We start from the raw sequence: 288358 nt of genomic DNA, 5'->3' as shown, positions 1-288358 counted from the left end.
ATGTAAACAAACACAAACGCGATGATTGGTCAGAAGTCGTAGCACATGTACGCTGGTGTTGTTACGCTCTTGAAAGTAGGTCTTACTTATGTTTAGATATATTCAAGGGCGTACCCAGGATCTGAACTAGGGGGGGGGGGGGGGGGCAGGTCATATTAGTCTCAGGAAACAAGGACTCGAGACAACATACAGCACTACTTATTAAATAAAACAGTAAACTAGCGAAAAACTGCTTTTAATAAACATTTTAAATACAAGAATGCACTTGTACAATCCGAGAAAACATGCAGCATTTCTTATTAAATAAAACAGTAAACTAGTGAAAAACTGCGAATATCTTCTAGGAGGAGGGGGGGGGGGGCAGCTGCCCCCTCCCCCCCCCCCACCCTGCCCCTCGCTACGTTAAATGAAACTTTAAGATATTCAAATCTATTAACAGTCATCAACGTTTTTCTTAATCACGCTTTAGTTATGTAGTTTTTATTTGAAAAATGGGGTATAGTCACAGACTCTGCGGTGTTGTGCTCTGATTGTCGCGTGTTCAGACGTAGTATGAAAATGGCTGAGGCTGCTTCCCGTTCCGTAGTGAAGCACGAATGTGGAACACGGTTAAAATGCCGAGAAATAGGTTATTCTTAATGTTTGTCATAAATTTAGAGAGATAATCGGCTTTGAAGTTTTCCGAGCGGCTATATTAGATATAGTTGATATTGTACAGCGGAATCGGTAGCGTAGTAACTTGATGTAGTACATGTCGTTGGTTCAAGTCTCGCCTGTCCGGTTTTTTTCCTGGCTCAATTTGAAATACCTGCATCTCGTAATAGTAAAATTCATCATCATTTTTTATGAGTAATGCACGTCTTTAGTTACAATATGACACGCGAAATTATTATTTTCATTTCAAATATAAATTATCAATTATCGATATTTTATGAAAGACTGTTAATAAAGGTTGCTTAAATTAAGAAAACATAACAGTTTAATTTTTAAAGCATAAATGAAAAACTAAATACTCTTTTATTTGGACTAAGTCCATTGTTTTATAACTCAGATGTAGATATGTGTCGTAGAAACAGGAAAAACAACCGTTTCCACAACATCGAACACACCATACAAATGCCACATTTTTACGTTTGCCACTGTACCATTACAATATGGAGCCAAAAGAACTGATCTGGAGCCAAGTTGAGGGATTTGGCCCGAGAAATTACAAGACTGTTAAGCTGCCAGGCGTACTGGAACTAATCCACGCAGCTTTTTCACATGCCATTGTCAACTTTGGCAGGATTTAGAATAATACGTCATTAAAAGAAGAAGAGAAAATGCGACGCCTGGGTGGCTTCGTGGATTATGTAGTTTGTCGACTCGTTATCAAAGTAGCAGATGGCAGGTCCAGTACTGAAATGTATTTTGCCGTTCGGATAAGAATAGAGCTAAGAGATTACCAGACGACTGACTGTAATTACTACCTTCAGTGGCTTCAGTATTCAAGAGCACGGTGAAATCCCTGCAGTATGCTTTTGCATCACATATAGCTCACTCAGAAAAATTACCCTGTGTTTAAGTTAGGAATTTCCATTACTCTTGTTTGTGATTAGGATAACATGTCAGGCGATAGCGATAACATTTTATCTTAAGATGCTGGTCACCTAAGAAGCGCGCGGTAGTGCTGGTGTTTTGCCGAATATTATTTCAGTCTCTTTAAAATTAAATGACATTCGAAGCAATATTGTTTCTTTGCCCGTCTCTTTTTACTTCTGAGCTGCTACTGCTCACACTATTGCAGGCTAATTGGACCGCTGGTTGGTCAGTGCTGTCCAAGTTTAATGCGCCCGTAAAGCTATTGTCCCGCACATTATCACTCAGTCTACGTTCGTGTAACACAGCATAAAACGTATCCATATGATAGTGCGTGACTGGACTGGTCACGGCTTGCGCTCCACGTGAAACGAAATCCAGCCTTCTTGCATTCGTTGCCCTCGACATGCTTGTGGGTTTTTATCCATACTTTGATGTAATCCCTGAGGTTCCAATGCAGCGGAGGCCCCGCAATTGAAATAAACATTAAGGATGAGAGACGACAAACAGAAAGCTAATTCCGCAGTGTTTTCATTACTAAGTTCATTGTGCTGAAGCCTCTTTCACGTCCGATGTGCTGACAGTGAGTATATCAACACAAACAAAAACTGTCTTCAGGTTTTCAGGAATGTCCTCTCCCTTGGAGGTAAGAATAATCCTCCATGTTCCCTCCACTCGTGTCTATACAATCTCTGAAACCTTCTCTTACATTTGGATAGCAAGGAAGGACACGGTCAACATTTTTCTTGATTGTCTTTCGCTTCTAACCATCGGCTCACAGTGGCATAGGGCCATTCTTTACTGACCAAAATATCGCTCTCTTTCAGGAAGGAATTGAATTCTTCACTGTCATTCGAAATTAGCCTTTGTCTCAAATTTCGCTAAGGCTCTGACAGAACTGTTTCTTGTTATTTTGGGTAGCCATTCTGCTTGATTCTCGTCTGGGAACCAGCCCCAAACGTCTTTGAAGCACCCTTTAGAAATAGCTTTCTTTGCTTCATTCATGCAAGCAGCTGGCATTTCCTTCAGTTGTTCAATGACTCTTATCGACCTCCTAATTGCTACATATGATGAGGGAATAGGAACACTGTCCGTTTGGAGGTGCTGTGAGGTGGTTCAAGAACATCAGAAAACAGTGCAATGTTGCTCACAAACTCAGGGCTCGATAGTGTTTTCTGCAGTCCCTTGAACTCTTCCCTTTCAATTATTGATTTTCTGGTCATGTCATTCGAACACGTATTGAAATGAGGATTCAGAGCCTGTTAGACTTCCATACTGCTTGCACTGCTCTAAAACTTGAGGCCACTCATCGCATTGAGAATACTTCAGATATCTTCTTAAGTTCTGCAACTAAGTCGTGTGCAACAGCTGACACTTCATGCAGATTCTTTGGAGATTGATGATATAATGCATACAACTTGTTAAAAAGAATGTTAATACGATTCACACCAGGAACCTCTTCGATTGCATTAGCAACCACGGAAGCGCGAACAATGCTGTTTGAATAGTTTGTTGTACTTGTTCTCAAGTCGTTCTAAAATACCTGAATTCCTACCTAGCATTACACTAGCACCATCACTGCGTGCTCATATCGAATTGTCATTCAAACAACTTGAAGAAAAATCATGCTGCGAGAGATGTTTTAGAACTTCTGCTTCTACGTTTTCTGCATCAGTTCTTTTAGGTTCAATAATATCCACGAAGAAGATATTTACAAAAAAAAGTCACTGATTTCAGACCTTAAATACACTATTAAAACTGATTGTGAAGCAGCAGATCTAGACTCATCAATGAGTTCAGATACCTTGGAATTCTTCGACATTACGGATGAATAGAGCCAATAGCCTTGCCGCAGTGGTAACACTGGTTCCCGTCAGATCACCGAAGTTTGGGGCTGTCGGGCATGGCTAGCATCTACATCTACATTTATACTCCGCAAGCCACCCAACGGTGTGTGGCGGAGGGCACTTTACGTGCCACTGTCATTACCTCCCTTTCCTGTTCCAGTCGCGTATGGTTCGCGGGAAGAACGACTGTCTGAAAGCCTCCGTGCGCGCTCTAATCTCTCTAATTTTACATTCGTGATTTCCTCGGGAGGTATAAGTAGGGGGAAGCAATATATTCGATACCTCATCCAGAAACGCACCCTCTCGAAACCTGGCGAGCAAGCTACACCGCGATGCAGAGCGCCTCTCTTGCAGAGTCTGCCACTTGAGTTTGTTAAACATCTCCGTAACGCAATCACGGTTACCAAATAACCCTGTGACGAAACGCGCCGCTCTTCTTTGGATCTTCTCTATCTCCTTCGTCAACCCGATCTGGTACGGATCCCACACTGATGAGCAATACTCAAGTATAGGTCGAACGAGTGTTTTGTAAGCCACCTCCTTTGTTGATGGACTACATTTTCTAAGGACTCTCCCAATGAATCTCAACCTGGTACCCGCCTTACCAACAATTAATTTTATATGATCATTCCACTTCAAATCGTTCCGCACGCATACTCCCAGATATTTTACAGAAGTAACTGCTACCAGTGTTTGTTCCGCTATCATATAATCATACAATAAAGGATCCTTCTTTCTATGTATTCGCAATACATTACATTTGTCTATGTTAAGGGTCAGTTGCCACTCCCTGCACCAAGTGCCTATCCGCTGCAGATCTTCCTGCATTTCGCTACAATTTTCTAATGCTGCAACTTCTCTGTATACTACAGCATCATCCGCGAAAAGCCGCATGGAACTTCCGACACTATCTACTAGGTCATTTATATATATTGTGAAAAGCAATGGTCCCATAACACTCCCCTGTGGCACGCCAGAGGTTACTTTAACGTCTGTAGACGTCTCTCCGTTGATAACAACAAGCTGTGTTCTGTTTGCTAAAAACTCTTCAATCCAGCCACACAGCTGGTCTGATATTCCGTAGGCTCTTACTTTGTTTATCAGGCGACAGTGCGGAACTGTATCGAACGCCTTCCGGAAGTCAATAAAAATAGCATCTACCTGGGAGCCTGTATCTAATATTTTCTGGCTCTCATGAACAAATAAAGCGAGTTGGGTCTCACACGATCGCTGTTTCCGGAATCCATGTTGATTCCTACGTAGTAGATTCTGAGTTTCCAAAAACGACATGATACTCGAGCAAAAAACATGTTCTAAAATTCTACAACAGATCGACGTCAGAGATATAGGTCTATAGTTTTGCGCATCTGCTCGACGACCCTTCTTGAAGACTGGGACTACCTGTGCTCTTTTCCAATCATTTGGAACCTTCCGTTCCTCTAGAGTCTTGCGGTACACGGCTGTTAGAAGGGGGGCAAGTTCTTTCGCGTACTCTGTGTAGAATCGAATTGGTATCCCGTCAGGTCCAGTGGACTTTCCTCTGTTGAGTGATTCCAGTTGCTTTTCTATTCCTTGGACATTTATTTCGATGTCAGCCATTTTTTCGTTTGTGCGAGGATTTAGGGAAGGAACTGCAGTGCGGTCTTCCTCTGTGAAACAGCTTTGGAAAAAGGTGTTTAGTATTTCAGCTTTACGCTTGTCATCCTCTGTTTCAATGCCATCATCATCCCGGAGTGTCTGGACATGCTGTTTCGAGCCACTTACTGATTTAACGTAAGACCAGAACTTCCTAGGATTTTCTCTCAAGTCGGTACCTAGTATTTTACTTTCGAATTCACTGAACGCTTCACGCATAGCCCTCCTTACGCTAACTTTGACATCGTTTAGCTTCTGTTTGTCTGAGAGGTTTTGGCTGCGTTTAAACTTGGAGTGAAGCTCTCTTTGCTTTCGCAGTAGTTTCCTAACTTTGTTGTTGTACCACGGTGGGTTTTTCCCGTCCCTCACAGTTTTACTCGGCACGTACCTGTCTAAAACGCATTTTACGATTGCCTTGAACTTTTTCCATAAACACTCAACATTGTCAGTGTCGGAACAGAAATTTTCGTTTTGATCTGTTAGGTAGTCTGAAATCTGCCTTCTATTACTCTTGCTAAACAGATAAACCTTCCTCTCTTTTTTTATATTTCTATTAACTTCCATATTCATGGATGCTGCAACGGCCTTATGATCACTGATTCCCTATTCTGCACTTACAGAGTCGAAAAGCAGTTGGATGGGTCATCATCATCTGGGTCAGCGGAGTGCTGTTGGCAAGTGGAATGCACTCAGCTGTTGTGAGGCCAATTGAGGAACTATTTGACCGAAAATTAGCGACATCGGTCACGAAAACTGACAGTGGCAGGGAGAGTAGTGTGCTCACCATAAGCCCTTCAGTATTCGCATCTGGTGACGCCTACCGCCTGAGGATGATGCGGCGGCTGGACGGTACCATTGGACCTTCACGGCCTGTTTATTGGTTTTTTTATGGATGAACAGAGCTTCTTCCTCATAGTGTCCACAATGCAGTCTACGATGTTGCACAACTGAGTTTACTAAAAAATGGTTCAAATGGCTCTGTGCACTATGCGACTGAACTTCTGAGGCCATCAGTCGCCTAGAACTTAGTTCTAATTAAACCTAACTAACCTAAGGACATCACACACATCCATGCCCGAGGCAGGATTCGAACCTGCGGTTGCTCGGTTCCAGACTGTAGCGCCTAGAACCGCTCGGCCACTCCGGCCGGCTGAGTTTACTATGCATTGTTTTGCCCTTTTGGAGACCATTTCTAATTTGCAAATCCATAAGCTTCTGAAAGTCTAAAAATGGTTTGCTATTCTTTGCTGCAAAATATGCTGTGTGAAACACTTTCCTTGTGCTTTCAAAAATGTCTTTCTGCTGTTCAACTATAAGATCTTCTAGAACATTGTCTTGCCTTTCTTTTCGTTGTCTGCATACAGTTAAATCAGATTCGAAGTTCCTATGTTTATGACTTTTTTTTCCTCAATAATGGTAACTGACCTTGTTTACTTTCATAATCTGGACCCTCCGAAATACTATACCATACTTTAGAAATGTGTCTCCCTGTGATTTACGCACTCCTGTATTCTGCACATCTTTACACAATGAACAACTTGTCTTTCCTACACAATAACCACTCACATTTCGTCTTAAAACCTCTCCATCTACTGTCGTTCCTACAAACAGGATAATTAGATATGTTTTGTGATTCCAAATAACAAGGAATTACTCCACATGATTGGCTATTATCTTCAACAAAGTCTGTTCCGGTGCAACTATTCGTATATGAAGTAGATGGGAAATTATCATCCTCACGCTTTCTCGAACCAAACGGACCATGTTCTTCAGTTGAAACCCCAGAACTGAATAATCTACTGTACAACGTTTCATACTAAAAAATTACACCTTTCAGTTACTAGCACAGTTTATACACTTTTCAGTTGAAACTGTAATATGCCAGCCTTAAAAACGGCGAAGTAATACGTAGAACCGAAGGAGTCAATGGAGCTATCCACCACAACGCCTATAACTTCACTGAAAAGAAAGCTGAACGACAATACCCGTGCCGGTCGTGTAGTGGTTATCGATTAATGCTGTTAACAGTCGGACTGTAGACGCAGAAACGAAAGGCACGGCTATTACTCGAAATAATAAATAGGTCTACTGTAATAACGTCATAGCAAAGGGTCAAGTCCAGAGCCGACATTCGATATTGTCACTGGATAACTGACAATTGCAATATTACCACAGGGAAGCGGGAAATGTTTTTATTTTACTTATATCTTATCTTACAGATTAGGTTTCAGATAGGAGTCAGGTTTTGTTCCATTATTAACCTTCAGACGCTCGCACGGAGGTATTTACACGGCAACGAATTGGTTTTCGATTTCGAATGCCCATTCATTATTTCATCGGGCTGTAGTTTCAAATCAATCACTTTCAAGGTCACGCGCCATAAGGCGAGCGGATTACCTGAGAATCAAGCACGTAAATAGTTACATGTTCAAGAGGCGGTGTAAATGCCGCCCACGCGAGCGCCCAAAGATTAAAGAACACAGCATCAGCGTGCCGAAGAAGGGACTTAAGTGTTTTCAAACATTATTACACGTCACGCGTTGTAAGCCACTAAAGGTGAGTCGACATCAGATGTGCAATTTCGCACATCGCTGCTCAGGCCGGCACAGAGCAGTCCAAGACGCCCAGAACTGCCAATAATGGAGGAATTTCTTTGTACGGAAAACGAGAAATCCCGTCCAAACAGTGCGCGCATTTTCTTTGACGTTCCGACAATGCACAGAACTCTTCATTGTTGTGCAGTGCGGCGCGGTTTGACGTTCACACCGACCACGCTGCACGTAACCTTTTTCTGGCTTTGCGGGGATGCTCAGCCCCACGTGCCAGATGTTCATTCTTCTTTTTTATTGCGTTGTTTATGTGAGATATTTACCAATGCTCAGTTGACTTCACAGCTAATATGTTCTATGAGCTATAACCCAGCATTGACGACATTTAATTCATAGAGACGATGAAAGAGAATTACTGCAATAAGAAAATATTCTCCACGTTAAAGATTAAGGGGAAGGTGTATCACTCGAAAAAAAAAAAAATGAGGAGACGTCGCCCAGCCGCGTTCCCCCTCCAATACAGCCCTGGACTGGAACGTCTAGGGATTCATTTCAGGAGGTACAGACAGACAGTCTTGCGATGTACTTTTCAATAAAGTTTCTGAAATCCGTCTTGAGCAGTTAGGTTACCACTCCCAATGGAAATATTTTAGACCTTGTAGCAACAAACAGATCTGACCTTATTGACGGCGACAATAAAGAGGCAGGGATTAGTAACTATGATGTTACCACAGTGATTATGGTTATTATTATCAATCAAGTAACTAGATGAGTTTTTCTGCTAGAAAAAGCGATAAGCAGTTGTTAGCATCCCACTTACGCAGTAATTATACACAATTTATTTCCTGTATGATGACTCTAGTGGAATTACAGGCAAAGCTTAAACGGATTGTAAATCATGCTGTGGAGAGATATGTGCTGAGTAAGAGTGTTCAGGACGGAAAAAATCTACCGTGGTTTAAAAACGAAATTCGGAAAACACTAAGGAAGTTGTACTCTCAGTTCAAAAGAGAACGCCCAAATGACAACAGGCAAAACGTATTGTTAGTAGAAATTCGTGAGTCTATACAAATATCGATGCGCTAAGTATACAACAACTACCACCGTCATACCTTAGCAAAAGATCTTGCAGAGAAAATTCTGGTTATACATAAAATCATTAAGGCTTGTATGAATTCACTCGTTGACCAGTCTGGTGTGACTGTGGATGACAGCAAAAGAAAAGCGAAAAGTCTAAATTTAGCATTTAATAAATCGTTCGTGAAGGAGATCGCACAAACATATAATTGTTTGATCATCGTGCAAACATGTAATAAGCATCTGATCATTGTGCAGACATGTAATAAGCATCCCCGACGTAAACAAGCAACTGAAAAGAGTTGAAAGCAAATAAGTCGGCAGCTCCAGATAGAATCGCAGTTCGGTTTTTGCATCTATCACGAATCTCTCGCCCATACCAAAGTCCCACCCAACTGGAAAAAAGCGCAAGTGACTCCTTTATATAAGAAGAGTAAAAGAATGGACCAGCATAATTACAGACCAATATCCTTATCATCGGTTTTCTGCAGAATTCTTGAACATATTCTCAGTCTGAATATAAGAAATTTCGTTGATACAGAAAACCTTATGCCCACGAATTATCAAAGTTTTGGAAGCATCTTGTGAGAAACTCGGCTTGCCCTTTTCTCACATGATATTGTGAGAACTATGGATGAAGAGCAACAGGCATACTTCCGAAAAGCGTTTGACATGGTGTGTCACTGCAGACTGTTAGTGAAAGTACGATTATATGGGTTAGGTTCTCAGATATGTGAGTGTCTCAGAGACTTCTTAAGTAAAAGAACCCGGTATGTTGTCCTCGACGGCGAGTGTTCGTCAGAGACAAAATAATCGTTACGAGTGCCCCTTGAAAGTCTGATAAGAGCGCTGTTATTTTCTGTATTCATAAATGAACTGGTGGACTGTGTGAGCAGCAATCTGCAGCTATTTTTTGCTGATGATGCTGTGGTGTATTGGAAGGTGTCTTCGTTAAGTGAGTGAAGGAGGATACATTATGACTTAAACAAAATTTCTAGTTGGTTTGACGAACGGCAGCTAACTCGAAACATATAAAAATATAAAGTAATGCAGATGAATAAGAAAAGGAAACGCCTAATGTTCGAAAGACCCGTCGATAAATATCTAGGCACAATGAAAGCTATATGAAATGGAACGTGCCTGTCAGGAATGTTGTAGGGAAGGTGAATGGTCGACTTCGGTTTATTCGGACATTTTAGGAAACCTTTTGTATGTCGATCCTTTTAGCAGGACGTCTCTGGGACGACAGCTGTTTACTATCGTGACCAAAAATAAAATCACCTACAGCTGTCTTTAAGATTTTGTTTATTTTGTCGCTACCAGTTTCGACGCTTCATTGCGTCTTCTTCAGGCTGTTTTGAAGCGGTACAGGTTGATACGATCCCCTTGCATAACCCATCACTTGCCAGCATTACTGGATTCCCAGATAATCTGAAACTTACGTGTCAGCCGAGTAAAGAATGTTCAGGACGGAAAATACCTACCGTGGTTTAAAAATGAAATTCGGAAAATGCCGAGGAAGAAGATTATCTGCGAATCCAGTAATTCTCACAACTGATGGGTTATGCATGGGGATCGTATCAGCCTGTACCGCATCAAAACAGTCTGAAGATGACGCAATGAAGCGTCAAAATTGGTAACGACAAAATAAAATCGTAAGGATGGCTGTAAGTGTTTTTACTTTTTGTCACAATTTCAGGAAAGTGTGGTTATTCTGTAAAGGTGACCGCGTATAGGACACTAATGCGACCCATTCTTGAGTTCTTCTCGAGTGTTTAGGATCCACAGCAGATCGGATTGAAGGAAGACATCGAACCGGCTCAGAGTTGGGCACCTAGATTTATTACTGTAGGTTCGAACAATACCAAAGTTGTTAGGGAGACGCTTCAGGAATTCATATAGGAATCCCTGGAAGAAAGGCAACGTTCTTTCTGAGGAACACTACTGAGAAAATTTTGCGAGTGGAATAGGAAAGGAAACGACTAGTAGAGGCACATGGTAACCTCCACCATGCACCGTACGTTGGTCTGCGGATTATGTATGTAGATGTGGATGTACATTCTTTCAGTACCTAGTACATGTTTATGATGACCTCATTTATTGTCTTCCAATTACGATAAGCTGAAGGCACAATGTGGCAATGTACAAGCAGAGATAGTGCCACACAAAAGAAGAATAGTGAACTTAGAAACTTCAGTTAGTGGTTTCAGTTAAGAGTATGTACTTTAGTTTTTTATATGTTTCACATTAAAAATTGTAATGGATCTATTGAAGGTGCTTGCGGGAATTTAAGCTAGTGGTAAAGTGTCACAATGTTCTCGGCAAATAAGGAAATCTGATCTCACCCTATACTTTTACCTGCCAAGGCATATAGCAACTAACAAAAGTTCATGAATTGTTGAGAAGTTCTTATTTATAAACAGTGACCATCTTTTCACAGCTGAATTTTGAGAAGAACCCTATTATGTGAAACTTATAGAACTGCTCCTCAAGCATTATTTTATCTACAGAATAAATCATTACACAAATCTAAATCTTTTGAGCAGAGAGGTAAAGTTGTAAAACAGCAAGGTTTTTTATTTAAAGCCAGTAAAAAGGTGCAACAATTTTACACCTGAGTCTGTACACTAATTTCTGTTAGCGATAACATTTCCTTTATTGGGAGTGTAGTGGAACTGATATTGACATCATTGTCTGACTACATCACTGCCTGTACTGCTGCACTCTTCTGAACTCTGCAGAGAGATGGTATATTCCTACCTTGCAGGCTGTAGGTTCAACACCAAATTCCTAAAACACTCACAGAGCGTCCTTGTGCAACTGTGGTAGGAAGGTAGATGAGAACCAATCTCACACATGTTAGACTCTCAAGTCTTTACACGTTCTATAACATGAGTTCTCTATATACAAGTATACATTTCAACAAAGTTATTTTGTTAGTGTACATTTTATCTCACCATAATCTACTTATCTACCCATTTTGCTTATTCATGTATTGCAATAGAGTTTCTCTTGGGACAGAGGATTCGGCTCAGCTCATGTTTAACTTATTCTTTAATGTGTAACCCTTTAATACACCCCATACAAGACAACTTAATAAGTGAGTTAAAGTACTGAAATTGTGCTCTCTGTTTCTGCAGGGAGGAATCGCGATTCATGCTGCCAATCACTTTGCACGCAACATGATGCGCTCCTGAAACAAGTTTGAGATCCGATCAGTCTGCAACTTCATCAGACAGCCTTGAGAGAAGGAAACTAAACACATGTAGTGGTCAGGCTACAGTTATAGCAACTCGAACAAAAGGATTTACATGCAGTAAATTTTACAAGTGAAGTGAAACACATTAATACTACAGTAAAAGGATGGATCAAGAGAATAAACTAAAATATACAGCAAAACTATGGCTTCTCACTGTATCTCCATTCTTTCAAATTAGTGTGAAGTTGTTGGTACTCCAGGTGTATCTATTTTATTCACGTTTGTATTCCATTAGAGAGATCATTCTAAATTACTTATAGCGTTCCTTCTATATTTGATTCCAGGAATATATAGGCCTACATATATACATACAAAAGTTCTTATCAAGTGATATCAGTCATACAGGATGATTCAGCTGTCCCTACTGTTGTCGCTTTATGCAACCTGCAATGTTATATCTTCGCTTCATAAACCATGTGTGAGAATTTCATATTTTCTTGCTTCCTGCTTGCAAACTACTAGTCCTACAGAAAAAATGAGCAGGTCCTTTTTGTCAGAAACTGATTATAGTTAAATTTGTACTGGGATACGTTTTTGCTAGAGGCTGTAGTTTTCAAGGTAATCAAGAAAAACGTACAAATGTGACATTCAAATTTACCCCTACTGCCAAACTCAGCTACCACTGGCCAGGATTTCTAGTATGTAGTTCATGGCAGTTCCTCCTACCACTGTACAAATATTTGTGACTGCATGAATTATATCCCACATTCGATGTTTTTAGTCCTTATTGACTGGTCTTATTTCGCCATCAGCATAGTCGACCACTTACAACTCGTAAAACTGTATGAATTTTAACTAACAATGTTGTGAATTATAACAGCATAAAATAAACAATTAAACCATTGCATTTGTCAGGCCACATGACTATGAAACTACTGTGCTTGTAAGGGCTATATTTAGATCGAACTGTAAAAGTAATTAGTTTTAGCATTGTTGTTGTTGTGGACTTCAGTCCTAAGACGGGTTTGATGCAGCTCTCCATGCTAATCTATCCTGTCCAAGCTCCTTCATCTCCCAGTACCTACTGCAACCAACATTCTTCTGAATCTGCTTAGTGTATTCATCTCTTGGTCTCCCTCTACGATTTTTACCCTCCACGCTGCCCTCCAATGCTAAATTTGTGATCCCTTGATGCCTCAGGACATGTCCTACCAACCGATCCCTTTTTCTCGTCAAGTTGTGCCACAAACGTCTCCTCTCCCCAATCCTAATCAATACCTCCTCATTAGTTACGTGATCTACCCACCTAATCTTCAACATTCTTCTGTAGCACCACACTGCGAAAGCTTCTATTCTCTTCTTGACCAAACTATTTACCGTCCATGTTCACTTCCATACATGGCTACACTCCATCCAAATACTTTCAGAAACGACTTCCCGACACTTAAATCTATACTCGATGTTAACAAATTTCTCTTCTTCAGAAACGCTTTCCTTGCCATTGCCAGTCTACATTTTATATCGTCTCTACTTCGACCATCATCAGTTATTTTTCTCCCCAAATAGCAAAACTCCTTTACTACTTTAAGTGTCTCATTTCCTAATGTAATTCCCTCAGCATCACCCGACTTAATTCGACTACACTCCATTATCCTCGTTTTTCTTTTGTTGATGTTCATCTTATATCCTTCTTTCAAGACACTGTCAATTCCGTTCAACTGCTCTTCCAAGTTCTTTGCTGTCTCTGACAGAATTACAATGTCATCGGCGAACCTCAAAGTTTTTATTTCTTCTCCGTGGATTTTAATACCTACTCCAAATTTTTCTTTTGTTTCCTTTACTGCTTGCTCAATATACAGATTTAATAACATTGGGGAGAGGCCACAACCCTGTCACACTCCCTTCCCAACCACTGCTTCCCTTTCAAGCCCCTTGACTCTTATAACTGCCATCTGGTTTCTGTAAAAATTGTAAATAGCCTTTCACTCCCTGTATTTTACCCTTGCCACCTTTAGAATTTGGGAGAGAGTATTCCAGTCAACATTGTCAAAAGCTTTCTCTAAGTCTACAAATGCTAGAAACTTAGGTTTGCCTTTCCTTACTCTTTCTTCTAAGATAAGTTGTATGGTCAGTATTGCCTCACGTGTTCCAATATTTCTACGGAATCCAAACTGATCTTCTTCGAGGTCAGCTTCTACCAGTTTTTCCATTCATCTGTAAATAATTCGTGTTAGTATTTTGCAGCTGTGACTTATTAAACCGATAGTTCGGTAATTTTCACATCTGTCAACACCTGCTTTCTTTGGGATTGGAATTATTATATTCTTCTTGAAGTCGGAGGGTATTTCGCCTGTCTCGTGCATCTTACTCACCAGATGGTAGAGTTTTGTCAGGACTCGCTCTCCCAAGGCCGTCAGTAGTTCTAATGGAATTTTGTCTTCTCCCGGGCCTTGTTTCGACTCAGGTCTTTCAGTGCTCTGTCAAACTCTTCACACAGTATCGTATCTCCTATTTCATCTTCATCTACATCCTCTCCCATTTCCATAATATTGTCCTCAGGTACATCGCCCTTGTATAGACCCTCTATATACTCCTTCCACCTTTCTGCTTTCTCTTCTTTGCTTAGAACTGGGTTTCCATCTGAGTTCTTGATATTCATACAAGTGGCTCTCTTTTCTCCAAAGGTCTCTTTAATTTTCCTGTAGGCTGTATCTATCTTACCCCTAGTGAGATAAGCCTCTACGTCCTTACATTTGTCCTCTAGCCATGCCTGCTTAGCCATTTTGCACTTCCTGTCGATCTCATTTTTGAGACGTTTGTATTCCTTTTTGCCTGCTACATTTACTGCGTTTTTATGTTTTCTCCTTTCATCAATTAAATTCTATATTTCTTCTGTTACCCAAGGATTTCTATTACCCCTCATCTTTTTACCTACTTGATCCTCTGCTGCCTTCACTACTTCATCCCTCATGCTACCCATTCTTCTTCTACTGTATTTCTTTCCCCCATTCCTGTCAATTGTTCTCTTATGCTGTCACTGAAACTCTGTACAACCTCTGGTTTAGTCAGTTTATCCAGGTCCCATCTCCTTAAATTCCCACCTTTTTGCAATTTCTTCAGTTTTAATCTACAGTTCATAACAAATAGATTGTGGTCAGAGTCCACATCTGCCGCTGGAAATGTCCTACAATTTAAAACCTGGTTCTTAAATCTCTGTCTTAACATTATATAATCTGTCTGACACCTTTTAGTATCTCCAGGATTCTTCCATGTATACAACCTTCTCTTATGATTCTTGAACCATGTGTTAGCTATGATTAAGTTATGCTCTGTCCAAATTCTAACAGACGGCTTCCTCTTTTATTTCTTAGCTCCAATCCATATTCACCTACTATGTTTCCTTCTCTCCCTTTTCCTACTGTCGAATTCCAGTCACCCATGACTATTAAATTTTCGTCTCCCTTCACTACCTGAATAATTTCTTTTATCTCATCATACATTTCTTCAATTTCCTCATCATCTGCAGAGCTAGTTGGCATATAAACTTTTACTAGTGTAGTAGGCATGGGCTTCATGTCTGTCTTGGCCACTATAACACGTTCACTATGCCTTTTGTAGTAGCTTACCCGCACTCCTATTTTTTATTCATTATTAAACCTATCCATTTCCCTTTTTAAATTTTCTAACCTACCTGCCCGGTTAAGGGATCTGACATTCCACACTCCAATCCGTAGAATGCCAGTTTTCTTTCTCCTGGTAACGACGTCCTCTTGAGTAGTCCCCACCCGGAGATGGGGGACTATTTTACCTCCAGAATATTTTACCCAAGAGGACGCCATAATCATTTAACCATACAGTAAAGCTGCATGTCCTCAGGAAAAATTATGGGTGTAGTTTCCCCTTGCTTTCAGCCGTTCGCAGTACCAGCACAGCAAGGCCTTTTTTGGTCATTGTTACAGGACCAGATCAGTCAATCATCCAGACTGTTGCCCCTGCAACTACTGAAAAAGCTGCTGCCCCTCTTCAGGAACCACACGTTTGTCTGGCCTCTCAACAGATACCCCTCCATTGTGGTTACACCTATGGTACGGCTATCTGTATCGTTGAGGCAGGCAAGCCTCCCCACCAACGGCAAGGTCCATGGTTCATGATTTACAAAAGGCATTTTTCGTTCATTACCCTCAAGGATACCTTTAACCCTCGAGTGGGCTCGCCTATTTTCGTTAACTTGAGCGGGCATGCGGCGTACTTTGTACACATGTAAAGAACAGCTGTATTTATGTTACAAAGGTAAGCATGTATGAGTAAAATCACAGTTTAATCTCATTTTAACTAAACATCAATAAAATTAATGCATGTTGTATGAGCTAAGTCGATTTTAGTTAAACAGTCATAAAATAAACTTTCATTGATATCACTATGTTGTTGTGTGCAACTGTTGCCTCACAGTAATGATCCACTCTGAGCATGACACAGCATAGTTGTATCATAAGGCAGTGCCAGAACCAAAATATGTATTTTGATTATCCTGAATTAACTGTTCATAAACTTTATAATGGCTTTAGGCAACATTTTTATGAGTTACATGGGAAACCACTTGAAATCAAGTAGAGTACTTACCACAGATATTGGAAGGAAGAAAATCAATATTCCTTCAGGCAACCAAGATCAGATAGGTGTGATTTTTGTGCTGGGTCTGATGTGCTTTTGGCAAAAACTCCTGATGACCAATGTAAAGTTAACTATAACTCACATAAGGCATGTGCCAAAGCACATCATTCTTTGAAGGCAGATTTAATGAGAGAAATTACATCTATCTCTGACAGTAGGATCCTTTTTCTACAATTTGATTATGCTCAGAACTTGCCTATATCAAAATTAAATGTAACGTCACAGTTTTATGAATGAGTTCCTTGGTTGTATAATTTTAATATTGATTGCCATAATGATTGTACCCACTCTTTCTACAATTTCTTGGAAACAGAAGCAAAAAAAAAACCCACAGTCTGTCTGTTCATGTTTGTATCATTTTATTCAGAAAATGTTGGACATTTATATGAATGTGAAGAAAACTGAGTGTTTTTCTGATTTGTGTGGTGGACAGAACAAACATACTATTGTTCTTATGTTTTTATCATGGCTGGCCCACCATCTTAAAATTGAAACTGAACATATCTTCCCTGTTAGGTGTCATTCCTACAACAAACGTGACTGAAATTTTGGAAAATATGGTATGGTGGTAAAGAGGGTTGAAAATATTGAAGTTCATATTGAAAATGCGAAAATGATGGAAGAATGTCGAGTGTAACCCAAACCATTCAATGTCATTAATGCTGATTCCCTGATAAAAGGCTGGTCAGGGCTCCTGCTCCAAAACCTTTTCTGAGACACTATGTGTCGACAGTTATAGATTCAGAAATATTGTCATGTACACTACTCTCCAAAGGGTGTGGTATCAGGATATCGACCATTTACTATTGTCGATCATAGTTCACCTTTCCTAAGTTCCACTGATCTTAATTTGAGAAATGAGGCTAAACCAGGAGTAAGTGTTATGAAAAAAAGAGATCTATTATCATCATGTAAAGTTTTGAAACCACAAAATGCTGAGTGGCTTACCTGTGTCCTAAATATGGAATGTGTGATTAATGATGCCGCAAATAACATGTTAGATGTTGAATCAGAATCTGAGGAATAAAGATTGTGAAGTAACCCTAAAAATATTAGAACCAGAACATTTTTAAAACAAAGAGGCTGAACAGTATACATTCTATGCAATAAAAGAGTTAATGAGTTCCTATAAATGTCAATATTTATATTTGTTGCATATATTATTCTATGTAATGCAAAAACATTAGACATTTGCATATTCTTGATAATAAACCTGTCTCTCAGTGCATTAGTGTCATATTAAATGATTCCTACTCTTTCAAAACTTCGAGGCCATTTATCTCAATATGGCTTTTTGCCACTAACGCTCATGTTGCACCCAAATACTCAATTTTGTGATTATTTCCACTCAGAATGAACGCTACAGTGATAGATGTTTGGAAGTTCCCGTGGTATTTGTAATAGATACTTTATTTCCTTTTGTGAAATATAGATATAAATTTTTAAGATAGACAAAATCTGTGCACAATTTTTACAGTACTGTACTTTACAAACAAAACTTCCAGTGAAAGTTACAGTTTTGTTAATGGTGGTTGTGATAAGACAACCTGTGAAACCTTACTACATACCTTCTTTGAAAACTACCTAGAACAGATAGTTAGGAACCCCACTCATGGTGGAAATATATTGGATCTAATGGTAACAAATAGACTTGATCTCTTTGAGAACATCCATATAGAAAATGGAATCAGTGACCACGATGTGATTGTGACGACAATTATTACCAAAGTGTGAAGGACAACTGGAATGAGCAGAAAGATATACATGTTGAGTAAACTAGATATAGTGGAACTATGGCTGAAGTTTAAAAGAGTAGTTAACCATGCTGTGGGCAGATATGTACCCAATAGAACAGTTCATAATGGTAGGGAACCTCCACAGTATACAGTCACTCTAAGGAAACTTCTGAAGAAACATAGATTATTGCATGACAAGTATAAAATAACGTAGGGCTGTAGATAGAGAGATGCTGAATGAAACATATTTGGCTACCAAGCGAGTAAAACATGATGCCTTCAGTGTCACCTGTACCAGAGTACTGTCAAACGACATTCCAGAAAACCCAAAGAAATTCTGGTCATATGTAAAGGCTGTTAGTGGCACCAAAGTTAGCGAATAAGACTTAAATTGAGGATAGCAAAGTAAAAGCTCAAATGCTTAATTCCGTTTTCAAATATCCCTTTGCAAAAGAAAACCCAAAAGAATCGCCCCAATATAATCCTTGTGCCACTAAAAAGATGAAGGAAATAAGTATTAGTCTCAGTGGTGTTGAGAAACAGCTGAAATCGTTAAAACTGAACTAAGCTCCAGGGCCTGATGGAATCTCTGCCGGATTCTATATTAAATTTGCGACTGAAGTAGGCCTTTTTCTAGCTATAATCTAGTGCAGATCCCTTGAAGAAAAAATCATGCACAGTTCTTGGAAAAAAGCTCAGGTCACACCTGTCTGCAAAAAGGATAGCAGATGTTATCCACAAAACTACTGTCCAATATCCTTGACATCGATTTGTTGTAGAATCTTGGAACATATTCTGAGGTCAAATATAATGAGGTATCTTGAACAGAATGGCCTCCTCAATTCCAACCAGCATGGATTCCGAAACCATTGTTATTATGAAACCCAATTCTCACTTTTCTCACATGAAGTAGCGAAAGCCTTGGATCAAGGCAGTCAGGTAGATGCCATTCTTTTTCATTTCTGAAAAGCATTTGACTCAGTATCACACGTACACCTATTGTGGAAAGTATGATCATACTGAGTATCAAGCGAAACTTGTGACTGGATTGAGGACTTTTTGGTAGGGAGGACACAGCATGTTATTTTGGATGGAGAGTCATCGTCAGAAGTCAGATGTGGCCCAGGGAAGTGTTTTGGGACCCTTGCTGTTTGTGTTGTATATTAATGACATTGCAGACACTATTAAAAGTAACCTAAGATTTTTGGCAGATGATGCAGTTATCTGCAATGAAGCACTATCTGAAAGAAGCTGCATAAATATTCAGTCAAATCTCGATAAAATTTCAAAATGGTGCAAAGGTTCACAACTTGCTTTAAATGTTCAGAAATGTAAAACTGTGGACTTAACATAATGAAAAAACATAGACTATAATATCAATATCAAGACTGTACAATAATATCAAGACTATAATATCAATTGTCAGTGTTGACATCAGCCAAGTCATACAGATACCAGTGTGTAACACTCGGTAGGTATATGAAATGGAAATATCACGTAGTCCCATGAGTGGGTAGAGCAGGTGGTAGACTTCAGTTTATAGGTAAATAATGGGGAAGTGCAATCAGTCTACAAAGGAGATCACCTTCAAAGCACTCGTGTGACCAGTTCTAGAATATTGCTCAAGTGTTTGGCACCTATACCAAATTCAGGGAATATGGAATGTATACCGAGAAGGGCAGCACAAATGGTCACAGGTTTGTTTGATCCATTGGGAGTGTCACAGAGATACTGAAGGAACTGAACTGGAAGACTTTTGAAGATAGACATAAACTACCCCAAGAAATTCTATTAACCAAGTTTCAAAAACCAGCTTTAAATGATGATTCTAGGAATATACTACATTCCCCTATGTTTCATTCACATAGGGGTCATGAGGGTAAGATTAGAATAATTACTGCATACAGAGAAGTATTTGAACAATCATTCTTCCCGTACAGCATATGCAAATGGAATGGGAAGATGCACTAATAACCATTACAGGGGCATGTACCCTCTGCCATGCACCTGGCAATGCTTTGCAAATTATAGAGGTAGTGGAGATGTAGAAAGGACACTTTTTCGGTATCGCCAGACATGAAGACTGTTGTAACCCCACTTCAATATTTGCATTGTAAATTCCATTTCTAACACTGTATTTGCACTCCTCACACACATCATATCACCTCTGCTGTCACCTTAGGGTGGTGTGGATCAGCTGTTGCCGTCTGCTTCATGTTTACTTCCTCTGGAAAACACTGTTCCTTCTTTATCACAGCCTTCAGATGGAATACTCACTTGTCAAAGATGACAGCTCTTCTCCAAAGGATTTGTCTCTGTCCAAGGCTCCACAGGAGAAATCCTTTTGATTCTGCTTCTATTCCAAGATAAACACATTCTTCTACTCCTTCCCCGAGTTTGTCAGATGCCAATGTGCTTGTCCCGGCCCTGTAGCCAAAACACTTTGAGTATTTTCAATCTTCTTTAACAAAAAAAAAATGGGTACTCAGAGTGGCAGATTCAACGTGCTCTCCGCCCAACCACTGCAGCACAACCTGTTGAGATGGATGAAGTCACGAGGGAGGAGGTAGGCACTGCATTTATTCCATACACAGGCGCACTCTCGGGGAAAATCGCCCGCATTCTGAAGAAACACCAGGTCGGAACTGTGTTTTGTCCTCCAAATAAAACTCGTGCACTGGTGGGGAGCGCCAAAGATGACCTCGGTTTGAGGAAGGCCGGCGTGTACCAGATTCCGTGTCAATGTGGCAAGTCGTATATTGGTCAGACGACGCGTACCGTCGAGGATCGATGCCGTGAACACCAGAGGCACACTCGACTGATGTATCCCAGCAAGTCGGCGGTCGCTGAACATTGTTTGTCGGAAAATCACGCCATGGAGTATGACCGCACGAGGATTCTGGTACAGACGTCGAGATACTGGGACAGCGTTGTTAGAGAAGCCATCGAAATTCGCACCAATGACGACCTCATAAACCGTGACTGTGGCTATAATCTTAGCAAGGCTTGGGAACCAGCGATTGGGTTAATCAAGAGTAAATCGAGCAAACGTATAGTTGTGGCGACCACGGCGGACAGAGCCATCACACCGACGTCATCTCAGAAGCCGTCGCAATCTGTTCCACCGCGCGACCGTGGCGCGTGGCGCGGACGGCGGAGGGAGCGCGCCGCGGGCGGAGGGTATTTAAATCGGCCGCCGCCGCGACCGAACCCAGTTGCCTCTGAGCAGCCATAGCGTACGGATCTCCGTGCCAGCACGTTCACAGGAGCTCAGTCCGTCAGTTCACCTGATGATGGCGACATGTATGATCGCCGAAATATTGTGCCCGTTGGACACTATAGACCGGCAGCACACCCGTGGATATTTTGATTATCAAATACGCCGGGAGAAACTCAAGAATCACTTCTTTAACAATCTTGCTTTTCTGCTTCCAGACTTCATATGGGATTTTCACACCAAAAGGTTTTGTTGAGCATCTATTTCGAATGTAGAAGGCCAAATGCAGAGCTCCCCCTCCCCCCCCCCAAAAAAAAGCTGTTGAGCAAAGCACACTGGCTGGAGAGACTAAACTGTACTGTTTCAGTGTAACATGCCCTCTACCTTGAAAAACTGTGCAGATTTGCTGTTGATGCACGCAGTCCCATTTTCGGATTGGGAACTTAGCAGTTTTGTCCCTGTCTCACACTCTGTATATACCTTAACTCTGCAACAACTCAAACACATCATTTTTCTGCTTTAGCACTTCCGCTACCGAGTGAGCATCCAGGTAAATTGCATAGTACTCGTAACATGCTCCACCCTAGGAGGTCTGTCTAATATAGTCTACATCACTTTCACCAATTCTAGAACGTTTTAAGTAGTAGTTTGTCTTTATTTGGAAGAGAGTATTTTTATTTTTCCTTGTACATAGACTTCACATTTTTCTGAATAGCTCCTCATACTTTGGGTAAAACTTCTCTGTGTCCAAGACAAAAGTTCGGCCTGTCTGGCTGTTGCTTCATTTTCCACTCGTTGATGTGTTTTGTTGTTGTGGGGCATCACTGAACTATCATACACTTTGCAATAGACATCACTTCTTGGTGGTCTTCCTATAAGTACTTCCCTCTCACCGAGAGACAGAATAACATCAATATTTTTAACTCTAATGCAGATTCCTTTCTTGTCCATTTCTTTAATAGACAACAAGTTCCCCCCAGTTCTTTCCCTAGAAGCACCTCTGTTAACTGGATTGACTCACCACAGCATGATATTATTGCTTTCAGGGTAATGCTTCCCTTACCAGTCTCTTTAGTAACTTTACCATCAGCCAATGCCCCTTCTCCAAAATTACTTATCTGTAAGTCCTGTAGTATCTCTTGGTGTCTAGTCATATGATGTGATGCTCTTGAATCCAGAACTCACAGCTTTCCATCACGCACCTCCTCCACCTTTTGTCACTGTTGTAGCCTCTATTTCAACATCCTTCTTTGTATTTGCACTTTTTGAGTCTTTGCTCTTTGTGTAACCTTTAGCACTGTTCAGCTCACACCCAATCGCATTTGTATGCTGATTTCTTGGAAATATTTTGCTTGCTCGGAGCACCACCTGCTGGCTTTTCATGGCAATGTGAATGTGGGCATTCCCTAGTGATGTATCCTACTTCACAACAGAAGAAACAGTCTATTTCAGCTGAATGTGTATTCTACTATCTTGGTTTTGTTGACGATGTTTGTAGTGGCTCTGGGCGAACTTGTTCTTTTTCTACCTCTGCCTTGTGCTGCATATGGTTTAGCTTCTTCTCGACTCTTGATGGACATGGAACCTAGTTCTAATCTGTTGAAGACAATGACTGTGGTCAATGGGCGCTGATGACCACGCTGTTTAGCGCCCGAAAACCTCAAACCACACACACACACTGTGGTCAATCTGTCTTCATCTCTTTCTAGACTTACAATGAGGCTTTCATACTTCTCCATAGGCAGCCCAAGAAGCATGAAGCCTGCAAATGTTTTGTCACCAAAGGTGAAGTCTCATTGCTTCACTAATCTATTAGCAGCCAGTATCTTCGTCACATGTAGACATATCGTCTTCTCTCTTGATATTGACCAAGTCTCTGTCTCATCTTGGATATGGTGTTAATTAGTGTATTTCCTCGAGCTTCTCCCACACCTGTTTCTCTAGTTTAAGATTACCAGTCACCTCTAGGTGGTGGTCATCGACAAATATTAGTATGATGGAAATGCCCTCTCAATTTTCTTCTTTTTCTCCAATTCCAATTCATCAGAATGTGTTCCAAAGCAGGTTTCTATGGCATCTCATACCTCGTGATGCTTAATCAGTGAATGAACACGAATAGACCAGGTGAAATGATTATTGCTGAACAGGTGGTTCCATCATTCTGAATTGTTTTCTTCAATGTCTACTACTGTAGAACATCAGATTCGTCGTCTTCATCAGTTCTTGAACCTCATGTTCTTTGTTCTTGTCAAACTCACACACACACACTAACTTCACTCATACACTGAGCCCATAACCTGCTTTAATTTTAAAGTGTGCGACGTTATTGAAAAGTAGATGAGGATAGGTAGTTGAATTAAAACATAGGCATCATCACTGTTTCTGAATGTATTCCAGATAAAGACACTCATACACTGTACTGAACAGCACTACCACCACATTATAGGACATACATAGAGATGGTTTTGGCGAGAATTACACAGCTACCCCAAAGAGCGCATAGAGAAAAGAGAAACCTAAGCTAGAAATCCCTTTGATTTCCGAGTACACTGGAAATGGCGCTGAATCCAAATGATGGCCACTGCATTAATGAGATGTAATTACGAAACCTTCACAGTACTGATTGGTCAGTAATTATATGAACCTCAACAAGTTCACAATCTCAGTTACAATATTTTTTAATCCATTTCATCACTTCAAACGATGCTTTGTACCTCCAGTACAAATAAGATATTATAAGAAGTTGCTGAATGCTAGAATAATATTCCAATTGCACTGTTTAAGAACTTTTGTACCACTTTAGAAAATATTTATTTACTTAGTTCACGATTAAACACATTATTCTGTTATGAGGCTACCTTTCCTAGTAAATAAACAAGCAATTCTAGATGTGTGCTGGTGAATGAACCAGAGCAGGATGAGAGCAGATCCATCTATTGGTAGTTGCTGAAGCTTGCCGGCGATGGTGAGGGAAGCAAGAGTGTACAAGAAAATTAAGCGACTTTTAAATTTTTTAACTTATGCGTAAGTTGTTTGACAGTGTGCAACTAAAATGTTTTCTGTGGAGGTATGACAATAGGAGTTGTCATGATGTCATGAACTTGAAGCAGACATCCTACATGAGTAGCAAGAATCAGGAGCTTGTAGCTCAGTTTTTGTGAGCTAGCTCACTCTATCATTTCACTCGCTCATTCAATAACTCACAGAAACGTACCTACAACCTACTGAATCTTGCTGTGATAGTCCACATTTTTAGGTATAACTCACTTATTTCCATTAAAAAACGTTTGTTTTATAATAAATTACTTAGAAAATTAAGAAAAATAAATATTTTTCCTTATCATACTCACTCATTACAAAAAACCATTTTTTCTCACAAAAGATTAACACAAGAAAAAAATTTAATATTTTTTTTATAAAAGGTTTACATAAGAAAAAAATTTAATTCATTCTTACAAAGAATAATTCATATAAAAATTGTACTGCCTCACTAGTTCAGTGTATTTTATTATAAAAAGTTAATGTAAGAAAATGACTCCAGTAGATTTCTTCTCTATTTTATCACCAACTTTATAAGCATTCATTTTTTTATCTGAACCCACAGAATTTTTCTATTCATTCATGTTTCATTTATCATGAAACTTTCCTTTTTACTTGTGGAAATCCATAAATGTTTTCTATTGAATAATTACTTTTATCAAAGTAATCAATCAGCGATTTCGTATCTTTATAAAAATGTGGACTTTTTATATTGTAAATGTAACTGCCTGTGTCTTGATAAGGCAACTTATTGTTTCCTCCATATTGGGGTGTCATTATTTTACAGTGAAAATCATACATCAGTTCTTTAGATAAATCAAGTATACTCATTCCAACATAGATGGGTTTATTGAACACAATTTTTGTTTCTTCATATCAATAGCAACATGATTTTCATTTCATATAGTTCTTCCTTTAAAGTTTGATTTAGCTATAAGTTTATTGCACTTTTTCGATCTGAAACAAATTTTATAACCAGTCTGTTTCCGACATATTCAATCGTTTTTCCAAATACTGAATTATTCCTCAAGTAATAGATTTCTTCAAAATAATTTTTGGTTTTAGTTACCATAGTTGTATTTAAGTCTATATTTCTTCAATCAAACTGATTAACTGAATTTTAAGAGTCTATTTATTTTTATTTTTTTCATTCCAAGAGACAGATACTGTTTAAGATTTCTATAGTGAACTACTTAAGTATGTTTGTCTTTCAGAATAGTCAACAACTTACTTTCTTTAGTTCCTGGTACAATTTTTTTTTTCAGGAACTAATAGCGAATCTTTATGCAAATCATGTAATACTTCTGGATATTCTAGAGCTACTTCAAATACATATCCAATTTAAGCAGTATCTGAAATTTCAATTATTTTTGGACAATCAGACTTATTTGGTTCAACCCATTCAAATCCAGAATATGCTAAATAGTGACTCATAGCATAACCATATAAATTATTTGCATCTAAATAAGACAGTTAATTCCATAATGCTTCACATATTTGTTTTTAATATATTTAGTATTTGACATATCTCTTACAACACTGAGATATAACACTTCTTATTCCTTTTTCTACCATTGAAATCATATAATAATTGTGTTATAATTGTAGTGGTTGTTTAGTCATTTTCAACATTGCATCCCAAGACAAACCAGGTGCAATAAAATACAAAAAAGGGGTCGAAATCATAAGCTTTAATACAAGTTTTTCTAAAAATTTAAAACATTTCAGCTAATAACAATGCATTAGTTTTAAGATACAGATCATGATATTCACCAAGATTTTTCGTATTAAATTTTTCCCAAACTAATTTTGCATGTTTATAATCTTCATCACCTATTTCACAGTCGTTCAGTTCATAGGTAAAATTTTTCTTTTGGTGTTTCTTCTAATTTATTCCAAGAATCCATATAATCATATGGATGTACATCTTTTCTGATCACTAGATCGAATAATTCTTGTGAGAAAAATTTTCAAATGTTTTTCATTTAATCCTTTTTTAAATTTGATACAAGCCATAAATTTAAATGTGCCAATAAATCTTATTTTCAAACTTTCTATCCTCTTACCAAAACTAATATATCTGTCTTCATTATTTGGTATTAAATCCATTTTTCTATCATAACCAAGTTCTTTCACAAACAGACGTGGATCATCTCCTGTTAAATTATGTAAATAAACTGCTACAAAACTCGGATGTTTCAACTATAAATTACAAATAACACATAATGGAGTGATGTAGTTTCCAGTCAAATGATCATAAGGACGAACTTTTTTATTATTTCTTGTATAATGATATCCACACAAAGCACAAATTTTAGATTCATTATGTCTTGATTGTTCTGTGGCTGTTACTGGTCTCATTTCTTCAGTCTTAGAATAAATTCTTCCAATTTCTTCTACTTCTTGTTCTATAACTTCAATAAATTTTTATGACAATTTGGTCCTCTGTATAATGATCAGTAATGTATTTTATATACTAACAAAATCCACTTAGTTCATGTTTCTGATATTTCATTCTGTATGAATTTTCTGTATTTTGTTGACAGTTGTACATCTTCAACAGTAAACCTTCAAAATCAGCATAAATAACATTTTGAGTCTGTTGATGAAACGTCCCCTTTGAAAAATTATACAAGACTATGCTTAAACTGACACACAATATTTTTAGCGCAACGCAATCTGACTTTCAGATATCCCTACAAAGGAATGGCTCTGACTAACATTAACCTGTACCTTTCACAAATCACTTACCTCACAAAAATCTTCGTTACTCGAACTACTGCAATGCAGCGAGCGCCACTACTGCCAGCTAAATAAAAGATTCAAACTACGGAAGGCACTAACTACTAGTAGGCATAGTTAGCAAATGAAAGATTTTAATAGAGAACAAACAATGTATTTACCTTAATATTCATAATTGACATCCAGTCTTACAAATTTCAAAACTCCGCCATCTCTCTCCCCACATCCACCACTGCTGGCGGCTCACCTCCAACTACGCAACGCTACGCGCTGTTCACATCCAGCTGCCGCTGCCAAACACTACAATGGCAGACAACAATGCAAACTAGCCACAGACTGCACACAGCCCAGCCAGTGATTTTCGTACAGAGCGCTACGTAACGTTGCCAATAAGAAATCATAAACAGCCTACTTACATAGCCCCTATGCTCCCCACAAAAAATTTTACAAATTGTTTTGGGCAGTGGCCAATAATGATTTGATAAATTTTTTCATAATTACAATAACAAAGATATCAAATGCACACACTTATTGATACAATGTTGGTCAAAAGCTAAGATTTTCTCACAGTCCCATAAAGACAGTCATGATCATTCATCACAGTATTAACTACCATTATATGCACAAAGTCTGAGCAGTAAAAGACAATGCACACGGAAGTAGTGGATTTTCATGCAGTCTTGAAGAAGTAGTATTGTCCTTCTAACAGAAAGACAGTGCTGACTCTTGACATGCTGACAGGTAATGGGCCACAACAGAGCAAACCCACAGCAGAGTCATTCGACGTTTTGAAGAATATTGGTAGGTAGGTCATCACAGAGCAGACCCACTGTAGTCCTTGTAGAGATTGTGATATTGGTAGGCCACTAGAGGTGCAGACCCACTGTAGTCCTGGTAGAAATAATGGTATTGGTGAGTCATCAAAGATGCAGACCCACTGTAGTCCTTGTGGAAATAATGGTATTGGTGGGTCATCAAAGATGCAGACCCACTGTAGTCCATGTAGAGACGGCCAGCAGCCATCTGTTGCGACTGTGCAGGTGCACATTCACCATCGAAGAGTCTTGCGGAGAATATAGCAAGTCCATAAACCACCACTTGTGCACTCACAAAGTTTTTGGAATTGTCCTTAGAACCAGCAATGCTGTTATCCAGTCCCTTGCTGAACTATCAACACACGTGCAAACACTAACAGTCCCTACTTCTCACATATTGTCCATATACTATGACCAACTTAAACGTGTGCAGTGAAATGAATGCTTACAAGTTACTTAATTTGATGAACCGGTGTCAATTACAGTATTATAACATGAGAAAACAATTACAAAGGTACAAAATACATCATTAAAACATAACAATACAGATAACATTTGTAGTACATGCTTTACAAAAGAATCGAAAGAACATATACATCAGTGTTACAGGAATTATGACATGAGTACATACATAAAAGATCAGAATAACTTTTGAAACATCAACTTTACACAAGAGCATTAAAACAAAACAGAATAAATAATGTCTAAACATCTTTACAAAGAAAATAACATATTATTAATGCCAATTATATTTGAGGATAACAGTATTCCTCATCATAGTGAATGTAGCTTAGTATTAGAAGAGAAAAAAATTCTATGAAACTACACAGAGACAGGAAGAAAACAAATACACAAGGGTACACAAACACATAGTGGGATAACACAAAAGGAAAGGACAGGGTTTGTTTTCAGTGTAATATTTGGTACTGCAGTCCAACCCAAAACTTCATTCCATAGATCTTTCGTCTTATTTCAACCTTTGTTTCCACCAAAAAAATCCTATCCAAGCATGCTTTCTGTATTTTTCTCGTATAACCTCTCAGTGCATTTCTTCAAATTCATCGCAACTCATTCTCTTATAGGCTACCCCCTCTTAAGCTAACTTAAATCTACTGAGCTCAGATGCTAAACTAAGGGACGAGGCAATGCAGCAGCACAAAACAATTAACACGAACAGCAATGACAAAAAATTCAAATTGGCAGCAGCAGTAAATCTAAATTAACAGAGAAAATGCAACATTACAACTAATATGAGCCAATGTGCAGCAACAAGAAAAATAAATCAGTAGTAAAACTAGCTTAACAGAGTAATACAAAGTGAAATTTAGTAGCACTATGCCTGGCAAACAGCAGCAGCAACTTATATCTAAACATGACATAGCTCAAGCAAAAAAAAAACAAAAAAAACATTACACTAAAGACAATAATCCCGAGGGGGAACCTGTTCCCCTACCGGGCGCGTCCCCAGGTGGCGGATAGGGGAAAGCTCTACAGATATGTAGGGTAGGTGGGAAATAAAATACCACCCGTGGACCAACACAGGACCAGAAATCCAAAGGCGACTCTCTCACATTGGGCGGTCTTTGGTCAGCATCTGTTCCCCAGGTTAGGGGCGGCTGGGAAAAACCTCCAGGGCTAACAACCGTGGTTGTAAATTTGTGGCTCGAAGAGTCACCCCTTACATAATACTATCAATCATGGAAGAGTGTAATGTGAAACAAATTACCCCAGGTGGACAATCCACCGCACCAAGGTGCGCAAGCAGACTATCGGATTCTGGGGAGTCTGCAGCATTGCACAGAGATGAATCGGGACATGATAAGACATCAAGCAAATTGAAATGTAAAAAAACAAGTTACATAGCTACTTTCAATGTAAACTCTCTTTTAAAAACAGGAAAATTAAAACATCTTACAGATACCCTCAAACATCATAGAATACTCATAACATCACTACAAGAAACTCGATACGTAGATGAAAACAATTTTGATTCCGGAGGTTTCAGAATATACAAAGGAAAGGTAGGCAAAAGAATAATGAAAAACACACCCCACCTCGGAACGGGCTTTATAATAGATAAAAGTATTTTAGACTCCATTATCAGCTTTCAATCACAATCGGAAAGACTCTCCACACTCACTTTTAAATCTGCTAATAGAGTATACACAATTGTGAATGCACATGCCCCCATAAATGAAGACAATAGGAAAAATAAGGAAAAGGTGGAACGTTTTTGGGAACAACTAGATGACGCGGTGCAAAAGATCCCAGACAAACACAACATCATACTTACGGGGGACTTCAATGCTCAAGTAGGAAAAGAGAAGAAATACAAAAATATTGTTGGAAACTACCCAGCGCACAATAGAACTAACCAAAATGGAGTCAGATTAGTAGAACTCTGCCAAGCGCATGGCTTGATCCTGAAATCCACAGCCTTTAAGAGACTACCCAGAAAACAGAAGACATGGACCTCACCAAACCCACACTTGGGTGAATTTCAACTTGATCATGTGGCGATAAAATGGAAACACCATACAGAAATACAAAATGTCAAAGTACTCAGAGGAGCAAACTTGGATTCTGATCACTATCTTTCTAAAATAAAACTCAAAATTATCCCCAAAAGGAAAGATAGAAACAGTAAACCCAAAAGCAGAAGATACGATCCAGAAAAGATAATGAATTCGAAGGAGTTTCCCCTCGCGACTCAAGATATAAGGAACCAAAATTGGGATCAAATGAAGGAAAGCCTACTAACCAAAGCTGAACAAATAGCAACTATAACCAAAATCAAAAAACACGCATGGTGGACAGAGGAATGTGACAAACTTATTGAGCAAAGAAAGAAAGCATGGCAACAGATACAATCTCAGAAAAATGAATATAATAGGCAAAATTTCCTGAGTGTAAGACAACTAGTGAGTAAAAACCTCAAAAGAATTAAAAAAGCACAAGAAGATCAACTCCTTTTGCAGATCAACGAAGACTTCAACAAAAACAAGACTAGGAGCTTTTACAGAACTTTTAAACAAAAAATAACCAAGTACAGCCCACCGACACTCCAATTACAAGATAAAAATGGTAATATTGCACACAACAACAGGGATAATTGCAAAATTTTGAGGGAATATTTCAGAAACCTTCTCAACTGTAAAGAACCAATTGAAAAAATGGATTTCAGCAACTCAACTTCAACAAGTCCTAACTCAGAACCACCCACCGTCGAGGAACTACAATCAATCATTTTGAATCTCAAAAACTATAAGGCTTCGGGAGAGAACCAAATTACAGCTGAACTGTGGATAAATGTCAATAGAAATGCCATAGAATCTCTCCAAAACATATTTGAAGAAATATGGAAAACAGAAAGAATTCCGGATGAATGGAAGATGGCCCTCATTCACCCAATTCATAAGAGGGGATCCAGAACAGACCCCAACAATTACAGAGGGATTTCGCTCCTTGATGTAACATACAAAATACTGTCTAAAGTCCTTTTGAATAGAGCAGAACCCCAGCTAGACTGTCAACTTGGAGAATACCAGGCAGGCTTCAGAAAGGGAAGATCCTGCCCAGAACAAATTCTAAACCTCAAAAATCTTATGGCCTACCAAAAATCGAGAGCAAAAGCGTATGTCATCACATTCATTGACTTTCAAAAGGCGTACGACTCCATAGACAGGGAATCTCTAATCTCCATATTAAAAGAATTGAACCTAGACAATAAAACTACAAACCTAATTAGAGAAACCATCACCAACACATACTCCAAAATTAAATTTATGGGAGAACTCTCAGACCTATTTGAGATAAAAACTGGAGTACGACAAGGTGATGGACTCTCTCCATTGTTATTTAACTGTGCCCTAGAAAAAATAGTAAGAGAATGGAACAAGAAAATCAATAGTGGAATCCGACTAGGAACAAAAAACAAAGGCATCAAGGTTAATTGCCTAGCATTTGCAGATGATATGGCCCTACTAGCTGAAACATGGGAAGAAGCCAAAGAACAGATCCTCGAATTACAGAAACAAGCAGAGAAAATAGTCCTTAAAATTTCTTTTGAAAAAACCAAAATAATCACAAATATAAAAAAGCCAATGAAATATTTTAAAGTAAGAGACCAAAAGATCGAAATTGTTAAAGAATTCAAATATCTTGGTGAATGGATTAGCTGGAACGCCCTTGAGAAAAAAGCAATAGAATTAAGAAGAAACAAAGTTGAACTAGCCTTTCAGCTTACTAAAAATACTTATAATAAAAAGTCCCTCTCATGGAATTCAAAAATAAAACATTACAACACTGTCATTAAACCAGAAGCACTATATGCAGCTGAGACATTATCTATCACTAACCATAGCCCAATTGAAAGGCTAGAGATCAAAGAAAGAAAAATATTGAGAAAAATTTTAGGCCCCAAATTTCATAACGACAAACTAATTCATACCAAAAATGAAACACTCTACAAAACCACAGAAAAACTTTCGGATACAATGAGGAAAATAAGAATTGAGTTTTATGGGCACATTCTCAGAATGAACCCAAATAGACTTACAAAAAGAATGTTTGACTACTTCAGGAATAAAAAATCCAAACCAAATTGGTTTATCCAAACAGAGAAAGACTTAAGAGAACTACACATCACAGAAAAAATGCTCACAGACAGGACCGCAAAAATGATAAGCAAAGACAGAAAAGAGGGATTCCAGCTCCAAAATAGAAAGAAAAGAACGATTGTCATCTCTGATGAGGAAAGAAAAGCAAGATCAGAAAGAATGAAACAGTACTGGGCGAAAAGAAAAGCACAGAACACACAGAAGTGATTGATTCAACGTACCCCAAAGTTGGGTGAAACGAAGAAGAAGAAGAAGGAGAAAGACAATAATGCAGATAAGGGAAATGTATATTCACATCTTAATGTCTATGTAATTAAAGTGGTGCACCACAAAAACTAATTCTACAAAAAATTACCAAGTACTTGAAAAGAAAATTATGTATGCAGTTACTGTTATTAGTCCCTTCTTATTGTTCTTTCCATTCCAAGAGCTCCTTTTTCGAAGAATGTGGATCAGAAAATAATTATTTAATACATCTGTTGACAGAAAGTGTTCACATTAGCAGATGCATTTAAGTTTATTTTATAAAACCAATGCTGCAACACAGCTGGAAAACACATCAAATGAAATAAGCAATTATGAAAAGCAAAGCATAAAAATATCATTCAATAGTCATGTGACATTTCATAAGTTATTAGAAATTCTCTCAACTCTCGTAGAAAGACGCTTGTCATAATCAGGTGTGCAGATGTAAGTATCTTTCCAAGTAATGAGCGTGTCGTATTTGCGATGCTTTCTCTAAAGGAATGTCAATTGCGAGGATAATGGCCCCTTTTTTTCTCCACCTAATGGCTTTCTTTTGTCAGACGACTACTTCTCAGCTGGGCGCCCAAAACGCATTACATCAAGGTCACTTACCTTTCTTAGTGAAATATTTACCACAGCAGTTTCTGCTACAGTGGCAGTCTCATAAAAAAAAATCCACAGGTTGAGAATTTGCGTTACAAATGTGTAGAAACAAAATCCTATTGATATAACAGTATCCAAAAAATTTTCGTCGGCATTGTAATACATTCACGCATTTACATACATTTCATAACTCTTAAAGTATGATTCTTGGTTTCCAACAACCTTTTTCACAAACCAGAGTCCCTAACCACTACTCATTATTCCTTACCTTTTTACACATATACATATTTGTCGACAATTCTTCAATATTTCATCATAACAGATACGTAGCATAATCAAATAACTCATATAGCATCAGCTTATTAATCATAAACATACCTCAGCAGCATAATACACATCGTCGTCGTAATAATAACATCATAACACCTCAGTCAAACCTCATAAACGTCGTAGCTTCCTACAATAATGTCAAAACCTAAAAAAAAACTCTCTGCTCATTTCAATAGTGTCATCTACCTCAAACGTACTTTAAAATCATGCTCCATTACCAAATACATCATTCAACGCTTTCATAGTATCACAATGGTTCCGAAAAAATATGAACAGTTCACAAAGTACAGACAAAATACAGTTTCATAAGTGTGACATTATCCAACGGTGTAATTATGTAAACATGTGTCACTGATGTAGTAAAAAAAATGTTTATCTCTCAGTTAAATGATCAGATAGCTGTGTAATTTGTGTGTTAGAGAAATATGGTACCGATGTGTAAAGTTGTATAAGTAAATACCATATTAGCTAGGGCTCCTTGTCCTTGCCAAACACATGATACACCAAGTAAACGTGTACCCCTCTGAGGATTAATGTAATTATACCCTCAGGTGTTACAGATTACAGCAATGGAATGAAATGTATAACGGAAAACCTTTGTGTCATTGTACTTCAAATTTCTTTAATAATAAATGTTTTAAGTATAAAATTAATCACTCAAATACGTGTACTGTAGCGCTAAACTGTGCGTCTTGTTGTAAGATAATCTCTGTGGAAGTGTCATAGTTCTCGTCCTCCGAAAGCTAAGTTATGCAGAAGTCAATGTACTTACCTCATGATAAACAAAAGTGAAATGCTTTGCGTATAGATATCTTAGTTATTACGCTTATTGTTGTGATGAAGAATGTACTGCACTGTAACGTATTGTTGTCCTACGGAAAAGGCTGTCTCCTTGTAGCCATAGCACAAAAGTCACCACTAAAACATGTCTCACTTTACAGAAGAATTCAGAAAAAACTGTGCAGATATAAAACAGAAACACCGCAAAAGCAACATTGTAAATTGTCACTCATTAGTAGTGTCGTGATAAAATCTTGTAGCTGTCAGATATACCAACCACTGAGTCATCTGGCATTTCACAGAAAGCACCTCAAATCCGGAAGCCACTCTCAAGCAAACCAAAATGTTGCATGAAAATCTCATTAGCAGTGCCGGTATATGTTCCAAGTATGTGAGCCTCATAGTCGTTACGCGATCGTGCAACTAACAAGCAAGAATGTACAAACAACAACACTGCGTCGTCCATTCACTACAACAATGCATTCGTAATTTCTGTTTAAATAAGTTCTCTTGGTTCTTGACTGGATATTTAACTTCAAACACTGTTGCATGTTAACAGATACTAAGTCTGACAAAGCATACTGGTAATGTAAAGTGAAAAGTTATATGGCAAAGACAAAGTTAAAAAGCAGATTATCTTTCAATAAACGGTTTTACATGTGAAATGTGGTGTAAACCTTTACTCTTCCTAGTACGCAGAGTTTCAACTTGAATGCAATTATCATGCGGTATTCGCCCGTAAAGAATACTGGAATTTTGCTCAAGGTAAGCGTCTATGTTATTTTTCCCTGAGCCAGGGGGCGCAGGTGGCTGCCTGCGGTGCGAGTCATTGTCTGTTTCTTTGTTGGCGCGCGCCGTTACTGGGATTAGGAGAGCTAACTTCTACAAATTCGCCTTGCCGAGAAGGCCCTCCCCTGTTTGAAGCTCGCCAGTTCTGATGGAATTCAGGTCTGTCGTTACGATCATATCGTCTGTCGTAATGTCGGTAGATTCCATAGTTTCTTTCTTGTCGGTCACGTGGTGGAGAATTTCTCCCTGAGTCGTAACTGCGCGCTGGACCGTTGCGTCTAAAGTTATTCTGTTTCCCTTGATAATAATTATTTTGGTTCCCATATTGTCTGTTTCTCTGATTGTCTCTGTGATAGTTATTACCGCGGAGAGCTGATCTTTCCCTGTAATTATTAATACTCTGCCAACGGTTGTCATACGGGTGGTGTCTGTTTTGGTCACGATTTACATTATAAGAATAGCCTTGTCGTGTATTATTTCTGTCATCGCGGAATTGTGACAAATGTGACCTGTAATTGTTGTGCTCCTGTTTTCGCGTTCCGCGATTGTCAGTGTCAATTTCCAGTTCTTGTAACAGTCCCTGAAAAGCTTCAATGTCGTCTTTGCAACGTCCTGCTAAAATAATATGTCATAAATGTTCAGGCAGTTTGATTAAGCAAATGCGGATGAGTTCTGAGGGACTATATGGGTTTGAAAGATACTGATTCTTATGCAACATGTCTTCAAAATATTTCATAAGACTGGAAAATTCAGATTGTTCGAAACGTTTCATCATTATGATGCTATGTTTTACTCGGTCTTGTGTAGCTTGAGACCAATACACTGAGAGGAAGGCATGATAAAATTCTCCTTCACTGTGACAATCGTGAATGACCGATCGCATTCTTACAGCTGGTTCATTCTCCAAGTAGCCACACATAAATTCTAATCTGTGCTCCAATGACCAGTTGGGAGGAAAACAATGAGAGAATTGATGGAGCCATGCTTGTGGATGAATGTCGTTGCCAGAATTCTTAAATGTTTTGAATTTACGTGTAGTAATGAACAGCTTATAGTCAAAATCATCATGTCGGCGAGTCGCATGTCGGTCATTGGTACGTCGTTTCGGCGGTTCCATCTCAAAATTCGGTGTACCTTGCCAATTTCTTTCATAATTTCCGAAGTGCCCTGAGTTATTATTTTGTGGCTGTTCCGTATTTCTATGTCCCTCTTCCCATATTGGAGCGCGAGTGGCCTCTGAAATACATAATTCTCGTATTACCTGTGTCAGCTGATCTTGTACTTATCGGATTTCTCTTTGGTGTTGCGTATTATTTTGATTTTGATTTTGTTTGAATTTTCTAATTTGTTCATACTCATCTGTGTCAGTAAAGGCTATGGGTTTTGTGTCATTCAGATCATCATCTACCTTTGTAGATAAGTTAGTGACCTGATCCGAAAGTTCAGCTACTTTCTCCGATAGTGAACACATTTCCTCAGTGTGTTTTTCTGAACCAAGTTTCAGAGTGTCCATTTGTGTTGAAATCGAATCTACTGTGTCCTTTAAGTTTTCCTGAGCTTTTGCAAGTTGCGTAACCAAATCGGTAGATGCAACTGAGTCAATTTTAGCCCACAAGGTCTCATGATTTTCATGAACAATGGTTTGCAGTTCTTTTATGGCTGCTTCGTGATTTCTGTAATGCATTTTCATGCCGCGAAAAAATAGGTTGAAAATGCTCACAAATTTGTGTTTTTACGTAATTACAGACTTTTTGACATTTCGATTCAATGTTATGTAACTCAGTAGTTAAATCTTCACGTGTTCGTTCAAGCTTGGTGTCTAACTTTTGAAGATTTTGTTCCATTGTGTCTAACTTTTGAAGCTTTTGCTGTGTTTGTCGCCATTTGTTGCATTAATTGTAATAACAATGCATTAGTGTCTGGAATCTGTTCCTATACGCTTTTTGGCAGTGCATTTGTACCAGCAACATTCACATTTCGACAAGCAGAAAATGTGTCTTGACTTATTTGAGAAAACGGTGAGGACGCAAAACCTGAATCTACAGTATTGTGTCCTATCATTTCGGATTGCTGAGGCGAGCTGTTGCCGAGCGATCGATAGATAATGCTTCCCTGTTCACTACCTGTTTCACTGTCTACACCATTATTTGCCGCCCGTTCCATTTCCCTATGCACAATTACCAAATTACTACTTCGAATGTCTGTTAATTCACTACACAGTGGTGCTAATAAGCTACGCTCTTCGTCACTGTTATTTATCAGTTTACTTTGGAGCCTAGTGTTACGTTTTTCACACGCCATTATTGTCACAATATTTCACACGACAACACAGAAAAACACAATGTGAAGAGCAAAAATAAGAGAACACATTAACATGGCACTGAAAATAATATCTAGTTAATTGCAAGCGCAGCTGCGAAATACTTGGTGCAAATCTACATGCATGCCACAACTGTTTTTCTGTACAAGAATGAAAAACTACAACAACAAAGGAAATTCTCTCTACAATTACGTGCTAGCAATAAACAAAACCTGCACTAATTACACAAACTACAAGAAAAAATCAGAAGATTCCAGTGAGGTGTCCTCGGCTAAGGGTCGACATATGAAACGTCCCCTTTGAAAAATTATAAAAGACTATGCTTAAACTGACACACAATATTTTTAGCGCAACGCAATTTGACTTTCAGATATCCCTACAAAGGAATGGCCCTGACTAACATTAACCTGTACCTTTCACAAATCACTTACCTCACAAAAATCTTCGTTACTCGAACTACTGCAATGCAGCGAGCGCCACTACTGCCAGCTAAATAAAAGATTCAAACTACGGAAGGCACTAACTACTAGTAGGCATAGTTAGCAAATGAAAGATTTTAATAGAGAACAAACAATGTATTTACCTTAATATTCATAATTGACATCCAGTCTTACAAATTTCAAAACTCCGCCATCTCTCTCCCCACATCCACCACTGCTGGCGGCTCACCTCCAACTGCGCAACACTACGCGCTGTTCACATCCAGCTGCCACTGCCAAACACTACAATGGCAGACAACAATGCAAACTAGCCACAGACTGCACACAGCCCAGCCAGTGATTTTCGTACAGAGCGCTACGTAACGTTGCCAATAAGAAAACATAAACAGCCTACTAACATTGATAACTTTTAAAATCTATATATGAACCTTTCTCTAGCATTCCTACCTTTAATGGTTTGTTAATTAAACAATTCTTTGTGTCATCTTTTTTTCTTTGCTAGTGAAATGGAGTAAACAAACATCAGAAATAAATTTTACTTTTCCATGTTTACTATTTGACTCAAAACAAGTCAAGATGAATTTTTAGACAACAATAGTGTGAATTGATTTCGTTCTTGAAATAACCGTGTTATACATGTCTCCCTTTCTTACTTTTCGGAGCTTTGGATGGATAAATTTGATATTTTTCATCAAACGGATGAACATTAAGAGATGTAATTATTAATTCTACTCTCAATTTTCGGAATATTATTGGCACTGCAGGAAATTCAAAATTTTCAAGTTTCTGATTGAGATCAAGACCAACATGTTTATATTTTGTAACTCGTTCTGAATTTTTATCTACAGGATATAATGCAAATTTTATAGCCCAGAGAAAACTTTTTTGATCTTTATTTCCTACATTAATACATCCTTATTTATTTTATCTGATAATTAGATGTAAGATGATCCAGTCAATAGAACATATATTATAATAATTACTTGTAGACCAATAATTCTATTTAATGACCATCCTGATCCTTGTGCTTGAAAATTGGACATTAATGATAAAATATTTTGTTTACCATTCTTAAATTTTTTTATTAAATCCCCTTCATTTGTGATTCTATAGTTTTCTGTTTGAAAGTGAAATTCCATAATATTTATATTTGTCTACATTTGGTATTCACAAAAGTGTTTAAAAGTTACTTTCAATCCATGATTTATTCTTAGATATCTTTTACCATTTTTATAATTATCGGTTTTACTGCAGTCAAGAAATAATGAACTTCAGTTGAGTTTATGTTATTTTCAAAATTTACAGTTTGTAATCTATTTGGAAATCCAACTAGATAATCATAAAATGGTCTCCTGTCTCTTGGTTTCTCAAATAAATTAGTATAAAAAGGAAATAATTGTTTATCATTATTTCTAGTTTTTGTTTCGCAAACACATCTGTAGAAAACAGAAATATTTCTTTCAATGGAAAAGTTTCATTATTTTGAAAAATTTCATATTTGCTTCCAATTCCATAATAAAACTATTGTGTCCTAACACTTTCACCTTGTGTTCAATTATGTCTATTATTAAATATAATTATATCAGCTTTATTTTATTTACCATAACTTTGTAATTCATTTTTTACAATAATCATGTAGTTGAACAACTGTGAATTTGTCCATTTGGCCTTCCTGCTTTATATAAAATAAAATTTAGTAGATTTGTAAAAATAAAATTTCAAAATTTAGCAATTCAGAGGTTTCTTAGTTAATAGATATTTTTAATTAAGTATGGGATGATTGTTCTTTCTCATTTATCATATATTCTAAATTAAAGTTTTACATTTGTTATGACAATTATCTTTATGTAACTGGTTAACATAGAAACAATTTAAATTTTAAACTCTTGACAAGCTTTACATTTTTTTAATTTCTGTCATTTCGTGATTTTCATCATTATTCGTGGATAATAATATTTTCGACTGTTCTTTACTCAGAATTCATTCTAAGTCGTTTTTGTAGTAATACTTAGAAATATTTTTTCCACATACACAAGGAACTTGTTTACTCTCTTAATTTCTTACATGCTATTTGCTGTATTGTCTGAACAAGACACAGCCAAGGAAAAAGCACCACAGGCACAAAGATGGGAGGTGGTGTCAATGCCACAGAGACTAGCCACTTGTGCGACTTTCACCAGTGCCACAGGCGGCGCTGAGGATGATGATATCGACTTCTCTTTGTCCAATTTCCGGCCGAGTACAATTCGCCAAAATGACTGGACGACAATGGACAGAAGCCTACTTGGAAGATAGAAGAGCAGCTCTCGCCCACTGGGTTGTAGATCATCGCCCAGGGCTGACTTACGCAGGGAACATTGTTTGGTGAACGCTTAGGAGTGAAGAGACAATTGTTGTAAATTGAATTTGCTATGTAATTTGAAGTTTACCTACGATTATTTGCACTTAGACATTGAGGGTCTTTTTATGTTATATTACATGCAGTGTTGCAGACTTCATTATTCAACAAGTCACAAAGATAAGTAAACCTTTTTAACTCATTTGTGTTACTTGGTTGCTAGTTTGTTGGAGTGTTGTAGAAACTTCGTTCTCCTACCCTGTTGCCTTTCAGTGGGGCATAGCTGTGTAATAGAGGCAGGGAAAAATTGTCTTATCGGTGTACTGCACCAGAAACCATTTCACGAACTAACAAACTCGGCATCCATAGCAGTAGTGACGATTCCTTTACAAAACTGGCAACGAGGGTTTATCATAGCTGTGGCGACAATGGCTGGCGTGACTTTTGCTTTGAGTTGAAAGTGTTCGTATTTGCCTTTTCTCTTCTAACCCAATTCAGTTCATTTGTGCCATTTTTTGTTCTACTTTTGGGAGCAAGTCGTATATGTCACACCTTTTTCTTTTGGGACATTGCTATTATCTAACTAGTTACTATGTCAATCCAGCCACTACCCAACCACAATGGATAACTCATTATCCTGTGACGCAATCATCATCTATGCCTGCACCAACCCCAGCTCCAAATCCGCAGCATCCACCCTTTCTATCTGTTCCTACCGAACCGTTACCTAATGTGGATGTACAATGGTCGCAGGATCTTAATACGTTCCTTTGGTTCCAGATGCAGTCGCTTCAGAAGCGGACTGAAATCATGACACAATTCGTCACACATCAACCAGCAGCTCAGACAGTAAACAGCACGTCAGCAGCCATGGCTGCAGCTTCCGTGCCACAGTTCCTGCAAATGTAGCGCCCCTTTGGCTTAAATGCAGAAGACTGGACAGAATGTGTTGCACAATTCAGGGCACACCTAGCAGCCCACCAAATATCAAGTACTGTACATAAGCTTACTTCCTTTCCGTCTTTGGTGTATCAGTGTATAGGATTCTTACAGAACTCTTCCCTACATTATGGATGGAAGACATCCCTTTTTGAGACATTAGTAAGTGCATTAAATAAATACTACGACGACGGTGGCAACATTGTGGCTGCCGGGTTAAAGTTTTTTTCGTTGAAAGAAGCAGCCAGGACAAACATACTTTCAGTGGGTGACTGAATTACAAGGCTTAAAGCGGAAATGCTAGTTCCATTGTGAATATGGAAAATAATACAGTGACTACATGATCAGAGACGCAATCACACAGAATGTGTCAGACAATAGGATCAGAGAACAGATTCTGAAATATTACGATCCTATTCTTGAGCAGGTATTGCAGATCATCGATTACCAAGACTCTTGCGAATTTGCTATAGACAGTTTTCAGCAGGTTGGTACTGTAACACTTGTGCTGTAGCACAGAAACCCGAAAATAGCTCTAGTGCTATGCAGTTCTGAAAACAGCCACACAAACAGCCTCACGGACAGAAAAAATGGTTCTGAGCACCATGGGACTTAACTTCTGAGGTCATCAGTCCCCTAGAACTCGGAACTACTTATACCTAACTAACCTAAGGACAGCACAGACATCCTTGCCCGAGGCAGGATTCGAACCTGCGACCGTAGCGGTCGCGCGGTTCCAGACTGTAGCGCCTAGAACAGCTCGGCCACTCTGGCCGGCTCACTGACAGAACGCCATAACACGTTAATCGCTTAAGTACAAGCTGTGCTTTGCTCACCAACAGCATGGTGCAAAATCGTGCCCCCAATGCTATACAGCACATAAACGTAGACATTGCTCGTCACACTATGCCACTTGCTAGTCCTGCCACTGAAGTAGACATGTACAATGTGTGTGCTTAAAAATATTAAATTCCCCAGATCACAATGTGAAACAATTGCGCTCTGCTATGGAAGTGCATGTCGTAACTTCCGACCAGGTGCTCCAACAGAGCAATCTTGTGCAATTATTCAGAACACTACTTCCCCTGTGGAAATTCTCCCTAATCAACTGTATGTACCTTTAGTGTTTGCAGGAAATACAGTAAAACTTCAATTAGATACAGGTGCATGAGTGTCCTTCTTAAACAGTGAAACTTAAGAACTGTTATGGAAACCAAAACTTTGTAATCTACAAATATACTTAGCCAGAACATTCCAGTGATAGGAAGACTTAACATTATGACTACGTATCAATATCTGCAGTTGACAATTTCTTTTCAAGTCCAATGAAGCCGACAAACCGTTAATGTTTTTGGTCTCGACTTATTCGATTTGTTTAAACTAAACATTGTGGGCAATGTGCTAGCTGTGTCTCGTTTCAATTCAAGTAAAAGTGTTGCTAAGCTCTGTGACGAATTTCAAGAATTGTTTGCTCCTGGCCTAGGTAAAGCCAATAACACGTTATGCTTAAAGACAACACGCAGCCGCGCTTTTTCAAAGCACATGCGATTCTATTGTGCTTCGTGAACAGGTTGCAAAAGAGCTGCCTCACTAGCAAGAAAATGGCATAATCGCGCCAATCACTGAAAGTCAGTGGTCTACTCCAGTAGTTAATGTTAGAAAACCATCTGGAAAAAATTAGGATTTGTGCTGTTTTCAAAGCCACTGTCAATCCTCAGACAGTTGTGGATATTTATCCATTGCCTCGACTTGAACTCTCATGGCTTAGGCAGAGGTCGTTATTTTTCCAAAATTGACCTTCTTGATGCCACCCTTCAGATTCCTCTTGATGAATCTTCGCAAAATATGTTTGTCATCAATACACATTCAGGACTTTTCAAGGTCCTTCGTTTGCCTTTCGGTAGCGCATCAGCACCTGCCATTTTCCAACACTACCTAGAACAGCAGACTACTTCTGTACCTCCATGGACAAATTACCTGGACGATATTGCAATTGCTCGCCTCACAGCAGAAGAACATCTCGTCAACTTGCGCACTTTGTTTCAAGATTTGTCAGCGGCCAGACTCAAGTGTATCAAGAAAAATCTGCCCTTTTCCAGATGGAAAAAGAATATTTAGGACATTATCAATTTTCGGGGTTTCATCAGACACAGGCATATTTGCAAGCAATAAGTGATCTCAAACCGCCTAAGATTGCAATCTGTCCTAGAGAAACTCAGTTATTACATTCGCTTAATCCCTAACGCAGCTCATATAGCAGCTTTCTTGCATCGCCGTCGCCACAAAAACGTTTCTTTTGTTTGGTCCCAAGATTGTGAAATAGCCATTCAGAACTTGAAAGTGGCGTCGCTCAGTGATCGATGCTTGGTTCCTTTTGATCCAAACAAACATGTCATTTTGGCCACGGACACATCGTCCTATGGAACTGTTGCTGTTTTGCCCTTGCTTCCAAGCTTCTGAACGAAGCTCAGCAGAACTATTCCCAAATGGAAACGGAAGCTCTTGTCATCATTTTCGGAGTGACTAAATTTCACCAGTACTTATATGGTCGAAAATTCTATTTGGTCACGGACCACAAGCTGTTTCAGTCTTTCTCCAATCCTGCCAAACCGATTACTATTCGTACTGCTCAGAAATTGCAATGTTGGGCTCTTCTTCTCTCCCACTACCAGTGTGAGATCATTTATCGGCCCACTCCTAAGCATGCAGATTCTCTCTCATATCTCCCTATGGGATCTGATACTGTGTTCAACATTTCTGAAAAAGCGTGTTTCAAACTGATGCACAAGAAACTAGCACTGTCGAGCAGTTTCCCCTGGATTTTCGCAAACTAGTGCAAGCCACTTCTTTTGCCCTCGATTTGTGAATTTTGCTCTGATACATTTGTACCGGATGGCCACCTTCTATTAAGCACACCGTTATCCCCAGCCGGCCAGGGTGGCCGAGCGGCTCTAGGTGCTAGAGTCTGGAACCGCGCGACCGCTACGGTCGCAGGTTCGAATCCTGCCTCGGGCATGGATGTGTGTGATGTCCTTAGGTTAGTTAGGTTTACGTAGTTCTAAGTTCTAGGGGACTGATGACCTCAGAAGTTAAGTCCCATAGTGCTCAGAGCCATTTTTCGTTATTCCCATTGTTCGTCGATATTTTGCACGTCGACATGATCTTTCTGTTTTTCATGGCGTCATTTTGCTTCACACAGAGTCAGGACATTCGAGTGTGATGATACCGAAACTTCTTCAATGACATGTGCTCAGCTTATTGCATCAAGGTCATTAGGGTGTTGTCCACACGAAACAAGTAGTGTGCAGACATTGCACATGGTCTGGCAAGGACGCGCAAATAGAAAGGATGTGTGAATGGTGTCAAGCGTGTGTAGAACATCAAGCAGCCCCGCCACAACATTTTTTTGAGTGACCGAAGGGAGAATCGTCTTGGCACTATGTGCACGTAGACTTTGCTGGCTCTTACTGGAACACATGATCATTTGCAGCTGTTGATGCATATAGCAGATTCCCCTTTGTTGTTCTCATGTCATCGACAACATCTCGCTCCACTTTGCAAGCGCTTCTGCATCGAAGGTCTGTCTGAATTGCTCATCATGGACAACAGACTTCAATTTGTCTCTGCAGAATCTGAAGATTTCTGTACAGCAAACTGCATACACCATCTTACCGCAGCAGCATTCCACCCACAGTCGAATGGTAGGCTGAACGTTTTGTTCACACATTCAAACAGCAAATGGCCAAACTTCGCTTGGTTCATCCACATAAACAAGCAACAAGCCTTGCTTCACTTCTTGTCCACTTATCGTTCCCAGCCCCACAATGGCCCTTCACCTGCAGTATTGCTACATGGCGGACTCCACCACATGCCCTTGCACTTGCTCGATCCCCTGCTACAATCGGCGCCTACAGACTCAAGCCAGCCAACATATCAGATTAGCCAACCTGTTTTTTACAGCTGAAAGATGTCATGAGAGCACAGCATAATTACTAATTCAATTGGTTCACATATGTTTCAAATTCGAGGTCCCGGTGGATTGCAGGAGAAGAACCTAAATGAAATTCGCCCTTGTCGCTTCCAGAGTTCTGCCACTTCTCGTATGTTCACAGATTCCTGGCCTTCCCAGCCTACACAACCCGGGCGCCATCCACCAGAATGGGGTCACACGACACTGCTTCCGGACCTAGAGCAGATGGACCTCGATCCAACGCCACATCCATCCACTAGCAGACATCTGGCAGCACATGCCATGAGACCACTGCTGGATCAAGCCCGCGCTGAGCCTACTGAGAGGCCTCCAGTAAACGAGATGCTGTTGCAGAAGCATGCCATCAACAAGATGTCCTGCTGATGGGTGCTGCGACCCACACTCTGTGTCAATTTTTGGCCAGTGTTCCCTCGCAGTCTCAAGATGGATGTTGGGGTGTGAGCAGCAACTCGGTATTGGCTAAAGCAGCAGCCGCCGTTCCAACAAAGGTTCCAACAGCCACGCCTCCTCCTCACCATCGGTATGATGCTCGGCCGTAAGTGACGACGGTGTAGCGGTTTGGGGACGGGGGAAGAGTGCTTTGTCGTCCAAACAAGACACAAACAAGGATAATACACCACAGTTGCAAAGATACGAGCTGGTGCCAGAGCTATGGAGACTCCCCACATGTGCGAGTTCCACCAACGCCACAGGTGACACTGTGGATGAGGATATCGACTTCGCATTGACCAATTGCCTATGACAGGACGACATTGGACTGAAGTCTACTTGGAAGATAGAAGAGCAGCTCTCACCCACTTGGTTATAGGTCACCGTCCAGGGCTGATTTAGACAGGGAGCATCGTTTAGTGAACTCTTAGAAGTTAACAGATACTTGTTGTAAATTGCAGTTACTATGAAATGTAATGTTTACCTACGATTATTTGCACTAAGTCATTGAGAGCCTTTTTTTGTGTTATATTACATGCAGTGTTGCAGAATTCATTATTCAACAAGTCACAAAGGAAAGTAGACCTTTTTACCTCTTATGTGTGACTTTGTTAATAATTTATTGGAATGTTGCAGAACCTTTGTTCTCCTATCCTGTTACCTAACCCTGTGGCATAGCTGTGAAATAGATGCAGAGAGAAATTGTTTTTGCAGTGTACAGCACCAGAAGCCATTCCACAAACTCACAAACTCGGTCTACACAGCAGTAGTGATGAGACATTTACAAACTAGCGATGAGGGTTTGGCAAAATATTCATTTACACATTGTCTACACATTGTCCTATAACAATCTTTTGTGTATTTTTGCTAGGTAAAATTATCAATTGACATCGCCTTGTTACAATATTTACAGAATTTGGATTTGACACAACACTTCTCTTGCTTATACAATGTAGGCTTTCATGGCCGGTGTTGTCTTCAGTTAAAACTTCCGGGCTGAGAGGCCGTGGTCGATGTATAAAATTTCCACCTGACGTTTCATCTCCATGTGTGGGAGACATCTTCTGAGGTCGTCCGGCCGGAAACACGTTGGATGTGCTAATGGGAAAGCAATGAGGTGAGTGGCTTAGGTGCAAAAACGTAACCTCGGACCACAAGAGAAAGTTGTGGATAAAATCATTTATGCCTAAGGTATGTACACAGTTCCTGATAACAAAAAAAGTTCAAATGTGTGTGAAATCTTATGGGATTTAACTGCTAAGGTCATCAGTCCCTAAGCTTACACACTACTTAACCTAAATTATCCTAAGGACAAACACATACACACCCATGCCTGAGGGAGGACTCGAACCTCCGCTGGGACCAGCTGCACAGTCCACGACTGCAGCGCCCTAGACCGCTCGGCTAATCCCGTATGGCAATAACATTAATATCTAAAACTTTAAAGAAAAGCATCAATACATTCACCGTTATAATCTACACCTAAAATCATTGGTGTGAATTATTCATGCAACTGTTGTTGCCTGATAACTGATCGCAATAACTCGTGAAGCGGTACACATTTCGCAGTACACCCGCGTGCCCATGTGGTTTGTGGAGACGCAATTTCTAGGTATTGTGGCCAAATTGCAACAATATCACATCACACAATCATGAACAGTTAACATTTCTTCAAACAAACATGAGATCGGACAGTTAGTGATGACGGTAGCCCAACAAACTCTACTTTTCAACCACGTGGTTGGTTCCCCACAGACAAAAGATACATAAAACAAGGAAAATTTATGAGAAGGCAAAGCTATTAATATTTAGAAAAATAAAAGCTTATACGGGCACAGATGAAGGCAATTATACATTCATACAGAAGCTAGTGCTCACTTCTTATCCACTCCTTTGCGTGGCGCTCTTCTGGCGGATCCAAGTCTGCTATAGAAATTTACTAAAAGAAAAGTCTGCCAAAGTTTTGTATTCCTTACTGCGACAAGGTAAAGCAATCTTTCAGAGTTGAAAAGTGAGACCAGAAGCTAACAGCTCTCCTCTCGCCAAGTAACAACGCGCCATGCGGTCAGTCTAACTCACCCTTCTTCGACTGGAGCGCACCTGTGGACACTTCCTGTGCCGGCGGCAGACTGCCTCCCTTTTCCTTATCCAGCCTCTTCAAAGCTCTGCATGCCCCGGAAAACCTAAAGATACTATTTCCGCCACCAACCTAAAGCAGGTGGATTTCATACCAGTAGTGCAAACCTCTTTGTCTACTTGACCACTACAAGAGTTGGCTATTCTGTACAACTGCTGCTGAATCTGTATGACTATCGAAGACTTTTTGCAGAAGACTACACCACCGTCTAGCAACGTAGCACACAACCACACTCATTCAATCACACCACTATGAGAGTTATGAGAAAAGAGAAATGAGGTAAAGAAAGAGAAAAGCTAGTGAAAATGGGCTCCTGGACTAATGAAAGGTGGCTACAGGACCCTTTCACTTGTTCCTAATTAATCTTATCTTCATATTCTGTAATAAAATCTTTAGGTACTTCTTGAGGCATTGAAATACTTTTACAGTTAACTTTATTTTGAAATTCTTTAATTTTTTTTTCAGACAATATTTTTTGTGTGATGTATCATTCCAATTTAATTTATCTTGCAATTCTGGCGTAAAATCTTCAGATAATTTTTGAAGTGATGATATATAGTCCCAATTTACTGTATCTTGTAATTCTCTTATAAGATTGTCATATTATGTTTTTGGATCACAGACAAGTGATTCCAGTTTACTTTATCTAGAAATTCTTTTATAAAATTTTCTGAAGTATTGTAATGTATTGAAATCTTATGTTTACATTCATATTAAGAAAACGGATTTTCATTTTTGATAGTCGTCAACCATTTCCCAAACATAACATTTATGAAATACAAGTTGTGTAATTCATTAAAGTTTAAATTTTTAACCATAAGATGAATTATCTGAATAAGTTGTTCTTCTCTAGCTTTTAGTTCAGTCAACTCGTTGTTATTATTATTGTTATAAGTAAATTATTTCTGTTAGTATTAATAAGATCAATAATGTGTTTTTTCAGTTTAGAATAACCTTTAAATCCTAATTCTATTCTTCTGCTTTTTAATTCATTTATTTTGAGACAGTTTAAACTCGCTATGTATTACAGATAATTTTTATTACATTTAACAAAATTAAAAAAAGTCATTTTCCTTTCAAAAATTTACTCCATTCTCTGAACAAACAAATCTGCTTGTTAGAGATGATATTTTAAACTATATTCATCATGAAATATTAGCCAATGTGGGTCCATTGGCTGAAAATTATTCGATTACTGAAAGAAATTTAGTACTATCTTTAAATAAATATAATCTTGATTATACAGAAATAAATTTTATTAATCCATTAGCTCTAGAGTAAAACTGTATTTATCAATGAATCTAGATTATAGTCTTTAATAAAAAATTGTAAAAAAAATTATTTTAATGATGGCGAATATTGTAATTACTTCTAATTCAGAATCATCTATGATAAATAATTTTGAATTTATTGAGATAAAGGAATATCAACTAGATTTAGGAAGGATTTTTAAAGATATGTGGCTTCCATTGTTTGAGAAAAAGAATGTTTTGATTACAAATTATATTTTACCTTTTCTGTATGGAATTAATGGGTCAATTATTTGATCTCTGAATATGTTGAGCAAATTAAAAAAGATTATGGTAAATTTATGAAAGATAACACTACACAATATATACAGAAATTAAATATGATAATACCTTGGCTTTAGAATACAACTACTTTCATCAATGAAATTAGACTATATTCTTTAATGCAAAACTAAAAAATCTAATAAAAATTATTTTTAATAAATAGAAACAGTTTCAGTTGTCACATCATTAATGAACATATTTCAGAATAACAACTGAACTGTATATAACAATAAAGAAGTTCTTGTGATAATTGATGAAGAGACTAATCCATGGTTTAAAGCAAAAGATGTATGTGATATATTGGAACATGTTAATTTGAGACATGCCCTGAAGAATAATAAAAAAAATATAAGTACAAACTATAAAGATCTGAAGTATAGCAAGCAGCTACACTTACATACAGATACTAATTTTATAAGTGAACCTGGATTCTATTCATTAATCATGAACTCAAAAAGGAACAAGCTGAGCAATTCCAAGATTGAGTTTGTGATGAAGTTTTACCATCAATCAGAAAACTTGGTGTCTACAAAGTACAATCAGGAATTGAAACTTTACAAGAAGAAATTGAAGAGTTACAAATTGATAAGGAAATAATCATGTGTGTTCTGAAGAAAAGAAGAGACAAAATTTGCAACTTAAGAGAACAAATTAATAACAAAGATGAGATAATTATAGAAATAAAACCAAATGTTGTTGCACTTGAGAATACTGATACTGTTACAACTGAGAATACTGACTTGAGACATGTTTTTTATTCTAAAATTATCTTATGATGATTGTGAATATAATTATTACATCATTAGCATACAAAGAAGAATTTTTACGAAGACAGCTATATGGAATTGTAGATAGACATCCAAATTGCGAAGAACTGTTAAGATTTGAGTAGAATTTTAACTGAGCGAATTTATACCAAACAATGAAAGAAAATTTGAGGATTGTCTGTCAACTAAAGTATTTTAACATTTTGGATAACTATACACAAGTACAATTGATCACTCTTATAATAAATCTTCATCAGACTGAGGATTTATAAAATTACATTATTTTTATTTATCCAACTATTATGTGAATTATCAAATCCTAACCATTTAACATATACTTTATTATCTTCGTTTTTTAAAGCTTTTTCAACTAGATAGACATCAGAATATTTTGTCTTTTGTAATTCACACTCATCAAAATTTGCTTTTACTTCCAGAACGAAATTTTCGCTCTGCTGCAGAGTGTGTGCTGATATGAAACTTCTGGACAGACCAAGACTCGAACTCGAGACCTTTGCCTTTTGCGTGCAAGTGCTCTGCCAACTGAGCTACCCAAGCACGACTCACGTCTCGTCCTCACAGCTTTAATTCCTCCAGTACCTAGCCTCCTACATTCAGAACATCACAGAAGCTCTCCTTTACTTCTTCGGCATTTAAGTCTCTTAACTTGTATGTTATTGGATTATAACGAATAAGAGATTCGATTTCAAAAATTTCGACTTACTGTTAGATACAACAGAAGTTAGTTTATAATTCTTTTCATTAATTTCTATTGGTTTCATTCTTATACATGAATGTCTTATATTGTTGTATTCGTCAACAAATTTCGAGAGTAGATCAGTCCAATTTTAATTTGTAAGTCAAATTTTGTCCATAAATTTTCTTTAACTATTCTGTTAAATCTTTCAACCACAAATGCTTTCACTTCAGTAAAAGTTGAGTAGTGATTAAGGTTGTATTTATTCATTAATTTTTGAATATCTTTATTATGTAATTCTTTGATATTATATGTATGTAAATTTCTCGGAGTTCTCAACATCAATGTTTTTTTCAAAAACATCATTTACATTCTTACCTGTTATATCTTTAGCTGAAATAGCTCAAGCAAATTTTGAAAAACATCTATAATAGTTAATAAATATTTATATTCTGTATTGCTTTTGAAATTCCTTTCAAATTACCTGAATCCATTTCTAATTGATTTGCTTGCCACAAATCATCAGTAACAAGAGAAATTTCATTTCTTATTTAAAATTTTTTTGGTCATTGATTTACATATTTCATTAATAATTTCTTCACAAGAGGCTAGCGGTGTGCTCACCTTTCACTTAAATTTTTTAACGAATTTACTCCTTTAAGTTAAACATATTGTACCTTTGATTCATTGTTTTCCATTTTTAGTTGTTACTCTACGAGGATGATGTGTTCAGTATATTTTTTACACTTCTTAGCTTAGAACTGGGTTTCCATCTGAGCTCTTGATATTCATGTAAATGGTTCTCTTGGACGATAAATAGTTTGGACAAGAAGAGAATAGAAGCTCTCGAAATGTGGCGCTACGGAAGATGCTGAAGATTGGATGGGTAGATCACACAACTAATGAGGAAGTATTGAACAGAATTGGGGAGAAGAGGAGATTGTGCCACAACTTGACTAGAAGAAGGGATCGGTTGGTAGGACATGTTCTGAGGCATCAAGGGATCACCAATTTAATATTGGAGGGCAGCGTGGACGGTAAAAATCGTAGAGGGAGACCTAGAGATGAATACACTAAGCAGATTCAGAAGGATGTAGGCTGCAGTACGTACTGGGAGATCAAGCAGCTAGCACAGGATAGAGGAGCATGGAGAGCTGCATCAAACCAGTCTCAGGAGTGAAGACCACAACAACAACAAAAAGTATCTGAATATACTTTTATGACAAAAATACATTATTTTTAGGATATATTTACCTTTAAAAAGTTATTGTCATTGGCAAAACCATAGAAAAAGATGTATGTTTTAAAGATTTCGATATTTCGTTATGTATGTTTGATAATTAGTAAGAAATAATTAATGATAAGCAATAAATAATAATATTAGATAATAAAATTTTATAATAGTAACATTAAAGGATATAGTAAAATTATATTTGGAGGAATAATTTAAATCTTAAATGGAGAATCATATTTACTGCTTGAAATGTAAAAAATTTACTGAACACGTAATCCCACTTCTAAGCAAAGAAGGGAAAGCAGAAAGATGGAAGGAGTTTATAGAGTATCTATACAAGGGTGATGCTTCACTTCCATACATGGCTACACTCCATACAAATACTTTCAGAAATGACTTCCTGACACTTAAATCTATACTCAATTTTAACAAATTTCTCTTCTTCAGAAACGCTTTCCTTGAGATTGCCAGTCTACATTTTATATCCTCCCTACTTCGACCGTCATCAGTTATTTTGCTCCCCAAACAGCAAAACTCCTTTACTACTTTAAGTGTCTCATTTCCTAATCTAATTCCTAGGTTTCCATCTGAGCTCTTGATATTCATGCAAGTGGATCTCTTTCCTCCAAAGGTCTCTTTAATTTTCCTATAGGCAGTGCCTGTCTTAGCCTAGTGAGATATACTGATGACCTCAGATGTTAAGTCCCATAGTGCTTAGAACCATTTGAACCATTTTGAACCCTAGTGAGATAAGCCTCTACATCCTGACATTTGTCCTCTAGCCATCCCTGCTTAGCCAATTTGCACTTCCTGTCGATCTCGTTTTTTAGACGTTTGTATTCTGCTTCATTTACTGCATTTTTATATGTTTTTCTTTCATCAATTAAATTCAATATTTCTTCTGTCACCCAAGGATTTCTACTATCCCTCGTCGTTGTACCTACTTGTTCCTCTGCTGCTTTCACTACTTCATCCCTCATAGCTACCCATTCTTTTTCTACTGTATTTCTGTCCCCCATTCCTGTTAATCATACCCTTATGCTCTCCCCGAAACACTGTACAACCTCTGGTTTAGTCAGTTTATCCAGGTCCCATCTCCTTAAATTCCCACTTTTTTGCGGTTTCTTCAGTTTTAATCCACAGTTCATAACCAATAGGTTGTGGTCAGAGTCCGCATCTGCCCCTGGAAATGTCTTACGATTTAAAACCTGGTTCCTAAATCTCTGTCTTACCATTATATAATGTGTCTGAAAACTGTCAGTATCTCCAGGCTTCTTCCATGTATACAATCTTCTTTTATGATTCATGAAACAAGTGTTAGCTGTGATTAAGTTATGCTCTGTGCTAAATTCTACCAAGCGGCTTCCTCTTTCATTTCTTCCCCCCAATCCATATTCACCTACTACATTTCCTTCTCTTCGTTTTCCTACTATCGAATTCCAGTCACCCATGACTATTAAATTTTCGTCCCACTTCCCTATCTGAATAATTTCTTTTATCTCATCATACATTTCTTCAATTTCTTCGTCATCTGCAGAGCTAGTTGGCATATAAACTTGTACTACTGTAGTAGACGTGGGCTTTGTGTCTATCTTGGCCACAATTGTGCATTCACTATGCTGTTTGTAGTAGCTTACCTGCATTACCCCTATTTGATTTTGTATTCATAACCCTGTATTCATCTGACCAAAAGTCATGTTCCTCCTGCCACCGAAATTCCCTAATTCCCACTATATCTAACTTTAACCTATTCATTCCATTTTTAAATTTTCTAACCTACCTGCCCGATTCAGGGATCTGACATTCCATGCTCCGAACGCTAGATTTCTTTCTCCTGATAACGATGTGCTCCTGAGTAGTCCCCACCCGGAGATCAGAATGAGGGACTATTTTACCTCCGGAATATTTTACCCAATAGGACGCCATCATCATTTGACCATACAGTAAAGCTGCATGTCCTCGAGAAAAATTATGGCTGTAGTTTCTTCTTGCTTTCAGCCATTTGCAGTGCCAGCACAGCAAGGCCGTTTTGGTTAGTGATGCAAGGCCAGATCAGACAATCATCCAGACTATTGCCCCTGCAACTACTGCAAAGGCTGCTGCCCCTCTTCAGGAACCACACGTTTGTCTGGCCTCTCAACAGATACTCCTCTGTTGTGGTTGCACCTATGGTACAGCTATCTGTATCGCTGAGGCATGCAAGCCTCCCCATCAACGGCAAGGTCTATGGTTCATGGGGTTTATTTAAGGTTATTTATCTTGTTTAACCTTGGAGTTAAATCTCATTTTGAGATATAATGTGAAAAACCATTTCCAATTTCATGTTTTGTAAAGTAATTAGTTAAAAGTATATCAATCTTTTCTTTAAAATCTTTTTTATTGTTTTACAATACTTGTGTGCTTAGCGTTCATAACAAGATTTTTTAATTCCATTACTAGATACTGTTTATTCACAACATTTTTTTTATCAATTCGATTACTCACACTTACTATACTTTAACCACCAAAAGTAGCTCTACTCTTACTAACATCAATAATTACTTTCACATCAATACGAACTTGCTTGATTATATAATTTATTTTTGCAACTACTACATTTACATCTACATCCATACTCCGCAAGCCACCTGACGGTGTGTGGCGGAGGGTACCCTGAGTACCTCTATCGGTTCATCCCTTCTATTCCAGTCTCATATTGTTTGTGGAAAGAAGGATTGTTGGTATGCTTCTGTGTGGGCTCTAATCTCTCTGATTTTATCCTCATGGTCTCTTCGTGAGATATATGTGGGAGGGAGCAATATACTGCTTGACTCTTTGGTGAAGTTATGTTCTCGAAACTTTAACAAAAGCCTGTACTGAGCTACTGAGCGTCTCTCCTGCAGAGTCTTCCACTGGAGTTTATCTATCATCTCTGTAACGCTTTCGCGATTACTAAATGATCCTGTAACGAAGTGCGCTGCTCTCCGTTGGATCCTCTCTATCTCTTCTATCAACCCTATCTGGTACGGATCCCACACTGATGATTTTGGTTCTGTAACTGTTTTAAAATATCATCTCATTAATAAGCTGACTGGTTAAATTTGATTTTTAAACTTAATTCAGTCTTATAATTTCAGTGTTGCAACAGTTAAATATCTTCAGATTGAGTATGATCTGTAAAATTTAATTTTCCCGAAAATGTTCCTTTATTAGATTCAAAACATCATTAAATTTATAGTTAATTGAACACAGTTTAAAAAAAAAGGACACAAATGACCAGAAATTACTTCATCAAAGTTTTGTATTCTCTCAATATTCTATTATAGATAACTTTTTGCCAATAGTTAACTAGATGTTTAGCTATGTTTCCTCCACATGAATCAGAAACAAATTTCACATTTTTCCGTTGATACTAACAAGCCCACTGAGTACCAACATGACCAGACATATCTAAATTATTATTCCAGATTCAAATTTTTTGATTCATTACGTAATTCATCAATCATATATACTCAATGAAAATTTATTTGTTTAGCAACTTTATCTGGGCCAATCATGAAATCTGAATTTTTAATTGTTTAGCAAGTTTTTCATGATCAAAATTACTTAATAGATTAGTTTATGTCTGGATGACATTTTTGCAATTTTATTTGTTCCATTTCCTTTCGTTTCCATTGCTGAATTATGTTGTTTCTGTTCTTCTAATTCTGTATCAACTCTCTTTTTATTTTGACTGCATTTGCAACAACAACTGCCCAGCAGCTAATGGACCAATAGTTGTTAGACTGGTAATGCAGCTAATAGTAATGGAAGAAGTCCACCTGAACCTTCTTTCTTTTTTGATAGATATACTGTACTTTTTTCCAAAACTGATTTTCTTAGTGTTATGAATTAACTGTTATTAGCTTTTTCTCTTTTGTGCATCAGTTAAAAATTGACCTATACTTTCTGGTGTAATACTAGATTTAACATTAATTTCTCTTACTTTAGTGTTGCCACTTGGTAGTATAATCAATGCCAAAATTATTAATTTCGGTTGATAAAAATTTTTTGAGGATTAATAATTTTTACAGACCCCATCCATTTTCGTCTAGTTCAATACCCATACCTAAATTTCGTTTTCCATACATTATTCCTGTAATTGCTGTTGCTTCTAATTTTTCTACAGACTAAGCATCTTTAGCATACATTCTGTTTTGAAGTTTTTTATCAGCTCTATGTCTAGATTCTAATTTTTATGATCTTAATATGCAATATCCCATGTTGGTTGCATGCTTCATCTAATGTATTTATTTCTGGATCACCAAGAGCTAGTCTTTCTTCTAGCTTAGTGAAAGGTCTACAGTATGAATATCGTGGTAGTTGCATCTCAGGAACAGGCAAATTATTTAAAGCCCAATTTACTAAACTGTTTCCATATTTTTCACTTTTCGAAAATGTATATCGTAAATTATTCATAAACCTCATTAAAGACGGTATACCTTAAGGTTTTGATAATGAAGTCAAAAAATTCATCTGTTAACATTTTTTATTATTGCAACTTTTCATTATGGTAGTTATTTTCGGCTACTTCTCGATGAATTACTAATAATCTGTCCATTAAATCTCTAACATAATTCATCCAAACATATTCGATTTCTTTTTCTGAATATGTCTTGTTAAAAACTTCGTCCAGTTTCATTTTGGCCTTGTTGATTTTCTTATTTTTGATCATATTAGAGTGATAAATGAATTACCTTTCTCACTCCTACTTGATTTAGGAAAATAGTACAATGAACTTCAGTTTGAAAACTAGTATTTGGTGACATTAACATGTCTTTATAGTTATTTAAAGCATTCTCATCATATTTATCTTCAACATTACTTTTAGTCAAGAGTTTCATTAAATCATCATTTGTTTTGTAATTTTTACCTTTGGTTAAAATGTAATCATTGTTAAATTTAACTTCAGAATCCAAAATATAATGTTTACCATTATCAAAAAGCAAACCAAAAACTTTATCGTTGAAAGCAGCAATACATTTAAATGTTATTGGAGCATTATAGGTAGTTTTAGGTAATATTTGTTTTTCTTTCTCCATTTATTCTACTTTTTCAGCACTTCTTCAAGACGTTTTCATACTTGTGGTGATGGACTTTCAGTATGAAATAAATATCTTCTCCAATGAAGATTCTCATGGTGTTGATGAAATAGGAAACATATCAGAATTTTCTTTATGGTGATAAGGAAACATTTGTTTCTCAACCTCTCTGTTTTCTTCAGCATCTTTTAGTACATTATCACCTAAACCTTCGAATCCTTGTTTAACTTGTTCGATTGCTACTATAACAAGTTGATCTTCGTTTTTATATTTTTCATATTCTGTTCTTGGTTCTTTGAATTCTTCAGCTTTCTTTTTATTTCATTTTCCTTTTTTTAACAAGTTCTCGGTCGTATTTTGCAAACATTTATTGGAGATAAAAAAGGGCAAATCAATTATTTTTAAATTAATCAATTATTTTTTAACTTTTAATGTTTTTGTTACCTTTGTTTTGTTATAAAACTCTATATTTTACTTCTGAACTTAGCCTTCATTTGTTTTCTAGTCATGTCTATTATAAAAAATCCAAACTGGTCTATCCAACATTTAATACATGTTCCTGAAAACCATCAAAATTTAAACCACTCTTGATAAATGTGACTTAAATGTGTACCATCTTGTCTGAAAATATTTAAAAAATTTAGGTTATCTCTGATGGTTTTGATAACTTCAAGTAAGTTTGTGCCAAATAAAAGCAATCTATTCCTTTATGACTATCTCTAGTAAAATATTCTAATCCAAATCTCGATTTTCAAGAATGAAATCATCAAAGACTACTAGGGAATTTTCTTGGCATTAGTTTAGTGGAATAATATCATCATTATTTTCGATAAAATTAGTTATCTTATTATAAATTCTGATAATTTTGGTTGATCTAAACTTTTGTAGTAAATATACAAATTATTAATTTTATTCTAATTCAACCAGCCTGTCAATCATTAATGTATTTTCCCACAGCCACTTGGTCCTATTATTACATACCAAATGGAACTGGGCAAACGTTTACCATGTTTATTTTTTGATTTCTTCTCTGGAATTCTTATATTTGGTTTTCAGTCAGTTTTCATTTATTAATAATTTTTTTGTAGTACATGGAATGCAGTCAAGACTGCTTCAGCTGTCACAGTAGATTATTTCACTTAGTGGTAAGTCATCTGTTCACAAAAGAAGTTCGAATGTACCTAAATGAGAAAGTTATAAAAATGTTGCACTTATACAACTTTTTTAACTCCTAATATTACATCAAAAAATAGTAACCTATATTGCGATGGAGAAATGATAGAAATTCCTGTTGGTCAGTACGGTTTAAAAAATTAGAAAAATTTATTTGTACTTAAAAGCAGATGAAATTTTAAATAGAATTAAAAGTGAAGTAAAATTGCATATAGATATAAAAGATAGTATTGGAAGTGTGCTTGGATTAGTGGACAAACTGTTGAAGCCAATAAAAAGACTGGTGATAGCAATGTTCCTAAAATTATTCTATTGGAATTAATTAATATAAATTTTCACCTAGTTGATGGAATGTTTGTAAAGCATATGGATCGTTTTCATAGAGAAACTAATATTATTGCTTCATTCAAGCCTAATGCAGAATTTGGTGCACCAATAATTCATGAACGACATTATCTTGTAAATATTCCTATTTTTGATCCTAGTCAAGATTTGGAAATAACTATAACCGACAAAAATTATAATTTGATTGACTTTAATGATGCTTGTGTAACAGCTGTTTTAGAAATGTCTTAGTCAAATTTATCCTTAACAAATCATGAACAAAATCGAGAGTTATCAGTTTTACTCATTTCCTATGAATGAGAAAACCAAAAACAATTTTTACTACACCCAACAAGGATAGAGTTTGAAAGAAATATTGGTGATATTGGCTTCATCCTAGTCTTGCGCAGTTATACATGAACCTCAGAACTGTTGTAGCTAATCTTGATGAATCAGAATCAGAGTATCAAAGATATGATGGAAAATCCAACAAATAAATTAATCGATAATTATGTTGCAAAACTGTTTGATTTTATAACCATACAGAAGGGAAAGAATATTTTATCTAGAAAAGAATTATTTCTTTGTCAGTTTTGTTTAATTTATCTTCTCTTCCTGGTAAAATAAACTTGGAAGGACATATTCTTAATAATGGAAAAATAAGGAGTAAGAAGATTAAGGTACTTTATACACTTGGACTGGTTGGTGGATTTTTTAAAGATTACGAAGACATTATGTGGGAAGGAGATTTTGCAGCAATTTTTACAAGATCTTCTAGTTCTGGAGATGCAGTTCTAAGATGACCAGATAAAAAATTAGTAAGTTAACATACTTTGCATGTGTTCACTCTCTGATGTCATACAGAATAATATTTTGGGGTAACTCAACATTTAGACAAAAAGTATTCACTGCTCAAAAGAAAGTGGTTAGAATAATGTGTGGGGTTCACAGTCGCACATCTTGTAGGCATCTTTTTAAAAGATTAGGAATTTTTACAACAACCTCACAGTACATTTACTCACTAATGAAATTTGTTCTCAACAACTTGGACCAGTGTAAAAACAACTGTGACATTCATGAGTATAATATCAGAAAAAAGAAACTCTTACACTATCCTTTACTGAGCCTATCTTTGGCACAGAAAGGGGAGAAATATGCTGCTATAAAAATTTTCGACAAATTACCAGATGAAATACGAGGGCGGTTCAGAAAGTAACCTCCGATCGGTCACAGTGCGGGTTGTGGGGGGAGTAACGACGCCATCTGTGCGTTCACGCACTCAACAGGTCAGTCGGCATCAAGCCGTGGTCGAGTGAACGTCATACCTGCGGTAGTTTAGTTTTTGTGGCGGTTTTAAATGTGTGCTGCAATAGAAAACCCCGCCAAATGTGAAGTGCGTGCTGTCATAAGGTTTTTTATAGTCAAAGGATATTCTGCAGCAGCTATTCATCGTGAGCTTTGTGCCGTGTACGGACCAAGAGTTATGAGTGAAGGAGCTGTCCGTGAATGGGTACGTTTATTTAAAAGTGGACGAGAAAACGTTCATGATGAAGAGAGGAGTGGTAGACCATCATTGGTGACTGACGAACTCGTTCAGACAGTTGATGCAAAAGTTCGTGAAAATCGACGTTTCTCAATGTCGGACTTGTCTACTGGTTTTCCACAGATTTCTAAGACTCTCTTGTACGAGATAGTGACAGCAAGATTGGGTTACCGTAAGTTCTGTGCACGATGGGTGCCCAAAATTCTTACCGACCACTACAAAACTCAAAGAATGGCCTCTGCATTAGACTTTCTGTCACGTTATGAGGACGAAGGAGAACCATTGTTAAACAGAATCGTGACCGGTGACGAAACCTGGATTAAGTACGTGAACCCTGAGACAAAAGAACAATCAAAGATGTGGGCACATTCAAATTCGCCTACCAAACCAAGAAAAGCCTCGCAAGATTTTTCTGCCAGAAAACTGATGGCAACGGTGTTTTGGGATGCCAAAGGGGTGTTGTTGGTTGAATTCATGGAACGTGGTACGACCATTAATCAAGACGTGTACTGTGAAACAATAAAAAAGTTACGACGGGCTATACAGAACAAACGCCGTGGTATGCTGACTTCTGGTATCGTTTTTTTTGCACGATAACGCCCGTCCTCACTCTGCTCGCAGAACAACGGCCCTTCTTGAGTCCTTCAAGTGGGACGTTATCAACCATCCACCTTACAGCCCAGACCTGGCGCCAAGTGATTATCACCTCTTCATGCATTTGAAGAAATGGCTCGGGTCACAGCGGTTTGATGACGACGAAGAGCTCAAAGATGCGGTCACAGGCTGGCTCCAGGCACAAGCGGGTGATTTTTATGCAGAAGGAATTTCAAAGCTTGTGAAGAGATACGATAAGTGCCTCAATCGCTATGGAGACTATGTAGAAAAATAGTGCAAAGAGGTAGTTGTAAGATGTATATATTAAAATATTTTTATTTAACTTGGTGTATTTTTTTAAATCAACCGGAGGTTACTTTCTGAACGGCCCTCGTAAAATGTCTGACAGACAGCAGTAATAGCTTCAAAAATAAATTAAAATCGTACCACCTTGACAATTCCTTCTATACCATAGATGAATCCTTGAATAGGAATAAATAAATCTATAAATATAGTATATGCATTTTGTGCCACTTAAAGGAATGGGATTTCATATGTGCATTTCTTGTGCACTTAGCAAGTTCCAGATGATAATGGCTACCATACCGTGTGATTGGTCAATGGAGCACGCAACCAACTAACTAAGTATAATATTGCCAAACAGTCGATATATCTGCTGACCATGGCGCATATTGACGTATTGTCAGTACCAAAAATATTGATGAGCAGCACTAATGGCCCTAAAAATATTCTCAGTATTTCCAGTACTTGCTGATCATGTGAGGTCAAATATTGATGATTTGGCAATATTGTTCTTTCAGATACTGGCAAAGCTTCATGAACCACCCACATGGTGTTAGTATGCATTGTTTGACTGTATCCTACCTCATATTGAATTTTTAAGTCGTCTTTTAACACAAAAAATTTTAATAGGCTTATGCAAGGGTAATCATTGTATATTCCAATTTATTGTAATCATCAGAGGATTCTCTGTGAAACTACTGACTTTATGAATTTCAAAATATAGTAGGCCTATAGGTTGGTTGATTACATAGCTGTTTGGAAAAAGTCTTCCACTTCTAAAAATGCCTCGTATATCTGCAATGACTAGTAAGAGGTCTGCAAAATGCATAACAGTTTTATCAAATTATCACAAAGCGTAAAAAATCTTTTACATTAGAGCATATCTCTGTCAGGCAAATATAATTGCTTCTCCACTTTCCATACAATTTTATTTAATGTGTTTGTTGATATTACAGAAGTAAACTTTAAGCATTCAATTTACCTCCATGTCGCCAAAAGCTCGAAGTTGCTCCTAAATTCTCGTCGACAGCGATCCAGGACTGGTCCAAAAATAGTTTATGAAATTTTTCAGGAACGTGATTCTGACTTCAGTAAGTTTACACGTGACAAGTTGCTCCTCTTTGTCTTTCATTATCTGACCAATTTCCTCCTTTTCGTTATTTTCTCTTCTTACAGCAATATAATTTTGGCACACGCTTTCTTTTGGGTGTTCGACACCTTAGCGTTGTAAAATCGCTTTGCCAGCTGACTATATTGACAATAATATTGATGGTAAGTGGCTTGCTGAAATATGTTGAAGGTCTGTCAAATTAATATTGTCAATAAATATTGAAAGCGCGCTGGCTGCGTAACCGGACTATTTGAACTGACCGCCTCAACATCTTTGGTCGTGCCACAGAGCAGGTGAATCTGTGGTATACCTCCTGAACAACGATACGAGAGGGGGGACAGTGGTTGTTGCCTTGTTTGAAAAAGGGGGAAGATTGGCGGCATGAAGTGTGGTAATTGCATGTGTTGTAGAGATTGAGGTGATGTGTAACAGAAATTGTGAGCTGTAAGGCGTGGTGGAAGCCCTGTAAAATATTTTTTCGTTGCACGTTGTTTTTGTGGCGAAGGTAGATGTGTTTACTGCGTAAGTAAGATTGTATAATTTAATATACAGTGTTTTAATATTGCCCCTCTCGTATCTAGAAGACATGGACGATTGGGACCCAATGTCTCATGACTTCACTGATGGCTCTTTCAATACATACATCGATGGACCGGGGGCGAGGATGGACCATATCCAGCAACCGTGGGCAAGGTGAAAAAACTCAGTATTTAGATTTATGCCTTGTACAACGTGTGAAGAAAGTGCAGTTACTGTTACGGTCGCTTTTGAGCACTCCCGCTTGAGGCTGGCTAATAGTAAGAGAGATTTTGACCACTTCGTAATTATTTTGTTTCTTCACCTATTGTGGCAATGACAATAGAGAAAGATATGAGGGGCAGGGTTAACTTAAGTTCTAAGTATTACAAGTTATAAGTAGTACATTTCACAATACATTTAGATGCTAGTTTACTACGACTGTGTTGTTGTGACCGCCTGATTTGTAGTATAGCCCAAGGCCTTGGTTAGGTTGGAAGTTGAGTTTGGTTGTGATGTAGCAAAACTATTGAATGCTTCATTTAATCCTTGGCTTTATATATGTAGATCTCTGTAGTTCATTTTGCACACTAGACCTATTAGCTGAATTTGTGGCATTTGAATGATGGAGGAAGAGGTTAATATTCTAATTTCCAAATGATACTACTGAGAGAATTAAAAAGAATGTATTTAATCTGTTCATAGTTGTTTTACTGTTTCAGAAGTACCCGCAGTAAAGGACCGTTCAAGGTCTACGTTGGCAGTGTACCGGTGGGGATAAATAAGGTATTAATTTTTGTTGTTGACGTGTGAACTTCAATTTGTTGTAGTTTCACAAACAGTAGTTATAAGTCTTTTATTGGCAAGTGTCTCATTGCTGCTAAAATTGGGAACTTATAAATATTTGAGATTTTACAGTAAGAACTGCAACCAGTTACCTTTTGTTATGATTCAATTCTTATAATAACATGACCACTTTCAAATTGCCTAGTGACTTGTTTTCAAATAATTAACATTTACATTAATTGATTGTAGCATTGTGGAGGCCATTTAAGGCACTGGTATCCATAAGTTTAATTCAGAGTCACATAATACTGTGGGAAACATAATTTGTTTTCTAGTCATGTCACAGCATTAACTAACTTGCCAGCAAGCAGGAATTGCTGCTTGTGGCATTTTGTGTAGTGTCGTGATGTGGCTGGAAAACATAAGTGAATTACGATTAAACTCATGGATGCCATTAACTTTACATAACCTCTCTAATGCTACAATCAACCAACAAAACTGTGTACCATCTTAAAATGAGTCACTAGATGATTTGAAACAGATCGTAGTAAAATAAAAATTTTGAACCAGCATAAAAGACGACTGCTCGCAGTCCCTGTACCCATCAGGCAGTGTTCCACACTCGTAATGTATATAATCTGTTCATCATAAGAATAAACCTCATCTGAACAAACACAAATGCAATGATTGGTCAGAAGCCGTAGCACACGTCCGCTGTTGTTATGTTCTAGGAAGTAGGTCCTACTTATGTATTAGATACCTCATTTCTAAGTTACGGTAAATGAAACTTCAAGGTTAATTTTAAATTAATAACAGCCGCAGTTGCTGTTGGAGAGAGTTGCTGACAGAGCCGCGAAATGTTGAAAATATTAAACTTCAAAGTATTCTAGTCACTGTCTCTACGCTGTTGTGCTCAGATTGTTGCACTGTTAATATGCAATGTGAAAATGGCTGAGACTGCTTCCTGCTCTGTGGTGAAACACGTGTGTAGAACACGGTTAAAAAGTTCCAAGAAGTAGGTTGTTTTTAATGTTTTCATAAATTTACAGAAAAATTACTGAAAAAATCGGGTTTGAAGTTTTTCGAGGGACAGTCTTCAACACAGTTCAGATTCAAATACACATGGATGTATAGCAGAATTGGTAGCATAGTAGATTGATAATCTGGTGCAGTTCATGGCTCACTGCTTAAAGTCCCGCCTTGGTCATAGTTTTCTTGTTTCTAGTTCCATAGGCACACAGAATTCCTGTTTTCATTTCAAATATAATTTCTTCATTATCGATATTTAATGAAAGATTGTTAATAATGGCTTCTTACATTAAGAAAATGTTCTTGTTGTTGTAAGCTAGGCAGAGTGGCCGAGCGGTTCTAGGCGCTACAGTCTGGAACCGCGTGACCGCTACGGTCGCAGGTTCGAATCCTGCCTCGGGCATGGATGTGTGTGATGTCCTTAGATTAGTTAGGCTTAAGTAGTTCTAAGTTCTAGAGGATTGATGACCTCAGCAGTAAAGGTCCCATAATGCTCAGAGCCATTTGAACCCTTTGTTGTTGTTGTTGTCTTCGGTCCAGACGCTGGTTTGATACAGCTCTCTGTGCTACTCTATCCTGTGCAAGCTTCATCATCTCCCAGAACCTACTGCAACCTACATCCTTCTGAATCTGTTTAGTGTATTCATCTCTTGGTCTCCCTCTATGATTTTTACCCTCTGCGCTGCCCGCCAGTACTAAATTGGTGATCCCCTGATGCCTCAGAATATGTCCTACCAACTGATCCCTTCTTCTAGTCAACTTGTGCCACAAATTTCTCTTCTCCCCAATTCTATTCAGTACCTCCTCATTAGTTATGGGCTCTACCCATCTAATCTTCAGCATCATATTTCCAAAGCTTCTATTCTCTTTTTGTCTAAACTATTTATCGTCCATGTTTCACTTCCATACATGGCTACACTCCAGAATGGCTTTCAGAATAGACTTCCTGACATTTAAATCTATACTCGATGTCAACAAATTTCTCTTCTTCAGAAACGCTTTTCTTGCCATTGCCAGTCTACATTTTATATCGTCTCTACCTTGGCCATCATTAGTTATTTTGCTCCCCAAATAGCAAAACTCATTTACTAGTTCAAGCGTTTCATTTCCTAATCTAATATGCTCAGCATCACCCGATTTGACTACATTCCATTATCCTCATTTTGCTGTTGTTGATGTTGTTCATCTTATATCCTCGTTTCAAGGCACTGTCCATTCCGTTCAATTGCTGTTCCAGGTCCTTTGCTGTCTCTGACAGAATTACAGTGTCATTGACGAACCTCAAAGTTTTTATTTCTTCTCCATGGATTTTAATTCCAACTCAGAGTTTTTCTTTTGTTTCCTTTACTGCTTGCTCAATACACAGATTGAATAACATCAGGGTGAGGCTACAACCCTGTCTCACTCCCTTCCCAACCACCGCTTCCCTTTCATGTCCCTCGACTCTTATAACCGCCATCTGGTTTCTGTACAAATTGTAAATGGCCTTTCGCTCCTTTTATTTTACCGTTGCCACCTTCAGAATTTGAAAGAGTATTCCGGTCTAGATTGTTAAAAGCTTTCTCTAAGTCTACAAATGCTAGAAATATAGGTTTGCCTTTCCTTAATCTATTTTCTAAGATAAGTCATAAGGTCAGTATTGCCTCACGTGTTCCAACATTTCTACGGAATCCAAACAGGTCTTCCCCGACGTCAGCTTCTACCAATTTTTCTAACAATTTCATTTTTAGAACAAAAGTGAAAAACCATATACTCTTTCTTTGGACTATGTCCATTATTTTATACGACAGATACAGTCCCTCTTGATCCAGTGTGATTTCGTATAAATATGAAAAACAATCATTTTCACAGCATCTAGCATATCAAACAAATGCTGCATTTTTACATTTGCCACTGTACCATTATAATATGAATCCAATGGAACTGATGTGGAGCCAAGTTAAGGGATCTGTCGAGAGAAATAACAAGACTGTTAACCTGCCAGACATTAGAACTAATACATGTAGTTTTGTCACTTTGTCACTGCCTAATGCTGATGGAATATAGAATGACATGTCATAAAAGAAGAGGATATAATGTGGCACTTGGGTGGCTTCCTGGATTCTGTTGTTGATCAACTCATTATTGATGCAGCAGATGACAGTTCCAGAACTGAAATGTATTTCTTGGATTCAGATAAGGAATGAGCTAAGAGATTACCAGGCAACTTACTGTAATTAGTACCTTCTGTGTCGTCAGTATTCACTAATATGGGGAAATGCCTGCGGTATACTTTTCATCCTACATAGCTCACTCAGAAAAATTACACTGTGTTTAAGTAGGGAATTATCATCACTCTTGTTTGCAATGAGACTACAATGTGAGGTGAGAAAAAGAGCATTTTATGCTTTTTGTCTGGCAGCCTAAGAAGCATGCAGTATTGGTGTTTTGATGAATATTATTTCATTTGTTTTAAAAGTGAAATGATATTCGAAGCTGTATTGTTGCTGTGCTCATCTTTTTTACGCCTGAACTCCCCAACTGCTCACATCATTGCAGGTTAGTGTGTCCAGCTGGCTGGCCAGTGCCGTCAAAGTTAAATGCGCTGGTAAAGCTGTTGGCCTGTATTATCACTGACTGTGTGCATGCAACACAGCATAAAATATATCCTTATGATTATAGTTGACTGTACTGGACATAGCTTGGCTATCGCTCCACGTGAAACGAAATCCAATGAGATTCAAGCAAATGCTGAAGAATACATGGTGTTTAGTTTACATCAGGTTTATTCTTATGATAAACTTATTATAGTAGTTCCAGATATTGTTCCTGTTAAATGGAAGAAAGTGATATGTTGAAGTTGTGCTTGAAGATTGTGATAATTATTTTGCTAGATATGTCAAAAATATACTTCCACTTCCCTTTTGGCAAGACTGTATATAAAACTTACTCCATTTGAATTTGTAGATAAGTCCATGTCAAAGTGCAGTTCATTTTTTCAGGAGGGGCTAACAAATATATTCTCCAATTACGGAGATGTACAGAGTGTGTACATTCATGAACCACTCCCTGGTCAGCATGTGACTTGGGCGTTTATAGTTTTCCCTAAACACAGGTATGTTTCACATCTCTGTAGTTCCTTAACATGTGTTACATCTACATGGTATGCACCAGGCCAAAATATGTTTTGTAGCTTTGCCTTGTAAATGTGGTGATCTATTGGTTGAGAATATATATTTAGCTGTGGTTTTTATAGGAACTAATTTCTTTTGTTGATTTAATTTTTTACAATTAATTTGAATTTGAAGAACACATTTTTGTTGGCAGTGCAAAGAATACAACCATGATCAACATAACATTGTGACTGTTTAGAAACTAAATTTCATGCTGTGTTCTCTAGCCAAGCTGAAAGAGCCATCAGAGAACTGAACAATAAAAAACCATTGAATTTGAAAGTGCAGTTTGCACTGTCGGATGGTGAAAAGCAACGAATCCGTTCAGCAACGGAAAAGGCTGCTATTTGGGGAACGGTATCTGAATCTTTGGCAGAATCTGATGATTTTGCAATGGAATTGCCATGTAGAAGGTATGTATTTTAAATTAATTTAAGTCGACGACTCTTTTTCATCCAAATATTTCCCAGGAATTTAGAAGTGTTTCCAAAGTTCAAATTATGAATTTCTCTGCACCAATTTTTATTGCATGAGAGCAAGTTTTACTTTAAATAAATCACTTATTAATGATCATGCAAAGTTCAGCTAGGTGAGAAAATTACATATTTGGAAGGCTTATAAAACTTCATTTACACTGAGAAAACCTAAGACTAGATATACAGTCTGTGTTATTTTATCATATGGGCATTTTAAAATTTGTCTAAAAATAAGTACAGAAGAATATTCATATCACAGCAGTGTTAATTTTGTAATCAGGAATAGAAACTTCAGGCATTGGTAACACTTTTATGTACTGGTAAATGAGTTACCTGTAATTCTTTAATATTGTCAGCTGGTCAATAAAGAAAGTGCTATTGTAAGGCTTTGACATTGCAAATAAATGTTGTTAAGTCAAAACTGCTATTATAAAGCAGCCAGACTTCAACATGATAGATAAAATTTCTGCAATTTGTACTTCGAAGTGGATACAAAACATGTTACATTATTTCTTTCTTAGTGACTGATTTTAGGTTATAAGTACTACAGAGCAGTAGATGGGCCATAAAATGAATTCCATAGCTATTTCTGAAGCCAGAGCAGTCTTTTCCAGGCATTCCAGACAAGTAGCCATGCTGTGGTTTTTGTGTGATGTCTCGCTTTCAGTTGTTATAAGGTTATGAGAGATATTTTTAAAACTTTAAATTTATGTGGTCGGCCTTTTCAAATTCATTCTTGTATTCTGAGAAGAAAAGATCACACATTTCGGGTTATGAAAATTATTGTTACAAGAATTCAAGGCTAAATTTTACAAAGGATCACCTGTGCGCTATGCTAATTTGAGGTAAATAACAAATGTGGTATTGAGTAGATGTCTGTAATGCGCCTCAATGTTAGGTGGAGCCACCCAGTTGAAGAATAGTATGTTTTAGCCATATGCAACTGTTAACAAGTTACCTTTCTATGCTGTTAGCATATAAATAACTCGCATTGTGTGGATGACCCTTCCTCATTGCCTACTTTTGTCACATACATGCATTTGTGGTAATGAAGCAGAAAGTGAAAGCAGGGCAGTCCACCCAAAGTGAGTAATTCATATCAGTCTGTCACTATTATCAAGATTAACATATCAGACAAAATTGTTAACAACATACCATGAAAACAGTCCTACATGTATCATGTATCAGTAGGAAAATAGCCTGTGTGTGTGTGTGTGTGTGTGTGTGTGTGTGTGTGTGTGTGTGTGTGTGTGTGTGTGTGTGGGGGGGGGGGGGGGGGGACTGTTCACACAAAACAAGTAATTCATATGAATCTTACATCTTTTATTTAAAACTCTGTGATATGTGATAGACCGGAAAATGTGGCATCTGTTTTTGGCAGAGTGCATATTTAATTTTTTGTTTAATTTTTAAAAGATTAGATACACAAATTTAAACGGTTGTCATTCTACATATGTGAAGACAAAGCCTTGGTGCTTTGAAATTGACTTTTACTGGAATGGTTGCTGCAAAAACTTCGACAGATTTTTCCAATATGACACTTATTTTCTTCTTTTAGCTGTTTTTATACTTCAAACAAATGATTTTTCTGCTAAGAAGCAGCAACATTTTATCGCTGTTGAACTGATTTTAAAAGTTTCTCAACATTTTCTTTTCCTGCCCAATTCGATAATTACAAAATATACAGAATATTAATTTCGTCCTTTTGTGGGGCGTTCATAGCCATGTGACGCATACTTCCCACTGCTACAGATAGAACTGTCAAGGTACTTGGAGTAGACTTAGACCTGAAAATAACTCTACTCTCTTGTTTTCTTTTCCATTCTTCAGTGTATTATCCTTGTCAGCAACGTGGCTGCATGAGATGTTAGGCTGGTTGTGCAATAATTCTTGCATTTATCTGATATTAATGTTATAGGAATTGTGTGGATGATACTTTTCTGAAAGCGCGAGAACAGCACACCAACTTGTAAAGTCATTTGATTGCAAGTACCCATGATGATGATAGAAATACTGAAGGTCATTTGACTGCAAGCCTCCCAAGGTTCTGTCAAACACTGACTACAATACTGTCTCTACATCTGCATATATACTCATCAAGCCATCTTAAGTTGTGTGCCAGAGGGTACCCTGTACCACTAGTAGTCACTTTCTTTCCTGTTCCATGTGCAGGGAGCATCAGGGAAAAGTGACTGTTTGTGTCTCCTTATGAGCCCTAATTTCTCATATCTGTTTGGTCTTTACATGAAATGTGTGCTGGTGGCAGTAGAATTGTTCTGCAGTCAGCTACAAATGCTGCTTCTCTAAATTTTCTCAGTGATATTCATCAAAAAGAATGTTGCCCTCTGTTAGGGGTTTCCAAAATTTGAGTTCCCGATCCATCCGTATTATTTGTGTGTTGTTTGAACTAGCTGGTAATAAATCTAGCAGCTTACCTGTGAATTGTTTGGTCTTATTTTAATCCAACCTGGTGTGGATCCCAAACACTCGAACAGTACCGTATTTACTCGAATCTAAGCCGCACCTGAAATTTGAGACTCAAAATTCAAGGGGAGAGAAAAGTTTTAGGCCGCACCTCCAAATCGAAACAAAGTTGGTCCATTGTAATATGAGACACAATTTAGGTCGAATGAATGACGATACAGCTACAGTAGTTTGGTTCGAGTCGTAAGCTTGGCAGTTAAGCTTTACCAGGCAGCCATTGCTATGAGTCAGGCGCTCCATCCGTATTTATATGGGTACCCTTCCTTTTCCACATGCTTCGTCTGGTTTGAATTGATTGCTTAATTTTCTTTGATCTGATAAATGCCGTTCTCTTTGTTATAGGTGTTTACGTCACTCTAAGCTGAAAATGCATTATTGTACTGTGTCATGCATTGTTTGTCGCATTCTGATAATGTGTGTTTACAACCTGTTACTGCTCGCGGCATGGCTTGCTTTTGTTCGCGCTACCGCCGCTTAAAATATAAAAAGAGAGGAATTGTCTCATAAGCGAAACAATGGCAAGAGACTGCTATTTGTTGTTACTTACACTGTTGCTTTCTTTGATAATGATCAACAAGAACCAAATAATAGGCTGCGTATGATTGAAGATGTTCTGAACGAGAGTTTAGCGATAAATTTTCTCCATTTGAAAATCTTTGCAGACGTCTCTTTAGTACATTACATTCTGCACAGAAATTAGTCATCTTAGATTTAAAAATCTAGTCGATTGCCATGCTTCATTTCTGACTGTATCACTATTAGGCATAAGAATAATACGAATATAAACATGACATGATATGTATATTCTTCTGCGTTTGCTGTTGTCTCACTCTAGTTTCGTAGTTTATTAGGCAGACAGAATTTAAATGAGATAGCAGCAAACACGAAAGAATACATGGCAAAATGTTTATATTCGTATTATTCTTGTGGTGAAGAGAATACTGCATGTGATTCACAATTCATAAAAGTTCCTATTAGCTACCATCTCTTCTCACAGGTAGGAAAAAATTCAGAATGTAGAGTCGGCCATATTGACAGTCGGATTTTCGTAGTACATTGAAACGCTGCAAAATTTGAAGATGAACAATACGGAATTTGTATTTACTTCGATGGATAATGTATGAAAATGCAGTGGTCGAAACTCAGGGCGGAGGGAAAAAAGCTCTTCTTCCACCTTTTTTTTTATTTATTTACTGACGCAGAGGTTTTGGCGCCAGTATTTATCTTTGTGCCTGCAAAGCATGCCTGTGTAGCGCTACATATATTCGACGGCAGAAGTTAGTTGTGGCGGCACCTACCAACATTTTTCAGAACTTTCGCTTACTTTGCACTCGATTCTAAGCCGCAGGCGGTTTTTTGGATTACAAAAACCAGAAAAAAAGTGCAGCTTAGATTCAAGTAAATATGGTACTCAAAAATGGGTGTCACTGGTGTTGTATATGCAGTCTCCTTTACAGATAAATCACACTGCTAAAATCCTCCAAATAAATTGAATTTGACCATTCACCTTCCTTATTAAAATCCTTAAATGCTCATTCCATTTCGTATTACTTTGCAACGTTATGGCCTAATATTTAATCAGCATGTGTCTGTTGATCAGCACACTACTAATGCTTTATTCGAAAGTTACGAGATTGTTTTTCCACTTGTATGCATTACCTTGAAATTTTTTTCACATATCTGCCACTTGCCCTTCACCCATTGTTCGCAGGATGTCGTGTAAAAAAAGGGCAAGCATAGTTTGGCACAAGTGATGCTTTTCTAAAATTGTGCTGATTTGTTGACAGAAGCTATTCTGTCTCAAGGAAATTTGCCCCCAGAGGCTCAGCATTTGGTTGCAGGGTATGGGCTTGCCGACTCCAGGTTCCTGAGCTTGGGGCTGGGCGCCATCAGTCCTCTGTTACCATAAGCACCGGGCTTCACCGTGTGGTGCAGTGGTGAAATGTTGTGTGTTTCGGAGAACGGGGGGCCTTGGCTTCACCACCTGGACTGTGGGGAGGTACACCTCTATAAAAAGCCCATCAACCTCAAGTTGTGCTATGTGCTGATGAGGTGAATGGCTGTTGAAATAAAACAGTCTGTAGCCAGCAACCTTTGGGGCACCTTTGAGGTCATCTCCCCTTTCTATATGCAAAAGGGATTGAAGGTATTGTTGGGTCCCTAAAGTGTCAAACGACTTCCTAATGGAACACTTCTAGTTGAAACTGCTAATTCAGACCAAGTATTGAAGCTTCTAGGATGTAAGGCCTTAGGTAACTACCCAGTTGAGACTGTACTTCATAACACACTTAATTTTAGCAAGGGAGTGGTTCCCTGCTTATATAGTGGAGGTGGACATGGCAGAGTTATGTGAGCAATGGAAAATATCAGTGTCGCAGAAGTGCTGAGCTAACTAAGGAGAGGCAACGGCAAATTGTAAAAATCTGCAACTCCAGAATTACCTGAACATATCCTTGCAGGCTATATACATCTTAAGGTTTACTTGTTTGTTCCTCATCCAGTCCAACGCTTCATAAGTCAAAGATTTGGCCAAACTGTATGGGAGGATTACGTGTGGCCATTGCGGAGGCTCAGCTTACGAATCGGGCAATTCTTGTACACATCCTCCGAAACATGTAAACTGCTCTGGGGATAACCCAGTGTGTAGCAAAAAGTGTGAGGTTCGTGAGGAAAGGAAAATTCAGGAGTAGGAAGTCAGGAGACGCATAACCTATGGTGAAGCTAAAAAAAAAAGCTTTCAAAGCTATGTAACCTCTGATTTTCGCTGTTCGTTTTGCATCAGCCCTTAAGATGCCAATCACCCAGTGTGATGCTTCCACATTAACTCAGATCACAGATTAAAGTAAGAGCACATGCACTTGTTGGTGTACCTGAGGGGGAAACACTACACTTGAAAGAGAAGTCATTCGGAAGCTGTCGGCAATGGGCTTACCACCAAAGCAACATACCACTGCCCACCATCAGAAGCCTACTAAGCCATCCCGTTAATCCAAACAACCAACTCCTACCATTAGTAAATAAAAATGTCCTTTGAAAAGTAGTTCCAAGTCGAAGAAAGTGGTAGTTAAACCTTCGGATTGGCAAGCTCTCTCCCTCTATGATAGGGACTGTGCTCTTGAGGATATGGACTTCAAAATTGGTGGAACTGGAGAGCCGGGAACTGGCTAACGTTCCCCCTGACCTCTCCTGTAAATCATCTTCTCTGAGGGAGAAAGAAAAGAACAACCATCACTAAACAATGGCTCCCACAGGGACCTCTGTGTTGCAGTGGAATTTAAATGGGTATCGCTCACATTTGGAAGAATTAGCTCCTGGTCCAGGAGAAACTATTCAGAGTGACTTGTCCATTCTGAGAATATTGGCCTTCTGAATGTGGGTCAGATACCACACGCTTCAACAGCTACAGGGTTTTTCAGCCATTGACTTTTGTTTTTGTTCCCCAGCTATTGCAGACTGGTCGGCCGAGTGGTTCTAGGCGCTACAGTCTGGAACCGCGCGATCGCTAGGTTCGTTAGGTTTAGGTAGTTCTAAGTTCTAGGGGACTGATGGCCTCAGAAGTTAAGTCCCATAGTGCTCAGAGCCACATTGCAGACTGAGTTCAGTGGGAAGTGGCTACAGATTTACGTTCTAGTGACCACTTCACAGTGTGGATCCCTGTGCCACCTAGGACGGTGCCTTGACAGGAGACCACAAAGGTGGAGGATACAAAGGGCAAATTGGTTGCAGTACAGTAGAGAGGCTGTTTTTGAACAATAGAATTGTGGACAGGAGACAGTGGCTCACATCACTTGTGAGATCCCACAGGCTGCCACAGAGTCCATCCCCTGGTCTAGTAGCCACCTCAGACAACGGCCTATATAATGGTGGAATGATGACTAGTCTGGCATTCAGGGCCAGATGAACAGCTCTGCGGAACTTCAAACACCATCCAAATACAGAAAACCTTCATGGCTTCAGATCTGTGAGAGCACATGCAAGGTGAAGAAAGAATGGAAAAGGGCTTCCTGGAAGGAATTAAAGACATCCATTAATTGGACCACTTGCACTGTGAAAGTTTTGGACTCAATAAGGCGGATTTCAGGCAAGGGCAGTACACGTCCCCTTATGGCCCTGTCAAATAATGGGGTCTTGGTGAACACACCAGAAGACATGGCTCAGATTTTAGCTGAACACTTTTTAACTGTCATTACTTCACCCAGACAGGCTCCTGCTTTTCAGGTGTTCTGTAGGACAGCAAATACGAGGAAGCTCAATTTCTTATCGCATAATGAGGAAGTCTACAATGTTTCATTCTTCATCTGGGAATTGGAATCAGCTTTGTATGCAGCCAGAGACACTGCTTCAGGACCGGTTGAGATCCGTTAATGCTTAGTCATCTGTGCCCTGAAGTGAAAGGACAGCTCCTCTCTTGTTTCATTCAGATCTGATTTGCTGGACAGTACCCCATGACTTGGAAGGAGGCAATATTAATTCAATTCTGGAAACGAGGCAAGGACCCTAGTGCCTCTAACAGTTACCAGAGCGTAGCTCTTACCAGTTGTATGGGTAAGGCTCTTGAACGCTTGGTCAGCCACTGCCTCATCTGGCTGCTCGAATCCTGATGTCACCTGAGCCGCTCCCAGTGCAGTTTCAGGTGTTACCGTTCCACCCTTGACAACTTAATTCTAATGTAGACGGCAATACAGGCTAGTCCTTCTTATGCCGAAACCATTGGTTCGTGTGTTTTTGACATTGAAAAAGCAAATGACACTACTTTGAGGTACACCCTTTGCCAACTTCATGAAGGGGGACTATGTGCACCCCTGCCACTTCTTATCCAGTCCTTTCTTGAGGACCAGCCTTCTCTGACTGCTATTTTCAAGAAATAGGGTCCCCCAAGGCAGTGTCTTCAGTGCCACATTGTCTGCCGTTGTTACCAATGGCAATTCCTGTGCAGTTAAGAGCCCTGTCAAATGCAATCTTCCCCACAGGGGGTCCACAACTCTTTTGTGGATACGTGCGTAGCGAGCACGGGACCCCGAGCTAATATGGCCCTCCTTCCTTTCCGGGCTGCATACCTTCCTTTTCCGCATCCTTCCCTCTCCCCCATCTTCGCCCCTCCTCCCCTCACCTCTGGCTCTTTCCTTCCCTTTCTCCCCTTCTGGGAGTATGGTTTGTGCCTACGTCCGGAGACGGATGCTCGTAAATGTACCGCATTCTTCGCCTTCTCTGCTTGTATGTCTTCATCCTTCCTTTGTCCTTCTCTTTTCCTTACCTCTTCTTTTTACCCTTTTCTCCGCTGTGGCGTTTAAGACCTCTCCTCTTTCCTTTCCCTTTCTTTGTTTTTCCCTTTCTCTTTCTTCCTTCCTGTACGTGTCTGAAGGCCGACCCACGCATTTTTGTGCGTAGCCGGTGATGGGGTAACGCGTAATTCCCCGCCCCGGGTAGACAGGTAGGACACGTACGTATCCCCTGGTAACGGCCAGGCCCAGGGAGGGGTGATTACCCGAGCTGATACCTTCCGAAAGTGCCGATTGGTCCCTCCGTCCGTTTGTCGGGAGGTGTGACCTGAGGTGTGAACAATCACCTAAGGCGGGAGTGCCCTCAGAAAGGGCCTCCACAAGGGAGGAGCGCGCCATCGGAGACGCCGGTAATCATGGGGGATTCTTCCGCAATGGTTTCCTCACCTTCCACTATGTCTGCTCACAAGCGTAATTTCACTGAGTCTCAGCCACAGACAGTTCTTCCATCGTTGCCACAGTTCCTTGTTGTTTCTCGGTCTGACGAAGGTCACGACTTCTCCATGGTCAACCCTTTCATTATTCAGAAAGGTGTCGACGCAATTGCAGGTCCTGTAAAGTCTTGTTCCAGATTACGGAATGGCACCTTGTTGTTAGAAACAGTCAGTGCCCTCCAGGCACAAAAATTGCTGCGTACTTCATTGCTCCACACCTTCCCTGTCCGGGTTGAAGCGCACCGCACTTTAAATTCCTCGCGTGGAGTAGTTTATACATGCTCCCTCGATGGATTGTCTGACGAAGAAATTCAGCACTACCTGTCTGACCAGGACGTAACGGCTGTTCATAGAGTTATGAAAAGGGTTGGCACGAACATCATTCCGACCCGCACTGTCTTCTTGACATTTGACAAAGTTCAACTCCCATCGAAAATCAAAGCAGGCTGTGAAATAATTTCCGTTCGCCCTTACGTCCCAAACCCTACGCATTACTATCGGTGTCAGCGGTTCAATCATACCAGCCAGTCCTGTTCCAATCCGGCCAAATGTGTTACGTGTGGCAAGGATGCCCATGAGGGTGCTTGTCCACCTCCATCCCCTCGCTGCATCAACTGTATGGGTGACCAAGCTGCTTCCTCTCGAGATTGCCCCGTTTTTAAGGACGAAAAGCTCATCCAGGAAATCAGAGTCAAGGAAAAGGTGTCGACCTTTGCTGCTCGAAAATTATTCGCCAGTCGACAGCCCACCGTGCCTCAGACAGGAAAATACAGCACTGTCCTTGCTTTTCCTCGGCCAACAAAGGAGGCGGCCACGCAGACTTGCGACCTCACCTTTAGTGCCACGGTCGTCAGATTGGCCAGCGCAAAGATCGCCCGTTCGACCTCACCACTTTCGCCTGCCCATTCTATGGCTCACCCTTCATCGGGTTCTGCTAAATCTCGAGCCCAAAAAGTCAGACACAAAGACTTCGAAAAAAGAGCATACTCGAAGATTTTTTTACGTACCCCAACTTCACAACCATCGGTTCCTCCTTCATCTAAACATCATATTTCCAAGAAGGCTACAAAGAAACCCAGTTCATCTCCTTCTCCGCCAAGGCGTGTTCCATCTACAGCACCACCTGGCGGAAATTGCCCTCGGCCGTCTGCTGTTTCGCTGAGGCGCACTGCTGGCGCCGTCCGTCTTTCCCTTTCTGGATACACGTTCTCTCTTTGTACTGTATACATTCCATCGTCCACACCAATGGCACGAGCTGATCTCCTTCATCTTCTTGGTCAGCTTCCACCCCCCTATTTGCTGGTTGGGGACTTCAATGCCCACCACCCGCTTTGGGGATCTCCACATCCTTGTCCACATGGCTCACTATTGCTAGACGTTTTCCACCAAGCGGATCTAGTTTGCCTCAACACTGGGGTCCCTACATTTTTGTCTGCCTCCACGACAAATTTATCGCATTTGGACCTTGCGGTCGGTACTGTTCCGCTAGCTCGGCGCTTCGAATGGTTCGCCCTTGATGACACATACCCGAGTGACCACTTTCCATGTGTCCTTAGACTGCAGCATCAACTGCCATATATGCGCCCGCGACGCTGGAAGTTTGCCCAAGCCGATTGGACATTTTTTTCGTCTCTAGCGACATTCGATGACTGTCACTTTCCCAGCGTCGACGATGAGGTCACACATATTACCGATGTTATTCTTACAGCTGCGGAACGTTCAATACCACGCACCTCCAAATTGCCCCAGTGCCCCCCAGTTCCTTGGTGGAACGAGGCATGCCGTGACGCAATACGTGAGCGGCGATGTGCTCTTCGCGTTTTCCGCCACCATCCTACTTTGGCCAACTGTATCCGCTATAAGCAGTTCCGTGCACGGTGCCGTCGTGTCATCTGTAATAGCAAGAAGGCAAGCTGGAAATTCTTTATTAGCTCATTTAACACCTTCACTCCCTCCTCGGAAGTTTGGAGTCGGCTTCGACGGTTCTCAGGCGCGCCTAGTTTCTCCCTGGTCTCTGGGCTCACTGTCGCGCATGATACATTAGTGGACCCCGTCGCAATTTCTAACTCCTTGGGTCAGCACTTTGCTGAGATTTCGAGCTCTTCAAATTACCGCCAGCGTTTCTCCCGAAGAAACGTGCAGCAGAAGTGCGACCACTTGCTTTCTCCTCTCAAAATCGCGAAAGCTACAATACTGTTTTCTCCATGTGGGAACTCCAACATGCACTCTCTTCTTCTCGCTCCTCCGCCCCAGGACCGGATGGTATCCACGTCCAAATGTTGCTGCATTTATCAACCCATAGTCTGCGTTACCTCCTTCGCCTTTATAATCGAATTTGGACCGACAGTACTTTCCCCAGACCATGGCGGGAAGCTATCGTCGTTCCTGTTCCGAAACCTGGAAAGGACAAACATCTCCCCCCTAGCTATCACCCCATTTCTCTCACGAGTAGTGTCCGTAAGGTTTTGGAGCGTATGGTGAATTACTGTTTAGCTTGGTGGCTGGAATCCCGCAGTCTTTTAACACCTGCCCAATGCGGATTCCGAAAGCATCGTTCTGCAGTTGACCATCTTGTTGCTCTCTCCACTTATATGATGAACAATTTTCTCCAGAAACGCCAAACAGTAGCAATATTTTTTGATCTGGAGAGAGCATACAATACCTGTTGGAGGACAGGTATCCTCCGCACACTGTTCTCTTGGGGCTTTCGATGTCGGCTGTCCCTTTTTCTTCGCGAATTTATGGCAGAGCGCACATTTAGGGTGCGGGTGAACACTACTCTCTCCCATACATTCTCCCAAGAAAACGGGATACCCCAGGGCTCCGTGCTAAGTGTTGTACTGTTTGCCTTTACTATAAATCCAATTATGGATTGTCTCCTGCCTGATGTCTCGGGCTCCCTCTTTTTGGACGATTTTGTGATCTTCTACAGCTCTCAATGGACCAGCCTTCTTGAACGACGTCTTCAAGGATGTCTCGATCGCCTCCACTCTTAGAGCATCGAAACCGGCTTCCGTTTTTCTCCCAGTAAGACCGTTTGTGTTAATTTTTGGCAACGTAAGGAGTTTCTTCCACACTCCTTACATCTAGGACCTGTCAACCTTCCGTTTTCAGACGTCGCTAAATTCTTGGGTCTTATGTTTGACAGAAAACTGTGCTGGTCCTCCCACGTTTCCTATCTTTCGGCTCGCTATCTGTGATCCCTCAACACCCTCTGTGTCCTGAATGGTATCTCCTGGGGAGCGGACCGAGTTGTCCTTCTCCGCCTCTATCGCGCCTTAGTGCGCTCGAAATTGGACTATGGAAGCATAGTCTACTCATCTGCTCGGCCGTCTATTCTTTGGCGTCTCGACTCTATCCACCACCGTGGATTACGTTTAGTGTCTGGAGCTTTTTACACCAGCCCTGTGGAAAGCCTTTATGCTGAGACTGCTGAACCTCCGCTGTCCAATCAGCGAGCAGTCCTTCTGAGTCGTTATGCTAGCCATCTGTCTTCCATGCCTGCTAATCCAGCCCATGACATTTTTTTCGATGCCTCCTTTGATGTAGGGTATGCAGGCCGTCCCTCCTCCCTACTACCACCGGGAGTCCGCTTCCGTCAACTGCTCCATTCTCTTTCCTTCCACTTTCCTAAAACCTTCTTGACAACTTGGGGTACAGCACCGCCTTGGCTCCGTCCCCGGATCTGCCTGCTCCGTGACTTTTGTCGATTTCCCAGGGATGGTACCCCTTCACTTGTTTATCGTCGGGCATTTGCTGCTCTATGTGCACAAATGACGGAAGCCACATTTATTTACACCGATGGCTCGAAAACACCGTTAGGTGTAGGGAGTGCCTATATTGTTGGCGACACCCCAAATCACTTTCGGCTTCCCGACCAGTGTTCGGTCAATACTGCGGAGCTTTACGCTGTTCTCCAGGCTGTCCACTACATCCGCCGCCATCAGCGGATACAGTACGTTATCTGCTCAGATTCTCTCAGCTATCTCCTCAGTCTCCAAGCTCTTTACCCTGTGCACCCTCTGGTCCACCGGATTCAGGACTGTCTGCGCTTGCTCCACTTGGGGGGCGTCTTGGTGGCGTTCTTCTGGCTCCCGGGACACGTTGGTATCTGTGGAAATGAGGCGGCCGATATTGCGGCCAAGGCTGCAGTCTCTCTTCTCCGGCCAGCTATTCAATTGATTCCCGTCGCCGATCTACGGAGCGTTTTATGTCATCGTGTTGTTCTTCTATGGCACGCACATTGGTCGACACTTCCCCATAATAAATTGCGGGACGTGAAAGCTCTTCCTTATGCTTGGACCTCTTCCTCCCGAACGCGTCGTTGCGAGGAGGTAATTTTAACTAGACTCCGGATAGGGCACTGTCTTTTTAGCCATCGACATCTTTTAAGCAGCGATCCTCCCCCACTCTGTCCCCACTGCTCTCAGCTGTGGACGGTAAGACACCTTTTAATTGAGTACCCCGATTTTAATCCGTTGCGCTCCCGTCCACAGCTGTCGCCTGATGTATCGTCGATTTTAGCAGATGACACGTGCTCAGCCGATTGTGTTCTCAAGTTTATTAGTGCCAGTGAAATGACGTCAGTCATTTGAAGCATTTTTGGGGACAACCAACCCCTTTCTGTAGTGGATTTTTAAGCCTTCTTTCTGCTTTTAGTTTCTCCAATTTTATGACTTTCGTTCCCATTGCTGCTGGTTTCCATTTTCGGTTTTTTACCGTTTCCTAAGTCACGGACCGGGCGCTAATGACCATAGCAGTTTTGCGCCCTAAAAAAAAAGAAATGCAATCTTCTTCTCTTTGTTTGTAATCTTCCTCTCTTCCTGTGATCTTATGATGATGGGGCAGCTACAGCTGGCCATTAAGAGGCTGCAAAGTTGGGCCAGAACAACTGGTTTTCGGTTCCACCAGAGAAAACTGTATCAATTTTAACTATGCTCGTCAAAGTTTTAACCAACCAGTGCCGACAATGGGAACAATATTTTCTGTTTTCAAAAAACTATGTGGTTTTTGGGTTTATTATTTGACTCAAAATTAACTTGGCTCCCACATCTATGAACAAAGGATTTCCAGTCATTGAATATTTTGAAATGCCATAGTGAAAAGACGAGGAACTGACAGGCCCCACGTCTTGCAGTTTTATAGGGCGTTCGTTCGATAACGTTTAGACTATGGTAGCGTGGTCTATGGATCTGCCCGTACTTCCTACCTCACGATGTTAGACGCTGTCCACCATGAGGGTATTATGATATCAACTGAAGCTTGTCGGAGCAGCCCTGTACGGAGTCTGCATGCAGAGGCTGTTGAACCACCACTGTGGATTCGGTGGTGTATCCTTCTGGCTTGACAGGCACTGAAAATCTCAGTATCACCTCAGTCATTGGCATTTAGTGCAGTGGTCCAACTGACCTTTGAATGGCTGTTCAGAAATTGGCCACATGTGACCCAGCCATGTAAGATGTTGTTGTTGTGGTCTTCAGTCCTGAGACTGGTTTGATGCAGCTCTCCATGCTACTCTATCCTGTGCAAGCTTCTTCATCTCCCAGTACCTACTGCAACCTACATCCTTCTGAATCTGCTTAGTGTAGTCATCTCTTGGTCTCCCCCTACGATTTTTACCCTCCACGCTGCCCTCCAATACTAAATTGGTGATCCCTTGATGCCTCAGAACATGTTCTATCAACCGATCCTTTCTTCTGGTCAAGTTGTGCCACAAACTTCTCTTCTCCCCAATCCTATTCAATACCTCCTCATTAGTTACGTGATCTACCCATCTAATCTTCAGCATTCTTCTGTAGCACCACATTTCAAAAGCTTCTATTCTCTTCTTGTCCAAACTATTTACCGTCCATGTTTCACTTCCATACATGGCTACACTCCATACAAATACTTTCAGAAATGACTTCCTGGCACTTAAATCTATATTCGATGTTAACAAATTTCTCTTCCTCAGAAACGCTTTCCTTGCCATTGCCAGTCTACATTTTATATACTCTCTACTTCGACCATCATCAGTTATTTTGCTCCCCAAATAGCAAAACTCCTTTACTACTTTAAGTGTCCCATTTCCTAATCTAATACCCTCAACATCACCCGACTTAATTCGACTACATTCCATTATCCTCGTTTTGCTTTTGTTGATGTTCATCTTATATCCTCCTTTCAAGACACCATCCGTTCCGTTCAACTGCTCTTCCAAGGCCTTTGCTGTCTCTGACAGAATTACAAAGTCATCGGCGAACCTCAAAGTTTTTATTTCTTCTCCATGGATTTTAATTCCTACTCCAAATTTTTCTTTTGTTTCCTTCACTGCTTGCTCAATATACAGATTGAATAACATCGGGGATAGGCTACAACCCTGTCTCACTCCCTTCCCAACCACTGCTTCCTTTTCATGCTCCTCGACTCTTATAACTGCCATCTGGTTTCTGTACAAATTGTAAATAGCCTTTCGCTCCCTGTATTTTACCCCTGCCACCTTTAGAATTTGAAAGAGAGTACTCCAGTCAACATTGTCAAAAGCTTTCTCTAAGTCTACAAATGCTGGAAACGTAGGTTTGCCTTTCCTTAATCTTTCTTCTAAGATAAGTCGTAAGGTCAGTATTGCCTCACGTGTTCCAGTATTTCTACGGAATCCAAACTGATCTTCCCCAAGGTCGGCTTCTACTAGTTTTTCCATTCGTCTGTAAAGAATTCGTGTCAGTACTTTGCAGCTGTGGCTTATTAAACTGATTGTTCGGTAATTTTCACATCTGTCAACACCTGCTTTCTTTGGGATTGGAATTATTATATTCTTCTTGAAGTCTGAGGGTATTTCGCCTGTTTCATACATCTTGCTCACCAGATGGTAGATCCCCCTGCGGGTTCGGGGGTTAGAATAGGCCCGCGGTATTCCTGCCTGTCGTACGAGGCGACTAAAAGGAGTCTCACATGTTTCGGCCTTATGTGATGGTCCCCTCTCGGGTTTGACCTCCATCTTTCTAAATTATTCCGAAGAGCGAGCCAATTGGGGAAGGGCGCCTTACGTGGTGCACTGTATCCGTCGTGCATTGAGACCTTTAGCCGGCTTTTTCGTCGTTGCAATGGTGTTCCGCTCGTTTTCCATCTCTTGGGCGAGGATACGTCCCTGGATGTGATTCCCACGCTGCACTCTGCAGTGTTTCTTTTAACTGCGACGACGACCTTGGACAGTTTTGCACCTAAGATCCAGCACGGTAGCCAGTCCGTTGTGGTGGGGCCGCCATGTACCCTCTTGGTTGTAGCCCCCTGACAACACAGGGATCGCTCTACTGATGCCTGCGCCGTTAACTCCCCACGTATGCCAAGGAGTAGATGCCCGTCTCCCTGGGGCATCAGGACTCCCGGCAATGGACATCCTGCCAGGTGGCTATTGCTGCGGCTGGGTGGCGCCCGTGGGGAGGGCCCTTGGTCGGAGTAGGTGGCATCAGGGCGGATGACCCGCAATGAAGCGTGGTACATCATCTCTCGCTGGCGGCCAGCCGCCAGCAGTCTCTAAGCGTTCTCGGGCTCAATTTAATGCTGAAAAGTACAATCCGAAAACGTTCCCCTCTCTGGCCACGCCGTGGGAGGAGCGTAAGTCTCAGGATGGAGGTAATAGTTATTCGCCCCGATTCTTGGTTTGTACGAGAGCTGATGGGGAGTCTTTTCTCTCCACAAAGCCTCAGTTCTTCGTCGAGCATTTAGAGGACAAGTTTGGGGAGGTGGAGGGCTTGTCTAAAATGCGCTCTGGCTCAGTACTGATACAAACGGCATCCTCCGCCCAGTCACGCAGGTTACTTGCTTGTGACAAGTTGGGGGATGTTAACGTTATTATTACTCCACATAAGAGCTTAAATATGGTCCAGGGTGTTATTTTCCATAGGGACCTCCTTTTGCAGTCTGATGACGAGCTGCGCGCCAACTTAGAACGTAGAGGTGTTCATTTCGTCCGGCGCGTTCATCGGGGTCCGAGGGACAATCAGGTTGCTACCGGTGCCTTCATCTTGGCCTTCGAGGGTGATACGTTACCGGAAAAGGTCAAGGTGATGGTCTACCGATGTGACGTCAGGCCCTATATTCCTCCCCCGATGCGGTGCTTCAAGTGTTGGAAGTTCGGCCATATGTCTTCCCGCTGCACTTCCAGCCTCACATGTCGAGATTGCGGACGCCCATCTCATCCCGATACTCCATGTGCCCCGCCTCCCATCTGTGTCAACTGCGGGGAGCACCATTCACCTTGCTCGCCTGACTGCAAAGTCTTTCAGAAAGAGCGCAAAATTATGGAATATAAGACCCTGGACCGGCTGAGCTATACTGAGGCCAAAAGGAAATATGACAGACTCCATCCGGTGAGAATGACATCTTCTTATGCAGCTGCTACGACAACTGTGCTAGCCCCATCAGTTTCGAGACTTCCAGCCAGCTCGATAAGCAGTACGACTCCTCCTGCCCCCTTGCCTGTGGGGGGCTCTACCCAACCGGTTGCTCCTGCACCACCTACCTCAGGAGCAACCTCCTCCCACCCGTCGGGGACGTCCGTTCCCGCTTCTCAGCCGGAGAAGCGTCTAACTTCTTCGGCTACTCTCGCCCGTAAGAGTTCCCTTGGGACCCTCCCTTCCCAGGGTTCCACCAGCGGGAAGGATGACGGCCGCCAGTGGCATAAGTCCTCACCAGCGGCCGGGCGTAGGGCTTCACGATCCTCCTCTGTCCCGGAGACTGAATCGGTGAAGCCTTCCCAGCCGGTGCAGCCCAAGGTTCAGCGAGAGAAGTCCAAGAGAAAGACCTCTAAGGCCAAAGAACTTGCGGTGGCGCCAACCCCACCGCACCTTTCGCGCTCTGCGTCTGAGGATGCAGTCGAGATTCTAGCGTCCGCTGAGGACCTTGATCTCGCTGGTCCCTCAGACGCCATGGATGCCTCTCGTACGGGTACTGAATCGGTGGCAGTGAGTGAACAAGCGGCGTAAATTGCCTTCCCAGTCCTTTCACGCCTTTCTCAGCCATGGACAATATCATCCTCCAGTGGAACTGCGGCGGTTTTTTCCACCATCTAGCTGAGCTCCAACAACTTATCAGCCGTCACCCTTTCTTCTGCATAGCTCTTCAGGAAACTTGGTTTCCAGCAATGCGAACCCCCGCCCTCCGTGGCTATCGGGGCTATTATAAGAACAGGGCAGCGTATGAAAGGGTGTCGGGTGGCGTCTGCCTCTATGTCCTTCACACTCTGCACAGCGAGTCTGTCCCTCTCCACACACCTTTAGAGGCTGTCGCTGTTCGGGTGTGGACGCCACAGGCTGTTACCGTCTGCAGTCTTTACCTTCCACCGGATGGTGATGTCTCGCAGCATGTCCTGGCTGCGCTGATAGCCCAATTGCCGCCACCTTTCTTGCTATTGGGCGACTTCAACGCCCATAACCCTCTGTGGGGTGGGTCAGTGGCAACAGGTCGAGGCGCCATCGTTGAGCATTTATTGTCGCAGCTCGATCTCTCGATTTTAAATGATGGTGCCTTCACACACTTCAGTGTGGCGCATGGCACATACTCCGCCATTGACCTTTCAATATGTAGCCCTAGCCTCTTACCGTCTCTCCAATGGAGTGTGCATGACGACCTGTGTGGTAGTGACCACTTTCCGATCTTTCTGTCACTACCACAGCGTCACTCTTCTGGGCGCCCTAGCAGATGGGCTATGAATAAGGCTGACTGGGACTTGTTCTCCTCCACTGCCGCTATTGAGCCTCTCTCTAGTGATGACATTGATGTGGTGGTTCAATCGGTCACCACCGGCATCGTTACTGCCGCCGAATCTGCCATTCCCCGTTCTTCTGGGTCCCCTCGGCGGAAGGCTGTGCCTTGGTGGTCGCCTGAGATCGCTGAAGCGATTAAAGATCGCCGGCGGGCGCTCCAGCGTCACAAGCGACATCCCTCCTTAGACCACCTTATCGCCTTCAAACGGCTGCGTGCGCGGGCCCGCCTCCTTATCCGCCAAGGCAAGAAGGAGTGCTGGGAGCGGTATGTGTCCACCATTGGCCTCCATGTCACTCCTTCGCAGGTCTGGGCCAAGATTCGACGCGTCTACGGCCATCGGACCCCTGCCAGCGTCCCTGCGCTCTCACTGAATGGAGCAGTTTGTCCTGACTCCGACGTCATTGCAAACCGCTTAGCAGAGCATTTTGCTATGAGTTCCGCTTCTGCGAATTACCCCCAGGCCTTCCGCTCCATTAAAGAGCGGATGGAACGTCGGAGCCTTTCTTTTCGCACCGACGCTTCTGAACCCTACAACGCTCCATTCAGTGAGTGGGAATTTCAGAGTGCCCTTGCCGCTTGCCCTGATACCGCTCCCGGGCCAGATCGCATCCACTGTCAGATGCTGAAACACCTATCAGTGGACTGCAAGCGACGCCTCCTCGACCTTTACAACCGTCTCTGGGTCGAGGGCGAGTTTCCGTCGCAATGGCGGGAAAGTATTGTCATCCCCATTTTGAAACCTGGAAAGAACCCTCTGGAGGTGGACAGCTACCGTCCCATTAGTCTCACCAACGTTCTTTGCAAGTTGCTTGAACGGATGGTGAGCCGGCGCTTAAATTGGGTACTGGAGTCTCGGGGCCTTCTGGCTCCGTCTCAGGGTGGCTTCCGGAAAGGCCGCTCCGCCGCCGACAATCTGGTGAGCCTGGAGTCGGCCATCCGTACTGCCTTTGCCCGCCGTCAGCACCTGGTCGCTGTCTTTTTCGACATGCGGAAGGCGTACGATACGACATGGCGTCATCACATCCTTTCTACGCTTCATGGATGGGGTCTTCGGGGCCCTCTGCCGATCTTTATCCGCAATTTCCTGTCGTATCGTACCTTCCGCGTGCAAGTCGCAGCCTCCTATAGTTCCACCCACGTCCAGGAGAACGGTGTGCCACAGGGTTCTGTTTTAAGTGTCTGCCTGTTTTTAATAGCCATTAACGGGCTCGCTGCGGCCGTGGGAAATTCTGTCTCTGCTTCCCTGTATGCTGACGACTTCTGCCTTTATTACAGCTCTACTGGCATTGCAGCTGTTGAACGTCAGCTACAGGGCGCTATCCGTAAGGCGCAGTCTTGGGCTGTAGAGCATGGGTTTCAGTTTTCGGCAGCCAAGACCCGCGTTATGCATTTCTGCCGGCGCCGAACAGTCCATCCTGGGCCGCGGCTTTATCTTGGCGACGAACTCCTTGCTGTGGTGGAAACCCACAGGTTTTTGGGGGTGGTTTTCGATGCCCGGTTGACTTGGCTGCCTCATATCCGGCAGCTTAAACAGACGTGTTGGCGGCATCTAAACGCTCTGAGATGCTTGAGCCACACCCACTGGGGCGCCGACCGCTCTACCCTGTTGCGGCTCTACCAGGCGTTAATCCAGTCTCGCTGGATTATGGGTGCCTAGCTTATGGCTCAGCATCCCCATCTGCGTTGCGGGTGCTGGACCCAATTCTCCACAGCGGGATACGCCTTGCCACTGGTGCTTTCCGCACCAGCCCTGTGGACAGTGTACTAGTGGAGGCAGGTGTACCTCCACTGCGGTTCCGGCGCCAACGTTTGCTGGCCGCTTATGCGGCCCATGTTCTAAGCTTGCCCGGGCATCCAAATTATCGTGTCCTGTTCCCGCAGTCAGTCGTCCATCTGCCAGACCGTCGGCCCCGGTCGGGTTGTCCGATCGCCGTACGCGTCAAGGAGCTTCTCTGTGGGCTTGGGTTTTTCCCTGTTCCACCTCCTTTCCGGGCGCCTCTGCGTACCCCCCCGTGGTGTGTTCCTCGCCCTTGCCTTCGGCTCGACTTGACACAGGGCTCGAAGGACTCGGTCCCTCCAGAGGCCTTCCGCTGCCGCTTTTATTCCATCCTGGCCACGTATCAGGGCTCTGGAATTGTTTACACCGACGGTTCGATGGTTGCTGGTCGTGTCGGGTATGCGCTAACTCTAGGGGACCATTCCGAACAACGGTCCTTGGCGGCTGGCTGCAGCGTTTACACTGCTGAGCTAGTCGCCATCTTTAGAGCCCTAGAGTATATCCGCTCCTGCTCAGGTGAGTCCTTCGTTATCTGTAGCGATTCCCTGAGCGGTTTACGAGCTCTCGACCAGTGTTTTCCTCGTTCTCGTCTGGTGATGGCTATCCATGAGTCCCTGTATACTCTTGCGCGTTGCGGCCGCTCTGTGGTCTTTGTGTGGACCCCCGGTCATGTCGGTATCCCGGGCAATGAACATGTTGACCGCCTGGCGAAAGAGGCCACGAGTAAACCATCTCTGGATGTTGGCCTCCCAGAGGCTGATTTGCGGGTGGTCCTCTGCCGAAAAGTTTTTGCGCTTTGGGACGCTGAATGGCGCGATCGGATTACACCCAATAAACTCCGTGCCATTAAGGAGACGACGACTGTGTGGCGGTCCTCCATGCGAGCCAACCGCAGGGACTCAGTCGTCCTTTGTCGGCTCCGCATTGGCCACTCCCGGCTAACACACAGTTATTTACTGCGCCGGGAGGACCCTCCTGTATGTCGCTGCGGGGCGGCTTTGACGGTGGCCCACATTCTGTTGGCCTGCCCCCTTTTAGCTGTGGTCAGGCAGACATTTGCGCTGCCTGATACGCTCCCTGCCGTTTTATCCGATGACCCTGTTATGGCTGCCTTAGTTTTACGTTTTATTAGGGCAGGGAGTTTTTATTCTTTCATCTGAGTGTTTCTGTTTTATTTTTTGTTTTGATTCTGGCCTTTGGCCTATGATTTTAAACTGATCTTTTAATGTGTTTCTAAGTGGTTGGCTTTTCCTTTTTTATTTCTATGGTCGGCCAACCACTGTCACACTCTGTGTGGTTTTAGTTCGTTTTGTCTTGTCCTTGTCTCCGTTTCTCTTGTTCTGTATCGTCTGTGATCTATTCTCTTCCTCGTTTTTATTCTCTGTGGATGTTCTTTGTCTTTGGAAAAAGGGACCGATGACCGTAGCAGTCTGGTCCCTTTCATCCCCCAAACCAACCAACCAACCAACCAACCAGATGGTAGAGTTTTGTCAGGAGTGGCTCTCCCAAGGCCGTCAGTAGTTCCAATGGAATGTTGTCTACTCCGGGGGCCTTGTTTCGACTCGGGTCTATCAGTGCTCTGTCAAACTCTTCACGCAGTATCGTATCTCCCATTTCATCTTCATCTACATCCTCATCCATTTCCATAATATTGTCCTCAAGTACATCGCCCTTGTATAGACCCTCTATATACTCCTTCCACCTTTCTGCTTTCCCTTCTTTGCTTAGAACTGGGTTTCCATCTGAGCTCTTGATGTTCATACAAGTGGTTCTCTTATCTCCAAAGGTCTCTTTAATTTTCCTGTAGGCAGTATCTATCTTACCCCTAGTGAGATAAGCCTCTACATCTTTAAATTTGTCCTCTAGCCATCCCTGCTTAGCCATTTTGCACTTCCTGTCGATCTCATTTTTGAGACGTTTGTATTCCTTTTTGCCTGCTTCATTTATTGCATTTTTATATTTTCTCCTTTCATCAATTAAATTCAATATTTCTTCTGTTACCCAAGGATTTCTACTAGCCCTCGTCTTTTTACCTACTTGATCCTCTGCTGCCTTCACTACTTCATCCCTCAAAGCTACCCATTCTTCTTCTACTGTATTTCTTTCCCCCAGTCCTGTCAATTGTTCCCTTATGCTCTCCCTGAAACTCTGTACAACCTCTGGTTTAGTCTGTTTATCCAGGTCCCATCTGCTTAAATTCCCACCTTTTCGCAGTTTCTTCAGTTTTAATATACAGGTCATAACCAATAGATTGTGGTCAGTCCACATCTGCCCCTGGAAATGTCTTACAATTTAAAACCTGGTTCCTAAATCTCTGTCTTACCATTATATAATCTATCTGATACCTTTTAGTATCTCTAGGGTTCTTCCATGTATACAACCTTCTTTCATGATTCTTAAACCAAGTGTTAGCTATGATTAAGTTGTGCTCTGTGCAAAATTCTACCAGGCGGCTTCCTCTTTCATTTCTTAGCCCCAATCCATATTCACCTACTACGTTTCCTTCTCTCCCTTTTCCTACACTCGAATTCCAGTCACCCATGATTATTAAATTTTCATCTCCCTTCACTATCTGAATAATTTCTTTTATTTCATCATAGATTTCTTCAATTTCTTCGTCATCTGCAGAGCTGGTTGGCATATAAACTTGTACCACTGTAGTAGGTGTGGGCTTCGTATCTATCTTGGCCACAATAATGCGTTCACTATGCTGTTTGTAGTAGCTTACCCGCATTCCTATTTTCCTATTCATTATTAAACCTACTCCTGCATTACCCCTATTTGACTTTGTATTTATAACCCTGTATTCGCCTGACCAAAAGTCTGGCCGTTTTGGTTATTGTTACAAGGCCAGATCAGTCAATCATCCAGACTGTTGCCCTTGCAACTACTGAAAAGGCTGCTGCCCCTCTTCAGGAACCACACATTTGTCTGGCCTCTCAACAGATACCCCTCCGTTGTGGTTGTACCTACGGTACGGCTATCTGTATCGCTGAGGCACGCAAGCCTCCCCACCAACGGTAAGGTCCATGGTTCATGGGGGGGGGGGGGGGGGGGGGGCATGTAAGATATGCACTACAAAATGTCTCAAAGATCTGGATCTATCAGACCTCCAAACACACAGCCAGGGATGGAATGTCTTGCCACCTTGGTGTCTTCAGAGGCCCAAATTGATTATAAGCTTGACATGGTACAAGAAAACTTTACTTCATATGTTTTTACAACTTTTTTCCATTTTAAATATGTACTGTTTTATTATTGTTTGTACAGATGGATCCCACCAAGAGAATGCCCTCAGTTGTTCTGCTGTTTCCGTGATACAGTTTTTAAACTGTGTTTCCCGCAGCATTTGGCTGTGGAATTAAATGGTATTCTGATGGCACTGGAGAGGATTCACAGACATCACTGTACTGGTTTTCTTGTCTGTTCAGGCAAGAAACCCTGTACAGTGTTTTTTGTTTTGTGGTGTGCACAATCTCACATTTCTAAATAGTTAAATGCAATCTTTGCATCATGTTGAAGTCTTGTCTTATCTGGCTGAATATTTGTGCAGCCTTTTTGATATCATTACAAGTAACTGCTTTAAATGGGGTTACTACTAATATTATCTATCTGATCATTAATATATGACATAAACAGCTTTGAGTCCCAACACACTTCCCTGGGGGACACCTGAAGTTAGAAACAACATTTGTCAATAATTCTTCTTTGAGGATGTCATGCTGTCTCTTTCCAATTTTTAGTTTCTGTCTCCTACATGAGTGTCTGGGCACTAACTTCAGTGTTATTGACAGCTTTTATATATGACAAAACATTTTATTGGTTTTGTGAGAGCTCTTTCAATAAGATGTTGCATTTTTGACAATTAGACAGGTTTCATTTTAGCTATTTTTACCTTTATTCAAATGCTTGGTTTTACTCCCATTATACAGTTGTTGCTGACACTGACGTGTTATTACTCAATGGATGAAGTCATGCAGGACAAACTTGGAAATTTGAGCTGGATACAGTGTGTTACATATTCCAAGAAATATCGTAATAGTGTTGTTATTTATTAATGTAAAAATCATTGTAACTGTGTTGTAGATTTTTGACCTGACCCCTGCACGCAAACCAAATGGATTGCAAATGTACGTCATGAGACGAATGAAATGCAATTCACAATTTCTTGGAGGTTTCTTTGTAGAGACATTATACCATGGTGGGTCCTTCTTGTCATGAACTTTTGTATTAGATGCAAATGTATCCAGCACTTCGTCAACTACTCTTCTAAACTTCAGCCACAGTTCCTGTGTATGCTCCTGCCCACAGCTGTGTGTTCAAAGGTTTCTTATTGAGGTATGACACAATTACCTCTTTATGTGGAACATGTAAATCTTTCCTTCTCATCCAATATGGTAAGTCTGCCTTGACCTGCAGTTCTGGGTCACCTTCCCAAAATCTACCCCTTCTCCTATACATCTCCAGTCGTTTTGTTTCACCCTTCTTTCTTCCCCTTCAACCCTTCTGCCTGAAGGAGCCGCTGGCTCCAAAAGCTTGCCAATCCCAACAGTCTTCTATGTGTGTGTTCTGCCACCACTTGGTAAGTAGACTTTTTATCTATCTAACTCAGTAATTTAAGGATATGAATATAATAGAGGGAAACAGTCCACGTGGGAAAAATATATCTAAAAACAAAGATGATGTGACTTACCAAACGAAAGTTCTGGCATGTTGATAGACACACAAACATACACACAAAATTCAAACTTTCACAACCAACGGTTGCTTCATCAGGAAAGAGGGAAGGAGAGGGAAAGACGAAAGGATGTGGGTTTTAAGGGAGAGGGTAAGGAGTCATTCCAATCCCGGGAGTGGAAACACACACACACACACACACACACACACACACACACACACACACACACACACATCCATCTGCACATACACAGACACAAGCAGACATTTGTCAACAGACAGTTGTCAACCCATTGTGAAAGTCTAGGAGGTGCAGCCTAGTTTGCCAGAGAATCTTCAAAGTCTCCAGTACAAGCCTTCGACTTAATGCAGAACCATAGGACAACCATCAGTTATGGGGTCAGTGCTGCAAGTATTAATTTTTGTTGAAATTTTGTGGATGAAGTTTGAGTTTGTAGCCCAGATGACAGGCATAATGTGTTTCATTGCATGCCACAATCTGCGTCAGTTGCACCATGTTCCCTCAGTAGCGCATCTCAAAGTTGTTGAATGTGGCCTACAACTATGAACTAAATACACAAACAGATCCTCCTCATCCCTTGGTGCCATTTCTGCAATGGGTGCTATTACTTGCTATTTGTTTGAACTGCCAATATTCAATAGAACCTTTCACGTTTGCATTTGCTTCCCCATGACAGGTCAGCAGGTCTCCCAACAGTCAGTGTATCTCAGTGGCTCAGTTTCAGTGGAAGATAATGCCTCAAACTTCTTGTTTAGGGATGGATATACACCCTTGCTTCTCCCTGATTTCGCCTCTTAGGTATGCCTCTCATAGTTAAGTGGATGAGTGGTGATATGTCGTCTACTTCTGGTAGAGAAGACAGTATCTGCAGGAGAGGACATTCCTTGAGGTACCTTTGATGTCTGCTAGTTAGCCCTCCTAACACATCCATTCACAGCAGTTTCCATTGTGTGATATGTGGGGAAGACTTGCAGTTGTGTATTGGTGACATCCAGCTTGTCCTGTAATTGATAACAGCATTCACAGTGGAGCATCGTTGTGGTTGATGCATTGTTTTATGAGACTGTAAGCAAATAACTTTCATCTACACTTGCTGATCCTCTCTTAATGTCTGAAATTGGTAAGCCACAGAGGTTGCAAATTCAACAGAGCCTTGTTATGACTAGAGACAAACTAGTGATAAAGTTTTCTGATTCCTTGAAGCTGAAGCTGTCTGGAACATTTTGCCAAGGCTATGCGCACGCACACACACACACACACACACACACACACACACACACAAGATATTATTGATACATGCAGACAGTATACACTCCCATTGAAAAGGACAACTAAAGTACGACAGTATGATAGTTATATTATATTGAAAAGCCTGATTTCCTACAAAATACATTATCCCTGACACATATAACGTTAATTCATGTCTTGATTTTTATAGCTCATGTTCATTTTCTTCCGAAATTGTATCATCTGCCTACAAAAGGATATTAACTTATTTATTTCTATTAATCCGTATACCCATATTTACTCCCTGTTTCCAGTTTTTAATAAAATCATTTACGCATACGTTAAACCAGGTGACATGCTGCAGCTTTGTTTGTATCATTTATTGGTTGTGATATCAAGTTTGTAATTACCAACGTCGGTTATTTTTGTGGTCATGTATAAGCTATTTATAACTTCAGTAAGATGTCTAGGATATCCATCTTCAATCACTATCTGCCATAGTTTCTTTCTGTTCACACTGTTAAAAGCCTTTTCAAAGTCAATAAAAACTGTATGTCTCTCCAAGTTTAACTCTTGTCATTTCTCTAAAATTCTTTTTGTGGTAAATACGGTATGACTGCATGACTGGCCTTCCTATTATTCACGTTGTTCTTCTGATAGGAGAGTCTCTGTTAAGATTTTTAAACAATTGATTATTTTTGAAAATGTTTTGAAGGCTGAGCGTAGGAGGCTAATTCTTCTTAAAACTTGGCCTAAAAAAAATTGCAAAAATAATCAATAATAGTAGAACTGATGCTATAGCATGAAATAAATTTTTGCGGCAATCAACACAATAAGTACACAGTACCACAACACAACTACAAATTTTGGCAAATAAAGTTTAAATTGTATGTAAATTCTTAGGGTATGGGATATCGGAGTGAATTTGAGATGTGTGATGTAACTTGGAAACGTAGTAAATTATTAAACTCTAAATTTTTTAATCAGTGACCTCTGATACCACAATAGGTTTCAATTACCTTCATTGCCGCACACAATTGTATAGTTACAAGTATCCAGAATGTCTTCAGAATGGTGGTAATCTAGTGCACATTCTAAATTGCATGTTATGACCTACAGTATTTCCAATATGTCTGAAGAGGACCAAAGTACTCTTGTCATTACCAGGAAAGTACACCAGCCAACCTATATGCTATTTGATGTTTTTTTATTTTGCCAGCAATTAAAAGAATTTCTTTGAAACAGATTATAAAATAAATAAAATGTAACAATACGAGAGAAGGAAAGTTGCTACTCTCACCATATAGCGGAGATGCTGAGTTGCGATAGGCACAATAAAGAGATTCACACAATCATAGCTTTGGGCCATTAAGGCCTTTGTCAGCAGTACACACGCGCGCACACACACACACACACACACACACACACACACACACACACACACACGCACGCACGCACACTCAAGCAAGTGTAAGCGCAACTTGCACACACGTCTGTAGTCTGAGAGAGCTGAAACTACACTGTGAGCAGCAGCACCAGCACATGATGGGAGTGGCGACTGGGTAGGGGTAAGGAGGAGGCTGGGGCGGGGAGGGGGAGCGATAGTATGGTGGGAGTGGCAGACAGTGAAGTGTTGCAGTTTAGATGGAGGGCGAGACAGATGGTGCGGAGGGGGAGGGGGTAAGTAGGGGAAAGGAGAGAAATAAAAATAAATTAAGACTGGGTGTGGCAGTGAAATTATGGCTGTGTAGTGCTGGAATGGGAACAGGGAGGGGGCTGGATGGGTGAGAACAGTTATTAACAAAGGTTGAGGCCATGAGGGTTAAGGGAACGTAGGATGTATTGCAGGGAAAGCTCCCACCTGCGCAATTCAGAAAAGCTGGTGTTGGTGGGAAGGATCCATATGGCACAGGCTGTGAAGCAGTCATTGAGATGAGGGGTATCATGTTTGGCAGTGTGTACAGCTACAGGATGGTCCACTTGTTTTTTTGGCCACAGCTTGTTGGTGGCCATTCGTGCGGACAGACAGCTTGTTGGTTGTCATGCCTACATAGAATGCAGCACAGTGGTTGCAGCTTAGCTTGTAAATCACATGACTGGTTTCACAGGTAGCCCTGCCTTTGACGAGGTAGGTGATGTTAGTGACCGGACTGGAGTAGGTGGTGGTAGGAGGATGCATGGGACAGGTCTTGCATCTAGGTCTCCTTACAGGGGTATGAGCCATGAGGTAAGGGATTGGGAGCAGGGATTGTGTAAGGATGGACGAATATATTGTGTGGGTTCGGGTACTGTGGAATAAAACGGTAGGAGGGGTGGGAAGGATAGTGGGTAGGACATTTTTCATTTCAGGCACGATGAGAAGTAATGGAAACCCTGGCGGAGAATGTAATTTAGTTGCTCCAGTCCCGGAATGTACTGTGTTATGAGGGTAATGCTCCTTTGTGGCCGGACTGTGGCATTTTGTGAGGTGGTGTGAGACTGGAAAGATAGGCATGGGAGAGTTGTTATTGTACTAGGATGGGAGGATAATTATGGTCAGTGAAGGCTTCAGTGAGACCCGCAGTATATTTAGAGAGGGACTGCTCGTCACTGCAGATGGGACGCCCATGGGTGGCTAGGCTGTATGGAAGGGACTTCTTGGTATGAAACGGGTGGCAGCTATCGAAGTTGAGGTATTGCTGGTGTTTAGTATGTTTGATATGGATTGAGGTACTGATGTAGCCATCTTTGAGGTGGCGGTCAACATCTATGAAGGTGGCTTGTTGAGTTGAGTAGGACCAGGTGAAGCAGATGGAGGAGAAGTTGTTGAGGTTCTGGAGGAATGTGAATAAGGTGTCCTCACCTACAATCCAGATAGGAAAGATGTTATCAGTGAATGTGAACCTGGTGAGGGGTTTAGGATTCTGTGTTTGTAGGAAGGATTCCTCTAGATGGCCCATGAATGGGTTAGCATAGGATGGTGCCATGCGGGTGCCAGTAGCCATACTGTGGATTTGTTTTTACATAGTTTTTCGGACGTAATTCTACTTTCTTACGTATTTTTTCACATTTTTACACCACCATGGATCCTTGCTCCTTCCATCTGCATCAATACAGAAAAGTTTCCTTATCCCTAGCCAGATCCCAGTTCCATGTACTGTTCCTGCATTATTGCTTGACTCATGAAATCCCCCCTAATGGCCTTACCATCAAATTACCAATCTCTGGTTGCCACCCCTCCTTCCACAATGACCTCCACCTGTTCAGATTCTGCCAAATCTTAGCCCTCACCAACATAGCCCTGCAAAACCATATCAACCAAGCCCAATCCTCCTTGCGGTACCTTCTCTCCATCCGCAAAATTCTCCTGCTATGTAATCCCAAATTCCTGGAACCCATAACACACATTGATACTCTTGCCCTGCAGGAACTTGAGTAACATGCACAACGCCACCTCAAAAAGCTCTCCATCCTGCTCACTTCCTACTCCCGCCTCGGAGTACCACTGCCCACCACTTCTACAACCACCTCCAAACCTCCCCCACGCCCCCTCATAGCTGACAAACCTCGTCTTGCAGACCTACTACACTTACCCCACCCTCCAAAACTCCCTCCCACCACCACACAGAACTCAAAACCTAACAGACCTGCAACTCAGTCATGTACGTTTCTTCCAGAAGCCTTAGTCCCACAGAAATATCAGTCCTTTCCCAAGGCCTCACCTTTTGCCCCACTCCCAAATTCAACCATGCAGGACTAGTTCAAGACCTTCTCTCCTTCTCCCAGTCCATACAGTGGAAACGCTTTTTCACCACCAACCTGACCACTCAGACTCAACCACAGACCAATATTGAACCTTGCCTAACTCAGTTCACTCTTCCTTCCAACCTTGATCCACCCCCACTACCTCCAGACCACCCCCTGTTAGCTTTCCAGAATTTCTTATCCTCGAACCTTGCCCCACCATCATTCCCCAAATCCCTCAACATGCATACTAACCTTACATCCGCAGAAAGAACCGCAGTCCACCATCTAAAAACTGATCCCGACCTTATAATCCTACCTGCAGACAAATGCTCCTCCACCGTAGTTTTGAACTGCAAGGATTACGTGGCAGAAGGACTCCATCAGCTGTCAGATACTTCCACCTACAAACCATGCCACAGTGATCCCATTCCACCAATCCAGCAGGATCTCCAATCACTACTCAAATCCTTAGACCCATCCCAGAACCTCTCCCCTACCACTCCCCGCACTTCCACCTTCTACACGGTTCCTAAAGTCCATAAAACCAACCACCCAGCATGCCCCATTGTGGCCGGTTACTGTGCCCCCACTGAGAGAATCTCTGCTCTTGTAGGCCAACACCTTCAGCCTATTACCCAGAACCTATCCTCCTATATAAAAGATACCAACCATTTCCTCTACCAACTCTCCACAGTTCCTTTTCCTTTACCACATGGTACCCTGCTAGTCACTATTGATGCCACCTCCCTGTACACTAACGTTCCTAATGCCCATGGCCTTACTGCTATCAAACACTACCTTTGACGCCCTATGGATTCCAAACCAACCACCTCCTTCCTAGTAGCCATGACCAACTATGTACTCACCCACAATTACTTCTCGCGCGCGCGCGAGTGTATACCTGTCCCTTTTTCCTCCTAAGGTAAGTCTTTCCGCTCCCGGGATTGGAATGACTCCCTACCCTCTCCCTTAAAACCCACATCCTTTTGTCTTTCCCTCTCCTTCCCTCTTTCCTGATGAAGCAACCGTGGGTTGCGAAAGCTTGAAATTTGTGTGTGTGTTTGTGTGTTTTTTATTGTGTCTATCTACCAGTGCTTTCTCGTTTGGTAAGTCACAGCATCTTTGTTTTTTAATATATTTTTCACATGTGAAATGTTTCTTTTTATTATATTCATATTATTTTATTCTGGTTGGCAAGAATGACCTCTGCCCATACTAACCCATAGGAACTATGTCCTTCAATTTTGCTATAAGATAAGCTACTTCTAACAGCAACAAACACACCACCAGAACACTATTTGGTTTTTCATGAAAATTTTAGCTGAACTTATTTATGGCTTTATCCAGCATTTAGTGCCTGTAACGATTTGAGCATCAGTGCTTTCTATTAGTGCTAGGAGCTCTGGTACTAAGCCAACACAGCTGCGACAATTCACAACTGTTACACTGATGGTTCCTGGATCTATGTTCTTCCTGTGTTCGACCAGCATCCTTTGAGACTGAAGCCCTTTTTGTGTTTTCCCTAGACCCTCTAACTTAAAAAAAAAGTCCAGTCCTTACTGCACAGTCTCTGCTACCAGTGTAGCTGCCTCCTGCATGTAGTGGACTCATAACCTATTCAGTGGAACCTGAAATCCAACCACTCTACGGCGCAAGTCGAGTAATCTGCAACATACGTGATTGCAGAACCACCTGAGCATGTGATTCAGACCTTCTATTCGGCTCTACCAGAGGTCTGCAATTGGTGTTGCTGCCTATGCTGCAAATGGTTTCATCTCACAAGCAAGACTGGCAGCCTTTACCAATTTTTTTAGCTACTCGAAACCCGAGAGGATCTCTTTCAATCTAAAGTGACACACATCATTGGTACCAATGTGAGCCACCACCTGCAATTCATTGGACACTATGCTCTTCATTGCATCCGGAAGGACCCATTTCATATCAGAAATGACTCTACCCAGTGTGCACACGGAGTGCACTTTGGCTTTCTTCCCCCCCTTGGTAGCCACGTCCTGAAGGGGCCCCATAATGCGACTAACATTGGAGCTCCGAATTACCAATAATCCCATATTGCTCGAATCTTGCAGACTGAGAGATTTCCTCTGAAACACGACAAGCAACTGCATCTGGTTGAGGGACAGTGTATGCCACAGACAGCACCTGTGACCTGTTTGTCAGACTAACTGAGGAGGCCTTACATGCGGTCCCCTGGGAAGTCTTTTGCCGCCTGCCATCTCCAGAGGTGACCTCCCACTCGATCCTGTTTTTTCTTTAACCCGGATTTTCTTATGCCCAGTGATATGCATTTCACAAGTTCATAACTTCTGTGGTAAATGTGACATGTCAAAAGCACAACCCTGTTGGAACTTACATACAAATGATTCATAACCAGGGGCTGACTCTTCAGAAACAGTTCCTGGATATGTGCTACATGGTTAAATCATAATTTCATTTGTTTTACTTAATGTCTTATGAAAGAAAATACTACCTGTGATGAAAACTGTGGCCATATGTCTTAAAACATGGTGATACACGTATTGTGACTGGGTGAAGTTGCACTATTTGACATTAATGTGGATGTCTTACTTTAAAATTCAGTATTTAGCTTACTACATAGCATTTTTCAGTATAATTTGTGTTTTTGCTGCACATGGGTTCCCATCTTGCAGTTTGCCGCATCACTCACTTTACAAGAGGTTTTCGTATAAACTGTGAATCCCATAATATTGTGACAAAGTTTCTGTTTTTAAATTCCAGTGGCATTCATAGCATAGTAAAAAGTGTACAGATGAGTTTGAGGCACTCTGTTCATGTCTTGTAAGTATAGTAGTTTTATTTTATTGTCTTGTGCTTTAATCTCATTACTGAAAGTGACTTCCTGCTTAATCACCAACTAGTCTGTGTGTACAAAACAGTATGACTTGTAAACACCTTTTTGTGCTGTACCATCTTGTTTCAGTAATTTTTATAATGGTTTTGCTGCCTTAGATGATGAAGTGTTTCTCATTGCAGAAAGAGTGGCATTGGGCTTGGAAGAGGCAGTTTCAGACAGGTGTACCTTCAGGAACATAGGACACCTATTGTGGGCAGAGGCAGTTTTATTGATGATTATTCTGATGATGAATGTTTAGGCTATGATGAAGTTAATGGAGTTATGTTGAAAGGAATTCATTGTAGCCTTCAGTCGGGAGGCAGCAGCAGAACTGTTTCTAAAGGGAGAGGTTTCTACAATGTAAGGTGAGCCATTTAGAAGTTATTCACATACACTTAACACACTGAGTGTTCTCATTCAGCCAAGAGATTTGCAATAGTTTTTGCTTATTTAAAATACTGCATATCTTGTGTGTGTTCAGTGGTTGTTCTTATCTTCTGCTTTGCAACTAGACTACTCTTCTTTTAGTGGTAAGAGCATAAGTATTGCCGTAGTCTGCAGCTCGTGGTCGTGCGGTAGCGTTCTCGCTTCCCACGCCAGAGTTCCCGGGTTCGATTCCCGGCGGGGTCAGGGATTTTCTCTGCCTCATGATGACTGGGTGTTGTGTGATGTCCTTAGGTTAGTTAGGTTTAAGTAGTTCTAAGTTCTAGGGGCCTGATGACCATAGATGTTAAGTCCCATAGTGCTCAGAGCCATTAGCATAAGTATAAGAAATGTTATTTGAAGGACCTGAATGAATGTTACAGACGCCAAGAATTATATATTCAGGCAAGACATTTTGTAGTTGCCCACAAAGTTCCTAGACAAAATGCTGACTGTTCCAATTCTGAATGTTGGAAATATTGCAAATATTTTTAAGGTTTTCATTCTCTTGTACAAATTAAATGTGACTTACGAAATGCGTATGAGAACTACCACCACTAAATGCTTTATGGCTTAATCTTGTGCACTGGATAAACAATTATAAATAGAGAATTCTGAGGAGACAGTGTCCTACTGTTAACTTAAGGTGACAACCACAATTTTCTATAGGTTATTATTCTTCTCATCCATCCATTTTTAAACCTTCATTTTTCCCACACAGTTATTCCCATTTTTACTGTCGTGTTCATATGCACCTTTAAGCACTCTGTACATGATCAAACAATTAGTCAAACTTTACTGGGTTTCTCAAATATGTGACAGTGTACAGCTGTCTTCACGTCTCAGAGAGAAACCTGGCACTGCCCACCTGCTCTCTGACGTGCAAGTTCCATTATTGTTTGAGTTACACAGCTATCAGTTGCTATGCTTCTATGCCGTACTGCTTCTGTCAAAGTGCAAGAGTGTGGTATTATTGCTTAAAGACAAATTTTATTGCTCCTTTAAAAAAGGAGAAACTGTAAGTCAGCGATTAAGAATGGTGAGCACTATTAAAGAGTACTGATTCAGTTTTGAAGTACACCTGCAAACTTGACAGTGAAGGTGGGAGTAAACATAGGAAAGTGATGAAGAAACTGATTAATGAACTTTTGGAAGAAGCCTTACATTGCTCATTTTTACAAAATCAATCACCTAACGTTATGTATTAACTGTAGAAAGATAACCATGACAACTTACTTAAAAGATAATAATACTTTCTAGAGTTAATAATAAAAATGTTTTTTTTTTTTTTCATACACTTACCTGAATTTTCGATCATCTGAATTACTTAAGACAACAATTATTTCGGGTAATGGTTCCCACTGCATATGTTCCCATATTTTGGAATTTTAATGAATTTCATTACAGGACCAACCAGAAGAGAACACATTTTTGCGTGCATGTATCGTCTTTTTCAATGTGAGGATGAAGTAACTTGGTTATTAGAAGCTTGACTTGACATTTGGAGGAAGCTGTCACAATGATTAGGTCCTGAATTTAATATTTCCTTCATTATGAAAAGGAAACTTGCTACTCACCATGTAGTGGAGATACCTAGTTACAGACAGGCACAACAAAAAGTCCGTCAGAAATAAGCTTTTGACCTACAAGGCCTCCCTCCCCGGCCCTCCCTCCCCGGCCCTCCCTCCCCGGCCCTCCCTCCCCGGCCCTCCCTCCCCGGCCCTCCCTCCCCGGCCCTCCCTCCCCGGCCCTCCCTCCCCGGCCCTCCCTCCCCGGCCCTCCCTCCCCGGCCCTCCCTCCCCGGCCCTCCCTCCCCGGCCCTCCCTCCCCGGCCCTCCCTCCCCGGCCCTCCCTCCCCGGCCCTCCCTCCCCGGCCCTCCCTCCCCGGCCCTCCCTCCCCGGCCCTCCCTCCCCGCATATCTATCTGTGACCCAGCATCTCCGCCATACAGTGAGTAGCAGCTTTCCTTATCATAATATTGTAACATTCCATGCAGCATCTTCCATTGTTTGATTTTTGCCTGAAGGCTTTTCTTCAATCCTAACCCAATGCTGTTTTCCTTTGTCACTATTTTTTAATGCAGTGAGACGCCTGCTAAACCCGCTGGGCAGAACAAGGTGATCAGGATTGTGGAAAGGGGCCAAATAAGGTTGGGGTCAGTTTCACCTTAAACTTGTAATTTATTGTAATTTAATAACACATTTACAACCAAAGCAGCACATAGCCGAACCTTTACATCTATGAATTTCAAACTCCTAATATTTCACAGCTGAAGGCCTCCAAACAAGAAGTCTTGACAATCAACAAGATGAAAATGCAGTCAAAATAACCACAGCTAGGCTGAAAGCCTCAAGGCAACGGTGAATAGATAAATGTAAATCAGATGCAATACAGTAAATTACCATAACCTTTCAAAAGCAGTAGGCTGCAATGTTTAATCTTGAAAGGTAATTTTAAGAACAAGGTTCCAATGCTAAAGCCCCACAATTAATTTTCGAAAATTAAAAAAAAAATATAACCATAAGCCTTAAATTTTAACTAGCTGAAACCAGTCTAAAGAAAAGACAACATAATAGAAATAACCTTTCAGCAAATATCCACTTGCCAGAATTCAAACTTACTTCTATAAAAGACAGTAAAACCAAGAATTTTTTATCATTGACTATGATAGGTTATAAACAGACATTTAAACACTGGTGAGAAAGACAGTAGACAACAGCACTCAGGAGCCTCCAGGGGGTCTGTCTGCCGTTGTTCACTTAGGTGAGACAGGTGGTGAGCCCAACCTCACTTGATCCTTCGGAATCCAAACAAGGGACAGCCACGGACCGACCGACAAACGACTTTCTTGCCACCAATCGGTACATCAGAATTCAAACACAAAATGTTAGGGCATGATTATCCACAAGAAATATGTATTAAGCTGTCAAAACTACACACCATGTTGGATAGTGAAAACAGATGAGGAAAGGACACTGCGTGAAATTACGTTAGTGGCCAGGGCAGGTAACCAAAGCACTAATGGCCACAAGGCAGAAAATTCTGCTGGTCAACTTGAATTGTAGTCAACCAATATGGTTATCAACTTTGACGTCCTGGGTCGGTGAGCTACAAAGCTTGTAGTGATCAGACAGCGCCACGCATGCTCAGACACTGCGCAGGGACCGCCAGCGGACCCAGCCAACTGCACCGTGCGGAGATATCTTCCCTGGTCCGCAGCAACCGACTGACTACCTCTGAATGCCAACAACATCTAAAATAGTAGTCAGTGGAAATAACGCCAACTACACACACAACCTGACAAACACTTGCACAAAGACCCCAACAGTAACTAAGGACGCACGAAGAAAAATCGGGAGAGTATGCACGTGCCCGCACACACACACACACACACACACACACACACACACACACACACACACACACACACACACACCTGACTCATGAACGATCGGCGAGCCATAACGCGTCGTCTGGTAGCATGACCGACTGACGACCCACCAAGACTGTGGCCTGGCTCAAGTGATGTGTGGTGGCAATGATTGGGCGAGCCATGTCGATGCAGACCTCACTGCACTAGTGCCGCATTGCAACTCCCTGACTGGCAGGTCCGGACTGCACTCGAGACGTGTTCCAGCTGACTGACTGCCCGAACTCGCGACCTGAACTCCTTATGACAGACGACAACCGGAAAGTAAATAGCAGTCGAGCGAAGGTACTACGAGTGGGGATATATCGATACACGCTGCTAGTGCCACCCACGGTCAGGCAAAGGAGCAACTCGGTGACAGTGGTAATTTAAATGAATGTAGTGAGGTGGAAGTACGTCAAAATCAGTGTGTAAAATACATGAAGGCGGGAACACGAGCCACGCACGGCTCATGCGTTACTATACTCAATATCCGTCATTCTTTCTCTTCTTTCCTGTGTTTCTTTTGTTGCCTTACAAACTGCACTGCACGCTCTATTTTCGAGCCACACACTAGCAACTATTGCGGTTGCACACAACAGATGGCTAAAAGACCACGCTGATTGTTGGTTCAGTATCTTTAAGTCCCACATTATTCCTGCTGATACCATTAATCATATACCTTCAAATTGATCACTTTCCCTGTGTCACACTCCCGTATTTTCACGTGTTATTTCCAACACCTTTCATCCTACAAACCCCTCTCCATCCCCACTCTTTCTCCGTTCTATCCCTGTTCACACCCATTAATTCTACCTCATCCAGTCACATCTGCTGTTCCCCTTTTTCACACTTACCCACCCTCAGATCTATTACCCACAGTAATACATATATTCTTTGATATCAGTGTGACTTCAAGCCAATTTTAGTGAGTTTTCACCTTTCGCCATTGTCAGCTCCTTCATATTTCAGCGTTTCTCCCTTTTGCATCCGTTTCATCCCTCTTGTGATTTTTCCCATGTATTTGGGTGTATTTTTACGAATGTTTTTGGATGAAATTCTATGTTATTTATGTAATTTTTCCAATTTTTTCCACCATCATTGATCCTTCCTCCTTCCATCTACGCCAGTACAGAAAAGTTTCCTTATCCCTAGACAGAACCCAGTGCCACATACTCTTTTTGTGTTGTTGCTTGGCTCATGGAATCCCTCCAGATGGCCTTACCATCAAATTATTCATCTCCAGCTGCCACCCCTCTTTCCAAAATGACCTCTTTGTGTTCAGATTCTGCCAATTCTTAACCCTCACCAGCATAGGCCTGCAGAACCATATCAACCAAGCCCAAACATTTTGAAGTACCTTCTCGCCATCCGCAAAATTCTCCTGCTGTGAAATTCCAAACCCCTGGAACAGGTAACACATTGAAACTCTTGCCCTCCAGGAACTAGAGCAACATGCACAATACCACCTCAAAAAACTCTCCACCCTGCTCACTTCCTACTCCCTCCTTGGAGTACCACTCTTCACCACCTTCACAACCTCCAAGTCTCTCCCACATCCCCTCATAGCTGATGAACCCTGTCTCTTAGACGTAAAACATTTACCCCACCCTCCAAAACTCCCTTCCACTACAGATTGCAGAACCTAAACAGACCTGAAACACAGCTGTGAACGTTTACCCCAGAAGCCCTACCCCCCCCCCCCCCCACAGAAAGATCAGCCCTTTCCAAATGCCTTCCTTTCGCCCCACTCCCAGATTCAGTTATGCAGACCTTCTCTCCTACACCCAGTCCCTACAGTGGAAAAACGTTTTCACCACCAACCCTACCAATCGGACTCAACCAGAGGCCAATGTTGAATCCTGCTGGACTCAGTTCACTCCTGCATCCAGCTGTGATCCACCCCCAGTGCCCACAAATCACCCCCTCTTAACTGTCCAGAACTTCTTAACCTTGAACCTTGCCTCACCATCTTTCCCCAAATCCCTCAACGTGCAAACTAAATTTACATCTGCAGAAAGAACCGCAGTCCACCATCTAAAAACTGACTCTGACCTTATAATCCTACCTGCGGACAAAGGCTCTGCCACTGTTGTTTTTGAACCGCAAGGATTACCTTGTGAATGGACTCTGCCAGCTGTCAGATACATCCATCTACAAACTTTGCCACAATTATTCCATTCCAGAAATCCAGCAGAATCTCTATTCACTCCTCAAATCCTTAGACCCATCCCAGAACCTCTCCCAGGAGTCCATCTCTCTGCTCACCTCTACCACTCTCCACACTGCTCTCTTCTACATACTTCCTAAAGTCCTTAATCCCAACCACCCAGTACATCCCATTGTGGTGGGGTACTGTGCCCCCACTGAGAGAATCTCTGGTCTCACAGACCAACACCTTCAACCTATTACCTGGAACCTACCCTCCTATATAAAAGATACCAACCATTTCTTCCACAGACTCTCACAGTTCCTGCGCTGCTAATCACTATTGATGCCACCTCCCTTTACACAAAATCATTAATGCATATGAACAATATTGAGCACTATCTTTGCCAACACCCAACGGATTCCAAACTGACAATGTCCTTCCTAGTCTCCATGACCAACTATATCTTCACCCACAATTACTTCTACTTTGAAGGCATTACGTACAAACAAATCTGGGGTACGGCTGTGGACACCCGCATGACACCATCTTATGCCAACCCATTTATGGGCCACCTAGAGGAATCCTTAAAAACACAGATTCCTAAATACCTTTCCTGGTTCAGATTCATTGATAACATCTTTGCTATCTGGATTGAAGGTGAGGACACCCTATTCACATTCCTCCAGAACCTCAACAACTTCTTCCCCATTTGCTTCACCTGGTCCTACTTAACCCTATAAGCCATCTTCCTAGATGTTAACCACCACCTCAAAGAGTGCTACGTCAGTACCTCTGTCCATATTGAACCTATTAACCATCAGCAATATCTCCACTTAGACAGTTGCCACTCATTCCATACTAAGGAGTCCCTTCCATACAGACTAGCCATCTGTGGTTGTCACATCTGCAGTGACGAGTGGTCCCTCTCGAAATATACCGAGGGTCGTACTGAAGTCTTTAGACTGTCCTTATCCTCCCAACCTTGTAGAAAAACAAATCTCCCATGGCTTATCTTTCCAGTCTCCCACCATCTTCCAAAGTCTCACACTCCGGCTACAGAGGAGCATTCCCTTTGTAACTCGTTACCACCCAGGATTGGAGCAACTGAATTATATTGTCTTCCAGGGATTAGACTACCCCTCGTCATGCCCTGAAATGAGAAATATCCTGCCCACTAATCTTCCCACCCTTCCCACAGTGGTATTCTGCCATCCACCAAACTTACATAATGTACTTGTCCATCCCTACACAGCCCCTACTCCCAACCCCTTACGTCATGGCTCATATCGCTGTAATAGACTTGGATGCAAGACCTGTCCCATACATCCTCCCACAATCACCTACTCCAGTCCGGTCACTATCATCATCTATCCCATCAAAGGTAGGGCTACCTGTGAAATCCAGTCTTGTGGTCTACAAGCTAAGCTGCAACCACTCTGCTGCATTCTATGTAAGCATGACAACCATCAAGCTGTCTGTCCATATGAATGGCCACCAACAAACTGTGGCCAAGAAACAAATGGACACAAAGCCCAATGGCTCTCCAGTCCAAACTTCCTTCAGTGAGGAGTCTCTGTTTTTACCCAATTGAAACTACCTCATGTTGCTTAGATGAGTTGATTGAAGCTAAAGGTTGAATGCCATAATATTCCAGTTTTTTAAGCAGAGTTGAAGCCTTTGCAGAGATCACAGAGTACAATTGACACTGGATTCTTACTTTCAAATGCAGTTAAAACTTTGGCTATAAACTTCAGCATCAGCTGTAGTGGTATTTTTGCTATGTTGGAATCCAAATTGTGTGTTGTGTTTTCTGAAGTAGTTATGTAGCTTGTTGTTCGTTAGTCCCAAAACCTGGGAAGATATTTGGGGCAGTAAAAATAGGTCTACATTTTGGGGCCAGATACTGATCTCACTTTCTAAAGACTGGTATCTCTTAAGCAGCTTTGAGTGCATCAGGCAGAACTCTAGGTTCTAAACACACATTAAAAATGAAAAAAAGATGTTGACAGATAAAAATGTGTTATTGTTTTAATTGTGTATAGGGAAGCAATAACAGTCCATATTTCTGCAGTTTTAGAATCTTGACACAGATTTTATAATATCCATGGGGTGACAAAATTCCAGTAGATGGCATACTTATTATGAGACTCAGCACCAAGATGATCTAAAGCACAAGCACCAGTTTGGTTGATAGTCTTTCAGCTCGTTCATTGATGGTAGAAAGTTCTTTGTGGACCAGCACTGCATCTTGTGTGTGAGTTTCAGACTTTACTTGAATAATTGTGTCCTACACAGCTTTGCATTTGTTGGGAGCACCTTTTGTGTAATGTTAACATGAAAGTTTTTTTTGACCAGAATCAGTTTGTCTTGTAGTTCTTTTTACATTGTAAATAAGCTCAGTAAGAAGTGTAATTCAGCTCAGGCCCTTCTCTACAAGAATTCTTATATTTTCTATACAGTCGGAGTATCTCTTCCGTAATGAGAGCCAACTCATCTGTATAGTATTTTAGCTGTTTCTTTTTCTATTTATATTTGGGGCTAATGTTGATAAATGGTGCACAGTAGTACCATACTTTCGTGAGTTTTTTAGGAATTTATCAAAATCTGCTTGTCTGGTACCTTTCCCACGTTTCTTTTTTTTATACAGACCTCAGACAGGGTGTATACGACCCGGGACAACCGGGAGATCCGGGAAAACCCGGGAATTGTTTCATCTGGGAGAAAACAGGGAAAAACCTGGGAATTGTTTAGAATTCTGGCAATTTTTCATTGCTTTAGTTTTCAGTTAAATTTTTGAGATTTTGACTGGTAAGAACCAATACTCCAACAAAGGATATTATTGTATCCTGCTACTGCAGAATAATACTGCAGCAACAAAACATGAAATGGAGAAAAAAAAGAAAAAAAAAAAAAAAAAACGAAAATAAAACTTAAGTTCCAAAGGAAATGCGCCGTATAAAACAACAAAACAGTGCTCATACAAGTGTCTGCCAACAGTAAAGTGTGTCAAAGGCTTTAGGAACACTATGCAAGCTTTATAACAAATTGTGTCTGATGAGCGTGACGTGTTTAAATTAGATTCGTTTGAGCAGTTGCGGGCGGGCTCTTGTGCATGCGCAGTTGAGGAGCGTATGAGTAGTACCTTATCCCGCTTCTGGTTACGGAAGTGTGGCTGGGCGCCACTACTTAATATTGCCGCTGTTCGGAAATATCATAGATCCCGAGCTGATGCACAGAGGAGTCCGAGTTGTGATGGGGAGGTGGGTCGTCTCCACGTGACCTGTATTTATGTTCAGTGATTTTGTTTTTTCCTCTTCGTTTATTGCCCTCACGTTAAATGATAACAAAACGGATTTTTGTGGCCGGGAGCTGTCAAATGAATTAAAACATGTTCGCATAATTACGGCAGGCTAAAATATGTTCATAGTTGCAGATTTTATTTCCACCTTTGACGGTCAAGCATTAATCACCTTGCAGAAAAATGAAGTTATTTTTGCCGGTTTGCTAAAGAGATTTGGCTTTTATTAATCCTTTCTACTGAGGCAGTCAATTTATTTGAAACAAAGTGTTTAATTTCACACTATTGGCTAGTTTCAACTGTTCACTTCATTTCAAGTGCACGTTTTCCATCTTCTAGCTTGCATTTTTCTTTCTCAGAGAAGGAAATGAGTGGTTTGGGGAAGGTTTGAAAATGAACAGGTAACTCAGATCCCTTACTGACAAGGGAACCTCCCGATCACACCCCCCCTCAGATTTAGTTATAAGTTGGCACAGAGGATAGGCCTTGAAAAACTGAACACAGATCAATTGAGAAAACAGCAAGAAGTTGTGTGGAACTATGAAAATAATAAGCAAAATATACAAAGTGAGTAGTCCATGTGAAAGATAAGCAACAACAAGGATAACCTGAGCTCAGGAGCGCTGTGGTCCCGTGGTTAGTGTGAGCAGCTGCGGAGCAAGAGGTCCTTGGTTCAAGTCTTCCTTCGAGTGAAAAGTTTACTTTTTTTATTTTCGCAAAGTTATGATCTGTCCGTTCGTTCATTGATGTCTCTGTTCACTGTAATAAGTGTTTTGCGACTGCACCACAAAACCGTGTGATTAGTAGATGAAAGGACGCGCCTCTCCATTGGGAACCGAAAACGTATTTCGTAGGAAATATATCTCACATATTTAATGCACTCTTCGTCCAAAGTAGCGAACAGTCAACTGCCAGCCAGGGAGCCTCGTTAGCAAGAATACTCTCTCTTCAGTGCGCTGTAGTCGACTGAAGTCAAGTGTTTCGATGTTTGTTAAAGTGTAGCGTCCCCATACTATGGTGCGGTTACCTCGCATCGGACGGACGGACGGACAGATAATAATTGTCTGAAAATAAAAAAATTAAAATTTTTCACTTGAAGGAAGATTTTAACCAAGGACCTCTCGTTCCGCAGCTGCTCACGCTAACCACGGGACCACGGCGCTCCTGAGCTCAGATCATCCTTGTTGTTGCTTATCTTTCACATGGACTACTCACTTTGTATATTTTGCTTATTATTTTCATAGTTCCACACAACTTCTTCCTGTTTTCTCGATTGATCTGTGTTCAGTTTTTCAAGGCCTATCCACTGTGCCAACTTATAACTAAATCTGAGCGGGGTGCGATGGGGAGGTTCCCATGTGAGAGGAACCCACATGTTCAGGAAAAGGAGAGAGGAAAAAAGTCTATGCAAAGGCATGAAAGAGAGAGAGAGAGAGAGAGAGAGAGAGAGAGAGAGAGAGAGAGAGAGGGGGGGGGGGGGGGGTAGGTAGGTAGGTCAGATTGTTCTTAAAGCCTCTGTGGCCTCACCTTCATCTTCCCCTTCCCCCTTTTGTCGTCACAGCGGGTGGACCTCTCTCAATATAAAGTCTGTGTGGGCTGTTATTCTTTACTGTCCTTCCCAAATCTCCCAGGTCTCCTCCATGAGGTAAGAAAGAGTAGGTCTGAAAGTTTGGCAAGATTTTTTAAATGGGTGTTGGTAGTCTTCAAATTTCATCTCCAGAAGGCAAGAACTGTCCAGTCACTTTGTTTCCTCATAAGAAAGTTTACAAGTATTTTTTACCAGTAGAGGGGCTTAACATTCAGGTAGTTTTGACTCAGCATTAGTGTGTGTGCTTAAACACAAATCAGTTATGGAAGAAGGCTGTTACTTAGAATTCCGTGGTGATCTGATGTAAGGGACCAAGGGTACATGAATTATGTACATTTATTAGTGAGCTTAAAAAATTGTAATAGTTAACTGCATTTATACATACATTTACTATGCACCTATAGAGGAAATTTGAGCAGGTTATTAATTATGGCAAAATGATGATTGCATATATGTAATATATTGATTGTATTAAATTACAGTGCGGACAGACCAGGTGTAAAGAGACAATCACTGTTTCACACTCCGGAGCCTGTGGCCAACAGTTCTGATGAACTTGAAAATACAATCAGAAGACAAAGTGTATGTATGTTTTTATTATTATTATTGTTGTTGTTGTTGTTCTTGTTGTTGTTGTTTGTAAAGGCTGGCTTCAATGGGTCATTATGAAGAAACTCTTTGTGTCCGTCACTTACAATTAAAAATACAGAAATTAAGTCTTAAATGAAGCTGTGCACTGCAGTCTAGAATCTGGTAATCTTAAAATGGTGTGCTTAGTATTCTTACTTGACGTTGTATGATAACATGTCCCTTTGATGATAGCAAAAATGGTATATAAACTTGCACAATTTTTTTTTACAGGATTGCATACTGCTCAATTGCAGACAAATGTGTGTAAAAAAAAAAAAAACAGAAAAATAGTGTTACCTTTTGGACTTGTGTAACTATATTAAAAGTTTATAGATAAAAACGTCTTTAGTGAACTATAACTGATTCAACATGCTTATAATTGGTTTTGAAAAATTACATTTGCTGCCTATCAGGCATACTGTTGAGATTTTGGTGACCAGGCCTGAGCGTAACTTGGGCCATGGCACTGCATTTAAAAGACTGTGCCCTAGTATACCTTGGGCTGTGATATTTCTAGATACATGTCACCTGTTGTTCAGTAACTGGACAGATTTTGTATGAAGACAGTGTATAGACATCTCATGACCTGTCCTTTGACAGGTACTGCTCTCATTGTCAGTTTATAGAATTGCTTCAAGAAAATTAGTAATGAATGTAACAGCTCCTGTTGTGATGGGGACTGCATTTTTCTAAGATTTGTGTGTGTACTCCTTAGGTTTTGATGATTTCTGTAAGTCTGCTGCAAGCATGCTGTATCTGTTGAGTGAATAAGGAATTTTGGGAACTTTATATGATGAATTGAATGATTCTGGATTGGTGGGGAGAAACAGCTGAGTGAAAATAATCTGAAGAAAAGGGCAATTATCAGCAATTGACCTGCAGGGTGACACTTTCCAGGTAAAAGTTTTGTGACTGAGCAGCATCCAACACAGGTTTGCATGATTTGTTTTGGAGAAGACGAGACAATCTGCTGTAAAAACGGTGAGGGGGGGGCAGTGAAAGTTTGTATTTCCCTGGTGCAACATACCTCTCCGCATGTCTGAATGTTAAAAACTTTTCCTTACAAAAGCCATCAACATGTGAAATTGCCCAAGAACTTGTATCACATCTTTTTTGGAAGGTTAGTTATACTTTCTCATTATAGCAAAATTTGTAATCTATCATAGAACTACAATAAAGGTAAAGAATAATAAACCTTGGAACTTTGTCTCCAGTGATGATGTGCTGGTAAACATTTTAAGTAATGGCATAAATGCCAGGTTCTCTTAGCCAAAGTTCTTTAAAAGGGGAGGTGATGAATAGATGTATCAAGAGAGTGAACAACATATTGATCATTGGGTGGGAGGAATGCTGTAGGAGAGTAGCCTCATCTGCCTCACGCAGTACATAAACCACCTGCTGACAAAAAGAATTGTATATCATTTGAGTGATAGGTCAGAAACTGTTCCGTCAATCTCTCCCTAGATTAGAATAAACAGTTTGAATACGACACTGAAATGAAACATCACATACGGAATTGGCTACTACAGTGCCTCTGCACACTTTGTTAGTTGAAGATTGAAGTTGACTGTGAATGGACAGTATTGGACAGAAGATTTAAGTTGCTTTCATAACCAAGAAATCCATAAGTTCACAGATTATGTCATTCATTAGTCCAATTTGTTTATTTAATGCATTAGTTTTCTAATGAGTGGATGTGTATAAGAGACACAAGTAATTCTCAGTGCAGGCAACTGTGCAGTGTGAATGCTCTTTGTGGTGCAGAAGCGTCTCTCTTCTTTAGTTTCTTTCTGCCAGTCCCACATTTATAATTAACATAACTCAAGAATGGGAAACACTTGCATTCTATACACAGTCTCCTTAATGTCTGAGCTACACTTCCCAAAATTATCTCAATAAAACAGTTAAGCGTTCACCTTCCCTACTACCAACCTGATGCGCTTGTTCCATCTCATGTAACTTTGCAGTGTTACGCCTACATATTTAATCAAAGTGGCTGTGTCAAGCTGCATGCTAGTAATGCTGTGTTTGAGCATTACAAGACTAGGTAAAACAGTCATCCACATCAACTTACCATTTTTCTACATTTAGAGCAAGCTGCCAACCATCATATCAAATAGAAATTTTGTGTAAGTCACATTGCATATTCCTACAGTCACTCAATGACACCTGCTGGTACACCGCAATGTCATCAGCAGAGAAGCTGGAACTTGATGCTCATCTTGTCCGTCACATCATTTATGTAAAGAAAGAATAAGAGTTGTCCTGTCACACTTCACTGGGGCACTCCTCATATCCTTGTCTGTGAAAAACACTTCATGTCAAGGACCAAATACTGGTTTCTATTACTTAAGAAGTCATAGAGCCACTCACATATCTGGGAACCTAAACCTTATGCTTAGACCTGGTCAACAATTTGCTTTGGGGCATTGTGACAAATGTTTTCTGCAAATCTAGGATTATAGAATCTGCTGCTGCCCCCCATCTATGGTTTGAGATATCGCGTGAGAAGAAGGCAAGCTGAGTTTTGCACAAGTGATATTTTCTACATCTGTACCAATTAGTATACAGAAGCTTTTCTGTTTCAAGGAAGTTTATTATATTTGAACTCTTACTGTCTTCAAGAATTCTACAGCAAACCGATGTTAAGGATAGAAGTCAGTAATTATGAGGGCCATTCTTTTACCCTTTTTACATACAGGAACAATGAACCATGGACCTTGCCGTTGGTGGGGAGGCTTGCGTGCCTCAGTGATACAGATAGCCGTACCGTAGGTGCAACCACAACGGAGGGGTATCTGTTGACAGGCCAGACAAGCATGTGGTTCCTGAAAAGGGGCTGCAGCCTTTTCAGTAGTTACAGGGGCAACAGTGTGGATGATAGACTGATCTGGCCTTGTAACACTAACCAAAACGGCCTTGCTGTGCTGGTACTGTGAATGGCAGATAGCAAGGGGGAAACTACAGCCATAATTTTTCCCGAGGGCATACTGCTTTACTGTATGGTTAAATGATGACGGCGGCCTATTGGGTAAAATATTCCGGAGGTAAAATGGTCCCCCATTCGGATCTCCGGGCGGGGATTACTCAAGAGGACGTCGTTATCAGGAGAAAGAAAACTGGCATTCTACGGATCGGAGCGTGGAATGTCAGATCCCTTAACCGGGCAGGTAGGTTAGAAAATTTAAAAGGGAAATGGATAGGTTAAAGTTAGATATAGTGGAAATTAGTGAAATTTGGTGGCAGGAGGAACAAAACTTTTGCTCAGGTGAATACAGGGTTATAAATACAAAATCAAATAGTGGTAATGCAGGAGTAGGTTTAATAATGAATAAAAAAAAAAGTAGGAGTGCTGGTAAGCTACTACAAACAGCTTAATGAATGCATTATTGTGGCCAAGATAGACACGAAGCCCATGCCTACTACAGTAGTACAAGTTTGTATGCCAACTGGGTCTGCAGATGATGAAGAAATTGATGAAATGTATGATGAGATAAAAGAAATAATTCAGGTAGTGAAGGGAGACGAAAATTTAATAGTCATGGGTGACTGGAGTTAGAGAGTAAGAAAAGAGGGGGGGGGGGGGGGGGGGAAATGAAAGAGGAAGCCACCATTTCTGCACAGAGCATAACTTAATCATAGCTAACACTTGGTTCAAGAATCATGAAAGGACGTTGTATACATGGAAAAAGCCTGGAGATACTAGAAATTATCAGATAGATTAAATAATGGTAAGACAGAGATTTAGGAACCAGGTTCTAAATTGTAAGACATTTCCAGGGGCAGATGTGGACTCTGACCACAATCTATTGGTTATGAACTGTAGATTAAAAATGAAGAAACTACCAAAAGGTGGGAATTTAAGGAGAATGGGACCTGGATAAACTGAAAGAACCAGAGGTTGTACAGAGTTTCAGGGAGATCATAAGGAAACAATTGACAGGAATGGGGGAAAGAAAATACAGTATAAGAACAATGGGTAGCTTTGAGGGATGAAGTAGTGAAGGCAGCAGAGGATCAAGTAGGTAAAAAGACGAGGGCTAGTAGAAATCCTTGGGCAACAGAAGAAATATTGAATTTAATTGATGAAAGGAGAAAATATAAAAATGCAGTAAATGAAGCAGGCAAAAAGGATTACAAAATTCACAAAAATGAGATCGGTAGGAAGTGCAAAATGGCTCTGCAGGGATGGCTAGAGGACAAATCTAAGGATGTAGAGGCGCATATCACTAGGGGTATGATAGATACTGCCTACAGGAAAATTAGAGAGACCTTTGGAGAAAAGAGAACCACGTGCATGAATATCAGGAGCTCAGATGTAAACCCAGTTTTAAGCAAAGAAGGGAAAGCAGAAAGGTGGCAGGAGTATCTAGAGGGTCTATACAGGGGCGATGTTGTTGAGGACAATATTATGGAAATGGAAGTGGAGGTAGATGAAGATGAAATGGGAGATATGATACTGCATGAAGCGTTTGACAGAGCACTGAAAGACCTAAGTCGAAACAAGGCACCGGGAGTAGACAACATTACATTAGAACTAATGACAGCCTTGGGAGAGCCAGTCCTGACAAAACTCTACCATCTGGTGAGCAAGGTGTATGAGACAGGCGAAATTCCATCAGACTTCAAGAAGAATATAATAATTCCAATCCCAAAGAAAGCAGATGTTGACAGATGTGAAATTTACCGAACTATTAGTTTAATAAGTCACGGCTGCAAAATAATAACGCAAATTCTTCACAGACGAATGGAAAAACTGGTAGAAGCCGACCTCGAGGAAGATCAATTTGGATTCCGTAGAAATATTGGAACACGTGAGGCAATACTGACCCTACGATTTACCTTAGAAGAATGATTAAGGAAAGGAAAACCTATGTTTCTAGCATTTGTAGACTTAGAGAAAGCTTTTGACAATTTTGACTAGAATACTCTCTTTCAAATTCTGGAGGTGGCAGGGGTAAAATGCAGGGAGCGAAAGGCAATTAACAATTTGAGCAGAAACCAGATGGCAGTTACAAGAGTCGTGGGGCATGAAAAGGAAGCAGTGGTTGGGAAGGGAGTGAGACAGGGTTGTAGCCTATCCCCTATGTCATTCAATCTATATATTGAGCAGGCAGTAAAGGAAACCAAAGAAAAATTTGCAGTAGGTATTAAAGTCCATGGAGAAGAAATAAAAACATTGAGGTTCATCGATGACATTGTAATTCTGTCAAAGACAGCAATGGACTTGGAAGAGCAGTTGAACGGAATCGACAGTGTCTTGAAAGGAGGGTATAAGATGAACATCAACAAAAGCAAAACTAGGATAATTTAATGGAGTCGAATTAAATCAGGTGATGCTGAGGGAATTAGATTAGCAAATGAGACACTTAAAGTAGTAAAGGCGTTTGGATATTTGGGGAGCAAAATAACCGATGATGGTAGAAGTAGAGAGGACATAAAATGTAGACTGGCAATGGCAAGGAAAGCGTTTCTGAAGAAGAGCAATTGGTTAACATCGAGTATTGATTTAAGTGTCAGGAAGTTGTTTCTGAAAGTATTTGTATGGAATGTAGCTATGTAAGGAAGTGAAACATGGACGATAAATAGTTTAGACAAGAAGAGAATAGAAGCTTTGGAAATGTGGTGCTACAGAAGAATGCTGAAGATTAGATGGGTAGATCATGTAACTAATGAGGAGGTATTGAATAGAATTGGGAAGAAGAGGAGTTTGTGGCACAACTTGACTAGAAGAAGGGACCTGTTGGTAGGACATGTTCTGAGGCATCAAGGGATCACCAATTTATTATTTGAGGGCAGCGTGGAGGGTAAAAATCATTGAGGGAGACAAAGAGATGAATGCACTAAGGAGATTCAGATGGATGTAGGTTGCGATAGGTACTGGGAGATGATGAAGCTTGCACAGGATAGAGTAGCATGGAGAGCTTCATCAAACCAGTCTCAGGACTGAAGACAACAACAACAACAACAACAACAACAACAACAACAATATACAGGAGTTACCTTTGGTTTTTTCCATTCGCTTGATACTTTTTGCTGGGGGAGACACTCGCGTTAAATGCAAGCTACGGGGTCAGTGCTGCAGAGTACTCTCTGTTCAATCAAAAGGGACTATAGGTTGACTCTTACAAATAAGATAACAGCAACCAGCCACTCTTCACAATGCTATCTATTTATTTAAACAGTGCTGTTGCCAGTTTTGAACCAACAGGTTCATCTTCAGATGGCTAGTTCACATTTTACATTAGCTTTTGCCTTTTGTTTCACATCTTGTTTTGGTTGTAGGGCACCACCACCCCAAGAATATTTTGTCAATTGGGGAAACAAACGACGAAAGGTAATGGAAATATGTGAACTAGTCGTCTGAATATGAACCTGTTCCTTTGAAACCAGTAACGGCACTGTAAATAAATAAATAGCATTGTAAAAAGTGGCTGGTTGCTGGTATCTTCATCTTATATTTTGTTCACAGCCACAGGTCAAAATGTCAGTTTTTGACAAAATAACAAATAGGGGTACTATGTGTATCTGGTGACCTATTTGTTTTCGATTCTTTCAGTTGCTTCTCTACGCCACAAATGCAATTTCTATGTCCTCCATGCTGGAGTCTGTACAATGGTCAAACGGTGTCTCTGGTGTGAATGATTTCTTAAATGTGAAATTTAGAACTTCAGCTTTCCTCCATTGCCACTCCAGACTGGTCAATGAGTAACTGGAAAGAAGCCTTCGACCTGCTTAGCGATTTTACGTATGACCAGAATTTTCTTGGGTTCATGGCTGGCTCTTTCACTATTGTATGGTGGAGGAAGTTGTTATAGCTTCATGCAATTATCTTCTACAGATGCATGCAGTTCTACTTACTTTTACCTGTCAACATTTGTGGACTCTTTTTTTGAACAAAGAGTGAAACAGTCTGTTTCCTCAGCAATTTTTGAAATTGGTTATTAAACCATAGAGGGTCCTTTCCATACATTCACGTACTTGGCACACATGTCTCTGCAGTGGGATTTAAGATCAGTTTAAACTTTGCCCGTAATCCCTCTATATCCATCATAATGAAGCTAAATGATGTCCATTCATTATCTAAGTGGAATGCTAACAACTGCTTATCTGACTTCCTGGCAGATTAAAAACATTCTGGAAACTGCTTATCTGCTTTTTCTAGCATATACTCTCTCCTGGCCTCCTCAACAGATTTATTAACTTCAGTAACTGTCGTCACTGTGATGATACTGTTCCCATACTGAAATCGTCAATAAGATCAGGCCTGTTTGTAATTACAAGATCTAAAATATTTTCTTCAAGCATGGGTTGTCTCCTTATTCAAGGCACTTTTCGCAAAACATGTTCAGAAGTGTAGTGGCTGCTTTTGTCAGGTAGTGTGTAATTAAATTCTACACACATACCTGAAGACTCCTTCCTGATGAGATGTATGGAATATGGTAATTTATGGATGAAAGAATGACCAAATTCCTCACAAACTTCTCCTCATTCATTTTTATGAAAGTTTTAAATTTTTACTTTTTATTACAGGGTAAATATGTTTATGGTGATCCTGTACATTTAAGAGCAAGAGCTTGCCGAGCTTGTTTGGCATGTGGAAGATTAACGACTTCTGTATGTGCACGATGTGGGGATTTTTATTGTTCAGAAGAATGCCAAAGGAATGACTGGCCAAACCACAAACCCAACTGTGTAGCTCCACCGTAAGTATGAAGAATACTTGAAATGAAACTTCTCAGAAAAGTGTTCTTTTTCCATCTAAGTATGTGTATGTTCCATTAAGTGGAACACTTATTTAAATGGTTTCCTGCCCCTCACCTCCTTATTTAAATGGTTTCCTGCCCCTCACCTCCTTTCCAGCTCATGCTAATTGTCACCTGTTGGAAGTATTCTGAGATTGTTCGCTAACGTAATACAACACAAATTCAATCACTTTTCAGAACTCTGTTGAATTGCTGTACCTTAATTTGCTCATGCTTTCCTCATCCTGAATTTTTTTGTTTGTTTGAATACTGATACTTGATTTGGTTAGTGTAGTAGCGAAATAACTACTGTTTCAGTCCTCTTGTTGGATCCACCATGCTACAGTCTAGTCGACTTGGAATAGTTCATTATTGCTTGTTTAGTGGGCACTGATATTGTCTGGTTAAATAAAGGTCATAATTACGAACATGTCTTGCACCATTATTTGAGTTAAGATGCTGTTCGATATCTGCAGGAGACTGTTCCCTCTGCTGTGAACTGGATCCACTGGTACTTCTTTTCATAAAATTTTAAATTTTTGATTTAAAAACTGTTTTTGCTTACTGCCTGACGAATGTGATTGGTATACTGATTTAAGGAGCTATTGTGTAGATATCTCCAAGTTGTACTTCCGCCACCCCAAAATACCATGCTATTCTTAAAGTAGAAAGGTATGGATTAAGATCGATAACACGAGTAGCTGTACTTCTGTTCACTCTAACTCATCTTGTGACTTAACATGAATTATAACAGATTGTTAATCACCATATAGAGGAGGTGTTGAACAGCAGACAGCCACATTTAAAAATAGGCTATTGGCTATTTTTTTTAGCAATTAGGTGAAGTCCTTCACCAGATGAAGAAAGTAAATGCTTAGAAACCTCATTTGATTTACAGAGAGTTATAATTGTAACTTACATTGTTTGTGAGACTACCTTGGTCACAGGCAGCAATAGAAGTGAAATACTTATTTTTAAATAGTGGGTAAGACTTAGATGCAATATTTGCCATTGGTCAGAAAGGCGAAAAGGCCTTCAAATTCTCTTGACACTTTCATGATACAAAAGTTTGAAGTGTGTTGCAGTATTATGAACTTTTTTTATTCACTTGAACCTAGTGTATCTTCAGAAATTTTTGAATCTCAAGGCTCTATGTAATTGCATAGGTGGGTGGTGTCGGATTGAAAAACTATTCCACATGCTAACAGCAACCTCACTCAGCTAATCCTAAAACATTTCAGATGACTTTGGATGTCCAGCTGAATTCCATAAATGTTTTCGGAGACTTAAGATTCAAAGTCTGGTGATGTGAATCAGTAGGAACAACTGAGTTCTTGCTTGGTTCACTTATTATGTAGCATTACAAATGCAAATTGCATAGTTATATCAAGGTGACACGCATATCCAATAGTGTTAACAATCTAAGAAAGATGTTGAAGATCGAGAGTTTTGGCCGGTTGCATTCTTATCATAGGTTGCTTACGTAGAGTTCTTGTGCGTGTTAGTGGTGGGAGGTGCAGACAGGAGCCAGGCTGTGGCAGCCAGTAAGAAAATGACATGGATTGTAGCCCATGTGCTGTGGGTCACTGTGACCGAGCAAGGTGGCGCAGTGGTTAGCACACTGGACTCGCATTCGGGAGGATGACGGCTCAATCCCGCGTCTGGCCATCCTGATTTAGGTTTTCCGTGATTTTCCTAAATCTCTCCAGGCAAATGCTGGGATGGTTCCTTTGAAAGGGCACAGCAGACTTCCTTTCCCATCCTTACCTACTCAGATGAGATCGATGACTTCGCTGTTTTGTCTCCTCCCGCAAACAACCCAACCCCAACACCTGGGTCACTGTGATTTCATGGCTGTGGACTGCCAGTTTTGAGCAGGTTATCTCTTGTAGAACGTATGTGCCTTCCATCTCCTTTTTGGACATTATTTCATAAAATGTAGCATGCATTTGTTATGGCAATTGCAGATTGTTCTTGAAAATCCCTTCAGCGATGAAATATTGTCCATTTATTTGCAAGTGCCAAAAGTGCATTATATAAACCATCCAGTCAGACAGTTGGTAGGTAGAGGTTCTTGTATTATTTGTTAACTCCATCCTCCATAAGGAAGCATTGAATTACGAGATGTACCAAATACTCATCTGCGACAGTGGCGCATGGCAACGATACTCCCTTCTTTGGTATGGGGCGTCTAACGCCTTGGCGACTAAAGAGGGTGTGAAGTGTATGTGCAAACTCGCCACTTCTCTTATACAAGTTGACTTACTTGGGAATGCGCAGCCAATCTTCTTCTCTGGATAGCCGGATTCTGGAATCTCTACAAACTTCTTCTCCGAAGAATGATGCTAGTCACAGTAACCCTTCTCTCTCTCTCTCTCTCTCTCTCTCTCTCTCTCTCTCTCTCTCTCTCTCTCTCTGTGTGTGTGTGAAATGATGAGGTACTCGAAGAATACTTTTCAACAACTATCGGTACTTGAATTTCCATAAAGAACAAAATTCACACTTCTCACATAAACAATTGACTTCTTGTAAGTCACTTGTCGTCTCACATTAGAAACAGTTAAGTTACAAGTACAACAGAGTGGTCTTGGTAACCACAACTCTATTCCACAGGAATCATACACATGTCTTGCCTTTAAGGAGTTCAAGTTAAAAGTAACTTACGTCTTCTCAACTGAAACGTTCTTTTGTCACTAACAATAGTCACAGTTACAAAACAGCACAGAATAACACAGAAGTTCCTTGGTGCTGCCGTGTGCTTTCATTATGACTTCCATGGACCGACCGACTTTTTGGTGCCGTTTGATCGCTGTGTCTACCGTCTTCCGACAAACTTCAAAGCTGCTCACACAGACAGGTGACGCGCAGTAGATAGGGTTCATTTCTCCCACTCACATCTAAAATATCATGTGTCCGAGATGGTGAAAGGCCGAATGGTTCTAGAATTTACGCTGAAATCCTTGAAGCACTACAGGTTTTCCACCGACTTTCATAATTTTTTTATTATAAAGATTTCTATGCAAAATTGATCAGTATCTGTGTATGTGAATTTATTATATGGAGTGAATAAACAAAGTAAGAAGACAGAAAAACAATTTTTATAATTATAGTAAAGTACATTTGTTATCAGAAAAAAAGTATAACATATTTCTCATCAATTTCTCTGGACTGATCTGTTGGTATTGACCATCAGCTGGCTGCTCAACGTTGCAGCTGCGTAGTGCGTTACAGCCCATACTGCTGTGGCTGTTTGCCTAGAAGCATTTTTGTATCATTTGTTACGCTGTAAATCGGGTAAAGCTTGATGGAATCGAAGGTAGGTTTCAGCATTGCAGTGCTTTACTAGGTGTTGTGGTGCACTCTTGAATTTTTCCCATCTCTGAAGAGACTTATTCAGCCAGTTACAGTGGGATCTACATTTCAGCATGTAGTTGGAAATATGGTGCAACTTGACTTGTAATTATTGTTATTGTTAAAGGTGAAAGAGTGATATGTAACAGAGAAAATAGTAGGACCAACCGAGATTGCGCCCTAAGCCTAAGTTCTGCTGCTTGGAACTTAAACCACTGAGCCACAAAGGCACATTTCCGAACAAACCACTAATAAGTTATTTATTAAACAGAAACTGCACTGAGCTAAGCGAACCAAAACTGATTCTGTACAAGAGATAACCAAAGAAAATGTGGTGGAATTATTTGTCACTTATTTAATTTTCATGTAATTTATTAATGAAAAAATTTTAGTTATCTATTTATTTGAATAATTATCCAGACCTCCATCTGCTTATGAGCCTGCAGTGGCTTGAAAACATGTTCATGCTTCAACAAACAGTAAAAAAAAAGCTACTGGTTGCATATTTATTACAAGATAAACCACTAGTTTAAATCATAGTCGCAGTTAGTCATCCACAATGGATATATAGCAATCCATTTGAGTAATACCCATCTCCTCTCATTACTACAGCTTATGCTTCCTTTCTCTTTCTGTTCATATTATCAAGTCTGTAATAAACTGGAATAGTTGTAGGATTTCTCATATAACTAATTTTAGTTTACTTATATTTTCAAAAATTGACATACTTACTTTAGTTTTTGTTTGAAATGTTTTTCCTGTGACATTTGCAGCAATTCTTTTTGTCTTTTTCAGGGGAATTGTAAACACTGCCACTGGAGTATCACCCAATAAAACCTTATCTCTTCATTCACCACTGACGATCGCTGAAAACAAAGACAGTCACTCTGTTCTTGAACAAAGGAAAAATGTAATGGATAAGAATAAAGTTGCAGAGTGTCCAGTACTTCCAGTCAATAACAGCTATCGTACCAGCACTCCAAGAAATGGTCAGGATAGTAATAGCATTGAGAGAGATTTCACTCAGAAGAGTGATGCTCAACGTGACATACTTCACCAAGGTGAAGAAAGAATTTCAGCAAATGCAGAAGTGTTGCAGACACCACAGCCTTTACTAAGAAATAATGAAAAGAGAGATTATGGCAAAAGATCGGATATCAAACCTTCATTGCAACACGGAGAAAATGTGTTGGCTAGTGAAAATGTGAAAGGGAGGATTTTGGCAGATGCAGAAGTGTCTGGGAACTTGCCTTCACCACTATTAGGAATCAATAATACAGAAAAGCAAAATACTTTACATGATCAAATTCAAAATAATTACATGCAGAATGAGACAGCGAAGCAATCTGGCAGTCAGAAACGTAATGCTCGAGGTAACAAAACAAGCACGTCTCCTGGCTTTGGTGATGTTAATAGAACACACAGTAGTGAAAACCAGAATAGACCTCATAACAGTTATGGCCAAAATGAAGCTGGTTGGAAGAGTAATGATCATAATAAAGGGAATCGTAACAGTTATGGACAGAATGAACCTGCCAAGGGTCGTAACAGCTATGGGCAGAATGAAGCCAGTAAAAGGAATGAACACAGTCAAGGAAATCGAAAACATGGTGGTGATAAAAGTGGTGATAGAAATAAAACGCAAAATAGAAACATCCATCAGAAGAATTTTAAGTCACACAGTCAGCACAGACCTAATCATTCCGAACAAGACTTAGGAAGGCAGAAAAAGGATGTAGAGGTATGTTTTATTAGACTAAACATTTGCTCTTCTCCGACCCTCCCACAAATAGTTAATTAAATAATAGGTCAGAAAGAAATTTTTGTCAGTGAGACAAACTGTGGTCTACATACCAGCCGCCAAGATGGGGTCCCCCTCTGTTTTATATGGATTATGATTGTATCTGCTGGCATCTCTCTTTCTCAATTTTTCATTTTTCTTACTTTCACCTGCAGTACACTCATTTTCCCTCTTATCATTCTTTTATTCATTTCCAGCCACTTACCATAATCACTATCCTGAAACCAGTGTCTGAATCCTTTCCTGCATTTACTCTTCTGACCCATTAATTGCAGAAAGTTTTCACTGTCCAGTGCCACTTATACATTTTGAACTATTTTCAAAGCTTAGAAATTTGTGCTAGAGTGCTATTCAAATCCAAATCCAAATCTGAGAGGGGTGGCATGTGGGTAAGACTCTGGACAATCAGGATTCAAATCCATGTTAATGGACTGAAAAGTACAAACTTCTGTTTTGTGTCATTTATTATCGAAATATGAGTCATTGATAAAACATGCAGCGTGATCTTGACATTATGAATGGGGAAGAAGCTGCTACTTCCATAGTCATAATGGAAAATGTGGTCACTGTTGACTAAATATAGCAAGGTTACAAGTTTCTTTTGCTACAGATATAATTTACTTACATTTGATGTGCTTTCCCTTTATCAGGGTGTATACGCATTGGGAAAACCCCAGGAATTTTTTCATTTGGGAGAAAACTGGGAAAATCACAGGAATTTTTTAGAATTTTGGGAATTTTTCATTGTTTTAATTTTCAATTAAATTTTTCTAATTTTGGTTGGTAAGAACTGACACTCTAACAAAGATCAAAATACAACTTGAAGTCGCGAAGGAAATGAGCAGTTTACAACAGGGTGTATACGACCCGGGACAACCGGGAAATCCGGGAAAAACCCGGGAACTTTTTCATCCGGGAGAAAACCGGGAAAAGCCCGGGAATTTTTCAGAATTCCAGGAATTTCTCATCGTTTTAGCTTTCAGTTAAATTTTTGTAATTTTGACTGCAGAATAGATTCTCTAGCGAAGAATGTTATTATATCCTGCTACTAGAGAATGATACTGCAACAATAAAATATAAACGAGAGGGAAAAAAATAAAACTTTAGTGGCAAAGGAAATGTGCAATTTACAACAACAAAAAACCATGCATGCACAAGCGTCTGCAAATAGCAAAAATATGTCAAATGCCATAGGGCGCAGACTGTAATTCTTCGTAACAATAAACTGCTTGCTATGAGCATGACGTCACAACTGTTCACATTAGGTTCGTTTGACCAATTGCCAGCGGTCTGTTGCGCATGCGCATTTGACTCGTGTATTAAGCAGTACCTTCTCCCGCTACTCGAAGTTCGGTTGTTAGCTGTATCGGTAGTAGCAGCAAGCAGCCAAATGCAAACGAGAAAAATTTTTCCGCGCGCCTTAGCTGCCAGATTCACGCTTGCACAGAGTTGTCTGAGTTGTAGTGGGGAGGGGGTTAACCTCCACGTTAGCCGTGTTAATGTTAAGTGATTTCGCTGCTTCTCTTCGTGTACAGCTCCCATGTCAAATGAAAACAAAACAGATTTCTGTGGCCGGGAGCTATCAAGCAAATTAAAATACATTCACATAATTACGGAGGGCAAAAATATATTATTAATTTCAGTTTTCTGATTTTATTTTGTTTTCAAGTTAGTAGCAGTCAAGCATTTGCAGAACAGTGAAGTTATTTTTGCAAGTTTGCTAAAGAAATTTGGCTTTATTAATCTTTCCGCCGAGGCAATCATTTTATTTGAAACGAAGTGTTTCATTCTACAGTATTGGCTAGTTCCAACTGTTCGCTGAATTTAAAGTGCAATTTCAAGTGCACGTTATCATCTTCTGCCATATATGGCATTATGCTGTAATAAAGAACCAAAAATGAGATCGTGGAGTACTGGTAATCCAAGAAAATTTACATCCCAAAAACCACACTGAAAAGCTTAATATGAGATGGGACCTACTTCATTGTGAATCTGGAAAAAGCCAATTTGCACTTCAAGCCGAATTGTGCATTTTAGTATGGTTTACGAAATTCCGATGCTCTTTGAAGTACCCTCTGATGCACTGTTTCTTTTGTGGTGTAATGCAAGCTCTCTTAGTGCTTTATACACACGAACATATGGGCTTCCTACACCACTGCAGTTGCACACGCACAATAATGCCTGTTTTCTGGCGCTCTCTGGCAACTGGTAAATCGAACCTATTTGTAACAGTCTCCAGATAGTATTACGAACGGTAGTTAGAAACGTGTTACTTTCAAAGTAAATTTCTTTTTACGCAAAATGAATTGTGTTACGTGTGAGAAAGTGGGATGGATATCTAAATCACAGAGCGTTCGAAACTGAACAGTTTGAGGACCAGCCCTTTCAAGAATTTGGAACCCAGACATTTATGTCATAATTTTAAATTTACTGGCACATTTGTGTGAGCTATCTTAAAGTATAACACATGCAAAAAAAGACCAATATTACATGTGAAAGCTTAGCTTCTGTTGTAGCGTGTTTATCTTAGAGACTAACATTATATGTGAAAGCTTAGCTTTTCTTGTAGACATACGGTACTGTGTACATTAATGTAAACCGTTAACTTTTCCTCTTGCGTGTTCGCGCAATGTAACCAGTGATCTTGCTATTGGCTGACTATAACACGTGTCCTATGCTCTGAATAGCTGCTGTCATCGGCTGACGAGATCTCGTGGCTTGAGATATGACTCGCTTACAAAAGGACATCGCAACCTCGGTTCCAACGCTACGGAAACTAACGCGCTGTGTTTGGTGCAATTCGAATTTATACTTTCGTAATACAAAAATATGCAATGTATATGTTGCTGCAAATCAAAGGTCTTTCCAAAACTTCTTTTTTCTTTTTTTTTTTATTAAAAGTCTCTCCAAAACTTTTTTGTTCCGTCTTTTCTTTTTTTTTTCCGGGAAGTTCTATGCGATTTTATAAAATGTTAACCATTCAAAGGATTGATAAGTTTTACAGTTCCGAGGGAAAATCTATGGAAAACCTACTGTCACTTAGCACAGAAAAAGTGTTTTGTTACCCGGGAAAAAGCATATTTTTTAAACGGGATATCCGGGAGAAATCTGGGAATAATCCGGGAATTTTTTTTCCTTGTCCCCGTATACACCCTGTTATATAATTGGTTGTACAAACACCACCACTCATCACATTTTTTAGAGTGATACTCTTTGCACATAAGTTTTCCTGGTTGATCACACAGTGAATGCCCCTTATTTCATTCAGCACGCTCAGTTTTTGCATTTTCTCCTTCAACAGCGCAACGAAACCTAATTTTTTCCCTGTCATCGCTGGTGCACCGTCTGTAGACACTGAAACTAAAGAATTCCACGACAATCCTATATTTTCAACACTTTCTTCAACACTTTTTTCAACACTACTTAAAATATCACCTCCGGTTGTAGTGTTCTTCATGGCTACTACATCGAGGAGCTCCTTCCTCACCTGAAGATCTCTATTAACACCTCTAATAAATATGGAAAGCTGCGCTGTTCCAGTGATATCAACACTTTTGTCCAGAGCTAGAGAATATGCCATAAAATCTTTATAGATATTTGCAAGCTGGCTCTGGATGTTGTCTGCCATGTCCTGTTTGCGACGCATAATGGTCATGTCAGATAATGGCACAATCCGAAACTGTTCAACTTGAGATGGACACAAATGTTCCGCTGCAACTACCAAACTTCTTTTATTAAATCGCCATCAGTGAAGGGACGCAGGGATTTTGCTAAAAACAAAGCAATTTTGTAGCTCACTCTGAGAGCTGCCTCAGTTGATTTTTCTTCGTCATCCAGATCTTCTTCGGATAGCTTCCTTTTAAGTTTAATAACTTCCTGTGCACGATCTGGTCCATCACATTTTCCACTTCCGTAGTCTTTCGCGTGGTACGACATATAATGTCGCTGCAAATTAAATTTTCTAAAAGAATTCAGCATTTTGTGACATACCAAACATTTTGCAACACCATGTTTTTCTGTAAACAGATACAATTCCTCCCAATGGGGGTTGAACTGCGGAAGCATGGTTGGGGTTACACAACGGCGACTTGACATGATTCTTAACCAGCGAAGTGACTGTTAGAGCTGATCGTAGTACTTTTAACGTTACACAGTTAGCGCGAATTCAATAGGCACGCTGCGGTCCTATTCATACGTGCGAGCGCATTTCCCCTCCCTCCCTACTCCGCAACCTTGCACCTGCTCGCGAGCACGTGCCTGAGCAGACGCGAGTACTCGCGCTCAAAACCGGCCAGTTGTTAAGCCCTGATCTAGATGATACCCAGAAAATTTTTTCTGGAACTCCCAGGCTACCAGATTCGCTCATGTGCTGGGCTGTATGAGTTGTAGTGGGGAGGGGTTAGTCTCCACGAGACCCATGTTTACGTTCAGTGCTTTTGCTGTTTGCTCTTTGTTTATAGTTCTCACATCAGATGAAAACAAAATGGATTTCTGTGTCCGGGAGCTATCAAGTAAATTAAAATATATTCACATAATTACAGAATATTTCCACATTTTTGGCAATCGAGCATTAATCGCCTTGCAGAACAATGAAGTTATTTTTGTTGGTTTGTTAAAGAAATTTGGCTTTCTCTTTTCCGCGGAGTCTGTCAGTTTATTTGAAGCAAAGTGTTTCATTCTACACTGTTGACTAGTTTCACTGTTTGCTGAATTTCAAGTGCACGTTTTCATGTTCTGGCACATACGACATTATGCCATAATAAAGAACCAAACATGAGATAATACAGTACTGGTACTCCAAGAAAATTTGCATCCTGTAAACCACCCTGAGAAGCTTAATATCAGGTTGAGGTCTGTTTTGTTGTGAATGTGGACATACGAATACACAGTTCAAGCTGAATTATGCATTTTAGTTTGGTTTATGGCATTCTGATGCTCGCGGAGTATCCTTTGATGCCCTGTTTCTTTTATGACGTGATGTAATACCTCTTAATGCTATATACGTACGAACATATGGGTTTCCTATATCACTGCAGCTGCACATGTGCAATAATGCCTGTTTTCTGGCACTCTGGCAATTGCTGAACTGAACTTATTTTTACAAGTCATGGGGAAAATATGGCAAACGGTGGTTTGAAGAGTGTTACTTTCAAAATAAATTTCCTTTTATGCGAGAGGAATTACGTTAAGTGGCAGAATGTGTGATGAATTGCTTAAATCACAAAGTGCTTCTCTAATTTAAAACTTAACACTTTTGGGTTCAGCCATGTAGAACAATTTGAAGCCCAGAAGAACAGACACTTATGTCATTATTTAAAAGTTTACTGCCACATTGTGTGATGCATCTTAAAATGCAACACACTCAAAAAAAGAACCAATATTATATATGAAAGCTTAGCTTTTCCTGTCAATTTTTAATGTTAAAGACTAACATTATATGTGAAATGATAGCTTTTCATGCAGCTGTACTGTGTGTATTAATTTAAACCATTAACTTTTCCTATTTGTGTGTTCGCGCTACTTAACAGTGATGTTGCTATCGGTTGACTACATCACGTGTCTTGTGCTCTGAATATCTGTTGTCATCAGCTGGCAAGATCACGTGACATGAACTGTGATTGGCATACAAAAGTGCATCACAATCTCGATTTTAATGCTTCGGAAACTATTTTGCTGTGTTCTTTGGAATTCACTTTCATAATATGAAAATATGCGGCTACATGTTGCTGCAGATCATAGATATTTTTGAAACACAATTTTTTTCTGATTTCATTTTCTAAAGTGCCGGGATGTTCTACCATTTGAAGGATTAAGTTTTACAGTTCCAAGGGAATGTATACTGTAACTTAACACAGAAAAAATGTATTTTCACCAGGGAAAAGAATATTTTTAATCGGGAAATTGGGGATTTTTTTCCTTTTTTTTCCTCTCTTCATTTTGTGGTGGCTGTCCTATACAAACTAGGGTACTTTGCAAGTAATTTGCCACAGAGTCGACGGATCAAGAGGCATATATTAAATGAAGTTTAGGTATATACGTCTCAGTATAATCACGTTAAAGAGATAGCAAGATGAAATGTTGTTGTACTTTTGATGGTGAACATAACCTACCTAGATGTTTCAGCCTTAAGTTTTTATAGAATGTGGAACAAGGGGAAAGCCACAGATCAGTAACAGAAAGGTAGAAATTCAATTTTTGAATCATAGATACAAAAGAAGGTTGAGGTAGCCTTCAGTGTCTGAAAACAGCCCATCCACAATGCTGGGTTGCCCATAGTAATTGCCTATTCTTCATATGGTTTTGAGTTTATAAAATAATAATAAAAAAAAAGTTTGTCCAGCTCGCAAAGCGTTCCGATAGGTAAAAAGTGCTCACAGAGCAGACTGTGTGCTCGCAAAATTTTGGTGATTTAGTCCAGTTTTGGTGCACATGATTTTTGGCGTATATGACTACATATTTTCATGATGCAACCTTGTTCTTCCGTGCAGTAATTGTTCTGTGCACATCTGAGTCCAGGACAATGAAAGTCAGAACGTGCTACCAGCTAAGGTGATGGCAAACTTCTCTGCCAATCTTCATGACAGATCCAAAGCCAAACAGACAAGGTGGGAGATTGCCTAAGAAGTGGTCTTGCGAATGTCTCTCTTAGTTTTATTTCCTAGGTGGTGTGTCTTCGTCAGTAAATCGTAGTCCACACAGGGGTGGCTCTGCTGATATCTCATACTGCTTTTTATGTTGTGGGACAGGGGTGACATAAAGGCTCTTAGCTTGGTTATTTTAAAGTGGTGCCACTCGAGGACTTCCTCCACACCATGTGGCTACAAAGCAAATCTTAGCCAAATGGCTCTTTTTTTTCCTTTGAGAGCCCACACATCTTAGGACATTCTCAGTATATGCTTGTCAGATATTAAAATTATTTGACCTTATTATCTGATGGTCATATGCTTCAGTGACACATTGGTGGGTCAAGAATCCGTAGCAGAATGTGAGTTTATAAGGGGAAATTTGTACACTAAGTTTTTCCCCTTCTGTCTGAATCTGATTGGATTGTATATCAGTTGAATAATTCAGTACTCTTTCTTTGTAAGGGCCGGATGAAATCATTGCTAAGACCACTCCATGTGTCACACACACACACACACACACACACACACACACACACACACACACACTTAAAAACCACGCTTGTTATTTGCAACTGATAATCAACTGTTGACTGTTGATATCTGGTGTGGTACTGTAATACAGTCCTCCTCTGTGTAGTCAGAACATGGTGTATACACCCCAGGATCCATGAAATCTGGAAAAAACCCTGCAGTTTTTTCATCCAGAAGAGAACTGGGAAAAACCTAGGAATTTTCCGTTGTTTTAGTTTTCAGTTTTATTTTTATAATTTTGACTGTTATGATCTGATACTATAACAAAGAATTTTACTGTATGCCGCTACTGTAGAATAATACTGAAGCAATAAAACATTAACGAGAGAAAAATAATAATAGTAATAATAAAACTTAAGTTGAAAAGGAAATTCGCCAATACAACAGAACACAGTGTACACATAAGCATCTGTCAGCAGTAGAATGTGTCAAAGACGAGGACTATGCAATACTCCATAACAACAAACTGATCCCAATGAGTGTGACACCACAAATGTTTAATTAGGTTTGTTGGAGCAGTTGCCATCAGGTTCATGCACATGCGCGGTTCAGTCGGGTATGGGTATAGCTTCTCCGCTTCTGGCTACTTGAAGTGTGGCTGTTAGCTGTATCAGCAGTAGCAATGTGCAGTCAGATGCTACCCAGAAAAATTTTTGCTGCCACGTCCAAGTTGCCACATCTGCACATGTGCAGAACAGTCTGAGTTGGGAGGGGTGTAGTGTCTACGTGTTTACGTTTATATGATTTTAGTGCTTCCTCTTCGTGTATAGCTCTCATGTCAGAGGGAAACAAAACATATTTCTGTGGCCGGGGAGAGATAAAGTTAATTAAAATACATTCATATAATTACAGTAAACTAAAATATGTTACTAGTTTGTTTCCAGATTTTATTTTATTCCCACATTTTTTGGCAGTCAAACATTGATCTCCTTGCAGAACAATGAAGTTATTTTTGTTGCTTTGCTACAGAGATTTGCCTTTTAATAATCTCTTCTGTAGAGACAGTCTGTTTATTTGAAACAGTGTTTCATTCTACACTATTGACTAGTTTAAACTGTTTGCTGAATTTCAAGTGCACATTTTCATCTTCTGGCACGTATGACATTATTATCAACCATGAGATAGTACAGTACTGGTACTGCAAGAAAATGTCCATCCCGAAAACCACACTGAAAAGCTTAATATCAGGTTGAGGCCTAGTTCTTCGCTAATCTGGACATAGAAATATGTATTTTAAACAGATTTATGCATTTTAAAATGGTTTATGAAATTCCGATGCTCTTGGAGTATCCTGTGATGTCCTTGTGACATTATGTAAGATTTAATGCTTCATACATATGAGCATGATGGCTTCCTACTTCATCGTAGCAACGCATGTGCAGTAACACCTGTTTTCTGGCGCTCTCTGCACCTGCTGAAATGAATTATAAGAAGTTACGGAAAATATTGCGAATGGTGGTTTGCAAGGTGAATTACGTTACTTGTTAGAATATGCTTTGAATTTCTTACACCACAGAGTGTTTGACTCTCATTTAAAGCTTTGCACTTTGAGGACAAGCCACTGAAAAGAATTTAGAGCCCGTAAGGCCAGATATTTATGTTGTTATTTAAAATTTTAGTGGCATGTTTGTGTGATGTATCTTAATGTGAAGCACATACACACAAAAAAAATATTACATATGAACACTTAGCTTTTCTTGTAGCTACACTGTGTACTCCTATATTAATTTAAAGTATCAACTTTTCTTATTTGTGTGTTCGCGTTACTTCACAGTGATGTTCCTATTGGCTGACTGCATCAAGTGTCGTATGCTCTGAATATCTGCTAGTATCGCATGACAAGATCACATGATGAGCTATGATTGGCCTACAAAAATGCTTTGTACTCTTGTTTTGAATGTGCTGTGTTGGGTGGAATTCGAGTACAGGTACATTTGAAAAATGAAAATATGCGGTGTATATGTTGTATATTAAGCCTTATAAACATTATTGGTGCCGCTACTTATCCCCTCCTCCCCTCCGCACCTTCTCTCCTGCCCTCCGTCTAAACTGCAACACTTCACTGTCTGCCGCACCCACAATACTATCCCTCCCCCTCCCCACCCCAGTCTCCTCCTTACCCCCACCCAGTTGCCACTACCATCATGCACTGGTGCTGCCGCTCGCAGTGCAGTTTCAGCTCTCTGAGACTGCAGATGTGTGTGCTAGTTGCACTTGTGTGTGTGTGTGTGTGTGTGTGTGTGTGTGTGTGTCTCTACTGCTGGCAAAGGTCGTAATGGCCGAAAGCTACGACAGTGTGAATCTTCTTATTCTGTCTATCGCGACTCAGCACCTCCGCTGTATGGTGAGTAGCAACTTTCCTTCTCTCGTATTGTTACATTCCATCCTGGATTTTCCATTGTTTGATTATTGGTTCAATGGATTGATAAGTTTTACAGTTCCAAGGGAAAATATACTGTCACTTAACGTGGAAAAAGTGCATTTGTAACCGGGAAATCTGGGAAAAAATTTGGGAATTTTTTTCCTTGTCCACGTATTCACCCTGTAGAAACAGTCAATATAATGTGAAATTTGCTAATAATAGTAGCTACAAATTGAGATCATCCTCCATTTGTAATTTGTAAATATATGGGTTATTGTGAAGAACACAGTATTGAAGTGCAGACTTTCGGGCTGCTATGACATTCTGCATCTACATGGATACTCTGCAAACCTCACTTAAGTGCCTGGAAGAGGGTTTTGGTGGCTGTGTGAGGCCCGAATAACACGAAGTGTTGTTGCATAGTACTGAAGGGGCTAGACATGTATTTGGGAATAGTGAGGTTAAAAATCCCAGTCCAGTCATACAGAATTAAATCTTATGCAGTTTCCTTAATCACTTAAATGCTCAAATGGCTTATCTCTGTTCACCTTAAATTATGCTTAATGCCTATGAACCCCATCCTCAAGATTCAACATAAACTCTAAATCTCCTTTACGAAGCAACAATATAAGAATTTTTGTAGACTTATAAATAATGTACAAAATTAGCATAATTAAACTGGTATTTGAGAAGGGCTGAAGTCTTTGGAGTTAATTGAGTAAACAATGGATTTACAGATATTTCCTTAGTGAATGCTACAATTATTGTACTTTTTAAATGGGGGTTTGTGAAGTGTTTCTGTACTAACAGGAGGATCTTATGGACTTAGATTTTCCTCATACTTAGAGATTTGAAGGTCAGTGCATGAGCTCTAATTTTCCAAAGTGATAAGATGTACTTCCTAAAAGAAAAAATTGCCTTTGACGTTTTGAAGATTTGGTAGTGCTGTTAACTAAAAAAATATTTGTGTAGAGTATTTTAACATAGTGACTGGTAGTGCAGCCAGTATTTAAAAATAGTCTTTAACATAAAGGCTTGTAATCCTAAACATTTTTTTTATTTTTTATTATCAGATGCAAATGTTTATCAACAAATATTGAATCAAAATTTTTAAATAAAGATAACATCTTTTATTACATGAAAATAAATTAATATTTGATACAGAAATCAAAATGCCTTATTTTAAATAAAAATGTACATTTTTCAGTAATGCTATTCAGTCTCTAAAAATGAAAATAAAATTACTGTTAAGTCCCTATTCTACATTTTTATGCAGTCCAGAGTTAAATGCAAGATTGAGGTAAAAGCAGAATGTAATTTGTATACAGGATTAAAAATTGTAACCGCCCAAATACATTGTGTGAAAGGAAATTAAATGTACATACAATGTTTTATACAATAATCTGTGATAATGATTTTCATCTGTTCTTAAATAAACCACAGATGTGTAACAGCAAGTAAAATGCCATAAAAAATTTGAAATTGGTATCCGGGTACAAGACAATCGAGCTATTTTCTGATGTGCTACTACAACAAGTTATATGTCGAAATACGCATTTTTGGGACATCTTTCTTATTTGCTCACCCAGAAAAAAGCAGAAATTAATGAGCATGGCAAATAAACCCAAAAAGTGTATGATACGGTGAAAGGTGTCAGAATCTAACATGTTGGAGGTATGTCTCTTCCTTCTATAGCCTATGACAGTGCAACATACTCTGCTAACATGAGCGCAGTGACCTCTAGTGTATTACTTGTTAACTTTTCTGTGTTCATTGTGTTGAGTAGTTGTGGTGGAGTGTTCTGCGGTATTGCCAGTGTGTGCCGTTTGCATTTCAAACTCTTCTCTTATTGTATTGTAAACACAGTAGGTTTCGAGAAAGCGTTTCCTTTCACCCTTGATACTTATTTATACCAGTGAACATGAAATAAGGTTAAGCCTGCTGTGATTTCAGTGTTTCTCTGTTCCAGCAATCTGTTAAATTTTAACAGTTCTCTCTGCCATCATAGTGCATTAAACACCATTGAGGACTGCAACAAAGACGAACAAGCCATCACACAACTGTTCACTGAACATGTCCTGTTAACTGTGGTGCCTCACATAGCAAATGGAGTAGCCTTTGTTGACTGCAGTTGATGGAGGCACGATACGTTCTGGCTCTGTTGACAAGCTTCAGGCAGAACTACTATAAGTAAAATTATTATTATTTTTGAGGTGAACTAGAAATGAAAGAACCCTCAAAACTGTGTGTGCAAGGTATAATTTTTTGGCATTAGTGTGTTGGGAAACAGCTCAGTTACCTCATACATCATTAGCAAAGGTGATAGTCCTTTCAGTTAGTACCCTACAATATTACCTGTGGCAAAACCCACTTTTCGTAATAGGCCTATTATATGACATAATTTTGAAATTTCTTTGTTTATGGATTTGTGATTGTCAGTTGAGGTTACAACTGTTGGTAAAATTGCTATGTAGGAGGAGGAGAACGAAATTTTCGCACAGACTTTGATTTACAGTTTCTGTGCCCACTACTTCATAATCCAATAGTTCAAGAATTTCGAATGTTTAGTAGGCTGTCTATATACGTGTGTGTGTGTGTGTGTGTGTGTGTGTGTGTGTGTGTGTGTGTGTGTGTGTGTGTGTGTGAAGTGGTTGCTCTGGCTGTTGGGTGACGTATCAGGTCACCAGTCAATTAGACCTCACTAGCTGGAATAGCCAACGTTTCTTTGATGTTGACCAAGCATATTATTTTAGAGTCAGTGTTTAAATTTAAAAGATTGATTTTGTTGCTAAATACAATACTTCGGAAATAGATGCAAAAAGACAAGATTGAGTTATAAGCGGCACAAGGAAAGGTTACAGTTTTGAACGTGAACGTGCCCACACACACACACACACACACACACACAGAGTCTCAGGCAACTGAAACTGTGATTTGCGCGAGTGTGCGCATGCCTGTGTGCGTATGTCTGTCTGTTGTTGACACGAAGGCCTTGACAGCCGAAAGCCATAATTGTGAGTTGTTTTTGTTGTGCCTATCTGCCCCTCAGTGTGTCTGCTATATGGTGAGTGACAACCATAATATTACTTTTTTAAAAGTACACAAGTTTTTCTCAATGATGTCAATGGTTGGTTGAACAGGTATGTTAGTATATAGGTTCGTAATATCTAATTAAAAACAATTTAGTATCTTGGTTGCACTACAGGTCTTTGATTTTAATGACGAGATTTTGACTATTGATGACAGAATAATTATTTTGAAAAACAAAGGACTTTTTATTTTTTTTGTGAAGAAATCTTGCTAACATATTGTATGCACTGTTCATGCTGTTCACAATCGAACAAATCGGGTGGTGATTGTTACGTACTTTCTACTGGGAATACAATTTTGGAGCCTGTAGATTCATTTTAATGAGCTGTTTTTATGAAATGGTTTGAGCAAATGCATAGTGCTGTTATCGGCTAGCCTAATTTCTTTTTGTATCATGGGGTTTGGGCCCTCACCTAGCTTTGAAACATTGTTCTCCTCAAAAAATTGTAAAGTTTTAGACACACATTCTATCTGAGTAGCAGTGATTACAGCATTCGCTTTGTCACACTTCATTATAAGGGCATTGTTTGCTTTTAGCTTGACATTAATATTTTTAATCAGTTTCTTATCACAATCATATTGACAGGAGTTTTTAACTGCATGTTTTTGACTCTATCAAGGCCTGTTTTAAGATCTACAATCGTAGTTTCTACGACATTTTTATGTGACAGGTTAGGCATTACGTTATATTTAAGTCCTTTTTCCAACAAGTAGTTTCTTCAGGTGTAGAATCTGTTTCAGTCTTAATTCAGAATTCTGTTGAAAAATTTATGCTCAGATCTTTGAAAACTACTAACAGGATTTTCTGCAGGTAAAAAGCTCTTAAGGTTAGCCAGTTTCTTCTCATGTCTTTTTGCAATACAATTCTTACAGGTACCTAAACCATCCTTAATAAAATCCCAAAATGGATGTATTTGAAAATTAAAATGTGAGTGAAAAATTTTAGTGAGCTCAAGTTATGAAACATAGGTCTCTTCTTTTAATTGGTCCTTTTATGTATAAAGCACGGATTTTGTCAGAAATAATTTTTTTAACTAGGCACTGAAAAGCTTTTGGATCTTTCATGCACTGTCTGATGTTACAATAGGAGTTAAAGTAACTTGGCAAAAGTCCATTTTCTTCACAATGCTTATTAAAATTAATAGCCCTGCCTGTGTTTAACAGTTTTCTTCTTATGCCTGTGTATTTTGATACAACCTTAGACACCTGGGCCGTTGTCTTACAGTTTTGAACATGGCTGTTATTCAGCAACCGTATACTAGTTTCAACATAGGATTAAACAGCCAATAGGATGCACATAAATGTGCAAACCTATTTCAATGTAGCTAGCATTTCATACTTGATTAAAAATGTTAATGTCAGACTAAAAGAAATCAATGCCTTTGTAATGAAGTGTAACAAGGGAATACTGCTGTAATCATTGCTACTCAGAACGAATGTGTGTGTAAAACTTAACAATTTTTTGAGGAGAGTAATGTTTCAGAGGGAGTTAAGGGACCAAACCCTATGATACAAAAAGAAATTAGGGTAGCGTTAACAGCGCTATGCATTTGATCAAACCATTTCATAAAAAAAGCAGCTTATTAATATGAATCCACAGGCCAGTTTAATGTACATAAGTCACCATCTGATATGTTAGATTGTGAACAGCATGAACAGTCTGTATGAGTCAGCAAGGTTTCTTCGCGAAAAAATAAAAAATCCTTTGTTTTTCGAAATAATATTCTGTCGTCAATAGTCAAAATGTAGTCAGTAAAGTCAAAGACCTGCAGTGCGAACAAGATAATAAATTATTTTCATTAGATATTACGAACCTATGTACTAATGTTCAAACAACCATTGACATTGTTGAGAAAAAGTTTCAGTACTTTTAAAAAAGATATTTTTAGGAGCAAATCACTGACCTGATTTGTTTACTAGGAGTAGTAGTAAAATACAACTATTTGTTTTCAATGATAAATTATAGCATCAGCTTGGTAGCTGGGCAATGGGTAACCCACTGGCAGGCATCTTGTCCAGTATTTTCTTTCATTAATTCACTGGAAGAGAGATTCTTCAAGAATTTTTCAGTTGCCCATCTAGGTATTTTGTCTCATGCTCAGTACATAGATGACATTTTGATAATACACAGTAGTTCCTGGGAAGGAATTCTGCATTTGTTTGAAATTTGTGATAGTTTCACGAAAAAATTAGCTTTACTTGTGGGTCAGAAAATAATGATCGTCAACTTAGCTAATTGGACCGCAGTAGTGCTATTGATGACGGCACTTTCTTTCAGTATTTTTCGAAAAGCCACTAATACGAATCAAATTCTACCCACTAGTTCAGTGCAGCCTCATTTCCAAAAGAAAGCATTTTTCCATTCAGACATTCATTATGGAATATCTGTGCCTTTTTCACCTGACAAGCTTAATGAAGAGGTGAACATAATAAAAACTATTGTAGTTAATAAAGACTGAGATCCCACATTAGTTGACAAGATCATCTAAGTTAAAACTGATGCTAAAGTGGCCACTTAACACAGCAGTGCTATTCCTGACAGTAATGAGTGTGAAAATGCTTTCTCGATACCATTTCTAGGCTCTATTTAGCATAAAATTCCTCATCTTCTGATTAAAAAAATATGAATTCAGAGTTGCCTTTTCCATGAACAATAACTTGCAAAAAGTCTCATCAGCAGTCTCAAGTCCACAGTTGCTCCAGTGTGTGCTCAGGAGTGTGTCCCATTTATTATATAGGATAAACTGGTATGGCTTTTAGTGTCAGGTACAAGGAACATTTGTTGGGAAAAAGAGGCTCTAATGTACATAGTTCCACTTTTGCTGATCGTCTGCTAATTTCCGAACACAAACCAAAACACGTTAAACAAATTTCTATTTTACGTAGAGAAAAGAAGGATCGTAGGCTCGATGAACTTGTAGAGCTGGAGGACTTAAAGTGTATTTCTAATAACGATGGCCTCATCCTCATTGAACAGTTACAACTACATAACATAAATTTTTTCAGCAGTTGCACTCCACTGCTCGCAGAATTTTGATTCCTCTATTTTTACTATACTTCGCGAGCTTCTGATTCAAAACATTATTTTACTGTAATCTCTTAGATACGTGCTGCTGACGTTACCTTCGCGCAAATATTTTCTGGATTGTACAGCTGTTCGTAAGATTATTTCTATGTCCTTCTGTCCTTTACGTAATAGTAATTTCTGTAAAACCTAACAGATGGCTCTGTTACACTTAATTTGCTTGACTACTCTGTATTTTCAGAAAGACATTAAGCTCTCTATATTTTTTTAAATTAATTTTTTTTTAAAGTACTTTTGTTATAATGTTTCAAATTGGCACATGTTACTGTCCGCGCTTGATAGGTGGTGCAACTCGTATTGTATTCGTGGCAGCATTGTAAGCCACTGTGCCTATCAGTCTTATGTTGATCCCAGTTGGGCACTTGTAGCAAAGGCTAGAATATTATATTTTACTTTTGACAGGAGAACAACTGCTCGAAATTCTGATTACTGTTTTTAGCAATGATTGTGCATCATAAAAATTGTCATCTTGGTTGATGTGTGTTTGGTCATATCTCATTTGTTATGTTTAGCTTACAAGATTTAGCGACATTTATTATGCTGAAGCTACCACTAGTATGTGTCAAAACCTCGATCAATGTCCCTACCATTTATGTGCAACCTGTTGGCTGTTTAATCCTTTGTTAAAATGAGGAAAGGTGGAGGCTGGGCCCCTTCATCATGTAGCGGCTCGGTCTGGAACACTTGGGGTCAACTGTCCTATTTTTCCATTACTACTGCATGCTAGCAGTGATTGCAAGATGTAACTAAACATTGTAAGTTGGTTGGGAAATGCCGATCATCCATTATGTCAGCACTTCCTTACTCACGTCTCCCGTCTCCACTGTAATGGCCTAAAATTTCCGTTAACTCCACCACCACCCGTGGCGTGAAGCCTCTGTTTCTTGTGCCACTTAATAACTCGTTCAGTCACATTATATGTCAGTAGGAAGAAAACTGGATGAAGTCAAGCGACATGTTGAGTAAGAATGTAGAATCGACATATATCTTACTAGGAAGAAACGTAAAAATCTGGGAATTTTTTTGCATTTATCTTGTGGGTTTTTCACAAGGGCTACAAATTTATGATCTAGAATCACAAAAAATGTAAAATCGGTCAACATGAAATCGAAGTTCTACTGAGTTTTGTATTTGATGTTTTACATTTTTGTGATTACTTTAATTTCCAATTGATTCGTAATTAAATAAATCAATATTTATTTATTAACACTTGCTTTTTAGTAAAAGTAAAAAAAAGAGTTGGTACTAATAGGTAGTAACTTAGCAATTACAACACATACTGTGAGCTCTGTTACCACTTTGTTGTCCACATGTCTCATACAAATTTATTCGCTTGGCGCCGGCAGCGCTAAGTCAGATTACTTAGCTTGTCACTGGCCGCTTGTCACCTTTTCGTTGATGACAAGCTTCAAACACATTGACTTTTGCGCTCTTTAATTTTCTGGAAATCCTCTGTTTTGCCGTATCATCCCACAAACTCGAATTTTCTTTTCAAGTAACTTCTCTGCAAGTTCTACACTTTTACAATAATTATCCATGCAGAGGTGATGCCACTTTCCATCAGAAGGTGTCAGCACTTCCATCACTGTTTTTGCTAAAGGCTGTCCAGTGCCAGAATATATCTTGAATGAGGAAATGTATCCCATACTCCAATCACACAGCATCCAAATGAGTATGCCGTATTTTGTAATTTTCGACAGATTGTAAACTTTAAAATTTAAGCGTCCATGCTACGTCATCATTCCTTCATCAATTGAGGTGTTTTGTCTTGGATTAAACGTTTCTTTAAACTTTTTGGAAAAATAATTAATTACGAATTGCACTTTGACAAGCTGGTCAGCATTATCTTGTTTATTGTTGCTGCCAGAAAAATGTAAAAATGATAATATTTGTCTGAATCGGCTGCGGGACATCGTTTTGCGGAATATCAGTGTGTCTATCAACGGATTCGTTGACCAGTAATCATCGATCCTTGCTTTTTTTTTTTTACAATTCCCATAAGTATAGCAAGCCCAAACCATTTTCTAAGTTCGGGTCCCGTAATGTCGACAAATTTGGCATTTTTAAAATCCAGTTTCCTTCTATTGCAATTTTGCCTATGGTACTTGTTGGTTTCGTTGCTAAAATATTCAAATAGATCATTCCCAATATATAATTCTATGATATCCTCGACCCTCTGTGTATCTTTGGAAAATAAGTTTGGACCCGGGGATCTTTCAAATTTATTATTGGTCCTTGGTAAATTAAAATCTGACCACTGTACATTGTCTTCTTCGTCTGATTCATCCGAATCAGTTGGCAACCGTAGCTTAAATTTTTGTAATTTTGACTAGTAAGAACCGACACATTAACAAAGGATATTACTGTATCCCGCTACTACAGAATAATACTTCAACAATAAAACATAAATGAGAGAAAAAAACGAAAATAACTTAAATTGCAAAGGAAATGCGCCATATACGACGACGACACAAGTGCTCATGCAAGCGTCTGCCGATTGAAAATTTGTCAAAGGCTTTAGGAAGACAATGCAGTGCTTCATAACAACAAATTGCCTCCAATGAGCCTGAAGTTGCAACTGTTTACATTCGATTTGTTTTAGCAGTTAACGCGCGGGCTCATGCGCATGCGCAGTAGAGTCACGTTTGAGTAGTAGATTCTCCCGCTTCTGTCAACTGGAATTTGGCTGTTGGCTGTGCAAGCAGCTAGATACTTCCGGGAAAAGGGGGCGCCTAATTCATATTCTTGAGAGGAAAAAAACTTGTTACACAAAGCACCTAGCATCCAGCGCACATTTGCCTATCAATTAGTCATATGATTTTGAAACGCTTCTCTGTTGGTATTTGTACACATTTTAAGTTGATTTCTGAATGAATCATAAGCTGACTTTTGAATGCATGCATAGTGTACGTGATGTCTCTGTCAGGAGAATCCTCGTCGCATCTAGAAATAAACTTTCCACAGACAAAAGGGGACGGGGCTATACGAGCTGAGTAGAGTAAAGCCGAATGGATGAATGGCAATCGCTGTCTGATTATGTGGCTGATTGGGTGTGGGAATGATCAGCGTTGTTATAATTACTAGCGAAATCCATAGATTCATACTATCAGAATGGAAATAAACGACTGACAGGAATAACAAGGTGAGAAAGATTATGTATTATCTTCTCGGAGTGTCCAATAAAATGAAGTTTTGACAGAAAATGTTTGGCCAGATCGCTACACTAGTAAGGACCAGTAGTACAGTCCCCGGCTACCAGCCGCTTAAGTTCTATTATGGAAGTAACGCGGAAAACGTTTTGTACGAACACGTAACAACGTCTAACCGGAGAATAATTGCGGGAGAACTAAACCAATGATTCTGGCAGGGTTAGTGAAGTTAATCGGCGAACAAATTTTGACAGTGGCAGCAATAGCTACAGAATTGGTGATGACAGGATTGTTTGTTAGAACGAGGACGGAGAAGAAACGAGGACATCACACAAATTATGGAAGAATAAGACGATTCCAAATTTATATAAAAATTTCATAATACTAGTTTTTGATGTCATGCTAGAGAAGCTGGTGCATATGAATGAAACGTGAAACTATTTCGTAACATAAAGCTTTTTGCTTGTAATAGGCCTAATAGGCATTTGATATTGATACTTATTGGATTATATTCTGTCGTGTTATAAAAATGACCATTTGTGCCAAAACAGTCTCATTTATTTGGTGTGTTATAAAATTGCTGCCGTATTAGAAAGGCCTATTTTGTTTTATCTAGCAGACAGTGACAAAATAAATGTAATCAGATCGAGAAACCACACCAGTCTTGGGTATTACTTGTATTAACAGCTTTTTCAGTATTACATAACTACATTTCGATTTTCCATGTAGCAAAACGTTTGACAAACTTTGATGAGGTAAAAGATTCTTTCACAGAAAGGAAAACGCGCCATGTAAAGCTGTAGCAAGATTAGAGAGAAAAAAATGCTAGGAGCTAAGGTTTGAAGAAATGTGTAATTTCTTGCTTATCTCTTGTCAGTACTGGTTTTATATATCCTATATTTAATTTTATGACACACAAAACAGCAAGTTATTAAATAATGGGCAATGAAGAGTTCAGATTTTCCGAAGAGTTCTTGTTCTCTCGATTACAAATAATCCCATCCGCTATTAATTGCGAGATTTTTTTTTAAGAGAGGCAGGCTGCCAAACCGGCCGACTGGGAGCAGGAGAGGCACCAGAGGACATTTCAGTTTCCACTCTCCTGAATATAGTTTGGACGTGCAGTAGAAAAATGCTTTATGAAGAGGCATGGAACTGCACTTGGGCATACTTAAGACCAAATAATATGTCTTACATTTCCTCGAATACATACGTTTTATGTTTCAGGCTTTTCAGAAAGATGTGTGCTACAAGATGAACATATTTTGAAAATTTGATGTTTTTTAGTATTGACCCGGTTCGCAAATGTCGTAGATGCGGGGCTGATGCGCAGAGTCGTGATGACTGGGTGTTGTATGATGTCCCTAGGTTAGTTAGGTTTAAGTAGTTCTAAGTTCTAGGGGCTGATGACCATAGATGTTAAGTCCCATAGTGCTCAGAGCCATTTGAACCATTTTATGCGCAGAGCAATCTGAGCTATAGTGGGTAGTCTCCACGTGACCCGTGTTTACGTTCAGTGATTTTGCTGTTTCCCCTTCGTTTACTCTCACGTCAAATGAAACAAAACGGATATACGTGGCCGGGAGCTATCAAGTGAATTAAAACACATTCACATAATTACTAAATGCTGAAATATGTCATTAGTTTCAGTTTTGATTTTATTTCGACCTTTCTGACTGTCAAGCATTAATCGCCTTGCGGAACAATGAAGTTATTTTTGTCTGTTTGCTAAAGAAATTTGACTTTTGCTACCTTTTCCGCAGAGGCAGTCAATGTATCTGAAACGAAATGTTTAATTCCACAGTACTGGGTAGTTTCAACTGTTAGCTGCATTTCAAGTGCACGTTTTCATTTTCTAGCACGTATGGCATTATGCCATAATAAAGAACCAAACATGATATAATACAGTACTGGTGCTCCAAGAAAATTTACATCCTGAAAACCACACTTAAAAGCTTAATATCAGGTCGGGGTCTATGGTACTTCATTGGGAATCTGGACATACGAGTGTGCCTTTAAGTATGCACTTTAAATGTGCACATTTTCATATGGTTCACGAAATTCCGATGCTCTTGCAGTATCATCTTTCATTGATGATCTTTTACACGTACGTACTTACGGGCTTCCTACATCATGATATCTACCCAAGCGCGGTGTCGCCTGTTACCTGAGCTCTCCGGCAACTGCTGAAACGAACCTATTTGTAACAGGTCACGGGAAAATATTACGATTGGTGGTTTGAAAAGCGTTACTTTCAAAGTAAATATCCTTTTACGTAAGTTGAACTACGTACAAGAATGGACAGTGAATTTATTAAATCACAAAGCGTTTGACTCTCATTTAAAAATCAGGTTTCTGATGACGAGCCATTTAGAACATTTCGAACCCTCGAACCCTGAAGATCAGACATTTATGTCATTATTAAAAATTTTACAGGCACATTTGTATGATATCTCTTAAAGTGTAACATGCGCAAAAAAGATCAACAGTATATGCGAAAGCTTAGCTTCTCTTGCAGCTTGAGACCAATATTTTATGTGAAAGCTTTGCTTTTCTTGCAGCTTGAGACCAATATTTTATGTGAAAGCTTTGCTTTTCTTGTAACAACACTATGTATATTAATTTAAACTATTAACTTTCCCTGTTTGGCGTGCTACTTAACACTGATGTTGCTATTGGCTGACTACATCACGTGTCCTATGCTCTGAATATCCTCTGTCATCGGCTTGCGAGATCACGTGACATGAGTTATGAACGGCTTACAAAAGCGCATCGAAATCTCGGTTTCAATGGTTCGGAAAGTAACATGTGGTGTTTGGTGGATTTTCTAATGTATGTTTTCGTAATACGAAAATACACAGCGTACATGTTGCTGCACATCAAAGATATTTCCAAAACGTGTCTTTTTCTCTGAGTTTCGTTTTCTAAAGTGCCGGGAAATTGTACGCCTGTGTACAAAACCATAACCATTCAAAGGAGTGATAGGGGAAAATATACTGTCATCCGGGAGAAAGTGTGTTTTTAACCTGGAAATCCGGGAATTTTTTTCCCTTGTCCACGTAGACACCCTGTATGATTCTACTACAGTTTCATTTTTTTGATATCCAATGTCTTCTTCCCAATCGGCCAAGTCGTCCGGAACGTCAGACAAGACGTCCGTGCATTCATTGTAAATAATCCTATTATCTCTCTCAGCTGTTATGATGAAGGGGCACAAGTACTTAAAAAACAAAACACTTGTTGACGTGTTTAACTTATTGTTACCAATACAAAACACCAAAACATTGCAAAAGATACTAAAGTGCTGTTGCCGGCCACTGCGCGATACTATTCTTGTGACAGCAGCACTGTGGTGTCGCCGGCCGTTGACCGCTATTTCGCGCGCGACACCACTGTGCTGTCACCGGACGGGATAGTGTTAAATTATCTGAATGTTTTGTGCTGAAGTCTTTGGATTTCTTCAAAGGTGGTTATTTGACTTTTTTATCCTGTGTGCATCGCACTGCTCACAGGTATTGATGTCTGGACTCTGACAAATTGAAGGGGGCTAGTCCAAAAGGTCCCTTTGTAAGAAATTGCTTTTAAGGTGACACATGAGCAAACTGTGTCCTAGAATCACAGAACTAGGAATAAGATCACTTGTGCAACTTAACAGAGCAGCAGTGTAGATTCAGAATTCAGGAGGGGTGGCTATACAACTTGTCTGGTCATTGGGATTGATTAGTCGAGCAAAATTGTTATAAACATATTAAGGTTCTTCTGGTAACATACCTTATCATGAAACATTAGATTCTGTGATAAAAGATAAAATAAGGGCTATACTACACAAGTATGGACCAAAAAAAGATAGAGAAAAGGGAATTTAGTGTGTGTTGTACTTCTGTTGTGACACCTGAAGAAATGACAAAGTTTTAAAGGAAGCCATTGTAATTGAGCCAATACAGAATTTCTCTCTTCCTTCATTATATTAATGTATGAGATTCAAGAGCACTAAACAAAATGTTAGGTGGTGATAAAATGAACTTAATGTGAGTGTCTGTATTTATAAAAGGGAGGCTGAGTGAGAAAGATATTCAGAAGCAGGTAGATTGAACAGACAAGGGTTGTGAACAGACAAGGGTTGGAGCAATGGAGAAAAGAGTGATGTGATGGTGATGTACACAAATACACACAACTGGTTTGTCATGAAAGAAAAATTGAAATATGTATGACCATTTATTTAAAATAGCTTCACCTACATATATACTATGCAAATCATTGTGAAGAACATGGCTGAGCATACATCCCACAATACCACTTGTTACGGTTGCCAGTGAACATTAGGAAGAATAACTGCGTAAATGAGTCAGTGTGTTCTGTAATTAGTCTACTCCTCTATTCAAGGTGTCTTTGGGGATACAACAGAGATAATAGTACATTCCTAGATTCCCCTCGTAATAAAACTTAGTGAAATTTTTCTAAATAAGCTATTGTGGGATAATTGATGTCTATCTTAGTCTACCAGTTAAGAATTTCTAATATTCTTGTGAAGTTGTACTGTGTGTCAAACAAAGTTGTTCCATTTGTGCCGTCCTTCTCTTCATACATTAAACGTAGCCAGTTAGTCCTTCATGGCATAGGTCTAAAGTCTTAGAGCTGTGTTCTAGGATAGTGGCATGAGTGTCTTTTTCAGCAATCTCCTTTGTAGGCTGGCTGAGAGAGACAAGAGGGCTTGTAGCTTTTTGTTTGTTTGTGTATGTGTGTACTCTGAGGAAGGAGAATGTTTGAAAGCATAGAAATGATGTGTCTGGTTCCTCACTGAGTATGTGGAACATGGTACACATGTGCACATGGTTTTTTATTTTAAGGAGAATTGAACAGTTCAGTAATTAAAATGTGGTTATTTTGTATGTTTTTGCTGTTTGACCTGATAACTAACATTTTCACTAATAAATAACATTGAATTATTTCAGTGGGGCCAGTTTTCTCATATGTGTTTAATTTTACAGTTTATGTTAGCTCCTTAAGCTGTCTAACTGGCAGGTACACAACCTCATTTCATAGCAGTTGCAGTTTTGTCTTTCCTTACTGCCTCATTTCCACACTTCGCTGCTTCTTGCCTTTTTCACTGTTCAAATTTTGCCTTGGCCAGGCTTTTGTTTTCAGTATATCATTCTCCTGTCTTTTGCCTTGAGAAGTGTAGTTCCCTGTTATGTGCAACTCTCATGCTTTCAGATTTTTGCTGTTTCTAACGATTTATTTGATGATATGTTCTTATCCTTTTCTGTGTTGTTCCATTTGATAGAGCATCTTTTATAGGTTTCAGCTTAATACCTAGCGAGTTTCCTCAAATAATTTTTCTCTCTTTTTCCAGATTAACGAAGTTGTTGATCTGTAGGCTTTATCATGATAACTTTCAATAAACTGCTTGACTTGCACTGTCAAATGTTTCCTGTTGGTTTGTTCTCTACATTAATCTCACACTTAATCTCTCCTGCATGAGTTGTCAGTAAAGGTGGCAGATCCTGTGATGTAAATACAATTCTTACATTTGTCTCGTGAAGGATTGAATGAAATTGTCAGTTAAATTCTCTTGTGTGTTCTTGCTATTATGTTATCAGTCTGCATCACTTAGAATCTGAGTTTTTTATTAAAGATGAAACAGATCCTCCCATCCCTGCCGGTCAACCACTTGCAATGTAATATTCATGGTATGCCATTGCCATTACTTTTCTGTTGAAATTCATGTATACATTGTTTATATCTTGTTTATATCTTTCTATAAAAGATGAGTTATTGCTTCATGCTTGCAGAATGTTAATGTAACTGCTTGTAGGAAAAATGTTACAAATCTTGATTTACTAGGGCAATATTTCTGGTAAGAACTGCTTACATTTGTAGTTCTTTAAGCTGAGGTAAAGCTTTTTAAGTAATTTTTTCTGAGACTTCCTCACATCGGTTTATTGATGTTATGTTTTAGAGTTTAGATTTTTGTGCACAGCATTTCCCTCTTTGATCTGTTGTGGTCTTCAGGTGCTGCAGTTGTGTATCTTGGGTGCGCATTTTAGGTTTTCTTTTGGGGAGGAATAAGTGATTCTACACTAAATGAATGGACAGCTCTTAAGGTGTAATTTTTGTGAATAATAATTCCTGTACATCTCCATTTCTCAGTTACAGCTGTAACACTTTTCAGTAACTTGTTATTTATCTGTTCTCGTGTCTCTATTTTCTCCATCATAGCAGTCTTCTGTTTATATTGGAGCTTGAATCATTGTTTCCTGTATCTCATTATTGTCAGCATTGGTTCAAATAGACATTTTGTTTTGGAGGCGTGGTTGTCGTGATTTACATGTTTACAGTTTTCCTAAACTACCTTAGGTTACTGCTTGGATGATTTTCTTGTAAATCTGTGGCAGATACATTTTGTTGTTCTTAAATTGGTCTAGTGCCTCATCTCAGAGTTTGACATAACAGTTGACCTTCCTTATTTAATTAAATCATTCACTTACAAGAAAAAAATATGAAATGGAATCACTCAGCCTTATTTTGTGATGTGGGGGAGACAGGGTAATTTACACATACCTTAGATTGTCACAGAAGGAGAGTAGGACTCTTTATGGGTTGCTTTTGTTTGATGATGACTTGCAGGGAAAGTTTGCCAAGACTGGACATCATCACTTCTGTGGATGATGCTGGCTAGACACTTCTCTCGCTGACTTGGTTAGATGATGATACTACATCCACTAACTACTAATTGCTACTGTACATTCACTAGGTGCAGCCACTGTTGTTACTGATGGACACCTCTTGAAATGCCATGTAAGACACAATTAAAGTAATTTGCTAACATTTTGGTGTGACTAAATTTTCATGACGAAGCAGTTTAGAGGACTGGTAGTAAAACATGAAATTCAGTGAAATATTAATTTTAAATAAAATTTAATATTCCTCAGTGTATTAAATTAAGGAAAATTCTCAATGGAGCAGGACATAATAAGGTAAAGGCAACAACTCACCTATAACGTATTGGTATATGGAGCGCAGTAACAGAAAACAGAAAATAGTATTTACAATAGCATTTACAATAGCTTTCAAGTGCTGCTTTTGAATTGTAATTGGTGACTTGACAAACACTTTTTTCACACCAGAAACAAGAAGACACACTTTGTTACACTGATTTCTGACAGTTTCTACGATACAGTGTAAACCGTGAATAAGGCAAGTGTAGTGAAGTTTTATTATAGTTGCCATTTAATATATGGAGCAGGTTCACTGGGAAATAATAATAAACTGTCATCCTGCATCCCTTCTGACCACAAGAAAGCTAGTGTCATTGAAAAATTTGACAGCAGTGGAATGGTTTCCTTGGTCAGTTATTTGCACATTAGGAAGAAATGTACTGCTCCCTCCTTTTGTTGCTCCAACTACAGCACTACTCTCGCTCTGTGCTGATGAATTTGGAGTTTTGTCGATAGAAATCCATACCGTATTTTACAGACTATGGTGCTACAGACTGACACACATTAAATTTTAAGCAATTAAAAAAAAAATAAGTTTTACTATTTTTGTTATTAGATTGCATAGCCAGACTAAAAAAATACTCTTTGTTTTTAAAACTGAACTGACTTTTAAAATCGCTGAAATTCCTTATCTGAACTTTCTTCTTCTTCGTCGTCGTCGTCCTCTTCATGTATAATGGGCTTCACTGTCATCAAGAGCATTACTTATGCCACACTTTTTGAAAGATTTAACAGTAATGTCTTCCCTCATTCCAGATTGACCGTTTTATCCACTAACACACTTATTTGATTATAGGTTGTTTTAAAGCTCATGTTGGGTTTCATCCATCACCCATTTCTTCCATTCCTCTCTCATATACAGTTTCAGTGGTTTACTTATCAGACATCAAGAGATTGCAGTTGTGAAGTAAGTCCTCACAGAATAACAGCAAGCTCTGTATTTCCATGTATCAATTTATCTTTCACAGAATTTTTCAGATGACTACGAAACTGATCTAGCACAAGATGAGAAATCTTCTTCAATAAAGTACCTTTCCTTCTCTTCCACACTCTGTTAATCTATTATTTTATACCAGCCTCGTCCATTAATCCCCTGTTATGTACGTGAACACCACCACCTAGCAGTATTTCAGGTTTTGGCATTGTTTTGTGCTTGAAAATGATCATTGGATTAAGTGTAGCACCATCAGCAAAGCATGAAAAGGCAACAGTGTAGTGCATTTTCTCGTGTCCACTTATTTTTATAGTTATGTTTAGTGTCTTTCATGGCAACAGTTCTGTTATTCAAATGTCAGAGGAGTTTTATCCACACTGGTTTTCTTTTGATGATGAATAATAAAGTGACAGGTAGATAATATTTTCTCTTCATACTCTTGTGGCATTTTCTGAGATGTTTTGGTTCACATGCTAAGTCCATGACGCTTCATTAGCCCGTCGCACCAACCAACTCCATCCTTAAAGTCTGTTAATTTCCACTGTACACTAGCTTACATGTGTGTATTTCAATCATTTTTTTAATTAGTTCCAATGTCTTTTGACAGTCTCCTTGAATCCATTTCAGCACATCGTCTACTAGTTTCAGCTACTTTGCATTCAGTTCTCTATTTGACATTTAGTCTTCCTCATTTTTATCCAGTTCCTTTTTACTAGCCCACGAATCATATAGGGTTTTTTCTGTTGGTGGAGGGCCAAAATGCCACTCAGCTGCTCTGTTTCCATGTTTTTCCACATATGCTATTACTTTAAATTTATAGCCTACTTCATATGAATACCTTTTATTTTTTCCCATTACAAAAGTAGCTACTAACAAAAATATTGTACTATTACCTATAATACAAACCACTTTCAGTTAAAGTTCACTGTCGCTGTAGGCTGGACCGAGCGAGGTGGCACAGTGGTTAGACACTGGACTCGCATTCGGGAGGACGACGGTTCAATCCCACGCCCGGCCATCCTGATTTAGGTTTACCGTGATTTTCCTAAATCGCTCCAGGCAAATGCCGGGATGGTTCCTTTCGAAGGGCACGGCCGACTTCCTTCCCCGTCCTTCCCTAATCCGATGAGACTGATGACCTCGCTGTCTGGTCTCCTTCCACAAACAAACAACCAACCAACCACTGTAGGCTGCAATGATGCATCATGGGCTAGACAGTGTTCTAAGTTTCTGATTGGGGGGGGGGGGGTGAGGGGGAGGGAGATAGTGTTAGCAAGCTTGTCAATTCCCGCAACTCGTGTTCGTTTCATTGGTGCACTGCTGCTGCCGCCAGCTGAGTTGAATGTTGCCAGAGACAGACAGGTTTCTCGCAGCATCGAATATATGGCCATTTTTAAGACAGGTGGGAATTTTAAATCAAACTCTGGAAATTGTTATATTAATTTAGAGTTTGACACACCTGAATTTTGGAGGCAGTTTTTCGAAGAAAAAGTGTGTCCTATAGTCCATAAAATGTTTTTGTGCTTCATTGTATTCTGAATATTACAAATTATTTCTTGAAAGCACTGTGGCATATAGATTTTGCACAATGTAGATTGTCCGGTATCCTTTTGTTTTTCTAAAATCATACGAAGCTGTACATTATTCAATCTCCACAACAGTGTGTTGGAACCCAATAATGCTAAGCACATTTGAAAAATGTATCACTAAAACTCAATTGTTTGCCAATATTATTTTCAATCAGATGTTTTTGAACTTATATTTTTAACGAAACCTCGTGTTATGCCATGTGATTTTAATGCACTGCACAATGTCATATTTTTTCTATGGAGAATCACTCTTTTTCAAACACCAAACAAAATAAGATATTGCTATCTTCACTGAAAATATTTCTTGCAAACTTATTTATGCATTTGCTTAAGAATGCTGCTTGAGGTTTTTGTGGATGACATTATATAATTATAACAGCAAGAAATTGTGCACATTTAAATCATTGAGAGTTGCACAATGGACTGTAGCTAGGAACTCGGGGATTTACGGCTCATGCCAGTGACATTATTATGATGCAATAATGGACTGATTAAGTGATGACTTATCTGACCATTCACAGCAAGTTTTTCTCCTTGCAGTATTATTTCACAATATCCTGGATGTATCTTAGCATTGCTTTCTTATGCATTTGACTGAAGTTAATTTTTATTAGCTGATAAAAAAGAGAACCACTTACTGACAAATGAGGGATAGGAGTGAAATATGGGCTCTCAAAATCAAAGTTTTCAGTAAATGTGTTGTTTTCATTAAAAAGTGATAAAATAAGTAAGCAAAACATTTTCTTCGAGAATAATCAAAAATTAGCACAAACAAACAGTTAAAACTGCTTGTCTAGGTCTGTCTTAGGAAGTATAACCTTCCTACTCATCACTAAAAATGTAGAAAAAATTATGCATTTCGCTTAGAAATCTGTGCTTTAATGATCAGCAAATCTTCATGAATGTTCTTCTTTCATCAACACACATTGGTCTACTGCTGTGATCCTGTTGCACAGAAAAATGTGGGGCCATCCATGTTGGAACTAGGATAGATGATGGACATGTATACTGCTGCCATGTTCACATTGTGGTAGTGAATCTGCGCACCCGGTTGTTGGAATGGTTCCCTTGTACTGCTCGGTGAGCACTTTCCAAGGAAGTGATACAAAAATGATCAGAAAGTATTTCGGCATTGTTCTGTTATGGACATTGACTGTAGAATAACACACAATTCTGTGCTGTGTCAAGGAATTGGTACAATTTAGTGATTACTAAAGTCAGAGTATTTTCTGTCACACTTCGTAATGTTAGATTTGCAGTTTAGTAGTGTCGCAGTCAGTTATTGTTATAAATATGTGAGAATTTTGTAATGAGCCTTATAGATTCCAGGAGGGGGCATGTGCTCCCTCTTGCTGCTACCCTGCCATCACTCACTTGTGGATGCCAATGGGTAAATCCTTGAAAGGGATGGCATACTCCATCCAAGACCAAACTGCACAGAGCCAGGAACTCCTGAAACGTCCTCCGCACTGCCGCTATATCTCCCAATGGGATTTCTGTATCTTGGTTTATAGAAAAATATCACCAAAGTGTGTTAACTTCTGAAACACAAGTGCTGGATGGAAATGGTGGAAACCTTTTCTCTGAGAGAAATTCCAGAATTCTTACGTGGCAGTCATCTCTTCCTTCTTACTTACTACAACCTGTTCATAAATAATGAAAGTCATGCATAGCTGTAGTGCTGTAAGTGATCTGTAGTTACAGAATTCTTAAATAAAAATGTTTTGTCCATGATCCTTCAGGTACCTCGTTTGCACAGATTCCATCCTGATAAAGGCTGTAAAGCAAGGGATTTAGTGACTGTAAAATGTATCTATTGTAGAACTGGCAAGCAAATTCAGTTAACCAGTGAGTAAGTTGGAGTTAGAGTAGTGCACTCGACTTGGTTACCACTGGTGCTTCTGTAGGAGACAAGCTGGAGCAGTCATTTGACCAGAGCATGGTTTGCCAGCACCTGCGGAGTTGCCAATTGGTGTGCCATGTATGTTTATCAATAAATAAAAATGATCACCCTCCTTAGATGAAAAAGAATGAAGACTTTCAAAGTGTGTGTCATGGTACACTTGTGCCACATTCTCTGAGAATACTTTTGTTTTTTGTAACAACATAATATATTGAGGTAGGTGTGGCTCAGTGCTCAAGTGTCGGACTCAGATCCATAAGATCTTGTGTTAGATTCCCAAATTGGTCATGGGGGTCTTCCTTTCTGTGACTAAAATTGCTTCTGTCACCTCTTGCCTTGGTACATAAATGTGAAAATGTCGAGTTGCAGTGTGGTGCAGAGTCCAAATTAAACTGATTAAGTCAGTTACAGAGGCGATAGGACTGTGCCTTCAGGATGAGGACAGGTTTACATTTTTATGTCAAAATGGTCAGGTGTGTAGCAGGGGTTTTAAAAAGCAGAGAAGCCAGAAGTGCTTTTCTCTGTGTTGAAATGATGATTTGTCACTGCAAGTTTAATGTGAATAAAATGTAGTCTGTAATATTATTGGCTGTAGTCTGTAATATTATTGGCTGTAGTCTGTAATATTATTGGCTGTAGTCTGTAATATTATTGGCCAAAGTTGTCTGTAATATTATTGGCCAAAGTTGTCTGTAATATTATTGGCCAAAGTTGTCTGTAATATTATTGGCCAAAGTTGTCTGTAATATTATTGGCCAAAGTTGTCTGTAATATTATTGGCCAAAGTTGTCTGTAATATTATTGGCCAAAGTTGTCTGTAATTATTAGTGGAGAGTAATTTTCCCTCATTTTATATAAAAATATTTATTTAATTTGTTCTTAATTTATATTTACTGCATTCTTTCAGAACTAAATATTCCTGTTACTTAAATTATATCATGACATTCAAACTTTTCCTTACCAGTTTACGTCTTAGAAAACAAAATCTGCTTATAGCCTACTAAACAAAAAGCCAGTTTTATACGTAAGTCACAGTTATAAATTTTCATGTTTTATTCCCATACATTAAAAAGATAGCAGTAGATTTTAAATGTTTCTTCTTTGCACTTCTAGTCCTTACACACAAAAGTGAATAATTTCTGGTAGTCTATGTGCATCAAAATTCAGGGGAAAACCGAAGGCAGTCAGTTCAATCCACCTATTTGAACTTCCCATGCTTCCTGTCCAATCAGAGCACTTAGATATGGGAGAGTGAGATAGGTCGAAACCTGTGTCTGTCCTCGGTCCACACTGTGGCCAGGATTTGTATGCAGGATCATTCAATTTGAACTGAAAAATTGATGGTTGGTGCTGAATTGTTAGAGTTGCGAAATAATGCAGTGTGTTAGTGTAATGTTTGTAAGCTCAAATTTTATTTGCAGAAACCACCAACAAAACCCATTGAAAAGAAGCCATTAGTTCATCAGCAGCATAAATCCTCGGGTGAGCAGCAACTGAAATCGACAGAAGAAGAGCAGTCTAAATTTACAGACGAAAATCTTGCTAAATCTGTTAGCGAGCAGCTCAACATTGGATGTACTAGTAGGTTTCCTGACAGTTGTGCTGTATTAGGTGAAGGTAGCCCAGATAGTAAAACAGGCCATGGTTTGGGAAAAGAAGAGATTAAGTCAGATTGTTACACAAAGGTAAGCCTGTCTCACAAACTGTATCAGTTAACTTTTTTTTATTTACTTTTTTTATTTCCTATTCTATCAAATGTGAAACACTCGGAAAAGTAAAATAAATGACCCTAGCATACAATTCATTTTGTTGTACAATCTTGCAAGCAATTCTGCTAAGGGCAGAATAATATGTTGAAATAATAATTTTATCAGCCCTTTTTTTTTAGTTTAGAGAGAGCTTGTGTGAGGAGTGTCCATTTATCTTTCGTCTGTGTCATCTGTTCGCTACAGTGGCAGCTATTGTGAATTGTACATCATATTGAAATCAGGAGAAGTTATTGTGTATTTTCAAAATGAGAGCCAACCACCACAAGTTGAGAGACAAACAAAAAGTGAGAAACTTACTCTTTGTTAGTGCCAATATGTTTGTTTTTCCTCTGTGCACACATTTACGCAATTCTGGAAATTTTGAAGACATTTCATTAGCTTTTCCACATTTAAATTTACTTATGGGCCACAGAGTAGTGTAGAAGTAAGACATGTTGTTCTGAAATAGGGTGGAAGAACACACAAATCAGTGTACTTATGTCAATGCTTCAGAAAGAACATTTCTGATCTAGGAAAAAAACTACTTGCAAAATGCTTTGCATACATTAGGCTACTATTTGTTGTGTTTACTGATGGATGATCTTGTATATATATATTTTCTCCTGTTGCCACTTGGTGAGTAGATTTTTTTTTATCTATCTAGTTACTTTCATGTCAAAAATTGATTATTTTTGTTGATATATTAGTGCCTGTTTCCTACAGAGTGAGATGGTGCAGAGGTAATACTGGTCTTGCATTTGGGAGGAGTGGGGTTCAAGTCCCTGTCCAGTTATCTAGGTTTTCATTTTCTGTGGTTTCCATAAATTGTTGAGCAGAATGCCAAGCACAAATATTAAATTTGTACAATTTACTTGTCTTTTGTTGTTGCATACCTTGACTCAACCCACATCCTTCAAGGTTCTCCTTGATGGGATCTATATTTGATGTCTGATGGATTGATTGGACACTGTCTGAACCTTCAATGGCCTTACTGTCAACAAGATTTTAATCCATAATCTTTTTTTCAACCTTCCTGTCTAACACTGAAGATTAGATGGGTAGACCACATAACTAATGAGGAAGTATTGAATAGGATTGGGGAGAAGAGAAGTTTGTGGCACAACTTGACCAGAAGAAGGGATCGGTTGGTAGGACATGTTCTGAGGCATCAAGGGATCACCAATTTAGTATTGGAGGGCAGCGTGGGGGGTAAAAATCGTAGGGGGAGACAAAGAGATGAATACACTAAGCAGATTCAGAAGGATGTAGGTTGCAGTAGGTACTGGGAAATGAAGAATCTTGCACAGGATAGAATAAATAGCATGGAGAGCTGCATCAAACCAGTCTCAGGACTGAAGACCACAACAACATCAACCTGTCTAACACTTACTCAAATAACATGACCAAGAGGAAGATAGAGAATTTATTGGTGTTCTTCCATAGAGGTTCCGTTATTCCTTTGCTAGGTTGCTTCTATTTCATCTCCATGCTTTCTGTGATGTAAATTAAAGTAGCAGTTCTACTACACTGTTGCTTCAGTTCCATTATATTTGCCTTGTGATGTAGATATTGCAGTCAATTGTTTCAATAAGTTGGGGGGTTGATATTTTAGGTTAAAAAAATAAAATAAAAATTGCATTGAAGTATAAAATTTTGGAATTAATAGTTTATAAGTCAGTTTGCCTGTGGAAGGAACCAAAAAAGAGATTGGTGTGTGCTTTTGCCAGCTGTTAAAGGTCTTTACAAATATTTTTGTCTTACACAGGATTGATCAATTCAGCTCATTTAAGTGTTCCGTGCTGTCTTATTTTGCAGGTTGGAATAGTTCATTGCTTTTGTTTGGTTTCTTACAGGTCAAGATTGTTCTGAAAATTGATAGTAGGCAATATATGGTACACAAAGCTGAAAATGAGGAAAAAATTATACAACTACTTCAGTTTCTACAGAATGAGGGCAACACGGATCCCTGTACTCCAGAAGTAGGGAAACTTTGTGTTGCATCATATGAAGGCATTTGGTAAGTTTTTCTACTATTTCATATGAACCATGAACCATTATTTTTAGCTGAACAGTAGTGTTTCTCCATCGATATTGTGAGAAAGGATTCAAGGTCGCTGTTTGTACGCAGAGATTACACAAGCCACCGACAGAAAATCTTTAAAGTTGGTTAGCAGTAAAGGAGACTCCTTACGAATTGCAGGAGTGTAGAGTCATTGATAGAACGTGCGTGTGTGGGCGTGCGCGCGCAAACACACACACACACACACACACACACACACACACACACACAAACTATTCAATTGGCACAGTGTAGGAGCACAGGCTTTGTGTGTGTGTGTGTGTGTGTGTGCGTGTGTGTGCGTGTGTGTGCGTGCGCGCTTTCTAATCAGAATTATTGAAGTAAGGCATCTGTCTAAAAAGTTAATGTTACACCTATTCTAAACTTATGCAATTGTCTACATTATTTTGATGTTACAAAAAGAAATAAAATAAACAAAATGGTATTGCTTGCATTAATTTTTATCTTCACTGCTTTTTTTTGTTTACTTAAAGTTTCATCTTGTGTATCACTATTTTGAATCATCATCATCATCACCATCACCATCATCCTAACAGGCCCGCTAAGAACTTACATCTTTGTTGTCACAAATATTTTGCTATTTCCTCTGAATATGTTGCGATTTCGGAGATTGTGGTTATGGTAGAGCCAGAGAACACAACTGTTTTTTTCTGAACACACAGCTGATTTCTTGTGTACACAAATGTGATAATGTTAGTGTCTCTTGCTTCTGGCTATATTTTCTGCTCGCTGCTCTCTCATTTGCTTTGTAGAACTGGCAGCTGACAAACCCCCTATCGTGTGTCGACAACATGGCTACACGAAATACGCGAACACACTACTGGCCCCAATCTAGACTTTTAGCCATTCCTCCTGAAATGTATGCTATTGTTGAGTAGTTATCCAATTTGAAAGTCAGTTTGATTCCGAATACAAATGGATTCAGGCAAACTGCAGTTCAAAAATGGCAGATGTTCATAAAAAGCCAAAGCACACAGTACAGATTCACATGGTTTATGGCATAATGAAATTCGCTGCCCGCTAACCACTCCCCTCACCGCAGTCATAGCAGTTCCTCCTCCAACCCTACCATACTGCTGTGCTTGAGCACTAGTGAGATGTGGACAGCAATATCTTCTAGGGTGCAAGGTTGTGTGTAACAATAGAAAATAATATACAAGTAAAAGATGGCAATCAGGATTCATTGCCATTCTCGAACTGGTGCTCATCCTGCGGTGTAGTGCCGTCTGTTGGTACTATCTCCACAATAGGTCTTTCCGCTGTAATTTATTCTTGCAATTACAGTTGCAGTCTGTGTAATGTAATTTATTTCACCTGTTCGACATTTGGTTCTGGATTAATTTTCTTTCTTATTTCATCTTGAAGTCACCATATTGTTCTAAATATGATTAAAAACTGGTGATGTTTTTCCCAAGTAGTCTAATACGTAAACAGTGATTGAATTTTTCACTTACATCCCACTTTGCAAATCACTACAGTTCCTCATAAACAAGCAGAGTACTGAATTGGGTTCAGAATCAAGTAAAGTTTTTTGAAAAAAATGATGAATGTTACCTGTACTTAAAAGCTGCATAAATGTGTGCATACGGTATCCATACATGTACATCTAAATTTACGAGAAATTTTTATTGCAAATCTGTTCAAACACAACAAAAGTTTATAAGTTGACAGAATTAATGCTATTTCCTTGTCAGTGTTTAAGCAGGGCATTAGACTGTTCTAGTGGCTAGTTCGGTTTCTTGCATATCCCTTGCATTGACATGGGCAGCTAAATGTTATATGATTGTTCAAGAAAGATTGATACTGTATTGACTGCCTTGACATATCAAGGAAATCTCAAGACCCTTAAAATGAAAGCATTGTTTGCTAAGCCCTGCCCTTCAGAACACTTCAAGATAAATTTGTACAAAACTTCAATAGCCAAAGCTTCATCTGTAAATGTAAGACAGTCCGTGTATTAATCTATTAGACAATGTAAAAATGTTGACCTCAGTAGCAATTATTTTAATCTGCGAATATAAGACTACCCCGTATTTTCTGAATGACAAATTTGGGAAAAAAACCTTGTCTTAGAGTACATAACGTATATTTCATTAAAGTGCCATACTCTCATGGCTTTTAATGTGCTGAATCGACAAAAAGCGGTATCACCCGTCATATTTTTATACGAGGGTGAGTCATATGTAAACCTTAAATTAGTAATGGGTCATTCCATGTCAATTCAACCAATTTGAGAAAATGTTCCAGCTGATAGTCTGAGATTTGGCTGAAATTTAGTGCACCAATGCTACCAAGTGTGGAACACTCACTTAAAAAATTTTAAGTTCCCCTGCCAATTAGTTCCAGATTTATGACTTGTGAAACAAGGTGGCGTGACCCGGAAATTGCAACCCGCATCTGGCAATCTATTTTCAGACCCAACTTCAGGTTTTAATAACTTTGGAACTATTCCGCACAGTCCAGAGGAATTTCTACAACCCAGTAACATCCACTTAGAGAACACACTCTATGAATCAAAACACAAACAACATATTTCTGAGGGAAAATAAAAAATTCCAAAATGTGATTAAAAAATGTAATAAGTTAAAAGGTACATATTGTAGGTGCCCCTTATGCCAAATATAATTCACTCAAAAAGGGTATAATTTTTTTGTGGTAAGCTTAATGTGGCCTAAACACACACAGAACTCATCTTGCCCATATCAGTCACACAAACAGAGTTACATGCACACGAAAATACAAAAATTTGAAAAATTACCTGAAAAACATGGATTTTCGAAGTGTGGTAGCACAAAAGGGACAAGTGATAACCAAGCCAAATTTCAAACACTGCATAAGTAGACCATAATATAATATGTGACAAAATTTCTGCATGTTATTGCAAGGCATTTGTGTACAATAAAAGTTGACAGAGATGTAAATGATGTCAAAGTTAGCGTAAGGAGGGCTATGCTAGAAGCGTACAGTGAATTCGAAAGTAAAATTCTATATACCGACTTAACAGAAAATCCTAGGAAGCTCTGGTCTTACCTTAAATCAGTAAGTGGATTGAAACAGCATATCCAGACACTCTGGGATGATAATGGAACTCAGAGGAGGATACGTGTAAAGCATCAAAAAGCTCTTCCATGTATGTCTCACCGTGAGCTATTTCACGTTGAATGGCGATTTCTAGGAACAGCTGGAAGGGGTCGCCATGGGTAGTCCTCCCAGTCCAGTGGTTGCCAACTTCTTCGTGGAACAATTCGAAGCACAGGCACTGGACTTGGCGACTTGCAAACCTAAGGTGTGGTACAGGTACGTCGGTGATACTTTCGTGGTGTGGAGCCATGGTGAAGAACAGCTCGGTGACTTCCTAAGACACTTGAACAGCCTCCATGCAAACATAACATTTACCATGGAAGTAGAAAAGGACAAGAAACTGCCATTTCTAGATGTGCTGATCACAAGGGACGGCGAAAACGTGGGACACAGCGTGTATCGAAAACCGACACACACGGACCGATACCTGCACAAACTTTCAAACCACCACCCGAGCTAGAAAAGAGGCATGATTAGTATGCTCATAACGAGAGCAGGACGAATATGTGAGCCGCAACACCTCAAAAGAGAAATGCAACACCTGGAAACTGTTCTGAGGAGCAATGGGTACTCCACAAATAACATTAGAAGTGTAACAGAGCTAAACACTCGGCGAAGTAAGGAACCAGAAAAAGAAATGTCGGGTACGGCCTTTCTGCCATACATTCCCAGAGTGACGGACAGAATCGGCCATATATTGCGCAAACATGGCGTAAAGACGATTTTCAAACAGGCAAGGAAGATAAGAGTGTCTTAGATCAACGAAGGAGAAAAGAGACCCAATTGCAATGTCGGGAATATACCGTATACCATGCTCATGCGAAAAAGTTTGTCGGAATGACTGGACGATCCGTTAACACCAGGATCAAAGAGCATAAGCGACATTGCAGGTTGGGGCAGGTGGAGAAATCGGCCGTGGTAGAGCACGCACTGAATGAGACCGACCACGTAATAAAATTCGCCAACATGGAAGTTCTGGCTGTAGAGAAGCACTATCACACGCGCTTGTTCAGAGAAGCTGTAGAAATACAAAAACACGCGAACAGTTTCAACAAGAAAGAGGAAAGCCTTAAGGTAAACAGATCCTGGCTTCCCGTACTGCAGCGAACGACCGTCGCAGGTAGCAAGAGGAGAACCGCTCCGGAAATGACCGCGGAGAAGCCCTCGGACGTTGGCGTGCCAGGTACATATAGTCTGCGGCCGCGAGCTCGGCCCCAGTTCACCACCGGCAATGGAGGGTGAAGCTTTGACAATGCCAGCCACTCGAGCTGGTGAAACGTCAGAAAAATCATTAGTTGAATGTCGGCCGAAGAACCCGAGACAGAAGCCAATAGGCAGTTCGTCAACAAGTGGCCACGAAAGCCTTAACAATTTTGTATTAGAAAATTGCAGCGAAATGCAGGAACATCTGCAACAGATTGGCACGTGTTGCAGGGAGTGGCAACTGACCCTTAACATAGACAAATGTAATGTATTGCAAATACATAGAAAGTAGGATCCTTTATTGTATGGTTATATGATAGCGGAACAAACACTCGTAGCAGTTACTTCTGTAAAATATCTGGGAGTATGCGTACGGAACGATTTGAAGTAGAATGATCATATAAAATTAATTGTTGGTAAGGCGGGTGCCAGGTTGAGATTCATTTGGCTGAGCGGTTCTAGGCGCTACAGTCTGGAACCGTGCGAGCGCTACGGTCGCAGGTTCGAATCCTGCCGTGGGCGAATACATAAAAAGTAGGATCCTTTATTGTATGGTTATATGATAGCGGAACAAACACTGGTAGCAGTTACTTCTGTGAAATATCTGGGAGTATGCGTATGGAACGATTTGAAGTAGAATGATCATATAAAATTAATTGTTGGTAAGGCGGGTGCCAGGTTGAGATTCATTTGGCTAAGCGGTTCTAGGCGCTACAGTCTGGAACCACGCGAGCGCTACGGTCGCAGGTTCGAATCCTGCCGCGGGCATGGATGTGTGTGACGTCCTTAGGTTAGTTAGGTTTAAGTAGTTCTAAAATCTAGGGGACTGATGACCTCAGAAGTCAAGTCCCATAGTGCTCAGAGCCATTTGACCCATTTTTTGAGATTCATTGGGAGAGTCCTTAGAACATGTAATCCATCAACAAAGGAGCTGGCTTACAAAACACTCGTTTGACCTATACTTGAGTATTGCTCATCAGTGTGGGATCTGTACCAGGTCGGGTTGACAGAGTAGATAGAGCAGATCCAATGAAGAGCAGCGCGTTTTGTCACAGGGTTATTTGGTAAGCGTGATAGCGTTACGGAGATGTTTAGCAAACTCAAGTGGCAGAGTCTGCAAGAGAGGCGGTCTGCATCGCGGTGTAGCTTGCTGTCCAGGTTTCGAGAGGGTTTGTTTCTGGATGAGGTATCGAATATATTGCTTCCCCCTACTTATACCTCCCGAGATCATGAATGTAAAATTAAAGAGATTCGAGCGCGCACGGAGGCTTTCCGGCAGTCGTTCTTCCCGTGAACCACACGCAACAGGAACAGGAATTGGAGGTAATGCAGTGGCACGTAAAGTGCCTTCCGCCACACACCGTTGGTTGGCAGAGTACAAATGTAAATGTAGATGTAGATGTATTTGGTTACGTTTCTTTTAACACGATTTAGGAAGTAATAGTGATGATGCAGACAGCTTGTTTCAGATAAAGCTGCAGCAATTGTTGGTAACCATTAGGCAACAGAAACTTAAACAATGGTAGTTTTCAGGGACCGAATGAGTCATTGTTAGGCAGGAACAACAAAGGAAACAAGCAACAATTACAAGTTAGTCATGTTTCTAAGATTCTAGTTCAGACTGGTCACTACTGTTGTGGAAAGTCAGTATGGAGGCAGAAGAGTGTACTAGTGGTGCTTTTGTTCAAACAAGTTGCAGTATTGGTAGAGCACAAGCACCTGAATGTCATAAAACAACATATGGAACAAAATCTGTCATTCACTTTGTACTGTATGATCTGGATGAATCGGACCAAGATTTGTTGCTGTGGAGATCTGGGATACACCCTGTGGGCAAAAGAAGTACAGTTCCAGGAAACTTTAGTGTTTGTTATCATCATATGAAAGTGTTTCTGGATAAGTATTCTTTCCTACAAAGAAGTTGTTTTGATCCATTTCGGATTCATAAGAAGACAGTGAAGTGTAGCCTCAGAGAAATTGATATAAAATCAGTATTGAAAGTGAATCGATGCATGGGACTTAACATGAAACCAGGACAAAAGTCATGTTCCAGGTGTGTTACACTGCTAAAAAATGAAGAATATTCTGATAATTTACATGACAGTGATGAAAAGTATCTGTCACCTACAACCACAGCGGATGAGCAGTTAAATACTTCAGTGACTGCTCTTGGTTTGTCTCCCATGAAGACACACAAAGTTGGAAAAGGAAGAGGCCCAGCTATGGTAGAAGAAAACTACAAGAAGCTCAAATGGAATTAAAACATAAAATAGCTGACACACTAATCTTGGAAGAGGAAGAACTATCTGCTCCAAAGGAACAGAAATCATGCCAGAAATGCTCTGATTTGGACAAAATTGTGCATGATTTGAAAGAAAAATGTGCCATATCCACACGCCAGAAAAAAGTAGCTATTCTTACCCTTGCACCTTCCAGATGGTCTATTGACTACACTGCAAAGGAATTCAATGTTTCTACATATATGGTAAAACAAGCTAGGAAAATAAAAGCAACCCAAGGAGTGCTTCCACAACTTCAGCAGGCTCAGGGTAAGCAATTGAGTTCAGAAATAAAGGTGCTAGTGTTGGAGTTTTATGAAAATAATGACTACAGCCGAATAATTGCTGGAAAAAAAAAGACTATGTAATGGTGAAAATGAGAAATGTACATGTACAGATGCAAAAAAGACTGTTGCTATGCAACATATCAGAACTATATGTAGAATTCAAGGAAAAGTATCCCAATACCAAAGTAGGTTTATCATCTTTTTTCAATCTTCGGCCAAAATGGGTTGTGCCTGTAAGTGCAAGGGGCACACACAATGTTTGTATGTGAGACCCATCAAAATGCTAAGCTGATGTTTGCTGCTATAAAGGATTCTGGTCTGGATTACAAAGGTGCAATGAAGCTGCTAGTGTGTGACTTCAGTTCCTACCAGTGCATGATACACAGGGGTGAAAAGTTGTCATGGTAAGGCAAATCTTGCAGAACATATGAATAACAAACTGTATGGTGAACTCCTTATGGATGATGATGAACTTGTTTCTTATAAACAATGGACACACATGGATCACACAAGTCTTGAAACAAAGCAAAGTACAGTGGAAGATTTTGTTGAAATGTGTTGTCAAAAAACAGACAAACTGACCACACACAGCTTCACAGCAACAGCACAATCGGCTTATCTCCAATTTTGTAAGGATAATTTGAAACATGACAAAATTATAGTAATACTAGACTTTTCTGAAAATTATGCATTCTGAAAATTATGCACTTGTAGTTCAAGATGCCATCCAAGGATATCATTGGGACAATAGTCAAGCAACTCTCCAGCCATTTGCGATTTACTATAGAGGTGAATCGGGTGATGTGTCTGTCATGAACCTGTGCGTTTTTAGTGACTTTAATTCATGCCCACATTCGCACTGTCGTGGCATATGTGAAAAACAAGCTGCCTCACATACAATGTGCGTAATACTTCAGTGATGGGGCAGCTAGTCAGTACAAAAACTGTAAAAATCTCAAAAATTTATGCATGCATTACCACGATTTTCAGATTCACGCAGAATGGAATTTTTTTGCAAAAAGTCATGGTAAAAATGTATGTGATGGTATTGGTGCTACCATTAAGCACATGCCATCACGGGCTAGACTGCAGCACCCTACAAAAGGTCACATTCTAACATCTCTTCAATTATTTACTTGGGTACAGAAAAATATCTCTGGCATACAGTCATTCTGTGCTTTGAAAGATGAGGTGAAATCAGTCAAAGAGTTGCTAAAAAGCAGACTAGAACACGTTAAAACTGTTGCAGGCACAAGGAGCCATCATCACTTCTCTCCAGCGGACTCTGACAATGTGCAGATGAGCAGACTGTCCAGTTATAACTATAGGTTCATGCACAACATGTGTCTTCACAGTGTGTCTGGCTCAGGATTCAGAAGCAAAAGCAGCAACATACAACCAGGTTGCTATGTTATTGCTGTTTATGATGACAAATTGTACTTACGATGTGTTGCAGAGTGCTGTAAAGCAGAAGGTGATGTATTTGTGAACTTCATGGCACCAGCAAGATCATTTCATTGGCCACGTTTGGCAGAGAGGTGTTGGATTCCTTGTGAACATATTCTTATGACAGTTCCAGTTCCTACCACAGTGTCAGGAAGACAGTACAATTTGCCACTCAATGTACAGAGTACAGTAGCTAAAGTGTGGGAGAACTTCTGTTCGAAGCAAAATCGACTGGTTTTTAGCAGTTAAGGTGCAGTAAACATTAATAATAGGTTGTGTTAATCTGTCTATATGTTGTTGATTAGTGATTAAACAGTTGTGGAACAGGATAAGAAGAGGCAGAACAGTTTACGATATGTTTTTACAAAATTGTATTGTGGAACAACGGCCACATCACCAAATACATGTCAACTTCCATTGTACACAAATGTCTTGCAATAACATGCTGAAATTTTGAGATATATATCATTATGGTCTACTTACGCAGTGTGTGAAACTTGGCTTGGATACCACTTGTCCCTTTTGTGCTACCACACTTCGAAAATCCATGTTTTTCAGGTAATTTTTGTATTATCGTGTGCATGTAACTCTGTTTGTGTGACTGATATGAGCATGATGAGTTCTGTGTGTTTAAGCCACATTACGCTTACCACAAAAAATTTATACCCTTTTTGAGTGAATTATGTTTGGCATAGAGGGCACATACAATATGTACCTTTTAACGTATTATATTTTTTAATCACATTTTGGAATTTTTTATTTTCCCTCAGAAATATGTTGTTATTGTTTTGATTCGTGGAGTGTGTTCTCTAAATGGATGTTACTGGGTTGTAAAAATTTCTCTGAACTGTGTTGAATAGTTCCAAAGTCATTAAGACCTGAAGTTGGATCTGAAGATACATTGCCAGATGCGGGTTGCAATTTCCGGGTCACGCCACCTTCTTTCACAAGTCATAATTCTGGAACTAACTGGCAGGGGAAACTAATACTTTGTACATGAGTGTTCCACATATGGTAGAATTAGTGTACTGAATTTCAGTCAAATCTGAGACTGAGCTGGAGCCCCTGGTTGAACTGACATGAAATGACACTAGCAACAAATAAAAATTCCACACTGTTACCTTGTAATTGGTGAGCGTGCTACAAACAGCGTGCAGAAAGGCCCGTAGGTGGCAGTACAGTGCGGATGCACATGTACCATCGCAGTATCAGTATAAAGATGGCTGCCCCACTTGCGACTTGCACCAGGGAAGAACAGCGTTCTGTTATTTGGTTTTTGCGTAGTGAAGGTGAGAAACCTATTGAAATTCATCGCCGAATGAAGGTTCAGTATGGTGATGAATGTTTTGTCACAGCAACAAGTCTACGAATGGAGTAGGAAGTTCGCAAATGGTGTGACTTCAGTGGAAGATGCTCCTCGTCCAGGTCAGGCACAACGAGTTGACTACACGGAACATTGCAGCAGTTGAAGCCATAGTGAAGGAAAACCGCTGAGTGACACTGAATGATATTGCACCATGTTTACAGATTAGTCATGGGTCAGCACACCACATTGTGCATGATGTGCTGCAGTTTCACAAAGTGTCTGCAAGATGGGTGCCATGGCAGCTGACTCCTGAAATGAGAGAACGACATGTCGATGCTTGTGAAGAGCTTCTTCGGCGCTTTGAACGAGAAGGTGATGGCTTCCTTGCAAGAATCGTTACTGGGGATGAAACCTGGGTTCACTTCCACCAACCGGAAACAAAGAGAGCGAGCAAGGAATGGCGCCATTCCTCATCACCAAAACCAATGAAGTTCTGAGCAGAACCATCAGCAGGGAAGGTTGTGCTGACACTCTTTTGGGACATGCCTAGAGGGATCACTGTTACCAGTGCATCATACTCAGATCTCCTAAAAAATCATCTGCGGCCTGCAATCAAATCAAAGCGACATGGATTGCTGTCAGTAGGTGCCCTTTTGCAACATGACAATGCAAGGCCCCACACTGGCCATACAACAGTTGCAACAATCACAGACCTGCATTTTAAGTGTCTACCTAATCCACCATACTTACTAGACCTTGGCCCCAAGTGATTTTCATATGTTTGGACCACTCGGATGCAATGGGAGGAAAGAAGTTCCGTTCTGATGAAGAGGTACGCCACGCGGTGCATGAGTGGTTGTGCGGACTATCAAAATAATTTTTTTTCTAAAGGAATTAGTGCACTTAATAAGTGCTGGAGGACTTGCATTGAGCGTGAGGGCGATTATGTTAAGTGATACAACTTTGTACCTCATCTGTACAATAAATAATATTTAAAAAAATATTTAAGGTTTTCATTTGACTCGTCCTCGTAATTTGGACTCAATATTTAAAATATATATTTTTTTTAGTGTAAAATTTTCAGTGTTGGTTATTTCAGGTGTTACATAATAACATAAGCACTATGATAAACTCATTGGTTCTTCTTTTTGAGCAAAGAGCCATGTGTATCTGTGGAGAGGAAAACTTGTTACAACCTCTAGACATTAAGTTCGGTGTAATGAAACTGTTCGTGAAAATTTTACCCAAACATGGATAATGTTTAAAGTATTTCTCCATAAAGTTTCATCATCTATCAGAAGCTAAGATGCTTGTTCATTGAATCTGACATTAGAAAAATTTCCAATTAAATTGACTGAGATAGTCTTCGATATCATTAAAAGATGTTTTTGGTATACTCTTAGACAGTAAAAGGTGCTAAAAGGTGCACCTAGTATGTTCCGATTGTAATGAAACAGTGGGAAAGTTCATGAAGTCAGGCTGTTTAATGAGTCTCAGGAGTCACTGTGAACTATAATTAGATTTCCTCGCCTGAGAATATGTGTGATACCTGTGAAGAACCAGGTTAATGCTTCTATCAAGATAAGAAAGTGATCGAAAATACAAGATCAGGGTTGTTGCAGGGTTGATGGTGGGAGACTACGGTTGATCACTTCTGTAAGACATTCATAGGAGAAAAAGGTAAATATTATGTTTTCAGAAGAAGACAGAAAGAAAATATAAGCCAATAGCTGTGCACTTCCTATCTGATGTTTCCATGTTTATAATTCAATAAAATATCTGCTGAAATTAACATAAACAATGTTCCAATTCCATGATTTTGCCAATCTTGAAGTTTATGACGAAGTCACCTTGTGACAAAATAGTTTCTGATAGAGAGAAACTGACATCAGATATGGATTCGGTGCTCGATACATCATTTGACTGATATATTACCCAGCAAAAAGTGATAATTTTTTTTTCCTGCATTGCACTTAGTCACAGAAAATTTTGTGTTGTGGTCATCCACAGATGTAGAATTGTATCATGATGAAAAAGACCATTTCAGCTGTATAATAAATATTTATTTATGAACCAACTAGTTTCACGCCATCTATTCTTGAAATCCAGCTCAAATGCAATAGATCTATTATCTGCAGTGACATTCGAAAATTTTTACTAGATCGGGACTTGAACCTGGAGTTACTCATAACTTATTTCAAGTGATGTCCAGTAGAGAAGCCAGCATTCTGTGTCCAGTTGTAATAAAAATATTCAATCATCAAGAAGTTTAGGTCTAGGGTTAGCGTCTTGATCGAAGGTTCGAACCCTGCCACCACTTAAATTTTGAATAGAAATGATTAGCAGTGGCGGCCAAAGACTTCCGGCATAAGAAGTCATCCTTTATTCAGCCAATGGCCATGTCAAAGAAGGCAGAGGAGCGGACAGAGGGTCAGGGCATTCTCTTACTTTGGTGTAGGAAACTGACACTAAAAGTGGAAGAATCGGCAATGATTAATGGAATGGGGATGCAGAAGGCAATGGAAACTACTACATTAAAGACAAATAATGTGTTTCCACAGGACGTGTGGCCTATAATCGAAAGTGTGTCATGATGATCTCGCCATTGGCAAAAGATTTCTGAACAGTCCCCCATTCAACTCTGGGAGGGGACTGCCAAGAAGGAGATGACAATGAGAAAAAGATAAAATCACCAACGGAAAGATAACGTTCTATGACTCAGGGTGTGGAATGTCAGAAGCTTGAACGTGGCAGGGAAGCTAGAAAATCTGAAAAGGGAAATGCAGAGCCTCAATCTGATACAAGTGAAATAGAAAGCAGACAAGGATTTCTGTTCGGATGAGTATAGGGTAATATCAATGGCAGCAAAAAAAATGGAAATGTCGTGTGGCTAGGGCCTCCCGTCAGGTAGACCGTTCGCCGGTGCAGGTCTTTCGATTTGACGCCACTTCGGCGACCTGCGCGGCGATGGGGATGAAATGACGACGATTAGCACAACACAACAGCCAGTCCCTGAGCGGAGAAAATTTCCGACCCAGCCGGGAATCGAACCCGGGCCCTTAGGATTGACAGTCTGTCACGCTGACCACTCAGCTACCGGGACGGACATCAATGGCAGCAGAAAACATTATAACAGGATTAGCATTCATTATGAGTAGGAAGGTAGAGTACAGTGTGTGTTGCTGTGAACAGGTCAGTGACAGGGCGGTTCTCATCTGAATCAACAGCAAACACTGACAACTTTAGTTCAGTTATACATACCTACATCGCAACGGAAGATTGAGAGATCAAATACCTGAAGATATTGAATGGGTAATTCAGTATGCAAAGTGAGATGAAAATCTAATGGTAATGGGGGACTGGAAGGTGGTTGTAGGGGAAGGAGTAGAAGAAGGGCGACAGGAGGATATGAGCTTGGTACACGGAATTATAGCAGAAAGATAGAGTTCTTCAGTAAATTTTGACAAGTAACTGCGAATACTCCGTTCAAGAATCACAAGAGGTGGTGGTATACTTGGAGAAGGCTGGGAGATAGGGGAAGATTTCAGTTAGATTACATCATGGTCAGGCAGATTCCGAAATCGGATATTAAATTGTAAGGTGTACCCAGGAACAATTAAATATATGATTTCGGAATCTCTGCCTGACTATGATGTAATTGTAAGGTGTACCCAGGAACACCCCTCCCATGAACCATGGACCTTGCCGTTGGTGGGGAGGCTTGCGTGCCTCAATGATACAGATATCCGTACCGTAGGTGCAACCACAACGGAGGGGTATCTGTTGAGAGGCCAGACAAACGTGTGCTTCCTGAAGAGGGGCAGCAGCCTTCTCAGTAGTTGCAGGGGCAACGGTCTGGATGATTGACTGTAATACGGCCTTGCTGTTGCGGTACTGCGAACGGCCGAAGGCAAGGGGAAACAACAGCCACCATTTTACCCGAGGGCATGCAGCTTTACTGTATGTTTAAATGATGATGGCGTCCTCTTGGGTAAAATATTCCGGAGGTAAAATAGTCCCCCATTCGGATCTCCAGGCGGTGACTACTCATGAGGACATCGTTATCAGGAGAAAGAGAACTGGCGTTCTACGGATCGTAGCGTGGAATGTCAGATCCCTTAATCGGGCAGGTAGGTTAGAAAATTTAAAAAGGGAAATGGATAGGTTAAAGTTAGATATAGTGGAAATTAGTGAAGTTTGGTGGCAGGAGGAACAAGACTTTTAGTCAGGCGAATACAGGGTTATAAACACAAAATCAAATAGGGGTAATGCTGGAGTAGGTTTAATAATGAATAAAAAAAAAAATAGGAGTGCAGGTAAGCTACTACAAACAGCTTAGTGAACGCATTATTGTGGCCATGATACACAAAGCCCACACCTACTGCAGTAGTACAAATTTATATGGCAACTAGCACTGCAGATGATGGAGAAATTGATGAAATGTATGATGAGATAAAAGAAATTATTCAGGTAGTGAAGGGGGACGAAAATTTAATTGTCATGGGTGACTGGAATTCGAGTGTAGGAAAAGGGAGAGAAGGAAACATAGTGGGTGAATATGGATTGGGGGTAAGAAATGAAAGAGGAAGCCGCCTGGTAGAATTTTGCACAGAGCATAACTTAATCATAGGTAACACTTGGTCAAGAATCATGAAAGAAGGTTGTATACTTGGAAAAAGCCTGGAGATACTACAAAGTATCAGATAGATTATATAATGTTAAGACAGAGATTTAGGAACCAGGTTTTAAATTGTGAGACATTTCCAGGGGCAGATGTGGACTCTGACCACAATCTATTGGTTATGAACTGTAGATTAAAACTGAAGAAACTACGAAAAGGTGGGAATTTAAGGAGATGGGACCTGGATAAACTGAAAGAACCAGAGGTTGTAGAGAGTTTCAGGGAGAGCATAAGGGAACAATTGACGGGAATGGGGGAAAGAAGTACAGTAGAAAAAGAATGGGTAGCTTTGAGGGACGAAATAGTGAAGGCAGCAGAGCATCAAGTAGGTAAAAAGACGAGGGCTAGTAGAAATCCTTGGGTAACAGAATTGATACTGAATTTAATTGATGAAAGGAGAAAACACAAAAATGCAGTAAGTGAAGCACGCAAAAAGGAATACAAACGTCTCAAAAATGAGATCAACAGGAAGTGCAAAATGGCTATGCAGGGATGGCTAGAGGACAAATGTAAGGATGTAGAGGCTTATCTCACGAGGGGTAAGATAGATACTGCCTACAGGAAAATTAAAGAGACCTTTGGAGAAAAGAGAACCACTTGCATGAATATCAAGAGCTCTGATGGAACCCCAGTTCTAAGCAAAGAAGGGAAAGCAGAAAGGTGGAAGGAGTATATAGAGGGTCTATACAGGGGCGATGTTGTTGAGGACAATATTATGGAAATGGAAGAGGAGGTAGATGAAGATGAAATGGGAGATATTACACTGCGTGAAGAGTTTGACAGAGCACTGAAAGACCTAAGTCCAAACAAGGCCCCGGGAGTAGACAACATTCCATTAGAAGTACTGACAGCCTTGGGAGAGCCAGTCCTTACAAAACTCTACCATCTGGTGAGCAAGATGTATGAGGCAGGTGAAATTCCCTCAGACTTCAAGAAGAATATAATAATTCCAATCCCAAAGAAAGCAGGTGTTGACAGATGTGAAAATTACTGAACTATGAGTTTAATAAGTTACAGCTGCAAAATACTGACGCGAATTCTTTACAGATGAATGGAAAAACTGGTAGAAGCTGACCTCGGGGAAGATGAGTTTGGATTCCGTAGAAATGTTGGAACACATAAGGCAGTATTGACCCTACGATTTATCTTAGAAGAAAGATTAAGGAAAGGCAAACCTATGTTTCTAGCATTTGTAGACTTAGAGAAATCTTTTGACACTGTTGACTGGCATACTCTCTTTCAAATTCTAAAGGTGGCAGGGGTAAAACACAGGGAGCGAAAGGCTATTTACAATTTGAACAGGAACCAGATGGCAGTTATAAGAGTCGAGGGGCATGAAAGGGAAGCAGTGGTTGGGAAGGGAGTGAGACAGGGTTGTAGCCTCTCCCCGTTCTTATTCAATCTGTATATTGTGCAAGCAGTAAAGGAAACAAAATAAAAATTTGGAGTATTAATTAAAATCAATGGAGAAGAAAACATGAGAAAATACAGTACTGGTACTCAAGAAAATTTACATTCGAATCTCGACATACGAATGTGCATTTAAGCCCAATTATGCATTTTAGTATGGTTCACGAAATTCCGATGAACTTGAAGTGTCCTTTGATGTCTTGTTTCTTTTGTGACATAGTGCAACATCTTTTAATGTTTTACATGTACGAACATACAGGCTTCCTGTGTCATTGTAGCTGTGAAAGAGCGGTGGCACCTGTTATCTGGCGCTCTCTGGAAACTGCTGAAACGAATCAGTTTCTAACAGGTCACGGGAAAACATTGCGGATGGTGATTTGAAAAGCATTACTTTCAAAGTAAATTTCCTTTTACACAAGATGAACTACATGCGAGAATGTACGATGAATTTCTTAAATCACAGAGCGTTAGACTCACAATTAAAAATCAACTCTTTGTGGACAAGAATTTCGAGCCCAGAAGATCAGACATTAACGTCGTTATTATAAATTTCACTGGCACATTTGTGTGATATATCTTTAAAGTATAACACGCGCAAAAAAGATCAAGATTATATGTGGAAGCTTAGCTTCTCTTGCAGCTTATTAATCTTAGAGACTACGATTATATGTGAAACCTCTGCTTTTATTGTAGCAACACCATGTATATTAATTTAAACCATCAACTTTCCTTATTTGTGTGTTTGGGTTACTTAAGAGTGATCTTGCTATTGGCTGACTATATCACGTGTCCTATACTGTCATCAGCTGGCGAGATCACATGACATGAGCTATGACTGGCTGACAAAAGCACGTCACAATCTCGATTTGAATGCCTTGGAAAGTAACATGCGGTGTTTAGTGGAGTTCAAATTTATATCTTCGTAACACGAAAATATGCAGCGTACATGTTGCTGCTGCACATCAAAGATCTTTCCAAAACATGTCCGCCCCCCCCCCCCCCCCCCCCCCCCCAACCCACCCAACCCCCCCCCCCCACCCCCCCCCCAACCCCCCCACCCAACCCCCCCCCCCCCCCCCCCCCCCCCCTCGAGCTCGAGTTTCGTTTTCTAAAGTGCCGGGAAATTCTATGTCGGCGTATAAAACCATAAACATTCAAAAGACTGACAAGTTGTACAGTGCTGAGGAAAAGTATACTCTCACATATCACGGGGAAAAATATATTTTCACCCGAAGAAAGTGTACTTTCAACCGAAAAATCCGGGAATTTTTTTCCTTGTCCATGTATACACCCTGTAAACGCCATGAAGAAAATGATGATGATTTTAGTTCTGACACACATTGTTGTTTGACATTTCCTCTGATGCATTGCACATCATGAGGTTGAGGTTGTGGCAAAGTTAGGAGATGGGTTTAAATTGAGGGTATTAAAACCCTTCTTCTGTCGCAATTCAGGTTGCCAATTTGTCCAAAAGTTAATGATACATTACATCTTTGTCTTATGAGTAGCTTCTTACATTTGAGACCATAGTTGATTTTTGTTGATCACAACTGTTTTCCTACCCATTATTTATTGTAACAATACAGGGTGATTCAAAAAGAATACCACAACTTTAAAAATGTGTATTTAATGAAAGAAACATAATGTAACCTTCTGTTATACATCATTACAAAGAGTATTTAAAAAGGTTTTTTTTTACTCAAAAACAAGTTCAGAGATGTTCAATATGGCCCCCTCCAGACACTCGAGCAATATCAACCCGATACTCCAACTCGTTCCACACTCTCTGTAGCATATCAGGCGTAACAGTTTGGATAGCTGCTGTTATTTCTCGTTTCAAATCATCAATGGTGGCTGGGAGAGGTGGCCGAAACACCATATCCTTAACATACCCCCATAAGAAAAAATCGCAGGGGGTAAGATCAGGGCTTCTTGGAGGCCAGTGATGAAGTGCTCTGTCACGGGCTGCCTGGTGGCCGATCCATCGCCTCGGGTAGTTGACGTTCAGGTAGTTACGGACAGATAAGTGCCAATGTGGTGGCGCTCCATCCTGCTGAAATATGAATTGTTGTGCTTCTTGTTCGAGCTGAGGGAACAGCCAATTCTCTAACATCTCCAGATACTGTAGTCCAGTTACAGTAGCACCTTCGAAGAAAAAGGGACCAAAAACTTTATTGGCTGAAATGGCACAGAAAACGTTTACCTTAGGCGAGTCACGTTCATACTGAGTTGTTTCCCGCGGATTCTCAGTGCCCCATATACAGACATTGTGACGGTTGACTTTCCCGTTAGTGTGGGAAGTTGCTTCATCACTAAACACAATCTTTGAAACGAAAAATTCATCTGTTTCCATTTGAGCAAGGATAAAATCACAGAAATCGATTCTTTTAATCTTATCAGCTGCAGACAGTGCTTGAACCAATTTCAGACGATAAGGTTTCATAACTAACCTTTTTCATAGGACTCTCCATACAGTTGATTGTGGAATTTGCAACTCTCTGCTAGCTCTGCGAGTAGATTTTCCTGGGCTGCGAACAAATGCTTGCTGGATGCGTGCTAAATTTTCAACACTCGTTCTCGGCCATCCAGAACTTTTACCTTTGCACAAACACCCATTCTCTGTAAACTGTTCATACCAACGTTTAATACACCACCTATCAGGAGGTTTAACACCATACTTCGTTCGAAATGCACGCTGAACAATTGTCGTCGATTCACTTCTGCCATACTCAATAACACAAAAAGCTTTCTGTTGAGCGGTCGCCATCTTAGCATCAACTGACACTGACGCCTAGTCAACAGCGCCTCAAGTGAATAAATGTACAACTAAATGAAACTTTATAGCTCCCTTAATTCGCCGACAGATAGTGCTTAGCTCTGCCTTTTGTCATTGCAGAGTTTTAAATTCCTAAAGTTGTGGTATTCTTTTTGAATCACCCAGTATTATGAGAAGGAAAGTTGCTACTCACCATATAATGGAGATGCTGAGATGCAGACAGGCACAACAAAAAGGCTCTCACAATTATAGCTTTCAGCCGTTACGGCCTTTTTCCACAACACACACACACACACACACACACACACACACACACACACACACACACACACGCTTACAGTCTCAGGCAACTGAAACCACACTGTGAGCAGCAGCACCAGTGCATGATGGGAGTGGCATGTAGGTGGGAGTAGGAGGAAGCTGGAGCGGAGAGGGGGAGGGATAGTATGATGGGGGTGGCAGTCAGCAAAGTGCTGCAGGTTACACTACCCCCACTACCCCCACCCAGTCGCCACTCCCATTGTGCACTGGTGCTGCTGCTCACAGTGTGGTTTCAGTTGCCTGAGACTGCAGTCGTGTTTTGGAATTACACACACATGGCCGAAAACTATAATTGTGTGAGTCTTTCTGTTGTGCCTATCTGCGACTCAGCATCTCCACTACATGGTGAGCAGCAACTTTCCTTCTCATAATATCATTACATTCCATCCTGGATTTTCCATTATTTATTATATTTGACATGTTGACATTTTGTGATACTTCTGTTTTGTTTGTGACCTATAGGTACCGAGCAGAAATAATTCAAGTAGTTCCAGAGATAAGGGTGTTTTATGTGGATTATGGAAATGAGGAGGCTTGTACTGCTGATGAACTGAGAAGCTTACCAAAAGAAGCATCAGAGCTGCCTGCACAGGTATGGAATTGATTTCTTATTAGTAGCACTTTTTTTCCTTAGTAAATTAGTGATCTGTGGTCTCTTAGTACTACTTCATTGATACATAAATGGAATTTAAATGCAAAAGTTGTTCAAAACTGAGGGTTACTCAGTGAGCAACATGGAGGTGCATTTTAGAAATAACAAGAAATAAAAAAAAGAGATTAGGTAATGGAGTGAAACAGAAGATGTATCTATGATCACGATGAAAATAAAATTGAGGTGCACAGAACATGTCGCTATGCTAATGGTTGGGAGGTGGACCAGGTGGTAACCTGCTAGATTCAGAGAGAGAAGAAAAGGTATAGATGGAGACTTAATGGCAAATGTGTAGGTGACATTAGAAGACATACAGGAGCACAATGGGTGCATACAGTTGAAGATTATACCCCAAAAAATCTTAGAGGCATCATTTATCAAACAGTACATTTAAATTGGTGGTGGTATGTAAAATAATTGTTGTTGCAATACACCAATAGCACATGGGAATGTAGCTGGGAAAAATCGTCACACATTCTCTACATTTTAACAGATAACTTTTGTCATTCTTGAAGTATGAAATGCTGTATGATTTCTTTGTGAGGCCCAGTCTAAACCCATGATTGACAGTGCTGTGCTGACATGAACAATACGAGAGAGCATGCAAGAAGATAAACTCCATACAAATTAAAGATAACTATTGTCAAAGTTATTGACAATAAACATTTGTAGGGTATAGAGGATGAAAAGACTCTTAAATGATCCATCTGTTTCATAGGAAGACAGTGAGATTGCTTGCAAGATTTAAAAAAGAATCCTGTTTATAAGGCCACATGGACAAATTGATCACTAGATTCTCTTAGCACACTGGTCATAAGAATGGTGCCTAAAATCTTCAACATATTCTCACATTAAAATTGCTTTGTGGCTGACAGATTGCAGTGGTGGGGAATGGGGTTGATGAGCCATATACAATGTATTACTTGTTCTTATCTGTAGTTGTGTGTATACAAAAAAAGAAACTAGTAATCTGCTGACTGACTTTTGCAAGCATCTTTGTACAGGGTGTATATGACCTGGGACAGCCGGGAAAGACGTGGGAATTTTTTCCTCTGGGAGAAAACTGGGAAAAACCTGGGAATTTTTTAGATTTCTGGGAATTTTTCATTGTTGTAGTTTTAAGTTAATTTTTTGTAATTTTGACTAGTAAGAGCCAATACTCTAACAATGTCTATTTCTATATCCCGCTACTGCAGAATAATACTGCACAACAAAACATGAACAAGAGAATAAAACTTAAGTTGCAACGGAAGTGGGCCACATAAACAAACACAGAGCTCATAAAAGTGTCTCCCAACAGCAAAACGTGTGAAAGGCTTTAGGAAGACTATGCAGTGCTCCTTAACAACAAATTACCTCCGACGAGTGTGACTTCACAACTGTTTACATTAGAAACCTTGTTTCACAAAATGTCTAGCATCTAGTGCACGTTGGTCTATCGATTATTTAGATTATTTTGAAATGCATCCCTATTGGTTTTTGAACACATTCCACGTTGATTTCTGAATGAATTATAAGTTGATATTTGAATATGCGTGCGTAGTGAACGTGATGTCTGTGCCAGGGGAATTCATCTACAAATAAACTTTACTGCAGACAAAAGGGGGCAGGGCTATACTAGCTGAGCGGAATAAAGCCGAATGGTTGAATGCCAACTGCTGTTTGTTTATGTGATTGATGAGGCATGCGAATATCAGCGTTGTTATAATAACTAGTGTAATCAATAGATTCAGACTACCAGAGGGGAAATAAATGACTAACAGGAACAACAGGTAAGAAAGATTACGTGTTATCTTCTCAGTGTATCCAAGAAAATGAAATTTTGACAGAAAATTTTTGGCCAGATCGTTACCTAGAAAGGGCAAGTTGTACAGTCCCCAACTAGCAGCCATTTAAGTTCTATTTGGGAGTAGCGTGGAAAACGTGTTGTACAAACACGTAATAACACCTAACCGGAGAATAATCGCTGGATAACTAAATTGGTGATTCTGTCACGGTTAGTAGAGTTAACTGGAGAATGAGTTTTGTCAGTGGTAGGAATAGTTACAGAATTGGTGATGAGAAGATTGTTTGGTAGAACGAGGAAGGAGAAGAAACAGGGATATCACACAAATTCTGGAAGAATATGACTATTCCAAACTTATACAAAAATTTCGTACTACTACTTTTCGATCTCATGCTTGCGAAACTGGATCATATGAATGAAATGTAAAACTATTTCTAACATAAACCTTTTTGCTGGTAGCAGGCTAAATAGGCATTTCATATTGGTACTTCACAAATTATATTCTGTCATATTATAAATAATGACTATTATTACCAAAACAGTCTCACTTATTTGGTGTGTGTTACAATTGCTGCAATATTAGAAAGGCCTATTTTCTTCTATCTAGTAGACAGTGGCAAAATAGACGTAATCAGATCGAGAAACCACACCAGTCTTGGGCACTATTTGTATTAACAGCTTTTTCATGTAGCAAAATGTTTGACGAATTTTGATGAGGTGATAGATAGCAGAAAGGAAAGTACGCCATGTAAAGCTGTAGCAAGATTAGACAGAAAAAAATGGTAGGAACTGAGGACTGAATAAATGTGTACTGTTTTGCTTGTCTCTTGTCTATACTGGCTTTATTTATCCTATATTTAATTTTATGCCTCACAGAACAGCAAATTATTAGCTAATAGGCGATAAATAGTCCATATATTCTGAAGAGTTCTTGTTCTTCCTGATACAAATAATCCCATCCAGTATTAATTGCGAGTGTTTTTTTTTTTATTATTTATTTATTTATAAAAAGAGGGGCAGGATGTCAAACCGGCCAACTGGGAGCAGGAGAGGCACCACAGGACGTTGTAATTTCCGCTATCCTGAAAAGTTTGATGGCATCCATTACAAAATATACACATTTGAGTTCCACAGTGCAAAATACAGTGACGTGCGGTAGAAGAACGCTGTGTTAAGAGGCGTGGCACTACACTTTGGCGCACTTAAGACCAAATAACACTTCTTACATTTCCTCAAAGTTATATGTTTTATGCATCAGACTCTTCAGAAAGGTGTATGCTACAAAATGAACATATTTTTGAAAAGTCTTTTTATTTTAATTTTTGACATCCTATCTCAAATGCTCTAGGGATGCAGGCAGAGAGGGGTTTGCCACCATCTAGTATTGCCCCGGTTCGAAATATCCTAGATCTGGGGCTGTTGTGCAGAGCAGAGTTATAGTGGGGAGGGGGGACGGTAGGGGGTAGTCTCCATTTAATCCGTGTTTACATTTAGTGATGTTGCTCTTTCCTCTTTGTTTACTGCTCTCATGTCAAATAAAAAAATGTGATTTCTGTGGCTAGGAGCTATCAAGTGAACTAAAATACATTCACATAATTACGGAGGGCTAAAATATGTTACTAGTTTCAGGTTTTATTTTATTTCACCCTTTCTGACAGTCGAGCATTAATCGTCTTGAAGAACAATGAAATTATTTTTCTTGCTTTGCTAAAGAAATTAGACTATTTATCTCAATTTATTTGAAATGATGTGTTTAATTCCACACTATTGGCTAGTTTCAACTGTTCGCTGCATTTCAAGTGCACGTCTTCATCTTCTAGCACGTATGGCATTATGCCATAATAAAGAACCAAACGTGAGATAATACAGTACAGGTACTCCAAGAAAATTTACGTCCCGAAAACCGCACTGAGAAGCTTAATATCAGGTTGAAGCCTACTTAGTTTGGAATCTGGATGTACAAATGTGCACTTTAAGGCGAATTATTCATTTCAGTATGGTTCATCAAATTCCGACGCTATTGGAGTATCCTCTGATGTCTTGTTTCTTTTATGACATAATTTTAGATCTTGTAATGTTTTACACATAGGAACATTGGGCTGCTTATGTCATCGTAGCTGCGCAAGCACGGTGATGCCTCTAATCTCGCGCTCTCTGGCAACTACCGGAACAAATCTATTTCTAACAGATCGCGGGAAAATATTGCGAATTGTGGTTTGAAAAGTGTTATTTTCGAACTAAATTTCCGTTTACGTAAGATGAACTATGTGCGAGAATATACGATGAATTTCTTAAATCACAGAGCATTTGATTCTCATTTAAAAGTCAACTCTTTGATGACAAGCCATTCAGAACAATTTCGAGCCCAGTAGATCAGAGATTTATTTCGGTATTAAACATTTTACTGGCACATTTGTGTGATGTATCTTTAAGTGTAACACGCGCAAAAAAGATCATCATAATACGTGAAAGCTTTGCTTAAATATTATATACGAAGCTTTGCTTTTCTTGTAGCAACACTATGTATATTAATTTGAACCATTAACTTTTCCTGTTCGTGTGTTTGTGCTACTTAACAGTGATGGTGCTGTTGACTGACTATATCACGTGTCCTATTCTATGAATATCCGCTGTTACCAGCTGGCGAGATCACGTGACATGAGCTACGACTGGCTTACAAAAGCACATCGCAATCTAGATTTCAGAGCTTCAGAAAGAACATGCGGTGTTTGGTGGAATGTGAATTTATACTTCAATAATATGAAAATATGCAGCATACCTGTTGCTGCACGTCAAAGAACATTGCAAAGCATGTTTTTTCCCCTGTGTTGCGTTTTCTAAAGTGCCGGGAAATTATAAGCCGCTGTATAAAACCATAACCATTCAAATGATTGACAAATTGTACAGTTCTGAGGGAAAGATTACTGTCACTTAACACAGAAAAAGTGTATTTTCACCCAGGAGAAAGTGTATTTTTAACTGGGAGATCCAGGAGAAATCTGGGAATTTTTTTTTCCTTGTCCACGTATACACCCTGTTGTAGGTAGTGGGTATATCAGTGGTGGGGGCTGCTGCTGCAAGAGGGACGGCGAAGTGTCAGCCTTAATCACATGTTACAGGTGAATAACAGGCTCATTAAATAGAGCAGTCAGTCACATAAAAGTTTCAAAGTAACAAATTATTTAAGTAAATGGAGAAAAATGTATGGGGTGAACACAACTGAATTTTTCGTAACACACTATGTCACTAATTGCTGCACATCACTTAAAACTAAAACACTTCCACTAATATCAGTATGGTCATTATAATTGCTGTCAGAATTTAATGAAATAAGTTGTTCAGTGTCAAATTCCATTGCACATGAACTGTCGCATGCTTTCAATATTAGTTCCTTTGTGTATCTTACAATATGATGCTAGTTGGGTGCCGAAGTTTGGTTTGTAGCACCTTCTCCCAATCTTTCCATTTCTGATAACATATGGGGGTTGGAGAAAAATGCAGAAACAAGCCTGAAGGTTGCACTGTTAATCTGACCATGAATGGCACCTGTGCAGTGTCCACAATATATTGCATGTGTTAATCTGGTCAGAACAGTGTTTTGTGTAGTTGTGAGTGCATTATACTGGAGCTAAGTGAGTTCACTGGAGCTAAGTGAGCTAAGTGAGTTCATTTGGTGGGTGCTTCCGTAACCAAAGTAGCTGAGGTGTTCGGTGCTTTTAGATCTATACCACATACAGAGAAAGTGAAATATCATTCTCCTCCTTAAGTCACAATATGGATGAAAGTGTGTGTTGAATGATTGTGATAAACAATCATTGAAGAGGATTGTGATGAATAATAAGTGAATGAATGACAGCTGCAGAAGTCACTGGACAACTGAGTGTTACACTCGTGGACCCTTTCAGTAACAAAGCAACATGAAGGGAGCTCCTTAACGGGGAATCGCAGGGTGAGCTGGAATTCCAAAACCACTCAACACTGATGCTAATGCTCGTAACAGGACAGCATGGTGCTGAAGCTATAAACCCAAGATTACGGAGCAATGGAAGAAACTCATTTGATCAGATGAATCTGGTTCCACACAGTCACGTTAAACAGTGTGGAACAAGCATGGTATTGATGCCTATGTTGTGCTAGGTGCTTCGTCTACAGTCTGCACCACATCAGGTGCTCTGTCTGTGATAGGCACCAATCAATAGCAGTGACTGTAGTGTTTTGATCTAGCTGCAGCTGTTCTGAATGTTGTGTGCATACTTTGTGGTTATTATCAATTGCCAATCTTGCTGTATAAAGTTTTGAATGATGCCAAAGTCGTGGTACACATTTTATCTTCAGATTTTATCATTTAAGTACTCCTGCCATCTAGGAAACCAACGGCCTTTCCGCAGTAGTGGTAACACTGGTTCCCATTACATCACTGAAGTGAATCACTGTCAGGCTTGGCTAGCACTTGGATGGGTCAAACGGCCAGGAGAGTGGTGTGCTGACTACTACCCCTCCATATCCATAGTTGGTGATGCCTAAGGGCTGAGGATGACACGGCAACTGATCGGTATCGTTGGGCCTTCAAGGCATGTTCAGGTGTTTTTTTTATATATATATTTGTTTATCTAAGACGTCCTGTTACTCTGGCATGCCATGTCAGGCATTCCATCTGAGGTACATGTACATCAGGATGGGCTGCAGTGTTATTTTCAGGCAGGTGGTGGTCAAATTGCTGCTTTAAACTCAGCAGAATGTCCTCACTTACTAGGTCCATTGTCTGAAGTAACAAAGGGCACCCAACAGACCCAGTACCTGAGGACATTCTACAGAGTCACAAACAGCCTAAAAATAGCATTACAGCTACTCCTAGTGAGCATGGATCTCAGATGAAATACCCAACACTGCATGCTATGGTAATAGAGCATCCAAGATCACAGGAGGTCTTAAATGATATCTGACAGAAGATAAAATATCTAGCACAACTTGAATGTCATTCAGAACTCCATACAGCAGGATTGACAATGGGTAATAACCACAAAGTATGTGCTCAGCGTTTAGAACAGTCGCAGCTAGAAAAACACTAAAGTCACTGCTGGAAAAACACTACAGTCAATGCTATTGGTCAGCACATACTGTGGACAGACTATCTGACATGGTGTAGACTGCAGAGTGCCTATCACAACATAGGCATAAATACCAGATTCGTTCCACACTAGGATCAGTATCAGCCAGCACCTGAAGAAGACTGCAAGTCTTGAAGTTGAAATATTATGCATGAAATTGCAAGTAACCAGCTTAATCCAGATTGTTCATGACAGTGCCTTGCTGGAAAAGCCTGAAGAATTACATTACTTCACACTGTTCCCAACTATTGGCAGAGTTTATGTCCCAAGAGTTTGGGGTTTGGTGGTGATATGTGCAGCCGTATCATGATATTCCATGGTCCCCATAGGTATTCTGCAAGGCTGCATTACTCTCAAGAATTATGCAATCATTTTGGCTGATATGGTCCATCACATAGTACAGTGTTTGTTCCCAAGTTATGATGCTGTGTTCCAATATGACAAGGCCCTTGTTCATATAGCTCGCATTGTCCAGGAGTGACTTTGTGAGCACAATGCTGAATTGTGATTGTGAATCTGACATTTTACTTTCTGCACAAAAATATTGAAAAGGATAAATGTTTATCCCTCCCCTCCCATTTGTGCGGCCTGCCCACTTGCTCACCTTCCAAACCATGCATGTTGTCACCTGACACTTGCCATATAGCGGAGATGCTGAGTCGCAGATGAGCACAACAAAAAGACTTTCACAGTTAAAGCTTTCGGTCATTGGCCTTCGTCAACAGTACACACACACCCACTCTCTCTCTCTCTCTCTCTCTCTCTCTCTCTCTCTCTCTCTGAAATGCAACTCTCACACATGACTGCAGTCTCAGGCAGTGGTTTCAGTTGCCTGAGACTGCAGTCGTTTGTGAGAGTTGCGTTTGAGTGAGTGTGGGTGTGTGCGTATGTGTGTCTGTTGCTGACGAAGGCCAATGGCTGAAAGCTTTAATTGTGAAAGTCTTCTTGTTGTGCCTATATGCAACTCAGTGTCTCTGCTATATGACGAATAGCAACTTTCCTGCTCATAATATTGTTACATTCCATCCTGGATTTTCCAAAGTATAAGACCAGAAAGAGAAATTAACATTCTCTTCAACCAGGACCAAGGTGCTCCTCGGCAGGCCAGAGGCCATGGGAATTGGATTTCAGGAATAACGACTGTCTCACTGCAAGTACATTGTACAGTGTCCAATTTTGTAGACATTTTATTTATAGTAGTATATTTTGGCACTTTGAAAGTAGTTTATATGTTACGAAGTATGGTTCATGAGAAGAAGAAAATTGTGGCAATCGCTGGCAGTTTGTACGCTGTGTACTCACATATTTCTCGAAAGAAAATGACACAGTACCTGGAATATAATAGATGTAACACAGTGGATAATAACAGACAGTAACGAACATAGTAAAACCAACATTTTATTGGCGGTCATCTTTAGCGTTGGTTTACACAACTCTTCCCCGTTTTGTACACTTCTTTCAAGAGGCTTGTTTTTTTCTGAGGCTGTTTCCAAAATCAGTGAAGAAATTTTAAATCTGCCTTGCGACTCCAAGGAAATGCTTATCACCAGATGTGTTTCGTTTTATTGATATAAAATAGTAGCAGTGGTCTTAACGAAACACCATTTGGCTTGCTTTCTCCATCTAAAAACAGTTCATTACAAAAGATGTTGTTAGTACTTGAGGTTCTTGGTCACACGGGGGAGTACTTGAGGTTTTTGGTCACACGGGGGAGAAATACAGAAGTCCTTAAATTTTTTGTCAAGTTATGTCTTTACTTACTTTTGAGATCTCAAAAATTTGTCAGGGAAAAATGGTAAAACTTACCTGGAAATCAGGAAATTTAACTTGGGGAAACTTGGGGCAGTCCTGAAAGTGTTCCATTTGACGCCATTGGTTAGTTCCATCTGTTCGCTGGATTTCAGTGCATGTTTTCATTTTCTGGCATCTGTGGCATTCTACCATAATAAAGACTCAAACATAAGGCAATACACTACTGGTACTCTAAGAAAATTGGTGTCCAAGAAACCACACTGAAGAGCTTAATATCAGGCATGGACCTACTTCATAATGACTGGACATACAAATGTGCACTTTAAATTGAATCATGCATTTTAGTATGGTTTACAAAATTCCGGTGCGCTTGAAGTATTCTCTGATGTCTTCTTTTATCACATAATGTAATATCTCTCAATGCTATATATGTACAGACATATGTAAGTGTTCACTTGAAACTGAAAAAGTGGGCAAATTTGGTTATTAGTATTGAATAAAATGATTTGTTTTGAATGTATTGACAGGCTTAGCAGAATTTTACAAGTTTTCCTTGAAACAGTGTCTTTCAATCATGAGACGTGTTTCAGCATTTGTCTGGTACCTCCTCTAGGTGCGAGATTATTTCTTAATTTATGTTGTTTACATCTTAAATTTACAGAATGCCAGTCTTCAGTAAATCACAGATAGCCAGCACTCTGTGTTTTATCATTGTAACTCGCCACAAGGCTTTATGTGTGTTCTGGAGCACAATATAAACTGCGAGTTATATAGTTTCTTGGCTCTACAGTTAACCTTGTTAATTTTTTACACAATTTGAAAAAGTTAAGTTGTGGTGGGATGTAAACCTGATTGGAAATGCTACGTAATAGTACTGCAGAGTACGAATAAAAAAAAAAAAGCTTTGTTAAAATCACTACATAGCAAAATGTTAAGGTACTTGGAGTCGTAGAATCTAGTTATGAAATGAATATTAAGCCAAGGACTGCTTTCTTATTTTGCGTTCCTTATCTGGATAGGGTATGATAAAACAATTGCCCCACATATAATAACCGAAAAAAAGAAAAAAAAGACAGTGCTGCGCAAACAGAAATGCAACAAAAGGCATATGAGTGGAGCAAACACTAAGCATGGGCTTCCTATGTCGTCGTAGCTGTGCTTGTGCAGTAACATCTGTTCTCTGGCGCTCTCTGGCAACCGTTGAAACAAAACTATTTCGAACAGGTCACAGGAAAATATTGCAAATGGTTTGTTTGAGAAGCATTTCTTTCAAAGCAAATTTCGTTTTACGCAATATTAATTTATTAAATCACAGAACATTTTGATTTCCATTACAAACTGAACACTTTGAGGGCCAGCCACTTAGAAAAAGTTTGGGCCCAGATGACGAGACATTTATGTTATTATTTAAAAGTTTCCTCTGCACATTTGTGTTTGGGTATCTTCAAGGATAAGACACACAAAAAAGACCAATATTGTATGTGAAAGCTGAGATTTTCTTGTAGCTATAGCATGCGTTTATTAATTTAAACTATTAACTTTTCTGATTTGTGTGTTCCCACTACTTAGCAGTGATGTATGCTGTTGGCTGACATCAGATGTCGTATGCTCTGAATATGTGCTGTTGTTTGCTGGTGAGATCATGTGATGTGATTGATTGGCTGACAAAAGCACATCACAATCTCTGTTTCAGTGCCTCAGAAACTAATGTGCTGTGTTTGGTAGAATTCGTATTTATAGTTTCATAATACGTACGAAAATATGGAGCCTACGTGTTGCTGCGATCTCAAATCTTTCCGAAAGGAGGTTAGGTCCCCCACCTGCCTTGTTTCATTTCCTAAAGTGCCAGGAAGCTCTATGCCATTGTAGGAAACCATTACCATTCAAGGGGTTGGTAAGTTTCCCAGTTCCAGGGGAAAGCATACTGCCACTTAACATGGAAAATGTGTATTTTCTTCCGGAGAAATGTTGTATTTTTTTTCTTTTTTTTGTCTGCTTATTCAGACTGCCTGTTATCCTTTCCCCTTGCCTCACTCTGGATTGTGCTTTTGTTACGTGGGAGAGTTGCATTCTTGCCGCAACAGCTGGAAATAGCGTGTGTGTGTGTGTGTGTGTGTGTGTGTGTGTGTGTGTGTCTTTTCCCCTCTGAAGAAGGCTGTGGCTGAGAGCTCAGTGCATAACAATCTTTTCATTTTACCTGTTTGCAACTCAACCTGTCTTTCTTATGGTAAGTAGCAATCTATCCTTTCCATGATAGTGTTGATCTCCAACCTGGATTTCCTATTACTTAATTCTGTGTTTGGTCATTAAGAGAATAATAGCATGTTATTACTAATCAAAAGGAACTATAATTTTATTCTTTTATGATTCAAAATAAGAACTGATTGGGTTTCCAGATGATGAAGATGTTCACGACAATGTTCATAAAATCATTGAAGCATCCACCTGCTACTTATTATTAGATTAATAGTAATTTCTGTTGACAGGCCATAAAAATCAAACTGGCAGAAGGGACGTCTAAAAAGTTTGAGGACCTGTCTGAGGATAATGAGATTATGGTGAAGTCGTTCAGAAAGGTGAGTAACATTTTGCAGCTACTGTGTGAATTGAATTTGTTAATGCGGTGTCAAATGTCGTTGTCAGTATGCACACACAGTTGTATCACCATTGTATTGATTGTACTGCAGTAAGTTTGAAATGGATCATTCAGGTAGTCGCTGTCTTATTGCATATGAGACATATCGTTTTGTTGGAGATAGTTCTGTCCATGTTGGAGTAGATTGTATTCCATAACAATAAAAGTTAAACACAAATTTAAAAAAAAATTACCATGATTTTAATTCATATTCTGGTAGAAAGAATTAGTGAAGGAAACTGGGTACTTTAATGAAATTTTGAGCCAGCATGCTAATCTTTCCTGTACAATTGTATATCTCTACAAATAGATAATCTTCCGTGTTCTAACTAGTGGGCACATTCATTGGTAAAACAAAGAACCAGTCAACATATTTTGTAAATCATGGGTTGAATGTAGCTTTGAACTGCTTGGAAAAATTCAGTCAGTACTAATATGCAACGTGGAAAAATGCTATAATATATATTTTACTCTGCAACAGTTTTATTCTTTAATGAAACTTCCTTATGGACTAGTTAGGTGATCAACTCTCTCTCTCTCTCTCTCTCTCTCTCTCTCTCTCTCTCTCGCCATTTGCTGCAATGCTGTTGTGTATTCGTCAAGGTCTATCTCAAAACTGCAATGTATCAGAACTATCCTACATATTCTGTTAGGTGTGTATAGATTTGTATCCATGTCTGTAACACATTTTTTACATGTTTGTAAGTGTAAGTATGGAAATGGTCCAATTTCATGAAGCATTTGTGTCCCATGGATTACTGATGAAATTGTTAGTTTTCACTTCGGTATTATAGAAGGTTGTGCAAATTTCTCAGTAACATGTTATACAAAGATCTGTGGTATGACAAATCATTGGTGTCATAAAAGCCCCTCACTCTGTGTGAGACAGTCCTGAAATCATATTTCAGAGTACTTACCTTTACTATGGAGTCTGCTTCAAATAATGTGAGGTATATAAAGAAGATTGGGACAAGCACAGCCACACTCAACATCTGCAACTGCACTCTGCAAGCCACTTCAGCATGTGATTGAGGATACTTCAGGAACTCATATCATTCTTTACTTTCCCATTCCATTTGCTAATGATGCGTGTGAAGATCAATAACCTGAAACCTCAGTATAGTCGTAAATTTCTCTGCTTTTCCTGTAATTGTTATTTCGTGAGACACCTGGAATGTAGTAATACTTTCACAATTTCGTGAATTTGTAACAGTAAACCTTTCTGTGATGCCCGCAGCCAGGCAATGGCCTGCAGTTGAAGCTGAGAAGGAATTTCTCATGCTCTGCCACTTGCAAAATGAACCCATTAAGAAGTATACTGCTCTTACTGTTTCCGTTGATTTATCACCAATCATGGACTCAAACAACAATGTGCATATTGGCATATTCATATGCAATATTTTACGTATCTTTATGTTGAAGGTCAGCTCCATTTTGCAATAATTTGCTGTTATTACTTGCACATGAACAACAGTATCATCCACAAGAAGCCTTCTGGATCCCCTGCAATACACCAGCAGCCCATATACATGTGCATTGTAAATAGTAACAGCACAGTAAGTCTCCATCGGTTAGGCTTAAAGCTACTTTCACTCCTGAGCATTTCTCATTGTAAAATGTGATTTGCTCTGTTCTGTTTAAATTTACTAGGAAGTCTTTAACCCAGTTACAGACACGGCCCATTAGTCTGTAATTTAGATTTAGTTCACTGGACTGCACTGTGGAACTGTGTCAAATGCTTTCTGGACATTAAGGAACAGACAATCAACTTGTGTGCCGCTATCTACTGTGTAATGGATCTTGTAGACAGACAGAGTGAGCTAAACTGGGTAGAGCCAACTGTTATTAATTGCTCACAGTGTGCCAGAATAGACAGCAAATTACCACAAATTTTTAAAGCAGAGTGAGGCTCATAAACAGCAAAAGGACACACATTATCAGGGAGACTTGTCTGCTTTAGTCTTTGAGAAAGTAGCAGGTTTGCACACATGTTTTTACAGGTATCCAGCTAACAAGAAGACACTGATATCAGAGCCTTCAGGCAGAGGTAGTATCCAGACTTCGATCCAAGAGAGTATCTGAAATCACAGAGAAGTCAAATTGTGTCTACAATAATATATACTACTACTACTGTTCATTTTCCACTGTCAAAGATTTTTCATTGAGGTGTGGCAGACTCTGAAAAGAACTCATTATTAATCTCACTTGAGTGCATCATGCCTTACAGGTACTCTGTTTCACTGGTGCAGACAGTCCTATTGATTATTGACTTGTTGTTGTTGTTGTTGTTGTTGTTGTGGTTGTGGTTGTGGTTGTGGTCTTCAGTCCAGAGACTGGTTTGATGCAGCTCTCCACGCTACCCTATCCGGTGCAAGCTTCATCATCTCCCAGTACCTACTGCAACCTACATCCTTCTGAATTTGCTTAGTGTATTCATCTCTTGGTCTCCCTTTTCGATTTTTACCCTCCATGCTGCCCTCCAGTACTAAGTTGGTGATCCCTTGATGCCTCGGAACATGTCCTACCAACTGATGCCTTCTTCTAGTCAAGTTGTGCCACAAACTCCTCTTCTCCCCAATTCTATTCAATACCTCCTCATTAGTTATGTCATCTACCCATTTAATCTTCAGCATTCTTCTTTAGCACCACATTTCGAAAGCTTCTATTCTCTTCTTGTCTAAACAATTTATCGTCCATGTTTCACTTCCATACATGACTACACTCCATGCAAATACTTTCAGAAATGACTTCCTGACACTTAAATCTATACTCAAGGTTAACAAATTTCTTTTCTTCAGAAACGCTTTCCTTGCCATTGCCAGTCTATATTTTATATCCTCTCTACTTCGACCATCATCAGTTATTTTGCTCCCCAAATAGCAAAACTCCTTTACTACTTTAAGTGTCTCATTTCCTAATCCAATTCCCTCAGCATCACCTGACTTAATTCGACTACATTCCATTATCCTCGTCTTGCTTTTGTTGATGTTCATCTTATATCCTCCTTTCAAGACACTGTTCATTTTGTTCAGCTGCTCTTCCAAGTCCTTTGCCGTCTCTGACAGAATTACAATGTCATCGGTGAACCTCGAAATTATTTCTTCTCTGTGGATTTTAATACCTACCCCGAATTTTTCTTCTGTTTCCTTTACTGCTTCCTCAATATACAGATTGAATAACATCGGAGATAGACTACAACCCTGTCTCACTCCCTTCCCAACCACTGCTTCTGCTTCCCTTTCATGCCCCATGACTCTTGTAACTGCCATCTGGTTTCTGTACAAATTGTATATAGCCTTTCTCTCCCTGTGTTTTACCCCTGCCACCTTCAGAATTTGAAAGAGAGTATTCCAGTCAAAATTGTCAAAAGCTTTCTCTAAGTCTACAAATGCTAGTAACATAGGTTTACCTTTCTTAATCTATTTTCTAAGATAAGTCGTAGGGTCAGTATTGCCTCATGTGTTCCAACATTTTTACGGAATCCAAATTGATCTTCCCCAAGGTCTACCAGTTTTTCCATTCACCTGTAAAGAATTCGCATTAGTATTTTGCATCTGTGACTTATTAAACTAATAGTTCGGTAATTTTCACATCTGTCAACACCTGCTTTCTTTGGGATTGGAATTATTATATTTCGCCTGTCTCATACATCTTGCTCACCATATGGTAGAGTTTTGTCAGGACTGGCTCTCCCAAGGCTGTCAGTTGTTGTAATGGAATGTTGTCTACTCCTGTGGCCTTGTTTCGACTTAGGTCTTTCAGTGCTCTGTCAAATTCTTCATGCAGTATCATATCTCCCATTTCATCTTCATCTACATCCTCTTCCATTTCCATAATATTGGCCTCAAGTACATCGCCCTGATAACGCCGTCCTCCTGAGTAGTCCCTGCCCGTAGATCCTAATGGGGGACTATTTTACCTCCAGAATATTTTATAGACCCTTTATATACTTCTTCCACCTTTCTGCTTTCCCTTCTTTGCTTAGAACTGGGTTTCCATCTAAGCTCTTGATATTCATGCAAGTGGTTCTCTTTTCTCCAAAGGTATCTTTAATTTTCTAGGTATCTATCTTACCCCTAGTGAGATATGCCTCCACATCCTTACATTTGTCCTCTAGCCATCCTTGCTTAGCCATTTTGCTTTTCCTGTCGACCTCATTTTTGAGACGTTTGTATTCCTTTTTTCTGCTTCATTTACAGCATTTTTATATTTCATACTTTCATCAGTTAAATTAAATATTTCTTCTGTTACCCAAGGATTTCTATTAGCCCTTGTCTTTTTACCTACTTGATCCTCTGCTGCCTTCACTATTTCGTCCCTCAAAGCTACCCATTTATTTTCTACTGTATTTATTTCCCCCCATTCCTGTCAGTCACTCCCTTATGCTCTCCCAGAAACTCTTTACAACCTCTGGTTTAGTCAGTTTATCCAGGTACCATTTCCTTAAATTCCCACCCTTTGGTAGTTTCTTTATTTTTAATCTACAGTTCATTGCCAAAAGATCGTAGTCAGTCCACATCTGCCCTGGAAATGTCTTAAAATTTAAAACCTGGTTCCCAAATCAGTCGTACCATTATATCCGAAACCTTCTAGTATCTCAAGGCCTCTTCCATGTATACAACCTTCTTTTATGATTCTTGAACCATGATTAAGTTATGCTCTGTGCTAAATTCTACCAGGCGCTTCCTCTTTCATTTCTTAGCCCCATTCCATATTCACGTACTACGTTTCCTTCTCTTCCTTTTCTTACTGTCGAATTCCAGTCACCCATGACTATTAAATTTTCATCTCCCTTTACTACCTGAATAATTTCTTTTATCTCATCATACATTTCATCAATTTCTTCATCATCTGCAGAGCTAGTTGGCATATAAATTTGTACTACTGCAATAGGTGTGGGCTTCGTGCCTATCTTGGCCACAGTAATGCATTCACTGTGCTGATTGTAGTAGCTTACCTGCACTCCTATTTTTTTTTTATTCATTATTAAACCTACTCCTGCATTACCCCTATTTGATTTTGTATTTATAACCCTGTATTCACCTGACCAGAAGTCTCGTTCCTCCTGCCACCAAACTTCACTAATTCCCACTATATCTAACGTTAACCAACCCTTTTAAAATTTTCTAACCGACCTGCCCGACTAAGGGATCTGATATTCCACGCTCCGATCTGTAGAACGCCAGTTTTCTTTCTCCTGATAACGCCGTCCTCCTGAGTAGTCCCTGCCCGTAGATCCTAATGGGGGACTATTTTACCTCCAGAATATTTTACCCATCATTAAACAAATACAGTAAAGCTGCATGCCCTTGGTAAAAATTACGGCAGTAGTTTCCCCTTGCTTTCAGCTATTCGCACTACCAGAACAGCAAGGCCGTTTTGGTTAGTGTTACAAGGCCAGATCAGTTAAATCATCCAGACTGTTGCTCCTGCAACTACTGAAAAGGCTGCTGCCCCTCTTCAGGAACCACACGTTTGTCTGGCCTCTCAACAGATACGCCTCCGTTGTGGTTGCACCTACAGAACGGCTATCTGTATCGCTGAGGCACGCAAGCCTCCCCACCAACGGCAAGATCCACGGTTCATGGGGAGGATTATTGACATAGGGACAGGAAATTCAGACCTACCTACCCTACCCTACCCCCTCTCCCCCACATGCACCTCTCCCCTACGCGCGCGCGCCTCTCTCCCCTACGCTCTGCTGGTTGTTTCAGAGATGCCATATTAGATTCCGTAGTTGGTAGTTTCTGTATTGTTACTTCTGTATTATAAAAGTATGCTGTTGCAAGGCAATGGCACATTGACAGTTTCTAAAAACAGATCATTATTGATTCTGTTTGTTTTAATTAAATTCTTGTAAATAATTTAGTGTCTCCCTTATCCGCAGCGTAGTCGATGTGAATCTGCATCTTCATCCATATTCTACAAGCCACCATTTGGTTGTTTGACACAGGGTAGCAAACATACCACAACTACTCATTTCCTTTCCTGATCCACTCGCAAATACGGCAAGGGGAAAGCAACTGGTGTCTTCTCAGCACAGTGGAAGACAGCAGTACCGGCTGCAGGAAGCAAACCCACAGATGGTGCTGATGAAACCCCGACTGCTGGGGTAGGCATGCATGATCATACCTGCTTGACCCCAAAATAACTAGGGCCAATGAAGAACAAGGTGTCATGCCCACTGGCCAAAGAGGAGCCCCTTTACCCATCCTGAGCTGCAACTGGTAATGGTGGCATGCCACGAGTTATTGTTATGAACCCTAAAGGTATGAGGACTGCACTGGGTTTTGATGATGGCGGGAATTTAATGAGGGTGCTGTCCAAATGCCCTGGCTCAGACTAATGAGCCAGGTGTGAACGTCACCAAAACCATTGCTGCTGGGAGTCTCTGCCTGACAACAAGAGATTGAGCAGCATCCACAGCTGACGGTCATGCAGGAGTTTTGGTGGAATTTTTGTCCCCAATTGATGTCATTCTGTAAGAGCATAAATTCCTCAGCCAGGAAATCTTCTGCATACTTGAGCATCTACATCTTAAACTTTTGATGGACAAGGCATTCCACCTCACCATCATACTGCTGGTGGAAGGGAGGCATTGTGACTCGGTGAATACCATTGTGGGTACTAAAATCCTTGAAAGATAGCACCACAAACTGATGACCATTCTCCAAAACCAGGGTGCAAGGCAAACTTCCATGGAGGTTACCTACAAGTCCTTGCCAGTCATGTCTTGCTGTCATAGGTAAACAACAAACAACATAAGGTAAATGACAAAAAGCATCAATTGCTAATAACCAGAAAGTCCCTAAAAAAGAAAACAGCAAAATCAATTTGGACTCTCCACCAAGGGTGTGTCGGGGCCATCCACTGCAAAAAGCTGTGTGCAGCACTGCCTTCTGATGGGAGCAAGGTGTTCCACATCCCTATTGATGTCTGACAAAACCACATGGTGCCATTCCAACAGTTTCATGTGAGAGGTCTGCATAGACTCTGATGTAATAAGCCCAGGACATCCTGCCGTGGAGCCACTGGAACCACAACAAGGGGAGTAAATCCTTTTGCTATCAGGAGAATAATGCCATACAACAGGGGGAGGTGATGGCGCAACACACACACATTCTGAATTGGGGCTGATGTTCGGCCCTGCAAACGATTGGGCCACCCAAGTTGTATCAAGTGCACGATGTGCTGGATCCCTGGATCTGCCGCCACAACAGAGGTAATACGGGAACTCGCGATGGAGAAATCATCCACTATGTACCCCACCTCAATATCCAGTTGAATACAAAGCAGTTTCTTCTGGTCGAATGAGTCAGGCTCCATGGGGACCTCCTCCTGCAGATCCAGGGGTAAGAATAGGCCTTTATGTGATGGTCCCCTGTAAAGTTTGACCTCTGTTCTTCAAAATTTTCCTGAAGACAAGCCAGGGTGGGGAAGGGTACCTTACATGGTTCATCATATACATCGTGCATTGAGATCTTTAGCCTGCTTTCTTGTCGTCGCATTTCAATCCTGCTCATTGTCTCTCTCTTGGACGAGGACACCTTCGTGAGTGTGTTTTCCACCATGCACTACGCAGTGTCACCTTCTACGTTGACGATGACCATGAACTTCTTAGCATCTCATATCCAGCATGGTAGCCAGTCCGTTGTGTTGGGGCTGCCATGTACCCTGTTGGCTGTAGCCCCCTGACCACACAGGGACCACTCTGCTGATGCCTGTGCCGTTAACTCCCCACGTATGCCAAGGGGTAGATGCCCATCAGGACTCCTGGCAATGGCAATCCTGCCAGGTGGCCTTTGCTATGGCTGTGTGGCACCCATGGGGAGGGCCCCTGGTTGGAATGGGTGGCATCAAGGGCAGATGACATGTGATGAAGCGTATTCCATCATCTCTTGCTGGTGGTGAAACACCAGCAGTCTCTAAGCATTCAGGAGCTCAATTCAGCGCACAGAAGCAAGACTCCAAATTGTTCCCCTCCCTGGCCACACCATGGGAGGAACGTCAGGCTAAGGATTGCAGTGGATCTTATTCGCCCCGGTACCTTGTATGTTAGAGAGCTGATGGGGAATCTTTCATGATGATGAAGCCTCTGTTTGGGGAGGTGGAGGACTTGTCCAAAATGAGATCTGGGTCAGTCTTGATCAAAACAGCATCCTCTGCCCAGTCACGGATGTTACTCATTTGTGACAAGCTGGGGGATGTTTCTGTAACCATTATGCCCCATAAGAGCTTAAATATGATCCAGGGTATTATATTTCATAGGGACCTTCTTCTGCATTCTGACGATGAGCTGCGTGCCAATTTAGAGCGGCAAGGTGTAAGTTTTGTCCGGTGTGTCCACCGGGGTCCAAGGGATAATCGGTCCCTTGTTCCTAATAAAGCAATGCCACAAGTGTGAGAATAAAACAGACAAGACATATAACACAAAACTGAAAGAAAGGAAAAACCACAAGAATGAAGGAAAGGCAATGAGCACTAAAAGGAACAAAAGAGGACAAGAAAACAACAGACGCTAGAAACAGATGAGAGAAAAACAAGAAAGCGTATTACAGTGGCTGGCCGGCCACGAGAACGCAAAGGAAAAGCCAGTCACTCTGCAACACATTAAAAAAAAATGGTTCAAATGGCCCTAAGCACTATGGAACTAAACATCTGAGGTCATCAGTCCCCTAGACTTGGTAGGGAGCATTTCCCTCTCTGTTGCTCCCACACCACCTACTTTGGGAGCAACGGCCCCAACCATCGGGGACATCCGTCCCCACTTCTAAGCTGTAGAAGCGTAAGTCGTCTTCAGCTTGTCTCGCTACGGAATCCATGGCTCACTCCCGTCCCAGATTTCTGCTACTGGGAAAGATGACACCTGCCAGTGGCTGAAGAGCTCAAAAGCAGCTGGGCTTGACACTTGTTCTCAGTCCTGGAGACTGAGCCAGTGAAGTCCTCCTAGCCAGGGAAACCCAAGGAGCAGCGAGGGAAATCCAAAAAGAATACCCCTAAGACCAAGGAAATTGCATTGGCACCCACACCACTGCTACCCACCAGCTCTGCACCTGAGGATGAGGTGGGGATTCTGGCGTCCACTGAGGACCTACATCTCGCCAGACCCTCAGAGACAATGGATATATACTGCTCAAGCAATAAGTGTGCGGCAGCAGGTGACGTTTGAGGTGTAAACTGCCTCACTGAATGTTCCATGTCTTAACAGTCTCACAATGATGTTATCCTCCTGTGGAATTGCGGCAGTTTTTTCCACCTCCAGGCTGAGCTACGGCAACTGTTAAGCTTTACACCTGCTACCTGCATTGCCCTCCAGGAAACCTGGTTCCCGGCAATGTGGACCCTTTGCCCTCCGCAGCTATAAGGGATATTACAGGAACCGTAGCGACTATAATTGAGTGTCAGGTGGAGTTTGCACTTATGTCCTAAACTCAGTCTGTAGTGACAATGTGCCCCTTCAAATTGCTCTTGAAGCTGTGGCTGTCAGAATACGGATGACACAGGAAATAACTGCCTGCAATGTATATCTTCCTGCAGGTGGTGCAGTACCACTAAATGTATTAGCTGCACTGATTGATCAACTCCCTAAATGTTTCCTACTTTGCGAGATTTTAACCTGTTACCCCTTGTGGGGTGGCACTGTGCTTACTGGCCGAGGCAGAGATGTCGAAACTTCACTGTTTCAGTTCGACCTCTGCCCCTTAAATACTGGGGCCACCACACATTTCAGTGTGGCTCATGGTAGTTACTCAGATATTGATATGTCAGTTTGCAGCCCAGGACGTCTTCCATCTATCCACTGGAGAGCACATAACGACCTGTGTGGTAGTGACCACTTCCCCGTCTTCCTGTCACTGCCCCGGCATCAGGCCCACAGACGCCTGCCCAGATGGGCTTTAAACAAGGTGGACTGGGAATCTTTCACTTCCACTGTCGCCTTTGAATCTCTGTCACACGGTAACATTGATGTGATAGTTGAGCAGGTGACTAGCACAATTGTTTCTGCAGCAGAAAACGTGATCCCTCGATCTTTAGTGTGCCCGAGGCGTAAGGCAGTCCCTTGGTGGTCGCCGGAAGTCGCTGAAGCAATTAAGGAGTGTGGGCGAGATCTACAGCAGCATAAGTAACACCCTTCCCTGCCCACGTTTGCCACCTTATCAAACAACATAATCAGGAGTGTTGGGAGAGATACGTCTCGACCATTGGGTGCCATATGTCATCTTCCCAAGTCTGGGCAAAGATCAAACGTCTTTTCGGCTACTAGACCCCAGCAAGTGTTCCCGGTGTTCCCATAAAAGGCGTGTTTCTACCAACACAATCGCAATTGCTGAGCATTTTGATGAGCACTTTGTTCGAGCCTCTGCGTTGGACAATTACCCACCAGCCTTTCGCACTCTCAAACAGTGGATGGAAGGGAAAGTCCTCTCATTCAAAACAAGCCACAGTGAATCCTATAACGCCCCATTTACAGAGTGGGAGCTCCTCAGTGCCCTTGCATGTTGCCCTGACACAGCTCCTGGGCCTGATGGGATCCATGCCAGATGATTAAACATCTCTCTTCAGACTAGGAGCGACATCCTCGTCATCTTCAACCGCATCTGGTGCGATGGCTTCTTTCCATCGCAATGGTGGGAGAGGACCATCATTCCGGTGCTCAAACCCGGTAAAACCCCGCTTGATGTGGATCAGCCTATCAGCCTCACCAATGTTCTTTGTAAGCTGCTGGAATGTATGGTGTGTCGGCGGTTGGATTGGGTCCTGGAGTCATGTGGCCTACTAGCTCCATGTCGGGGTGGCTTCCGTCAAGGTCACTCTACAACTGATAATCTTGTGTCGCTAGAGTCTGCCATGCGAACAGCGTTTTCCAGATGCCAACACATGGTTTCCATCTTTTACGTAAAGCATAAGACACGACCTGGCGACATCATATCCTTGGCACATTCTATTAGTGGGGTCTCGGGGGCCCGCTCCTAATTTTTCTCTGAAACTTCCTGTCACTCCGTACTTTCTGTGTTGAAGTTAGTGCCTTCCATAGTTTCATCTATATCCAGGAGAATGGAGTCCCACAGGGCTCTGTACTGAGTGTCTCTCTATTTTTAGTGGCCATTAACAGTCTAGCAGCAGCTGTCAGACCCTCCGTCTCACCTTCTCTGTATTCAGACGACTTCTGCATTTTGTACTGCTGCTCCAGTACTGGTGTTGCTGAGCGTCGCCTACAGGTAGCCATCCACAAGGCGCAGTCATGGGCTCTAGCGCATGGCCTCCAGTTTTCCCCTATGAAGATGTGTGTCATGCATTTCTGTCGGCATCGTACTGTTCATCTGGAACCAGCTCTTTACCTTAATGATGATCCACTCACTGTAGTGAAGACATATCAGTTCTTAGGTCTGGTTTTCAATGCTGTTTTGACTTGGCTTCCTCATCTTCGACAGCTTAAACGGAAGTGTTGGCAGAACCTCCGCTGCCTGAGCAACACCAACTGGGGTTCGGATCGCTCCACACTGCTGCAGCTCTACAGAGCCCTTGTTCAATCCCGCCTTGGCTATGGGAGTCTGGTTTATGGTTCGGTGGCGCCCTCAGCGTTGCGTGTACTCGACCCAGTGCACCACTGTGGTGTTCGCCTAGTGATGGGAACTTTTAGGACGAGTCCGGTGACCAGTGTCCTGGTGGAGGCCGGAGTCCTTCCATTGCAAATCCGATGTGCACAACTGCTCACCAGTTACATTGCACATATTTGTAGTTCTCCTGAGCATCCAAATTACTGTCTCCTTTTTCCATCCACAGCTGTCCATTTCATGCATTGGTGACCCAGGTCAGGGCTAATGATTGCAGTTTGTGTGCAATCCTTTCTGTCTGAACAGGAGTCCTTCCATTTACCACCTCCCATCCAGGTCTGTCTGCATACACATCCATGGTGTACACCTAGGCCACAGATTGGTCTGGACCTTTCACATGATTCTAAGGACTCTGTTACTCCTATCGCTCTCCGCTGTCACTTCCTCTTGATTTTTAAGTGTTCTGGGGCTCTGAATTTGTTTACAGCGATGGCTCGATAGCTGATAGTAATGTTGGCTTTGCCTTTATCCACAGAGGCCATATTGAACAGCATTCCTTGCCCGATGGCTGCAGTGCATTCACTGCAGAGCTGCTGGCCATATCTTGTGCACTTCAGTATATCCATTCAGGCCCCAAGGAATCGTTTCTTCTTGGTACTGACTCCTTGAGAAACCTACAAGCTTTCGATCAGTGCTACCCTCGCCATCCTTCAGTGGAGTCCATCCATGCTCTGGACTAGTCCTGTCATTCAGTGGTGTTTGTGTGGACATGTCGGCATCCCAGGCAACGAACTTACCGACAGGCTGGCCAAGCAGGTTATGCGGAAACCTGACCTGCGTTCTGACGTATGCCGCAGGGTTTTTTGGCTTTGGGAGATGTAGTGGCATTACAGTACGCACAACAAACTGCATGTCATTAAGGAGACTACTAATATGTAAAAGTCTTCCATGAGGGCCTCTTGAAGGGAATCAGTCGTCTTCTGCCGGCTCCGCATTGGTTACGCTTGGGCGACCCACGGTTACCTCTTGCACCATGAAGACCCACCTTAGGGTCGGTGCCGCACACAGTTGACAGTGGCCCATATTCTTGTGCACTGTCCCACTTTGACTGCCCAGCAATGAATTCTTGGGTTACCAGACTTGTTGCCACTCATTATATCTGACAACACCTCATTGGCTGATTTAGTTTTACATTTTATTTGTGAGGGTGGGTTTTATCATTTGATCTAAGTTTTAGCTCATGTCCTTTGTTCCTCTGTGTCCTCCACCCTAGTGCTTCCAGGGTGGAGGTTTCAATGCGTTGGGCCGACCGCTGTGACCGAGCGGTTCTAGGCGCTTCAGTCTGGAACCGCGCTGCTGCTAAGGTCGCAGGTTCGAATCCTGCCTCAAGCATGGATGTGTGTGATGTCTTTAGGTTAGTTAGGTTTAAGTAGTTCTAAGTCCAGGGGACTGATGACCTCAGGTGTTAAGTCCCATAGTGCTTAGAGCCATTTGAACCTCCTTTTTTTTTTTTTTAAAAAAAAAATGTTGCAGAGTGGCTGGCTTTTCCTTTTCATTCTCATGTGGTCGGCCAGCCACTGTAATATGCTTTCTTACTTTACTCTCATCTGTTTCTAGTGTCTGTTGTTTTCTTGTCCTCTTTTGTTCCTTTTAGTGTTCGTTGCCTTTCCTTTGTTCTTGTGGTTTTTTCCTTTCTTTCTGTTTTGTGTTATATGTCTCGCCTGTTTTATTCACACACTTTGTGGCATTGTTTTATTACGAACAAGGAACCGATGACCTCATTGTTTGGTCCTTCCCCTCCCCCCTTTTAAACAAACCAACCAACCAACCAACCAACCAACCAAGATGCTCTACCCTGGCTCCCTCTGTGTTCGCGTGTTGCGCTGTAGGATGAAAATGGATCTGGTAATTGTATCAGAACACAAAGAGAACCCAATATTGAGGATGATGAACAGCATTTTCCAGTAAGGACACCGATGGGCTCTACAGGAAAACCAAGGGCATATGGTCGGTAATTAAATTAAAGTTTGCACCACACAAGAACACTTGAAACTCTTTTAAGGCATAGACATAGGAAGAGCTTCATTCACCATCTGAGAATAATGTTGCTGAGGTGAGTTGAGTGTTTTTAATGCAAAGCTAATAGGATGTTCGGAGTTGTATGAATGGCTATGGGCTAGGATCGCCCCAGCCCGTGATTGTGGGACACATGTGGCCAGAACTGATGCTTGGCAGGTTGAAATGTTGCAAGAGACAACGCAGAGTGAAGACTGCCCTTAAGCTGCGCAGAAATGCTCTCACAGACTGTAGACCAAACAAAAGGAGTCCTTTTCTGAGCAACAGATGCAAGGAGTGAATGATGATAGTATGCCACTTTGCCAAGGAATGCCTGAAGTTCTCGTATGGATGAGACAGAGGGGGCAAAGCTGTAATGGCAACAGCATGTTATTCCATGGGTCGCACACCCAGTTGGGATATTTTGTGACCCAGATAAACAATAGAAGGTGGGGAAATGTGAGATTTCAGGAGATTACATTTGAGGCCCATTGCCTGTAGAACAATAAACAAAGAACTGAGGTTTCACAGGTGATCTTCCGTGGGAGCACCTGTCATGTCGATATCATAAAGATAGTGAATGGTTAAGGATAGTTCAGGGTTTGAGGATGATGTATGCCCACGAAATAGTCTGCATAAACTTACCCCAGGGCAAATGGATCAAAAAACTGAAATCATAAGGACTCCAAATTGTAAGGCACTTTGCCCGACACCAGATGGATGGCATCTGCAACAGAAAAATGAAAAGTAACAGATTTTCAGTAATCACATTGCTAACCACAAAGTACATGACAAAGTGGACAATGACTTGTAAACTGTGTTGGCCATGAATTAACTGAGAAGAGGAATCTGGTGTTTGTCACAACTTAAAAGCTGATACTCAACGTGTGCCAAGATTGGGCATTGGAGGTGGGTGAACAACTGTTGGTTGAGCTCAGATCATGTAGCTAACAACTTTTTCAACATAGCAGTACACACCTAGTGTTACAGAAATGACTGGAGCGAAAACTCCATACAAGAGCCGAATGGCAGAAAAAGTACAGAAAACGAAACACATGAAAATGCAACCTTCAGTGTTGCCACTTGTGTTCTACCAAGGAACACAAGGATACGTGTGGCAATAAAAGAGAGAAAAGTTATTGGGCCATGGGGTGATTTCAACAAGAATACAATTGAAAGTAGTTTACTTAGAAAGTCTCAGAGCCATTCACATATCTGAAAACATAATCCATATCTTGGACCTTCAACAGTCTTCAGTGAGGCACCATGTCATGCTTCCCAGAAATCTAGGAATATGGAATCTACCTGATGACTTTTATGTTACCATGTGAGTAAAGAGCAAGCTGTGTGTTTCCTTAACAGTGCATTCTAAATCCATGCTGATTTGTGGACAGAAGCTTTTCTGTCTCAAGGAAATTTATTATATTTGAATTCAGAATGTGTTAAAGAATTCTGCAGCAAACCAACGTTGAGAATATTGGTCTGTAATTATGTGGGTCCATTTTTTACCTCTCTTCTATATGGAAGTCACCTGCAATTTTTCAGGTTTTGCTAGGGACTTTGTGCTGGCTGAGAGATTTGCAATAAATGAAAGCTAAGTAAGGGGCAGTGCCACTATAAAACTGATGTGGGATTCAATCTGGCCCTGACAACTTATGTTTTCTACTCTTTCAGTTGCATTTGAATGTCAGGGATGCCTGTTTCTATGTCCCCCCTGCGGGCATATGTGTGACAGTCAAACGATGGTATATCTCAAAATTTCACACGTTCATAAAAAATGTAACTTCGAGGTTAGCATACCCTGCAATAACAAAACAGCTCAACTTACAGCTCTCTCTAATTGAAGTGAATGTTATTGTTTTGAGCGCCATGTTCGGTGTTCACATGTTGTGAACTGAATGATCATGACAGTAGACAGACATCCCCTTTTGTCTTTGATACACCATGTGCTGTCAGAATGACATCATGCTTTCATGAAGTCTTGTGAACTGTAGATTACCCTTTCAGAAACTGTAGCCAACATCTCCATGTATCATACAGGAAAAAATAATGTTTGAAGTTTTAATAAAAAAGGTCTACAACATCTACTGGCACAGCTATATGTATGACATTACATGCATGGTAGATGAACTCAGATAAAAACACAATAATTAAGCAAAGAATACAACTTTTACAATAGAAGATGAACAAGAAAACACTGAACTTTCTACATACAACCATAAGAGAAGAAAATCACAACCACACCTTAGGCATATAAAGAAAATGCACGACAGATGTAATAACAAATGCAATCTCAAACCACCAACAGAATTACAGACAAGCTGCAGTCATATAAATGCTAAACAGACAGCAAGATTCCTCTAAGAAGGCTTTGGCTGAAAGGTGTTGTGCAGGTGTCTGCCTGCAGCTCAACATTTTGTTTTTCCATATATTGTTATTCCAACCTGGAGTTTCCATTGTTTGATACAAAGAAACACTATTAAATAAACTTCATATAAAAATAGACACAAAAATTGAGACAGACCAGACCACACCAACACATACAAGCTGTAAAATCACAAGAAAATGGCTTACAGCGACCTAAAACAATAAACTCTTATACAAAATAGGTAACGTAACATCCATTTGAAAAGTTCAGAGACTGATTTAATTTCTGGCATGTAAGTGATATCACTGCTGTAACTGTGGTACAGCTTGAACTAACAACTGTGAGCACTGTATATGCATTTGACCAGAAAGGCAGTGTGAAGTAGTGGATGTGCGGCATTAGTGTGTCGTCGTTGATACGAATCATATTGGAGTAGCTAGCTGAACATCTCTAACTCATGTTTTCAAGATGTTCTCCAGAATGTTGTGAAGAAGAAAAATGTGTGAGACTCCCAAACAGATGATGACAGTGGACATGTGCTGTGACTTGATTCAAATGAAAAATGCAGACAGTTCTTTTGTGGAAAAAACCATCATTGGTGATGAGAATTTGTGTTATTAACGTGGGCCTGCCCCAGCATGAGACCGCAGAAACTCATATGAAGAGTCTACACTTTGCTGACATAAACAAATTCAAGCCAATGTATGTGCGAGTTGCACAGCGTGCCAAATAAGGACTTTGACAGTTTCACAAGGTTGTATGAATGTTCTGTGTGTTCTTCTCAAGTGGGGAGACACTATGTAGAACATCTGGAGCATTAAAACAACCATGTTAATGAAACTTCCTGGCAGATTAAAACTGTGTGCGGACCGAGACTCGAATTTGGGACCTTTACCTTTCGCGGGCAAGTGCTCTACCACCTGAGCTACCCAAGCATGACTCACGCCCCGTCCTCACAGCTTTACTTCTGCCAGTACCTCGTCTCCTACCTTCCAAACTTTACAGAAGCTCTCCTGCGAACCTTGCAGAACTAGTATTCCTGAAAGAAAGGATGTTGCGGAGACATGGCTTAGCCCCAGCATGGGGGATGTTTCCAGAATGGAACCATCATAATTTTTTTCTATTCTTTTATTGATTCAGTCTCGCAACTTTATGGACTGATCGGGTATATTAAAGCATAAACATTATCTACAAAATGGATGATTCAGTACAAAACCATGTCTCACAACTAAAACCACAAATACCAACTATCTTGTATCTGTCAGCTCAATTGCAGGAACTGTTACAAAACCTACATTGGGATGAACAGCAGGACATGTGAACAAGATATGAAGAGCACATAAGGCATGGAAATACAATACAAACCACTCAACATTTGCAGCCTACCTTAAATGGGAATACCATAGCCTGAGCACTGTAGAAGAAATGAGCACCATAAAAATCTGTGAACACACACACACACACACACACACACACACACACACACACACACAAAAAAAACTTTCATGAAAGCCACCACGTACACAAGGTACCAGAACACAATAAATAAACAGATACTTAATGATCATTTAAGTAGTGGAAACCAGACACTGTATGAAATCATTGAGATAGAGGTTAAAAAGTTATGCTGCCAGCCCTTTCTTTCTCTCCTATTGTACCATCCCTTATTGTTCACTTACCTTTGCCCAGGTCCTTACCTCCACCCCTTCAATCATCGCTACCCCCTTCATTTCACTTACACATTAAATAAATACATAGCAATGTAAGTACATCACACACATGATGAACCACAGAGGAAGAGAACATTTTGAGATCAAGGGATAACCAAAACTGGCAGTTAAGATGGCAACACTTCTCACAAAACACATATACACACTTGTAGCCAGAATATGCAAGTAAACAGTAGGGGTGCTACGTTGTTTAATGTTCCACATCAAGGAATGTATAGTGCTGCAAAACAATCTGGGATTAGGCAAATAAATAAATAAATAGCCAAGTGAGGGAATACCTAAAGACTGCTCAAGTAATGCCATTTCCTGATGGGATGAGAATTGAACATAAAATACCTTAAGTAAAATGTGCATCTTTTTTATCAAACTGTTTTTAGATCTAAAAAGCAAACCAGATTGTAAATATATATCATTGCAGATCACTGCTGTTTTTGTATTAATAAAATACACTCTTACTTAAAATTATACAGACATATTTAAAATACCTTAAATAATTATGAAGCAACTATGAACAATATGATCACACGAATGAAGAATACAACTACTTGAACACATCAGTCAACATTACAGTTATAACAGTATTTCCTCCTAGGTATTGCACATCCTAATACTATTAAAGACTAGCATGAAGTTTCCTTACCAGCGTGGGAACCCCAAGTATATGATCTGGTTACTGGAGGCTAGTTGCTTGAACAGAATTTAACTTGTCACAAAAGTGATGTTACTGCTGTAATACATGCCTTGTTCTGCTAAAGAGAGTATTTAATGAATACATCAATATTATTGCTCATCTTTTTATTTTATTTATAGATAATACTAGTGTGAAGCTAATTGAAAGTAAGGTAATGGCAGGTAGCATTTGATGGAATTTTTGTTTTCCAGGAGCAAATTAGGGAGGTGTATTGCACAGGTGCTCCGATACTACAAGGGTAGCTCATTGAATGGAGTCTTAATTTCAGAATAGAAATGAATTCAAGTGGGGTAGTCGTAATAAAATGAAATTTGCTTAACTTGAAACATTGTATAGAGCTTAAAAGGGAACCTACATTTGTACATTTGGGTAAAGCGATTCACAGTACTGACTGGAATACATTTAAATTCTGCAGGTAGCAGGCATAAATTATAGGGTGCGAGAGGTTACCTAGAACTTGTATGGAAATGAGACTGCAGTTACGAGATGAAGGATATGAAAGGTAAAGAGTAGTCAAGACTGATCCATAGCTAAGAAACATTGAAATAGTTATGTATCTGTGATGTTAACAGAAAGAAACAATGCACTTCTCAAGGTGCTGCACTTAACACAGAATGCTGCCCATCACAGAGGCCAGAATGCCAGGCAAACAGCTGGTGGCATATTTAGGTGGTACACTTTCAAAACAGTGTAGTCACAATTGTCTTTACAATCAATACTATAGAGGGTACATCATTCAGCTGCTGAGAATACACTGCCACCTGGGGCCAACTGTCAGGTGGTGTGGCCTATTTGACTTCGAACGCAAATTGTAGGTGGGCAACTGTGGTTTTGTGTTAAATCAGCAAAACATGAACGTTGACCATGAATCTCAAAGGCTTCCCGCGAGAGCAAAAGTTCAGATTTTAAAGTCACTGTTATTTGATGCTAAAGGAACAGAGCCTAAAGAGCGGTAGAGGTATATACATGGAGGTGACTGCAGTCATGGGATGGTGATATATACATATACTGATGATGGTAGTGTGTAGTTTATACACAAGGTATAAAAAGGCAGTGCATTGGCCCAGTTCTCACTTGTATTCAGCTGATGCATGCAGAAAGCTTTCCGACATGATTACGGCCCCCCGATGGGAATCAACGGACTTGAAACGCAGTATGGTAGTTAGAGCTCGACATGTGGGATGTACCATTTTGGAAATCATTAGGAAATTCAATATTCCTACATCCACAGATACCAGACAATGCAGTTGCCGAAGGCCTTTGCTTAATGAATGAGAGCAGCAGCTTTTGCTTAGAGTTGTCAGTGGTAACAGATAAGCAACACTGCTTGAAAGAACAGCAGAAATGATTGTGGGACATACGATGAACATATCCATTACAACAGTGCAGTGAAATTTGGTGTTAATGGGCTATAGCAACAGACAACCGACTCAAGTGCAATGGTAACAGCACATCATTGCCTGCAGTGCCTCTCCTAGCCTTGTGACCATTTTGGTTGAATCCTAGATGAAAAACTGTGGCCTGGTCAGATGAATCCTGATTTCAGGTGGTAAGAGCTGTTGGAAGGGTTTGGGACACGCACCCCACAAAGCCATGTACCCAAGTTGTCAACAAGGCAGTGTGCAAGCTGGTGGTGGCTGTATAATGGTGTAGGCTGTGTGTACATGGAATGAACTGGTTCCTCTGGTCAAACGGAACAGATCATTGACTAGAAATGGTTATGTTCCGCTACTTGGAGACCATTTTTAGCCATTCATGGACTTCACGTTTCCAGACAATGATGGGATTTTTTGCTTGACAGTGTGCCATGCCATCGGGCCAGAATTGTTCTGGACAGTTCAATCGAATGATTTGGTCACCCAGAATGCCTGACATGAATCCCATCGAACACTTATGGGGCGTAATCAAGAAGTAAATTCATGCACAAAGTAGAGCAATAGCAACACTTCTGCAGTTACGGATAGTTGTAAAGGCAGCATGGCATTTCTCTTGAGAACTTCCGATGACTTGTTGAATCCATGATGCGTCGAGCTGCTTCACTACGTCTTGCAAAAGGAAGTCTGACATGATATTGGGAAGTAATACCATGACTTCTGTCACCTCAGTGTATTTGCATTGTCAACCTTGATAGAGATGTCATCAATGCAAAAGTTGGTTTGAGCGTGACAGTAATTTAGTAAGCATGGTCTCTTTGCAGTGGACATACCCTTGCCTCCTGTATAACATTGAACAGAATGAACGAACCAGATGGAGGAGGACCTACAGTTTAATACAGGTTCCAAACTATGGTGCAGTGCTGTATTTGGCTCATTAACGTACAGTACGAGACCCCCCCCCCCCCCCCCCCCCCCCCGCCCCACCTCCCCCAGGGCTCACCGCTATTTGGCGGGTTCATGCTTGGCTACCACGGGCCCCCAGCCTATGCATCATCTTTTTCCTTCTATGCCACGTGTCTATCCTCTTGCTGTTCTTTTTCCTCCTCCCTTGGGGAACATGTCTGGGCTGTTTTTGGAAATGTATTCTGCATTTTCAGTAGTCAGTATCAGAGCACTCTCCACTGGTTTTCATTCCTCTTTTCTTTCTTCAGTGTTTGCGGTTCCTCTTTTTCTTCTGCCTCCCTGTGTGCTCCTTGAAGGCCAGCCTACATGTCTGTCGCTTAACAGGTGATTGGGTAATGCTAAATTCCCAGACCTGGGTCGACAGATAGGGTTCGCATGTACCTCCTGGTACAGGCCAGGCTCAGTTAGTGGGTGACTGCCTGAGCTGCTACCTTCCCACATTGCCGATTGGTCCCTCTGTCCGGTGTTCGGGAGGTGTGATCTGAGGTGTGAACAGTCACCTGTGATGGTTGTGCCCTCCTCCTGAAGGTGGCCCCCAGTTGCAAGGAGCATACCATTGGAGATGCAGGCAGTCATGGAGATTTTCTCGCAATGAGCCAATCCTCCTCGCAGTCAGCAGCTACGAAACGCAAATGCAATGAGGCTAACGATTGAAAGACCCTCTCAGCTACACCACAGTTCCTCGTGGTTTCACTTACAGCAGACGCTCAGTCCTTCACTACAGTAAATCTGTTAATTATTCAGAAAGGTGTTGATGCAATTGCTGGCCCTGTGAAATCATACTCTCATTTATGTAGTGGCACTTTGCTTTTAGATATACTTCAGATTCTCAAGCCCAACAACTGCCTGCAGCTTTGCTCCTCCATGGCTATCCTGTTTGTGTCGAGGCCCATTGAATGCTGAATTCTTGCTGTGGTGTTGTTTACTCTTGGCTGCTCGATGGTCTGACCAAGGCAGAAATCCAAATGTACCTTGCTGATCAGGGTGTCATTGCAGTCCATTGGTTGATGAAAAAAGTAGATAACTTCTTAGTGCCCGCGTGCACTATCTTTCTTACTTTTGATAGTGGTTCTTCCGTCAAAGGTCAAAGCAGGTTATGAAGTTATCACAGTCAGGCCGTATATTCTGAACCCGATGCACTGCTACTAGTGTCATTGTTACAACCACACTCGAGAATCCTGTCTACACCCAGCCATATGTGTAACATATGGTTGGAATGCTCACGAGGGCACCTGTCCGCCTCCTCCTCCCTGCTGCATCGACTGCAATGGTGACCATGCAGCCTCCTCCTGTATTGTCCGTGTTTCTCGATGAATGAGATCCGGATGAAGGAAAAAGTGCCTTACCCAGGCGCTTGCAAGTTGTTGGCTAGCCAGAAACCCTGTGATATGTCATCTGGCATGTACAGTTCTGTTCATGCTACATCTTACTCCACAAAAGACAAGGCCACGCAGACATCCGACCTTTAATTTAGCACTGTGGTTGTGAACTCGTCCAGTGTCATGGTAGTGTCCCCATCCCCACATCGAGCTGTGCAACACGCCACCAAACTTTCGCCTGATGGGGTGAAGTCGTCAGCTACACAACTGGCAGGCTGGAAAGGACAGAAGGAATACTTCCATGAAGACTTCCTACGCCCCTCCAGCCAACCGATGTCCGAATCTTCCTCTGCCAGCAGGAAAGGCTCCAGGAAGGCAAACAAAGACAAACGGTCTTCTCCTTCACTGACTTGACGATCCTCTCCAACGGTGTTGCCACATGATACCCTCATGCTGCCAACCTCCATGTCACCGGTGTGCACCACCAACTATTTTTCTGCCTTTGCTGATGCTTCTGTAGACCTCGTGGAAAAGATGTTCTGCCTCTGTGCCCTGTAGCAGAAAGTCTTTAAAGGCTGGCTCTCGGCAGCCACCGAGGTGACACTCCTTCCTTTCTTCCTCGTCACGACACTGCACCCATGGAACGTTCACGGTCTTTGATCCAACAGACCTCTCTGTTTACAGCTGTTCTTAGAAATGCAGTGCCCACATGTTCTATGCCTTCAGGAAACTAAATTGCATGCTCAAGACCGCTGTGGGCTCTCAAATTTCTTCTCAGTCCATTTTGACACCCCCCCCCCCTCCTCCTCTGTGAGGATGGCATTCCATTTCATGGGGGAATCGTGCTGCTCTTGCAGGTTGGGATTCATAGTCCACCCATCTCCTGACTACCTGCTTTCAGGCTGGTGTGGTTCACCTTTTCCTTCCTCACTTTTCCCTTTTTATTGTTTACATCCTTCCGTCATTTGATGTCATTGGGGCAGACTTCCTCCAGCTTACTGGGCAGCTAACTCATTCCTTTCTGCTGCTCAGTGACTTTAATGTGCATCATCTCCTTTGCGGTTCTCCCAGAACCTGTCCAAGAGGTGCCTTCTTGGTGGTTGTCTTCTCAATCAACTCAACCTCTACTGCCTTAATGCAAGAGCACCCATGTTCCTTTCAGACTCTACGCACACCTGTTCCCATTTGGACCTATCCTTCTGCACTGCCCAGCTTGCCCATCGTCTAGAGTGGTCCATTCCCTCTGACATATACTTGAGCAACCATTTCCTGTGTGCTATCCATTTGCTGACTCCTACCCCACCTGCGTGCACATCCAAATGGCGGCTTACTAAGGCTGAATGGAAGCTTTACCTCTCCCTGTCGACCTTTGATGAACTTCATTTCCCCAGTTGTGATGACCAGTTGGAATATCTTGCAAACATTATCCTTACTGCTGCAGAATGTTCCTCTTTACAACCCTGTGTCCTGGTCCCCTGGTGGACTGAGGTGTGCTGTGATGCAATTCGTGTGTGGAGATGGGATCTGTGCATTTTTAACCATCATCGTAAGATGGCAAACTGCATACATTATAAACAGTTGCGTGCACAGTGTCATCACATTCTTTGGGGTAGCAAGAAAGCTAGCTGGATTTCATTCACTAGTTCTTTTAACAGTTCCACTCCCTCTTCTGTATGTGGTGCAACTTGGGTGCTCTCTGGGACTAAGATCCATTCCCCAATTTCTGGCCTGACAGTAGCAGATGATTCATCGTGGACCCTATTGCTGTCTTCTACACCTTGGGCCGTCATTTTGTGGAGATTTTGGGCTCCTCCAACTATCACCATGCCTTCCTCCATCAGAAACAAGCAGAGGAGTCTCAGAATCGTGAGTGCTACAAAGCTGCCTTTACTGTGAGGGAGCTAGATCATGCTCTCACTTCATCCCAATCCTCCACACCAGGGCCAGATGATGTTCACATTCATAGGTTGCAGCACTTTTCTCTTGTGGGCAAGCACTTTCTGCTTCATATGTACAACTGCATATGGGGAGAGGGCCCATTTCCCAGTTGCTGGTGTGAAGCCACTGTCATACCCATATTTAAGCGCAGTAAAGACCAACCCACCCTTCTAGCTACCGCTCCATTTCTCTCACCAGCTGTGCTTGCAAGGTGATGGAACATATGATTCATGCCCAGCTGGTGTTGTGGCTCGAGTCTTGCAAACTACTAACCAGTAGAGTGTTTGGATTTAGAGCATGATGTTCTGCAGTTGGCCATCTCGTCACTTTGTCCACCCGTGTCGCGAATGATTTTGTGCAGAAATCCCGGACTGGCCGTATTTTTTGATCTGGAGAAAGCCTAAGACACCTGCTGGAGGACTGGTATCCTTCGTACTCTTTACATGTGGGGCTATTGTGGTCGCCTGCTCCATTTCCTTCAGGAATTTTTAAAAGACTGAGTTTTCAAGGTAGTTGCGGGTTATGCCTTGTTGGACACCTTTATCCAGGGAAAATGTGTGCCTCAGGGTTCCGTTCTGAGCGTCATCCTCTATGGCCTGTCTCCTCACGGGCATCTTTGGCTCCCTTTTCATTGACGATTTTACTATCTATTGCAGTTCTCCACGGACCTGTCTCATTGAGTGTCACCTCTAGCGATGTCTTGACAGTCTTTACTGATGGCGCATAGACAATGGCTGTGGTTTTCCCATTGATAAAACCGTTTGTATGAATTTCTGGCAGCACAATTCGTTTCTTCCACTGTCTTTACATCTTGAGCCTGTTGCTCTTCCATTCATTGAAACTATGAAATTCCTGGGAGCAGATCCAACCACCCTCCTCTGTTTGTACTGGTCCCTTGTCCTTCCAAAACTAGACTAAGGGTGTTTCATTTATGCATATGCTCATTCTTCCCTCTTATACAGTCTCAGTACTATCCACCATTGTGGCACCTCTTTGGCTAGTGACGCCTTTTACACTAGCCCGGTTGAGAGAGCGTTTGCATAAGCTGCCAAACTACCGCTGTCCTGCTGCTGTGACTTTCTCCTTAGCAGATACACATGCCATTTGCGATGAGTGGCCACCCATCCTATGCCTCCTTCTTCGATGACTCCTCTGATCACCAGTATGGGCGCTTCCTCGCTTCTCTGTTACCTCTTGGAGGTTGCTTTTGGCTCTTGCTCCAGCAGCTTAACTTCATGCTACCTGCAACTTTTCCAGTGGGTATAAACCCTTCACTGCCTTGGCTTTGTGTGGTGGCCGATATTCACCTTGGCCTTCATTCGCTTCCTAAAGACACTACTCCAGCCTTGCTCTGTACCCTCAGTTTCATGACCTTCACACGGAACTTTGCGGCAGTACCTTTGAGTACACTGGTGTCTCTCAGACTGACCATGGCGTTGGATGTGCCTTCATCATTGGCACCAATGTTTTTTAGTATCAGCTTTTGGAACACTGCTCCAGTATTTATAGCAGAGTTCTTCGCCCTGTATCAGGCCACACAGTACATCCAGCCACACAGGCTTTACTATTGTCATCTGCTCCGACTTTCTGTGTGGCAAAGCCTCTGTGCACTGTACGCCATCCTTACCTGAGTGCAATGGGTCCAGGAAAGCTGTCAGTTGCTCACTCTTGATGGCGCCACTCTGATTTTTTATGCGGGTTCCTGGTCACGTTGGTCTGACAGGAAATGAGGCTGCTGATGGTGCTGCCGAGCCCACAGTTCTCGGACCTCAGCACGCAAGTTCTCACATTCCCCCTGATAATCTCTGTTGCTGTCTGTCGACAGCTGATGTCACTTTGGCATCAACACCTGATCCTTCCTTCATGGAAACACTCAGGTTTATTAAGCCAGCCCCCCCCCCCCCCCCTCCCCTCCCCCAGCAGTTTGGACGACCTCCTCTCGGCCCTCTCACCATGAGGAGATCATTTTAGCTAGGTCGCATATTGGGCACTTGTCTTTTTAGCAATCACCATATGTTAAGTGGTGCTCCCCACATTTTTGTACTCATTGCTCTCAACCTTTGATGGTCCGCCATTTTCTGATGGAATGCCATTTGTTTAACCACTTACGTTCTCGTATGTGTTTCCCGTCTGAGTTATCGGCCGTTTCAGTGAACACTGCGCGGGCTGTCGACCGCGTTTTACTTTTTATCCATCGTAGGAATTTGGGGAAGGCCGTTCAATTTTTAGTTCACGACCTCTGTTTCTCTATGGCCTATTTGGTAGACCTTTCTCCATGTCCCTGTTTTTAGCTGTCTTCTCTTCCGTCAGTTGAGGTAATATGTAGTCATATTGAACTCCTCTCTTTGTCTTTGTGTTGTACAGTTTTGATGTGGGCATGTAAGACCCTAATTGTTTTTGCACCCTAAAACAAAACAATTACAAGATGGTCGAACCTTAGCTCTTTAAATCCACTGTCCAGAAACAACCTCTGAAGTACTGAGACATGCTTTCATATTGATTTTGGCTTATACATATGATATCACAATGTGCATCCAGTTTTCCTAGCATTTTAAGCACATAGGGTTATTCGGTAGTTAAATTATGGTCATCCTGTGACCACTGACTTGCTAGAATTCAGTGATAATTGTGTAGTGACTGCTAATCAATCCCTCCTGTTATACTCCGTTACCTATTGTTAACTGCAAGTAGTTTGAATTTCCATTTCTTTCTCTGCCAGTGTGTACGAAGTGCCTTTACTCTTTTCAACATTGAGTTGTCTCTGAGAATTCTTATGGGAGTAATTATTCCTTGCATTCATTACTTGCATTGCCAATATGCTCATTGCTCTAATCTTACAGAACGAAAAAATTATTTCGAATGTTGGCAGTGTGGGAGTATTAACAACTTCTTCATTATTATTTGTTTTCCAGCTTGTATTTGTGCAAAATCACGTCTTTTTGTTTGTACCTTCACTAGGTTGTGAATTGATGATTACCATTGATCTTTACTGATCTGCGAAATTTTGACACTCGAGGTTGATCAAAGTTCCGAATGAAATAATCAGTTTTAACCAGCCAGGAAGTTTCTAATCAGCGCATATTCCTTTGCAGGATGGAAATTAGCTCTGGAAACAATCCTCTGCGTTCTGACTAAGTCATTTCTCCACAGTATCCATTCTTGTGGTAGTGCTTGTCCCGCAAGGTATGCAGAGGAATTTGTGTAAGTTGAAGTGTTTGAAAGCTCCTCCCCCCCCCTCCCCTCCCAAGAGCAATCTACTAGAGTGTAGCTTGTACAGGGGTGAAACTTTGACAATAAACAGTACATGTATGGAGATAATAGAGGCTTATGGAATGTGGTGCCATGTAAGAAAACTGAAGACAGGGTGGGTAAACACATAACTAAAGAAATGTACAGAATAGATTTGAGGAGGGAAGAAATTCATGGCACAACTTTGGTAAAAGAAGGGATTGGTTGAGAAGACACATCCTGGGTTATCGAGGAATAGTCAGTTTGGTTGCAGCGAGGGGGATTGTAGTAAAGTGTGAGACCAAGGATTGATGTAGGTTGCAATAGTTATGCAGAGATAAAGAGGCTTGTACTGGATAGACTACTGTGTAGAGCTGCATCAAACCAGTCTTTTGATGCAAAATAGCAACATCATCATCTGCCAAGAAATACTGACAGTTTGTACAGTTGAGATATTTCACAGATTTGAAACAACCTGCAGTGCTTCATATACAACCTTGCCCTTGCTTTAATTACAGCCTTTCTTCAAATTTTAACTTAATAACTTATGTTAAACTATTTCACAAGAGACTTATTCTTGTTTTTTGAAATTTTGTATTTTTTTAATAGGACGACTGTGGTGTTACAATTGTCATGGTCGAGGGAGAAAATTATTCTCTGCCAGAAGTTAAAAATTCAAAGCAATCAAAACAGAGTCCAGCTGCCAACAAAGACAATGCTTCAAGGACAATGTATGTATTATTGCTGTTGTAGATTAAATGTTCACATTTATTCTTAGAGATACTTAATCAGCTTTGTTTTGTACATTTTACTCAAATGTGTGAACTTATTTTTGTGTGTTATTGTACATAATTAAAGGAATAATGCTTCTTCTCAGGTGTTCGGAGGATTCTATCATCACCTTACTTCCGACTGGTGCAGAGGCAGTCATGTGTGTGAGAGGAATTGAAAACTCAAACCAGTTTACTGGAACACTTTTGGCAGAAACATGTGTAGATATATATAAAAAACTTTTTGAAGATTTGGGTAATGCAGAAGGTTCATATGATGATGGTTTCAGGTAAGTTTGTTTTATAATATGAGGACATCAAATAAATGTTTCTTTCATAGAGATGAGCTTTATGTAAATGGATATTTTGAGGAACTCTTGCTTCTCTATTGAATCTCCTGTTTTGATATGATACATATGCGTGGATGTCCTGGTTTCCTTCTTTTGAGCTATGTAATACTGATGTGTATCAGTTTCCAGTTCTCTGGCAGTTTGTGACTGAAAATATTAAACTGTCACAAGTAAGTATTTTGTATACATAAAATAACAAAAACTTCCTAAAGTTTAGCCAGCTACTGACCTAGCCTTAGAAAGTCCTAGGGGGAATTTTCTATTAGTTCTTTATATTTAGCTCTATTGCATTAAACTGTTGTAACATTAGTCTGGTCAAAAGCTGGATAGCTTCTTCAGGACATTTCTGTTTCAACACCTAGAAATACAAATATATCTATGTGAAAAATGAGTGATAGAATTAATCTTATCTGGTGGTTTCTGTGGAAGTGCAGCTTTTTTCCTTGTATGGAGAACCCGTAATTCTATAATTCTTTTCCTTCAGTTGCCATCTACCCATCAAACTTGAACGTTCACATTCCACCTCAGATTTTACAATTAAATCCTAAGTTTATGCATATTCCTTCAGCTTCATAATTTGTTATACTGTTACTTGTTGTAATAGCCCTACAGCTTCAAAGGATTCGTACTCACATTCATTTTGCGAAGACTTATGTCTCTGCAACTGTTGGCTATCCTTTTGAGTAATAAATATTTATGTAGCTGTAGCAAAACTTTGTAAGCAGTCTTCTTGTTATGCCTGGCTATGACTCAGCATCTCTTCTATATGTTGAGTAGCAATCAGTCCTCATAATATTGTCATTAATTAGGATGTTATAGATGTAAGTTGCATAATATGCATTAACCAACACTGGTTGCCACATTGTGATGTATACCCTTTTACACACTTGAATTATCATACTTACAGTGAAGATACAACCTAGTCTTCTTTTATTACCGAAAAGCGACTGGTTTCTGCAGGCAGTAGATCGCTTCACTCCATTTTGGCCATTTCCTGAGATACCCCTTTATCTCGGCACCTTAGAATTCATCCTTTCCATATTGATAAGTAATTTCACACATGTAGAATGAAACCATTTTATTTTAACATACCTCAGTTAAGTCACTTCTGTTTCACAAAGCCACGTCAGTGTAGGTTGTTACACATTATTTGAAAGCATAACATTTATCTTCGATTTACTGAATTTCTGACAAACTTCAATTCTCAGCCTGTGTGTTGTGAAACATTTTATTATTTCTTTTGTGGTTCGCTACAAGAATTCAGTAGAAAGGTGACTATCGTTCATCCAACTATTTTGGCCAAACGCCTGTAGCAGTTGCAAGTAAACCTATATGACATCTATCAGCTTATCTATTTGCCACTGTGTGGAGTCATAAACACATGCACTGATAGGATGGCAATGAGACTCATTTTTTAATATGCAAACAAGTTGTAATTTGAAGTAACTGGTTATTTATATAAATCTACAAATGACGTATGATAAAAGAGATATTCACAGATGAGAAATGACAACAAAGATTAGAATGAATGAAATGTATGGGGCAATTCGGAAAGAAAACTTATTGAAAATGGTGACCAGAAAATGATTTACTGAAGTGGTCAAATCAGGCTGTAAGAGCTGAAGAATAAAACTCTTATTTAATCTGCTTTCCATTTAATATTGTGTATGTTCTCTCTCTGTGGTAATCGGCATTAAATTTTTTAAGATGACCAATGTATTCTAATTCCAGCCTCCCTTACTCACTCAGACTTGTTCTCCACCAACTTTTATTTTGATATAAGGTTCTGCTTGTTGCCTTCAGAACCTTTGAGCCCTTTCTCTGTCCTTATGTGCCAATAGAGAAAATATTGGTGCCCTTCATGGAATCCTATCCCACTTGCTTGCCCCCCTGCGGGTCCGGGGATTAGAATAGGCCCGAGGTATTCCTGCCTGTCGTAAGAGGCGACTAAAAGGAGTCCATCCCCCTCACGGGGGTAGTTAGCGCCTGCGTCCGGAGACGGACGGTTTCACGACCTATAATCGTGGTCTTTTTGGTTTTAAACTTCTTGTTTCTTCCTTCCTTTTGTTGGTCCCTTTCTTTGCTCTTCTCCACCTCACTGTCTTCCTTACTCTTTCCCTTGACTTCTCCTTGCCTTCTCATTGCCTTTTTCTCCTTGCCTTCTCATTGCCTTTTTCTCCTTGCCTTCTCATTGCCTTTTTCTCCTTGCCTTCTCATTGCCTTTTTCTCCTTGCCTTCTCATTGCCTTTTTCTCCTTGCCTTCTCATTGCCTTTTTCTCCTTGCCTTCTCATTGCCTTCTCTGGTCTCCGCCTAGGCGTTTGAGACAGTCTGTCCTCTTTCTCCCTCTCTCTCTTCTTTTTCCTCTTCTTCCTTCCTCCCTGTGCGTGTCTGAAGGCCGACCCACGCGTTCGCACGCGTAGCCGGTGACGGGGTAACGCGTAAGTCCCCGCCCTGGGTAGACATGTAAGGCACGCGCGTACCCCCTGGTAAAGGCCAGGCCCGGGGAGGGGTGATTGCCTGAGCTGATACCTTCTGACCATGCCGATTGGTCCCTCCGTCTGTTTCTCGGGAGGTGTGACCTGAGGTGTAAACATTCACCTAAGGCGGGAGTGCCCTCTGAGAGGGTCCCCACAAGGAAGGAGCGCGCCATCGGAGACACTGGCAATCATGGGGGATTCCTCCGCAATGGATTCTACTCCATCGCTTTCGACTTCGACCCAAAAACGGAAACGTGACCAGCCAACAGTGACAAAAGTACTACCGCCTGCCCCACAGTTCCTCGTAGTTTCTCGCACTGAGGACGGAAAGGATTTTTCCTCTGTCAACCCTTTTGTTATTCAGAAGGGCGTTGATGCCATAGCCGGATCTGTCAAATCTTGTACCAGGTTGCGTAACGGCACCTTATTACTAGAAACTGAGAATGCCTTTCAGGCACAAAAACTGCTTCGGGCCACCCTCCTGTACACGTTCCCTGTCCGGGTGGAGGCCCACCGAACTTTGAATTCGTCTCGTGGTGTAGTGTATACTAGCTCCCTCGACGGATTGACTGACGAGGAGCTTCAATCTTTCCTCGCTGAGCAGGGCGTGACGGCTGTCCATCGGGTCATGAAAAAGGTCAACAACGACCTTGTACCGACCCGGACACTCTTCTTGACCTTCGATAGTGTTAAGCTGCCATCGCGCATCAAGGCGGGCTACGAGGTTATTTCTGTTCGCCCCTATGTCCCGACACCTACGCGCTGCTACCAGTGTCAGCGTTTCAATCACACTCGACAGTCTTGTTCTAATGCGGCTAAATGTGTCACTTGTGGCAGGGATGCCCATGAGGGTGACTGTCCACCTCCGTCTCCTCATTGTGTGAACTGTCAGGGTGACCACGCCGCATCCTCCCGCGACTGTCCTGTCTATAAGGACGAACGTTGCATCCAAGAAATTCGTGTCAAAGAGAAAGTGTCCACCTCGGCTGCTCGCAAGCTATTGGCTAGTAGGAAGCCCACGCTGCTCCCAGCGGGGAAATATAGTACTGTCCTCGCCTCTCCTCGGACTACCCGGGAGGTCGCAACCCAGACATGCGATCTGACCTTCAGCACCACGGTCGTCCGTTCGGCCAGTGCTAAGATCGCGCGGTCGACGTCTCCTCTTCCTCCCATCACACCACAGACACCAGCCACTTCCTCAGCTTCTGCTAAGTCGAAGACACCGAAGTCAGATGCACGGTCCTTCAAGAAGGAACCATCCCGTGCAGACTTCCTCCGTCCCTCGACCTCCCAGCCTTCGACCGATACTTCCTCCAAACGTCCTTCCAAAAAGGCGCATAGGAAGCACAGTTCTCCTTCTCCGCCACGGCGCATCTCTTCTCCTGCGCCACCCAGCGGTTGCCGCCCCAGGCCGTCATCCGTTTCGCCTGGCCGCACCGCCGGTAGCCGTACATGTGGCCGTTCACCGGCGGAGGAAGCTCCCCCTCCCGGCCATCATCCCGAGATGGCCGATGACCCTATAGACCCCATGGACGATGACTGTCCGCCTACTGATAGCGGCGGCAGTGCTCGCTCGAAGCCAGGCCCTAAGCGGCCTTCGAGGTGACCCCTTCTCTCATCTTCCTTTTCTTACGATGGCACTTATTCACTGGAATATTCGCAGCATTCGCTCCAACCGAGAGGACTTGAAGTTGCTGCTCCGCTTGCATCGTCCGCTCGTCGTAGCCCTCCAGGAAACGAAGCTACGCCCATGCGATCACATTGCCTTGACACACTACACCTCTGTGCGTTTTGACCTACCCCCTATGGTAGGAATCCCAGCTCATGGAGGGGTTATGTTGCTGGTCCGGGATGATATTTACTACGATCCCATCACGTTGCACACCGGCCTGCAGGCAGTCGCCATCCGCATTACTCTCCCCGCCTTTACGTTTTCCTTTTGTACCGTTTACACTCCCTCGTCATCTGCCGTTACCAGGGCAGACATGATGCAACTTATTGCTCAGCTACCTGCACCGTTTTTGTTAACTGGAGACTTCAATGCCCACCATCCCCTTTGGGGTTCTCCAGCCTCCTGCCCGAGGGGCTCCTTGTTAGCAGACCTTTTCAACCAGCTCAATCTTGTCTGCCTTAATACTGGCGCCCCTACTTTTCTTTCGGACACATCTCATACCTATTCCCATTTAGACCTCTCTATATGTACTGCCCAACTTGCACGCCGGTTTGAGTGGTATGCACTTGCTGATACATATTCGAGCGACCACTTCCCGTGTGTTATCCATCTCCTGCAGCATACTCCCTCTCCGTGCTCCTCTAGTTGGACCATCTCCAAGGCAGACTGGGGGCTCTTTTCTTCCAGGGCGACCTTTCAGGATCAAACCTTCACAAGCTGCGATCGTCAGGTCGCACACCTCACGGAAGTCATTCTCGCTGCTGCTGAATATTCCATCCCTCACCCTACTTCTTCTCCACGTCGCGTACCGGTCCCCTGGTGGACCGCAGCATGTAGAGACGCTTTACGTGCTCGTCGACGTGCTTTACGCACCTTTAAACGCCACCCTACAGTGGCGAATTGTATTAATTATAAACGATTACGTGCTCAGTGTCGTCGTATTATTAACGAAAGCAAGAAAGCCAGCTGGGCTGCTTTCACAAGCACCTTCAACAGTTTTACTCCTTCTTCTGTTGTCTGGGGTAGCCTGCGCCGGCTATCTGGCACTAAGGTCCACTCCCCAGTTTCTGGCTTGAAGGTCGCGAGTGAAGTCCTTGTGGCCCCTGAGGCTGTCTCCAATGCCTTCGGCCGCTTTTTCGCCGAGGTTTCGAGCTCCGCTCATTACCACCCTGCCTTCCTCCCCCGCAAACAGGCAGAGGAGGCTAGGCCACCTGACTTTTGCTCCTCGAATTGTGAAAGTTATAATGCCCCATTCACCATGCGGGAACTCGAAACCGCACTTGGCCGATCACGGTCCTCCGCTCCAGGGCCTGATTCTATTCATATTCAGATGCTGAAGAACCTTTCTCCTGCGGGTAAAGGTTTTCTTCTTCGTACATACAATCGCATCTGGATTGAGGGACATGTTCCCGCATGCTGGCGCGAGTCTATTGTTGTCCCGATTCCTAAGCCGGGGAAGGACAAGCACTTGCCTTCCAGTTATCGACCTATCTCACTTACCAGCTGTGTCTGTAAAGTGATGGAGCGAATGGTTAACTCTCGATTGGTTTGGCTGCTTGAGTCTCGACGCCTACTTACAAATGTACAATGTGGATTTCGTAGGCGCCGCTCTGCTGTTGACCATCTGGTTACCTTGTCGACCTTCATTATGAATAACTTCTTGCGGAAGCGCCCGACCGCGGCTGTGTTCTTTGATTTGGAGAAGGCTTACGACACCTGTTGGAGGGCGGGCATTCTCCGCACCATGCATACATGGGGCCTTCGCGGTCGCCTCCCTCTTTTTATTCGTTCCTTTTTAATGGATCGACAGTTCAGGGTACGTGTGGGTTCTGTCCTGTCCGACACCTTTCGCCAGGAGAATGGGGTGCCACAGGGCTCAGTTTTGAGCGTCGCTCTGTTCGCCATCGCGATCAATCCAATAATGGATTGCCTCCCAGCTGATGTATCAGGCTCCCTTTTTGTGGACGATTTTACCATCTATTGCAGCGCGCAGTGTACACGTGTCCTGGAGCGCTGTCTTCAGCGTTCTCTTGACCGTCTTTACTCCTGGAGTGTCGCCAATGGCTTCCGTTTTTCTGCCGAGAAGACGGTCTGTATTAACTTCTGGCGCTACAAAGAGTTTCTCCCACCGTCCTTACGACTTGGTCCCGTTGCTCTCCCAATCGTGGAGACAACCAAATTTTTAGACCTTACCTTTGACAGGAAACTTAGCTGGTCTCCACATGTGTCATATTTGGCCGCCCGTTGTACCCGTTCTTTAAATGTCCTCCGTGTTCTCAGTGGTATGTCGTGGGGAGCGGATCGAACCGTCCTACTTCGTCTATATCGGTCGATCGTCCGCTCCAAGCTGGATTATGGGAGCTTCGTATACTCCTCTGCACGGCCATCCATCTTACGCCGCCTCAACTCCATACAACATCGGGGTTTACGACTTGCGATCGGAGCATTTTATACCAGTCCCGTAGCGAGTCTTCATGCTGACGCTGGCGAATTGCCGCTCACTTACCGGCGCGATATACTGCTTTGTCGGTATGCCTGTCGGCTACTGTCAATGCCCGACCATCCGTCTTATCGTTCCTTTTTTGACGACTCTCTCGACCGTCAATACGGGTTGTATGTCTCTGCCCTGCTACCCCCTGGAGTTTGCTTTCGTCGCCTCCTTCAACACCTTCATTTTTCACTCCCTGCAACCTTTCGAGTGGGCGAGAGCCACACGCCACCTTGGCTCCAGGCTCAGGTCCGCGTTCACCTTGACCTCAGCTCGCTCCCAAAAGAGGTCACCGCCAGTTCGGTCTACCACTCCCGTTTTTTGGAACTTCGTTCGAAGTTCATCAACATGACTTTCATTTATACAGATGGCTCTAAGACCAATGACGGGGTCGGGTGTTCCTTTATAGTCGGGGCACAAAGTTTCCAATACCGGCTCCATGATCATTGTTCGGTCTTCACAGCTGAGCTCTTTGCCCTCTACCAGGCTGTTCTTTACATCTGCCGCCACCGACATTCTGCTTATGTCATCTGCTCAGATTCCCTGAGCGCCATCCAGAGCCTCAGTGATCCGTACCCGGTTCACCCTTTCGTACACCGGATCCAACGCTCTCTTCAGCGGCTGGTGGACGTCAGTCCGCCAGTTAGCTTTATGTGGGTTCCTGGCCATGTCGGTATCCCTGGGAACGAAGCTGCAGATGCCGCGGCCAAGGCTGCGGTCCTCCAGCCTCGGACAGCTTCTTGTTGTGTCCCTTCGTCCGATTTTAGCAGGGTCATTTGTCGGCGCGTTGTGTCGCTGTGGCATGCCGATTGGGCTGCACTTACTGACAACAAGCTTCGGGCCTTAAAACCTCTTCCCGTGGCTTGGACGTCCTCCTCACGCCCTTCTCGGCGGGAGGAGGTCGTTTTAGCAAGGTTAAGGATTGGACACTGCCGGTTCAGCCATCGCCATCTGCTGACGGCTGCGCCGGCGCCGTTCTGCCCATGTGGGCACTTGCTCACGGTTAGACACATTTTAATGTCCTGTCCCGATCTTAACCAACTGCGCCTCGATCTTAACCTGCCTAATACTTTCGATGCCGTTTTAGCGGATGACCCACGAACAGCTGCTCGTGTTCTTTGTTTTATCAATTTGACAAACCTCGCTAAGGACATTTGATGTTGTTTTTTAATCCTATGCCTGTCAGTCTCTTTTAGCGTCTTTTCCCTTTTAGTTGTTGTCAACTTGTGCCTCGCAGTGCATTTTTAGAGTAGTCAGGGCGCTAATGACCATTGAAGTTGTGCGCCCTAAAACCACAAAAAAAAAAAAAAAAAAAAAAAAACTGTCCCACTTGCTCATTAAGTACTGTCCAATCTACAGAATCAACTCTAGTGACATGAAAATAAATTCGATACTGGGGTGCAACCTGTTGTACAGAGGCCTTCCTGTATATAGATCCAGTCAGTCCCTATTAAGTAACAATGCAGTTCTACATATTACCATGACTCGATAATCCCTGAGATGTTTGCACAAGACATCATTATTCTGTAATAAAAAATTATAATGCCCTATTATCCAGATCAAAACCCTACTGTTGCAATACTAAAAAGTCCACCTGAAAAACTATTTAACATTTTGGCCTCCTATTCAGTTTTAGAACGTTACTACAAACCAGAATCACACAACTAGTAGTAAAGAGCCATTCACAGATTCAGTAACTTGCCTGGATGACCTACTTGACATGGCTTTCCTCCAGAGAGTTATTTCCACATGCTTTACAGTACTCTCTACCTAAGCATATCTTCAACTTAGCGTTTTAAAACCTGAATTCCACAAAAAATTCTGTTCAAAGTCCTCACCTTCATACACCCCACTTCAGATACACTGGACTGGTAAAATATCTGCTTCAGTTCACCTGTTCTGTACAGTGTAGAAAACTTCTTTGCCACTCACTTTACTTACCAGGAAAAAACACAAAGCCAATAGCATACATTGCCTCCCACAGCATCATATGGCCTTGTTGAGTACTCTTGATGCATCCCACACACAGTCGGCTACTTCTCTAGTTTCCTCTGATGTGTAGTGCACACCTGGCCTATTTAGGGGGGGGGGGGGATGCTAAAACTCCCAAACCTATGGCACAAAGCCACAGCCCAGTTTGTCACAAAAACTTCATTCAACTAAGATCCAGGGAACCATGATTTAGCTTGTTAGTCTACTTCTTCCTGTTGTACAGTCATTTGCCATCTGCCCTATATTGACCTGTAACTCTTCCATCCTAAGTGCTTCTCAGTTTCATCAAAGTGAATGTTATGTCTTTCTTACATTTGGCACGATGGCTTTATTGTCTGTAAACCTTTGTTGGTATTTGACAACTTTGCATTACTCTTACGAAATTTTATTACATTTTTTTTAGATAGCTGCTATGACAGTGTGATAAGTTGAAATCTTGTCTTTCCCTGTTCTTTGTTCTTGATTTTATGTTATTCCCTCTTGAATTTTGTAGATATTGCAGATTACACTTCTCTCTGTTCTTCATCCAGATTTCTTCCAGAATTTCAAAACTCTTTCCTAATCTGACAATTATCTTAGTTCTCAAATACCATGACTTTGTGCTGGATTTTCTTTATTCATCCTTCTGTTGTTAATGTGAGATCGGAGTTGTTTCTGGTACCTCTCTATTTTCTGATGCCAAAATCTGTGTCTTGTAGCACCTTGTCAGTATTTCCTTAATTTCTTTAGGATGTTACTGTTGACATAATTTCAGAAGCTTCAAGGGACATTAATTGGGTGAATGGTGGGTCTCACATTTTTCTGCACTTCCCATTATGGTACTGCGTTGTTGTTGTTGATGCTGATAATGTGAAATTGTATTGATACATCTCTTGTTTGTAGAATTTGGATACCAGACCAAACGACACTATGCCCTATACCCGCTAATGTTTTTAATAGTCCTGAATGCATGCTATAACCGAGCGGGGTGGCGCAGTGGTTAGCACACTGGACTCGCATTCGGGAGGACGACGGTTCAATCCCGTCTCCGGCCATCCTGATTTAGGTTTTCCGTGATTTCCCTAAATCGCTTGAGGCAAATGCCGGGATGGTTCCTTTGACAGGGCACGGCCGATTTCCTTCCCCATCCTTCCCTCACCCGAGCTTGCGCTCCGTCTCTAATGACCTCGTTGTCGACGGGACGTTAAACACTAATCTCCTCCTCCTCCTGCATGCTATATAATCCTGCTTGGTTGTTTGAGCTTAAATCATTGGTTGTTCTGTCATGCTCTGGCTGCAGTACTGATCACAATTTCTTCCATATCTGTATCTTGCCTGTCTTCTGGCACACTGTATGCAAGCTATCCTTCACGCAGACTCTCACAGTCTACAGGGTTATTACAAATGATTGAAGCGATTTCACAGCTCTACAATAACTTTATTATTTGAGATATTTTCACAATGCTTTGCACACACATACAAAAACTCAAAGTTTTTTTAGGCGTTCACAAATGTTCGATATGTGCCCCTTTAGTGATTCGGCAGACATCAAGCCGATAATCAAGTTCCTCCCACACTCGGCGCAGCATGTCCCCATCAATGAGTTCGAAAGCATCGTTGATGCGAGCTCGCAGTTCTGGCACGTTTCTTGGTAGAGGAGGTTTAAACACTGAATCTTTCACATAACCCCACAGAAAGAAATCGCATAGGGTTAAGTCGGGAGAGCGTGGAGGCCATGACATGAATTGCTGATCATGATCTCCACCACGACTGATCCATCGGTTTTCCAATCTCCTGTTTAAGAAATGCCAAACATCATGATGGAAGTGCGGTGGAGCACCATCCTGTTGAAAGATGAAGTCGGCACTGTCTGTCTCCAGTTATGGCATGAGCCAATTTTCCAGCATGTCCAGATACACGTGTCCTGTAACCTTTTTTTTGCAGAAGAAAAAGGGGCCGTAAACTTTAAACCGTGAGATTGCACAAAACACGTTAACTTTTGGTGAAATTCGAATTTGCAGCACGAATGCGTGAGGATTCTCTACCGCCAAGATTCGCACATTGTGTCTGTTCACTTCACCATTAAGAAAAAATGTTGCTTCATCACTGAAAACAAGTTTCGCACTGAATGCATCCTCTTCCATGAGCTGTTGCAACCGCGCCGAAAATTCAAAGCATTTGACTTTGTCATCGGGTGTCAGAGCTTGCAGCAATTGTAAACGGTAAGGCTTCTGCTTTAGGCTCTTCCATAAGATTTTCCAAACCGTCGGCTGTGGTACGTTTAGCTCCCTGCTTGCTTTATTCGTCGACTTCCGCGGGCTACGCGTGAAACTTGCCTGCACGCGTTGAACCGTTTCTTCGCTCACTGCAGTGGCATCCAGAAGCTTTAAACTGCGCATACCATCGCCGAATGGAGTTAGCAGTTGGTGGATCTTTGTTGAACTTCGTCCTGAAGTGTCGTTGCACTGTTATGACTGACTGATGTGAGTGCATTTCAAGCACGACATACGCTTTCTCGGCTCCTGTCGCCATTTTGTCTCACTGCGCTCTCGAGCGCTCTGGCGGCAGAAACCTGAAGTGCGGCTTCAGCCGAACAAAACTTTATGAGTTTTTCTACGTATCTGTAGTGTGTCGTGTCCATTTGTCAATGAATGGAGCTACAGTGAATTTATGAAATCGCTTCAATCATTTGTAATAGCTCTGTATTTGTCATTTCTTTTGCACTTAACATACAAGTTGAAGATTAGAGTATTCTGTTGTTTTTGTGCTCTGTTTTCTTGAAATTAAATTTAATCTACTTCAACATGATGTTTCTTTCAGAAGGCCTTTTGTCTCAGTTTCTATTTACACTCACGGACTCTGATTTTCCATAACAGTCTCTGCTGATTTCCAACCTCTTTTTTTACTTAAAAGACTGTTTATAGTATCATGTTCCGGTAGCCAAGAACAAGAACTTTATTACTCCTGAGGTAAAGCTATGTAAAGATTGTCCTGATGTAATGGTTTCTCACAACACGATAACAGTTCTTGTATGTACAAGCAGAGGATTTCTGAATTTAACATTTGACGATGCTGCTATGGCTGCAGTACATTAGGACTTTGCTTTTATGAAACAGATCTGATGATGGTCATTAAAGACTGAAACCAGTAATCTGTTAAACAAAAAAGATTGTGACCATAGATGTAAATTAAAGGAAACTTACAAGCAGAGGACACCGTCAATCATTGTAGAGAAGCATTGTCATAGGCAGAGTCAGTATATGTGGTGCAGGCAATGCCCCTGGTTTTATAGGCAAGTGCTGCACTCTGATGATTAGAGTGATGGCACTTTCGATGTAGAGTAAAGACGGGCAATGGGATTTGCACTGGCTGGTGACCTGCTGTTCAGTGTCCTATAAAGGCTACCTGGCAGAGGAATACAGGGAAGTTGTGTAATGTCACATGGTTTGCAGACGTGAGCTAGTGCTTGCTATATCTGATGGATGTGACATCACCAATACTGCAGCGGCTGTTGAGGTAGCATGGCCTGTGGCTGCATCGCAGGTCCTTTGATAGGACTAAAATCCAAAACCCTCTATTTTGTGGCATATGACTGGATCATAAGGGACCGCCATATGCCACATTCCCTTTTCCTTTGGAGGAGATGACTGAGCCATCTCACTGTGTAGATGGGGCTGTGGCAGAGACGACAGTTGAAGTTACAACACTATTCACATGATTAAGGGAAAATTGTTTGTATTGTATTAGTGCACGATTATTTTTTGATTGTGAACTGTGTCCTTACACTGACACACATTGCATCAAAATTGATCAACTCACACTGTGACATATTACTTCAAAATAGTCGCAGTTGCAGCATGTGTGTTCCTCTGCTGTGCCAGAAAATGTTGTGTACAGTATATTTCCCAAGTATGTGAAAGTGTTTGCAATAACTAGGTCGAACTTTCCACACATCTATATTTGTTCTTTCCACTACTCAAAATGTTTCAGCTTATCATTTCCCGTGAGATTGCCAGGGGCTTTTCTGTCTACTGTTACAGCCAACCATGGAGTTAAAAACATGTGTGTAATAAATTGTTCATCAAAATGCTTTTTTGGGATCTTGTCATACTATAAGCACACAGAGAAGAATGAATCCCACTCTAATAAACCATACCTAAGAGTTAAAAGGGCATAAGTCTGATTTCTGCAATTTCGACTTAAGACATTAGTTGTAATGCCCCCACACTGCTTGATTTGCAGGAGAAGCTTAACTGAGTGGTTTGAGCCTCATTTTGGCAGTGGTAAAAGGGCACAAATGAAGCAGTGTGTTGGTATTATAAATATAGGGTTAAGTCAAAATTGGGGTGTTAGACTTAATGCTTCTTCACCTTTTAGATTTGGAAGTAGGTCCTTAATAACATGAGGAGTCATGTTTTATTTAATTTCTGCTACCTGAATTTCGGGTCTTGGCTTGTTCACTTTTTATGCTACATTCGCTCCCATACTAAATATTGGCATTGCAACATTTAAAAAAAATTCACACGCATGTCCTTTTTCCATATACTTCTAAATTTGTTCAGACTGTCATCCAGATGTATATCAGTGTCATATGAAATATAACACCATAAATATTGGAAAAGTATTTTACTTGTTCTGTTATTTTGTTGTAACTTATTTTGTTGTCTTCAGTAACTATTTGTTCTGGGTGGTCACTTTTCATTGAATGGCATTGTGTTAATTTCATTGCAGAAATTTCCAGATTGTGCTGTTGCTGTCTTGTTTCTAATGTAAACTGTGTGTTACATTTTGTTTTCACTATTCTTTGTAGATCATTACCATTGAGCATTGCATTTAGTGAAATACTTTCCCTATAGAAATCCGTAAGTATGTCTTTGATCTTCGTAAACATCCCATCCATGTATGTAGGGTGTCACACAGCTTTTAAGGTAAAAATTTTATGGCTTGTAGAGGATCTTTAACTGAGTCTGTGAAAGATCTCTGATGTGTCTCCTTTCTTAAAAACAGATTAATTTGCTTGGCACTGTTGTTAATGGACTTTGATTCTTCAGTCATATGTTGCAAAAGTTTAAAATAGTTACGGATGAAATGAATATTTCTGTGATCTTTGATGTGGTTTTCTTATTGCAGGTTGTGGTTGGTTTTTGACTATTCCTGTAAGCATCCCAAACCTTACAGAGTATAAATTATATTTTTTCTACGTTTTAGTACATTTCTTCTTTTCCAAGTTTGTTCTTTAGTCCTAGTGCTTCTATTTCCGCTGCTTTATATATGTTCCTCTATATCTCCACTTACATCTGTTTCTTCTGTCTTGATGGTCATCTTATATTGGTAAGGATTTATCATGCATTGATCATGTAAGAGGTGTACTTCAAAGACCTTATCAGTTTTCATGAGCTGTTTGCGTATTTTCCCACATGCTGCTGAAATCTTAATAGTGAACATTACTAAATAATGGTCCATCATACATCACATCCTCTTTCTTTATTGACTGTGAAGAAATTTTCTTGTGTATGATTGATTATGTAATCGTTTATCTTCACCATTTCGTGGCACAGGTGAAGTACTTAACTTTTATTTTAAAGAAGGTGTTGGTTTTGTTAATAGATTAAATACTGTAAATCGCCTCAGTCTTAATTTCTACAATTGTATGCTTTGTTATTCCGAACCACGTAAATTGTCACATGGTCCACTCTTATGTTCATATTCTCTGCTAGTTGAGATGCCAGTGTTGCCCAGATATGCATTTGTTTGAGTTCTAACAATTGAAACTCCAGTTCGGCATATCAACAGTGTAAGGACGAGGATAGATTGCTACTCACCTAAAGATCACATGTTTTTGCCTACGTGCAACTCAATGTGTCATCTTTATGGTAAGTAGCAAGCTATCCTTTTCATTATATTATTGTTTATTTCAATTCTATTAGCCAGTCTCCTTCTGCCCCTTCCTCTGTGCTGTATAATGTGATTTTGTAGATATATTTAGTGGCATACATGCATACTGTCTGCTTAACGTGTTGCAAATAGTTAGTATCAAAGAAATAATAAATTATAACATACTGCTTTATGCGGCAGTTTTTCATGCAGCTTAATGTTTATGATGTCATACTCCTGAACTGTGCCGTACAATGATATAACCTTGGCATGTACATTCAGTGCTACATTTGAACACAGTGTGTCGTGAATACAGTTTGTAGTAAAGAAGTGACAAATTGAAACATCAGCCTGATTTGACAGTTTTATTGCATGAACAATGAAAACATAGTTAGCGATAAACTTCTTTTCCTTTCATAATTTTGTAGGGGTTGGAAGTGACACTGAGTAAAAGTTTCAGGAAAGTTTGAAATTATGCTTAAAGTTTGTTGAAAGTCGCTAAGTGCTCTCTTCTCAAATACTGGATGAATAAAATCAGGGTATTCACACATTGTGGCCTACACTACTACTTCACCCTCACCCTTACCCCTTTGATAGGTAGGTGATTCTAACCTGCAGTGATTCTTTCCAAACAGTAAGTGATATGTGTACCAGGTTGGTTGAAACTGGTCCATTAGTTTTGGAGGAGATATGGACTATACGGATACATAAATTCATGCATTCATATTTATTATATTTATACATATCTTTTTTTCTGTGATCAGATTTTGATGAACGTAAATATATAAGATGCCCCAAGTTATGTTAAAGGTTTTGAAAACCTCATGAAAACTAGTCTGCTGCTTTTGGAGATTAGCATTTTCAAAGATGGGCAGACACGACAGATTGACAGATGTATTATTAATATACTGGTGAGCAGTACATGATGATTTTTATCAATTTGGTCCAAAAGTTTTGAAGAATTTTTAATTTTAGCCATCTCTTTACCCCAGGTTGCCTCCCTCATTATTTGTTCCTTTCTATATTCCATTTCTCTCTACTCCATCTGATAGCAGTGTCTTTCATTGAAATATTGTCACAGGTCATGGAAATATTATTTGATCCACAGCATGTACTTTTTAACTTAAGGAAACTCTTGTCGTATGTGATAGTTATTCACCTTTTGAGGATAACACATCATATCACTTTTGCTCACACTATTCCAGATTTGTTTTAACATGCTTAGCATGAGTCAAGACTAATAGAAGATTTGTTCTGTTTTCTGTAGCAGTAAGAATAACTGCAAAACTTTTTCCTCACTGGTGTGTTGCAGCAAGAGTCATGTTGGCAGTGGTTTGTTAAAACTGTCATTGAACTCTTCTTGTGGAACTGGAGTGTTGTTCTAGACTAATGAATTATAGTGTTTCTTTTTCTGTGCCAATGCTCTGCTTTAAGAAACAATATCCAGCCATCCTCCATTGCTTAGTATTGATTCCTAGCATCTGTTTATCTTATTTGGTCATGTGTGTCTACAGTATATGTATTCTGTTGTAACAATAAGAGCTCTTTAGAGACGGCTACTGAAAAAGTCCACCTTTACTTTAGGAGTATTAAATGTACTCACTCATAAATGTACTCACTCAATTCACCAGTTTTGAAGTTGTGAAATCTTCGTAGGTTTTTAGTTTTAGAAATGACAGCTCTTGGGAGTATTCATATTACTTTCTTACTGTATACAGTAAGCAGACAATGAACTTTGCTAGACTAATGGTGGTGTAATGAAATGGGAGAGGTGGAGGCATAACAGGAATATTGAAAATTACAGCTGGTAATAACTGCTGTAAAATGTTTGTTTGTGGATTTTTACCTCTTATTGTTGGTGCCTTATTGGCAGATAACTTTGCTGTGTTGGTAATCAGAGTACTTATTTCCTCCTTGAATGTATATGGTCCTGTTACTCAATGCATGACAATTGTTTCAGAAGGAAAAAAGAAAGTCATTGTCTACCTGTTCACTTACTTCTCAAAAATTAATCTTTAGAAAATGGCTTTAAGTAGAAAATAGTTCCATTTACATTTCCTTGTGTAGGAAGTTTGTAGTTATGCATGACATTTATATTAAATGGCTAATGACAGTCCTTCATGCTTCCACAGACCAGCAGTTGGTGAAATAGTAGTAGCTCAGCTTCCCACAGATCCATTATGGTACAGAGCTAAAATATTGTCAGTACTGCAGAATGGTTACCGTGTTGCTTTCTGCGATATTGGCATTTCTCAGAAAGTAGAGAATGTGAGAAGAATCCCTGAGGGATTTGTAAACTTACAACAGATGTCTGTAAGGTGTGAAATTGTTAAGTATTTCATGACGGAGAGTGAGGTGTGGGAAAACTATATAAAGGTTAGTCAAAATGTTGTTGATTCTACCATTATCTTAACTGCAAATGTTTTTGAAATGATGTCTATACAGATTCAAATATAAGTTAGGTCCCATTCATTGTAAAATTATAGTACCTAGAAATACTGAAAAAAAGTTCAGATAACAGTAAAAGGCACAGTATTGTACTGTAATTATGGCTTCTTGGTTTAACATAATAGCTTGTTGCATATTTTGAAGTAAATTTCATCTACTGATCTGTTAAATTAGTTGGTTACCACTCCACTCTGCTCTGAAATGCTCTGTAACTACGTATCTACTAATGTGAACAAATATTTGTTTTTTACTGATTCACTACTACTGCTGCTGCTGCTGCTGCTGCTGCTGCGACAGCACTCTGAGTGCTTTTGGTGATACAGTGATTTGGTGATACAGTGACTTTGCAGTATGATCAAATCCACATCTTCTACTTTCAACAAATGTACATGATTCAATATTTTGCCAAAAGTTATTTTCTTCACTTACATGTTTTTTTTCCCTTTGTTTTCGGCGTTTTCCTGATACTTCACATGTTTTTTCCTTTCTTTTGTTTTGTTTTAATGACTGCTCATGTCACCACAGTCATGTCATTTCCTGTTTTCTGCATTACCTTTTTGAAAATTTTTTTAGAACTTTATAGCATGGAGCTTTTTGTACAATTATTACTGCATTCTCCTTAAAAACATTTCAGTGTATATTTTAACATTTTGCTGTTTGGTTGTTTTGTGATCAAATAATAGTTAATTTATAAAAATATTTGACCTATTTTATGCAGTATCGAGTTTGTTTTGAATTACTTCTTCTTCACATTTGTTTGAAACAAATAAAATGTTGTATATAATTTTGGCTATTGTATAACCACTGAAAATTGTGCTTCAAAATCGCAATGTAGTGGAGGAGGAAAAGGGAAAACCAGGGGGAAGAGTGGGGGGAGGAGGAGGGAGGGAGGGGATAAATGATGACAAAAGGGAAGGATGCAGCAAAATGAGGGGGAAATAGGAAACAGATTATCCTTAGGAAGCTGTGAAATAAGTGGAAGAGAGAGGAAAGCAACAGGATAAAACTTGCAGTATGGTTGTTAGGATTTGCTGGATGGAGGTAAGCCAGATGAAATAGCTGGTTATGTGTAGAGACATTGTTTAAGAATTGACATGATATGTTACTTCCAAGAAATTTGAGTGATTTCTTGTATTGTCTCACGTGGCCAGGTCACCGTAATTACTGCTAGAGTTATGCATATTCTCTCTCTCTCTCTCTCTCTCTCTCTCTCTCTCTCTCTCTCTCTCTCTCTCTCCCCCCCCCTCTCTCTCCCCTCCCCCACCCTCTCTCTCTCTCTCCCCTTCCCCCTTCCATCCCCCGCTATCCCCTCCATCTCTCATCTATATGTTGTCGCATTGTGTTGACTTCATTGAATATCTCTGCGTGTCACATAACTTACAAATTATGAAGTTGTTGCAGAAATTCTCATTTGAGAGGATGGCCGTTCAGGGCCCTGTCCGACCACCCAACTGTATGCTTCCTGCGGTTTCTTTAAATTGCCAAAGGCTCTAGATCCATTTCTAAGAACTTTGCCATTGACTGTAGTTATTAAACAGTATGTTAAACAGTTTTCCTTTCTTTTGCAAAAACTTGTCGAGAGAATACCAGCTAATGTCTGACCTTGTGATACTGCATTCCTTTAAGCTTCAATTTGCATGACATGGTTGAATATAGAAACTAAGCATTTAAAATGTATATTTCTAAATTTACGTAGCTGGTTGGCTATTGTTTCCATTGAAAGTTTTCTTTTTCCTCAGATTGGTGGGAACCTGAAAATGACTATTGTGGGTGCTTATCCCACAAAAGTTATTGCGGATGTTGTAGATAATGTTGTTATCTGTACAGTTGAAGTGAAGAAATGGGATGCTATCGCAGAAGACAAAGGCATTAAAGTTGCAGAGTTGGAGAATAACAGCTTCGTCGTATTGTCCACGTTTAACAGTCCAAGGACAATGTTTGTAAGACCAACCTCAAAGAGCATGCAAGAAAAATTTAATAGGATCCTGCAGGATGTTGCTGGTCATGCTTTCAAAGGTCTGTAGGAAAATGTGTGAGGTCATGTATTGTTATGCAGACAAGTTGTACGTTACTTGAAATTTATTTTATCAATTTGCAGCACCACCTATGGATAGGTTGCCAATTAAAGGTGAAGTCATTGCTTGCAAATACAACAAGGATAACAACTATTACAGAGCAAAAGTGACTGGTTTTGAAAAAGATAAAGTGGTTGTTACTTATTTAGACTTCGGAAACACTGAGCGAGAAGACCTCAGTGATGTCAAAGAACTAAGTGAAGAATTGAAAAATGTATGTACTTTGTTTAAATATGTCTTTATTTCAGCTTAATTATTTCAATAACAATCTAAAAAATACTTTACTTTTCCTCTAGGTTCCTGCATGTGCTGTCAAGGTACACTTGAAGGATGTCCCGGAGCTTCCACTTAACACACAGATTGTGGAATTTCTTAGTGAAATTACTTTGAAGGAAACAGATCTCAAAGTGGTAAGACAAGATGAATAAAATTAATATTCATGTCAGATTCCTTTAGTGTAACAGAAATAAAAGTCTGGAACACTGATAATGTGGCATATTGCTCTTGACATTTCAAAACAAAACAACTAAAAACTAAGAAGATATTTGTAAGCTGTAGGTGGAAATAATGAATGAAACCATGCAAGGCAGGGAAGAATAAGGAAGTAGTAAATTCTTCTTGTCCTTTAGCATAGTTCTTAAGGTGGTAATGACTAGATGCTGTCCTTGTTCCTCTATCTTGTCTCTCTCCATCAATATGCTGGTAACTTCCTTTCAGGACTCTTAGTAGCGGACAATTTTTGGCAGTATACATGGTGTTCCAGATAAGCTGTTCACATGAAATGTTTCTGGAGCCACTTAAAATATTGTAATTCTGTTTTCTCCCAGGTAAATTGTGGAAAGTCATCACTAAACAACATATGGTCTCTCTTTCATAGTTATTAGTTACAGAGGTATCAGTAAAATCATTTGCTTTTGTATATGGAACTATGGTAATGTCTGCTGCTAGTATCATAGTTCTAAAGGAAACAAATTCAAAAGCAGTCAGCTCTTTAAAATCCAATTAATAGATTATGTCGGGCAATGAGGAAACTGCTGCGATACTACTATAAAAGGGGCACGGAGAACCTGTGAACTGAATCTATTGAGTGCTGGTCAAAAAAAAAAAAAAAAAAAAAAAAAAAAAAAAAAAAAAAAAAAAAAAAAAAAAAAAACTACAATGCCTCTGCTGTAAAGAATACCCATCTAAATTTCCTGATGCAGTTGTTGTTATAGGGGTAAGACTCCAGTTTGTACGATACAGAGTGGGAGAGCCATGTGATGAAAACTGTTGCCAGAGACTGGTACCTGTGGTGAGACTTTCCTGAATGTATGCATGGGAAATAGAGAGTAGTTACAGAAAAGAGTTGGGAGGGCAATGTATTAGACCTTCTACTAACAGACCTGTGCTTTCAGATTCAACTAACAGATTAGAGCATCAGTTATCAACAGGTTGTTACCACATCAGCAACTGCAGGAGTTACAAGGAATGCAAAGCAAGTTAGCAAAATAGTTTTGGTTTCTAAGAGTGACAGAAAACCTATTGCAGACTACCTGAGTGGTCAACATCAGAGGATAAAATTGTGGAGACCAAATGGTTAAAGTTCACAAGCATTGTACTATATGCCGTACAGCAATATGTGCCAAATGAAATTGTGAGGCATAGGAAAGAGCCTGTAGTTGGCATCATGCTGGTTCTCTACAAACTGATGGTCTAAGAAACCAAGAATTTGGGTAGATTGTCTGACATTAGCAGATGATGTGATATTGTCGTAGACCTGCTTTAGCCAATATTGGCTAAAGCAGGTCTACAGGTCTCTATTGAGAAGACACAGTACATGACAAACTTCAGGTCAGCTTCTAAATGGATAACAGCAGGAGAGAAATATCCAGAAGATGGAGATGTTTAAATACCTGGTGGGAGAGCGTTAGAAACTGGTCTGACGACAGTAAAAGAAACATTGTGAACTTAACATTACCAGACAGTGATCCGGCCTCAAGCTTTAGATGTAGCAGGAAGTATGAACATAGTTCTTAAACACGTTCATTGTAACTGACACTTATAAGTGCTACTAACACGTAAAACAGTTTCCACGAACAAGAAGACATTGTTGCAGATGCTTATAAGCATGGTGGATTATTCAGTGTAGTTCTGCAGCTGTGAACACGTGCTTGCACAAGGAACAAAGTTTCCAGGAACAATCTTTTGTGCCTACAGTTTTGTTTTCTTGTGCTTAGTTGCCTGTGACATACAGGGTACAAAATCACAGCTAATCAATGAACACCAGGATCTTCTAGCACTAAACAGAGTAGGAAGAAACAAAAATTTGCTACTGATCAGTTACTGACTGTATTAGAAAAGTGATTTTGTATTTGATGTTAAAGAATCAGAGGAAGACACCTGGAATCTTGAGAATGCATAAACTCTTGTGTAGTCACGATTGTGTGAAAGCAGACTTTTCAAGTAGTTTTGTGACAGTGTAGAATTGGAACATATGGACCTTGAAGATGATGGATTCATTGATGGTGGATACCCCCACTGGCAGAAGTTAGTAACTCAGGAGAAATGTGGCATGATGAAACACATGATTTGCAGTATCACCCATCCACAAAACAAGAATGTCTGTTTATTCATCTCACTAGAATACATGAATGGATTTTGTTTTACTATTAAATACAGATGACATGAGAGGATAGTTGAATAAATGAATGACTAGGCTGTAAATTTATTTTTAAGCAATAATACAGAGAACAAGTATACAATTTGTAGCTGGAAACATGCTTGTAAAAGTGGAATACTTGTCTTCTTGGGTATTTCATTTCATATGGGCAATGTGTCAAAGTGCAAGATTACTGGAAAAAATCCTCTGATTCAAAATAGAGGAACAACAATGCGTTTGAGCAGTCATTTTAAGCTCATTACATTTTGTTAAAAATCCTCAGCAAGGATGCACAAAACGAGATGATGAGAGTATATAAAATATGACCTAAAATAAATTATTTTAATAATAGAATGTCATTTGTATTGCCCAAGAAGAGACCTATCATTAGATGAGTTAATGATTATTTTGAGGGGGTGTTTGTCCTTTTGGCTTCATATGTGAAACTAAAGGCACAAATATGGCATTACAATGGTTTTATAAATAAGTGTGCCATGTACATTGGAATGCTTATGATGTGTTTGAAACTCTCATGCTGAAAAGGCTGTTCTACAGTTTGTTTTTATTTTTTATAGAAATACATGTTGGGCACCATATTCATATGGGCAGTTATTACAACAGTTTTGCATTAGCTAAAACCTTATTGTATCTGAAAACGCATTGCAATTGGAGACTAAGGTTATATTGGAGGAACACCTGCAAAGAAATTGAATCTTTATAGCTGCATAAAGGAATTAGATTTCGCAGTGGACAAACTGGTTTCATGCAGGAATTACAGTTGCTCTCTATATGCAAAGCATGATGATCGGAAAGTAGAAGAGTGGAGGAGAGGTTGGCCACACTTCCACTGAATTTCACATTAGAATGCTAAAAATGAAGAATTGATGCCAGCATATACTTCCAAAACCACTGCCATATGTCAATTGCAATATGAATATGCCTGGGATTGTTAGGCCACATCCTACATAAGCGACAGAAGAGGCAGACAGCACACAACAGCTTCAGATGATAAGACACCACCGCAGGAATGTTTACGGAAGTGTCCTACGTGGGTGACGTTCTTGGCGCTGCCTGTCCTCTGCTACAACTAGCGACGTTTGAATTCAAACGTGTTTGAATCTTGTTGCTGCAGCACGTGTGACATTGAGAGCAACAGCTATGTGTCTTCTCGGCAAAGCAGTGGAGAGTGGACGTGATGGCAGCTGTGAAATACTTATCATCCAGTTTTAAGCAAACTATTTGTTGAAAAAATTTGCTTCTTCCGCATCTTATAGCTTGATATCTTTGCTTGTTAAAGGTCTGAATTTATTTTCGTTATTCATTGTAGTTACTTTGCTGCACAAAACTGAGTACATGCCTGCACGCAATTTTTAAGAATGTGCAGAGCTAAAATCACATTGCATAGACTTTCCGTATAGTTCATTTAGATCAGACATTATTGCATATGAAATATAACAGATATGTCTAAACTGTATTTAAAGTTGAGACCGGAATAACCTCTCTCAATTCTTTTGGTATTGGCAGTTATATCTGCGGACAGGTCGCAAACTGTGCATCCGAATCCTTTCATGCTCTTCAGGAATCAAGTGGTTGTAAAAATCGTTGAATCTCGTATATGGGTCAAGATATCGAAATGACGTTTTTTGAAAAGGACTATTTTATTGTATGATTAACACTTGATATGTTTTTGTAAACGTGTGAGCAGAGTGTAAACAAGACTCTCTGTAAGTTACACCATAAGGTTTAGTCCAAATTTTCATAGCAAACAAAGAGAGAGAAACAGGCAAATGGGGTATCAAAGTGACCAGCGTGAGGTCTAGTTTTGCATGGAAATATTTAACTGCCTGAAAGTAACCAGGATAATTAAGGAAAACTTAATTAATGAGTTGAGGAAATATTGAAATATTTCACAAATAGTTGCTGCCAAGCTGTGTAAATTGTCAAAAGGTTCATCTGTTCAAGGCCTAGCTATTTTGCACATAAAAAATACATTGGTGCGATATTTAAATGTCAAAAAGGATTCCTTCGAATCGGGTATCAAAGTTAGGATTTTCGAGAAAAGACGATCATAGGAAGGCAAATGAGGAGTCAGTAAGATCATGCATTCTGAATAAAACTTGAAAATAAAAAATGAAAGAAATCGGTCAAATATTTTGTGAAATGATTTGTGAAAAAGAAATAAATAGATCAGAGAAATGTTCTATGTGCCTTTCAGTGGTGCTCAAAATCATGAACATAAAATGATATGCATCAAACGTTACCCTAATATTTTTTATTTCATTCTTTTACACAAATCGTTTCACTAAGCATTTGACTTCATTTTCAAAAATTTTGTGTGATTTAACTTTTACAGACTATTCAGATCAACTGTAAAACTTGGCCATAACACTGACTGCTGATGAATTAAGTTCGCAACATCAAATATCTGTAAAATTTTGTGGTTGGTCGTTGTAACTTATTAGGAATTTGTGTGTGATATACTGGGTTAGCTGTGTATACACTTAAAAATCAAATACTTAGGCAAGACCTTAAAAAAATATTTAGTGATGCAGTGTAAATGGTGTACATAAAACTTAGTGTACAGAATTGTAGCTGAATCAGTTAAAAAATAGGAAGGAGAAGGGATCGAACCAGGACCATTTCGATCGAACCAGGACCATTTCATAGCTGTAATCTATAACCTGGAACGCTACTGTTACACAGCTAGCTTTTGTTAGCTGCACTCGTTCTTTGTATTTAGGGTAGTCAGTCATTCTTCCTAATTTATTGGCTGTTAATAGTTCTTGATCATGTAAAAAAACATTTGTCTTTAATTTATTGATGAGATACTCAAATGCTCCTCTGCTCATTCACGTGTATTCGAAGAATTTGTCTGCTGATCTTCGTAGTTGATGATATAAATTATGAAATTCTCCCTGAAGATTCCTCCCTTTGTAAATTTCATGCACAGCATTCCTTTTTTGCTTTATTTTCCTAAGCAAAGCTAATTTTTGTAGCCTTACTCTCCAGCTACAGTATTCTACAGTTCAGGGGTGCCATTTTATAGAAATAGCTAGTCGGCTCAAAGCAGCCTTCTTGTAGTTTGAGATGGCTACTTGCATGCAGGACACCCGGGCTTTTTGCCTGATGCTGCTGATTGTTGCTGGAGTGTCACATATCCAGATGTTGCTTGCTGTCAGTCGCTTCTGACGCTTGTGTAGGACATGGCCTTGGGCAGATTCTATCATATTATATATGTGTGCACTGGCCTAAGAACAAAATTGACATGGTATTTTTCAGTTTGCATTACCAGTACCTGCAGTAAAATGACACTGTGTAAACTAAAATAAAAGTAATAAAGTGACTGCTGCTTATATGGAAATTCCAAGAAAGATAGATAGATAGAGAGAGAGAGAGAGGAAACTCGATGAAATATACAGTGTTTGGAAGTGCCAAACCAAATTAAGGAAAAAGCAAGTCATGAAGTGTAAAAAGTGCATTGAATGGGCAAGCATACAGTCACAACAAATGAGTGCAGAGACTGGTGAACAATCTTGTAATTTGTTGGACAGCTGTGTGATTAAACATGATTAGGGACCGTTTTGTTTTATAACATGTATTCTCAATAATTTGAAAGGATCTGTTCCTTCACCCCCCCCCCCCCCCCCCAAATATAAAATTCTTGGACGTTTTTTGTTTAATGTTTTATAATTGTTTCAGTGTTTTCAAAGCCAAGTTTTTTCTTCTTCATCAAAGACCTGCATTTGTTCATTATTTAAACTATAGTTTCTTTGCACTGGTAATAAATAAGGAACTCTAGAAAGGTTGTTTGAAGTAAAGTTAGTAATGTTTGCAAAAAAGTGCAAAGGATGCTTATGTGTGTTAATTTAGCTGTCAGTGTTACATGTAAAGAACACGAACTTCAGGGTTTTGCTAGAGTAAGATTTCAGCTAGCAGCACAAGCATAATTAAGTTACCATTTTGTGATTAATGGCTCATATTTATGTCTTCGGTGAAAGTGTTAAAAGACTAGAACTTGTGGAACAAAGAATTTCCGAGAGAATATTGGGTTCTCGAAAAACAAGAGATAGTTAATATAGAAGGTGAGTGAACCAAAAACGGTACCACCAGTTAGGGAGAGTATTGGACAGTATCAGCAAAAGGAGCAGCATGTTCTTAAGAAACTCATTTAGAATGGGACACGGGACATTAACTCGCCAAATTAAACATTTCTTACGAGTAAGAGAACCAAAGTACATTGGATCCAAGAGTTTCAAAAGGGATCAGGAAGAAATTGGAATACAGGAACACAGAGATTTACAACAGGCCGAATTTAAAATCCAGTATTCAGGCTCTCACAGGTTTCAAGGACAGCAAAATCGTCATGGACAGAAGAGTGAAGACTCCTGCAAAATATGAGGATAAAGATGGCCAAAATCAGTGTGCCCTGGAGACCAAGTCAAAACATTAAAAGAGTGCAGTAGATTTAATAAATAAGGCATGGTTGACCAGTGATTAAGACAACAAGTTTACAGCTTTTATTTGTATTGTATAGTTCAGCGATTATCCATTTTCCATATTGCCAATGAGTTTTGTTGATGCAGGTTGTGATAATTTACCAGATCTTAGTACGCACTAGCCCTCTTCCTTTTTACCCGCCTCTAACTCCCAACCACCTAAACTATTCCATGGCACTGTAGCCATTTGATGTACTGATCATAATTGATGTGTATGATGATATTTGAATTGCTGGCATTACTCCACCCTTCTAGTGTCCCCCTCTTTAGTATCAAGCTGCAGTGCTAAGAAACCATATGATCACAAAGTAACAAAGTCAATTAATATGATTTCTTGCTATATGATCACAAAGTAACAAAGTCAATTAATATGATTTCTTGCTATAAGAATAGCTGTTCAGTTTACAGTTTATTCGGATGTGCTCATGATAGTTCTGCATGTGATATAGCCAAGGTTTCAGTTATGAAGAAGTGTGGAGTGTATGTATGTTAAATGTCTTCTACTGAATTTTTTCTCATCAAGAATGGTAATTTCTGGTGACACTGATAAAATTTAAACAATTATTTATATGTCATTAAAAATGTTAATATGCTGATAAATTGTGACCCGCCCATGCCCATGCCCACGCGCACACAATAGCTGTGTTATCACGAAGCCAGTGAGAGTTTTTATGGTCTTTGGAATTACTGGTAATGGAGCATATCTTTGATTCTGTTGCAGAAATTTGGTGACATAAAAGAGGGGGTGGATTTGTTCATGGACGGAACACACATAAATGCAAAAATAAAATCCTTGTTAGACCCATCTTGGCAGCAACTTAATAAGTCAGATACGCCAGGTAAGTTGAGACTTCACTATGGGATTAGTCTTGTTTCATAAATCTTTTCGTATAATGTAATATTCTGTAGATAGTTAGTGTTTTTTTGACACCACAGTTTATTTTTCTCTATAAAATATCCACCACAGGGAGATGAGATATTAGTAAACATTAGCACATGGCAAGTAGTGTATTGTTAGTACTGTTCCATTTATATTAATATTGTAAAATTTCAGTGAGAAGTATTGAGACTAATTTCAGCAGCTGTTCAGATTAGCTGGGTATACAGTAAATGTGTGCTGTGTTATTTTGATATTTAATGGAAGAGTAGCATATGACTGTATCAGATGAGAAATTCACTTGAGAAAATATGGAGACAGAATTGCTGGACATTGCTTCATTTTAAGAGGCAAAATTTTTAGTACTACTGGTGGACTCATTGAAACTCCACAAACCCAGCCTTGCCATTCTTACTTATCCTCCCAATACCAGCACACCTCCCATCCAAGCACAACCTTACCCAACTCACTCTAACACTTCACAATCTTGACCAACATTCAGTCCTAAATCTCCCATCTAGATCTCTCTCTGATCCTTGGACATAAATTGTTTCCGAGGGCTAACATTCAGTCTCTCACAGGGTGTATACGGCCCGGGACATCCGGGAATTCCGGGAAAAACCCGGGAATTTTTTCATCCGGGACAAATCCGGGAAAAACCCGGGAATTTTTTAGAATTCCGGGATTTTTCGTTGTTTTAGATTTCAGTTAAAGTTTTGTAGGTGTGACGTGTAAGATCTGATACGCTGACAAAGAACTTTAGTCCACTACTGCTAAATAATATTGCAGCAATGAAACACAAATCAGAGAGTAACACCAAAATAAAAGTTTAGTTGCATAGAAAATGGGTAATTTACACAATGCAAAGACCAGCTTACCGACACCGTTAAGTGTCAAAGGCTTTAGGTCGAAGATTATGCAGTACGTCCGTAACAACTAACGTGCATTCGATGTGTGTGACGTCACAATTGTTTACATTTCTAACAGATCACCAGAAAATATTACGAATAGTGGCTTGAGATGCGTTACTTTCAAAGGAAATTTCCACACAAGATGATTTATGTTACGTGTGAGAATGTGCAGTGAATTTCTTAAATCACAGGGCGTTATAACTCTCATTCAAAACGTAACACTTCGAGGATCAGCCATTTGAAAAATGTCGGGCCGAGAAGATAAGTCATTTATGCCACTATTTAAAATTTTACTGGCACATTTGTATTTGATATGACTTAACGTGTAACACACGCTAAAAAAAGACCTAGCTTCAAGTTAGTTTTCATATTTAATGTTGTTTTTACATAGATAAAAATTATGCGATCGATGGCAAAAAGTGTAATTGATCTTCAAAAAAATGTGCATAATGTGTTACTGGGTAATGTCACAAGGCTCTTCATGCCAGAACACCTCGACTTTTCTACGCAACTGATAATCATTTTGGCACGATTTTAATTGCCAAATTAGAGCCTGTTAGTAGGCCTACGGACTTCCTATCATTGTAGGACTAACATCAGTGGATGCCAATAGACGATGCAATTCTCGTTCGTACATACACATCTACTTACGAGTTAAGCGCTGTAGAAAAGCACTTTGCTGAGTTGAGCGAGCTCGGCCCACGTTCGTAACGTACGCGCCGCGGCCTGTCTTTCGTGTAGGCCTCGTGCTCTGAATAACTGCCGTCATTCGCTAGCGAGATCACGTGACATGAACTATGACTGGCTGACAAAAGTGCATCGCTCAACGCAATCTCTATTTTAGAGTTTCGGAAGCTACCGTGCTGTAATTTGTGGAATTTGTGTATACACTTTAGCAATACGAAAATAAACCCTGTGCATATTGTCTCGCATCAAACGACTTTCCAAACGCATTGTTTTTCCTAGATTTCGTTTTCTTAAATGCTGGGACGTCCTCCGCCGGTATAAGACCTTTACGATTCAAAGGACTGATAGGTTTTACAGCTCCGAGGGAAAGTATACTGCTACTTAACACGGATGTATTTTCACCCGCTTTATACGTAATTTCATCCGGGAGAAATTGTGTTTTTAACCGGGAAATCCGGTAAAAATCCGGGAATTTTTTTTTCTTGTCCACGTAGACACCCTGCTCTCACCAAATGGAAATACCATTTCACCGCCCACTCCCAACCCAAAATCAACAAGGTTTGTATCAAACCCTGCCTGAAACATTTCCAGTCCAGATCTCAGAGGAATCCTCCTCTCTTTCCCAAAACCATTCTCTCAAGGCATTGTGCACTGCACATTCATTTCTGAAAAATATCCCTGAAACCCCAAACCTTAGAATAGTCTGCCTTGAGGTCACGATTAGTTACTCAACTTTACTGTCATCCTTAATGTGAACAAGTTTTCATGACGAGGGTACTTAATCATGTTGAATGTATGGCAGAGGGGTATCATTAGCCCTTGGACACCATGATACAGATAATATTCCTACTGACCCCACTCCTTTCATGCACACTGAGCTGGCATAAAATCCGTAAAGCGCTAGGTTCCTCATAAGGCCCCATAACTGACTATAGAATTCCTTACATCTCCTAATTCATGCAGTGCCACCTTGTATCTACTTCCCAAAATACAAACCATCTTGTGCATCCTATATTATCTGGCTCCCAGGCTGCCACTGATTGTTGACCAGCACTTGAAGTCCATCACACACAGCCTCGGTATGTCTCAAATCCATTCCCATCCCTTTCCGACATGTAACTCTACTTGTTACTGTTGATACAGCCTCACTCTACGCAAACATCCTGTATATGCGCAGCATCTCAACCCTAGAATACCATCTATCCAACCTGAAAGTTTTCCTAAAACCACATTTATCAACCTATTTAACTCCATTCTGACCAGTAACTACTTCACCATTGAGGTCCCAAACCTACAAACAAATTGGGGGCTTCTACGGAAACCAGTATGGCCCTGTCCTGCACTAACATTTTCATGGATTGCAAGGAAGAGACATTCCTCAAGATTCAGAAACAGGCCCTTGGCTTAGAACAGATTTATATATGATGTATCCATAGTCTGGACTCAGCAGTGTAAGGGGGGGGGGGGGGGGGGGCTCTTCTAGTTACCCAACAGCTTAACTCCTTTTCCCTGCACCTTTTTTCAAATCCAGAGCCACCTTCCTCAACATTGACCTTGACCCCACTGAGGATGACATCCAAATGTGCGTCCACATAAAACCAACCATTGAGAAACATTACCTACAATTTGACAGTTGCCACTACTTCCACATCAGACACACCCATCCCTACAGCCTAGGAGTTTATGCCAACTGTATATATTCCACCACCAAATTGCTCAATACTATTTTCCAAGCTTTCCTCTTCTGTAACTGCCATAAGGATATTATTCTCAAACATATCTCCCGTGCACTATTCCTCTCTTCAACTGTCTAATAAACGATATGACTTTGTCAGGTGAAGCCCCAAAATGAGATCTTTTCCCAGATGCCCTCCACATGCCACCTACTGTTGCCATCTTAACCTCCTAGTCAAGCTACTTGACATTCCAGTTATAATAATATCCCTAACCCAAAGATCCTACCCCTGCAATTATTTTCACTGTAAAACCTGCTTCACGCATCCATCTGCTCCATCCCCTTCACAAGTAAACCGTACAATTCTTGAGAAACCACACATTGTTGACCTACTAATTTGCATCAATCACACAGTCTTCTACGTAGGAATGATTATTGCTACATTAGCTTACTGCATACACAGCATATAATTAACTGTCCATCTTGACACAAAGTACACAGTTGTTCAATATGTTCTATAGCATGACTCAGGTGATCAGTGTGTCTGTTACCTCACAGGGGCTATTTGAATCTAGTTCCCAGAAACTCTGGAAAAGGAAACTTGCTCTCCAACATACAGTTGTATCCTGACTCTCTGGGACTTAATATTTATTAACATACAATCTCCCCTTTTCTCTCTTCTTGTCCATCTCCTTTTCCTCCTACTTTTAATTGCATTATTATTTTCATTTCTCTTCCTCTTAATCCATCTTCATTTCTCTCTCTCTCTGTCCTCAAGTACAGAGAGGTTGGCGCAGTGCGTACCAATGAATGTATTATCATTGACCCCCCCCCCCCCCCAACCCCCAAATGCCCGCCCTTTCATCATTGTCCCTCCTCGTCCTTACAGGAGGGCAGTCTGTCTCATCCTGGCTGACACGCCCTTTCTCGTTAGCATTTCCATTTTTCCTCAATGAGGAAGGAACTGACAGTTCTGAAACTAAGATAATTTAATGTACTATTGTATATGTTTGTCAGTAGTATCAGAACTTTTGCCTCTAGACGGTAAGTACTAACCATCAGTTCTCTTGTCGTTGTATAATATGCAAAACTGAGCATTTAGTGCTCCGTTTCATTAAATGCATTCATTGTACGAGAACAGCTGTTCTTGTCATCAGGTACCAACCTGGTACGTGTGCCAATCACTCTGACATACGTATTTGCAGCCTGTCGTATTTTAATGAATAGTAATAAGGCAATGAGAACTTGTTTGACTGAATCATTCGAGCTGGAAAAAAAAAGGTAGTCACTAGAGTAGGGCCATCTTCAATCAACAAAAAAGAAGACATTCAAGGCAGCTGTCTTCGATAAAAGGTCATTGTGACAGTCCTTTTGGGATAAACAAACTCAAGAACCTTTTCCAGTGTGTTTGGTCTGACAAGAATATCTGACAAGAATACAAAAGAAATCTTGCTCCAACATGACAATGCGTGCATATGCAGAAGTCTCAGAACCCGGGCACTCGGTCATGACATTGGGCTGCACATCATTGCATCATCCACCATGTTGCCAAGACCTGGTGCCCTTCAGTCTGGTTCTGCCACTTAAAGGATTCTCTGCACGGAACAAACTTTGAAGATTATGAAGCGTAATTCATGCTGCGAAAATGTGGTGATGAGCACTGAACAAGACCTTTTACCAACAGGGAATACATACTTTTATACAACTCTGGCATAAGGTCATAGAATGTGATGGAGACTGTGTTGGAAAATAGTACATGTAAGAGAAATGTTGGTTAATATTGTCATCAAATTGTAACTATCGGAATAAAGATGTTCTGAGGAAAAGAAAGTGAAATTGTCTCGTACATCCAGGCAAGGCCGATGACCATTTTAAATGCATTCACATGTATAGAAGCATAAGATAGTGATTTGGATCCACATAAAGTTACATAGCAGTCTCCTGTTTGCTGCATCTCAAAGAAGATGAACAGTGGAAGATAATCGCTTCTTTGATCATGTGGATTTAAGGAATGTTCCTTCAGTGAGAACAAACGTAAAATAATTATTGCGTCAGATGAAGGCAAGGAAACAATACTTGAAATAGGAACATACCTAATAAAGCTATGCGTCATTCAAACGACTATCCAGATTGATAACTACTTGCAGTGTTAATATATCTTTTGTAGCTTTTACACCTTGAAAACTATACAGCTCATTTTGCAGGTGAGTTGAATCCATACTTGGTGTGTTCTATTTGTGTTTTAATTACAACAGCAATTTTTAACATGTTTAATCTTACTCATTATCAATCCATCTGTGCCACATGACTTGTTTTGGTATCTGTTGCAATCATTATGTACATTAGGTTTTTTTTTATTTTTCCAGCTCTGTACTTCTATGAAAACTTGAAATTTGTTGAGTTGAATGTTGGGGAAGAAATAAGTATGGCAATTTGTCATGTGCAAGCTCCCGACATAATTTTTGGTTTTAAAGAAGGCAGTTCTGTTATGCAGTATATCATGACAGTTATGCAAGAAAAGGTGGATGAGTATTGCAACCAAGTAGACAAAGAAAGTTTCCTACCCAGGAAATATGAAATGTGCTTGGCACAGTACGAAGGTAAGAGGAAAAAGTATTTGTATACAAAATGGTCTTGTAAAAATGATGCTATCTTTCAGAAAGATTCTTAGAAAGTTATCGAAAATAGACGTATTCCTTTTACTTGCAAAAAGAGTTACCTACATTCACCATATCTACACTGAGGTGACACAGATCATAGGATTACAGTAAGCACATGTACAGATAGCGGTGGCATCGCATGTGCATGATATAAGAGGGTGGTGCATTAGCGGAGTTGTAATTTTGTAGCCAGGTGATTCACGTGAATAGGTTTCTGAAGTGATAATGGCCGCACAACAGGAATTAACAAACTTTGAACATGGAACGCTAGTTGGAGCTAGATGCATGGGATATTTTGTTTTGGAAATTGTTAGGAAATCCAGTATTCAGAGATTCATAGTATCAAGTGTGTGCCGAGGATACCAGAATTTACTCATTACCTCTCACCATTGACAATGCAGTGGGTGATGGCCTTCACTTAACAACAAAGAACACTGGCATTTGCGAAGGGTTGTCAATACTAACAGACAAGCAACACTACATAAAATAATGCCAAAAATCGATGGCGGACATACAGTAAACATATCTGTTAGGACAGTGCAGCGAAATTTGGTGTTAAAGGGCTATGGCAGCAGAAAACAGACAGGCAACAAAAATGTTATTTTCATATACACATCAAATTACAGGGAAAAAGGCCCTATGAACATGTCTGGAGTTGGACAGTGTGAATGCAAGAACAAAAAATTACCCTGGAACACAGTACAGAGCTGTGTCACATCCACGTCACAACAAATGTTCAAAGTGGCCTTCATGGATGCAGCGTATGCATTCACACATCTCATCATAGATTGCTGCACTCTTTTGCACATTCCGGCATCTCTCCGAATAGCGTCACAGGCGTTGTGAACATGCTGATGAAGTGTCTGCAAATGAGGAACTGGTTCAGGATATACAACAACGTTCAGATGCTCCCAGAGATAAAAATCCAAGGGGTTTAAGTCTGGTGATCTAGCAAGCCATGCTACAGGGCCTCCTTGTCCTATCAAATGTCCAGGGACGATGATGATGATGATGATTATGATGATGATGATGATGATGATGATCTGTTGGCAGACTTTAATGCAGAAAGGGGGTGGTGCTCCATCATGCAGAAACCACATAACCTGTCTTACTGGCAAAGGCAGATACTTAAGTAGCTCAGGGAGAGCATTCCACAGGAGGTCCAGGTACATTCCTCCATCAATGCTGTGTGGAATAATAACTGGTCTCAAGAATCCCATTGATGCTGAACCGATGCTGATGAAATGCCTCAATCATTCTCCAAGGATTGTCTGTAGCCCACAGATGATAATTCTTTAGATTAATAATGCCAGTTCTGATACAGGTTGCTTTGTCGGTAAAGAGGACTGATGACAGAAATCCCGTAATTGTGATGGTCTGGTGCAAAAACTATTGATTAAATCCCACCTGTAGAATGAAATTGCTGCTGATAATCTTTGTATGGTTGTCATACAGGGTACACATATTCGTACTTTGGGTACACCACATTGGTGGGCTACTTGCATGGAACTAGTACTAGATTTGTCTAAATGTCCTGTAGGACCCCGTCCTCCAAATTGGTTTAAGCACAGTCTGCCACCTACCTGCACATTTGTCTGTCTGAAAGGACCACACAAAAGCCCAAAAAGGGCTTTAAATGATGTCTGATGTGGTTGGTGTCTGTGAGGGTGCTTGTTTTGGTACAGCTGTACTGCACCTCAACCAGTTCCATCTGCTTGCCTGTACACAAATGCTACCTTGACTTGTTCCCGATATGTATACTGGGCGATACTGCTGCTTACAGCAAGGTGCATCAATCACACAGCTTGCAATACACAAGGAACACATGGCACATGGCCAGAGAAACATGCATTCATCGGCACCATCTACTGTGGCAACAATGTATTTCTGGACACATGTTTGTAGGATCTTTTTTTGTCCATTTCCAGTCAGGAATAGTTTGTCATTTATTAATGTTCGTTATATGTATATGAGGATTGTCAGTGAAAGAAGGAAGAAATGATGTGAAAGAACACCAGCAAGGAGTAGTATGTTGCATTGGTTAGGGAGTGGTATGATAGTAGAAGAGATAGTGATCATGGAACAAAATTGCTTAATCACAGAACTTGACTGCAACAATATCTGGTGTCTGTTACCTGTAACACTGAAGCTGTACAAGTAGATTTATTGTAAAGTAATGCGCAAATATGCAAATGTATCAGCAAAAAAATGTGAGAAATGTTCTATGGAAAGATTGGTGTTTGATTCGACCGAAGTGTAGATTTGAATTATTTTAGTAAAATACAGACTGCTGGTGCAAAATGCCACCAGCAACAAATACTTTTTAAAATGCTTTATTCCTGAACAGTAACTAGTTTGGCACTATAATGGCCTCATTACATTAATGTTTTTGTCAGTGGCATTTTGTTCACTCCTGCATTGCTCAAGAATATTTGAATATTTAGCATCGGTTTGTATGTTGTTTTGATAGTGTAAACATGCTAATGTGCTTGCATTTGGTTAGATATAAGGCAAAACACTTCTTTACATTTAAATGTGTTCAGTGGATGGCACTTTATATTGTTTGGTCCTTGTGCTCTTTCTAATCAATTCACAGACAATTGCAGTGCAAACAGCACACACATTTTGAATAAATCACATTGATGGTTTTGTTTACAATCTAAATTTAATATTTAAGAACTATAGGACAAGTTGTTTTCAGGTGGTGTTTTATTGCGTACTATAAATTGCACGCGCACACACACACACACACACACACACACACACACACACACACACACATTTGCATGCTAGACCATAACAAGCTTTGCTATAATGTAGCGTGGACAGAGATACCATTAGACAAAAAAATTTAAGTAAATTTGCAATTGCCACACAGATGGATAAACATGAACACACTGGTTCTGATATGGAAGATAACTTAGTTCCTACATACCACTAACAAAGGTAAGAAAATGGACCTCTAGAACGACTATAAACATACATTGTCACCCTCAGTTCACCCCAGTTATATTCTAAATGAGCAACTGGAATTACCTAACAAACGATTTCTACATATATTTCTTGGGATCTTCACACAAGTTGCACACAACATGGAAGGAGGACACACACCAGTCAGAAATCTGAACTAGAATATCCACACTGCAACAGAAAAACACATAAATTACTTAATACCCTATCAATGACAATAGAAGAAAGGAAACAGACTCCAAACCCAACACACTAGATACACACACTGTGTAGCCTAATGACAAATATTTTTAACATTTTATAAAATACGCTGTAACTTAGATACATTTATATGGGAAATAACCTGTTTATATTGTCAGTATTATCAGTTTGAGGTTAACTAAATCCAAACTCTTAATAGATAGAAGTTTCCTCCTCCCTGTCCCCACTTTTTTAATTATGTGTTTTCTTCAACATACTTCAGCTGTAATGAGGTTACCCCCCCCCCCTCTCCTTCTCCAGTCTCTAGTGTAGACTGTTCCATGTATACCATGGCCCCCATATTTTCAACCTGTCAGGAAAGTAGAGTATGTCTCCTGAACGGTGTCATGGTTCATTCTCCCACTGCTCCCTTCTTGCAGTTTTTATTTTGAAAGGTTTATTGAAGCACCTGGAAGTTACTGTATTGTCAGCTGGCATTTTCTTGACCATTCCTATATTTATTGTGCTCACTGTATTGGTGTGAGATTATGGATATGTAAGAGGCATCCAGTTATTTCCAGTTCTGATGTGATGGGGCATGTCCAGCATGGTCTCTATCCAAGTGACGGGTGTGCTGCCAATTCCCGGAGACTCTGTTAATAACTTTCCCATGTGCCATGCATCTCTTGGTACAGATGGCGTCTTATATTGGATTGGGTTTCTTTGCTTAATGGGTTCTCTTTGGATTGTAAACAATGATAGGATGTAAAGCACACCTGAGGCTGAAACTGATGAAGAATAGAGTGTGTGTGAGTGTGTGTGTCACACTGCCATATTTGTAATGTGTGTGCTGTTTTCCCTGCAACAGTTTGTGCATTGTCTAAAAAGTGCATAAGGACTGAACGAGACAAAGTGCCATACACTGTATCATTGTAAGTGTATACAACTGTTTCACCTTGTATCTATTCAAATCTTCATGTGCAGTGTAAGAGTGGAAAATGTGCTGCTGATGAAAACATTAATGTAATCAAAAACATTAGCCATATGAAGTTGGGCATGATACCCTGAATCTGGTTATGTCATTAAAGAATTTTTAAAAGTATTTGTGACTGACTGAGTGCCAACAATCCTTAACTTCTCCAGAATTCACAAGATCAAGCATGGCCAAAATAATATACACATTAGTTTGTGGAAGACGTGCGTGATCAGTGTCAGAAAATGTAAAGGCATGTGGGAAGCAGTTCTGCAAGACAAATTACAAAAAAGCAAAAACCTTATGGGGTATCTTTATAGTGGAAAGTATTATGGAGTGTAAATTGGAAAAAAAATTTCCTTATTTGGAGAAGAGCAAGAATGACGAGCAAGAATACTCTCAGTAGGTAGCCGTGTATGGGATAATGAAAAGAAGTCAAAATTGTGTTTAAGAAGGGAGGAGATACAGCTGCAACTGAACACCAGTGCTATTAAACTTTTGTGTTAAAGAGACAACGAAGGAAATGAAGATGAAGACGAAGATGAAGAAGAAGGAGAAGAAAAAGTGAATCCAGAGAAGAAATGGAAGTGTAAGGGAACAGTGTTGGCTGTGAGTAGGATTACGTAAAAAAACAAACTATCAAATACAACGAACAGGTAGCTTGGCAGACCCAAGAAAAGTTTACGTAATATTCAAAACTGTAAAGAAATTTATGAATGCTATATCTGTTGTTATGAAGCACCTTGCTACATTTTTTGTCATACAAAGTGTCTGCTTAATTTATAGGGCACACACACAGTTACAGTTTTGAAAGTATTGCACTCCATTACAAGTTTATTATTTCTGAAATTTTTGTCTTAGATACTTGTTACTTCACAATTATGACTAATAATTATTATTTGACCCAAAAAGCCGGCCGGAGTGGCAGAGCGGTTCTAGGCACTTCAGTCTGGAACTGTGCGACTTCTACAGTCGTAGGTTCGAATCCTGCCCAAGGCATGGATGTGTGTGATGTCCTTAAGTTAGTTAGGTTTAAGTAGTTACAAGTTTTAGGGGACTGATGACCTCAGCTGTTAAGTCCCATAGTGCTCAGAGCCATTTGAACCATTTGACCCAAAAATCTTCGTACTCTGTATGTAATTGTTATTGAGTAAAAAGTAACTATTTGGCATTTAATCATATAATGCTAGAACATAGTAAACAAGATTTTGATACACACAAGTATAATGTAAGAAGAGGCAAAACTTCATGAAAGTGGCTTACTTTGAGGTTATGTTAGGGTTATAAATTTATTATTACTTTAAAGTGAAAGTTGCCATCAATCTAATAGTAAAACTTCCATCAAATTCTAGGTGCATGGTACAGAGCAGCTTGTTTAGATGTAGAAAGAAATCTGGTAACAGTTATCTTCATTGATTATGGCAACACAGAGGAAGTGTCCTTCAAAAACATCAGGAAAATGCCTCCAGATTTCATGGATACCCCAGTAGCTGTTGTTGCCTGTACAATTAAAGGTGAGATTATAATTAATATCATGGAAATTTTCAGTTTATTCTCTTAAAATTCTACATTATTTTTGTAATAGAGGGAGTAGGTTAAATGTGAGTAGCATTTTAGATCAAAATGATAAAACTTAGTTATGGAATAATAGACTTAGGAGAGGGAATTCCCTCCACCCACCACCTCTCTCTCTCTCTCTCTCTCTCTCTCTCTCTCTCTCTCTCACACACACACACACATCCATCCACACATACACAGACACAAGCAGACATTTGTAAAGGCCAGCCTTTACAAATGTCTGCTTGTGTCTGTGTATGTGTGGATGCATATGTGTGTGTGTGTGTGTGTGTGTGTGTGTGTGTGTGTGTGTGTGTGTGTGTGCGCGCGTGCGCGAGTGTATACCTGTCCTTTTTTCCCCCTAAGGTAAGTCTTTCCGCTCCCGGGATTGGAATGACTCCTTAACCTCTCCCTTAAAACCCACATCCTTTCGTCTTTCCCTCTCCTTCCCTCTTTCCTGATGAAGCAACCGTTGGTTGCGAAAGCTTGAATTTTGTGTGTATGTTTGTCTTTGTTTGTGTGTCTATCAACCTGCCAGTGCTTTCGTTTGGTAAGTCACATCATCTTTGTTTTTCGATATATTTTTCCCACATGGAATGTTTAGAGAGAGAGAGAGAGAGAGAGAGAGAGAGAGAGAGAGAGAGAGAGAGAGAGAGAATATTCTGTGAGAGGATAAGTCATTTTTTGTACCAACTCTAGCTGTCCATTCAGTGTTACAGATAACTTTAACATGTCCGTGACAGTTTAGAATGCTAACATTGCTCAAATTCTACGTGTCTCAATGATGGGACCACGTTGAGACAGGTATTAGAGTACTACATCCGTTTGATGAACCTGCCTGAGTGGCATTCATTCCCACTGACTGACTTTGCACATGGGGTGGAAGCATTTGGGTGGTAGTTTACTCACTTGGGTTCACGCAGCCATACCCTTGCTGACAGTAGATGAGTGGCCCCGCAACATGGCTAGTGGAACAAGGACTCCATACAGCTTTTTCACTATGTAGTGCCAGAAATAGAACTGGCATTACAATATTGGAAAGAAATTGGTATTAGAAATCCCTTTGTCTGTCAATTTAAACTAAAATCACACTGACAATGAGACATACTGTGGACAGATCAAATGAAGGTTTACATTGAGGTACACAACAACTGATTACTATTATAAATTCTGTTTATGATTAACAAAAAAACTTCAGTCCAGCTATACAGTAGGCTCCTTTGAGTAAATTGAACAACTGAACTACCGTATTTACTCGAATCTAAGCCGCACTCGAATCTAAGCTGCACGTGAAAAATGAGACTCGAAATCAAGAAAAAAAAAAATCCCGAATCTAAGCCGCACCTGAAATTTGCGACTCGAAATTCAAGGGGAGAGAGAAGTTTTAGGCCGCACCTCCAAATCGAAACAAAGTTGGTCCATTGTAATATGAGAGACAATTTAAGTCGAATGAATGACGATACAGTTACAGTAGGTTCGAGTCATAAGCTTAGCAGTTAAGCTTTACTAGGTAGCCATTGCTATGCGTCACGCGCTCCGTCCGTATTTATACGGGTACCTTTCCTTTTTCACGTGCTTCGTCTGGTTTGATTTGATTGCTTATTTTGCTTTGATCTGGTAAGTGCCGTTCTCTTTGTTATAGGTGTTTACGTCACTCTAAGCTGAGAATGCATTACTGTACTGTGTCATGAATTGTTTGTCGCATTCTGATGATGAGTGTTTACAGCCTGTCCCCGCTCATGGCATGGCTTGCTTTTGTGTGCGCTACTGCCGCTTACAATTACAAAAAGAGAGGAATCGTTTCATTAGCAAAACAATGGCAAGAGACTGCTATTTGTTGTAACTTACACTGCTGCTTTCTTTGATAATGATCAACAAGAACCAAATAATAGACTGCTTTTGATAGAAGACGTTCTGACTGAGAGTTTAGTGAAAATTTTTCTCCGTTTGAAAATCTTTGCAGACGCCTCTTTAGTACATTAAATTCTGCACAGAAATTAGTCATCTTAGATTTAAAAATCTAGTCAATTTCCGTGCTTCATTTCTGTCTTTATCACTATTAGGCATAAGAATAATAAGAAAATAAACATGACATGATACGTATATTCTTCCATGTTTGCTGTTGTCTCACCCTAGTTTCGTAGTTTGCAGACAGGATTTAAATGAGATAGCAGCAAACACGAAAGAATACATGGCAAAATGTTTATATTCGTATTATTCTTATGGCGAAGAGAATACTGTATGTGATTCACAATTCATGAAAGTTCCTATTAGCAACCATCTCTTCTCACAGGTTGAAAAAATTCAGAACCTAGAGTTGGCCATATTGACAAACATCCGAAACAGTCTTGCCAGTCCGATTTTCGTAGTACATTGAAATGCTGCTACATTCGAAAATGAACAATACGGAATTTGTATTTACTTCGTTGGATAATGTATAAAATGCAGTGGTCGAAACTTGGCGGAGAAGAAGGCTCATCTTCCACCTTTCTCTTTTACTGACGCAGAGGTTTTGGCGCCAGTATTTATCTTTGTGTCTGAAAAGCATGCCTGTGCAGCGCTACATATATTCGATGGCAGAAGTTAGTTGTGGCGCCACCTACCAACATTTTTCAGAACTTCCGCTTACTTTGCACTCGATTCTAAGCCGCAGGCGGTTTTTTGGATTACAAAAACCGGAAAAAAGTGCGGCTTAGATTCGAGTAAATACGGTAATAAGACTTGTTACAAGTTGATAATATTTGCACTGACTGTAAAGAGGAAGTGGAAGGGGTAATGGTAAGGGAAACACACTGTGAATCTGCACACTACCAGTTCCAGCGTGTGTGCAAGTGAACGTGAGTACGTGACATCCTCATGGCTGTGGACAATGTTCACTCAGCGGTTTCACTTCGAGAGGTACATGAGTCATCTACTGCCCTTACCCCAGGGGGCTCAAGGTGGTTCTTACCTCCTCTGACTGTCCTTGATTGTCCTTTTCTTGTAGACACTACTTAGACTTGTTGCACGATTTTGGTCTCACTTTCCAGTTTCACTCCCTGTGCTATCTCCATGTTCCATTAATGATTATCTAGTCCCTATTGTTGAGTTTGACCTGCCATCTTTTCCAAATTTTATAGAAGTATGTGTCTTGCAGAGAAGGTCTTCCACTGTGGTTTACGCTCTGCCTCTGTGCACTTCCACCCTGGCACCCTTCCTACATGTTGTTGTAGTACACCCAACTTAGTAGCCATCCCATTGTGTGGGGGGGGGGGGGGGGAGGGGGGGCAGGGTCGGGGTCGTTACGTACCTGCTTAGTGGTAACACTTTGACCATGCAGGGATTGCACTGTTGGTGCCTGCACTGCACATTCCCTATGTGTGCCATGGAGAATGAGCCCATCATGACTGGGCCAAGGGGACTCCCAGCAATAGATTACAGGCAAGGTAGCTGTTGCTGAGGCTAGGTGGCGCGCGTGGGGAGAGCCCCCATTTGGAGTGGGTGGCACCATGGCTGATAGTTCACACATGAAGCGACTTAAACTTTCTCCCACAGGTGACCACATTGTCACAGCAGTATCTTCGAATGGGAAAGCCCTGTATGGTACAACAAAATACGATCCCAACGCGTTCCCTGGCCATGGTGTGGGAGGGGTATAGGACCAGACTACAAGTAGAAAGAGACCTCCCCCCAGTACCTGGTCCAGGACTGACAGGGACACCTTTTTGGCCACAAAGCCGTTATTTTCTGTTGAACATATTGAAGTCAAAACCAAGGAAGCTGCAGTAATCCCTAAAATGAAGATCAGATTAAAACATCACCTGTCCAGTCACAGAAGCTGCTCTCTTGTGAAAAGTTCGGTGACATTCTCTTGACTGCCACTCCCCACAAGAGTTAGGGCAATGGGATGTGCACTTCATCCGTCGTGTCCATAGGCTACACCTTACAACTTTCCAATCCGAGCTATTCATTCTTGGTCGTCCACTCTTATTATTCCCTCGTGGCTTTTGTACATCACTCCCTACAGTATACCCCTATTTTTTTCTCAGAATTTCAAACATCTTGCACCATTTTACATTGTTAAACACTTCTTCCTATGAACGTGCCGTGATTTTTCTTTAGTCGCACTTTCATTAACTACAACATTAGAATTGCCTCTCTGGTGCCTTTATCTTTTCTAAAGCCAAACTGATTGTCATCTAGCACATAGTCAATTTTCTTTTCCATTCTTCTGTATATTACTCTTGTCAGCAACATGGATGCGTGAGCTGTTAAGCTGATTGTGTGATAATTCTTGCACTTCTTATCTCTTGCAGTTTTCAGAATTGTGTGGATGATATTTTTCCGAAAGTCAGATGGTATGTTGGCAGACTCGTACATTCTACACATGAATGTGAATAGTTGTTTTGTTGCCACTTTCCCCAATGATTTTAGAAATTCTGATGGAGTGTCATCTATCCCTTCTACCGTATTTGGTCTCCTCCAAAGCTGTCTTTAATTCTGATTCTAATACTCTATGCCCTATCTCTTCTGAATCAACTCCTGTGTCTTGTTCTATCACATCAGATAAATTTTCCCCTTCATAGAGGCCTTCAATGTACTCTTTCTACCTATCTGCTCTCTCCTCTGCATTTAACAATTAAGTTTCTTGTACTCTTAATGTCACTGAAGATTGTTTTGACTTTCCTGTATGGTGAGTCAGTCCTTCCGACAATCATTTTTGGATTTCTTCACATTTTCATGCAGCCATTTTGTCTTAGCTTCCCTGCACTTCCTGTTTACTTCATTTCTGTGATTTGTGTCTCTGTAATTCTGAATTTCCCTGAACATTTTTGTACTACCTTCTTTCATTGATCAGCTGAAGTATTTCCTGTTACCCATGTTTCTTTGCAGTTACCTTTTTTGTACCTATGTTTTTTCTTCCCAAGTTCTGTGGTGGCCATTTTTAGACATGTCCATTCATCAACTGTACTGAGCTATTCCTTATTGCTGTATATAGCCTTAGAGAACTTCCAGCAGATCTCGTCATTCCTTAGTACTTCTGTATCCCATTTTTTTGCATATTGATTTCTTGCAGCCTAATCTCTTAAACTTCAGCCTAATCTTCATTACTACTACATTTTGTTCTGAGTCTTTATTGCCTCTGGGTACGTTTGACAATCCGGTGTCTGATTTTGGAATCTCTGTCTAGCCATGATGTAATCTTTGAAATATTCCTGTATTAACCAGCCTTTTCCAAGTATACTTCTTCCTTTTGTGTTCTTGAACAGAGTATTCAGTGTCATTAGTTGAAATTTATTACAGTACTCAATTAGTCTTTCTCCTCTCTCATTCCTTGTTCAAGTCCATATTCTCCTGTAACCTTTTCTTCTACTCCTCCCCCTACAACTGCATTTCAGTCCCCCATGACTATTAGATTTTCATCTCCCTTCATGTGCTGTATTATCCATTTAATACCGTCGTATACTTTCTCTACCTCTACCTCTTCCTCTTCCTCTTCAGCTTGTGATGTTGGCATGTATATCTGAACTATCATTTTCGGTGTTGGTTTGCTGTCGATTCTGATCAGAACAATCCTATCACTGAGCTGTTCACTTTGACACACTCCATGTCCTGCCATTCTATTCATAATGACTCTTACTGCCATTACACCATTTTCTGCTGCTGTTGATATTACCCTGTACTCATCTGACCAGAAATCCTTGTGTTCTTCCCATTTCATTTCACTGACCCTTACTCCTTTCGTTGACTATTCAGTCTTTTTCCTCCCTCTTGCAGTCCCCTCCTGGAGATCGGAATGGGAGGCTATTCTGGAATCTTTCACCGATGGAGAGATGATCATGACACTTCTTCAGTTACAGGCCACATGTCCTGTGGATACATGTTGTGTGTCTTTAATGCAGTGATTTCCATTGCCTTCTGCATCATCATGCTGTTGACTATTGCTGATTCTTTCGCCTTTCGCCTTCAGGCAGTTTCCCACCAAATGACAAGAGACTGTCCTGAACCTCCGCCCACTCCTCCACTCTCCTTGACAAGGCTGTTGGCAGAATGAGGGTGACTTGTTATGCTAGAAGCCTTCAGCCCCCGATGCTGATTATTAATCAGCCCCCGCCTCTTACCCTCCCCCCGCCTGCCTCGCCCCCGCCTCTTACCCTCCCCCCACCCCCCACCTCGTCCCCTCCTCTTACCCTCCCCTGCCCCCCACCTCGTCCCCTCCTCTTACCCTCCCCTGCCCCCCACCTCGCCCCCACCTTGCCCCCACCTGTTCCCTTCTCTTTCTCCCCCTCTGGGACTATGTTCAGTGCCTACGTCCAGAGACGGATGCTTGTCTCTGTAAAACGGTCCTCCCTATTCTCTTTCTCTGCTGGCAAGACTCTGTCCTTCCTTTGTCCTTCTCTTTTCCTTACTTCTTCTCTTCACTCTCTTCTCTGCTGTGGTGTTGGAGACCTCTCTTCTTTCCTTCCCTTTTCTTTGTTCCTCCCTTTCTCTTTTTTCCTCCGTGTGGATATCTGATGGCTGACCCACGCATTCCCTCGCGTAGCCGGTGGCGGGGTAATGTGTAATTCCCCGCCCCGGGTAGACAGGTAGGAAACGTACGTACCACCTGGTAACGGCCAGGCCCAGGGAGTAATTATTACCTGAGCTGCTACCTTCCGAAAGTGCCGATTGGTCCCTCCGTCCATTTCCTGGGAGGTGACCTGAGGTGTGAACAATCACCTAAGGCGGGAGTGCCCTGAGAGAGGGCCACCACAAGGAAGGAGTGCGCCATCGGAGATGCCGGTAATAATGGGGGATACTTCCGCAATGGTTTCCTCATAATCTACTATGTCTGCTTACAAGCGTAAGTTCAATGAGTCTCAGCCACGGACAGTTCTTCCATCGTGCCACAGTTCCTTGTTGTTTCTCAGTCGGATGAAGGTCAAGACTTCTCCACAGGCAACCCTTTCATTATTCAGAAAGGTGTCGACGCAATTGCAGGTTCTGTAGGGTCTTGTTCCCAATTACGAAATGGCACCTTGTTGTTGGAAACAGTCTGTGCCCTCTAAGGCACAAAAATTGCTGCGTACTTCACTGCTACCCACCTTCCCTGTCTGGGTGGAAGCGCACCACACTTTAAATTCATCACGTGGGGGTGGTTTATACATGCTCCCTCGACAGATTGGCCGATGAGGAAATTCAAAACTAGCTGTCTGACCAGGGCGTAACGGCTGTTCATCGAGTCTTGAAAAGGGATGACAAGGACTTGGATCCAACCCGTACTATCTTCTTGACATTTGACAGAGTTCAACATCCATCGAACATAGAAGTGGGCTGTGAGAATTTCCATTCATCCTTACATCCCAAACCCTAAGCGTTGCTATCAGTGTCAGCGGTTCAATCATACCAGCCAGTCATGTTCCAATCTGGCCCAATGCATTGTGTGTGGCAAGGATGCCCATGAGGGTGCTTGTCCACCTCCATCCCCTTGTTGCATCAACTGTATGGGTGACCACGCTGCTTCCTCTAGAGATTGCCCCATTTTCAAAGACAAACGGCTCATTCAGGGAATCAGAGTGAAGGTAAAGGTGTCGACCTTTGCTGCTAGAAAGTTATTCGCCAGCCGAAAGCCCACTGTGCCTCATGCAGGTAAATACAGCAATGTCCTTGCCTCTCCTCGGCCTACAAAGGAGGCAGCAATGCAGACTGTGATCTCACTTTTAGTGCCACGGTAGTCAGATGGGCCAGTGCAAAGATCGCCCGTTCAACCTCCCCACTATCACCCTCTCACATGTTCACCCTTCATCGGGTTCTACTAAATCATGAGCCTCAAAATCAGACACCCGGCATTCCAAAAAAAAGAGCCTACTCGTGAAGATTTTTTTATGTACCCCGTCTTCAGAACCATCGGTTCCTCCTTCATCTCACCATCCTGTTTCCAAGAAGGCTAATAAGAAATGCAGTTCCTCTCCTTCTCCGCCACGGTGTGTCTCATCTACAGCACCACCTGGCAGTAACCGCCCTCGGCCGTCTTCTGTATCGCCGAGACACACTGCTGCCAGCCGATCAACCGGCAGATCGCTGGTGACAGGAGCTGCTCTTGAACAACCTATGGATCAGGATCGTCTGCCTTCGGCTGCCTGCCGTTCCACACTGTCAGTCGCAAGCTCTTAGCAGTCGTTGAGTTGAGGGCAACCTTGGTCACATTCTTCCCTTTTCTGTCCACCCTATGTCCATTATCCATTGGAATATCCGTGGCATTCGAGTCAATTGGGATGAATTCTTGATCCTCTTAGGATCCTACTTGCCGGTCATCTTCTGTCCTCAGGAAACAAAGCTGCGTCCCCACGATCGCTTTCTTTTCCCTCATTTTCAGTCAGTCCCATTTTATCTCCCGTCTGTTGATGGCACTCCAGCACATGTAGTACTCATGTCCATTATCACCCAGTTCACTTAAACAGTTCCTTCCAAGCTGTTGCATCCATCTTTCCCTTTGTGGATACACCTTCTCTCTTCGTACAGTATACATTCCATCGTCCACACCAATGGCAAGAGCTTCATCTTCTTGGTCAGTTTCCACCCCCCTATTTGCTGGATGGGGACTTCAATGACCACCACCCACTTTGGGGACCTCAGCGTCCTTGTCCGTGCGGCTCACCATAGATAGAAGTCTTCCACCTAGCGGATCTTGTTTACCTCAACACTGGGGACCCTACATTTTTGTCTACCTCCACGACAAATTTCTCTCATTTATACCTTTCCGTTCGGCTCTGTTCCACTAGCTCGGTGCTTTGAATGGTTCGCTCTTGCTGATACACACTCGAATGACCACTTTCCATGTGTCCTTAGGTTGCAGCCACAACTGCCATATATGGTCCCGAGATGCTGGAAGTTTGCCCAAGCCAATTGGACACTTTTTTCATCTCTAGTGACATTCAATGACTGTCAGTTTCCTAGCGTCAACGATGAGGTCACTTATATTACAGAAATTATTATTACAGCTGCAGAACATTCAATACCTCGCACCTTCGATCTGCCCCAGCACCCCCCAGTTCCTTGGTGGAACGAGGCATACCTTGATGCAACACGTGAGCGGCAACGTGCTCCTCGCGTTTTCCGCCACCATCCTACTTTGGCCAACTGTATCCGCTATAAGCAGTTCCGTGCGCAATGCCGTCGCATGTGAAATAGCAAGAAGGCAAACTGGAACTTCTTTACTAGCTCATTTGACACCTCTCCTCGAAAGTTTGGAGTCGGATTTGACGGTTATCTGGCGCGCCTAGTTTTTCCCCGGTCTCTGGGCTCACTATCGCGCATAATACCTTAGTGGACCCCGTCGCAATTTCTAACACATTGGGTCAACACTTTGCTGAGATTTCGAGCTCTCCTCTCAAAATGGCGGAAGCTATAATACTGTTTTCTCCGTGTGGGATCTCCAACACGCACTCTCTTCTTCTTGCTCTTCCGCCCCAGATCCGGATGGTAACCACATCCAAATGTTGCTGCATTTATCATACCATAGTCTTCGCTATCTCCTTCACCATTATAATCGAATTTGGACTGACAGTACTTTTCCCAGAAGATGGCGGGACGCTATCGTCATTCCTGTTCCGAAACCTGGAAAGGACAAACATCTCCCCTCTAGCTATCGCCCCATTTCTCTAACGAGTAGTGTGTGTAAGGTTTTGGAGCGTATGGTGAATTGCCATTTAGCCTGGTGGCTGGAGTCCCGAATTCTTTTAACACCTGCCCAATGTGGTTTCCGAAAGCATCGTTCTGCCGTTGACCATCTTGTTGCTCTCTCCACTTATATCATGAACAATTTCTCAGGAAATGCCAAACAGTACCAATACTGTTTGATCTGGAGAGGGCATAGGGGGCATACAATACCTGTTGGAGGACAGGCATCCTCCACACACTGTTCTCTTGGGGCTTTTGACGTCGGCTACCCCCTTTTCTTTTTCTTCATGAATTTATGGCAGAGCGCACATTTAAAGTGCGGGTTAACATTACTTTCTCCCGTACATTCTCCCAAGAAAACAGGATACCCCAGGGCTCCGTGCTAAGTGTTGTACTGTTTGCCATTACTATAAATCCAATTATGGATTGTCTCCTGCCTGATGTCTCGGGCTCCCTCTTTTTGACGATTTTGTGATCTTCTACAGACCAGCCTTCTGGAACGACGTCTTCAAGGATGTCTCGATCACCTCCACTCTTGGAGCATTGAAACCAGCTTCCGCTTTTCTCCCAGTAAGACTGTTTGTGTCAATTTGTGGTGTTGTACGGAGTTTCTTCAGTCTTCCTTACATCTAGGCCCTGTCAACCTTCCGTTCACTGACGTTGCTAAGTTCTTGGGTACTATGTTTGACAGAAAACTGTGCTGGTCCTCCCATGTTTCCTATCTTTCGGCTCGGTGTCTGCGATCCCTCAACACCCTCCATGTCCTGAATGGTACCTCCTGGGGAGCAGACCGAGTGGTCTTTCTCCGCCTCTATTGCACCTTAGTGCGCTCGAAATTGGACTATGGAAGCATAGTTTACTCCTCTGCTCTGCCGTCTATTCTTAAGCGTCTCGACTCTATCCACCACCGTGGATTACGTTTAGCGTTTGGAGCTTTTTGCACCAGCCCTGTGGAAAGCCTTTATGCTGAGACTGCTGAACCTCCGCTGTCCAATCGGCGAACTGTCCTTCTGAGTCGTTACGCTAACCATCTGTCTTCTATGCCTGCTAATCCTGCCCATGACATTTTTTTCAACGCCTCCTTGGATTTAGGGTATGCAGGCTACCCTTCCTCTCTACTACCACCGGGAGTCCGTTTCCGTCAACTGCTGTGTTCTCTTTCCTTCCACTTTCCTAAATTTTTGTTGACAACTTGGGGTACAGCACTGCCTTGGCTCCGGCCCCGGACCTGCTTGCTCCATTACCTTTGTCAGTTTCCCAAGGATGGTACCCCCTTCTCTTGTTTATCGTTGGGCATTTGCTGCTCTATGCGCACAAATGAAGGATGCCACATTTATTTACACTGATGGCTCAAAAGATCGTTTGGTGTTGGGAGTGCCTATATTGTTGGCGACACCCCCAAACGATTTCGTTTCTCGACCAGTGTTCGGTTTTTACTGTGGAGCTTTACGCTGTTTTCCAGGCTGTCCAATACATCCGTCGCCATCAGCAGATACAGTATATTATATGCTCCTATTAGCTCAGCTCTCTCCTCAGTCTCCAAGCTCTCTACCCTGTCCACCCTCTGGTCCACCGGATTCAGGACTGCCTCCACTTGCTCCACTTGGGGGGGCATCTCTGTGGCATTCCTCTGGATCCCAAGGACATGTTGGTATCTGTGGAAATGAGGCAGCTGATATAGCGGCCAAGGCTGCAGTCCCTCTTCTTCAGCCTGCTGTTCGAATTGGTTCCCTTCGCCGATCTATGAAGTGTATTACGTCGTCGTGTTGCTCTTTTATGTCACTCACATTGGTCGTCACTTCCCAATAAACGTGACGTGAAAGCTCTTCCCTGTGCTTGGACCTCTTCCTCCCGAACTCATCGTGGGGAGGAGGTAATTTTAACTAGACTCTGGATAGGGCACTGTCTTTTTAGCCATCGTCATCTTTTAAGTGGCGATCCTCCCCCGCTTTGTCGCCACAGTTCTCAACTGTGGACGGTGAGACACCTTTTACTTGAGTGTCCCTGTTTTACTCCGTTATGCGCCCGTCTACAGCTGTCGCCTGATATATCTTCCATTTTAGCAGATGACATGCGCTCAGCTGATTGCGTTCTCAAGTTTATTAGTGTCAGTGAAATGACATCAGTTATTTGAAGCTCATTTTGGGGACAAACAACCCCCCTTCTATAGTGTTTTTTTAAGCATTCCTTCTGTTTTTAGTTTCCCCACTTTTTTTGAGTTTTACTACCATTGCTGCTGGTTTCCAGTTTGGTTTTTTTACCTTTTCCTAAGTCACAGACCAGGCGCTAATGACCATAGCAGGCTCTCTAGAGATGGGCAATTATCACTCAATCTGCCTTACTGGTGTTTTCTGTAAGTCGCTCGAACTTGTGGTGAGTAAACAGCTGTGTTGACTCCTTCAGTCTCAGGGCCTTTTGGCTGCATCTCAGGGCGGTTTTTGCAAAGACTGAGCCACTGCTGATAATTTGGTTCCCCTGGAATCAACTATCCGGACGGCCTTTGCATGCTGTCAGCATTTCATTGCAGTCTTTTTCGACCAACAGAAGGCTTATGACACATGGTGTCACCACATCCTTGCTACATTAAATGACTGTGTTTGTGGTGGTCCACTCCCAGTTTGGTCCACTCCCAGTTTGGTCCACTCCCGGTTTTTTTCCAGGTTCAAGTGGGTGCTTCACTCAGTACACCCCCCCCCCCCCCTCCCCTCCATATCCAAGAGAATGGGATCCTGCAGGGCTCTGTGCGGAGCTTCTCCACCACTCTTGTGATGATAGATGGTCTAGCGGTGGCTGTGGGGTCTTTGGTATTGCCCTCTTTATATGCAGGTGACTTTTAATCTTATTGCTGCTGCTCTAGTGTGGGTGCTGCTGAGTTGTTTACAGAGTGCGATACGAAAGGTGCAGTCATGGGCTGTTACTAATGGCTTTCGATTTTTCGGCTGCCAAGACTCGTGTCATGCACTTCTGTCACAGTCTTACTGCCCACCTACACCCAGAGCTTTATCTAGATGATAAATTACTTCTTGTAGTTGAGACGTACCATTTTTTGGGAATGGTCTTTGATTCCTAGCTGATGTGGTTTCCCCACATTCACCAACTTGAGTGAAAGTGCTGGTGACACCTCAGTACACTTTGCCGTCTCGGTAACATTAGGTGGTGGTCAAATTGGTGTACCTTCCTGTGTCCCTACAGAGCCCTGATTCTGTCACGTCTTGATTCTTGATTATGGGAGTCTTGCAAATGGTTCAGCGTCATCCTCAGCATTGCAGATATGGGAACCCATTCTTCATTGTGGGCCTCGACTTGTGACAGGAGCCTTCTGAACTAGCCATGTGAACAGCCTACTAGTTGAGGCTGGAGTCCCTCCATTACCTATTGTGCGCCGACAACAGCTGATGAATTACTCTATATGTGTTCATAGTTTCCTTGAACATCCCAACTACTGTGTCCTTTCCCTGAAAAGGATCTGTATCTCCCACAACAGTGATCTGGAACTGGCTTTACAATTGCAACATGTGTGCAGCGTCTCTGTTCGGACTGCAGCTTCTTCCACTATCGCCTCTGGTGAAGGAGATTTCGCCTCTGCCCCTTTGGCTTGTGCCCACACCTCGGATTAGTCTCAATGTATCCTTTGGTCCAAAAGATTCCGCTGACCCCACAATTTTTCGCCACATGTTGTTGGCTGTCCTGTGAGACATATCTGGGTGCAGAAATGGTATTCACTGATGACTCAACAGTTGACAGGTGAACAGGTTTTGCATACACACATACACCGTGTATTGAACTCCCTTCTCTGCCAAGCGGCTGAATTGATGGCCATTAAACTAGCCATTAGCCATTTTCATTCTTACGCTGGCAAGAGTATCCTAATTTCTAGTGACTCGCTTAGCAGCCTTTGTGCTATAGACCAGTGCTACTCTCGTCACCCACTGGTTATATCTATTGAGGAGTTTTTCTGTGACCTCCATAAAGTTGGACGGCCAATTCTTTTCATTTGTATCCCCACTCATATTGGGATTTTGGGAAATAAATGACCTGACCGGTTGGCCAAGCTGGTCACCAGGATGCCAATTGTGGGAATCTGAAACTGGACCTGAACTTGGAGTGGTCTGCCCTGATCCACCCCCCACCCTAACAAACAAACTGCAAACAATTAAGGAGACCACGAACATGTGGCAGTCTTCCCTGCATGTTACTTGGCTGACTCCTGGCCACATTCTCCAAAAAAGGATCCCTCTCTCTGTCAATGCAGAGCCTGCCTGATGGTGGCCCACTTACTCATAGATTTCCCTAATTTTTCACTGTGAAGTGACATCTTAATCTTCCCGACACACTACCTCTGGTGCTAGCAGACACACCAACGCAGCAGGTAGTTTTTAATCATCCTTGTAAGTAGGGCTTTTTTGCCTCATTGACCACCCAATAGGTTGGTGACACCCTCCCTCCTGGTCCTTTAGCGATCTATGCTTGGTGGTCCAGCCTGGCCCCCACTCTTCCCACCTTTATATTTCCTTTGACTTGTGTGTACTGTCTTTGTTCTGAGCTTTCAAGGATTTACCTTTCGCCTCTTCCCTTTGACAATTACTCCTGATTTGCCACTTAATGGATGAGCATGCAATTTAATCCCTTTCACTCCAAACCAGCTATCTACAACAACTTGTGCCAGACTATGCGAAATGTTCTTGCACTCTATCTTGCACACTGCACACTCAAGCTGACAACTTGAATGAGCCACACGCCTGAAGGGCTTTAGCAGATACCATTGTATAGCTTTCGATTCAAAAGGGAGTCAGATGTGTGAATTTTGAATTGATGATATCAATTGCTTTCAGAATTGTCAAATGCTTCCTAGACTATGATGCAGAGTTGGGCTGTTTGTGGTTTGATGACTAAAGCTGATGATATAATTTCATTATCTATAAGTATATCATTAGTAATAGGTCTGCTCATGACTTTTGCTGATTTAATATTTGTATCTGTATTTAAGGGTAGCAACAGAATTACTCACACTAAATTTCCTTGCAGATTTTTCAAAGAATGGTGCCAAAACAGAACTTAAGTTACAAGAACTTATGAATAAGGTGAAAAAGGTGAAAATTCTGAGCATGGCAAAGCAAGGACATTGTGAAGTTCAAATAATTCAGTAAATTTGACGACTTATTGCGGTGAGTATTCTTGAGAGTTAGCTGTGTGTACACTGTATCTGTCCACTAGTTATTCATCATATCTTGTATTGTAAATAACATGTGCAAAACAAAGGTGGTGGTCAATTTGTAATCAGAGTATTTGATTCCATACTTTCGTTAAGTAGTGAGCTTTAATGTTCTTTTTTTCTGGTTTTCATTGGTTTCACTAAATCAGTTATGGCAACTGGAATAGTACCTTTGAAAAAAAAAAAATGTTTAATTTTCTTCTCCATCTTTGCACAATACGAGTTTCTGATCTACTTCTGATGAACTAGTAAACATGGTGCTGCTCTAATTAGTACAAGTAGAGCAAATAATTTATGAAGAAACCTAACAACTGGTCAAATAGTAGAGGCATTGAGGTATTAACAGCTACATAGTCAGCACTGAAAATTTTGCTACCTTTTGAACATACCGTTTTCAAGCTAAAGCTGGAATGAGCAGTCTCCCCTTCCACTCGCGCACGCACAATTAATTACAATGTACATGTGTGTGGGGAGGGGGAGCTAGCAAAGTTTTCAGTCTTATATGTCTCTTGATGACTCCACACCCTTATCATTTGGCGAGTTGTTATCTGTACTCATAAATTGTTTACATTCTGTCAGAACTTTCCGCACCGTATTTAAAAGTAAAGTTGTCATTAACATGAAATAGTTTGAACACCACAGTGCTTTACTAGGAATGGTCTTATTATAGGTGATTTGCTGTTGCCTTTCTTTGAACTTTTGAACTAATCTAACCAGCTGCTTAGATATTACTTCCTTCTTAGTATGCATGGGATTACCTTCTGTGATGACAGGTGTGCAGTCACTTAAGTGACTTTTTCATTAATGGAATAGGAAGAACATTGTTAGACCTATCTGTAAGTTGTGCATAAGTTGCCTAGTATCTCTAGATTATTAACAATGTAATAGAAATAAAAGCAACCTGAGATAGGGCCTGGATCTGTCAGATCATCACACTTCTGGTGTCTAAAATGTCACTGTACTTAGATTTAAATAACTCCGTGACGTTTCAGTTGGTGGACTGGTAAATACCAGCTGCCAGCCAACCCCAAATCTTTTTATAGTGCTCACTGTGTAGCCTATTTCGTAGGTAGGTAGGTAGGTCGGTCGGTCGGTCTTGTTGAGTTAGGATGGCTGCATTTCATTTGGAACAATAAAAACCAGTGAGAAACTAACTCAGAAGTATTTCATTGATAGATGAATTTTAATCATCATGATCAATTATTGGTAACAATGAAAATGATTTTACCAAATGTTTACTATCTCCATTTACAGTTAACTTAATCTTCACTTTTTTTGGCAGTGCTTTTATGTGCTCGTGGAATACTCAGAATTTATTATATGATTCTGTCTTTCATTCTGGTTTTTGTTCTACACTTAGGGAATAGTAAATCAGTTCTGTATTATAATTAATAATGTAAATAACAACTCTATTTCTTTCTTCTTCCTATTCCTCACATGAAAACCTTAAAGCCTGGGATGCAGGCAGTAAGGTGGATGCAATATTAATTGACTGACAGACAGCATTTGACTCTGTACCAATCCAACGATTCTTAACAAAAGTAGTATTATATGAAGTATCAAAGTAAGTTCGTGACCTGAAAATTTCTTGGTAGGGAAGACACAGCGTGTTTGCTTGCATGGTGAGCCATTGACAGAATTGTATCAGGATTTACTTTGTTCATGTTGTATTTTAATGACCTACCAGACAACATCGATAATAATCTTAGACTTCTTGAAGATTCTGCAGTTATCTATAAAGAAGTAACACCTGTAAAAAGCTGCACAAATATGCAAACAGATATTGATGAGAGTTCAAAGTGTTGCAACAATTAATTTGTTTTATCATTCAGAAATATTAAATAGTGCATTTCACATAATGCAGAAAAGAACTATCCTGTGACTGTATCATCAGTTGTGCACAGTTGGATTCTGTGGACTCTTGGAAATACCCGGTTTTAACAGTTCCTAGGAAATGGCATGAAATGATCACATAGGCTCAATTGTAGGGAAAGCGTGTGGTAGACTTAATTTCATTGTTCGGGTATCATCTAGGAACGTTACTTAAGTGTATGGGACACATTCTATTTAGTATTAACAGGAGATATTGAACACATACAAAGAATGGTGGTACAAATGGTTACAGTTTTGTTTGACTCGCGGGAGATATTTATAGTAATATTGAAGATACTGAATTGATAGCCGCTTGTGTATGGTCACTGATTGCCCCCACGAAATCCTGCTTACAAAGTTTCTTGAACCAGTATTTAGCGAAGGATCTAGAAATGTTCTTTACCCACCTATGTATTGCTCATATAGGTGCTGTAAAGACAAGATTAAACTAAATAGTACATGTGTGCCTTCACCCCCCCCCCCCCCCCCCACACACACACACACACACACACACACACACACACACAGTGGTTTAGAGAATATGTATGTAGCTATGTTAGACTGTTACCTACCTGTTATATTGTCTTTACTTGTTACATAATGTAAACTTCGTTTTTGTTTCAGCAGAGAGGTACACAGCATCACATCAATGAGTGTCTTATATTTTTACCCAAGAATTGTTGTATAGTATTTCTAATAAGTGTAATCATGTGATTTTTTTATGCTCTGATTTGCTGTGTGATCTGAGAAATGACACAAGACTGAAATATGTAAGAAGTTTATATATGTTCATTTTGTGTTGACATTTAATAATAGTGGTTATCACAATGCTCAGACTCAGAAAATAGATGTGTTTGCATTATTTTGCAATAAAAAGTAGACAATTTATTTCATTAAGACTTGATTGTGCCAGTTAATTAGTGCACAGGGAACGCTTTCATTTGCACTATAGCAGTCAACGTGCTAAGTCACACATGCGGAAAACTCTGAATGACAAACTGTTCAGTGAATTGATGCCTTACGAAGATGGTAAACTGAAGAGAAGAAAAGTTTGTAAGAAGGCTTTTAATAAATAGAATACTGGTTTTAGTAACTTACAATACTGTGTTAAATCATTCATTTGGAAACCTTATTAAGCAAGGACAGGAGAAAGAGAAAGTTAACAAGTAATAGGATTGTGAGGCTAAATAAAAATTGTTGATATGTAATGCCATTTTAATTGCATGTGCATTCTCATCAATTTATTCAAGGGCCCAGTGATGAGGTAGTCAGGGATCTAAGGTTGGTAAAACCATCATAAGTAATACAGATTGTTTAGTAATTCAGTCATATGGATGTACTCTAATCTGATGCTTCTCTATGGTGATTTATGACAAGTTCAGGCTGCTGTCATTAGCAATTTTCCTGTTGCCTGGTTTCTTGTATAGCACTTTGTGTTTGAATAACATGATGTCCTGTTTGTACAGACTTATTCTTTTTTTCTGTATGTTGTGTAACACCAGTGATCTTTGTGGTTTGGAGTTGATCTTTCTTCTTCCACTTACGTGAACTTTTAATTTGAAGGAGATGTGTGGTTGCTGTGTAGATGATAGTGGATTGGATAACCTCATTGTCTGCCTCCTCTCATTTTATCTGAAACATTTCGCTCTGTGAAGCACATAAATCTTGTAGTGGTTTGTGATCTGAACTGTGGTGACAGTCACAGGATTTGCTTTATCAGCCGTGTTTTCTCCTATGCACAATTTGTTCAATTGACAAAGGCCTTGTTAAATTGTGGTGGATAGAAGCAGCAGCCAGTGCTGTATAAAGAGGCTAAAGTGTTTCCGGATTGATGGCTGGCAAAATGTATGATGAAAGACAGTTAATAAAACCGACAATGCAGCTGATAGAAAGATAAGAAGAAGAAGAAGAAGAAGAAGAAGAAGAAGAAGAGCAGCAGTGTGAATTTTGGACTTACAGGTTCCTTATTAAGAAAAAAATTTCGTTGTCTGGTAAAGATAAATCATGATTCCGGCAGTAAGGAGCAGAGCTTCTCTTTTGATTCATGTTTCCAGAATTATATATTCTTGTACCATAGCATTTACTATGTAGGGGCACCACAAAAGTCGGACATTGTCTGTAGGGAGTTAATGAAAACATAAGACACATTTAAAGCTTCTAGATGTCTTTATGCATCTAATGACCATTAACTTCATTGACTTCACGGAATAGAGATGCCTCTGCAATTCTTATTTTGTGGTAACGTAATATAAAAAAAAGGCGTATTTGTGTTGAGAAAGTGTGGTTCCATGTCAGCATTCAGATGAAGTTTGATGTACAAGTCTTACTTAAGATAGAGCATCTTATCAGAATGTTGAAGAAAATTATTTATAAGAATATATGTACTGCCTTTATTAATGAACAAGGATGGCATAGACACAGGAGAAAATCTGAAACTTTTATGTCAGTAGATTTTCCTTTACCATATCTGCAACGTTAATGTACATTCTAATAATTTTTTATTGAATTAATATAAATACTGCACTAATTCATAAATGTAATTCCCAGTTTTCACTTTCGTGTTTCATCACTATACATCGCCTGACAGGCTATTCTGTTCATTATGCTTCTCTTACAACCTGCAGCCATATTGAGCTTACGATGAGCTTACGATTGAAACTGAGCAATACACATGTGGAAGATATTGTCTGTTCTAATCTTTGCCCATTAAATGCACGAACACACACAAAACTAGACATTTGATGAGCAGATTCCTTTTCTTTCAGAATTTGTACTTCAGCAAATTTATTTGCAATAAGTATGCTTAATTACAAAATTAAACCAGATATTTTCACATGATTGAGCTTAAATCATGCTGAGCTGTGTTGTTGGAGTTTATTGCACTTAGTTGTTCTGTATGTACAAAATACAATGTCTACCGCATTGTTGCCCCCCCCCCCCCCCACCTCCTCCTTGTGTCCTACCACCAAACTGCCTGTAGTGCTTTAAAAGAAACCATGAAAGGCATAGACAAAGGTGGCTGAACCTTGATTTACACTATAAACCTGATTTGTTTTTATTGCTGAGTCACTCGATTTAGTATGTCAAGCTATAACCAGCTGTCCTTCGTAAACTTCATGAAGAAATAGTTAGTGGTAAGCTTATAATCAGTTGCCAGTTTGATGAAGCATTCTTTGATGTCCAGTGACTGCTTGCTACATTTAATATTGAGAAATGTTGGAACATTTCCATGAGAGATTGCCTTTTTGACACAGGTAATAAATTGTGAGACAGAATTCCTGGTCAGTAATTACCTTCTGGAGGTGAAATGTTTTGTCCTGCTGATAGATGTGTGTAGAAGAGAGAAAGGGATGATGCCATCCTAACTTTCAAAAGTGTCAGCTTCTTCCTTGTCCTCACTATGGGTAGGTCCCTATTGTCTTGGGGTCTGAGTGGTGTGCCCTCCCTTTTTAACTTTGCCACTCTGTTCCCCTCATCTCTCCTTCCTGAGGTAAATAAGTACTGAACAGAAATTCTGTCTCTTAATTTATTGTGTTTTCTTGGTAGGATTTTGCTATTGCACAGACATTAGGACAAGTACAGTGATGTAGTTTGGAAAGAAAAGGTGCCAACAGGAAAAATTGAATATGGATGGCACTTGTCATGAAATATGCTTTCAGAATACAAATTGTGATGCAATAAGTACATATACTGACACAACCAAACTAAATGGAGGATGAATTGCTATTGTATCTACCACATGCTGAAGAGCACTACTGTTTGGCCAGATCCTACCTTCACTTCGATCTAGCTTAAATAATTATGTAAATACTATTGCCCAGAACATTGATAGGTATGACTTGCTTTATGCATTAAAAAACTAAAAATAAAATAAAGCTTGTATCTAACGGAGTCTCTGAAAATTTCAGAGCACATAACAAATGATTAAACAGTAACAGTCACATTTTATTACATATATTGCCTTAAATATTCTTTGATACTGATCAAAAGTTAAGCTATTGTAAAACTATTAATATTTGGAAGTGTGGCATATGGGCAGACAAGTTGTACACTGTCCACTTCCTCAACATTACTGTTTAAGGAACATCTGGGTGCGAAAAATTGTGATTGCCTTACTATATGTGGGGAAATCAATGTTTTATGGCACCTAACTAAACCTTGAGAATATCTGTGTGATTCTTGAGAAAATGTCATGTTTGTTTATGTCGGCAGGCTCTGATGAGGAGGAGGAGACTTGTATTATTTTGAAATGTTGCTCATCTTTAGAGAAATCACAGATGAAAAGCTGATATGCTTACATTAACTATGATTTGAGTTACTATCTCAATACAGTTCCATGACACTTCCCCAAGTTACTATATGGTGCATGGCAGCGTAGATAATGGATCAGCGATAATTGCCTGTCCCTGTCCCCCTCCTGGCATGGTGATTCAAATGTGCTGTGTAGAAAGCGTTTTATTGTAGAGGTATGTGTATATGAGGAAATAATGGTTTTAAGTCTGCACAGATTTTTGGAATTTTAAGAACAGTTGTTCAAGTACCACTTTTCCGTAGAGTCCAGACAATGTCATTAGTGTGTACTGAGAATTTCTGTGACTTGACTGACAGATAAATCTGTCACAAAATGTGCAGGTCTTCCTTGAACTTTCAAGGTCCATAAACTGTACATCTTGATATCAGTTAAAGGAAAAAAACACTATACTCAAGGGTGTCTTGCAAGTACTTTGTTTTTAATTGCTTTGTCTTCAGTTATATTTATTTGAAGATGCCAATGGTCATTCTAAATATCCTCATAAAGGTGTTCAGTGCCTTAATCTGATCCTGCAAGTGAATTGCAGCCATGGTGTTTCATTCATAATATAAGGTTCACGTGGATGTTCTGATTTATAACATTCTACATTGTAACGTCAAAGTATTTTATATTTTGCAGACATTATATTCAAGCAATACAGAGGACTTTTGTCCATGTGTGCTAATTACTTTGTATTTGATTAAATTAAAAGGAAACTGGTGGAACTATATATATGCGTGGTTGTTCTGCAAATGTTTTTGTATGTCAGAATACGGACTATGGGTGTTAACCATACCTGTATGTGGTGTATCATCCACCAATCTTCTAGAGCTACTGATTTTATCAATTGAGTCTTTTATGTGTATTGTATAGAATAGCAGCTCTCTGACATGTCTCTAAGGCACACTCTTGTTGCGTTTGCACTCACTACCAATTTACCCCAAAATAAATACCCCACAACCATTGTGTTATGTGGCACACATTGATCATCAGTCTAGTTAAAGTGATATGTGTATCCATGACCAAGTAGCTTTGGCTCAGATGGTCCCATAGATCATGAAATGAGAAAAAAGAAATTTGCAACTGTTTCAGTGACGCTGTTCATTGCAATCAAAAGTTATCTGCTTAGAATGGTGTATTGACATAGCATTCTTTTACTACTCGTCTGTGGAATGTCAAAGGAGAAGTTCTAGAGAATGACTACATGCCGTGGACTCTCTCAGTAACATGGCCTTAAAAGACATTATTCATTCATCTACAAAGGGATAAATAATTAACAATTGTTGCTAAAAAAGTGGCAATTTAACACATCTTATGTCAGAATGCTCTTTTCTGTGTGGTTTATATGTTGCCAGGGTCAATAATAATGAAATGCTGATTATTTCTTCAAGTGCTAACTAAATATTTTGTGGAACAGTGTTACTGTTCACCACTTTAGTGTCATTATGGCACACCTTTCTCTTTCTCATACTCCACGTTACAGTGACACAAGAGTATATTGCATGACAAAACTGTCATTATTAGTCATGGTTTTTATATTATGTTGATCTACTTTAAAGTAGAGGACATGTTTTATGACTTCATTGTTTGATACGCTTTCATCAGCACTTTCATAATATAATTCGTTGAAGAATGTGTGGCTGTTGATGAAAATTGGGTCATTAATATGCCTAACCCAAGGATGAAATTTGCTAGAAGAAATGATGTAATGGATGTTCTTTGAATTGAATGAAAGGTTTAATGTTTCGACATTTTAACTTCAGTGGCAAATAAGAGTTACTTTGTTTCCATAAAGCGCTAATTGCACGAGATATTTTATGTTGCTGAAGCAAAATATTCTATGTAATATCCAAATACAGAGTACATTCATATGTTTACTATTATAGTGACAATTACAGAAGTAGGTTTGGGACTGCATATGTAATTGTAAATAAAATGGCATGCATGTGCAAAAATGTTGTTTCAGAAAATTTCTTTCTGAGAATTTGTGTAAATATCTGACTTTTGAAACTATTTTTGTGAAAGATTTGAGGAATGTTCATCTACTACTTGCATTAACTTTGGACCACTATTTGTTAAAACAATTTCTATAGAAGTGACATCCAGAAATGCACGTAGGATTAATATATCTTATTGAATGGTACTGCAGATGTCACAACAAACTTGAGTGCAGACTGTGGCACTTTGCCTTCTTTTGGCACTCTCAGTATTTGTTATTCACATTTAATTTTCAGTTCTGAAAAAAGCATTGTTACTCTGTGTTCTGTTTAAAGTTATTGATTGTAAAAATATTGTAAATTTCTTTGTAACACTATTGAGAAAATAAAGTTAGTTAATATACGTCCTGTGGTTTGTTTCTGCTCTTGAATTTACGAGGTACTCCAGTTGTATTGTGAGCTATACCATATGTTGAAACTTTGGAAAACTGTGTGCCAGAGCAGAACTCAAACCCGAGACATTTTGTCTTTGATGGACAAAGTACTCTTGTCCATGAAAGGCAAAAGGTCCCAATTGAAGTTTTGGTCCTGCTCACTGCTTTAATCTGGCAGTAAGTTCCAGATTGGTAAACACTCATCTGCAGAGTGAAAATTCATTCTATGCCACATACTTAGGTAACCGTACTGTTTAAAGGGTATAGGCAGTTGTTGCCTCATTATTTTCTATTTTTACTCTATATCAGAAATTAGTTAAATCTTACACTTACTCTCTATTAACAATTAGTCAAACCTTACACATGTTAAATCAGTTGACATGGATGGAAAGAGAGGAAGAATGTGTGGAGGAAGATAGGGGTAATGTAGTGGTTGAGGTCACAATTCTGTTGATGGGCCCTGGCAGATGATCTAGACACGTTTTTTTTATCATTATAGCAATATAAGAACAAAAATGGTCAACCGAAATAAAACCCAGAAAACTAAGGTAAATCAATCGTTTTCTTAACTATAAAATTATAAAAATTCATTTGTTTTCTGTTTACACTTTGATATCCTGGAAAAGACATAACATACGAACTGAAAGTAATATTTACAGAATACATTTAACACTATCACAGTTAAGCATAACTTCCGAAATCCAAACCATTTGATAATATCAAGTTGGCACAATATATTGAATTATATTTGCTTTTATAAACTTCCTGAAATATCGTTAAGAAAGAGCTCAGTTGTAGGATCTTTCCTTATACATTTTTAAAATGTGAGTGAAACACCACGTTTTAGAGCTCTATCAGTACATTATTTATTTTAAATAAAGCATTAATTATGTGAGAGAAACTTAAGAGTTTTCAATTGGAACTACTTGATTTTCTCCTCCAGGGGGCCGCCACTCTGTGGCGGGTTTGTGCTTGGCTACCACGGTGCCCCAGTCTTTGCAGCATTTTTTCCCTTCTGTGCTGCATGTCTATCCTCTTGCTATTCTTTTTTCCCCGCTTGGGGAACATGCCTGGGATGTTATTGGGAATGTTCTGCATTGTCTGTTGCTGGTGTAAGAACAGTCTCACTTTTGTTTTTTGCTCCCTTTTCCTTTCGGTGTTTCTCTTCTCCTTTTGTTCCTCTGCTTCGGTGTTTGGGTTTCCACTTTTTCTTCTTCCTAATTGTGCGTTCCTGAAGGCCGGCCCACGTGTCTGACGCGTAACAGGTGTCTGGGTAACGTGTAATTCCCAGCCCCAGGTTGACAGGTAAGGTTCGCACGTACCCCGTGGTACAGGCCAGGCCCAGGGAGGGATGATTGCCTGAGCTGCAACGTTCCCAAATTGCCAATTGGTCCCTCTGTCAGTTGTTCAGGTGTTACCTGAGGTGGGAACAATCACCTAAGGTATGTGTGCCCCATTGTGAAGGGGATCCCAGGTGGAAGGAGCGTGCCTTCAGAGATACTGGCAATCATGGGAGATTTTCTCGCAGTGAGTCAAATATCTTCCCAATCTATGTCTATATAACATAAAGAGGCTAATGATTCAAAGACCCTTCCTGCTGCATCTCAGTTCCTTGTGGTCTCATACTGAAGACAGTCAATCCTTCAGCAGGGTAAATCCGTTAGTTACTCAGAAAGGCGTTAATGCAATTGCTGGCCCAGTGAAATCCTGCTCTCATTTAAAAGATGGCACTTCGCTTCCTTTTTCTGACCCTCAAGCACAACTACTGCTTGCTGATACACTTCTTCACGGATACCCTGTTCGTGTCGAGGGCCATAGAACTTTGAATTCTTCCCGTGGTGTAATTTACACCAGACTGCTCAATGGTCTAACGAGGCGGAAATCCAGTCTTACCTTCCCGATCAGGGTGTCACCGCTGTCCATTGTGTAATGTAAAAGGTAAATTCCTCCTTAGTACCCCACCTGCAATCCTTTACTCACCTTTGATAGATTTTTGCTTCCGTCCAAGATCAAAGCAAGCTATAAAATTATCAGTGTCGTGAACCCGATGTGTCATCGTTTCAACCTCACTGGAATGCCTTGTCGACACCCAGCCAAATGGGTCGCCTGTGATAGGAATACGCACGAGTGCGATTATCCACCTCCTCCCCACTGTACCAACTGCGATGGTGGCCATGCCGCCGCCTCTTGGGATTGTCCTGCATATCTTGACGAGTGGGCTGTCCAAGAGATCTGGGTAAAGGAAAAAATGTCTTACTCAGTAGCTTGGAAGTTACTGGCTAGTCGCAAACCCTGCATTCTCCTGTCTGGCACATACAGTTCTGTTCTTGTTATCCCTTGCTCCATGAAGGACACGGCCATACAGACTTCAATTCAGCTCTGAAGTTGTGAAATCACCCAGCGACAAGGCAACATCGTAGCTGTGCAAGAAGCCATCAAACTCTCGCGTCAAGGGGCGAAGTCACCAGCTACACAAGCGGTAGGCCGGAAAGAACAGGAGTACTCCTGTGAAGACTTCCTCCATCCCTCCAGCCAACCAACATGTAAATCTTCCTCTAACCGGAAAGGCTCGAAGTAGTCCACCAGATCCAAATGGCTTCTCCTTCGCCAACTTGGAGATCTTCTTCGAGAGCGTCACAATGCGATACCTTAGACTGGCTGGCCTCTGTGTCGTCAGCACCCACCACCAACTGTTTTTCAAGAGACCGACTGAACAACCAAGCCGGTGCTTCTGTGGACCCCATGGAGCAGAATCCTCCTGCTCCTGGGCCCTGCAGTAACAACTCTTCACCAACTGTCACTTGGCAGCTGCTGTTGCGGGGTGTCGGGATTGTCGAACCTGGGACTCCAGATGGCCGAACTGAAGCTGGGACCCACCACCGTCTTTCGTCAGGAGGCCGAGCAAGTTAAAGAGCGTCAAGGGGCAGTGCAGAGTGATACAGCAGTTACTTTATTCTCATAATTTACAGTGCTTCAATAAGTGCAGCATAGTGTCGGCGGCCGCCCACACACTGTGCCGCGAGTCCAGATGGCTCAGCAACTCCTGGTATGCTGACACCGCTGCTGCCGTCTGCAAGGCCCTAACTCAGCCACGCTTGCCCGGTCAGCCTTGCCTACCACGGCGTAGCGCCGCTGCCCGCTATTTCGGAGACTGCTATAGTCCCTGGTCCTCGCTGCCCTCCACCCTGTTTGACCTGCTCAGTCCGAACATGGGACAAAGGTGGATGTACTGGTCACCCGTAGCCCTTGGCCACTGCTGCTCACAGGACAGGACCGTACTGGAACCTGCACCCTCCTGGACACTGTGCCGCAACTTGCCGCTAGTGGTGCTTGACGGAAGGCAACCCCCGCTACTGTCTCTGGTGCTGCTCCAACACTGCTACGCCTGCCATAGTGTAGGCCTCGTCTGGACCTTGGAATGCCAGGTGGGAAGTGGACGTGGCCTGGCCTGGATGCTGCAGACCGCTGCCAGAGCCCTCCTTCAGGCTGACCGCGCAATCTCGAAGTACCTGGCTACTGTTCCGTTGTGCCCCTGTGTTGTGTCCCTGGAGGCAGAATAAAGCCTGAACAAGTACATAGAAATAAAGAAAGGTTTACACAGAATATTTACAACATTGCTGCCAGACTGGCCCCTATAAGTGTGGACCAAGGTAAAAGTACCTCACTATTTAAACTGCCTTTCCCCTCGCCCCTGACGTAGTGTCAGAGAGAGACAGAAACTATGGCAGAGACAAATTCCCGAACGTCAGCCATCTAAAAGTCTCGACTTGGCTCTGGCCTAGTTCCTCACCTCTTATCACAATAACTTCAAGCAACACTGCAGTTTTCTGCCACATTGATGCTTCACACAAAGCAATTCGTGCGCACAATAGTGCCGTCGCAGCACTGCGCTCGCGAGTGCCATTTTTGCATTTCCTGCCCTACTAGCTGTTAACTGTTTCAACACTGCCAGTGGCCCCAGATTCCATCGTCCAACGTTCACTGACTTTTAATAAAATTTCCTCTTTCCTGGGGGACAGACTAATACTAGCGCATCACACTTCCCTCCATTCAACAAGATTTGTCCCAAATCGAAATATAACAGACGTGGCCTGTGGTTGCGTAACACACCTTGATCACAAAACTTACGTTCTACGGACTAAAGCTAACGAGAACATCAAAACATTAATTATACACTGTTCACACTGATTACCCATGCCGTAGGCAACTGATGTGTTGGCACCTCCTCTACTGGTGCACGTCTCCACTCTCTCCACAAAGCTACACTCAAGAAAAAATAGAAAAACAGCACACCCTGTGGCTGAAATGCTCAGTCATTATCCTGTTGCTCCAATGCTGTTCTAATACTTTATTAACCGTGATAGATCCTTCTTGTGCATGTGAAATGCAAAGTTTCCAAAACTCTGGATTTAATGTGGAGTTCAAATATGTCAGATTCTGCATTGGTAATATCTCCAGAACCCCTCCCGGATAGCTATCCCCATGGCTATCATCCAGCACGTCCACATACGTAGACCCTGCGAAGAAAAGGAACGAACATGCTTGTACCACCTCTTTTCCACTACAAGTTACTACAACATCGTACGACATCCTCGAAAAATTCCCGTTAGTACACTAAAAAAAAAACCGCAACTATTATCTGATCCACCAAAACACAAAAAACGCATATTATCCCTTGATACAAAACACAAAATGTAAACAAGGCTTACAATATTACACATACAATATTTTACTCCCTCCGTGACCGTAAAGCATACGGAACGTTATGTGTCTGCTGTTGTCCCTCCACCGCGACACTCTCCTTCCGTTTGCTTTGCCTAGCCTCTGCAGTTGGGTCACTTCATTGTAAGTGAGGTAATCCGTCCACCATTCCTTTAAAAGGCTTTACCCTACTCACATGGATGATGGATGTTTTTGTTGGCAGCTGCACTTTAACATTTACAGGCGAAGTCATGTCCACGACCTGGTATGGTCCGTGGTACGTTGTCAAGAATTTTTTCGTCTCTCCCTTAGGTGTTTATGGATTCGTAATCAGTACCAATTGACCTATCCTGTACTGTGGTAAAGGTCCCAACCGCTAATCGGTTCTTCCTGCCTTTCGAATGCCTTTGTATTGGCCTTCTGTACCCTATTCCAGACTTCCCGTATTGTCCGTGTAAATATCCTCACTGTGTCCCTTTAGCTCCCGATTTTGGACATAGAAAGTCAAATGGTGATGGCATCTTTCTTCCATAGACCGTCTCGAATGGTGACATTCCGACCCCGAATGTATTTTGGTATTATAACTTGATACCACGTACGGAAGGTAAACGTCCCAGTTATCATCATGGTTTCCATTCATATAATAAATTAGCATATTTGAAATTGCCGTATGTACTCGCTCCGTTCTCCCATTCGCCTGCGGATGAAATGGTCTGGTCCATAATTTTTTAATTCTCAATAACCGATACAACTGTGACACCAATTCGGACATGAAGTTCATTCCCTGATCCGCAATTATGGTATCAGGCACCCCAAACTTCAATGACCAGTTACTGACTAAACATTATGCTACCGTACTTGCCTGTTGGTCTGGTATTGCGACCATGGCTAGAAACCGCGAAAAGTGGTCAATTATAATTAAAACGTAACGATTCCCTGTCGGTGTTTTGTTATATGGCCTGCAGATATCAAGTCCGATGAACTCTGAAGGTTTCGAAGCCTCTGGTAACTGTTGCAATGGAATTCTTGCGCGCGTCACATCCACTTGTCGCGTACACGGTACACAATTTGCTACGTATTGTTCCACATCCTTTCTCCGAGTGCACAACCAAAATCGTTCTACTCGTTTTTCCGTTGCTCGACGACCCCCATGCCCTAAAAGCACATGATCATGGGGCTGCTTTAAGACTCTCTCTCAAACTCTTTGGTACCACTACCCGTGGTCCACACCTGGTAACTCTACACAACAAATTTCCCTCCACAATGAAATGTGGTTGAGTTCTAAAACCCTGGCACTCCTCATCCTCTGCTTGTGCTGTTTGCCTTTCCGCGACACTCTTACCCACTCTTTCTAATGCGTCTAACTTGCAGACTTAATGCATCTGCATTCCTGTGTTTCTTCCATGGCTTATGAATTACTTCAAAGTCAAACTCACTTAATTTTAGGGCCCACCGTGTTAACCGACTAGAAGGATTCTTGAGTCCCAGTAACCATCTCAACTCTGCATGATCTGTCACGACCTTAAACTTCCTACCATAAAGGTAACAACAAAAATACGTTACTCCATATATTACAGCCAAAATCTCCTTTTCCGTTGTGGAATAATTCCGCTCTGCCGTATTTAATTGTCTGGAAGCATACGCCACCGGATTTTACTGTCCATTCACCATTTGTCCCAAAACACATCCTACTGCGCCATTGGAAGCGTCACATGATAAGATGAAGTCTTCTTCAAAATTCGGAAACACCAAGACCGGACCAGAAACTAATCTCATTTTTAATTAATCGAAAGCTTTCTGGCATTCCTCCGTCCATTGACACTTAACACCTTAAGCTTTGTTAACGGCTCGCCTATTTTAGCAAAATCTTTTACAAATTTACGATAAATGAACATAAACCAATATACGATTGTAACTGCTTCGTGGTACGTGGTGTTGGGAAATTTTGAACTGCCTTTGTTAACCAAGGATCGGTTTGAACCCCTTGTTCACTAATTGCATGACCTAAATATTTGACCTGCGTCTGCGCAAAATTACATTTTTCTAAACTTAATGTTAACCGTGCCGACCGCGTTCTTCTAAAGACTTCTCTTAACCGTGATACATGTTCTGGTATATCCTTTGAAAATACTATGTCATCTAGGTAAACCATACATGTCTTTGGTTTCAATCCCCTTAAAATCCCATGTAATAATCGCTGAAAAGATAGTGTCTCCCGGAAACAGTAAAAGCTGTCTTTGCCCTATCCTCAAGCGCTACTTCCAACTGATGGTATCCTATCCTCAAGCGCTATTTCCAACTGATGGTATCCTGTCCTCAAGCGCTACTTCCAACTGATGGTATCCACTCCGTAAATCCATTGTAGTAAAATACTTACGTTGACCCAGATTATCCCATGTGTCCGTGATATTTGGAATCGGATATGCGTCCAAAATGGTTTTCTCATTCAGAAACCTATATTCACAACAAAACCTATATTTCCTTGTACCATCCACCGACTTCTTAGTTACTAGAACTACATTGCTTGAATACGGACTATCGCCATGCTCTTTGATTCCATCCCGTAGTCGTTGTTCTATAAACTCCTCTAGTAGCGGTTGCATATGACGTGCTACCCTATATGATTTCCTAAACACTGGTGTATTATCCTCCGTTGGTATGTGATGCTTGGTAATCGGTGTTGCCCGTAACCTACCCTGTGTTTAGAGTAACTCGCTAAATGTCAATAACAGTTCCTCCAATGCGGCCCTGTCGTCTCCCTGCAAATGCTTTAATTTTCCCCTCAGTTGCGCTGCATCGACGTTTTGCTTATGGCTCGCCTCCAAATCCTCCCTATCGTGGTCATCTTCATCAAAAACCCCCAATGTGGCCAATAACAACCCTTTCGACAAGCTAAAATCCGCTCTGCCGAAGTTATCTGTACTTACAGGAATCCTATAATCTCCTTCCACACAACTTGCGTGAGCTAAACTCCGCACAAAACAGCGCGCATTATCCAACTCCTCATTACTCGAGAGTGGCTCCACCATGTACAAAGTTTCCCTTGGTAAGTCCGTATTTATCGAAACCCAGACTACCTTCCCTGTACCTGCCGGTATGTTATCCTGCTGATCGACCTTTTAACACTTTTGCTGCGGTATCGGTGCGGCCCGGCAACGTGCGAGTGCGGGCCGGTAACACTCTGAAACGACAGGTACCGTGGGAGCCGACGCTCCTAAGCGCACCTGAGCGGCAGGCTGACGTCAAGACCTTGTAAGATCTGTAGGATCATGTTCTATACTGACTTAATGATGACACCTTAGATGCATTGCTTCAAATAAGCTTCGACTGTATTGTGGTCATGTTTCAAAGTCTGTTTGCTGTCTGAGACCTATAGGAGTCACAGGCGTCATTCGAATGTTCGTGATTTGTTGATAATGTAACAAAAATACAATTCA

General features: G+C 40.6%; 1 protein-coding gene across 3 annotated transcripts; it reads left to right on the top strand.

Annotated features, from left to right (window-relative positions):
* Nucleotides 1–62784: 62784 nt before the first annotated feature.
* On the top strand, nt 62785–275706 carry LOC126189027 (uncharacterized). Of its 3 annotated transcripts, none has more exons than XM_049930859.1 (24): nt 62785–62951; nt 63031–63139; nt 63685–63748; nt 67759–67871; nt 68157–68342; nt 100788–101012; nt 112000–112099; nt 119681–119853; nt 124039–124984; nt 156733–156996; nt 158913–159076; nt 178392–178521; nt 189714–189803; nt 217695–217816; nt 217963–218145; nt 234821–235064; nt 236876–237152; nt 237235–237425; nt 237508–237621; nt 245067–245184; nt 250862–251095; nt 256631–256792; nt 271500–271639; nt 274186–275706. In XM_049930859.1, exons 2-23 carry the CDS (start codon nt 63033–63035, stop codon nt 271619–271621), a joined length of 4329 nt encoding a protein of 1442 aa, XP_049786816.1. In that variant the 5' UTR covers nt 62785–62951; nt 63031–63032; the 3' UTR covers nt 271622–271639; nt 274186–275706. The 3 variants fall into 3 exon arrangements, with proteins under 3 accessions (XP_049786816.1, XP_049786815.1, XP_049786814.1); XM_049930858.1 differs by having other exon boundaries at nt 63028–63139; XM_049930857.1 differs by having other exon boundaries at nt 62798–62837; nt 63028–63139.
* Nucleotides 275707–288358: the final 12652 nt, after the last annotated feature.

This window comes from Schistocerca cancellata, chromosome 5, assembly GCF_023864275.1.
Source record: "Schistocerca cancellata isolate TAMUIC-IGC-003103 chromosome 5, iqSchCanc2.1, whole genome shotgun sequence".
NCBI classification, from domain to species: Eukaryota; Metazoa; Arthropoda; class Insecta; order Orthoptera; family Acrididae; genus Schistocerca; species Schistocerca cancellata.
This window is presented reverse-complemented; position numbering and strand designations above follow the sequence as displayed.

Excerpts from the sequence above, each read along its gene's own strand:
- LOC126189027 (XM_049930857.1), top strand. Across the intron at positions 218,146-234,820 it reads TCATATGATGATGGTTTCAG|ACCAGCAGTTGGTGAAATAG; the intron begins GTAAGTTTGTTT and ends ATGCTTCCACAG. Across the intron at positions 245,185-250,861 it reads TAATAAGTCAGATACGCCAG|CTCTGTACTTCTATGAAAAC; the intron begins GTAAGTTGAGAC and ends TTATTTTTCCAG.